This window comes from Oncorhynchus keta, chromosome 28, assembly GCF_023373465.1.
Source record: "Oncorhynchus keta strain PuntledgeMale-10-30-2019 chromosome 28, Oket_V2, whole genome shotgun sequence".
Lineage (NCBI taxonomy): Eukaryota > Metazoa > Chordata > Actinopteri > Salmoniformes > Salmonidae > Oncorhynchus > Oncorhynchus keta.
Genome location: NC_068448.1, coordinates 52,634,649 through 52,923,006, shown reverse-complemented (window position 1 = coordinate 52,923,006; position 288,358 = coordinate 52,634,649). Strand labels below are relative to the sequence as shown.

The 288,358-nt window shown below is 41.4% G+C and overlaps 1 protein-coding gene across 1 annotated transcript; it reads right to left on the bottom strand.

Moving 5' to 3' along the window:
* Positions 1 to 92,999: 92,999 nt before the first annotated feature.
* On the bottom strand, positions 93,000 to 286,345 carry LOC118361556 (cadherin-12-like). Its single transcript, XM_035741578.2, has 12 exons — positions 286,034 to 286,345; positions 204,304 to 204,731; positions 177,869 to 178,163; positions 165,076 to 165,195; positions 160,051 to 160,218; positions 151,862 to 152,049; positions 129,521 to 129,774; positions 121,213 to 121,349; positions 111,828 to 111,949; positions 104,882 to 104,999; positions 102,924 to 103,175; positions 93,000 to 94,390 (listed from the first exon to the last, which is right to left on the bottom strand). The coding sequence occupies exons 2-12, from the start codon at positions 204,547 to 204,549 to the stop codon at positions 93,846 to 93,848; spliced, it is 2,445 nt and encodes an 814-aa protein (XP_035597471.1). The 5' UTR covers positions 204,550 to 204,731; positions 286,034 to 286,345; the 3' UTR covers positions 93,000 to 93,845.
* Between the last annotated feature and the right edge of the window lie 2,013 nt (positions 286,346 to 288,358).

Here is a 288,358-nt window from a genome sequence, read left to right as displayed (position 1 = left end):
CACCAGGCTTCATGTGCGTGTCCTCGTCCCAGTAACACCTGTGCCAGCACCACGCATACCGGAGTCTCCCGCCTGTTCAGCGCTTCTAGAGCCTTCCTCCTCTACAGCGCTGCCGGAGCCTCCTGCCTGTTCGGAGCAGCCTGAGCTGCCAGTCTGCATGAAGCAGCCAGAGCTGTCAGTCTGCAAGGAGCTGTCAGTCTGCAAGGAGCTGCCACTTCAAGGAGCTGCCAGTCTTCAAGGTTACACAGACGTCTTTTGTCCTTGTCTTGTCGTGTCCCGTATATATATATACACATTTGCAACTTTCTTCGGATACCTTTTTATATATATATTTTTTATTTTCAATAAACTCATCTTCAAAGCACTCTCCTGCAACGCACCTCACCAATTTATACATAAAAAATAATCAAATCTGTAATCCTCCATAGAAGCTAACCAGAAGCTAACCAGAAGCTAATCAGCAGCTAGCCAGAAGCTAGTTAGCTTCTTTACTGGATAATCGTTAGTATTCAGCTAACCACGGTTAGTGGTAATCAGCTATCCTTTAGCTCGAAAATCTATCGACAGTTTTGTACGGCGTGGCTCGGACCGGAACATACCGGACCTATTTTTCTCTCCATGTTCCCGGAATTCAACTGCAAGCTCTGGACATTTATACCTGGATCTCACAGCTAGCTAGCTGCTATCCATGTGACTATCGGCTTACGTCGATTCCGGAGCAAACATTACTCCGGAGCGAGCCAGCTGAAGAGTTCCATCAGTCTCTCCTGGGCTACAATCACCTATCCAGACCCGTTTTACTGCCAACGCGGAGCCCCACCGGGCCTTCACAACTGGACTACCGACGTTATCTGCCCGAGGGAGTTATCCAGCTGGCTCCTCCGTCACGACGTTACCTGAACGCCCATCTGCGGTCCGCTAATCGCTAGGTCTATTCAGAAAGCAGCCGATAAGACAACTATCGGACAATTTTTTTTCTTTTTTCTTGGGCCTCTATATCTATATCTATTTATTTTTTTGCAAATTGGATTGATCCCCTCTACCACACGGAACCCCACTAATCCTACCGACGGAAACGCACGAGGTGGCTAAAAACAGACCTCCATCCTATGCTTGCTTGCTACCGATGGCCCGGCTAGCTGTCTGAATCGCCGTGACTCCAACCAACCTCACTACTCACTGGACCCTTTTGATCACTCAACTAAGCATGCCTCTCCTTAATGTCAATATGCCTTGTCCGTTGCTGTTCTGGTTAGTGTTTATTGGCTTATTGCACTGTAGAGCCTCTAGTCCTGCTCACTATACCTTTTCCAACCGATTAGTTCCACCACCCACACATGCAATGACATCTCCTGGTTTCAATTGATGTTTCTAGAGACAATATCTCTCTCATCATCACTCAATATCTAGGTTTACCTCCACTGTATTCACATCCTACCATACCTTTGTCTGTACATTATACCTTGAAGTTATTTTATTGCCCCCAGAAACCTCCTTTTACTCTCTGTTCCAGACGTTCTAGAAGACCAATTCTCATTGCTTTCAGCCATACCCTTATCCTACTCCTCCTCTTTTCCTCTGGTGATGTAGAGGTGAATCCAGGCCCTGCAGTGCCTAGCTCCACTCTTATTCCCTAGGCGCTCTCTTTTGATGACTTCTGTAACCGCAATAGCCTTGGTTTCATGCATGTTAACATTAGAAGCCCCCTCCCTAAGTTTGTTTTATTCACTGCTTTAGCACACTCTGCCAACCCGGATGTTCTAGCTGTGTCTGAATCCTGGCTTAGGAAGACCACCAAAAATTCTGAAATGTTCATCCCAAAATACAACATTTTCAGATAAGATAGAACTACCAAAGGGGGCGGTGTTGCAATCTACTGCAAAGATAGCCTGCAGAGTTCTGTCCTACTATCCAGGTCTGTACCCAAACAATTTTAACTTCTACGTTTAAAAATCCACCACTCTAAAAACAAGTCTCTCACCGTTGCCGCCTGCTATAGACCACCCTCTGCCCCCAGCTGTGCTCTGGACACCATATGTGAACTGATTGCCCCCCATCTATCTTCAGAGCTCGTGCTGCTAGGCGACCTAAACTGGAACATGCTTAACACCCCAGCCATCCTACAATCTAAGCTTGATGCCCTCAATCTCACACAAATTATCAATGAACCTAACAGGTACCTCCCCATAGATGTAAACACGGGGACCCTCATTGATACCATCCTAACCAACTTGCCCTCTAAATACACCTCTGCTGTCTTCAACCAAGATCTCAGCAATCACTGCCTCATTGCCTGCATCCGTAATGGGTCAGCGGTCAAACGACCTCCACTCATCGCTGTCAAACGCTCCCTGAAACACTTCAGCAAGCAGGCCTTTCTAATCGACCTGGCCGGGGTATCCTGGGAGGATATTGATCTCATCCCATCAGTAGAGGATACCTGGTTATTTTTTTTAAATGCCTTCCTAACCATCTTAAATAAGTATGCCCCTTTCAAGAAATTAAGAACCAGGAACAGATACAGCCCTTAGTTCTCCCCAGACCTGACTGCCCTTAACCAACACAAAAACATCCTATGGCGTTCTGCAGTAGCATCGAACAGCCCCCGTGATATGCAGCTGTTCAGGGAAGCTAGAAACCATTACACACAGGCAGTTAGAAAGCCAAGGCTAGCTTTTTCAAGCAGAAATGTGCTTCCTGCAACAGTAACTCAAAAAAATTCTGGGACACTGTAAAGTCCATGGAGAATAAGAACACATCCTCCCAGCTGCCCACTGCACTGAAGATAGGAAACACTGTCACCACTGATAAATCCACTATAATTGAGAATTTCAATAAGCATTTTTCTATGGCTGGCCATGCTTTCCAACTGGCTACCCCTACCCCGGTCAAAAGCACTGCACCCCCTACAGCAACTCGCTAAAGCCTTCCCCAATTCTCCTTCTCCCAAATCCAGTCAGCTGATGTTCTGAATGAGCTGCAACATCTGGACCCCTACAAATCAGCCGGGCTAGAAAATCTGGATCCTTTCTTTCCAAAATTATCTGCCAAAATTGTTGCCACCCCTATTACTAGCCTGTTCAACCTCTCTTTTGTGTCGTTTGAGATTCCAAAAGATTGGAAAGGGGGAGACACTCTTAAACCAAACTGCTACAGACCTATATCTATCCTACCCTGCCTTTCTAAGGTCTTCGAAAGCCAAGTCAACAACAGATTACCGACCATTTCGAATCTCACCATACCCTCTCTGCTATGCAATCTGGTTTTAGAGCTGGTCATGGGTGCACCTCAGCCACGCTCAAGGTCCTAAACAATATCTTAACCGCCATCAATAAGAAACATTACTGTGCAGCCGTATTCATTGATCTGGCCAAGGCTTTCGACTCTGTCAATCACCACACCCTCATCGGCAGACTCGACAGCCTTGGTTTCTCAAATGATTGACTCGGCTGGTTCACCAACTACTTTTCTGATAGAGTTCAGTGTGTCAAATCGGAGGGTCTGCTGTCTGGCCCTCTGGCAGTCTCTATGGGGGTGTCACAGGGTTACATTCTTCTTCTCTAAATACATCAATGATGTCGCTCTTGCTGCCGGTGAGTCTCTGATCCACCTCTACGCAGACGACACCATTCTGTATACTTCTGTCCCTTCTTTGGACACTGTGTTAACAACCCTCCAGGCAAGTTTCAATGGCATACAACTCTCCTTCCGTGGCCTCCAATTGCTCTTTAATACAAGTAAAACTAAATGCATGCTCTTCAACCGATCGCTGCCTGCACCTGCCCGCCTGTCCAACATCACTACTCTGGACGGCTCTGACTTAGAATACGTGGACAACTATAAATACCTAGATGTCTGGTTAGACTGTAAACTCTCCTTCCAGACCCACATCAAACATCTCCAATCCAAAGTTAAATCTAGAATTGGCTTCCTATTTCGCAACAAATCATCCTTCACTCATGCTGCCAAACATACCCTTGTAAAACTGACCATCCTACAAATCCTCGACTTCGGCCTGTCATGGGATGCCACCTTTTCAAAAACCAGTTCATCAAAATTCTGTCCTGCTAGAACTGCCCTAGTCAACTGTAAGTGTTGTTAATGTGAAGTGGAAAGGAGCAACAATGGCTCAGCCGCGAAGTGGTAGGCCACACAAGCAAACAGAACAGGACCGCCGAGTGGTGCGTCAGATTAGGGTTGGAGTGAAAACCTATAGGACAGTAGCTCCTCAGGAGCAGATTTGGGGAGTCCTGGTTAGAGGGAGGTAGGGGTAGAGAGAGTAAGGGAGGGTTGGGGGTAGAGAATGTGTCTATTGGCCTTGGCTGGTGCTCGGGGCATAGTGGGTGGCATTGGGCGTGGAGGAGGAGCGATGCAGCAGCGAGGCTGGACGCTGAAGACCTAAGGACAGGTCTGGGGTTGGTTTGGGTGGCACGGAGGGAGGTTTAGATGGTGATGTATTTCCATCTTGCCACCCCCCATACCATCCTCTCCTGGTTCGGGTCTTTATGGAGGTCTGATGGCATGGTCACCGAGAAGAATGGTGATCCTCCTCCTCAGGGTCATTCAGTCCACAGTTTGTTATTGTTAGACCCTGGTGTTCCTTGTCTCCCTAAGGACCTACTTGACGACGATGATCTTCCACTGCTGTCGGCGTTGGGTGGTGCATCAGCCAGGAGGACCATTCAGGATGTTCTCCACTGTCAAGCGAGGTAGGGTCATCAACCTGTTGGGGAAGACAGAGGGAACAAACAGGGTCCAGACCTGCCTGGCCATGGAGCACTCAACAAAAAGGTGGTAGATGTTTTCTGTATCAGTGCATCCGTGAGATATACATGAATTTCCTAGTGTTCTGTTATAATCTCCACCTGGCACAGCCAGAAGAGGACTGGCCACCCCCCAGAGCCTAGTTCCTCTCTAGGTTTCTTCCTAGGTTCCTGACTTTGTATGGAGTTTTTCCTAGCTCCCGTGCTTCTGTATTGCTCGCTGTTTGAGGTTTTAGGCCGGGTTTCTGTAAAGCACTTTGTGGCATCGGTTGATGTAAAAGGGGCTTTATGAATACATTTGATTTAAATTGATAGTGGGGGAGGCAACGATGAACACCCATCCATGAGATGTCTTTCTGAGATGTATTAAACAGCGGTACCGGAGAGCTAAGTGTAGAACCAAAAGGTTCCTTAGCAGCTTCTACCCCCAAGCCATAAGACTCATTAACAACTAATCAAATGGGCACTGGACTTTTACAGGGTGGTGATGCTAGTCAGGCGTGCGGGTGCAGGCAACGGACGGTTGAAAAGCATGCATTTGGTTTTACTAGCGTTTAAGAGCAGTTGGAGGCCACGGAAGGAGTGTTGTATGGCATTGAAGCTCGTTTGGAGGTTAGATAGCACAGTGTCCAAGGACGGGCTGGAAGTATACAGAATGGTGTCGTCTGCGTAGAGGTGGATCAGGGAATCGCCCGCAGCAAGAGCAACATCATTGATATATACAGAGAAAAGAGTCAGCCCGAGAATTGAACCCTGTGGCACCCCCATAGAGACTGCCAGAGGACCGGACGATTTCACAGTAAGGAAATTGTATTCGGCGCATGTGAGAAATTGTTAGGGATTTCCTCCTCTTATTCTTCCAAAGAGGAGAGGCGAAAATGATCAGAGGACCAAAATGCAGCGTGTAAGTGTGCATGGTTCTTTTAATACGAAATAGTACACATGAACAACTGAATACAAAAAAAAAACAATAAATGTGGAAAACCTAAACAGCCTTATCTGGTGCAAACAGAGTTAGGACAATCACCCACGAAACACTCAAAGAATATGGCTGCCTAAATATGGTTCCCAATCAGAGACAACGATAAACACCTGCCTCTGATTGAGAACCACTCCAGGCAGCCATAGACTATTCTAGACAACCCCACTAACCACAATCCCATGACCTACAAAAACACCAAGACAAAACACACCACATAAATAACCCATGTCACACCCTGGCCTGACCAAAATAATAAAGAAAACACAAAATACTAAGACCAGGGCGTGACAGAAATAGTTTGATTTGATTTTGTTTGTTTGTGATGCAGTGGTGATTGGGCACAGTGTGTTCAATGGTACTGAGTCTAAAGGGTTCTGAGGATGGGTGATGCTGCGCCAATGGCTTGCAAAGGTATTCACCCCTTTGGCATTTTTCCTATTTTGTCGCCTTACAACCTGGAATTAAAATAGATGTTTTGATGGTTTGTGTCATTTGATTTACACAACATGCCTACCACTTTGAAGATGCAAAACATTTTTTTCTTGTGGACAGATACTCCAATCTCCTCTGTTGGTCTCTTTGGTCTCGTTGTTGTCTTCGCTGATTAATCCCTCCTTTCCTCTTCTGTGACCTTTGGTGGGTGGCCCTCTCTTCGCAGGTTTGTTGTGGTGGTATATTCTTTCCATTTTTTAATAATGGATTTCATGGTGCTCTGTGGGAATTTCAAAGTTTTGGATATTTTTTATAACCCAACCAAGATCTGTACTTCTCCACAACTTTGTCCCTGACCTGTTTGGAGAGCTCCTTGGTCTGCATGGTGCTGCTTGCTTGGTGGTGCCCCTTAGTGTTTCTGCAGAATCTGGGACCTTTCAGAACAGGTATATATGTACTGAGATCATGTGACAGATCATCTGACACATAGATTGCACAAAGGTGGACTTGGACTATTGGCTTCATAGCAAATACGTATGCACGCACTACTTTTCAGCCTTTTCTTTTTTTCATTTAATTTCACCAATTTGGACTAGCTCACTGAGCTCAGTGTCAGTGACGGCAGCCTACTATGGGGTCAGAGGTTTATCATACCACACACACTTTAGCAATAGTAAGCGAAATCGGTCCATCAGGGCCACCATCGCATTGAGGCCACAAAGAACAGGGACAGAGCAACCATATTCGTCCTTCATGTACGCCGACATCGACAGAGGTGTCCAAATGTGTGCCCTGCAACATACTCAAACCACATCAGATGAAAGAGCCCCTCCACCTACACGAGGTTCCAGACCTGCCATAGTCTCTCACTTCAGCAGACATTTTTGAGTGGCGGGGAAAAGAGCATCTGGCACTGGTGGATACATACTCTGTCTGGTTTGAAATCGACTACCTCCCCAACCTAACCAGTGCTACAGTGATCACAAAGTTGAAACTCCACTTTGCAGCGCACTGGATTTTATGACAACTAATGACTGAACTAAAGAACATTCACTAGTAGCGAGTTCAAAGAGTTAGCATGCACATGGAACTTTGAGCAGTTCCCCAAGTAGTCCCCTTTATCCTCAGCCAAATGGTCTTGCACCACTTGCGCTCAGCCAAGCACCACTTAAAGAAATGTGCATGCGATTGCTTAACCGAGAGATGGATTGCCATCACCAGCACAGCGCCTGATGTCAAGGAGGACAATGACAACACTAATTAATGCTTTCTCGGGTCATGGCAGTCATTTAACGCACCTGTGAATGTGATGCCTCCAGCTGAGGCAGCTCCCCAAAATTCATGACCAATCTACTTGGCTGCTAGCTGTTTGTAATGTTTTGTCTACTGAGAGAGATGTCCTTACATAAACGTTTGGTATGCTTCCACCGAAAAGTGTGTATGTATGTATGTATGTATGTATGTATGTATGTATGTATGTATGTATGTATGTATGTATGTATGTATGTATGTATGTATGTATGTATATCACTACCATTCAAAAGTTTAGGGTCACTTAGAAATGTCCTTGTTTTTGTCCAATTAAATAACATCAAATTGATCAGAAATACAAATGTAGACATTGTTAATGTAAATGACTCTTGAATCTGGAAACGGCTTTTACATATGTTTTTTAACCTCTTACAGTTACCCCCCTACTTTGTGCAATTTCCGCCTGAAGACATATCCAAATCTAACAGCCTGTAGCTCAGGCACAGAACTAAGGATATGCATATTCTTGGTACCAATTGAAAGAAAACACTCTGAAGTTTGTGTAAATGTGAATTGAATGTAGGAGAATATAACACAATAGATCTGGTTATGATAAAACTATGGAAAAAAACGTTTTTTTATTTTATTTTTGTATCATCATCTTTAAAATGAACAAGATAAAACAAACATTCAGATAGGATGATGGGGACAATTTCAGTGAAAAATATAAGAGGGCAACAGTACTTGTGCAACGTTTCAGAATGATAACTTCCAAAATGAGTGTGCTACATGACATTTATCATGTCTCCATTTCACTTTGGCCAATGTTGTGGGCCTGCCCTCCCCTCAACAGCATCAAATAGGCTATTTCATGTGGGTTGGGGTGGGGCGGCAGACACACGCATCTCACATTTCATGAAATTACATGTTTATATATTGCTTCTAAAATAAAATAAAAATCACATAACATTTTATATTATTAATTTCAAACAAGGGCATTCACATGATAAGAACTTACCAGTCCAAAACGATGTCCTCTCCCGTTCAAAAAATATTCCTCCACAATCGCTAAATGAATCGTCTGATAACAATCTCTGTCTCACTTTCCCAATCAATTTATTCTAAAATTGTGTGTACATCTGTATATCTAGACTTAGATTTAGCTTTCCCTGACTTAGTCGCCATACTGATTGATATATAAACAGCTGAATCTGCGCGTTTACCAAACAATGCAAATAATATGTGTTTCTCCTTCTGGTATGAAACTTCAATAGCGAATTACTCTCTTTACGCTGGAGCTTACTACATGGGTTGGTCTTGGAACACATAAACATGACCTATTGCAGTTTACCTCAGCTCATTGGCTATCTACCCAGCTAGATTTCAAGATGGTCAGTGGTCATTGGGTTAAAAGACAGTCAATCAACGAAACAGCGGGCAAATCATTGGTGCACAATGATGTCATGACTTGTCTTCAAATCGGTTTCCGCAAAATGGCCCATCACGTTTGATTGTGTTACAAACAAACCAGTTGATTGCAGTGAAACCAAACATGACTGGAAAAGTCACGTTCTGTGTGGGTTATTTACCTGGAATGTGTCATTGAAAATGGAATGAGACGGAATTCACTACACAAGCGGTTCACAAAATGTTTTGTGTTAGGCTATAAAAACAGATTTGATCAAACAAAAGACCATTCATTGTGTAACAATGAGCATTGGAATTAAAAGCAGACGAAGATTGTCAAAGGTAAACAATTATTTTAATGCAGTTTGATTATGTTACACCTGTGCTAGTTAAAAAACATTTTTTTATGGAGCTCTATGCTCAGATTATTGCATCGTATTATTTCGCAGTAAACCCTTTTTTAAATCTGACAACGCAGTTGGATTTGCAAGATTCTAGGCTTTCAATACATGTGAGACACATTTTCATGAATGTTTAATATGACTATTTATGTAGCGATCACCGTATGTTGTGGAATTTCATTCCGGTAGCGGGTTCCATGCGCAGAGAGGTTAATGGAATATCTATATAGGCGTACAGAGGCACATTATCAACGACCATCACTCCTGTGCTCCAATGGCACATTGTGTTAGCTAATCTAAGTTCATATTTTTAAAAGGCTAATTGATCTTTAGAAAACCCTTTTGCAATTATGTTAGCACAGCTGATAACTGCTGTTCTGATTAAAGAAGCAATAAAACTGGCCTTCTTTAGATTGGTTCAGTATCTGGAGCATCAGGATTTGTGGGTTCGATTACAGGCTCAAAATTGCCAGAAACAAATTAAGGTTAGTCCATGCGAGGAATTGCCAAGAAACTGAAGATCTCTTACAACGCTGTGTACTAAACCCTTCACAGAACAGTGCAAACTGTCTCTAACCAGAATAGAATGGAGTGGGAGGCCCCGGTGCACAACTGAGCAAGAGGACAAGTACATTAGAGAGTCTAGTTTGAGAAACAGACGCCTCACAAGTCCTCAACTGGAATCTTCATTAAATAGTACCCGCAAAACATCAGTCTCAAGGTCAACAGTGAAGAGACAACTCATGGATGATGGCCTGCTAAGCAGAGTTGCAAAGAAAAAGCCATATCTCAGACTGGCCCCAACAAATAAAAGATTAAGATGGGCAAAAACAGACACTGGACAGAGTATCTCTGCCTAGAAGGCCAGCATCCCTGTAATGGCTGTCGTGGGTTGAAGAAGGTGAGGACCAAGGTGCAGCGTGGTACATGTTCATCTTTTATTATGAATTGACCACCACAATGGAAAAACAACAAAAGAGAATGAACGAAACCAAAACAGTTCTGTTTTTGTATTCTGTACCAGACAGAAAACAACTACCCACAAACACAGGTGGGAACAGGCTACCTAAGTATGGTTCTCAATCAGAGACAACGATTGACAGCTGCCTCTGATTGGGAACCATACCAGGCCAAACACATAGAAATACAACACACAGAACAAAACATAGAATGAAAAACAGAATGCCCACCCCAACTCACGCCCTGACCAAACCAAAATAGAGACATAAAAAAGGAACTAAGGTCAGGACGTGACAATCCCGGAGTTGCCTCTTCATTGTTGACATTGAGACTGGTGAACATTTGATGTTGAGATGTGTCTGTTACTTGAACTCTGACACATTTATTTGGGCTGCAATCTGAGGTGCAGTTAACTCTAATGAACTTATCCTCTACAGCAAAGGTAACTCTGGGTCTTCCTTTCCTGTGGTGGTCCTCATGAGAGCCATTTTCATAATAGCACTTGATGGGTTTTGCGACTGCACTTGAAGAAACTTTGAACTTTCAAAGTTCTTGACATTTTCTGTATTGACTGACCTTTATGTCTTAAAGTAATGATGGACTGTCGTTTCTCTTTGCTTATTTGAGCTGTTCTTGCCATAATACAGACTTGGTTTTTTACCAAATAGGGCTATCTTCTGTAAACCACCCCTTTCTTGTCAAAACATAACTGATTGGCTCAAAAGCATTGAGAAGGAAAGAAATAAACTTTAACATGGCACACCTGTTAATTGAAATGCATTCCAGGTGACTACCTCATGCAGCTGGTTGAGAGTGTCCAAATCTGTCATCAAGGCAAAGGGTGGCTGCTATGAAGAATCTAAAATACAATATATTTTGATTTGTTTAACACTTACTTGGTTACTCCATTTGAGGTCCATGCAGAAATGGTTTGTATTGATCGGTGTGGAAGAACATGAATGGCCTTAAAGCCCTGACCTCAACCCCATCGAACACCTTTAGGATCAATTGGAACGCTGACTGTGAACCAGGGATAATCACCCAACATCAGTGCCCGACCTCACTAATGCTCTTGTGGCTGAATGGAAGCAAGTCCCCACAGCAATGTTCCAAAATCTAGTGGAAAGCCTTCCCAGAAGAGTCTGTTACAGCAGCAAAGGGGGGACCAACTCTACATTAATGCCCATGATTTTGGAATGAGAATGATCGACGAGCAGGTCTCCACATGCTTTTGGTCATGTAGCATAGTACCTGAATTGAAATACTCACCTTCTTTGTTTACCAATGTTTCCTCTTAATAGAAAAAAACTAGCATTGCACTCCCGCTTTCACCAGAGGTTTGAAGGTCATCTATTGAAATGATTCATTAAAAATTCCTGTGTCTGATCTTTTTCCTTTGTGCAGTTTGGCTCTGCATTGGCATCAAAGGATGCTTTGAGAAATACTGTAATATCTTATTTTTTTCTAATCCTATCCTTATCCAGATTTCAGGTACATCAAAACACAATGTTCAGATGCATTTACAATGGTGGACATTCTTTAGACTGTAATACTGATACAAACCGCTGGGGTTTCTGTCTTTTGTGGTCTCTCACTTGACCTGGACTATTGGTAAATATCGCTTAAATCGCTCACTGTCATCCATTAAATGGTAACTAGGCTGTAATCTATGTGTGTAAAATCATAGGCCTACGTTAATGTTCTTAAGAACTCTGATATCTGATTCCTGACCAATAGATCTGTAGCAGTACCCATAATACCACAGATTCATTACTGGTCTATTACATGTAACAATGCATTAGGTCAGATTGATGCTTTTCAAACGAAGCCAGACATGGTGGTAAGTCATTAACCCCCTAACATGTCATTTTTGAAACACTGTTTTAAAGACGTTCAGATACTGATACTCTCACTGACTCTGCTGCTGCCGAACATTTGAAGTTCAGAGGCTTTGCAGTTTCACAGAGTAAGTTGCAATCAGGGACTGGTGTTGTCAGGGGCTGCATGGGGCTATGAGTTAAGGATCTATTAAAATAGGAATAATTTCCCACCGCCTTTCATGGGACTGTGTGGGCAGCAGTTCATTAAGGAGACAGCTTGGGGAGCAGGGCAGATAAAAGACAGTGGGGCTCAGCTATGCTCATCCCAAATGGCACCCTATTTCCTATTTAGGAGGCTGGTCAAAAGTAGTGCACAATACAGGGAATAGGGGGCAATTTGGAACACATCAGACTCAGGCGTTGGGGGTTATTGATGAGAGACTGCAGTAGACCTCGGAGCTGTGCTGCTCGCTGCTGCATCAGGCACTGCTTGATGATGAGAGCCGTGTTTTAGCTCATTTTAACAGATTGCTCAATTATTTAAAAGTTTGCTTTCTATATCAATCCCTCTTTTTACATATTCTTTAATAAGAACTGCAGAAAACTTAAATATGCAGAGGTCTTGGAATAGCAGATAAATTGTCAATATAGCTCCAGCAGACACATCCAAATGACAAAAGTGCCATTGTGTTTTGTAATGTTCTTCAACAGTATTGCAAACTGAACATCAATAAGCTTAAATTATGAACCTATTATGGCTTTTCAATTTCAAAATACTCTTAAGGTACAATTTAGTATTGTTGGTGGAACTTTAATTGAGTAGTAATGTCGTTGCATGTCATTGAGTTGAATCTCTGTTTCAGGATCAAACAAAGGATTTAGCACTGAAAAACACAACAATACTTGGCTGTAGATGTGAAAGTGCAACTTATGTAAACAAATAGCCTGTGAAATATGTTGTAGCTTTACCCATTGAAAGATGGATTGACATAGTTCAATAGTCATCTCCCCACGCACAACTCCTGTGACAATTATCCAATTCACTGAACAAAAGGTTCACTCCTGCTAGGTTTAAGACATGAGAGTTATATAGTGTCTTGCAAAAGTATTCATCCCCCTTGGCGTTTTTCCTATTTTGTTGCATTGCAACCTGAAATTTAAATAGATTTTTATTGGGATTTTATGAAATGGACATACAGAAAATGAAAAAAAAAGTTACATGAAAAAAATGACTTGTTTCACCCCGAGAGCATCATCATCACAGTGAAGCATGGTGGTGGCAGCATCATGCTGTGGGGATGTTTTTCATCGGCAGAGACTGGGAAACTGGTCAGAATCGTGGGAAAGATGAACAGCAAAGTACCTAGATCCTTGATGAAAACCTACTTGAGGGAAACCTGTTTCAGTCTACCATAGAATTGAGACTGGGACGGAGGTTCACCTTCCAGAAGGACAATGACCCTAAGTATACTGCTAAAGCAACACTCGAGTGGTTAAGGGGAAACATCTAAATGTTTTGGAATGGCCTCATCAAAGCTCAGACCTCAATCCAATTGAGTATATGTGGTATGACTTAACCTCTTGAAACTCTGGGGGCAGTATTTCATTTTTGGATGAAAAACGTTCCCGTTTTAAGCAAAATATTTTGTCACGAAAAGATCCTCGACTATGCATATAATTGACGGCTTTGGAAAGAAACCACTCTGACGTTTCCAAAACTGCAAAGATATTGTCTGTGAGTGCCAGAGAACTTATGCTACAGGCGAAACCAAGATGAAACTTCAAACAGGAAGTGAGCCAGATTTTTGAGGCGTTGTGTTCCAATGTCTCCTTATATGGCTGTGAATGCGCCAGGAACGAGCCTACACTTTCTGTCGTTTCCCCAAGTAGTCTGCAGCATTGTGACGTATTTGTAGGCATATCATTGGAAGATTGACCATAAGAGACTACATTTACCATTTGCCTGGTGTCCTCCGTCGAAATTGGTGCGTAATCTCCAGCTGCATGTATTTTTTCATGTGATTCAGGGGAGAAACCAAACTTCCACGAATGATATATCATCGAATAGATATGTGAAAAACACCTAGAGGATTGATTCTAAACAACGTTTGCCATGTTTCTGTCGATATTATGGAGTTAATTTTGGAAAAAGTTTGCCAAACGTGATGAACAAAACTGAGCGATTTCTCCTACACAAATAATATTTTTGGAAAAACTGAACATTTGCTATCTAACTGAGAGTCTCCTCATTGAAAACATCCGAAGTTCTTCAAAGGTAAATTATTTTATTTGAATGCTTTTCTTGTTTTTGTGAAAATGTTGCCTGCTGAATGCAAGGCTTAATGCTATGCTAGCTATCAATACTCTTACACAAATGCTTGTGTAGCTATGGTTGAAAAGCATTTTTTGAAAATCTGAGATGACAGTGTTGTTAACAAAAGGCTAAGCTTGTGAGCCAATATATTTATTTCATTTCATTTGCGATTTTCATGAATAGTTAACGTTACGTTATGGTAATGAGCTTGAGGCTATAATTACGCTCCCGGATACGGGATTGCTCGTCGCAAGAAGTTAAAGATTGCTGTACACCAGCGGAACCAATCCAAACTGAAGCAACTGGAGCAGTTTTACCTTGAAGAATGGGTAAAGATCCCAGTGGCGAGATGTGCCAAGCTTATAGAGAGAGACGTGTCCCAAGATACTTGCAGCTGTAATTTCTGCAGAAGGTGGCTCTACAAAGTATTGACTTTGGGGGGCTGAATAGTTATGCAGGCTCAAGATTTACGTTTTTTTGGTTTGTTTCACAATAAAAAATATTTTGCGTCTTCAAAGTGGTAGGAATATTGTGTAAATCAAATTATACAAAAAAATTCAAATATCAAGGGGTGAATAATTTTGCAAGCCACTTCATGCTTTGGATTCTAAGCAGTGGTGGAAAAAGTACCCAATTGTCATACTTGAATAAAAGTAAAGATATCTTAAAAGAAAATGACTCAAGTAAAAGTGAAAGTCACCCAGTAAAATATTACTTGAGTAAAAGTCAAAAGTGTTTTGTTTGAAACATACTTAAGTATCAAAAGTAAAAGTATACATTTTACTTATTCAACATATATTAACCAGAAGGAATGATTCTTGTTTTTTTATTTACGGATAGCCAGGGGCACACTCCAACACTCAGACATAATTTACAAATTAATCATTTGTTTTTAGTGAGTCCGATAGATAAGATGCAGTAGGGATGATCAGGGATTTTCTCTAAGTGCGTGATTTGGACAATTTTCCTGTCCAGCTTAGCATTGAAAATGTAACGAGTACTTTTGGGAGTCAGGGAAAATGTATGGAGTAGAAAGTACCTTATTTTATTTAGGAATCTAGTGAAGTAAAAGTTGTCAAAAATATAAATAGTAAAGTACACATACCCCAAAAAATGACAAGTAGTACTTTTAAAGTATTTTTTTACTTCAGTGCAATACACCACTGGTTCTAAGAGCAAGCATAGCTGCTGGAAGTAGGTGATGCTGAGTGCTGCAGCACCCACTGAACAATCAAAAAAAAAAAAGATACAGTACCAGTCAAAAGTTTGAACACACCTACTCATTCAAGGGTTTTTCATATTTTCACTATTTTCTACATTATAGAATAATAGCGAAGACAAACTATTAAAAAAAACAAATATGGAATCATGTACAGTAGTTACCAAAAAATTCTTAAACAAGTAAAAAAATACTTTATATTTGAATTTCTTTTTAAAGTAGCCACGCTTTGCCTTGACAGCTTTGCACACTCTTAGCAATCTATCAACCAGCTTCACCTGGAAGCTTCATCAAGTATGACAACAGTCTTGCAGGAGTTACCACATATGCTGAGCACTAGTTCACTGCTTTTCCTTCACTCTGCGGTCCAGCTCATCCCAAACCATCTCAACTGGGTAGAGGTCGGGTGACTCTGGAGCCAGGTCATGTGATGCACCACTCCATCACTCTCCTTCTTGGTCAAATAGACCTTACACAGCCTGGAGGTGTGTTTGTCATTGTCCTGTTGTAAAAAATGTATAGTCCCCACACCATCACATCTCCTCCTCAATGCTTCACGGTGGGAATCACACATGCAGAGATCAACTGTTCACCTACTCTGCATATCACAAAGATACAGTGGCTGGAACAGAAAATCTGAAATTTGGACTCATCAGACCAAAGGACAGAGTTCCACCGGTCTATTGTCCATTGCTCCTTTTTCTTGGCCAAATAAAGTATCTTCTTCTTATTGGTGTCCTTTCGTAGTGGTTTCTTTGCAGTAATTTGACCATGAAGGCCTGATTCCCACAGTCTCCTCTGAACAGTTGATGTTGAGATGTGTCTGTTACTTGAACTATGTGAATCAATTATTTAGGCTGCAATTTCTGAGACGTGTAAGTCTTCATTAAACCCAGTTTCATCATAGGCCTTGGTGGGTTTTGCGACTGCACCTGAAGAAACGTCCAAAGTTCTTGAAATGTTCCATATTGACTGACCTTCATGGCTTAAAGTAATGATGGACTGTTTTTTCTCTTTGCTTATTTGAGCTGTTCTCACCGTAATATGCACTTGGTATTTTACCAAATAGGTAAAACCATCTGTATTCCACCCCTACCTTGTCACTACACAACTGATTGGCTCAAACGCATTAAGAAGGAAATACATTCCACAAATGAACTTTCAACAAGGCACACATGTTAATTGAAATACATTCCAAGTGACTACGTCTGGATGAAACCAGGCACTGCTCATCACCTGGCCAATACCATCCCTACAGGGAAGCATGGTTTTGGCACCATCATGCTGTGGGGATGTTTTAATTCCAGTTCCAGCACCAGACATGGCCCCAGCACAAGCACCAGTCCCAACACCAGGGGCCTTATTCATAAATGCACTAAATATCTGCCTGAGCCATTTCTGTCAAATCTGTGCACATACAAACATATTGAGATTTATAATCTTGGCGCACACCATACATACCCATGTTTCCCGTTATAAATCTGACCGTTCATAAAACTGTGTGGGTGTGAAATGCATTATAACGCTGCCTGGATAATGCCTCCATTCACCTTTTTATCGTGACAATTACACCCTTTATTAGGCCATGGCATGTAAAATAAGAATTGTTTTTAATATTTATCAATAGTTTTCAATAGATTATTGGGTTTGTGTGTTCTGCCTTGGTAAGCTATTGTCTCTGAGATAAAATAGGCAATGATGTCGCGCTCCCATCATACAGCAGTGAAATATTTGACATAAGCCACCGGCCTATTTACTGTGTTGGCAGAATGTTTTAATCTTCAGCAGTAATTTATGCTGTATCTGGGAAAGGACTGTCGGGTTCTGGAAGAGAAAACAATGGTACATTGTCGTGGACTTGTCAGTGGGTTGGAGGACACGTTGATGCAAAACATTGTTTAATATGATGGAATGCCTGTGAATTCTGAAACATTGTAGGACAGGCAAATAAAGGCAATTACATTACTTTCAGTAGTTACAGTTCTATTTTCTTCTACTTGACTTTTGTATCTATTTTTTGAATAGTGCTACTGATATTCATTACTGCATTGTTGGGAAAGAGCAAGAAAGGCATTTCACTGTACCTGTGCACCTGACAATAACTTGATGGATTCAATGTAAAAGATCCGCTGTTAAATTTGACTGTAGACAGGTGTTATACACCGCACTGCCAATGATATTACAAAACATTAAAACATATAGCCTATCTATTTACTAGGCTACTAGGTCCAATTAAATGAGAGCTGTGCATGGTAATTTGTTGTATGGGTCCTTCGGGAATATGAACCCTTCATGGTTAGAAAAGGTGAGGAATATATTCTGCAGATTATTTTGCTCGTCATTAACAGCAAATGGTTGCATTCTTGTTAATCTATTTTCCTGTTATTTTTTTTTAATGAATAAGCTTTTCATCATAGCCGCCATTTGCACAAAATACTTACTTGCCAGCTTGCATTGCAACTTTTCAACCACTAGCAGATGTGCATACGCATAGTTTAAATTTTGCGTGGAGGAATGCACATTCTCACATCAAGTTCAGTTTTTATGAATGCCAACTTTTGCGTGAACTGGCACACATATGCAGTACATTTTGGGGTCTATTCAATGCCTATGGCCGGAGTCAGCAGGTCATAGGGGAGTGCAATCACTGACCTCTGGGTACTGGGCTTCCAAGTGTGTCTGCTCGCCATAATGTGACTAAAACAAGTCTATGTTTCACCATGTTAAATGTCTGTGCAATATTTTGCTGCTCTAACATGGCAGGAAAGACAAAAGTATTTTTTTACAGATCACCCACAATTATGAAAATAGGTGATAAGGTGCCTTGCAAAAATATTCATCCCCTTTGGCATTTTTCTTATTTTGTTGCATTACAACCTGTAATTTAAATGGATTTTTATTTGGATTTCATGTAATGGACATACACAAAATAGTTTAAATTGGTGAAGTGAAATGGAAAAAAATTAAAAACAGAATAGTGATGCGTGCATAAGTATTCACTCCTTTTACTATGAAGCCCCTAAACAAGATCTGGTGCAACCAATTACCTTCAGAAGTCACATAATTAGTTAAATTGCACACAGGTGGACATTATTTTAGTGTCACATGATGTGTCACATGATGTCAGTAAACATACACCTGTTCTGAAAGGCTCCAGATTCTGCAGAAACACTAAGCAGGGGGCACCACCAAGCAAGCGGCAGCATGAAGACCAAGGAGCTCTCTAAACAGGTCAGGAAGAAAGTCGTGGAGATTTACAGATCAGGGTTGGGTTATAAAAAATATCAGAAACTTTGAACATCCCATGGAGCACCAGTGAATCCATTAATAAAAAATTGAAATAATATGGCACCACAACAAACCTGCCAAGAGAGGGCCACCCACCAAAACTCACGGACCAGGCAAGGAGGAAATTAATCAGATAGGCAACAACGAGACCAAAGATAACCCTGAAGGAGATAAACTCCACAGCGGGGTATCTGTCCATAGGACCACTTTAAACCATATACTCCATAGAGCTGGGCCTTACGGAAGAGTGGTCAGAAAAACGTCTTTGTTTTAAGAAAAAAATAAGCAAACAAATTTGGTGTTTGCCAAAAGGCATGTCAGAGACTCCCCAAACATATGGAAGAAGGTACTCTGGTCAGATGGGACTAAAATTGAGCTTTTTGACATCAAGGAAAATGCCATTTCTGCCTCAAACCCAACACCTCTCATCATCCCGAGAACCCATCCCATGTTTTTATCGGCAGGGGCAGGGAAACTGATCAGAATTGAAGGAATGATAGATGGCACTAATTACAGGGGAACTCTTGAGGGGGAACCTGTTACAGTCTTCCAGACATTTACATTTACATTTAGGTCATTTAGCAGACGCTCTTATCCAGAGCGACTTACAAATTGGAGCATTCACCTTATGACATCCAGTGGAACAGCCACTTTACAATAGTGCATCTAAATCTTTTAGGGGGGTGAGAAGGATTACTTATCCTATCTAGGTATTCCTTAAAGAGGTTTTCAGGTGTCTTCGGAAGGTGGTGATTGACTCCGCTGTCCTGGCGTCGTGGGGGAGTTTGTTCCACCATTGGGGGCCAGAGCAGCGAACAGTTTTGACTGGGCTGAGCGGGAACTGTACTTCCTCAGTGGTAGGGAGGCGAGCAGGCCAGAGGTGGATGAACGCAGTGCCCTTGTTTGGGTGTAGGGCCTGATCAGAGCCTGGAGGTACTGAGGTGCCATTCCCCTCACAGCTCCGTAGGCAAGCACCATGGTCTTGTAGCGGATGCGAGCTTCAACTGGAAGCCAGTGGAGAGAGCGGAGGAGCGGGGTGACGTGAGAGAACTTGGGAAGGTTGAACACCAGACGGACTGCGGCGTTCTGGATGAGTTGTAGGGGTTTAATGGCACAGGCATGGAGCCCAGCCAACAGCGAGTTGCAGTAATCCAGACGGGAGATGACAAGTGCCTGGATTAGGACCTGCGCCGCTTCCTGTGTGAGGCAGGGTCGTACTCTGCGGATGTTGTAGAGCATGAACCTACAGGAACGGGCCACCGCCTTGATGTTAGTTGAGAACGACAGGGTGTTGTCCAGGATCACGCCAAGGTTCTTAGCGCTCTGGGAGGAGGACACAATGGAGTTGTCAACCGTGATGGCGAGATCATGGAACGGGCAGTCCTTCCCCGGGAGGAAGAGCAGCTCTGTCTTGCTGAGGTTCAGCTTGAGGTGGTGATCCGTCATCCACACTGATATGTCTGCCAGACATGCAGAGATGCGATTCGCCACCTGGTCATCAGAAGGGGGAAAGGAGAAGATTAATTGTGTGTTGTCTGCATAGCAATGATAGGAGAGACCATGTGAGGTTATGACAGAGCCAAGTGACTTGGTGTATAGCGAGAATAGGAGAGGGCCTAGAACAGAGCCCTGGGGACACCAGTGGTGAGAGTGCGTGGTGAGGAGACAGATTCTCGCCACGCCACCTGGTAGGAGCGACCTGTCAGGTAGGACGCAATCCAAGCGTGGGCCGCGCCGGAGATGCCCAACTCGGAGAGGGTGGAGAGGAGGATCTGATGGTTCACAGTATTGAAGGCAGCCGATAGGTCTAGAAGGATGAGAGCAGAGGAGAGAGAGTTAGCTTTAGCAGTGCGGAGCGCCTCCGTGATACAGAGAAGAGCAGTCTCAGTTGAATGACTAGTCTTGAAACCTGACTGATTTGGATCAAGAAGGTCATTCTGAGAGAGATAGCGGGAGAGCTGGCCAAGGACGGCACGTTCAAGAGAGAAAAGAAAGAAGGGATACTGGTCTGTAGTTGTTGACATCGGAGGTTTTTTCAGAAGGGGTGCAACTCTCGCTCTCTTGAAGACGGAAGGGACGTAGCCAGCGGTCAGGGATGAGTTGATGAGCGAGGTGAGGTAAGGGAGTAGCAAAGAACGTTAGTCTCTGATGTCCCTCTGGAATGCTACCCTTGCTCGGATTTCATCAACCTTGTTGTCAAGAGACTGGACATTGGCGAGAAGTATGCTAGGGAGTGGTGCGCGATGTGCCCGTCTCCGGAGCCTGACCAGAAGACCGCTTCGTTTCCCTCTTTTACGAAGTCTTTCTTTTAGGTCGCAGGCTGGGATCCATTCCGTTGTCCTGGGTGAAAGGCAGAACAGAGGATCATATTCCTGGTCGTACTGATGGTGAGTTGATGTTGCTCTTATATTCAGTAGTTCTTCCCGACTGTATGTAATGAAACCTAAGATTACCTGGGGTAACAATGTAAGAAATAAATAAAAAACGATATAGTTTCCTAGGAACGCGAAGCGAGGCGGCCATCTCAGTCGGCGCCGGAAGTGATATGCACGCTGAAGTGTTCCGTTCTTTTGTCTAATTTGTTTCACAATAAAACATATTTTGCATCTTCAAAGTTGTAGGCATGTTGTGTAAATCAAAAAATACAAACAACCCCCAAAATCCATTTAAATTCCAGGTTGTAAGGCAGTGGAATAAGCCACTGTAAGACTGAAGAACTGTCAGATAAGCGTAGAAGCCTTTTTGCCATCAAGACCTGAGCCTAGACAGATGTCAGTACAGAGTCTGTGTCGATCATTTTATTACTCGTAAGTCTGATCGATTTTGAGTTTAGTTTAGCTGTTAGCGGTTATGCTAACCTGGTGTTGACAACAAGACTAATTTAGCCAACATTAGCTTTCTAAATAGCTTGTAGTCTAGCTATTAGCATGTGTCTCTCTCATAGGTGGCTTGTGAGTTTCAAGTGTTGGGGAAGCCATTTTTTCACTGTAAAATTGCACCTTATAATAAAGCATTGCATCCATCTATCATTACATTTGCAGACTACTGTTCCTAATGTGATGAGTAGATTGTATGGTCATAATTTATTAGACTAATAATGTAACTCAATCTAATTAGTACATAGCTGAGTGCGTAGTGGCATAAATTTATAAGCTATATGTGAGGGAAAAACGTGGCCTTTGATTAACACATTTTGTGCAAATCTAATACACTTTACATGACTGTGGACATTAACAGAATCGTATTAATATGACACATCACAGGGGTGCCTAGGCCTACTCTGTTGATACTGACAAACAGATAAATAAAAACAACGTTGTCTTGAATCCAACCATCTAATCTAGGATGACGAAAAGGGGAGACACAAATTGTACAATATAGCCTTGCGGAGGATATTATTGTCCATAAAATTCCAGTGGCACTGACCCAATGACAATTTTTTGAGAACTTATTCATAAGGAGGATAAAGGCCTAAATGGGATAGGACAACCTGCTTTGTTGGTTGTTCCAGCCCAGCAATATATTTAATCTTCATATGACAGTAAAACACCTGAATGAATTAAACAAAAACAAACAATCAAGAGTCTGATGGTATACTGTAGGTGACCTAAAGAAGTGATATTTTAACATCAGGTGTGCTTTTCATTTGTTTATGTACTGTAGGTTCACCAGCTGACCTCTATCAAGACACCTACAATTGAAGTCGGAAGTTTACATACACTTAGGTTGGAGTCATTAAAACTCGTTATTCAACCACTCCAAATGTCTTGTTATCAAACTATAGTTTTGGAAAAGTGGTTAGGACATCTACTTCATGCATGACACAGATCATTTTTCCAACAATTGTTTAAAGACAGATTATTTCGCACAAGATTCACTGTATCATAATTCCAGTGGGTCAGAAATGTACATACACTAAGTTGACTGTGCCTTTAACTTCTTATGGCTGCAGGGGCAGTATTGAGTAGCTTGGATGAAAGGTGCCCAGAGTCAACGGCCTGCTCCTCAGTCCCAGTTGCTAATATATGCATAGTATTATTAGTATTCGATAGAAAACACCCTGAAGTTTCTAAAACTGTTTGAATGATGTCTGTGAGTATAACAGAACTCATATAGCAGGCAAAAACTTGAGAAGAAATCCGAACAGGAAGTGGAAAATCTGAGGTTGGTCGATTTTCAACCCAGCCCCTATTGAATACACAGTGGGATATGGATAAAGTTGCACTTCATAGGGCTTCCACCAGATGTCACCCGTCTTTAGAAACTTGAATGAGGCTTCTACTGTGTCCTGGAGTTGGATGGGAGCTCTTCGAGTCAGTGGTCTGGCAGAGAGCCAGGTCCTGGTCATGCGCATTTCACATGATAGCGACCTGCTTTCCATGGCTTCTCTACAGACATAGGAATTCTCCGGTTGGAAATTTATTGAAAATTTATGATAACAACATCCTAACGATTGATTCTATGACAATTTTCTTCGACCTGTAATATAACTTTTTGAAGTTTTTGTCTGACGTTCGGATGGACTTGAATGAGCGTTTGGATTTGTGTACTAAACGCGCTAACAAAAGTAGCTACTTGGACATAAATAATGGACAATATCGAACAAATCAAGCATGTATTGTGGAACTAGGATTCTTGGAAGTGCATTCTGATGAAGATCGTCAAAGGTAAGGGAATATTTATAATGTGATTTCTGATTTCTGTTGACTCCAACATGGCGGATAATTTTATTTATTTTCTGAGCGCCGTCTCAGATTATTGCATGGTATGCTTTTTCTGTAAAGATTTTTTTTTAAATCTGACACAGCGGTTGCATTAAGGACAGGTATATCTATATTTCCATGTCTAACAATTGTATTTTAACACTGGATGTTTTTGGAACTAGTGAACGTAACGCGCCAATATATACTGAGATTTTCTCTATTTGTGCTTTTTGTGACTCCTCTCTTTGGCTGGAAAAATGGTGGAATTTTTCTGTGATTTGGTGGTGACCTAACATAATCGTTGGTGGTGCTTTCGCTGTAAAGCCTATTTGAAATTGGACACTGTGGTGGGAATAACAACAAGATTACCTTTAAAACGGTATAAAATACATGTATGTTTGAGTAATTTTAATTGTGAGATTTATGTTGTTTTAAATTTGGCACCCTACACTTTCACTGTCATATCATCCCATTAACGGGATTGCAGCCCTAAGAAGTTTTAAAGAGCTTGGAAAATTCCAGAAAATGATGTCATGGCTTTAGAAGCTTCTGATAGGCTAATTGAAATAATTTGAGTCAATAGGAGGCGTACCAGTGGATGTATTTCAAGGCCTACCTTCAAACTAAGTGCCTCTTTGCTTGACATCATGGGAAAATCAAAAGATGTCAGCCAAGACCTCTGAAATAAAATGGTAATCCTCCACAAGTCTGGTTCATCCTTGGGAGCAATTTCCAAACGCCTGAAGGTATGTTCATCTGTACAAACAATAGTACGCAAGTATAAACACCATGGGACCACGCAGCCATCATACTGCTCAGGAAGGAGATGCTTTCTGTCGACTAGAGATTAACGTACTTTGGTGCAAAAAGTGCAAATCAATACCAGAACAAGAGCAAAGGACCTTGTGAAGATGCTGGAGGAAACAGGTACAAAATTATCTATATCCACAGTGAAACAAGTCCTATATCGACTTAACCTGAAAGGCTGCTCAGCAAGGGAGAAGCTACTGCTCCAAAACCGCCATTAAAAAAGCCAGACTACAGTTTGCAACTGCACATGGGGTCAAAGATTGTACATTTTGGAGAAATGTCCTCTGGTCTGATGAAACAAAAATAGAACTGTTTGGCCATAATGGCCATCATTATGTTTGGAGGACAAAGGGGGAGGCTTGCATGCCAAAGAACACCATCCCAACCGTGAAGCACGGGGGTGGCAGCATCATGGTGTGGGGGTGCTTTGCTTCAGGAGGGACTGGTGCACTTCACATAATAGGTGGCATCATGAGGGTGGACAATTATGTCAGGAGATATGGGCCAAAATTCACCCAACTTTTTGTCTGGAAGATTGTGGAAGCCTACCCGAAATGTTTGACCCAAATTAAACAATTTAGAGGCAATGCTACCAAATACTAATTGAGTGTATGTAAACTTCTGACACAATGGGAATGTGATGAAAGAAATAAAAGCTGAAAGAAATAATTATATATTATATATATATATTATTCTGACATTTCACATTCTTAAAATAATGTGGTGATCTTAACTGACCTTGGACAGGGAATTTTTACTAGGATTAAATGTCAGTATTTGTGAAACTGAGTATAAATGTATTTGGCTAAGGTGTATGTAAACGTCCGACTTCAACTGTATATATTTAATAGGCAATATTGTTGTATGTGTGAAATTAATGTTTTTTTGTGTCATTTCTGCTTTTCCTTGCCCCATTGAATAAAAAAAAAAAAAAAGGGTACGATTCTTTGCATAGGCAATGCCATTTTTGTGGTATTCTTAGGCCAAAAACTAAAAGCATTCACTAAACCCTAAACCTCAACTAAGTCTAGTAATGAATAATGTTAAAATTGAGCAATTTGAGGTGACTAAACTGCTTGGAGTAACCCAGGATTGTATACTGTCATGGTCAAAACATATTGATATAGTAGCAGCTAAGATGGGGAGAAGTCTGTCCATAATAAAGTGCTAATCTGCCTGCTTAACAGCACTATCAACAAAGCAGGTCCTCCAGGCCCTATTTTTGTCACTCTTGTTCAGTCATGTGTTTAGGTGCCACAAAAAGGGACTTAGCAAAATTGCAATTGGCTCAGAACAGGGCAGCATGGCTGGCCCTAGGATGTACACAGAGCGCAAACATGAATAATATGCATGTCAATCTCTCCTGGTTCAAAGTGGAGGACAGATTGACTTAATCTCTACTTGTATTTGTGAGAATAATTGACAAGTAGAATGCACCGAGCTGTCTGTTTTAACTACTCGGACACACATGCGTACCCCAAACGACATGACACCGGAGGTCTCTTCATAGTCTCCAAGTCCAGAACAAACTATGTGAGGTGCACAGTACTACATAGAGTCATGACTTCATGGAACTCTATTCCACATTAAGTAGCGCATGCAAGCAGTAAAATTTGATTGAAAAAAACAGATAAAAATACAGTGTGAAGAGACTCAAACACAGGCACAGGCACATGCATGCACATGCATGCACATGCATGCACACACAATAACATATGCACAATACACAAACGTAGACATAGATTTTGTGTTGTAGATGAAACAGTATAACTTTAACCCGTCCCCTCGCCCATACCCGGGCGCGAACCAGGGACCCTCTGCACACATCAACAACAGTCACCCACGAAGCATCGTTACCCATCGCTCCACAAAAGCCACTGCCTCTGCAGAGCAAGGGGAACCACTACTTAAAGGTCTCAGAGCAAGTGAAGTCACTGATTGAAACGCAATTTAGCGCGCACCACCGCTAACTAGCTAGCCGGTTCACATCAGTTACATAGATACAATGCTTAGGGAAGTATTCTGACCCCTTGACGTTATCAACATTTTGTTACATTACAGCCTTATTCTAAAATGTATTAAATAAAACAAATTCCTCAGGACTCAACACAAAATGACAACGCAAAAACAGGTTTAGACATTTTAGCGAATTTATTGAATATAAAATAAGTATTGAGACCCTTCGCTATGAGACTAGAAATTGAGCTCAGATGAATCCTGTTTCCTTTAAGCATCTGTTAGATGTTTCTACAACTTGATTGGAGTCCACCTGTTGTAATTTCAATTAATTGGACATGATTTGGAATGGCGTACACATGTGTATATAAGGTCCCACAGTTGACAGTGCATGTCAAATCAAACTTTATTTGTCACATGCGCCAAATACAACAAGTGTAGACCTTACCATGAAATGCTTACTTACAAGCACTTAACTCTTCTTGAACTGCACTATTGGTTAAGAAATTATTTACCAAATGAACTACAGTAAAAAATTATAAAAAGTAACACAATAGCATAACAATAACGAGGCCACGTCTATACAGGGGGTACCGGTACCGAGTCAGTGTGCGGTGGTACAGGTTAGTTGAGGTAATTTGTACAGCGAGTAGCAATGGTGTAAGGAGGGGGGGTGAGTCAATGTAAATAGTCCGGTGGCCATTTGGTTAATTGTTCAGCAGTCTTATGGCTTGGAGGTAGAAGCTGTTAAGGAGCCTTTTGGTCCTAGATTTGACACTCTGGTACCGCTTGCCGTGCGACAGCAGAGAAAACAGTCTATGACTTGGGTGTCAGTGGAAAAACCAAGCCACGAGGTCGAAGGAATTGTCCGTAGCGCTCCGAGACAAGATTGTGTCGAAGCACAGATCTGGGGAAGGGTACCAAAAAATGTCTGCAGCATGAAGGTCCCCAATAACATAATAGCCTCCATCCTTATTAAATAGAAGAAGTTTGGAACCAACAAGACTCTTCCTAGAGCTGGCCGCCTGGCCAAACAGAGCAATCGGGGGAAAGGGCCTTTATGTGGGAGAAACTCCCCACATAAAGGTGTGCCAAGCTTGTAGCGTCATACCCAAAAAGACTCCAGGTTGTAATCGCTGCCAAAGGTGCTTCAACAAAGTACCGAGTTAAGGGTCGGAATACGGTCGGAATACGTATTTCAGTTTTGAATGAATTTTAGAATGACCCTTGGCAGCAGATAATGGGGATCCATAATAAATACAAGAGACAAGTGCCACTCAGAACTTCTGGGAGAAAAGTATCTGGCATTGAACTTGGTTGTAGCAGTTGTGTGTATGTTTTAACCTAGGGATCCCATCATCTCCTGCTTCCAGATATTTCACTACCGACTATAGATTGGATTTGCACTAAACAATTTCATGTCAGCACAAGGCATGTACAAAATATTATTAGAATAGTTCTGCTGTCTACTGGTATCATTTCTATAATTGAGAACAAATCCTTTTTTTGTAAACAATTGTCTGAGTTAAAGCTATTCTCTGCTTCAGATACACAATGTCAAGGGGTGCATTGCAAATGCCCATAAGACTAATGACATCATAGTACAGTATCAAGGCCTATGGTTGCCTTAGCGTTGCATGCCATTATCAGCTGCAAATGGTTTCACATGGCTGATATCTTGAGAAAGAGTGACAATCAAATAAAACTAATTGGAGAACTTACAACTGATCAAAAATGTAATGTTTATTTGAGAATACAACACAGAAACACAGCAAATTAGAGATTCCCTTCCCCTCTTTGATGCACGACTGTGATCAAATCAACATTGACAGTAGTTAATCTTGAATAATAGTTAATGTAACAATTAAGACAAGCAAACACTTCACTTCAAATACTTTACACACTTTATTTAATCTAATCTCAAAGTGTACAAGTAGGCTAACTCATATGTAAAGGTTGGACATCTTAGTAACAAGTATGCTATTATTAATAAAGCAACATTTCAGGTGAACAAAAAAGTGTCAATACCAGAGGTGTCCAACCTCCCTCCACTGATCCCTGCCCACTTGGGGAGCAGACTTATTTTCCAGATTTGCAATAGCACACTTGATTATCAAGTAATTAGGTTTGATGTGAGGATCGATGCTGGAGACGAGAAGAAGGTACAGGGAGTGAACATTTCATGAAACACAGACATGAAATGGAACAGGAACAGTGTCTGGACGGCTGAAAAATAATGATCAATGCTGACACAGGGAACAATGTGAGGAGCAGACAGATTGGGAGTTGGTAATTAACAAAGTAATGGAGTTAAGGTGGGGTGGGCACCTGCCGAGCCCACCAAGGCAAGAAGACCTCTCGAGCCAGTTAAGGCGTGGAAGCCCCAACGAGCTAGCTGAGGCACCCCCGGTTCAGTCAGCACCCAGACCCGATGTAACCAACCAAAACAAAAACCTCCCTGATGCTTCCTTTAGGGGTGTTAGCATTCTGTGAAGATCGACGCTGGAGACGAGAAGCAGGTACAGGGAGTGAACATTGGGAAAATAACGACATCAATGCTGACACAGGGACAAATTGAGGAGCAGACAGATATAGAGGGGGTAATCAACAAAGTAATGGAGTCCAGGTGAGTCCAATATTACGCACCTGCGCCCAATGATGGTGACAAGTGTGCGTAATGAAGGGCAGATTGGCACCTTCGAGCGCCAGAGAGGGAGAGCGGGGGCAGGCGTAACATTTGATACATTTAATCAGGTGTGTTAGTGCTGGGCTGGAACTGAAGCCTGCACACTCAGCAGGGTCGGCCTGCTCCAGTTGTAATAGGTTTATACATTGTGTGACATTAAACTGTATTTTTATTTTCCCCATTTGCTAATATAGGTACATATACACTGAGTATACTAAACATTTGTACCACCTGCTCTTTCCATGACATAGACTGACAACGTGAATGACGGTGAAATCTATGATCTCTTATTGATGTCACTTGTTAAATTCACTTCAATCAGTGTAGATGAAGGGGAGGAGACAGGTTAAATAAGGAATTTTAAGCATTGAGACATGGATTGTGTATGTGTACCATATAGCAGGTGAATTGGCAAGACAAAATATTACAGTGACTGAACAGGGTACGGTAGTAGGTGTCAGGCGCACCAGTTTGAGTGTGTCAAGAACTGCTACGCTGCTGGGTTTTTCCACGCTCAACAGTTTCCAGTGTCTTTCAAGAATGGTCCACCACCCAATGGACATCCAACTAACTTGACACAACTGTGAGAAGCAATCAAAAATTGTAGAACTAAGAACAGATATAGCCCTTGGTTCACCCCAGACTTGACTGCCCTTGACCAGCACAAAAACATCCTGTGGCATTCTGCATTAGCATTGAATAGCCCGCGTGATATGCAACTTTTCAGGGAAGTCAGGAACCAATATACTCAGTCAATTAGGAAAGCTAAGGCTAGTTTTTTCAAACAGAAATGTGCACCCTGTAGCACTAATTCCAAAAAGTTTTGGGACGCTGTAAAGTCCACGGAGAAAAAGAACACTGAGGTGCTCAGTGTGCCCACTGCACTGAGGATAGGAAACATTGTCACCACCGATAAATCTACGATAATTGATCATTTCAATAAGCAATTTTCTACGGCTGGCCAGGCTTTCCACCTGGCTACCCCTACCCAAGCCAACATCTCAGCACCCCTAGTAGCAACTTGTCCACCCCCTGCTTCTCCTTCAGCAAAGCCAGACAGCTGATGTTCTGAAAGAGATTTTTTAAAATCTGTATTCCTCTAAATCAGCTGGGCAAGACAATCTGGACCCTCTCATTCTAAAACTATCCGCCGAAATTGTTGCAACCCCTATTACTAGCCTGTTCAATCTCTCCTTCATATCACCTGAGATTGCCAAAGATTGGAAAGCTGCCACGGACATCCCACTCTTCAAAGGGGGAGACACTCTAGACCCAAACTGTTATAGACCTATATCCATCCTGACCTGCCTTTCCAAAATCTTTGAAAGTCAGTTTAACCTCTTGAATCTAGGGGGCAGTATTTTCATTTAGCATAACGCAACACACATAAATATTACTAGAAAATATTCCTATTCATGAAATCACAAGTGAAATATATTGAAACACAGCTTAGCCTTTCGTTAATCATCCTGTCATCTCAGATTTTCAAAATATGCTTTACAGCCAAAGCAAGACAAGCATTTGTGTAAGTTTATCGATAGCCTAGCATAGCATTATGTCCAGCTAGCAGCAGGTAACTTGGTCACGAAAATCAGAAAAGCAATCAAATTAAATCGTTTACCTTTGATGAGCTTCGGATGTTTTCACTCACGAGACTCCCAGTTAGATAGCAAATGTTCCTTTTCTCCAAAAATATTATTTTTATAGGCGAAATAGCTTTGTTTGTTCTTCACGTTTGGCTGAGAAATCGACCGGAAATTGCGGTCACGAAAACGCCCAAAAATATTCCAAATTAGCTTCATAATATCGACAGAAACATGGCAAACGTTGTTTATAATCAATCCTTAAGGTGTTTTTCAAATATCTATTCGATAATATATCCACCGTTTTTCAGTAGGAGCGAAAGGAATAATGTCTACCTCTGTATTTTACGCGAGAATCACTCTGAGAGTCATCAGGTGACCACTTACACAATGTAGCCACTTACGGGTATACTTAAACATAAAGGCGTAAAACTACGTCACAATGCTGTAGACACCTTGGGGAATACGTAGAAACAGTAATCTGGTTGATAGCCCATTCACTGCTCAATAGAGACGCAGAGCCACTTCCAGATTGGATTTTTCTCAGGCTTTCGTCTGCAATATCAATTATGTTATACTCACAGACAATATTTGTACAGTTTTGGAAACTGTTTTCTATCCTAAGCTGTCAATTAAATGCATATTCTAGCATCTTGTCCTGGCAAACTATCCTGTTTACTTTGGGAACGTTATTTTTCCAAAAATGAAAATACTGCCCCCTTGTTACAAGAGGTTAATGGTATGTTCATAAAGAATACATAACACATCTATAAGCACATTATACACATGATGCTATAGATTTATAGAGCATTATTAAAAGACTCCATTTTACACTCCGTTTGACTCTCCTGCGCCTAACTTCCCTGCCACCTATACACACACGACTCTGACAGGATCAGGTTATCAGTCAACCTACCCGGGGAGTTACACACAGCACAGGAATTAGATCAACAACATGTGTTGATCACATTTTTACTAACACTGCATATATTTTATTTACAGCAGTATCCAAATCCATAGGATGTAGTGATCACAATATAATAGCCATATCTAGGAAAACCAAAGTTCCAAAGGCTGGGCCTAATATAGTGTATAATAGGTTAGACAAATTTTGTAGTGATTCATATGTTGATGATGTAAAGAATATTTGCTGGTCTGTGGTGAGTAATGAGGAGCAACCGAACACTGCACATTTATGAAACTACTTATTGCAGTTACTAATAAGCACGCACCCATTGTTAGTTAGATTACTTGTTGGTTATTACTGCATTGTCGGAACTAGAAGCACAAGCATTTCGCTACACTCGCATTAACATCTGCTAACCATGTGTATGTGACAAATACAATTTGATTTGATTTGATTAAGAAATTGACTGTAAAAACTGTTAAATCCCCTTGGATTGATGAGGTATTGAAGATTTGTATGGTTGAGAGGGAAGAGGCAAAAGGCATGGCAAATAAGTCTGTCAGCCCAACAGATTGCTTAATTTGCCATACGTTTGCCAATCATGTGATACATTAACTACACTATGAAACAAAGATACATTTTTAAAGAATGATTGTAAAAAGCTTCAGGGCAACTTAAATGTAATTTAGGGGAAAAAAGCAAACTCAGCTCCTTCATTCATTGAATCCGATGGCTCATTCATCACAAAGCCCACTGATATTGAAACTACTTTAATGACTTTTTCATTGGCAAGATAAGCAAACTTAGGAATGACATGCCAGCAACGAACGCTACACATCCAAGTATATCGGACCAAATTAGAAAAGACAAGAATTGTACTTTTGAATTCTGTAAAGTCAGTGTGGAAGAAGTGAGAAAATTATTGTTGTCTATCAACAATGACAAGACACCAGGGTCTGACGATCTAGATGGAAATTTACTGAGGATTATAGCAGACGATATTGCCAAATCTTTAAATTAAGTCTACAAGAGAGCACGTGCCTTCAGGCCTGGAAGGAAGCTAAAGTCACTCTGCTACCCAAGAATAGTAAAGCCCCCTTTACTGGCTCAAATAGCCGACCAATCAGCCTGTTACCAACCTTTAATAAACTTCTGTAAAAAATTGTGTTCGAACCAAAACAATGCTATTTTACAGTGAACAAATTGACAACATAATTTCTAAATCTTGTAATAAATAATCTGGAAATTGAGAAAGTTGATATGACTAAACTGCTTGGAGTAACACTAGATTGTAAACTGTCATGGTCAAAACATATTAACGCAGTAGTAGCTAAGATGGGAAGAAGTCTGTCTATAATAAAGCGATGCTCTGCCTTCTTAATAACACTATCAACAAGGCAGTTCCTACAGGCCCTAGTTTTGTCACACCTTGACTACTGTTCAGTCATGTGGTCAGGTGCCACAAAAAAATGACTTAGGAAAATTGCAATTGGCTCAGAACAGGGCAGTACAGCTGGCCCTTGGATGTACTCAGAGAGCTAATAATTAAAACATGCATGTCAATCTATCCTGGCTGAAAGTGGAGGAGAGATTGACTTCATCTCTACTTTTTTAATGAGAGGTATTGATATGTTGAATGCACTGAGCTGTCTGTCTAAACTACTGGCACACAGCTCGGACACCCATGCGTACCCCACAAGACATGACACAAAGGTCTCTTCACAGTCCAGAACAGAATATGGGAGGCACACAGTACTACATAGAGCCATGACTACATGGAACTCTATTCCACATCAAGTAACTGATGCAAGCAGTAAAATTTGATTTAAAAAACAAATAAAAAAAAAACACCTTATGGAACAGCAGGGACTGTGAAGCAACACAAACATTGGCACACACACACACACGATAACATACGCACTATACATACATATGGATTTGGTACTGTAGATATGTGGTAGTGGTGGAGTAGGGTCCTGAGGGCACACAGTGTGTTGTCAAATCTGTGAAGGTATTGTAATGTTTTAAAATTGTATAAACTGCATTCATTTTGCTGGACCCCTGGAAGAGTAGCTGCTGCTTTGGCAGCTTTGGGGATCCATAATAAATCCAAATCCAAATACAGTGGTTCCTCCTTTAAAAGTTGCGAGCTTACACCGCAGGACTTAGAGGTACCTAGCGTCACGGCTTCATTGCTCCAGACCACCACAAGGGGGAGTTAGAGCACTCATTATACATTTGGGTCCCAAGTTTTTTATATCATGGTTCCAATGACGAATTTGAGGCGAGCCACCTGTCCCTGGTGACTTTCTTCAGCAAAAAAACATTACGGTGGAAGCAAATGAAAGTAATTATAATATCATAATCAGGTATGCAAAAAAATGTAGTTCATGTAGAGATAAACAATTGTGTATATTTGTCATAAAGTTAATTTACAAAAATCGCTATTTAGCAAGTTAGCTGAGTAGCTAACAAGTGTTATGACATGAGTATGACATTGTAATTCGTGTTGTTTAATGTTTTAGGGACTCCTGAGAAAACCAGCAAATCCAGGCTGTCATCTTGTGAAACAGTGGATGTAAAGAATCTGGCTAGCTAAAGCATTTTCTGCAAATTGAATATACAATTGTGTAAGCTTGCCTTGCTTATATTTGCTATGCAATGCAGCTGAAATAACATAGCTAGCTAACTATTTATTTTCTTATTGTGTAGTGGAGGATAAAAAAGAACTATATGCCTATGGATGTGTAGCTAGCTATAGTATGTAACCGATCTGTGTACGGACTCTAAATCCTTCGGTATGAATATTAATTCAGAACCTATATATGAACCTTAGCTATCATAGGTGTATCAACTTCAAGTCTGAATGGCATTAATGAAGCCTATGGATTGAGTAGAATATAATAATTGTGCTAAGGATGTACTGTAGTTATTACCACGCATGAGATCCCCACATTGTAGCCTGTACATTGAATATATTCACTGATCATGTACTCTTCCTTGGCAAATAAAGGTGCGGTTCAGGTATGAATCTCGGTGAGACATTATTTATCAGTCATATCCAATACCAGGTGTATCAAACTCCATTCTTTAAATGATGCTGTGCCTGTATGTATGTATTACAATTATACACTTCAACAGTGTTTACCACTCCTGCTCCAAGGACATCAATGACTACACACTGTAACTATGCTATAGATGAGAAACGTGATTTAAGTAAAGGCTGATTTGTAATTAATATATACAGAAAAAAAAGAGTACACTACACTTCCTATGCATATCTAACTCCCTTCATCTGCATTAGTCTGAGGACACAGGATAGGTGTAGTATTCCAATGAGATAATTATTTTCAACCACTGGAGAATGTGAAACGCTTTATTGAAAGTTTATTATCCAGGTGTTATAAATGCATATTACATGCATTATAGATATTATAATTGTAATTTTATAAATACAAGTTCAATCTGTACTTCAATGCAAATATGGTGTGCATTATAAAAAAAGAGGAAGAAAGAGGTGGGGAGAGAGGTGTAGAAGACATAAAAGGAAAGAGGTAAAACAGAGGAGCAGGGAAGGCAGCATATGATTAATGAATTAAAGTGCTACCCTAATGTTCTTTCAGTTCATCACAATGACATAATGTCTCTAGCGGTGTCTCCTAACTAGCCTTGGGCTCCCAGTTGGCCCGAAGGTGATCTTAAGAGTGGTTGAGGTGGCGATGTCGGGACTGGCTTCCTCTCCCACATCAAAACATAACTGCAGATGAGAGACAGATGGCTTGAGAGAGAGCATGATTAACCTCTTGAAACTAGGGGGCACTATTTTTATTTTTGGAAAAATAACATTCCCAAAGTAAACCGCATATTTCTCAGGGCCAGATGCTAGAATATGCATATAATTGACATTTTAGGATAGAAAACACTCTAAAGTTTCCAAAACTGTAACAATATTGTCTGTGAGTATAACATAACTGATATTGCAGGTGAAACCCGGAGGAAAATCAAAACAGGAAGTGGCTTCTATTTTGAAGTTTACATACACGTTAGGAAAATTCATTTAAACTCAGTTTGACAATTCCTGACATTTAATCCAAGTAATAATTCCCTGTTTTAGGTCAATTATGATTAACACTTTATTTGAAGAATGTAAAATGTCAGAATAATAGTAGAGAGAATGATTTATTTCAGCTTTTATTTTCAGTTCTGCCCACACATTCTCTATACGATTAAAGCCAGGGCTTTTTGTGATGGCTACTCCAATAACTTGATTTTGTTGTCCTTAAGCCATTTTGCCACAACTTTGAAAGTATGCTTGGGGTTATTGTCCATTTGGAAGACCCACTTGAAACCAAGCTTTAACTTCCTGACTGATATCTTGAGATGTTGCTTCAATATAACCGCATCAATATAACCTCACCTCAAACTCACTAAAAGTGGCAGTAATAAAGCCTCTTGAAAAAGCCAAACCTTGACCCAGAAAATATTTAAAAAACTATCGGCCTATATCGAATCTTCCATTCCTCTCAAAAATTTAGAAAAGACTGTTGCGCAGCAAATCACTGCCTTCCTGAAGAGAAAACAATGTATAGGAAATGCTTCAGTCTGGTTTTAGACCCCATCATAGCACTGAGACTGCACTTGTGAAGGTGGTAAATTACCTTTTAATGGCATCAGACAGAGGCTCTGCATCTGTCCTCGTGCTCCTAGACCTTAGTGCTGCTTTGATACCATCGATCACCACATTCTTTTGGAGAGATTGGAAACCCAAAGTGGTCTACACGGACAAGTTCTGGCCTGGTTTAGATCTTATCTGTCTTATCTGTCAGATATCAGTTTGTCTCTGTGAATGGTTTGTCCTCTGACAAATCAACTGTAAATTTCGGTGTTCGGGCTTTCTCCTATAGAGCTCAATTTTTATGGAACGGTCTGCCTACCCATGTCAGAGACGCAAACTCGGTCTCAATCTTTAAGTCTTTACTGAAGACTCATCTCTTCAGTGGGTCATATGATTGAGTGTAGTCTGGTCCAGGAGTGGGAAGGTGAACGGAAAGGCTCTGGAGCAATGAACCGCCCTTGCAGTGGCCGGTTCCCCTCTTTCCACTGGGATTCTCTGCCTCTAACCCTATTACAGGGGCTGAGTCACTGGCTTACTGGGGCTCTCTCATACCGTCCCTGGGAGGGGTGCGTCACCTGAGTGGGTTGAGTCACTGATGTGGTCATCCTGTCTGGGTTGGCGCCCCCCCTCCCCCCACCTGGCCATGCTGCTGCTCCAGTTTCAACTGTTCTGCCTTATTATTATTGGACCATGCTGGTAATTTATGAACATTTGAACATCTCGGCCATGTTCAGAAGAGCCAGAAGAGCCAGAAGAGGACTGGCCACACCACATAGCCTGGTTCCTCTCTAGGTTTCTTCCTAGGTTTTGGCCTTTCTAGGGAGTTTTTCCTAGCCACCGTGCTTCTACACCTGCATTGCTTGCTGTTTGGGTTTTTAGGCTGGGTTTCTGTACAGCACTTTGAGATATTAGCTGATGTATGAAGGGCTATATAAATACATTGGATTTGATAGAGGACTGAGGGTCTTCCAAATAATGAAAGTGTGTAAATAGTTACCCAAATAGTTACCCATGTTATTTTGGCATTTTGTATATAGTTATTGGTTTCAAAATGTATACCTTCACCAATTTGGCCACTTGGGTACATTTGGGCTACTTGTGTGGGACACCTGGGTGACTTCATGATAAATGTCATGTAGCACACTCATTTTGGAAGTTATCATTCTGAAACTTTGCACAAGTACTGTTGCCCTCTTATATGTTTCACTGAAATTGTCTGCATCATCCTATCTGAATGTTTGTTTTATGTTGTTCATTTTAAAGATTATGATACAAAAATAAAAAGTATGTTCTTTTTCATTGTATTATCTAAACCAGATCTATTGTGTGTGTTTGCCTGTGTTTCTGTCCTGGAGTGTGTTTCCGGTGTCCTGGAACGCACCCTGTCTGGTTGCCAGGCGAATTAGCTTGTTGGGAGATCATGTTCACCCGCACCTGTATCCCATCAGTAATCTGCACACCTGTCCTGATCATCAACTCTCCCCTTCAAAATCTCTGACCTGACATCTATTCCCTGCCGGACCGTTAGGCATGAACAGTATGTTGTGCCATAGTATCAGCCTCAAGTTGGATAGAATTTGTTTTGTTGTTTTTTTATGTATTGCTTGCCTTAAACTTTGTTTGTTCTGTCTTCAGTTACTCACCGGATCATTTACCCCATTCCCGCCTGGTCGTCGGAGGATTCCGCTACCCCATTGGATCCACCTATTTACTCCCATCAACTCACCACCGCTGCCCGCTACGCCACCTGGATATATCTACCCATTCACATTCACTTGTAAATAAATACTCACCTTCTTCCTACTCTCCTTGTCCTAGTCTGCTTCTGGGTTCGATTTTGAAAGAACGTGACAATATCCTCCTACATTCAATTCACATTTACACAAACTTCAGAGTTTTCTTTCAAATGGTACCAATAATATGCATATCCTTGCTTCTGGGCCAGAGCTACAGGCAGTTAGATTTGGGTATGTCTTAAATCCTCTAAGAGGATTTAAGCCCTAGACAACCAGGTGTGGGGAGTGCCCTTACTAATTAGTGACCTCAATCAAGTACATGGGAGGAGCAAAAACCTGCAGACACTCAGCCCTCTGCGGAATGAGTTTCACACCTGTGCTCAAGCTGGTCGTTTCTGTTGTTGGATTGTTCTTGGTTGTTCTCAGGTCTTGGTGACCCCCAGTACTGACTTGGCGATAGAATGGGGGGTGCTGGGAGGGGTGACAGTTTGAACAGTTTTTGACAAAATACAGTACAGCTTCACAATGAATGCATCATTTTTAAGGTGACAAGGTGACATCACCTTAACTCTCATTGAACTACACCAATGACAACATATTCTCTTACCTAATTAATTAATTACTGCCTTGTCACTAACACCGAAAAAGTCGTGTTTGCACAGGGGTTTGGATTATATACCTAGATAGCTACTCTAATGGTGCCAAAATATGACTGTAGGGTGTCAGCAAACATAATTAAAAGTTTACCCTATTCATCTATGGCAAAGATATTTGTATATTTCCCATTTCATCAGTGTCTGGTGTTAGCTAGTTACTGGCTAGCTAGGTATTCAGCCAACATTGAATAAAAGACTCAGACAAAACTCGGACACAGTTGTCAAGTCAACACATCCATCAGTGCCGAGTGCTGCTGTGAAGTGCACCGCAAGAGACATGTCAAACGGGAGATGTACAGTATAAAAACAATTTATATAATGATACAATTTCACCAAATTTGCTTGAGATGATTCTACTGCAACACTGCTCACTGCATCCAAGTTGCTTGACATTGGCATTCGAAAGAGCTGTCAGTCAAGGCGAGCTCATTAATGTAATCTCCCCGACCACTCAGCCTGTCTTTTCAAACTTCTGGTAGTTAACAATGCAAGAGAAAGTACTTTTCAGAATGTTTGTTCAGGACCTTTAAAATTAAAAATCTGGTTGAAGGATAGCCATGAATATTCCATTTCTGGAAAACCTGTGAAATTTACATTTTGCAACTGCAAGTCACATTATGCTGGCTTGCAAAGTGACGATAGGAATGCAGACAGCATTAGGTTATCAAACAGTTGAAACGTTTATTCACCCACAACCTGAATTCATAATGACTGCCAGGGTTAGGAATAGCCATTTAAACTGGGACAGCCATTTCAGTAACAGGTGTAAAAATCTAACAAAATAATTGGATTATTTTAGAAACATTTTTTTAAATCTATGTGTAGCATAAGATTAATCAATCCATCACTCAATATAGTACATGCAAACTGTCCCTTGCTGCAAATGCTTTAATCTGCTATCATTAGTGCAAAAATATAAAACTTAAAACGTTCACTTATAAAATTCAGTAATTTCATTGTGGGATTCAAAGCCCAGTTTATATAGCCTGTCCTACCTAGGTCAACAACAATAATAAAAGTGAGGTTCAGACATGGTGATTCTATGAGCCAAATAACAGTATAAATCTCATGCAAACTCGTGAAATGTGAGGAAAACTACAAGCGACAGATGCCAGACAAGCTTACTGATAGAGGAAGGGATGGTGTGTATTCAGAGCAGGGTGTAGATGGTTCCAAAAACAGGTTTCTCTCAGTTGTCCTGAGAGAAAAGTAGTTGCCTTTGCCATTCACCAATTTCATAAAGAAGCCAACTTTTGTTTTAGAAAATTACACAAAAAATCAATACGGAAATGTGGATATATGAAAATAGATTATCAATAACACTGCCAGAAATGTGAGTGCATGCTAGTCATCAAAATCAGAAACCAAACAACTAAAAGTACCAAAGAAAGAGATCCAGAATGAATAAAACATGCAGCAGAGAGAGGAAATGAGAGGGTGAGAGAGATAGACAGAGAAAGAGACAGAGAGAAAGAGGTTGGTGTGAATTAATAATTTGCATACTAGGCAGCTAGCCGTTTGAAAAGAAAACAATATTGGTTTCTATGTTTCAAGTTGCACCAAACATATTTATGCATGAACTGGTGAGACTGGCACTTTGCACACTGCTAATTTGTATTTGTATTTGTATTTATTATGGATCCCCATTAGCTGCTGCCGAGGCAGCTACAACTTATGGGGTCCAGCACATTAAGGCAGTTTATACAATTTTAAAAACATTACAATACATTCACAGATTCACTGATTTCACAACACTGTGTGCCCTCAGGCCCCTACTCTAATATATTATTAATATTAGCTCTCTGTGTACATCCAAGGGCCAGCTGCCCTGTTCTGAGCCAATTGCAAAGTCATGTTATGTTGTACCTGACCACACGACTGAACAGTAGTCGAGGTGCAACAAAACTAGGGCCTGTAGGACCTGCCTTGTTGATAGTGTTGTTAACCTTTTTGGGATTGGGGGCAGCATTTTCACTTTTGGATGAATAGCGTGCCCAGGCGGAACTGCCTCCATCTCTGTCCCATATGCTAATATATGCATATCATTATTAGTATTGGATAGAAAACACTCTGAAGTTTCTAAAACTGTTTGAATGATGTCTATGAGTATAACAGAACTCATATGGCAGGCGAAAACCTGAGAAGAAATCCAAACAGGAAGTGAGAAATCGATTTTCAAAACAGTGCCTATTGAAATCCCAATGAGATATGAATGAGGATGTACTTCCTAGGGCTTCCACTAGATGTCACCATCTTTAGAAACTGGTTTGAGGATTCTACTTTAAAGGAGGGGCTCATAAGAATGTTTTGGTGATAGGTCTGGCAGAGAGACTCGTTCTCATGACGCGTGCTCCCGGCAGAGTTTGCTCTCGTTCCAATGCTATTCTTCAGACAATGAAATTCTCCGGTTGGAACCTTATGGATGATTTATGTTAAAAACATCCTAAAGATTGATTGCATACATCATTTGACTTGTTTCTACAGACTGTAACAGAACTTTTCGAGTTTTTGTCTGGAGGAAGTGCTCGCGCATCAAGACGATGGATTACTGGGGTGAACACGCTAACAACAATCCTCATTCAAGTTTCTAAAGATGGTTGACATCTAGTGGAAGCTGTAGGAAGTGCAACTAACAATAATTTTTCAATTCTTTCCAAAGATTTTTACTATCATTCTTCATGTAATTGATCTTTGTTTCATAGTATAGTTTATTTACAGTGCCTTGCGAAAGTATTCGGCCCCCTTGAACTTTGCGACCTTTTGCCACATTTCAGGCTTCAAACATAAAGATATAAAACTGTATTTTTTTGTGAAGAATCAACAACAAGTGGGACACAATCATGAAGTGGAACGACATTTATTGGATATTTCAAACTTTTTTAGCAAGTCAAAAACTTAAAAATTGGGCGTGCAAAATTATTCAGCCCCCTTAAGTTAATACTTTGTAGCGCCACCTTTTGCTGCGATTACAGCTGTAAGTCGTTTGGGGTATGTCTCTATCAGTTTTGCACATCGAGAGACTGACATTTTTTCCCATTCCTCCTTGCAAAACAGCTCGAGCTCAGTGAGGTTGGATGGAGAGCATTTGTGAACAGCAGTTTTCAGTTCTTTCCACAGATTCTCGATTGGATTCAGGTCTGGACTTTGACTTGGCCATTCTAACACCTGGATATGTTTATTTTTTAACCATTCCATTGTAGATTTTGCTTTATGTTTTGGATCATTGTCTTGTTGGAAGACAAATCTCCGTCCCATTCTCAGGTCTTTTGCAGACTCCATCAGGTTTTCTTCCAGAATGGTCCTGTAATGGTCCATCCATCTTCCCATCAATTTTAACCATCTTCCCTGTCCCTGCTGAAGAAAAGCAGGCCCAAACCATGATGCTGCCACCACCATGTTTGACAGTGGGGATGGTGATGAGCTGTGTTGCTTTTACGCCAAACATAACGTTTTGCATTGTTGCCAAAAAGTTCAATTTTGGTTTCATCTGACCAGAGCACCTTCTTCCACATGTTTGGTGTGTCTCCCAGGTGGCTTGTGGCAAACTTTAAACAACACTTTTTATGGATATCTTTAAGAAATGTCTTTCTTCTTGCCACTCTTCCATAAAGGCCAGATTTGTGCTATATATGACTGATTGTTGTCCTATGGACAGAGTCTCCCACCTCAGCTGTAGATCTCTGCAGTTCATCCAGAGTGATCATGGGCCTGTTGGCTGCATCTCTGATCAGTCTTCTCCTTGTATGAGCTGAAAGTTTAGAGGGACGGCCAGGTCTTGGTAGATTTGCAGTGGTCTGATACTCCTTCCATTTCAATATTATCGCTTGCACAGTGCTCCTTGGGATGTTTAAAGCTTGGGAAATCTTTTTGTATCCAAATCCGGCTTTGAACTTCTTCACAACAGTATCTCGGACCTGCCTGGTGTGTTCCTTGTTCTTCATGATGCTCTCTGCGCTTTTAACGGACCTCTGAGACTATCACAGTGCAGGTGCATTTATACGGAGACTTGATTACACACAGGTGGATTGTATTTATCATCATTAGTCATTTAGGTCAACATTGGATCATTCAGAGATCCTCACTGAACTTCTGGAGAGAGTTTGCTGCACTGAAAGTAAAGGGGCTGAATAATTTTGCACACCCAATTTTTCAGTTTTTGATTTGTTAAAGAAGTTTGAAATAGCCAATAAATGTCATTCCACTTCATGATTGTGTCCCACTTGTTGATTCTTCACAAAAAAATACAGTTTTATATCTTTATGTTTGAAGCCTGAAATGTGGCAAAAGGTCGCAAAGTTCAAGGGGGCCGAATACTTTCGCAAGGCACTGTACATTTTTATTTAGTTAATGCTTATAAAAACCAAGGAACAAAAAAGGTATAACTGAACTAAAATGTCCATCAGTTTGTCACCATCTCCAAATAGTTGTTGGTTACGTAATACACCTGGGTGATCTTGTTGAGACAAACTGTAAAAAAAACAGAGCAGGAAGTTAGAGTGACAATTAAGACACTTTCTTCAAAGAGGATCTCTGAATAACTACATCAAGTTAATGAAGTTTCATGAAAAATGTAATTCTCACACGCTGCAAGTCTTTGAAACACACATTTTAAAAAATGGTTGCGAATGTTTTGAAATATGTAGTAAAAAGCTTTGTGGTGTTTGGTCTTTGGAATCAATAATTCATAAGTCTAATTGAGAGGGTCGATCCCGATTGAGTGTTGTCTCAGTTGGGATCTCAGAAAAGTCTTATTTGCATATGAAATTGTAGTTTTACTGCACAGGAAACTTTTTCACTATTATTGTGCCTAAGATAGGCACCCCAGCATCAAATAACATTCCTATTGCACTTTATTTGACTAGGCAAGTCAGTTAAAAACAAATTCTTATTTTCAATGACAGCCTAGGAACTGCCTGTTCATGGGCAGAATGACAGATTTGTACCTTGTCAGCTCAGGGATTTGAACTTGCAACTTTCCAGTCACTAGTCCAACGCTCTAACCACTAGGCTACCCTGCCGCTACATGGCAGACAAATCCAAATTCATCTCTCGACATGTCCAGCACACTCATTATCTCATCCAATCATGTCTATCGGGAAGGTTGCTAGCTTTTTCTGAAGCTAAACCAATTAGGCTTGTTATTTAACAATTGTATTCATAATTATAGATGGCATACAAGTTTTTTTTTAAGGCACATGAAAGTTCACATGTTCTAGAAGGCATTTCTGTCCAAAAATGCATTTTGATTAAAAAAAAACAGCTCTCGTGTGAAGTAGTGACCCACGACATATGCCTATTTTCCTGAAACGGGTCACATATGTTGTGATTATTTGCATAAAATATGTTGCACAAATACACACACTTATATATCCAACTTCCTCAAGCCTACCTCACGCTACAGAAACAGGAGATAGGCTCCTGCCCTGTGAGCCATTCCGGTACGCACAAGCCAAAGCTTGTGCAAGGCTACTTACTAACACACACCTGCACAAACATGCGTACACACAGTTGTAGGGTGGTCATATTTTTTATTTTATTTATTTCACCTTTATTTAACCAGGTAGGCTAGTTGAGAACATGTTCTCATTTGCAACTGCGACCTGGCCAAGGTAAAGCATAGCAGCGTGAACAGACAACAACACAGAGGTACACATGGAGTAAACAATAAACAATAAACAAGTCAATAACATGGTAGAAATATGCATACTGTTGTTGTCATATAAATGATCTATGAGAGGGTGTACCTCAGTACAATTTAAGGAGGCCTCAAATCCATAGGATGAAGTGATCTCAATACAATATAGCCTTATAATATAGTCTAGGAAAACTAAAGTTCCAAAGGCTGGGCCTAATATAGTGTACAAGAGGTCAAACAAGAAGTTTTGTAGTTTTGTTGGTGTGTAATGAGGAGCAACCAGAAGCTGCACTTGACACATTTATGAAATTGCTTATTCCAGTTACTAATACTGTAAGCACGGACCCATTAAGAAAATGACTGTAAAAACTGTTAAATCCACTTGGATTGATGAGGAATTAAAAAATGGTGTGGTTGAGAGGGATGAGGCAAAAGGTAAGGCAAATAAGTCTGGCAGCCAAACTGATTGGCAAACGTACTGCAAATTAAGAAATCATGTGGCTTGTTGAGGATAGGGGGCAGAATTTTCACTTTGGATGAATGCGTTCCCATAGTGAACTGCATCCTTCTCTGTCCTAGATTGCTAATATATGCATATTATTATTACTATTGGATAGAAAACACTCTGAAGTTTCTAAAACGGTTTGAAATATGTCTGTGAGTATAACAGAACTCATAGGGTAATCTTCCAAACAAGAAGTGAAATTCTGAATGTGGGTCAACTTTGACGTCATGCCCCCTCCTTTCCCAACAAGATATGGATCTGGTAGCACTTCTACGCCTTCCACTAAGAATGTCCCTCATTCGGTAGAAAGTGGAATGGAGCTTTTGCTGTGAACTTTGACCGAATGGGAGGAAATAGTCACTGTCCCGACAGAATGCCATTTTCCTGTGGCACATTTCTCTGTGGGTGCCACCGTCGTTCCATTTGGCTGCAGCTGAAAACGTATGATCCGGTTGGAACGTTATTGGATATATATGAAAATAACATCCTGAAGATTGATTCTCTACTTAGTTTGACCAGTTTATTCGATCTGGAATATATATTTTTGAAGTTTTCGTGCGAGTTGTCCTGGACCAGCAGTCCGTTTATGGGGACATGACCTGAAAGTGGTAGCAAATGCAGCTAATTGGACACTAGTATTGGACATTATGGAACAAAACAACAATTTATTGTGGAACTAGGACTCCTTGCACTGCATTCTGATGAAAGAACATCAAAGGTAAGGAAATATTTATGATGTAATTTCGTATTTCTGTTGATTCCAACATGGTGGAGAAATAATTTTACGTCTGAGCGCTGTCTCAGATTATTAAATGGTAGGCTTTTTCCGTAACGTTTTTAAAAAATCTGACACAGCGGTTGCATTAGGAACCAGTGTATCTTTAATTATATGTACAACATGTATCTTTAGTCAAAGTTTATGATGAGTATTTCTGTTATCTGGCGAAGCTTTCTATAATTCCTCCAGATATTTTGGAGGCATTTCTGAACATGGCGTCAATGTAAACCGAGATTTGTGGATATAAATATGCATATTATCGTACAAAACATAAATGTATTGTGTAACATGTCATATGAGTGTCATCTGATGAAGATTTTCAAAAGCTTAGTGATTCATTTTATCTCTAATCCTGATTTTGTGACACTATCTTTGGCTGGAAAAAATGGCTGCGTTTTTCCTTTGATTTGGTAAATATATGTTGTGTTTTCCCTGTAAAACATTTTTAAAAATCGGACATGATGGGTAGATGAACAATATGTTTACCTTTAATTTCAGGTATTGGACTTGTTAATGTGTGAAAGTTAAATATTTCTAAAGAATATTTTTGAATTCCCTGTGCCACCTTTTCAGCTGAATGGGGGGGTGGAGTTCCCCTCGCCATAACAGATTTTAATAAATGTCGACGTAACATGCTCCATAACACTAACAAGAACAGACATAAACAAACATGGGTACGAGGACCCGTCGCGCACCTATACAACAAACACAACCCTGACATAAAAACAATCTCTGACAAAGACATGAGCAATTTTGTGAAGAAGCGTGCCCTGTGCATTGACTCAATAACCGTATTTATCAGAGGTAGCGGGTAACTATATTTCACCGTAATTTTATTTAGACCTCGATAATCAATGCACGGGCGTAAACCGCCATCCTTCTTCACAAAAAAAGAAACTTGAAGAGATGGGTGAAATGGATGGCTGATTGTACCCCTGATGCAGGGATTCAGAGACATATGTCTCCATGGCCACCGTCTCTGCTTGCTTGCGACAGGGGATACAGGTGACTCCTGGGATATGCAGCGTCAACCAGGAGATCTATCGCGACAATCCCCCCGTCGATGGGGTGGTAATTGAGTCGCCTTCTTTTTACAGAAGGCAGAGCCAAATCGGTATATTCGGACGGAATGTGCGTGGTGGAGACCTGACTGAGCACTCTTGTGACCAAGAAACCGTGGAGTTATGACAAGCTAACCAGGGTAGGCCTAGCACCACAGAATACGTAAGAGAATCAATAAGGAAAAGTCTAATCTTCTCCTTGTGACCCTCCTGCGTTATCATACACAAAGGTGCGGTGACCTCCCTGATAAACCCTGACCCTAATGGTCGACTATCTAAGGCATGAATAGGGAAAGGCATATCCACAGAAACAATAGGGATCCCTAAACTATGAGCTAAACTTTTATTAATGAAATTCCCAGCCGTGCCTGAATCTTCTAGCGCCTTATACTGGGAATGCAGGGAAAAATCTGGAAAAGTGACAAATTAGTGCAACAGAGGGCTCTGGATGAGAATGGTGCCTACTCACCTGGGGTGATGCCAGAGTGCCCTGTCTGCCTTCTCTATTCCCAGAGGAACCAACCCAGCACCGACCAGCAGTGTACTCTCTGTGACCATAGATGGTGTGCTCCAGCAGGAACCCCCTCCGGTCTCCTGCGCACCATCCCTCCCAATTCCAAAGGTTCGGGAGAGAGGTGCGGGAGGATGGAAAACCAGACCCTGATCTAGACGTCCACGAGTAGCCAGCATGTTGTCCAGCCTGATGGACATGTCCACCAGCTGGTCAAAGGTGAGGGTGGTGTCTCTACAGGCCAGCTCCCGACGGACGTCCTCGCGTAGACTACAACGGTAATGGTCGATCAGGGCCCTGTCGCTCCATCCAGCGCCGGCAGCCAAGGTCCTAAACTCCAGAGCAAACTCCTGTGCACTCCTCGTCTCCTGCCTCAGATGATAGAGTGTTCACCCGCCCGCTTTGCCTTCGGGTGGGTGGTCGAATACTATCCGGAAATGGCGGGTGAACTGCTCAAAATGGCCCAACGCCGCATCCTCCTCTCTCTACACACAGCGCTGGCCCACTCTAGGGCTTTCCTGTTCGGTTCAGGAGGGGAAAAGCATTCAAGGGAGATCCCGGTTGTGGTGGTGGAGGCGCTGGAGAAACTCCCTGTCTCTCCCAGCGGTCCATATTCTGGACAACGCCATCCATGACTGCGCTCAAACAGTCAATCTCCTCACTTGTTCCCGGACGGGTTCCTCCCACCTCCATGAGCGTAGTGTCCTCTCCTGCTGACTTCATATTTTTTGGTCAAAAATTCTGTCAGAGTCGTGTGTATAGGTGGCAGGGAAGTCAGGCACAGGAGTTAAACGGAGTGTATAATGGAGTCTTTTAATAAATGTCCACGTAACATAATACTAACAAGAACAGACACAAACAAACATGGGTACGAGGACCCATCGCGCACCTATACAACAAACACAACCCTGAGATAAAAACAATCTCTGTGTCATGCATAGGTGTAATAGGTGGCAGGGAAGTCAGGCGCAGGAGAGTCAAATGGAGTGTAAAAATTGAGTATTTTAATAAAGTTCCAAGAGTATGTTCCATAACAATAAATGTACAAACAAACAAATCTTGGGTACGAGGACCCGACGCGCACCTATACAAACAATCACACTACACTGACAATAAATCAATCTCTGACAAAGACATGAGGAGAAACAGAGGGTTAAATACACAACAGGTAATGAATGGGATAGAAAACAGGTGTGTGGGAAGACAAGACAAAACCAATGGAAAATGAAAAAGGATCAATGATGGCTAGAGACCGGTGACATCGAACGCCGATCACCGCCCGAACAAGAGAGGTATGACTTCGGCAGAAGTCGTGACACTCTGACAAAGACATGAGGGGGAAACAGAGGTTAAATACACAAAAGGTAATGAATGGGATTGAAACCAGGTGTGTGGGAAGACAAGACAAAACCAATGAAAAAATGTATCAATGATGGCTAGAAATACGGTGGCGTCGACCGCCGAGCACCGCCCAAACAAGGAGAGGCAACGACTTCGGTGAAATCGTGACAGATCCAGGTTGCAGGCACTGTTTACAGTTTGAAGTTTTTCCTGAGTGGGCAGCTTGATGATAGCCAGTCAATATTTAAATCACCCAGAAAATAAACTTCTCTGTTGATATCACATACATTACCAAGCATTTCACACATATTATCCAGATACTGACCTTTAGCACTTGTTGGTCTACAGCAGCTTCCCAGAAGAATGGGCTTTAGATGAGGCAGATTAACCTGTAGCCATATTACTTCAACATTATTTAACATTAGATCGTTTTTAAGATTTAAAGGAATGTGGTTCTGAATATAGACCGCATCACCGCCTCCTTTGGCATTTCTGTATTTTCGGTAGATGTTATAACCATATATTGCTACCACTGTATCATCAAAGTTATTATCTACTGTAAGTGAGTTTCAGAGATAGTCAGAATATGAATATCATCTGTTTCAAGCAAGTTATTGACTTCATGGACCTTGTTTCTTAGGCTACATATGTTCAACTTGGCTATTTTTTATCACTTTTCTGGGTTGCTTGATGGTTTTTCATGCTTTACTGGGAAGCTTATCAGAGGTAGACTTACTCATGTTATTTACATTGGAGCTGATAGTGCAGGCAGGGTGAGCTGCATAAAGTGGTCTTCCTACTATTGCACACCGCCTCAGTGCTAACAGTGTAACTCTGGTTTTATAGGCTCATGATTACTGATTACAATAGCTGTAGGATAAATAAATGTATTCGGTGCAATTAGGGGTACATAAATGAAATTACTTACATTGTGTTTGCCAATGCCCCCAAGATCATGTACATTTGATGCAACATTATGACGACTCAGTGTCATACTGTACGTTAGTGTGATGTTAATGTCATTGTTTAATGAAACATGCTCATCTCTCCAAGGCAGAACCTCTAACTCAATATAAAGTAATCCCAGTTGGTGGGTGGCTAAACAAGTCTGGATCATTTCATTTAAAGTACAAACTTTTTGCCTCACTTCACTCAGTTTCCAGTTTAGTGGAAGCACGTTTCTGTGGTTAAAGGCCCAGTACAGTCAACAATTGGATTTGTCTTTGTTGTACAGTATATTTCCACAATATGAGGTTGGAATAATACTGTGAAATTGTAAAAACTTATGAATTCCCCTTTTAGCGTAAGACCTGTTTGAAAAGATTGCCTGACATTTCATCCTGCTTTGATTGGATGGAGTTTTGGCCTGCCAGTGACATCACCAGGTGGTAAATTAGTTAATAGACCAATAAGAAAGACAGTTCCAAACATCTCTGCCAATATTAGTTAATGTTCAGTTCCCCACTCAGACCACTCCCAGAGAGTCAAAGCTAAATTCTTGCTCTTAGCTAAGAAGCTATTTTTATTATTTTAATTGGGGAAGAAAATCACATTAAGGTATTGAGTTGTTACTCAAAAATTACTTGATATTGAGATAAAACATCTGCATTGAACCTTTAAAAATTACAACTTTCTGGTTATGGTATTTAAGTGACAATACAATATCACTAATACCTCTGTTCCGTCTGGTGGGATTAGTTGATGCTTCTGCCAACACACCTCATTTCAGCATACAAGGAATCATAATTGTAAACAGACAAATGGTAATTTATGCAAATGAGTGGATTTATTATGGCCCCTGAATGTAAAACCACTTCCCCTGTAAGACAGAAATGCACATCCACCTTTGTCTGCAATAATTTGTTGCCACCTGTGCTATGCTGCCACCTGAACAAGCATAAGAACACAAGTCTTTACAAACATAGAAGCTGTCTCAGTTTGGCGACTGTTTTTCTACACCTGGAATGGAGGATTATGCATGAAGACCCTTTACAGCTTCACTGGGCTCTGAAGATATGGGGTTCAGAGCACTCAGCCATGACCAACAGCCCACGTTACACCACGCCACTGATCCCCATCCCTATCCAACTGTAGATATTACACCATCTATCCCAATAGCCTACACACAACCCATCCCCATCCATTTATAACGGTTTCCTAAAACAAAAATGTTTTGCCTCCTCAACATCTGGTATTGTATTGTAGTTGAGGTTTTAACCATCTCTCACAATCCCAATGGCCCTGCAGGAGCATTACCGACACCATTATATTTGTACGAGCAGGCAGATCAGCGTAATAGGCAAGGAATATACCCTACTGACCTCCATTATGAGTTTGGATCCACAAATGATAAACATATTATGCTCCCTTAAAATGGAGCTTTGTTTTGTCTTGTGGGGAAATTATAATTAAAAGCATCACTTAGGGCAAAACAAGAAATGAATTAAAAATAAATGATCGAACCTGCAGCAGATGGAAAGATTTGCAGAATAACATACTGAAATCCACAGGTTAAGTATGAAGGTAATGTATCTTTGGATGCACGCTGCCACTTTGCCACTGGACAAACACTCCTATCAAACGTGTCCCTGGCTGACCCGGACGTCAAAATATTCAGCAGCATTTGAATAAGATGGTCGACCCCAGGCAGAGGAGATACAGCAGGTATCAAAATTATTCACCCTGCATCATTTTTCACGTTTTGTTTTGTGACAAGGTGGGATTGGATTGAAAAATATCACGTTTTTATCTACACGACGTACTCCATAATGTCAAATTGAAAAGAAAATGTAAAAAAATTGTAAAAATGTCATGTAACAAGGTGCCTCAGTCAAGTATTGTACGTATTGACCAGATTCAACTACGAAGAACAGGGAGTTTTTGAATGCCTCATTAAGGGCAGTGATTAGTAGATGGATAACAATAACAAACCAGACATTGAACATCTCTTTAAGTACAATCAATTTAATGATTATGCTGTGGTTTATGTATTAAACCAACCAGACACAACAAAGACACAGTCGTCCTTCTGAAATGAGCTGCAGGACAGGAAGGAAACTGCTCAGGGATGTCACCATGAGGCCATTGGTGATTTTTAAAACAAGCTACAGAGTCCACTGGCTGTGAAGGGAGAAAACTGAGGATGGATCAACACCATTGTAGTTAATTCACAATAATGACCTAAATGACAGACTGAAAAGCAGAATAAAAATACATGCATGCTGTATGCAACAAGCCACTAAAGTAATACTGAAAAAAACAACATCACAAAGGAATACATTTTTTGCCTAAATGCAAAGGCTTATGTTTGGGTCTAATCCAACAGAACACATCACTGAGTAACTGCCCCTATATTTTCAAGCATAGTGGTGGCTTCATCATGTTATGGGTATCCTTGTGATCGTTAATAAGGAATGGGGAGTTTTTCAGGGAAAAAAATAAACGGGATGGAGCTAAGCACAGGCAAAATCCTAGAGGAAAACCTTCTTCAGTCTGCTTTACACCAGACATTTCATCAGGAAAATAAACCTACAACACAAGGCCTAATCTACACTGAAGTTGCTTACCAAGAAGACAGTATATGTTCTGGTGGCCAAGTTACATCTGCTTAACAATCTATGGCAAGTCTTGAAAATTGCTGTCTATCCCTAACTGAAAAACCACATGACATTCACATGATCACATGATTTTCTCTGAAGTTAATGTGATAATGTGAAAAAGTGATTCATGTGAAATAAATGTGACAACATGGGGATGTAGAATTTCAACATGTGATACGAGGAATCTACACAGGTGACATGTGAAAACCCAGGTGTCAAATGTAATTGAGAATATTCTACTTTATAATATATAATTGACATGAACTCAATTAAAACAGTCATGGTCCCCTGCAGGTTTTGTCTAGTTCCCAGGACATCGCCAATTACTTTTTTGTTTAGAACATTGTGTCATGGTCCCCTGGATTACAAGGAACCTTTTGGTTGTTAGGTACCTAAAGTTCCTGCTACCCCACCAGGTTTGTAAACATAACAGAGATTGACTACACATATTTTGCCAAGAATACATTTTTTAACACTGCCTGAAGTACATAAAATAACTTGAATCTTGTACTGTTGGGACTCAGCCTTAACGGCAATTTGAACTTAAACCGCTTGAAATGTCCTGTTATATTGAGGCAAAAAAGTATTTAGTCAGCCACCAATTGTGCGAGTTTCCCACTTAAAAAGATGAGAGAGGCCTGTAATTTTCATCATAGGTACACTTCAACTATGACAGACAAAATGAGGAAAAACAATCGAGAAAATCACATTGTAGGATTTTTTATGAATTTATTTGCAAATTATTTCAGCATGTATTTCTTTCATCACATTCCCAGTGGGTCAGAAATGTACATGCACTCAATTACTATTTGGTAGCATTGGCTTTAAATTGTTTAACATGGGTCAAACATTTCGGATAGCCTTCCACAAGCTTCCCACAATACATTGGGTGAATTTTGGCCCATTCCTCCTGACAAAGCTGGTGTAACTGAGTCAGGTTTGTCGTCCTCCTTGCTCGCACATGCTTTTTCAGTTCTGCCCACAACTTTTCTATAGGATTGAGGTCAGGGCTTTGTGATGGCCACTCAATACCTCGACTTTGTTGTCCTTAATTAAGCCATTTTTCCACTACTTTGGAAGTATGCTTGGGGTCATTGTTCATTTGGAAGACCCATTTGTGACAAAGCTTTAACTTTCTGACTGATGTCTTAACGTCATCCATATTGGAATTCTATGAGCCATACATTTTTCAACTGTGCTGTGATGTTTCACAAACGTTCTGAACATTTATATTCTCATTGTTCCTACAGTTTGTAAATTGAAAATATATATTTTGGATCGATTGGCTTTGACTTTCCAGATCACCCAGTAGTGCTATCTGCAGGGTTAGCTCTAGCTAAATAATGTCATTTTCAGCCATTCATGGACCTGTGACCAAAAACAAGCTATATATGGACAATACTAATGCAGGGCCGACAGACAAGTTCCTTAATTTTCCCCCCTTCCACTTTCCTCTTTCATTTTTGCGGTAATGCTGCAATTAGTTTGTTGTAATTTTGGGTAGAGCAAACATTTCCATATGTTTTGGTTAGCTGCATGTATGACATAACTCCACCAATCAAATGTATGATATTATTTACAAAGATTATTCCTTTTTTAAACAATTTATTTTTTATTTTTATCAATTAGTATATTTAAGTTTAGCCACAATATTTGTTGTGTTATTGTTTTGTCTTTTCTGGGGGATTAAATTGAAATTGCAACCAACTTTCCATGGCTTGTTTATAATATAAATATAGCAATCTTTGGGAGATGATTTCCTTTTCAAATAACTGAAATTGTGAGGTTGTAATCTCAATAAAGGGGAAAAAGGTCTTTCTTGAACTTAGGGTGAGACCTTCTTACCATTTTACTAGAGAACCAGTTCGGATTTAAGTATAACTTTTGTATGACTGAAGCCTTCAGTGAGAGGTCTAATAATGCTTAACTATTTAATAATTTCTGCCCTCCGTATTCATATTCATTATAGAAATAGGCCCATTTAATTTTGTCTTTGCTTGCCGTTCCAAATAAAATATAATTTTTCTTTTCTCATATAATTTTAAAAACTGTTCACTGGGTGTAGGTAAGACCATAACCAAATAGGTAAACTGGGATATGACTAAAGAGCTAATCAGGGTGATTTTTCCACAAATAGAAAGGTATTTATCTTTCCATGGTAGCAAGATCTTATCTATGTTTGCTTATTTTCTATACAAATGTATTGGAGAGAGATCTTTTATTTATTTTCGGGATATGTATACCGAGTATATACATATCACCATCAGACCATTTTATTGGTAAACGACATTGTAATAGTAAAATAAGTATTTATTATTGATCCAATACATAATATAGTACACTTATCATAATTTGGTTGTAATCCAGAGAGGTAAGAAAAATTATCTAGATCCTCTAAGGCTGTGGAGGGATCCAAGTTGTGGATTTAAAAGAAAACATGAATCATCAGCACACAATGAAACCTTTGTTTTTTGACTGACATGCCCAAAGTAAACTGCCTGTTACTCAGGCCTACAAGATAGGAGATGGAAAACACTCTGAAGTTTCTAAAACTGTTAAAATAATGTCTGTGAGTATAACAGAACTGATATGGCAGGCAAAAACCTGAGGAAAAAATCCATCCAGAATTTTCAAATGTGAAGCTAATGAAAACTATGACTTCCGCCTCCCAGATTGCAGTTCATATGGCTTCCACTAGATGTCAACAGTCTTTATACATGGTTTCAGGCTTGTTTTTGAAAAACCAATGAGGAATAGTAGTTTATCCATGTGGAGCACTAAGGCAAAAGTAGTCTCTGCGCGAGTGAATGAGGGCACGCTCTTCGTTATTTTCCTTCCCTATTGAACATACTATCCTCTGTATTAAATATTGTTGTTTATTTAGATATAAGACTACCCAAGGATTAATTAGAAACATAATTTGACTTGTTTGGACGAACTTTACCTGTAACTTTTGGGACTTCTTTGTCTGCATGTTAAACGGGTGGATTACTGAACTCAATGACGCCTACTAAACTGACTTTTTGGGATATAAAGAAGGACTTTATCAAACAAAACGACCATTCATTGTGTAGCTGGGACCCTTGGGATTGCAAACGGAGGAAGATCTTCAAAAGGTAAGTGATTTATTTTATCGCTATTTGTGATTTTGTGACACCTGTGCTGGTTTGAAAACACATGTTGTTGTGGGGCGCTGTCCTCAGATAATCGACTGCTATGCCTTCGCCGATTATCAAGATTCTAAGCTAAAGAATAATGTATGACACTTGCATTTTAATGAATGTTTAATATTACGATTTTGTATTTTATATTTGGCACACTTCGATTTCACTGGACGTTGTCGAATTTGATCCTGCTAGCGGGATCCGCGGGCAAGCCCTGTATTTCTATTCCCTTGACATTAATGTTGGATCTGATTTTAATAGCTAACAGTTTAAAACATTCTGAGAAGTAGTCATTATTTACTATTTTACAACTAGGATTACTATACATTTTATGATAGATTCTCTAAATTTGAAATGTTCCAGACATTTATATATAATCTCGAGTCGTACTTCATCAAAAGCCTTTTCAACGTCTGCTATGAATAGCAGGCCTGGTTTCCCAGATTTTTCATAGTGTTCTATTGTTTCCAGTACTTGCCTTACTCCTGGATTTTTGTATTTACCACTTATACCCTGTTTCAGTCATAATGACATCAGACCTTCTTGTTGAGTGTTTGATAATCTACCATTTACATAGGAGTGGTTAGAACATGACAATAACAGTCCTTTGAGTATATCAAAATAGGTTTGGTATACCTCAACTGGTATGCCATCCAGCCCTGGAGTTTTCCTGGACTTAAAGGCTTTAACTGCATCAAGAAGTTCCTCCTCTATATTTTCACCTTCACGTGAGTCTTTCTGTATGGCTGTTAATTTTACATTATTAATAGAAAAAAAATCCATACAATTAACTTTGGTAAGAGTGGTGGAGATGATGTTTCCTACTCAAAGAACTTCATGATGACAGAAGTGAGTGCTACAGGGCGATAGTCATTTAGTTCAGTTACCTTTGCTTTCTTGTGTACAGGAACAATGGTGGACATCTTGAAGCAAGTGGAGACAGCAGAGCAGACTCGGATAAGGAGAGATTGAATATGGCTGTAAACACTCCAGCCAGCTAGTCTGCACATATTTTCAGGACGCGGCTAGGGATGCCGTCCGGGCCGGCAGCCTTGCGAGGGTTAACACGTTTGAATGTCTTACGCATGGAGAACGAGCCCACAGTCCTTGGGCGGACGATGAAAGTGTTGAGCTTGTCGGGCGCATGGGGACGGTGTCCACGACGTGGCTGGTTTTCACTTTGTAATCTGTGATTGTCTGTAGACCCTGCCACATACTGTATGTCTCATGTCTGAGCTGATGAATTGAGACTCCACTTTGTCTCTCTACTGACTGTCTGATTTTCTAACGGAGGGAATAACTACACTGTTTGTATTCAACCATTTTCCCAGTCACCTTACCTTGGTTAAATACAGTAGTTTGCGCTTCCAGTTTTGCGTGAATGATTCCATCTATCCAAAGTTTTTGGTTTGGGTAGGTTTGAATAGTTACAGTGGGAACAACATCCCCTATACACTTCAAGATTAACTCATTCTCCGTGTCCGTGTATACGTCAATGTTTTTCTCAGAGGCAACCCTGAACATATCCAGGTCTGCATGATCAAAACAATCTTGAAGCAAGGATTCTGATATGTCAGACCAGCGTTGAATAGACCTTAGGATAGGAAGGAAAGAGCAGAATGGAGTCATCATCTGATTTGCCAAAGGGAGGTGGCAGGTAGCCTAGTAGTTAGAGCGTTGGGCCAGTAACCAAAAGGTTGCTGGATTGAATCCCCAAGCTGACAAGATGAAAATCTGTCATTCTGCCCCTGAACAAGGCAGTTAACCCACTGTTCCCCAGTAGGCTGTCATTGTAAATAAGAATTTGTTCTTAACTGACTTGTGTGGTTAAATAAAAAAAGTTACCCTCAGAGGACACCTCTATGTCAACAGGATGATTGATTGATTGCTTTCACTGAATTTCTCAGTCATTTTAACCAATTATGAGTGTAAGCTAAATATGTATACTCATGAATATGAAGGTGACAATATTATGCTGTCCATTAGTCATTTACCTCTTTGTGGTAATCTTATATCAACTGCTTTGGCAAAAATGCTTGTGCCAAGCCACGAGATGTAATAGAGCTGAGATAGCAACCTTTGCCTGGAGTTATTTATTCATTTCATTACATCCCCAGCACCAAAATATGGAGAGGAAAAAATGCATCCTATTTTTAGCTTATTAACATGCTTGGCTTCTCACCTGAGGAGACAAAACGATACATAGTTATATCATGACAACACCAGCATGACTGCAAAACCTAAAATGTATATCTCTGACGTACCTACATTATGTATTGCCACTACTGTTGTACAGAAGATTTGATTCATTGAGTACATGTAACGTAAATCAGTATGTCCTATAGTCTTGCTTACCCTACTGAGGTACTAGGTTTTCAAATTTCTGCCATCATTGTAATGAAAAACACTTCACCCACAGATGGGTGTCAATTTATGGGGACACGCCAATTATTCTGCTAAATCAATCTGGTCATAATGGTTGTGGGAGCGTCCCAAATGGCACCCAATTCCCTTTGGCCTCATAGTGTGCACGCTAAGAAATCAGTAATTATCTGCTGCTGGACACTGAGTGAGCCGAGAAGATCACAGAGTCTTTGAAACTCCATCTAACCACTCTAAAAGCCACATTGCAGTGAGTGAATGATTTTCTTGCCAGGAAAAATAAATAACATTCAAATTTGACAATGCTTCCAATCTAGTTGATTCATACATTGTTCAACATGTTACAAAGGCTTGTAATAGAATTTGTAATAAATCTGTTTTCGCATTTGTAAAGTCAGCTTAGGATACAAAATCATGAATTTATGGACAGAAATCTGAAGCCTATAGGTTTGAACATTATGTAGACCCACATCCTTCACCAAATTTATTTTGCATAAAATGGTCCACCCAAGTGATGATGACACTTAAAATACCCGATCATATTCATTCTAGTACAATCCATCAAAGCGCCCTTCCCATTCAAACCACCCTATGTCATGTTATAGTGTTTAATGTTTAACGGATTAACATTGAATGGAAAAAGCATTCTAGTCCGGGAATGAATCCCAATTTATTATACCTGCACAGACTGCCAGGGAAGAAAGTATTGCCTTAAACAACATGTAGACTTTGCAGAGTCAATGGGTGCATCCCATGGCACCCTTTATCCTACATAGTGTACTACTTTTGATCCTGGTTAAAAAGTAGTGCAGTATATGAATTAGGCCAACATAATTATACCTACGGAGAAGCGGCTACTATGGAGGAACTTTGAATTTCTTTGAACTTCCGAGTTGTTTGATGTTGGACAAGCACAAACGTTAACTAGCTAGCTTGTGTGTGCAGAGCAGCACTAAATTAAAAACACATCTTACATTTCTGTAGTTAATAAATCAAATGTGAAACGTGATAGCTATAGTATCCTTAACTAGCATTGAAAAAGTCACATGCTCTTACAAAGATGGCGAAAACTGAAAGTGTTAAAAGCGCTGCTCAACTTTTGACAACATAAACATTAACCACTTAAAATGGCACAAGACTTCCACTTGATTGGCACAAATGCGCAAAATTCAGTAACTTTTTGTTGTTTACCATACTTTCAGTGCAGCCAGTAACCTGTAATGTTTAACAGTGTCATTCCTGATATGCAATTTTTTTGCCTGCAACTATATCATTTGTTTGCGGACCGCCATAATACCAAAGAATAAGTCGTTTTACCTAGTGCCACTAACAATGTAGCTAACTAGCTAGCGCTGCTAACTTCACAGCCTAAAATATTTCGCTGGATGAAATATTTCACAGATTGAAATATTTCTCAGCCCTTTTAAATATTTAGCAGCTTTTTAGCAAACATCACAACCTGGAATGTTCCAAAAGCCAACATATTTTTCGGACTAAAATACTCCTCACTCAAACCAATCCCAAATAGTCATAGCAAAATATTTGTTTGAGAAATTAGTCTTTGATATGAGGCAAGCAATTTTTTGATTGAAAACAATCACAGTAATGTACTTCATTTTGACCTAGAAATTATTACATATTGAGATCAAAATGGCTCCATTGGACTTTCAAGCATAACATCAGATATATAATGTCTAAAACTCGAAACGGGAGGAAATTACCAGGAAATCCGTAATCCTTCAACCAGGATTTCTGGTAAATCTATGAATTTTGGGAAAGTTACTGTAATTTTGTAACTCTTCTTGCAGGCCTGATGTGGTCTGTAAACAAAGAATAGCAGGCCAGTGTATAAGGGTTACATGTGAGACATGTCATTTATTTTCATGAGTTTAGTTTATGTCAATATATTTGGTTTTTCCAAAATTCATTACAGTTTAAAAGTTCAAACAGTTTAAAAGAAATTCACAACATTCAATATATCATTAAGGTAAAATTCATAATAAGACCATTCCAATTTAGGCTAATGAAATGGTTACTACACTGAACAAAAATATAAACGCAACATGTAAATTGTTGGCCCCATGTTTCCTGAGCTGTTATAAAAAATCCCAGAAATGTTCCATATACACATAAAGCGTACTTCTCCCAAATTGTGTGCAAAGATTTGATTACATCCCTGTTAGTAATGTATTCTAAGCCAAGATAATCCATCCACTTGACAGGTGTGGCATATCAAGAATTAAACAGCATCATCATTACACAGGTGCACCTTGTGCTTGGGACAATAAAAGACCACTTTACAATGTGCAGTTTTGTCACTCAACAAAATGCCACAGATGTATGAAGTTTTGAGGGTGTGTGCAATTGGCATGCTGACTGCAGGAACATCCACCAGAGCCGTTGCCAGATAATTGAATGTTAATTTGTCTACCATAATCTGCCTTCAACTTCATTTTAGAAAATTTGGCAGTACATCCAACCGGACTCCGTCTTCTTCACGTGCATCTGAGGGGGTTGGGGGTGGTGCTGAGAATTTCTCTCTGTAATATAGCCCTCTTTTGGGAAAAACTCATTCTGATTGGCTGGGCCTGACTGCCAAGTGGGTTGGTCTATGCGCTCCAAGACCCACCCATGGCAGCACCCCCGCTCAGTCATCTAAAATTCATAGGTTAGTGTTCAATTAATTATTGTCATTTGACTGATTTCTTTAACTCTGTAAAATCTTTGAAATTGTTGCATGTCTTGTTTATACTTATGATCAGTATAAATATATATTTTTTTAATGTGCAGGTTTGGTGCTGGACTTCCAATACTTGGACCAGGAAAACCTGGGTTGGTCCAGATGTTGGGTAAGGGACTGGAAGTCGTGCTGGGACTGGAAAAAACAGAACCGGTAATCAGGAAATTGAGCTGGTGCAGGTGCTGGGTTGAGATCTGGGTCTGTAGAGGGGAGGAGTTAGCAGACACACAAGAGTGCCCTAGACCCAAAGGTCAATGGTTGTATTTCCTGTGACCTGCTCACTCCGGGTGAAGGTCGTTGGTCCCTCCTTTCCACATCTCATCCGGTGTTCTGGTGGTGCTGTGATTGGGTCTGGTGTTGGAACTGGGTCCGGTCCTGGAACGGTCCTGCCGGAGCCTCCTGCTTGTTCAGAGCAGCCTGAGCTGCCAGTCTGCAGGGAGCTGTCAGTCTGCAAGGTGCTGTCAGTCTGCATGAAGCAGCCAGAGCTGTCAGTCTGCAGGGTGCTGTCAGCCTGCATGGAGCAGTCAGAGCTGTCAGTCTGCAAAGAGCTGCCAGTCTGCAAGGAGCTGTCAGTCTGCAAGGAGCTGTCAGTCTGCAAGGAGCTGCCAGTCTGCAGGGTGCTGTCAGCCTGCATGGAGCAGTCAGAGCTGTCAGTCTGCATGAAGCAGCCAGAGCTGTCAGTCTGCAAAGAGCTGTCAGTCTGCAAAGAGCTGCCAGTCTGCAAGGAGCTGTCAGTCTGCAAGGAGCTGTCAGTCTGCAAGGAGCTGTCAGCCTGCATGGAGCAGCCAGAGCTGTCAGTTTGCAAGGAGCTGTCAGTCTGCATAGAGCAGCTAGATCTGCCAGTCAGCCATGATCTTCTAGATCTGCCAGTCAACCAGATTCTTCCAGATCTGCTAGTCAACCAGAATCTTCCAGATCCGCCAGCCAGCCAGGATCTACCAGAGCCTACTACCTGCCTGAGCTTCATCTCAGTACTGGGCTTTCTCTCAGTACTGGGCTTCCTCTCAGTACTGGGCTTCCCCTCAGTTCCGGGCTGCCCCTCAGTTCCGGGCTGCCCCTCAGTCCCGAGCTGCCCCTCAGTCCCGAGCTGCCCCTCAGTCACGAGCTGCTCCTCAGTTCAGTGGGGTTCTGGGCGAGGACTATTAGGCCATGGTCTGCGGCGAGGGTAGATTACCCCAGGACACGAAGGGGAGGAACTAGGACATTAATGGAGTGGGGTCCACGTCCCGAGCCGGAACCGCCACCATGGAGAGACGCCCACCCGGACCCTCCCTATGGTTTTGAGGTGCGACCGGGAGTCCGCACCTTAGGGGGGGAGGGGGGGTTCTGTCATGCCTTGGTCATTGTATTTTGTGTTTTCGTTATATGTTTGGTCAGGCCAGGGTGTGTCATGGGTTTATATGTTGTGGTTCGTATTGGGGTTTTTGTATTATTGGGATTACGGCTGAGTAGGGGTGTTGCATAGGCTTGGCTGCCTGAGGCGGTTCTCAATCAGAGTCAGGTGATTCTCGTTGTCTCTGATTGGGAACCGTATTTAGGTAGCCTGGGTTTCGCTGTGTATTTCGTGGGTGATTGTTCCTGTCTCTGTGTAGTTTCACCAGATAGGCTGTAATTAGGTTTCACGTTCCGTTTGTTGTTTTTGTATTTGTATAGTTATTTAATGTGTCACTTTGTTCATTAAAGTCAGGAGTAACCACCACGCTGCATTTCGGTCCGACTCTCTTTCGACAAACGAAGAACGACGTTACAACGCCATGGAGAACGTTCTACTGCCTGCAACATCCTCCAAAGCGGTTTGGCAGTGGGTCAGTCATGGTGTGGGGTGGCATTTCTTTGGGGGGCCGCACAGCCCTCCATGTGCTCACCAGAGGTAGCCTGACTGCGATTAGGTACCGAGATGAGATCCTCAGACCCCTTGTGAGACCATATGCTGGTGCGGTTGGCTCTGGGTTCCTCTAATGCAAGACATTGCTAGACCTCATGTGGCTGGAGTGTGTCAGCAGTTCCTGCAAGAGGAAGGCATTGATGCTATGAACTGGCCCGCCCGTTCCCAGACCTGAATCCAATTGAGCACATCTGGGACATCATGTCTCGCTCCATCCACCAACGTCACGTTGCACCACAGACTGTCCAGGAGTTGGCGGATGCTTTAGTCCATCAGGAGCATGCCCAGGCGTTGTAGGGAGTTCATACAGGCACGTGGAGGCCACACACACTACTGAGCGTCATTTTGACTTGTTTTAAGGACATTACATCAAAGTTGGATCAGCCTGTAGTGTGGTTTTCCACTTTAATTTTGAGTGTGACTCCTAATCCAGACCTCCATGGGTTGATACATTTCATTTCCATTGATCATTTTTGTGTGATTTTGTTGTCAGCACATTCAACTAGGTAAAGAAAAAGTATTTAATAAGAATATTTAATTCATTCAGATCTAGGATGTGTTATTTTCGTGTTCCCTTTATGTTTTTGAGCAGTGTATTAAGACTCAAACCATCTGTCTCCCGTGTCTACATCTGGGTCTCACCTTTTGCCCTTATAGTATATTATTTTGTATGCATATTGCATATTTCCCATCACCTAATGAACAACCACAATACCAGTCTGGTGTTAAGCGTAGGCTACCTCTTGTATAGATGTTCTATCTGGACAACGCGGCCAATAACAAGGCAGCAACTGCTTTTGGATACTTTATGCATGGAGTCGGCAGAAATGGATGTCCTTCAATGTAAATATTGATATAGTAGAATGAAATTCCGTGTATTATGCATATTGTAACATCTTGTGAGGAGTTACTTTCTGTATAAAAACCCTTGACATCTTCCTCAACAAACCTCCTAAGATGGCATTCTGTGCTATATTGACGTATCCTGAAAATGACATCTGCTGCTTTAGATTGGACGGTCCTATCTCTGTTATTGCTTTCATATCTCCCCAAAAATATGCTATTTTCTTGCGAGCTGATCAAGGGGTTGAAAATGTAAATATTGCCAGATGTATGTTCACTGTCCGAAGGACAGGCTGTGGAAGCTTTATTGCTGGCAAAAGTGTCCATAACCAGAGGTAATTAAACTGTTCTGTGTTCTTTTTCTCTCTTCCTCTCTGCTTGTTTTGTTGTACAGTTGAAGTTAGAAGATTACATACACTTAGTTTGGATTCATTAAACCTTGTTTTTCAACCACTCCACAAATTTCTTATTAACTAACTAAAGTTTTGGCAAGTCGGTTAGGAGATCTACTTTGTGCATGATACAAGTAATGTTTCCAACAATTTATTACAGACCTATTATTTCACTTAATATTCACTGTATCACAAATCCAGTGGGTCAGAAGTTTACATACACTAAGTTGACTGTGCGTTTAAACAGCTTTAAAAAAATCCAGAAAATTACATCATGGCTTTAGAAGCTTCTGATAGGCTAATTGACATAATTTGATAAAATTGGAGGTGTACCTGTGGATGTATTTTAAATCACAGCCGTGATTTAACCAGTTTTATAAACGTCTGAGTGTTTTCTATCCACACATACTAATCATATGCATGTACTATATTCCTGGCCTGAGTAGCAGGGCGCTGAAATGTTGCGCGATTTTTAACAGAATGTTCGAAAAAGTAGAGGGTCGACTTAACAGGTTAAGCAGCGAGTCGGTCTGAGGCGGAGCCTTCTCTGGTCTCTACTCCTCCCGTTACGGGGTCTGAGATGCCAAAGCTTCCCACCATTAGCTCTGAAAATAGAAATCCCTAGTCATTAGCGACTCCATTACCCGCAGTATTAGACTTAAAACGAATCATCCAGCGATCATACACTGTTTACCAGGGGGCAGGGCTACCGACGTTAAGGCTAATCTAAAGATGGTGCTGGCTAAAGCTAAAACTGGCGAGTGTAGAGAGTATAGAGATATTGTTATCAGCGTCTGCACCAACAATGTTAGGATGAAACAGTCAGAGGTCTGCAAGCGCAACATAGCTTCTGTGTGTAAGTCAGCTAGAAAAATGTTTTGGCATCGAGTAATTGTCTCTGGCCCCCTCCCAGTTAGGGGGAGTGATGAGCTCTACAGCAGAGTCTCACAACTCAATCGCTGGTTGAAAACTGTTTTCTGCCCCTCCCAAAATATACAATTTGTAGATAATTGGCCCTCTTTCTGGGAATCACCCACAAACAGGACCAAGCCTGGCCTGCTGAGGAGTGACGGACTCCATCCTAGCTGGAGGGGTGCTCTCATCTTATCTACCAACATAGACAGGGCTCTAACTCCTCTAGCTCCACAATGAAATAGGGTGCAAGCCTGCCAGCTTAGTGGAGTCTGCCACTAGCACAGTCAGTGTAGTCAGCTCAGCTATCCCCATTGAGACCATGTCTGTGCCTCGACGTAAGTTGGGCAAAACTAAACATGGCGGTGTTCGCTTCAGCAATCTCACTAGAATAAAGACCTCCTCTATCTCGCATCTCAAATTAGGGCTATTTAATGTTAGATCCCTCACTTTCAAGGCAGTTATAGTCAATGAACTAATCACTGATCATAATCTTGATGTGATTGGGCTGACTGAAACATGGCTTAAGCCTGATAAATTTACTGTGTTAAATGAGGCCTCACCTCCTGGTTACACTAGTGACCATATCACCAGTGCATCCCGCAAAGGCGGAGGTGATGCTAACATTTACGATAGCAAATTTAAATAGCAAAATAAAAGATTACGTTTTCGTCTTTTGTGCTTCTAGTCATTAAATCTATGCAGCCTACTCAATCACTTTTTATAGCTACTGTTTACAGGCCTGCTGGTCCATTTTCAGCGTTCCTCAATGAGGTCCCTGAATTACTATCGGACCTTGTAGTCATCGCAGATAATATTCACATTTTTGGTGATTTTAACATTCACATGGAAAAGTCCACAGACCCACTCCAAAAGGCTTTCGGAGACATCATCGACTCAATGGGTTTTGTCCAACATGTTTCTGGACCTACTCACTGTCACAGTCATCCTCTGGACCTAGTTTTGTCCAATGGAATAAATGTTGTGGATCTTAATGTTTTTCCTCATTATCCTGGACTATCGGACCACCATTTTATTACGTTTGCAATCGCAACAAATAATCTGCTCAGACCCCAACCATGGAGCAACCCAAAGATTCCTTGATGCCCTTCCAGACTCCCTCTGCCTACCCAAGGACGTCAGATGACAAAAATCAGTTAACCACATCACTGAGGAACTAAATGTAACCTTGCGCAATACCCTAGATGCAGTTGCACCCCTAAAAAACATTTGTCATAAGAAACTAGCTCCCTGGTATACAGAAAATACCCGAGCTCTGAAGCAAGCTTCCAGAAAATTGGAATGGAAATAGCGCCACACCAAACTGGAAGTCGTCAGATTAGCTTGGGAAGACAGTATCGAAGAGCCCTCACTGCTGCTCGATCATCCTATGTTTCCAAATTAATTGAGGAAAATAAGAACAATCCGAAATGTATGTTTGATACTGTCGCAAAGCTAACTAAAAATTAGCATTCCCCAAGAGAGGATGGCTTTCACTTCAGCAGTAATAAATTCATGAACTTCTTTGAGGAAAAGATCATGATCATTAGAAAGCAAATTACGGACTCCAAAGCTCAGCTGTCCTGAGTCTGCACAACTCCACCAGGACCTAGGATCAAGAGAGACACTCAAGTGTTTTAGTACTATATCTCTTGACACAATGATGAAAATAATCATGGCCTCTAAACCTTCAAGCTGCATACTGGACCTTATTCCAACTGTACTACTGAAAGAGCTGCTTCCTGTGCTTGGCCCTCCTATGTTGAACGTAATAAACTGCTCGGATGTGTACCAAACTCACTAAAAGTGGCAGTAATAAAGTTCTCTTGAAAAAGCCAAACTTTGAACCAGAAAATATAAAAAACTATCGGCCTATATCGAATATTCCATTCCTCTCAAAAAAAAATGAAAAGCTGTTGCGCAGCAACTCACTGCCTCCCTGAAGACAAACAATGTATACGAAATGCTTCAGTCTGGTTTTAGACCCCATCATGGCACTGAGACTGCACTTGTGAAGGTGGTAAATGACCTTTTAAATGCGTCAGACTGAGGCTCTGCATCTGTCCCGTGCTCCTAGACCTTAGTGCTGCTTTTGATACCAGCAATCACCACATTCTTTTGGAGAGATTGGAAACCCAAATTGGTCTACACGGACAAGTTCTGGCCTGGTTTAGATGTTATCTGTCGGAAAGATATCAGTTTGTCTCTATGAATGGTTTGTCCTCTGACAAATCAAATGTGCATTTCAGTGTTCCTCAGGGTTCCGTTTTAGGAGCACTAATTGTTCTCACTATATATTTTACCTCTTGGGGATGTCATTCGAAAAAATAATGTTAACTTTCACTGCTATGCAGATGACACACAGCTGTACATTTCAATGAAACATGGTGAAGAACCAAAAATGCCCTCGCTAGTAGCCTGTGTTTCAGACATAAGGAAGTGGATGGCTGCAAACTTTCTACTTTTAAACTCGGACAAAACAGAGATGCTTGTTCTAGGTCCCAAGAAACAAAGAGATCGTGATGGTTGTACAGTCGTCTCAAATAAAACTGTGAAGGACCTCAGCGTTACTCTGGACCCTGATCTCTCTTTTGACGAGCATATCAAGACTGTTTCAAGGACATCTTTTTTTCCATCTACGTACCATTGCAAAAATCAGAAACTTGAAATGATGCAGAAAAATTTGTCCATGCTTTTGTTGCCTCTAGGTTAGACTACTGCAATGCTCTACTTTCCGGCTACCCCGATAAAGCACGAAATAAACTTCAGTTAGTGCTAAATACGGCTGCTAGAATCCTGACTAGAACCCCCAAAAAATATCATATTACACCAGTGCTAGCCTCTCTACACTGGCTTCCTGTTAATGCAAGGGCTGATTTCAAGGTTTTACTGCTAACCTACAAAGAATTACATGGGCTTGCTCCTACCTATCTTTCCGATTTGGTCCTGCCGTACATACCAACACGTACGCTATGGTCACAAGACGCAGGCCTCCTAATTGTCCCTAGAATGTCTAAGCAAACAGCTGGAGGCTTTCTCCTATAGTGCTCCATTTTCATGGAATGTTCTGCCTACCCATGTGAGAGATGCAGACTTTGTCTCAACCTTTAAGTCTTTACTGAAGACTCATCTCTTCAGTAGGTCATATGATTGAGTGTAGTCTGGTCCAGGAGTGTGAAGGTGAACGGAAAGGCACTGGAGCAATGAACCGCCCTTGCTGTCTCTGCCTGGCCGGTTCCCCTCTCTCCACTGGGATTCTCTGGCTCAAACCCTATTACAGGGGCTGAGTCACTGGCTTACTGGTGCTCTTCCATGCCGTCCCTAGGAGGGGTGCGTCACTTGAGTGGGTTGAGTCACTGACGTGATCTTCCTGTGTGGGTTGGCGCCCCCCTTTGGGTTGTATCTTTGTGGGCTATTCTCAGCCTTGTCTCAGGATGGTAAGTTGGTGGTTGAAGATATCCCTCTAGTGCTGTGGTGGCTGTGCTTTGGCAAATTGGGTGGGGTTATATCCTGCTTGTTTGGCCCTGGTGTCATCAGATGGGGCCACAGTGTCTCCTGACCCCTCCTGTCTCAGCCTCCAGTATTTATGCTGCTGTAGTTTATGTTTCGGGGGGCTAGGGTCAGTTTGTTATATCTGGAGTACTTCTCCTGTCTTATCCGGTGTCCTGTGTGAATTTAAGTATGCTCTCTCTAATTCTCTCTTATTCTCTTTTTTTCTCTCTCTCGGAGGACCTGAGGCCTAGGACCATGCCTCAGGACTACCTGGTATGATGACTCCTTGCTGTCCCCAGTCCACCTGCCTGTGTTGCTGATCCAGTTTCAACTGTTCTGCCTGCGGCTATGGAATCCTGACCTGTTCACCGGACGTGCTACCTGTCCCAGACCTATTATTTGACCATGCTGGTCATTTATGGACATTTGAACATCTTGGTCATGTTCTGTTATAATCTCCACCCAGCACAGCCAGAAGAGGACTGGCCACCCCTCATAGCCTGGTTCCTCTCTAGGTTTCTTCCTAGGTTTTGGCCTTTCTAGGGAGTTTTTCCTAGCCAACGTGCTTCAACACCTGCATTGCTTTCTGTTTGGGGTTTTAGGCTGGGTTTATGTACAGCAGTTTGAGATATCAGCTGATGTACGAAGGGCTATATAAATACACTTGATTTGATTTTGAAAATGCTGCCCCCTATCCCAAAAGAGTTAACAAACCTCCAAGCGAGCTTCAATGCCCGAAAACACTCCTTCCATGACCTCCAACTGCATCAAAATGCTAGTAAAACTAAATGCAGGTTCTTCAACCGATTGTTGCCCGCACCCGCCAGCCCGACTAGCATCACAACTCTGGACGGTTCTGAATTAGAATATGTGGACAACTGCAAATACCTAGGTGTCTGGTTAGACTCTAAATTCTCCTTCCAGACTCACTTTAAGCATCTCCAATCCAAAATGAAACCTAGAATCGGCTTCCTATTTCACAAAAAAAACCCATATTGTTTTTTATCGTTTTGCTATTTTGCATCCCAGTATCTCTACATCTATCTCTCCAGTGACAATGCTAAATTCTAATTATTTTGCCTCTATGGCCTATTTATTGCCTTACCTCCCTAATCTTCTCCATTTGCACATACTGTACATAGATTTTTTCTATTGTGTTATTGTCACGCCCTGACCTTAGAGATCATTTTTATGTCTCTATTTTGGTTTGGTCAGGGTGTGAGTTGGGGTGGGCATTCTATGTTTTTGTGTTCTATGTTTTCTATTTCCGTGTGTTTGGCCGGGTGTGGTTCTCAATCAGAGGCAGCTGTCTATTGTGGTCTCTGATTAAGAACCATACTTAGGTAGCCTTTTCCCACCTGTGTTTGTGGGTAGTTATTTTCTGTTTTGTGTGTCTGCACTAGACAGAACTGTTTTGTTAGTTCAGCTTTATTGTTAAAAATACCACGCTGCACTTTGGTCCTCTTTTTCAAACAGCCGTTACAGGTATTGGCTGTACTTTTGTTCATGTCTAACTCGGTGTTGTTGTTTTTGTTGCTTTGCTTTATGTTGGCCAGGTCACAGTTGTAAATGAGAACTCTCAACTTGCCTACCTAATTAAATAACGTGAAATAAATAAAATAATGGTGAAATAAAATAAAATAAAGGTGAAATATATATTTTTTAAACTATCTAAATAAAGTGTTTCTGTTTGGTTTTGTGGGATCACATTTCCAATCATATAAGCCAAAGGTGGGAAAAATATTCATGAAAAGGTGCTGACAAGGATGTGACAACATTCAAGTTAGACTGAATGTGAGGAAGAAACTTTATTTTGAAACAATCAAAACATTGCGGCACACTGTCTACATCCCAGATGTCACCATATGTGCTTCCAAGTCCACACATTTTGAGCATGGACCATAAGGCTCTGGTCAAAAGTACTGCACTGTATAGGGAATATGGTGCCATTTGTTAAGAAACCTTTGAGTTTCACTCTCAAGTTTTTCTTCTTCAGGTTTACGTATGTGGACTCATTTGATGAAATTCAGCACGGCTCCTATCCACATTATCATGCAGTCAGAGCCACAAATCCACACTGACAGTTCCTATAGAATCAAACCATTCCTTCCTTCAGTGAAGAGGCATTTTAATGCACATTCTCACACACACTCCTGTCACTGCAAGTATTGGTCTGTCATATCTCACAAAAGAGAGGAAGAAAAGAGAAGGAGGAAAAAGAGGAGAGGAGGGAACTAGGTCATGAGAAACATGTATCACTTAATGGATGGGAGATAAGACCTTAAAACACACACATTGGAGCAGGATCGAGAGTATTTAATGAGTCGGTATGGCTAAGATGCTGATTTTTATCTACCCTCAAAATTACATAATTCAAGAGTGGCAATAGAACATTCTGTAAATGGAAGAAAAATCACCTAGCCACACTTTAGATTGAGAAAGTGGTGCTCCTACTGTGAACGAAGTACTTCAATTTCATAAGCATTTTTTTCACAGCAGCTCTTGGCATGTGTCAGGATGACATTCATATTTCATATTTCCGAGAGGATACATAAGCTTAATAAACCAAAGTGATACTGGCAAGAGCAGTTTGCAAGTTGTTCTTTAAAAACAATATATATATATTCCCACACACAAGCAAATTCAGATGCTTTTGAAGAACTTCCCATAAAATGTACACCTTTAGTACAACTACTGTATGCCTAACTGGTTATCAAATATTATATGAAAGGTCAAATAAGCAATTAGTAGGCTATTATATCCACACACCATGTCTAATCACATTAATCCCAAACCACTTAACCATATATTTATCATATATTTAACAAACAATAAGCAGTGCAACATTGTGGACATGGGTCCTTATATGACTCACCAGCAGCAAAGGCTTTGGGGCTGGTTGAGTGCTGCGGTACTGTATAAAGACTGCTTAAGTGGAGCACAACGTCAAATGATAGGCCAAAACAAGATATCCCACATGATTCTGAAATAAAGAAGGCTTGAGGAGGCACGATGGCGGGATGTCCATGAGAAATAATAGAAACTGGAGTGGGTACATAAAAGGTGAACATAATTTCAAATAAACAGGCTGTGGCAGCCTCTTGGCTGTCTCATCCCTCCTACTGATACAAACTTCCCACGGGACTCTATATGTGAGCTAAAGATGATTGTCTTTGGCCGTCGACAGAGCATTACAGAGAAAGCAGAGAGTCTCAATTTCCTGTAAAAGTAGCAGTCAACTGTGCCCGAGGCAGGTGGGTAACGCCACCTGCAGCACTTACACATCCCGGCCCGAAAGCTATTCTACATCTCCTCTGGAAACCATGTGTTTGATGTATTTGATACCATTTCACTTCTTCTGCTTGAGCCATTACTACAGTCTGTCCTCCCCAAGTAAGGTGCCACTAACCTCCTGTGCTGGGAATACTGTCTGTCAACTGTGAGACCAGACAGGACCAAGGGGAATGCTTCTACATTTCAGACTTAAAAACTATTTTATATTATGAACTAACTACACTGCTCAAAAAAATAAAGGGAACACAAACAACACAATGTAACTCCAAGTCAATCACACTTCTGTGAAATCAAACTGTCCACGAAGGAAGCAACAATGATTGACAATAAATGTCACATGCTGTTGTGCAATTATAGGCAATTAGCAAGACACCCCCAATAAAGGAGTGGTTCTGCAGGTGGGGACCACAGACCACTTCTCAGTTCCTATGCTTCCTGGCTGATGTTTTAGTCATTTTTGAATGCTGGCGGTGCTTTCACTCTAGTGGTAGCATGAGACGGAGTCTACAACCCACACAAGAGGCTCAGGTAGTGCAGCTCATCCAGGATGGCACATCAATGCAGCTGTGGCAAGAAGGTTTGCTGTGTCTGTCAGCGTAGTGTCCAGAGCATGGAGGCGCTACCAGGAGACAGGCCAGTACATCAGGAGACGTGGAGGAGGGCGTAGGAGGGCAACAACCCAGCAGCAGGACCGGTACCTCCGCCTTTGTGCATGGAGGAGCAGGAGGAGCACTGCCAGAGCCCTGCAACATGACCTCCAGCAGGCCACAAATATGCATGTGTCTGCTCAAACGGTCAGAAACAGACTCCATGGGGGTGGTATGAGGGCCCTACGTCCACAGGTGGGGGTTGTGCTTACAGCCGTGCAGGACGTTTGGCATTTGCCAGAGAACACCAAGATTGGCTAATTCACCAGTGACGCCCTGTGCTCTTCACAGATGAAAGCAGGTTCACACTGAGCACATGTGACAGAGTTTGGAGACGCCGTGGAGAACGTTCTGCTGCCTGCAACATCCTCCAGCATGACCAGTTTGGCGGTGGGTCAGTCATCGTGTGGGGTGGCATTTCTTTGGGGGGGGGGGCGCACAGCCCTCCATGTGCTCGCCAGAGGTAGCCTGACTGCCATTTGGTACCGAGATGAGATCCTCAGACCCCTTGTGAGACCATATGCTGGTGCGGTTGGCCCTGGGTTCCTCCTAATGCAAGACAATGCTAGACCTCATGTGGCTGGAGTGTGTCAGCAGTTCCTGCAAGAGGAAGGCATTGATGCTATGGACTGGCCTGCCCGTTCCCCAGACCTGAATCCAATTGAGCACATCTGGGTCATCATGTCTCGCTCCATCCATCAACGTCCTGCACCACAGACTGTCCAGGAGTTGGTGGATGCTTTAGTCCAGGTCTGGGAGGAGATCCCTCAGGAGACCATCCGTCACCTCATCAGGAGCATGCCCAGGCGTTGTGGGGAGGTACTACAGGTACATGTAGGCCACACACACTACTGAGACTCATTTTGACTTGTTTTAAGGACATTACATCAAAGTTAGATCAGCCTGTAGTGTGGTTTTCCACTTTAATTTGAACTCCAAATCCAGACCTCCATGGGTTGATAAATTTGATTTCCGTTGATAATTTTTGTGTGATTTTGTTGTCAGCACCTTCGACTATGTAAAGAAAAAAGTATTTAATAAGAATATTTCATTCATTCAGATCTAGGATGTGTTATTTTAGTGTTCCCTTTATTTTTTTGAGCAGTGTATAAAGAATTCTCATAACATACGATAAAGGTTTCAGTTCTTCTGGCCCTCAATGACTTAACTGAAATGTTCACATTATTTTGTATATATGTACAGTGGGGCAAAAAAGTATTTAGTCAGCCACCAATTGTGCAAGTTCTCCCAATTTAAAAGATGACAGAGGCCTGTAATTTTCATCATAGGTACACTTCAACTATGACAGACAAAATTAGAAAAAATAATCCAGAAAATCACATTGTAGGATTTTTAATGAATGTATTTGCAGATTATGGTGGAAAATAAGTATTTGGTCAATAAAAAAAGATCATTGTCATGCTGAAAGACCCAGCCACGTTTCATCTTCATTGCCCTTGCTGATGGAAGGAGGTTTTCACTTAAAATCTCACGATACATGGCCCCATTCATTCTTTCCTTTACATGGATCAGTCGTCCTGGTCCCTTTGCAGAAAAACAGCCCCAAAGCATGATGTTTCCACCACCATGCTTCACAGTAGGTATGGTGTTCTTTTAATGCAACTCAGCATTCTTTGTCCCCCAAACATTACGATTTCAGTTTTTACCCAAAAGTACAATTTTGGCTTCATCTGACCATATGACATTCTCCCAATCTTCTTCTGTATCATTCAAATTCTCTCTAGCAAACTGCAGATGGGCCTGGACATGTACTGGCTTAACCTGTTACTCCTACCCCCTACTTTTTCGAACATTCTGTTAAAAATTGCGCAACATTTCAGCGCCCTGCTGCTCATGCCAGGAATATAGTATATGCATATGATTAGTATGTGTGGATAGAAAACACTCCCTGGTTAAATCACGGCTGTGACTATAACAGTGTTTCATCGTTATCACTGAAAATGGTATATCCATTTCAACCCATTGATAAAGGTGAACAACATTAAATGTTGTCAACTTTGTTTCTTGATCAAACGAAGAAGAGACAAGCCATTTGGTCCCAGCTCAAAAGTATTTCCTGCAGGTCATTCACTAGCATGTAGGTCCTGTGGTTCTGGGATTTTTTGCTCACCGTTCTTGTGATCATTTTGACCCCACGGGGTGAGATCTTGCGTGGAGCCCCAGATCGAGGATGTCTAGATTATCAGTGGTCTTGTATGTCTTCCATTTCCTAATAATTGCTTCCACAGTTGATTTATTCAAACCAAGATGCTTACCTATTGCAGATTCAGTCTTCCCAGCCTGATGCAGGTCTACAATTTTGTTTCTGGTGTCCTTTGACAGCACTTTGGTCTTGGCCATAGTGGAGTTTGGAGTGTGACTGTTTGAGGTTGTGGACAGGTGTCTTTTATACTGATAACAAGTTCAAACAGGTGCCATTAATACAGGTAACGAGTGGAGGACAGAGGAGCTTCTTAAAGAAGAAGTTACAGGTCTGTGAGACACAGAAATCTTGCTTGTTTGTAGGTGACCAAATACTTATTTTCCACCATAATTTGCAAATAAATTCATAAAAAATCCTACAATGTGATTTTCTGGATTTTTTTTCTAATTTTGTCTGTCATAGTTGAAGTGTACCTATGATGAAAATTACAGGCCACTCTCATCTTTTTAAGTGGGAGAACTTGCACAATTGGTGGCTGACTAGATACTTTTTTGCCCCACTGTAGATTACGTTTTCAGATTATATTTAAGTAGCATTTAAGAGCGTAAAAAAAAAATTCTGAAATCAATCCAGTAGAAAACATTGAAACATTTAGCATTTACCTAAGATTCCAGTCTGTGTTTTCTGGTGAAACACCAATAATGCAGCCAAAGCACCACCCCCCTTTGTCAGTTTCCCTCATGTTCATCTGAGTTGAGGACTTTCCTTGTCTACACCTAGTTTGAATTTGGTTGTCAGCAATGCTCCTAAAGCTCAATAGTGAGTGACACTCCAAACTAGTGATGGGAAACTGAAGCTTTCTGAAGCTTTTGTGGATTTCACCAAATTGTGCTGAAAAGTTGCTCATTAAGCTGAGCTTTTAACACAATGCACATTAGTGACATCTGCAGGTCAGCAATGAAAAGCAGCGTTTGATGTTCATGTAGAAGTTTTTTGAACAACATTCATCAAATCTTTGTGGTGCAGTGGTTGGTTGCGGGTCTTAGTAGCCTACTATCAGGTACCATTACAGGTTCTCACCTTCCATCATGCCTCTGTTTTTTGTTGTTGTGAATCCCATTATTTAGGATGCTTAAGACAGAAGCTTATACGTTACTAAATTAAACAAATTGTTTGAACAATAATGTGCAGAAAGTGTGGTATCACATAGAAAAAAAATCAAAATGACATGCCTTTGCCAAGATTCAATCCCATTGTCTGTGAGTTTTCTGGTCCCTCCGACGCCAATTCTACCTGCTAAGCTACCGTACAAGTGAGGGTACATGAAAATTGGTTTTTCGTTATGAGCTAAAGGGGTTTAAGAGGGTACTAGGTCTGAGCTTTGTCATTTCAGATGGAGTAGTCAATGTTGTATTTTGTAAGTACCATAAATTACTTTTTGGTCACTTTACACAAGAAGCAGCGGGAGACAGACCCTCATAATACATTGTAAACACCTACCATGCTTTCGTGTTTCAATACATGCTGCTAGACCACTGCATTAGCTAACATGGTACACAAATTAACCATAGTAGTACAATGAAAGAAATACCATGATTTTGTACTAGCAGCATGTAGTGAAACATGAAAGCATGGTAGTTTTTTACAATGTATTATGAGGGTCTGTCTCCCACTGCTTTTTGCGTAAAGTGAAAAAAAAATAGTCATTTATGGTACTCACAATTTAACATTAACATCTCGCTCTGCAATGGCAAAGCTCAGGCTTAGTACCCTCTTAAACCCCTTTAGCTCATAGTGAAAAACCACAACACACATAGTCTAGTAGTATAGTGTACCCTCTTAAACCTTGGGACGTTGATAGGGTATGGTGAGTCGAATGAAGGGAGTCTGTTGGCACTCTCTCATTCAACTGACTTGGCCATTCTTGTACAATTAATTCTAAGTAACCAACATATAACAAAAACTATTTGTAAGAGGGTATTAATTTAGGGTGACCAGACGTCCCTGTTTTTAGTGGCCTGTCCCCAGTTGGAGCTGTCCCAGGAAATGTCCCTGTTTTTAACTGTGCTTTAAAAACAGACTGCAAAGTGAAATAATATTTTACATGGCAAGAAAGACTGGGCAGCAGAGTCTACCGGTTGACATCTCAATCGCATTGTGCTTGTTTTGTCCAGCAGAGGGGGCTGCTAGCTATATCAGCTTCATTCACTCTTCTTCTTCTACTAACTACTTGCTCGCGATAGTTTTAGAGAAAACTGCTGTGGAAAACTCGTCCAGAAGCTAGCAAGTGTCAAGTGAATCCATAACATCCCCACAAATGTCTTTTCAAGCCATGTAAGTTGCACTCGTTTGAGATTCTAGCTAATGATGTTATGTCACAACTTATTATATAGATAGATGCTCTGCTTTATAAGGTTTTAAATAGGTTATGCTCGCTAACAATAGCTATGTCGTAGCTAGGTTAGCCGGCTACTGTCATGGTAGCTTGGTTAAAAAACGTTCACATGCAGTGGACGGGCAATTTTGAAAATATGATTATATTAAATTGATGCACAATTATGAGAATATTTATTTGTAGATTACAATTTTAATGGTTTGGCACTATAAGTAGTGTGAAAATATATTTAGAAATTTCCGTGGATAACATTAGCATAATTAGAAGAAGACTGAAAGAGATAGAGGAGGAAAGATATGATTACAGAGCCTGCCAATTTATTATTCCAAACAATGTTCCAAACAATGTTTTTGAGATAAAATACAAAAATGAGGCAAGCAATGGGAATCTGTTAACCAAAGTATTTAATCTAATAGTGTACTATTTATTATTAAAGATTGGAGAAGAAGAAGGAACAATTAAGGGAGTAAAAAGAGTGAAGCGACGAGAGTGTGGAAGAGTGGGGTGGAAAGGCAAAGAGAAGGAAAGGAAGAAAGATCAGGAAGACGATTGGAGGAGAAGAAAAAGTTGAGAGTAAGAAGAGTGAAGAAGAGCAGACAGAGGAGGTACAATGGCTCTTTCCAAGAAACAAAAATACCATTTTAATGACAACATGATGAGAGAATTTCCATTTATACACTCAGGTCAAGACGATAGAATGGTTAACTGCACACTTTGTAATTCCTCTTTTTCAATTGGCAGCGGGGGAAGAATGCAGTGGTAGAACATCAGCAGACTAAAAAGCATAAAGCCTCTCTGATTTCCCGTGTTGGTATGCCCTCTGTCACCACATTCTTCAAGAAGGTAGAGCCTTCCCAAGATCAATATGATTTAGCTGTGCAGGAGGGTGTCTTTGCATTCCACACTATGCGACACAATCATAGTTACAGATCTATGGATTGCACAGCACAACTGACACGAAAGCTTTATGATCCGAAGTTTACATGTGCTAGGACAAAATGTGACTCCACAGTGAGTAACGTGTTAGCACCATGGTGTGTTCAATCATGGACTTGTAAAGCTGCTGCCAATAGTAGTCAGATATTGTAAGATATATGGTGGCAACACATCTGTGGAAATAAAACTGCTTGATTTTGTTGAATTGAAAGGAGAATCAGCAGAGGATATTGCAGCTGAGGTCCTGGTGGTCATCCAAAAATTTAACCTGCAAAACAAAGTCGTGGCATTCTCTGCCAACAACACAAATACCAACTTTGGAGGACTGAATAGGCTGGGGAGGGTCAATGTCCATACCAAAGTAAAAAATGCTACAAATGCTCTGCAGCAGGAGGTGATTGGCTTAGGTTGTCCTGCCCACATCATTCATAACACGGCCAGAACAGCTTTGGATATGATTCCCCTTGATGTTGAGTACCTGCTCACAAAGATATTTTCACCGTCAGAGTAGGACGACTGAAGAGCTTTTGTGAGTTTGTTGGCCAGGAGTACCATAACATTTTAGGACACAGCAATGTTCGCTGGCTGTCCATGCTCCCTGCTCTAGAAAGAGTGCTCAAAAGGTATGTGCCATTGAAATCCTTTTTTTCTTTCTGAAGACAAATGCCCTGTTGTCCTGCGAACAATGTTCGAAGATCCACTGATTGAACTTTGGCTGGACTTTGTTCATGGAAACTTGACCGTATTCAGTGACACGATCAAGATGCTTGAAGGCCAGGACCGCTGTGCTGTGGAGTGAGTCAGCTGCAATTCTGAGAAAGATTGAGGCACAATTGACTGCAAGACGTGATGAGAACTTTATTCCAGTTTTGGTCAGAGGACTTCTGAGAGAGCTAGAGGGAAATGGTGCAATGTCTAAAGAGAGCTTTCTCAAAACATCCCAATCATTCTTCACTACGGCTGTGAACTACTTGCAGGCATTGGGGAAAGCACACAAATAATCTAAAATATTTACATTGTCTCCTTTTTAAAAAGGCAACCTCAGCATGAAGAGATCCATATCAGAGACACCGCTTAGTTAGAGATGGAGCACGGTGGTTACCCACTTCAAAGAGAACGACATCCCACACACTAACCTGGCTGGATTAGCGTCTGTTGTCATGTGCTTACCTGGAAATAATGCACCAGTCGAGAGAGTGTTCTCCCAAATCAATGACATATGGACAGCAGCAAGAAATAGGTTCACTGTTCCTACCATCAAGGCCAGGCTTATTGTGAAGACAAACTTCAACCTCCCCTGCCAGGAGTTCATGGAGAAGCTGACCAAAGACAGAGCAATCCTGAATAAGATACATTCTTCTGAGAAATATAAATATTAGGTTGGTATAAATGGTAACTACATAATATAATCTCATTATCGTCTTATTTCTTTATTATGTTGTTAAGTATTTCACATAGACTATTGTCTGTTTTTTCAATTTTTCCCATGTTCTCTTCTGCTCTTATTCTATCCCGACTACCAGGACCAATGAATGGCTGTTCAGATCGGACAGTTCTGTCTTGTCGGTAGTGTTTCTGTAATATAGTTGTTTTCTCTATCACAGTGTACCAGTTAGACCAAATACATGAAACCGGAATTGTCCCCCTTTTTTATTTCATAGATAATACCATTGGATATTTTAATTATATATTGACCGCCGAACTGGAAATGTCCCCGGTTTTATTTTCAGAAATCTGGTCACCTTATATCAATTATCATCTTATCTCACGTTTCCCTTTGTTTACACTATGTGTGAAAGTTTGTTGGTCTTGTTACCATGACTAGGCCAGACTAGCTTGACTGATGCTAACTTTAGCCGGTGTTAGCTTCTATGCTAACTGAATTTTTAAAATGAATGAACTATTAAAACATCATAAAAAAATAACAATTATATCATTACACTCCACTTAACTTGGTGTTTCTTATCACATGTGTAAGGGTTTTCCTCCTCCTCTTCGTCTGAGGAGGAGAAGCGAGAAGGATTGGAGGACCAATGCGCAGCATGGTAAGTGTCCATGGTTCTTTAATAACTGAAACTCAACATGAACACACGACAAAACAATATACGTGGCAAAACCCGAAAACAGTCCTGTCTGGTGCAGAGAACACAGAGACAGGAAACAATCACCCACAAACCCCAACACAAAACAAGCTACATAAATATGGTTCCCAATCAGAGACAATGACTAACACCTGCCTCTGATTGAGAACCATATCAGGCCATACATAGAAACGGACAAACTAGACACACAACATAGAATGCCCACCCAGCTCACGTCCTGACCAACACTAAAACAAGGGAAACACACAAGAACTATGATCAGACAATATGCTTTATAACAACGCTCACTGTGATGATAAAGTTTGAAATATTTTGGTTATCTGGTGCTTCTCTCTTCAGTTGTTTGTTGACTTGGCTCTCTCATTCAAATGACTCCCTGACTAGGCAGGCTATAATGAGAGCCACTGTAGAGTCAAAATGACAAAGATTAGACTATAATATACTCTATCTCACATTCTATGACATTTCAGGTTGGCAACACAAGGAACAGAAAGTATTACCTCCATTGCATAGCAACTATTTAACTTTTTCTTTGATGTTACAAATTAGGACCAACAATAGTACCTTGCCTCTGAAACTTGCCCATACTGGTATATATATTCATCAATGAAATACCAACCAACCTCTTTTAGTCTTGGGAGTTTTTTTTAATGTAATGCATTATACTGCATATGTACTATGGTAATGCACAGTTAATAGATATGGTACCATATGATCATTTTGGTACCACTTATCACAATTGTGCGTTACCATGGTAGAATGTATAATGCAGGGGAAAACCATGGTATTGCCATGATCCACATCTATACCATGGTAAAAATGTGTCAATACCATTGTAATATTTAGGCACAATGGCAGTACCATCATACTTCAAGGTTAAAAAAATGGTAGATTTCCATGATTCAGACTATACCATGGTATAAGTGAAAGTATCATAGTATTACCATGGTATGAATGAAGACGTTTTTGTAGGGGATTGGAGCTCTGGTATCAATCGTCCCATCACTACTCCAAAGTGAAATCCCACAAAATAAATGTGAGGAGTGAGATCGAACCATTTCCAAAGTTCTTTAGCTTGCTAATGACGTTGGCTGCTGGCAAGCTAGCTATCTGTTTATCTCAATAATTAGAAAAAGGTATAAAGACATTATTGTTTAGTTAAAAGCAAATGTTATTGAATGAATTATTACCTTTGAGAATGCACGTGACAACTGTATCCAATGCCTTGTTGGATACCAAGGCATCCAATTTTTCCATTGGTTGTTGGGATTAATGACACACAACCATCATCATGTGGTCCTTCTGTGGCTCAGTTGGTAGAGCATGGCGCTTGTAACGCCAGGGTAGTGGGTTCGATTCCCGGGACCACCCATACGTAGAATGTATGCACACATGACTGTAAGTCGCTTTGGATAAAAGCGTCAGCTAAATGGCATATATTATTTATTATTATTATTATTATCATTTTATTAAAAAGTGGTAGGATTTGATTAAGATGGACCGGCTGCCGTGAAAAGTGATTGCATTCGTTTCGGAGACGTGCTGCCTCCCAGAGTATGAGCTGGGTGCCCTGCTCTGTCCGATGGCGAATTTGGCTCAAATCAAAAGTGATGCAAGTTAAGCATGTGAAGTAATGAGTATGCTGTATTTTCACCATGAAACGTAATTGCTACCTAATATAATGTTTACATACCCTACATTATTCATCTCATATGTATACATATATACTGTACTCTATATCATCTACTGCATCCTTATGTAATACATGTTTCACTAGCCACTTTAACTATGCCACTTTGTTTACATACTCATCTCATATGTATATACTGCACTCAATACCATCTACTGTATCTTGCCTATGCCGCTCTGTACCATCACTCATTCATATATCTTTATGTACGTATTCTTTATCCCCTTACACTTGTAAGGTAGTAGTTTTGGAATTGTTAGCTAGATTACTTGTTGGTTATTACTGCATTGTCGGAACTAGAAGCACAAGCATTTCGCTACACTCGCACTAACATCTGCTAACCATGTGTATGTGACAAATACAATTTGATTTGATTTGATTTGCTTTGCTTTGGATAACAAACGATTTATCTGCCTTCCCAATGAAAAGTAGTTTGAAAAGTCAAACATATATTTTATGGAAAAGAGATTGTTTCTGAAAGATGAATCATGCTGCATTTTTTACAATATGACTGAGTGGCGCAGATTACTGTTAGATTTGAGCAGGGTGCGCCACCTTCACCGGCTTCGCCCAGTCACGTGACGGCGAGGTCATTGCCAGCTGTATCACATCCGGCCGTGGTTGAGAGTCCTATAGGTCGGCGTACAACTAGCCCAGCGTTGTCCCAGTTTGGCTGGGGTAGGCCGCCATTGAAAATAAGAATTTGTTCTTAACCGACTTGCCTAATTTAAATAAAGGTTAAATAAAAAATAAACATTTCGGGCCAGTTTAATTTAATCCCCTCATTGACCTGTATGTCCTACACCTACAATATATTACCTATCAGTATCACATTAGTGGCATCATCCCACCATACACTCTAGAAAAAAAGGTGCTAGGTAGAACCATGTAGGGTTCTTCGGTTTATACACACAGGGGACCCTTTTTGGAGCTAGGTAACACCATTATGGTGCTTCGTTTGAACACATGCTTTTTCAAACCGTGTGTTGCAAAATGTGGGATCTCTAATGGATACCGTATTTATTTATTTATTTTTTATTTTACCTTTATTTAACTAGGCAAGTCAGTTAAGAACAAATTCTTATTTTCAATGACGGCCTAGGAACAGTGGGTTAACTGCCTGTACTTCTAGTAAGAATTGTGTACTGTACAGTACATGTAATTTAGCAGGTAGATTAGGCAACTCTGGAACTTTCTGGGGCGTGAGGGTGTGAGGTCGAATATCGTTGAAGGAACACTATTTTGAAAATAGTGAGTGTAGTTTCACAATTTTCACTTTTGTTCAAATATTTGTATTTATTTAGTATAGTACACGCTTCTGTCTTAAGCACACATAGCTATTTATTAATGACCAGCAGATGTCACTAATATATAGTATATTGTGAAATGATAATGCAGCTCCACGTCACGAACCTATTTTCAACCCAGTTGGATGGAAAGGCTCAATGCTTCAGGAAGCTTTGTTTCCCTATCACTAGTGTTCGTTTTTAGGCCACATTAGGCCTGCAAGTCATTATACAGGCCTTGAAAATGACATGTTAATCCAATTGGAATCTAGCCAGAGTTAGGCTATCCAACACTTGCAACCTGCATTCAAAATGATGGCCATAGTATCAAAATGTCACTTTCTCTACCATCTTAACCATCTAAACAATAAAAACATTCTTAGTAATGAGTGCAAATTGGATTAGTTTAGGAAACTGTATTTTATGCATATTTGTGCAGAATAAAAGGTAGCAACCAATCAATGTACATACAAAAACACAGATAGTAAAACAAATAATTCAAAACGTACCCTGCAATAGAGCATGCTGGTAAATATAGTTATATGTAGAACCCTTCTTGCCTTCCAAATAATCCTTCTTGCCTACCAAAGAATCATCAAATAACACTTTCTTCCAAAAATGATGTTAAAGGTTCTGGGTAGAACCCTTTGCCTTACAAAGAACCCTTGTCTGAAGGGTTCTTCAGATCAATACGGTTCGTAGTAGAACCCTATCCCTCAGCAAAAAATCTGTTTGGAACCCTTTTTTCTATTAGTGGAACTTGTGATGCAAGAATTAAAATATCCAAAAATAGCAGCCTTGAGCCCGCCTCCAGCTTCTTTATGACCATTGTAGACATTTGAAACAGGTAGGTTTTTTATCTTACACACATAGAGAGAAAGTAACATAGCATTAATTATGTTTCACAGGTAATATGGATGATAATGGTTTGTCTGCAGCTGTTAATAATCTGTAAAGGTACTATTGGTACAACTACATTATATTTAAGTAGAGTGTGAACGTGAAAGCACATCAGAGTGCCATGCTATTGTTTTGTGGTCCCTACTACAGTATACAGTAAACCCATATAAACAGTTTTGTATGACGCATATGCATATAAACTGCATCCACCTGCAAATAATACAATGGAATGTCTCCCATGATTATCTCTACAATGGTTGCGTAATATTGTCTTTCTGAAGTACTTTTGAGAACAAACATGCTATTGGCAAACTGAAAAATGAAAATATGTTCTAATGACCGTATTTCTAAAGGAAATGCATGTAGACAAATGTATTAAGTGTATTGTTCTGTGCCATGTAACACAGCAGGTTTCCCACAGTGTGGATGTTTTGATGTGGCCACAACTGTAGCCACAACTGAAAACTTTGCTTCTGTGGGAAAACCTGGGCAGATTTATAGATAATTTGTCATTTTGTATTATTACCCAACTGTTATGAGAAAAGTATATGTTTGTATGGGTTTATAATATATTAAGGAGTAATTTGCAAGACTATAAGAGCAGTGCATTTGTATTGTTTATTTTCCAAATCACCTTTCCATTTCTGTGTTTAATTGTAGCATTTCAACAGTAATCCATGTGGGAACTGTATGTTGAGAAATGAGATTAATAGGCAAGTTTCCATGAGGACACATTGATCAGTGTATTCAGATGAAGACAATACCATACAGTCATTTGTGATGACATTCGGGAGTAAGGGCTATCAGACAAACCTGGAAATAAAACTAAGCATGGTTAGAGGTTTGCGTGTTGCTGCTACACTCTCAGAAAAAAAAGGTTCAAAAATGGTTATTTGTGGAGGGATAGGGTTATACCGAGAAGCTTAAACATCCTAAGAACCATTTTTTGAAGAAAGATCTGATGATTATTTGGAAGGGAATAAGGCTTCAACATAGAACTACATACAGTTGAAGTTGGAAGTTTACATACACCAAGTTGACTGTGCCTTTAAACAGCTTGGAATATTCCAGAAAACGATGTCATAGATTTAGAAGCTTCTCATAGGCTAATTGACATCATTTGAGTCAATTGGGGATGTGGATGTATTGCAAGGCCTACCTTCAAACTCAGTGCCTCTTTGTTTGACATCATGGGAAAATCTAAAGAAATCAGCCAAAAACAGAAACACAATTGTAGACCTCCACAAGCCTGGTTCATCTTTGGGTGCAAGTTCAAACCCCCGAGCTGACAAGGTACAGATCTGTCGTTCTGCCCCTGAACAGGCAGTTAACCCACTGTTCCTAGGCCGTCATTGAAAATAAGAAATAGTTCTTAACTGACTTGCCTTGCTAAATAATGGTAAAAAAAAACTCAGTGTCTCTTTGCTTGAAAAATCAAAAGAAATCAGCCAAGACCTCTGAAAAAAATGTAGACCTCCACATGTCTGGTTCATCTTTGGGAGCAATTTCCAAACACCTGAAGGTACCACGTTCATCTGTACCAACAATAGTATGCAAGTATGTTCTGTCTCCTAGAAATGAACTTACTTTGGTACCTAAAGCGCAAATCAATCCCAGAACAATAGCAAAGGACTTTGTGAAGATGCTGGAGGAAACAGGTACAAAATGATCTATATCCACAGTAAAAGGAGTCCTATATCGACATAAACCTGAAAGGCCGCTCAGCAAGGAAGGAGCCACTGCTCCAAAACTTCCATGAAAAAGCCAGACTACTGCACATGGGGACAAAGATCACACTTTTTTGAGAAATGTCCTCTGGTCTGATGAAACAAAAATAGAACTGTTTGCCCATAATGACCATCGTTATGTTTGGAGGACAAAGCAGGAAGCTTGCAAGCTGAAGAACACCATTCCAACCGTGAAGCATGGGGGTGGCAGCATGTTGTGGGGTGCTTTGCTGCAGGAGGAACTGGTGCACTTCACAAAATAGATGGCATCATGAGGGATGGAAATTATGTGGATATCTTGAAGCAACATCTCAAGACATCAGTCAGGAAGTTGATCTGCCCAGGGACTGCGGTTGACTGCGGTTGAAATTTAGCCGGCTGGCTAAAACCTTTTACTGAAACGTTGATTAATGTGCACTGTCCCTATAAAGATTAAATAAACTCAAAACTCAAACTCAAATCTTGGTCGCAAATGGGTCTTCCAAATGAACAATGACCCCAAGGAAACTTCAAAAGTTGTGGCAATATGGCTTAAAGACAACAAAGTCAAGGTATTGGAATGGCCATCACAAACCCCTGACCTCAATCGTATAGACAATTTGTGGGTAGAACTGAAAAAGCGTGTGTGAGCAAGGAGGCCTACAAACCTGATTCAGTTACATCAGCTCTGTCAGGAGGAATGGGCCAAAATTGACCCAACTTATTGTGGGAAACTTGTAGAAGGCTAGCTGAAACATATGATCCATGTTAAACAATTTAAAGGCAATGCTACCAAATACTAATTGAGTGTATGTAAATATCTGACCTACTGGGAATGTGATGAAAGAAATAAAAGAGGAAAGAAATAATTCTCTCTACTATTATTGTGACATTTCACATTCTTATAATAAGACAGGGAAGTTTTACTAGGATTTAATGTCAGGAATTGTGAAAAACTGAGTTTAAATGTATTTAGCAATGTTGTATGTAAAATACCGACGTCAACTGTATAATATGTCCCGGCATGCTCTATTGCAAACAATTTTCAGAATTGTTTATTTTATTGTAATATCTGTTTTAGCATGTATATTGATAGGTTAATAAATTGTATGCTACACAAAGATAAATAACAGTTTTCTAAATTAATCCAATCTGTTTAATTTATTGCACTTGTTAATGAGATGGTTGTTTCAGTTTAGATGACCGAGGTAGTCTCTGTATTCAATCTTCCCTACCCAGGCAGTCATTCTGAAAGCAGGTTGCAGGTGATTAACAATTCCACTTGTTGTCATATCATAACTCTAGTTGGATTCCAATATATCACTTTACAAGCCGGCATACTGTGACTTGCAGGCCTAATGTGGCCTGTAAACCATGAGATTCCTGACTCCACTGTTTTAGGGTATAACTAGGCCCTCGAAGAAAGACCTTACGATATACAGTTTAATGCTTGTCATAAATAATAACATTTTAATGGCTAGTGAGGCTGTTGGAATGGTTCATAAAGGGAACCCTCCAAAGATAAAAGGGTTCGTTGAAGAACCCTACATAAAGTAAAATATTTAAAATTATGATTTTTGGCAATATCTACTTCCTCAGAGTCAGATCAACTCATGGATGCCATTTGTTTGTCTCTGCATCCAATATGAAGGAAGTTATCGAGGTAGTTTTACGAGCCAATGCTAACTAGCGAGCTTTAGCGAAATGACTGGAAGTCTATTGTATCCATGCTAGCAGTTACAATAGACTTCTAGTCATAGCACTAATGCTTGTTAGCAACTTCCTTTAGATACATAGACATTGTATCCACGAGTTTAGCTGACTCTGGGGAAGTAGATAAAGGGCTTCATTGCCAAAATCCTGAAGTATCACTTTAATGTGTCAGCAGATGGAAAAGGAAGTGTGGCCCAAAAGAAACCTGTCGCTAAAAACCATAGAGAAGATGAAGAACTGTAATGGAAAACTATCCCGAAAAAGGCTAAGGATTGGCAGCAGTGGATGCTTTGTGGAAGCCTTTGCGAAAAGGATTAAGTAATAAAATGTGTCAGAAATCTTGTTTAAATGGTGTAGATAAGGTGGCTGACATTTACATGCAATAACAACAGGTTAGGTTTAGGTATTGGTCTATGGCTGAAGTTACATAATGTAGCTTCTGCTATATTGTCAAATATTCCACAAGCTGGTTATTAATAGCACTTGATTTGCTATTCTGTCTTTACCATAAGTCGTTGGTCTTTGTTAAAGAGTACTGTACATACAAAAACAGTACTGTACATACTGTTCCCTTCAATTATACAAATTATGATGCAGTGCATTCATTACTAGTCAGTTAGTGGTGTTTCAAAAGAGAGAAGTGACGAGGGCCTGACCCCTCCTCTGCAGGGTTGGTCTGTTGGACAAATACATGAATAATAATGCTGCAGATGACATAGTGGATGAAAGGTACAGCTCTGCCTGATCTAACTATAACTTAGAGACTGCTGTCCTATGTACATAGTCATTGAACATTGGTCACTAATGTTACATACTGTTTTAAACTTTATATACACTGTATAATACAAACAGCAAAATTATTTGAAATATCATTGTTTTTCATATTAATATTATTTCACATGACAAAAAGACGTATGAGAACATTCCAGAAGGTCATCCAACATGATATTACTACAGTAATGATTATTCAGTATGTGGGGCAAAAGAGCAAGTGAGTTTTGTAAAGGTGCATTTGAAGCTGGCTTTGTGATAGTACACTGAAGAAAATAATGGCTCTTAAGCTTTCTGCCAATATCAGATGTCCTGGGAAATGTTCTTGTTACTTACAACCTCATGCTAATCGCATTAGCCTACATTAGCGCAATTATCCCGTGGAAGGGACACCGATCCTTTAAGAGCTGAGGTAAAACAATGTCTATGTGTGCTTGGACCATGTCAGTTTGTTGGTGATGTGGACACCAAGGAACTTGAGGCTCTCAACCTGCTCCACTACAGCCCAGTCGATGAGAATGGGGACGTGCTCGATCCTCCTTTTCCTGTAGTCCGCAATAATTTTGTCTTGATCACATTGAGGGAGAGGTTGTTGTCCTGGCCCCACAAGGCCAGGTCTCTAACCGCCTCCCTATAGGCTTTCTAGTCGTTGTCGCTGTTGTGTCATTGGCAAACTTAATGATGGTGTTGGAGTCATGCCTAGTCATGAGTGAACAGGGAGTACAGGAGGGGACTGAGCACATACCCCTGAGGGGCCCCTGTGTTGAGGATCGTCGAAGTGGATATGTTGTTTTCTACCCTTTCCATCTGGGGGTGGCCCATCAGGAAGTCCAGGATCCAGTTGCAGAGGGAGGTGTTTAGTCCCAGGGTCCTTAGAATATTGATGAGCTTTGAGGGCACTACGGTGTTGAACATTGAGCTGTGGTCAATGAATAGCATTCTCACATAGGTGTCCCTTTTGTCCAGGTGGGAAAGGGCATTGTGGAGTGTAATAGAGATTGCATCATCTGTGGATCTGTTAGGGTGGTATCTGTATCCGTGACCAACAGATGCATATCTGTATTCCAGTCATCTGAAATCCATATATTTGGGCTGAATTAATCTATTTCAATTAAATTAACTGTAACTCAGTAAAATATTTGAAATTGTTGCATATTGTGTTTATATAGATTTTTTTGTTACATTACAGCCTTTTTCTAAAATGGATAAAAAAATAAAAATGGTCTCAACAATCTACACACTGTACCTGTCACGCCCTGACCATAGATTGCTTTGTATCTTTACATTTTTGTTTGGCCAGGGTGTGATTTGGGTGGGCATTCTATGTTTGTATGTGTAGGTTTTTGTATTTCTATGTTTCGGCCGGGTATGGTTCTCAATCAGCGACAACTGTCTTTCGTTGTCTCTGATTGGGAATCATACTTAGGTAGCCTGTTTTGCCACCTTAGGTTGTAGGTAGTTAATTTCTGTTTAGTGTTATTCACCTTGCAGGACTGTTTCGGTTTTCCTTTTTGTTGTTTTGTTTATTCAGTGTTCAGTGAAATTATTAAAGATGAACACGTACCCTGCTGCATTTTGGTCCGATGATTCCTCTTCTTCCGATGAAAGCCGTTACAGAACTACCCAACACAAACGGGCCAAGCAGCGGGGTAACAGGGAGCAGAAAGTGTTGGACTCATGGACATGGGAGGAGACATTGGACGGCAAGGGACCCTGGGCACAGGCTGGGGATTATCGCCGCCTCAAAGAAGAACTGGAGGCATCTAAAGCTGAGCGGCGGCAATATGAGGTAAGTCAGCACAACAGACACCGTTCTTACCGGAGGCAGCGTGGTACCGGTCAGGCACAGAGTTATGCGTTGAAGCGCACTGTGTCTCCAGTGCGCGCTCATAGCCTGGAGTGCTATAGGCCAGCCCCCCGCAAGTGCCTTGCGAGAGTGGGCATCCAGCCAGGGCGGATTGTGCCAGCTCAGTGCGTTTGGTCTCCGGTGCGCTTTTTCGGTTCAGGGTATCCTGCGCCGGCTCTGCGTACTGTGTCTCCGGGGCGTTGGTAGGGTTCAGTTCACCCTATGCCTGCGCTCCGACGTGCAGGGCAAATGTGGGCATTGAGCCTAAGGGAGAGGTGCAATTGGTATAAACCAGATCTCCAGTGTTCCTCCACAGCCCGGTTCGACCTGTGCCAGCACTCTGGAGGGGCCGGGCTAAAGTGGTCATCCAGCCTGGAGGAGTGGTGCCAAGGCTGCGCACCAGAGCTCCAGTTCTCCCCCACAGCCCGGTTCATCCGGTGTCTCCTCCACACACCAGGCCTCCTGTAGGTCTCCCCAGCCTGGTGGGCCCTGTGGCAGCCCCACGCACCAGGCTGTCTCTCTGTCTCCTCCCTTAAGGTTCTCCTTCATGTCCTGCGCTGCCAGAGCCTCCCTCATGTCCGGCGTTGCCAGAGTCTCCCGCCTGTCCAGAGCTACCAGAGTCGCCCGCCTGTCCGGAGCTGCCAGACTCCCGCCTGTCCGGCGCTGCCAGAGTCTCCCGCCTGTCCGGAGCTACCAGAGTTGCCCGCCTGTCTGGAGCTGCCAGACTCCCGCCTGTCCGGAGCTGCCAGAGTCTCTCGCTTGTCCGGAGCTGCCAGAGTCCCCCGCCTGTCCGGAGCTGCCAGAGTCACCCTCCTGTCCGGAGCTGCCAGAGTCGCAGCCCCTCAGTCCAGAGGCGCCAGAGTCGCAGCCCCTCAGTCCAGAGGCGCCAGAGTCGCAGTTCCCCTGTCCAAAGTCGAAGCCCCTCAGTCCAGAGTCGCAGCCCCTCAGTCCAGAGTCGATGCCCCTCAGTCCAGAGGCGCCGCTCAGTCCAGAGGCGTCCCTCAGTCCAGAGGCGGTGAGGGTCCCCGCTCTAGAGCCATCACCTAAGTGGGCCGAGCCAAAGGTGGAGCGGGGTCCACGTCCCTCACCAGAGCCGCCACCACGGAGTAATGCCCAACCAGACCCTCCCCTATAGTTTCAGGTATTGCGGCCGGAGTCCGCACCTTTGGGAGTCCGCACCTTTGGAGGGGTACTGTCACGCCCTGACCGTAGATTACTTTGTAGGTTTCTATCTTTGTTTGGTCAGGGTGTGATTTGGGTGGGCATTCTATGTTATTATGTGTAGGTTTTTGTTTCAGCCGGGTATGGTTCTCAAACAGGGACAGCTGTCTTTCGTTGTCTCTGATTGGGAATCATACTTAAGTTGCCTGTTTTGCCACCTTAGGTTGTGGGTAGTTAATTTCTGTTTAGTGTTATTCACCTTGCAGGACTGTTTCGGTTTTCCTTTCTGTTGTTTTGTTTATTCAGTGTCAGATTCCTCATCTTCTGAAGAAAGACGTTACAGTACCCCATAATAACAAAGCAGAAACAGGTTTTTAGAAATTTTTGCAAATGTATTAAAAATAAAAAACACAAATACCTTATTAAGAGAAGCATTCAGACACTTTGCTATGAGACTTGAGATTTAGCTCAGGTGCATCCTGTTTCCTTTGATCATCCTCAATTAATTGGACATGACTTGGAAAGGCACACACTCTATATATTGTAAGGTCCCAGATATGACAGTGCATGTCAGAGCAAACATCAAGCCATGAGGTTGAAGGAATTCTGAGACAGGATTGTGTCGAGGCACAGATCTGAGGAAGGGTACCTTAACATTTCTGTAACATTGAAGGTCCCCAAGAACACAGTGGCCTCCATCATTCTTAAATGAAAGAAGTTTGGAACCACATAGACTCTTCCTAGAGCTGGCCAAACTGAGCAATCGGGGAGAAGAGCTTCGGTCGGGGAGGTGACCAGGGAGTGTATGCGTCTACCAGGGAGTGTATACTGGTATTATGTGTAAACCCCTATCACTGAACATGGACCTTGGAGGTAGTAGACCACAGAGGCATGGTAGAATTATTCAAAAAAATATCATAATCGCCAGTATTTGCTTCAGTTTCTCTTTGGCTTTGAGTGCTGTGTGTTTAAAATCCCTGAGCTATTCAGTATCTGTCAGCTGACTTTCTCTCTCTCATATTTATGCAGGAGGGGGAACGTCCCTTAGTGCTGATGTCTGTATTTGGTTTGTCTGCGTCTGTCCACTGTCGGTAACAGGGTGACTTTGCTGACATGGCAGTGTTGTGATTTTCAGAAAGGCTACGCTACAGCAGGGGGATGTGCTGGTCCATAACAACAGCCACAAAGATTAAACAATACATTCGTAATTGCAAAAGCCCACTATTCAAACTTGATAAGGAGTGAAGGGGGTGACTATGGTTCATTATACTATAGGTGGTTCAAATCATGAATTCTGATTGGTTAAAACCTCATTTTCAGCCAATATCTATTCCACAAATTACCACTGGCTGAATATATGATGTTAAATGCACTGTTCCATCTGACTTTTCAAACCACTGTCTCATCAGCCCAGCCAGGCAATTTATAAACTTGAGCTACATCTAGAAATGATCTCACATTTCTTTTAGACTAACATTTAATTTTCAGCTGCAGAGATTTGGATAAACCTTGCTGTCTGTCTCTCCAAAATTTGCAACATTGTTTCAATCTTCAAATTCAATCTCCAGCTGTCTCATAGTAATGAACATGCCAGGACGAGAAAGACAGGCAGGCAGTGTTTCTCAGCCAGTCGAAATAATGAATCAGCTGACATCATTTCTATATATATACTGTTTACAAAATAAATGTCAATTGAAAAAAGGTAAAACAAAACAAAGTGCAGCTAGTTTGCAATCTTTACAGCTTCAGTTTCAAGTAATTGTGTTAGCAGTGATGTTGGCTTGCTCCTCTGACGAGAGAGCACATTTACTATGCTTGGCAAAATCGTGCCTGATTAGCTTATTTTTATGGATGTATCCAAATAAACATCACTAGAAAACTGCTTAAACAACTACAAGTGCAGCTACTGTTGTTATTCTAGCTGCACGGTTTGACATGACTGTAAGTTAGCTGTAGTTGGCTAGCTAGCAAACAAGGGATAAGAACTTTGCCAGCCGGACGCGCCCATAGAAAAATAACAAAAAGACTGAAAGACTGGGTCGTGTCTCTGGCAACCGAACTGATAGAACAAACAACCAGCTGGCTAGGACAGCAATCCTAGATTTGTGTCGGGACTATAGCTTGTAGAAGGATGAAAAAGTATGGATAAATTCATCAAAATATATATTTTTTAATGAAAATATGTCAATCATTATTTAAATATGTTGCTAACCCGTTGTATACATGTGATTATGCCCTCGAAGCCGATGTTTGGAGGACTTCATCTTGGGCCTAACCACACCCAAGCCATCCTACAAAACACCAGCTTCTCGGGCATTATCACTTAAATAAACAAAGACCACACAGTTACCACTTCAGTCTCTGGCCTCGGAGTATAAAGCTGTTTAGATGGTGCCTGTTCCCATTTCCATCCATCTCATCCATACCGCTCCCCTTTGACAATATTGTCACCAGAAGTCATAGACATTAAATCAGCTCACATTGGCCATGGACCGCATTTCAGTAGATTGAGGCTATGGGGTATTTATTCTATCAAAACCGGTATCCTGTTTTCTGGATAAAAATAATATTACATTTTTCACACATAGCCAAACCAGATTGAGTGTTCTTTCCCAACATTAAAATAAAATAGAACAAAACATAAAGAAATTAAACATGGTTGTTTTTTAGCAGTGGTGTTTATTTATGAAAACAGTATTTATTACATTGGCTGAACTGCATTATCTTGGTTAGCCCTAAATTAATTTTAACAACAAGTACAAGTCTATACACCTGACTCACCTGACTGAAATGTCAATTTTCTTGTGGGTCATGGAATAATTAGAAAATCCTCAAGTGTCTTCAAAAATCAAAAATATGTATATGGTTAAGACATAAATAGATAAATATGTTAACAAAGGAAACCAACAAAAACAAAAACACCCAGACAATAAATAAATAATAATAATAAATAACATTCAAAATATCTTTGGCCAAACATGGGCCACATAATTGTCTCATAACTTGTCCAACTGAGAGTAGTCTCAAAACGACATGCCTCTGTCTGCCAGTCAGCCTATGCTTGCATGACCAGTTTTATGCCAGAGTCTTTGAGAGAGAGAGAGAGAGAGAGAGAGAGAGAGAGAGAGAGAGAGAGAGAGAGATAAGGATACAGTATGTGCAGTGAATAAAAAAATCTGAAAACAATTATTTTGAGGCACTTTTAAGGATGTCAAAGAAGAAAATGCTTGCATTTCCTGTGTTTTCTGTCTTTATTCCCCCTAGAAGTGAAGACGTAAAGAAGACAAAAAACAATATTCAATATAAATGTAATTGAAAGGCTGTCTTTTTCATCTTGCTATCTATCCTCCTTTTAAACATATTGCGATTGACGATAGAAAGAAAAAAATTCAACAAAAAATTGATTTGCAAAAAATAAAACCCTGAAAGAGAAAAAAAACAAAAACATTTAGTTAAGAATGCCATTTCATGTCCACGTTTGGAGTCTACTAAGTGAATAACATCATCAATGTCTGTTTTCTGTTGTTGTTGTTGTCGTTGTGTCTGCTTGAGTATGCGACTGCTCTCCGAATATTCCCGCCAGAGTCTTAAATCGAGGACCCCATTTGTTGAGGTAATCATAGTCCTCATCGGCATCTACTACCAGAGACTCGATGGAGCTGAGCGACTCTGCTACAGAGCCCTCTCCCTCATAGGCATAGGTAGCTAGAGAGTCATAGGGTGGGGCCGAGTTGTCCACATCGTTTTCCTTCAGTCGCTGATTGATGAAGTCACGGATATCTTCACTGTCTTGGGAAACAGGAGTTCGTTTTTTGCCGGTTTTGGGGTCGGGTTTGACATCCCGTCGGAGAAGGTCCCGGTTCTCTTTCAGAAGGTTCTCCTTAATGACTTTGGGGTTGCGGAGGGTGCCCATGTCGAAAGCGTGGGTGTCCTCTTCGCCCCCTCCCTCATCGTCGTAGTGGATTACATTGTCACGGATGTCCTCCTTGGATGTCATCAGAGTCTCCTTCTTCTTCTGTCGTCTCAGACCTACGTAGATGACCACGATCACTGGAGAGAGATCACAGAGAGAATAACGCATTAGTGGTTTATGAAACTATGAATCACTCTTAATGGTATTGGAAGCCTAAATGGTGCTATATAATGTTGCTAATACAGCATTGGAGAGAGATCAAAGATGATAGATGACACATTAGTGGTTGATGAAAAGTGTGAGATAATATAAAGTGCAACTTGCATTGGGGAAATGTAATGATCCATTGTTTATGTTTTATTTGGTGGCTTGAGAAGGTAAACATTTCCTTGGTATGCATTCATGTGACTTGCCAATGAAGAAGTTACCAAATCTCCCACACATATTGTTCCTTAGCAACAGACGTTATGTACTGAGTACTGACATGACAAAAAACATGACATAGTCTTCTGACATTGCATTGTAGTCAGGGACTGATCACGGCATGGGGGTGGTATTCTTAAGAATGTACCTCCACAGATCCTTCCAATTTCCCTCAAACTGGAGCTGCCAATATCGAACACACATCTCCCACACTCATTTTGTAAAGTAAGGGGGATGAAAGATTATTCCACTGTTTTTTCCTCCTCGCTGTGGTAAATACAGTACATTTCCTATATGGGTCTTCAGTTGGACTATTCACAAAGGAAAGAAATGCACAGTTCAACACATGTATAGAAAGTATTCAATTATAATGAAGAAACAAATGGGTTGAAAATTTACAAAAACAATAGAAAGCATGAGAGCTGAAATCTTGACTGCCCTTCTTTTCCTTCTCCTTTGCCTCCTCTTCTACGATATTAGTCAAACAGTGCGTCAGCTCCCCCCAGTGGTCAAGGTTTGACATGCATGGTCATTATTATTTGGACAGTTCTTTCTTGGGTGGTAGCTGGGTGTGGTCTAATTATAATGGTCTGGGGAGGTAACGCTAATGCCAGACATGCCCTCATGCCAGCCAGTTTGACAGACAGCTTGATTCCCCCATCATTTACACGCAGGAAGGAACAACTGTGTCAGCTTGACATATCCACCACAAAAACTAACTGGCTTTCAAAAAGAGAGTTATCCCTGTAAGTTGTGATTCACTCTGGCACTTTCTCTGGGACAGCGTGACTTGATGGAATAACATTGATGCCAGCCATAGCCTCAGGGCATGTTGACTAGTCAACCCTTTCAACACTAACTCTACATTCACAGAGAGCAAAGTGGGCGAAGAAGGCCATGTTCATACCAACAAAGACTCACTCTCAACATGAAAAATGACTCCTTGAAGTTGGCTAGACTAATTCATGAAAGAACACTCGTTGAACAATCTCTGAACCCCATTATCTTTGTGGACGTGTAATTTCTAAAAAGTTGCGATCGTGGAGACTTGCCGTCATGGTGTGGTCCAAGAAACACATTAATACAGAATTATCCTGGGTACATGCACATCTTAGATGCAAGGGCATAGTATTAAATTATGTGGCTACTAGCACTAGCGGCAAATAGCAAATTATGCTTTCTGAATCTCAAGATTATATTGACATGATTAATTCAAATCAAATAAAGCTTTATTGGTCACATACACATGGATAGCAGATGTCAATGCGAGTGTAGCGAAATGCTTGTGCTTCTAGTTCCGACAGTGCACTAACATCTAACAAGTAATATAACAATTCCACAACAACTACCTAATACACACAAATCTAAAGGGATGGAATAAGAATATGTATATATATAAATATATATAAATATATGGATGGGCGATGACCGAGCGGCATAGGCAATATGCAATAGATGGTATAAGATATAGTATATACATATGAGATGATTAATGTAAGATATGTAATCATTATTAAATTGGCAATATTTAAAGTGACAAGTGATCCATATATTAAAGTGGCCAATGATTTGAGTCTTTATTTAGGCATCAGCCTCTCTGTGTTAGTGATGGCTGTTTAACAGTCGCTCGGTCCCAACTTTGATGCACCTGTACTGACCTCGCCTTGTGGATGGTAGCTGGGTGAACAGGCAGTGGCTCGGGTGGTTATAGTCCATGATGATCTTTTTGGCCTTCCTGTGACATCGGGTGCGGTAGTTATCCCAGAGGGAAGGTAGTTTGCCCCCGGTGATGCGTTTCACAGACTGCACCACCCACTGGAGAGCCTTGCGGTTGTGGGCGGTGCAGTTGCCGTACCAGGCGGTAATAGAGCCTGACAAGATGGTCTCGATTGTGCATCTGTAAAAGTTTATCAGGGTTTTAGGTAACAAGCCACATTTCTTCAGGCTCCTGTGGTTGAAGAGGCGTTGTTGTGCCTTCTTCACCACACTGTCTGTGTAGGTGGACCATTTTAATTCATCAATGATGTGTACGGCGAGGAACTTAAAACTTTACACCTTCTCCACTACTGTCCCGTTGATGTGAATAGGAGGGTGCTCCCTCTGCTGTTTCCTGAAGTCCACGATCATCTCCTTTGTTTTTGTTGATGTCGAGTGAGAGCTTGTTTTCCTGATACCACACTCTGAGTGCCCTCTAACCCTGTAGGCTGTCTCATTGTTGTTGGTAATCAAGCCCACTACTGTTGTGTCGTTTGCAAACGTGATGATTGAGTTGGAGGCGTGCATGGCCGCGTAGTCATGGGTGAACAGAAAGGGGCTGAGCATGCACCCTTGTAGGGCCCCAGTGTTGAGGATCAGCGAAGTGGAGATGTTGTTGCCTACCTTCACCACCTAAGTGCGGCCCATCAGAAGTCCAGGAACCAATTGCACAGGGCGGGGTTGAGACCCAGGACCTCGAGATTAATGATGATCTTGGAGAGTACTACGGAGTTGAATGCTGAGCTGTAGTCAATAGAACAGCATTGTTACATAGGTATTCCTCTCCAGATGGGATAGGGCAGTGTGCAGTGTGATGGCGATTGTGTCGTCTGTGGACATGTTGGGGTGGTATGCAAATTGAAGTGGGTCTAGGGTGGCAGGTAAGGAGGAGATGATATGATCATTGTCTAGTCTCTCAAAGCACTTCATGATGACAGAATTGAATGCTATGGGGCTGTCATTTATTTAAATTATCTTTCCTTCTTGGGTACAGGAAGAGTAGTATCCATCTTGAAGCATGTGGGGACAGCAGACTGGAATAGGGAATGATTGAATATGTCCGTAAACGCACCAGCCAGCTGATCTGCAGATTCTCTGAGGACGCGGCTAGGGATGCCGTCTGGGCCAGCAGCCTTGCGAGGTTTAACACGTTTAAATGTCTTACTCACGTCAGCCACGGAGAAGGAAAGGGAGGCCCTCAGTCCGTGGTAGCGGGCCGCGTCGGTGGCACTGTATTATCCTCAAAGCGGTCAAAGAATGCGTTTAAGTTTGTCTGGAAAAAAGACATTGGTGTCTGTGACGTGGCTGGTTTTCTATTTTTAGTCCATAATTGCCTGTAGACCCTGCCACATACGTCTCGTGTCTGTGCCGTTGAATTGAGACTCTACTTTGTCCCTATACCGACATTTCACTTGTTTGATTGCCTTGTGGGGGGAATAACTACACTATTTATATCTGACCATATTCCCAGTCATCTTTCCATGGTTAAATGCAGTGGTTTGCGCTTTCAATTTTACACGAATGCCGCCATCTATCAACGGTTTCTGGTTATGGTAGTTTTTCAGAGTCACAGGGTATACAACATCTCTAATGCACTTCCTTATACACTCACTTACCGAGTCAACGTATACATCCTTGTCATTCTCTGAGGATGCCTGGAACATTTCCATGTCCGCGTGATCAAAACCATCTTGAATTACGTATGCATGCATCATTACACACTTGGTTGATATGAAGCTGATACATAAACGTACACTTTAACAATGAGAACAGTGATACATCTAGTACTTTATAATGTTGCCTGGAACAGTGATATTCAGCATTTTGAGTCAGTTCAAGGTTGGATTGCCTCTGAGTGTCCTGTGTGATCTGAGGCATAGGTTGATGGAAAAGACATATGTACTTCAGACCTTTTTAAGTTATGTACAAGCAATTAAGTAGATTAGTTTCAATCATATCAAGCGTTTACTGGCGATAGCAGACCCCAGCGTAGCGGATGTTTTGGCTGTGTCGGAGATGGAGCCCTCAAATTGGTGAGCAACTGCTCCTGCAATCATTGACAGGAAGCCACACTCCTGTAGAAGTTCAGAGCGAGAAAGTGTAGGCTATATAGAAATAATTACGCTGAAATTGAAAATCATTAAACAACATAATGAGGATTTATATCATCCTAATGGAAGTGTAGATTACATCTCTCATTCCAATGTTAGAACTTGTAAACAAGGCTGCATGGTATTTCTGTAAATGCAGCTCCATGGAGCCAATGGCAATGTCGGCTTTAGGTATAATGCCGGGAGCCACTTGTGACAGCTCTAACGCAGTTCCACCCCTGACACTGTCAAAACAACTGCTATGTGGAAATTGGCTGAAGAGGATCTGATTGAATCGAGCCCTTAGTAAAGTAAGTAGCCTTGCATGAGTGAGCTGGAACGGCTTATAGGAGGAGGAGCTTATCTATTTTTTTCTGTAGCGTGAGGCAGCTTGATGTACAAGTACACCACCTGGACAGGAAACTAATATATCTCCTTATTGCTGAGTGCCAAGCAGAGAAGCATCAGGTACAGTTTTTGCAGTCTTTGGTATAACTTGGCCAGAGGTCAAACTAGCAACCTTCCAACCTCAGAGTGGATACTCTAACCACAAGGAAACTGAGTTAATGCAGGTTACACATAGCATAATTGTAAGCAACGATATGCAATGATATGACATTTGGATCGTTGTCTTGATATCCAGGTCCCGGGTGGTCCTATGTCTCCTCCTACACCTTAGTCTGTAGATCAAATAATTAATGTACTATTTGTAATTACAGCCTATTTGATTGCAATTCAATATACACCTAATCCTGTAACCCGGGTGCTGTCAGCGTGAGCTAGCTGAGTTTGGGCCAGGAGCATCACTCCCTGAAGTAGCATGCAGAGCCGAGCAACACAAGGCAGAGCAATGCAAGGCAGAGCAGACCAAAGCAAAGCAAAGCAAGCATGGCATAAGGAAAGCAACAAACGCAAAGAAAGATGACAGCACCCTCGCTCAAAACAATAGCATCTTATAGATTACGTCATTGTAAGATCACAAGACCTCAGAGATGTAAACATCACCCATGCCATCAGAGGTACTGAAGTCTGCTGGACAGACCACCGCCTAATCAAATCTGTGATGGCCATCAGACTGGCCCCCAAGCAAAGAAAGCAACCCATAACCCCTACACAGAAACACAACATCTACAAACAACAAGCAGAAGAGCTAAATGACTCTGTCCTGTCCATCTGAACGAAACCTCCCTGAATGCAACCCTGATTGCAATACCACCGATGTTCAGTAAGACTGGGTGGCCTTGAAGGAAGCCATCCACAAGGCATTTGCAGATACTTTCACATGTGAGCCTCCGACATTTAGTGAAATGATACTTAATCACATTCAGTTAATTATAGGTGTGACTAAATGGACGTGACTGGCATGCCAACCCATAACTCTAACTCTAACCATTACCATGACCTTAACCTTAACCCTGCCCTTAATCTTAGCATCTAACCATAAACAATTAGGTAATTCATAATTGGTTTGCAAATTGATCCCTTTAGTTTTTCCTGATCGTATGCTCTGTGGTGGAGTCTGGGTGGAGGGAGAAAAATAATAATTTTATGGCTAAAGATGACATTCTTTTGATTATTCTGTATGGGTCATGGCCATACTTGACCTACTGTACATTGTAAAAAATGAACCAGTTTTAATAGCCGACCATCACACAATATCACAAAGTGATATATACATCCCCTCTCTTGCTTTCTCGCTACTACACCAAATTGGCTAATGTTTTTTAACAAGTGTATATTTTTCAGTGTAACATTTCTAGTGTTGATTCAGGTGTTAGTTTATCTCTGTAAGTCTCAAATTAACACTCATTGGTGTAAAAGCAGCCCAGTGTTGGTGTTAATAACCAGTGTCAAACCAAAACCATGACTATCATGATTATATTTCCCAGCATACTCTAATGGAGGTTGATTGTTTAAACTGTTTGTACATTGATTGATTAATTAATCTTGCTTCCAAAATTTAAATAACACACATTTTTCGAAACCTATCCAATCTGCTACTTGGATTTATTGCACCCTTTACTCAGTACTTTGTTGGAGCACCTTTGACCGCGATTACATTCAAGAGTCTTCTTGGGTATGACAGTACAAGCTTCGCACACCTGTATTTGGGGAGTTAATCTCATTCTTCTCTGTAGATCCTCTCAAGCTCTGTCAGGTTGAATGGGGAGAGTCGCTGCACATCTATTTTCAGGTCTCTCCAGATATGTTCGCTCGGATTCTAGTCTTGGCTCTGGCTTGGCCACATAAGGACATTCAGAGACTTGTCCCGAAGCAACTCCGGCATTGTCTTGGCTGTGTGCTTAGGGTCGTTGTCCTGATTGAAGGTGAACCTTGATCCCAGTCTGAGGTCCTAAGCACTCTGGAGCAAGTTTTCATCAATGATCTCTCTTTGCTCCATTCATATTTTCCTCAATCCTGACTCGTTTCCCAGTCCCTGCCACTGAAAAAACATCCCCATAGCATCGTGCTGCCACCACCCTTCTTCGCCGTTGGGATGGTGCCAGGTTTCCTGCAGACGTGACACTTGGCATTCAGGCCAAAGAATTCAATCTGGGTTTCATCAAAACAGAGAATCATCTTGTTTCTCATGGTCTGAGAGTCCTTAAGGTACCTTTTGGCAAACTCCAAGCTGGCTGTCATGTGCCTTTTACTGAGGACTGGCTTCTGTCTGGCCACTCTACCATAAAGGCCTGATTGGTGGAGTGCTGCAGAGATGGTAGTCCTTCTGGAAGGTTCTCCCATCTCCATGGAGGAACACTGGAGCTCTGTCAGAGTGACCATTGATTTCTTGGTCACCTCCCTGACCAAGGACCTTCTGCCCCGATTGCTCAGTTTGGCCAGGCTCTTGGAAGAGTCTTGGTGGTTCCAAACTTCTTCCATTTAAGAATGATGGAGGCCACTGTGTTCTTGGGGACCTTCAATGTTGCAGAAATGTTTTGGTACCCATCCCCCCATCTGTGCCTCGACACAATCCTGTCTCGGAGCTCTATGGACAATTCCTTCGATCTCATGGCATTTGTTTTTGCACTAACATGCACTGTCAACTGTGGGATTTTATATAGACAGGTGTGTGCCTCTGTGACCACGAGAGATCCCGAAAATCAGTCTTCTCACGAAAACGTCTGTAGCTTCCACATGGTTTAGCTTACAAACTAAGAGAACTCCATTGAAAGCTGCTACTCTTTGCTCTAGGACACCTACAAGCCGCAGAAGACTCCTCTGAAGGTACAGGTACCAGTTAAAAAAATGTATGGAAGTATATTTGGAGATGTGCCTAAAATAAGGGGATAAATACATGAAATAAAAATAGTTTCCTGGTCTTTCTTATATCTCTCAGATATAGGACAGACACTTCAAAACACATTTTTGGGGGACTATCTGTTGTTCCATGTAGTGAATCTCATTTTTTTAGTGATCCCTTCGCACGCCAATCCTGTTAACGGGATTGATTTGACAACACCCAGTGAAATAGCAGTGCGTCAAATTCCAAAACAGAAATACTCATAATATTAATTCATAAAACATACAAGTGTTATACATCGGTTTAAAGATGCACTTCTTGTTAATCCACCCACAGTGTCAGATTTCAAAAAGGCTTTACGGCGAAAGCAAACCATGCTATTACCTGAGGACATCACCTCATCAAACAAACACATGAAAATCAAATTTCAACCCGCCAGGCGTGACACAAAAGTCAGAAATAACGATATAATTCATGCCTTACCTTTGAATATCGTCTTCTGTTGGCACTCCAATGTGTCCATTAAACATCACAAATGGTCCTTTTGTGCGATAAATTCTGTTGTTATGTCTCCAAAATGTCAATTTATTTGATTCAGAAAACACACCGGTTCCAACTCGCGCAACATGACTACAAAGTATCTAATAAGTTACCTGTAAACTTGATCCAAACATTTCAAACAACTTTCCTAATCCAACTTTAGGTATTTTTAAACGTAAATAATCAATACTATTTAACCTCTTGCGACGAGCAAACCCGTATCCGGGACACATGCTGAACTGTTACACAGTCATTACTGATTAGGAAGACGTACCCTAGCTATAAATGACGTACCCTAGCTGTAAATGACTCACCCAGTATAATGACGATGCACAGGAGGATGGCTATCAAAGCCCCAGTACTCAGCCATACAATAACAAATTCCACGGTCATAACTGAGTAGGACCTACCACAAGGGTAAATTACTCAATTCTCACCCAATGGAGTGATAATATACTGACTATGGTGGTGGTTAATCCAGTAGTTATGGCACTGCTTTGTGAGTATGTTAGTGTTTTTGTGAATGTTGGTTGATGCCCAGGGTTGGCCTTAAAGGGATAAACTCCATCACACATTCAATGACTAGGAGGGGTGAATGAGGAATAATAAATTACTCACCCAGAAGAATGACAATGCAGAGGAGTATGGCTATCAGGGCCCCTGTACTCAGCCCCACTGGGAGGAAGATGGCCTCTGCACTGCAGGTGAGGAGCGATCCATCCGACTCGCAGCCACACACACGGATGGTCAGGATGCCCGTACTGCTTTGGACGGGGTAGCCGCTGTCCTGGATCACCACAGGAAGGAAGTAGATCTCCTGGGAACGCCGTCGGAAGTCGCTCCGCAGAGTCACTATCCCCGCTGTGTTATCTGGAACAGAACGAAACAAATGTAACTACAAATGACTATTCGGGATACACTAGCCTATACAATGAGACAATGATAATGCTTTTACTGAACCTGAGTATTCCTGTTAGAAATTACATCAGAAATGTTGTGAGTTGGTTCCTTACTGTCCCTTGTCTTGAACAAGGGTGACCCGATGTTACCTCAGACAGCAAGTCAACTCTGAAAATGTCTAAACTGCCTCCGGGACAACATGGCAGCCTTACACCCTTATCCACTACAACAGAGTGTGCTGGGGAACATTTGTGGTTTCTATGTGTTCATTTATCCAACATAATTATAGGAAACTGGAAGGTTAAACAATGATTAAGAATAAAGGAACCATGTAGCCTGCTTTGGGCAGGTAAGGTAATCATGTACTAAGAAAGTAAGGTGGTGTTGGGGTGGTGCTGGAGCAGGTGTGAAGTTGGTCAGAGGAATAGACCTGGACAGGGTTTCTCACAAACAGGGCAATGTGTCAGGTTGGACCAGCCCCAGACCTGACCAGTGTGGCTAGACTGTCTGACCCCTGTCAAGATTGGTTTGTTCCTCTGACAACGCCGGGGAATTTTTCCTGACAGAAGGGTCAAGGTGTCTCAACACACCTTACATGTTATGCACAGATTATGGGTTCGTTCCAAATGGCACCCTTTCCTTTTATAGTGCACTACTTGAATAGTGCACTATAAAGGGAATAGGGTGCCATTTTTGATGCGGAATGTGTTTTTTCCATTTTCTCTTGCTTTGCGAGACTTCGCCTTTGGTGCTTTGAATGCCTTGTCCCTGCGCATCAGATCTCATCCCTGTATCTGGAGATTGTGTCTGTTGGCACAGTGACGGCAGGGCGAAAGCTGTGATGCTCTGTGTCCAAAAGGTAAATCTGGATCAGGGGTTCAAGCCGGGTCTCTCTTCAAGGTTGAGAAATGCATTCCTTTCCACAGCTTCATACTGCAATGGGTCATACTCAAACCTGTCTTCAAAGGGTGTGTTTTGCAATTTGCCCATTGGAAAGAAACATGATATATTTCTGAGAACATACTATACTGAACAAAAATAGAAACGCAACATGTAAAGTCTAGATTCCATGTTTCATGAGCTGAAATAAAAGGTCCCTGAAATGTTCTGTAATAAAGCCCTTCTGTGTGGAAAAACGTATTCTGATTGGCTGTGCCTGGCTCCTAAGTGGGTGGGCCTATGCCCTCACAGGCCCACCCATGGCTACACCCCTGCCCAATCATGTGAAATCAATAGATTTGGGCCTAATGAACGTATTTCAATTGACTGATTTCCTTCTATGAACTGTAACTCATTAACATCTTTGAAGTTGTTGCATTTATATTTTTGTTAAGTATATATGACAACATATTCTAAATCATATAGAATTGACACAACAGTACTCATTTTATGAATATTTTAGATAGTTGACTCCCATTGGTGATGGCTATGGCTGCTGCACAAAATTAATACAAATATGCAGTACTTTTCTTGGGTTATATGATAACACTATCTATCAGGTGCTCATAACGACATATGTCTAAAGGAGACTGATGTGACCTTGTAGCAGGTGTAATGATTCACTGTATCACCTAGAAATATGTTAGGTGCTGTAATCATGCTTCTTCACTATGATGACTACTTTTTCTTCCTCACTGGCACAGTGTCAGAAACCTGGTCAAGATACTGTAACTCACTTCCAAAGTCTAGGATAGTGAAGTTCTTGTTGTTGACGTCCCTCTCTGATGGTTTGAAAGAGAACTTATGACCACTTTGTGGCAGATCCTGGTCCTTTGCACTGAAGATTTGAATTACCTGGGAGAGAAAAACATTTGAACATTAAATTGAAAGAGAATCATCAAAGGACTACATGGCTGTTGAGCTAGTTATTTTCGTATCGTCTAGACACAATAAACTCAAGATGTCGGGACATTTTGTTAAGTTATACTTTAAATTCCATGACTCATAAGAAATTACATCAAGAAATGCATGAGGGTGAACTGAACAGGGATTCACTTCTTTGGGATAGGGGGCAGTATTTTCACATCCGGATGAAAAGCATGCCCAGAGTAAACTGCCTGCTACTCAGGCCCACAAGCTAGGATATACATATTGGTAGTAGATTTGGATAGAAAACACTCTGAAGTTTCTAACCGTTTGAATGATGTCTGTGAGTATAACAGAACTCATATTGCAGGCGAAAACCTAAGAAATGTCCAATCAGAAAGTGGGAAATCTGAGGTTTGTAGTTTTTAAGTGATTGCCTATCCAATATCCAGTGTAAATGGGGTCAGGTTGCACCCCCTAAGGCATCCACTAGATGTCAACAGTCTTTAGAAAGTTGTTTCAGGCTTCTATTGTGAAAGGGGAGAGAACAAGACCACTCACAGTAAGTGCCTCAGCTGAAAGTTAGGAGTTGTTTATCGCGCGCGGCCTTTAGCACGAGCTCCATTCCATTTCCTTTGTAATGACAACGGAATTGTCCGGTTGGAATATTATTGAAGATTTATGATAAAAACATCCTAATGATGATTATATTCATCGTTTGATATGTTTCTATGAACTTCAATGGAACTTTTTGACTTTTCATCTGGACTTAGTGCCCGCGCTTTGTGCATTTGGATGAGTGAACTAAATGCGTGAATAAAAACGAGGTATTTGGACATAAAGATGGACTTTATCGAACAAAACAAACATTTCTTGTGGAACTGGGATTCCTGGTAGTGCATTCCGATGAAGATCATCAAAGGTAAGTGAATATTTATAGCGCTATCTCTGACTTTTGTTGACTCCACAACATGGAGGGTATCGCATGGTGTGCTTTCGCCGTAAAGCGTTTTTGAAATCTGACACAGTGGTTGCATTAAGGAGAAGTGTATCTTTAATCCTATGTATAACACTTGTATCTTTCATCAACGTTTATGATGAGTATTTCTGTAAATTAATGTGGCTCTCTGCAAAATCACCGGATGTTTTGGAGGCAAAACATTACTGAACATACCGCACCAATGTAAACTGCGATTTTTGGATATAAATATTAACTTTATCGGTCAAAACATACATGTATTGTGTAACTTTAAGTCCTATGAGTGCCATCTGATGAAGATCATCAAAGGTTAGTGATTCATTTTATCTTTATTTCTGCTTTTTGTGACTCCTCTCTTTGGCTGAAAAATGGCTGTATGTTTTTTCGTGACTCGGCACTGAGCTAACATAATCGCATGGTATGCTTTCGCCGTAAAGCCTTAATAACCTCTTTGGGATAGGGGGCAGCATTTTTACTTTTGGATAAATAGCGTGCCCAATTAAAACTTCCTGCTACTCATGCCAAGAATATATATTAGTAGATTTGGATAGAAAACACTCTGAAGTTTCTAAAACTGTTTGAATCATGTCTGTGAGTATAACAGAACTTATGTAGCAGGTAAAACCCCGAGGACTAGCCATTCAGAATACAAAACAATTGAGGTCACTGTCTGTTCAATGAGTTCTCATTGAGAAACGATATTTCTAAGGCACTTGTTTGCAGTTCCAACGCTTCCACTGGATGTCACCAGTCTTTGGAATTTGGTTGAGGTTATTCCTTTGTGCAATGAAGAACTACGGCCATCTTGGAACAGGGTAACGTTATGTTAACTGTTTGAGAGTTGCGCAAGACTTGAAAAGTAGCGTTAGTTTGTGATCCTCCAGTATTGAAAACAGATAGACCCTTCAATTTGATCGATTATTAACGTTTAAAAATACCTAAAGTTGTATAACAAAAGTGGTTTGTAATGTTTTGGCAAAGTTTACAGGTGACTTTTGAGATATTTTGTAGTGACGTTGTGCTAATTGGAAGCTGTTTTTTTCTGGATCAAACTCGCCAAATAAATGGACATTTTGTATATATATCGACGGAATTAATCGAACAAAAGGACCATTTGTGATGTTTATGGAACATATTGGAGTGCCAACAAAAGAAGCTCGTCAAAGGTAATGCATGATTTATATTTTATTTCTACTTTTTGTGTGGTGCCTGCAGGGTTGAAATATGCTATTGTCTCTTTGTTTACTGTTGTGCAATCATCAGATAATAGCTTCTTATGCTGTCGCCGAAAAGCCTTTTTGAAATCTGATATGTTGGCTGGATTCACAACGAGTTTAACTTTAATTTGTTATCGTACATGTGTGATTTAATTAAAGTTTGAATTTTATAGCATTGATTTTTTATTTGGCGCTCTGCATTTTGCCTGGCAATTGGCCAGGTGAGACATTTGTGTCCCGCCTATCCCAGAGAGGTTTTAACAGTGTCCTAAAAATCAATCAGTGCACAGGGTTATGATCTCAATGGGAGGTTGTTTAGCCTCCCTTCCTCACCTCCTCTCTTCACCTCCTCACCTACTCTCCTTCCCACCTCTCCTCACATCGCAACTCTCCTCTCCGTGCATGGGGCTTCAGTTTGGTAGGCTGCCCACTGCCTCACTAAACTCTACCCTCTTTATCTCAAAAAGCATTCAAGTGTGTTTATGATAATGTTTTTTTCTCTGCTTAATCTATTTTCCTGAGAATGTTGAAACAGCGTGTTTGTCCCGTAGCCTTCCTTCCTGCTTTCACCTGGAAATGTATCTCTCTTGTTTTTCTCACTTGAATACATACCTGGTTATAGATGACTGTTCAGGGGAGGTTGCAGCTGCACAGTGTGATCTGCTTCAGAATACCTGTACTGTACTATAAGTGCTTTGTCTGTACTTTGGCAGGCAATGTGAGTGCAAATAACCATCAAGGGGGACTTGTGATGGCTCTTACAAAAGAAGACCTTCAATTCTTTATCGCCGACCAGCTATGAGTAAAAACCTGGCGGAATCTTGCTGTGAAAAGTACTAGTATGGAAATGTGATGATGAAACCAGATTTGGATGAAACCAAATCAAAGCAGGACTACCAAAATGATTGTTGCTTCTACATTGACAAAGTTTCATCATAATGTTACTGGTCCCCTCCCCTATGTCAAACAATTGGATTCAGGAGGTAGAATGGAGGCGGGATTATTAAAGGCATCATAAAAGTCTACATTTAATACACCAATGGAAGTCTTATTCTCTACCTAATTTAAATATGTACAGCTTTGTAACCAACCTCGCAGAAGATGTGATCACAGAGTGACATGGTTTATACAGTTGAAGTCGGAAGTTTACATACACCTTAGCCAAATACATTTAAACTCCGTTTTTCACAATTCCTGACATTTAAAAATTCCCTGTCTTAGGTCAGTTAAAAGATCACCACTTTATTTTAAGAATGTGAAATGTGAGAATAAAAGTTAAGAGAATGATTTATTTCAGCTTTTATTTATTTTATCACATTCCCAGTGGGTTTAGAAGTTTACATACACTCAATTAGTATTTGGTAGCCTTTCCTTGAAATTGTTTAACTTGGGTCAAAAGTTTCTGGTCGCCTTCCACAACCTTCCCACAATAAGTTTGGTGAACTTTGGCCCATTCGTCCTGATGTAACTGAGTCAGGTTTGTAGGACTCCATGCTCGCACATGCTTTTTCAGTTCTGCCCACAAATGTTCTATTGAGGTCAGGGCTTTGTGATGGCCACTCCAATACCTTGACTTTGTGGTCCTTAATTAAGCCATTTTGCCACAACATTGGAAGTATGCTTTGGGTCATTGTCCATTTGGAAGACCCATTTGCGACCAATCTTTAACTTCCTGATTGATGTCTTGAGATGTTGCTTCAATATATCCACAGAATTTTCCACCTCATGATGACATCTATTTTGTGAAGTGCACCGGTCCCTCCTGCAGCAAAGTACCCCCACAACAGGATGTCCCCCTTCTTCCTCCAAACATTACAATGGTCATTATTGACAAACAGTTCTATTTTTGTTTCATCAGACCAGAGGACATTTCTCCAAAAAGTATGATCTTTGTCCCCATGTGCAAACCGTAGTCTGGCTTTTTGATGGCAGTTTTGGAGCAGTGGCTTCTTCCTTAGTGAGCGGCTTTTTACAGTTTTTGCCGATATAGGACCCCTTTTGCTCTGGATATAGATAGTTTTGTGCCTGTTTCCTCCAGCATCTTCACAAAGTCCTTTGCTGTTGTTCTGGGATTGATTTGCGCTTCTCGAACCAAAGTACGTACATCTCTAGGAGACAGGACTCGTCTCCTTCCTGAGCAGTATGATGGCTGCATGGTCCCATGGTGTTTATACTTGCATACTATTGTATGTACAGATGAATGTGGTACCCTCTGGCATTTGGGAATTGCTCCCAAGGATGAACACGATTTGTGGAGGTTTACACATTTTTTTCTGATGTTTTGGCTGATTTCTTTTGATTTTTCCATGATGTCAAGCAAAGAGGCACTGAGTTTGAAGGTCGGCCTTGAAATACATCCACAGGCACACCTCAACTTGACTCAAATGTTGTCAATTAGCCTATCAGAAGCTTCTAAAGCCATGACATAATTTTGGGGAATCTTCCAAGCTGTTTAAAGGCACAGTCAACTTAGTGTATGTAAACTTCTGACCCACTGGAATTGTGATACAGTGAATTATAAGTGAAATAATCTGTCTGTAAACAATTGTTGTAAAAATGACTTGTGTCATGCACAAAGTAGATATCCTAACCGACTTGCCAAATGACTCCAACCTAAGTGTATGTAAACTTCCGACTTCAACTGTATATGTAGCTAGCTAGTCTACTGGTGCCAAAATTTGACTTCAGCGTGTCAGCAAATATAATGTTGGTTTCCCCTATTTATGTAAGGCAAAGATACTTAGTTTTCTGCTTTCCTCTGTGTCTGGTGTAAGCTAGTATCTAGCTAGCAAGGTCTTCAGCCAGCAAGGAACAAAAGTGGGTTGCACAAAACTCTGATGTAGACATAATTATATTAAGGGACATGCCTTACTGAAAATGGATACAAACTTTTTGACATCATTGGACAGTCTGTATATTTATTGAAAAGTGCTGCTACCCCACCCTGTGACATTTCAACGGAAGATGTCCAATCTGAACTAACAACTAGCTTGATATACAGTGCTGACAATTCCATTTGGGCTCGCTAGCAAAATTATACAGCTAACATTTTGTCTATATTGATGCTGTTACAATAACCAAACAGTTGAATAAACACATAATTTGTGAAACCATAATGTGATGTATGACAGGATTGGATGTTGCATGCAATTTCAATGTTGTTTGAGTTGCTCTGTGTATCAGCAAATTTGCTTGAGATAATCTCACTGCAACACTGCTCACTGCGTCCATGTTAATTGACATAAGCTTTATTAAAGAACCGCCAGTCAAGGACCTTTCATGAAATAGATTTGCTCACCTCCGGTGAACTCTCTCCTCCGTCCTCTCTCGTGTCCTTTAGAAAAAGGTCAAAGTAGAGTTGGAGAGTTGGCGAGGAGAGTGAACGTGGATGGAAATGCACTTGCTTGAAATGAGATGGTCCTTCTCCACTCACACATCATCAGGCAAATTACTGTTAGAGGGGTGGATTCCAAAATAAATGTTTAAAGTGAGTTGTGCATGTTTTTAAAACGTGTATGTTTTTCTCCTCTTACAAAACAAACGTTGATTCAAAGGGGGTGTGGCAGATTTCAAAACTTTTCTGCGTTAGGAAACTTGTGAGTATCCTAAATGAAAGATGGCTATCGAGGAAGGGAGGACACTCCTTTGTTTGCCTACTAATGAACACATACAATTCTCGACCACTCAACCACATATTGGTTTCTGGGTCATGGAGGAGAGGACAAAGGATGGAGGACGGTATTTTGCCCAAATGAGAAAACCCCCAAGGTGAGCTCCACACTGACTCAGCCTACTACAGTAGCTCCCCGCCCCTTCAATCTGTCTTTTCAGACTTCCTGGTAGTTTGACATGAGAGAAAAAGTATTTTCTATCTGGAAGAAATATTGTGTAATGTTCTAGTCACTCAAAAGGCTATTTTGCATGATTGTTAGGGACTTTTAAAGATAACGGTTCATCGATCAAGGCATGGGTAAGCAACGCTTCTTCAGTGTGTGATGGGATAGTCTTTCTAGCTATTTGTTAAACCGCCAAAGGAGCTCTGTCGGCACGTGCATGGAGATGTTTGCTAATATGCTAATTTGTAGTCACAAGTGGTTTATGCATACAGGCAGAGACTCCGCTGCATCCAAATATTGAATCTGGAATGTACACTTGGTTGCTGATGTGGAAAGCACACCATGCCCCCTCCATTAGCTAAAATAAAGCAAAATGTTTTAGCAATATGCAAAACTTTGATACAATGATACCTGTGCTATGCATGGTAATATATCTGTGTTTTATATGATTTATGTGGTTTTAAATCATAATTTAAAGGCATATTATACACAGCTGAAAATTATGTTTTAATGGTTCTATTTTTATTGGTTCATATCCCTATGGGCCTTGGTCAAAAGTAGTGCATTTGGTACGTAGCCTCGATGTGTGGGCGCTCATACTATTACTGGGAATCAGTCATCCTTCCCTTCACTATTAGCATTTTATTCATGGTTGTTATTTTCAAAATTCCCTACTGACCTTTTAATCAATATGGCACCTTTAATGAGACAGTGCCTCTGAGCATACATCAACATGACACACGCAGACACGCACGACCACACACTCAGACACACGTTCACTTACCTGGCCTACTTTGGTATTTTCACACACAAAGCTCTCATAAGGGATGGCTAGTTCAGGGGGAAACTCATTGACATCCAGTACATGAACGGTGACAGCCACTCTACTGGTCAGCACTGGGCTATCTGAAGAGTCAAAATCATACAATAAACAACAATGAACAGTTATAAATGTTTCTAATGAGTTTCATTGTGCTTGCCTGTGGGTTAGTACATTAATGAAGAGACAAAACTGTGCAAGAGACAATTCCCCATTGATTTTACAACCCTGACATCATGTGGTTGTAATATGCACTGCAGTCTTAGAATTGGCAAATGGTAAAATGATGACTACACCCGGCCACCCGCATCCATGTTGATTCTGTCCATCCACACCAGACCCGATAATGACATGCAGGTTAAAATATAAAAACCCCAAGGCTTAAAAATAACTGATATTTGGAACAAGAAAGAGGGAATGTTGGAAAAAAACAAACAACTTTACAGTTAACAAAAATGTACGCTTAATCCAGTATAATCGAATGTATATAATGTGTTATACAAGTAATATACAATTCTTTAAACAATTCACAAATGTTACAGCATAATAACAGAGTCATGTCTTAAGTGTACAACTAAGAATGACTCAATAAACCATGCATTCTGGGAATATTATGAAGCCCAAAAATTATGGGAGGAGTTAGAAAATTGGGTGTCAGAAGTATTACAATGTAAATTAACTTTTAACCATCTGTCTGCATATTTCACAACATGTCATATGAGGGTGAAGTGCTAATTTTTTATTTATTTAACTAGGAAAATCAGTTCAGAACAAATTCTTATTTTCAATGGCAGCCTAGGAACAGTGGGTTAACTGCCTTGTTCAGGGGCAGAACTGGGGATTATTGGGGATTTGATTTTGATTTTGATTTGATTTTGCAGCCTTTCGGTTACTAGTCCAACGCTCTAACCGCTAATAGGCAACCTGCTGCCCATTTAACCAATGGGTTGGACGATACGTTTCTCTTTAATTATCTTGAAAAAAACGTATACTTAACTTCAAATCAATCAATCCTCCATCATTAAGGCAATGGAACAATAATATACTTAATTATCTAAATATTGGGCGACGGAGAGGAACAAAATGGTGCAATTTGAGGACATGGGAGGAAGAGTAGTGCAGGCACTGGATATAGGGGTGAGAACAGGTATATCTGAGCAGGTGTTTGTATGTATCTGTATGTTGTCTTTTGTATGTGTATGTTCTATTGGGGGCATGTCTACATGATCAAACATATTTGGTCAGCTGCTCGTCGAACATCTCATTCCAAAATCATGGGCAATCTTGATCCCCCTTTGCTGCTATAACAGCCTTCCCACTCTTCTGGGAAGGCTTTCCAATAGATGTTGGAACATTGCTGCGGGTACATGCATCATTCAGACACAAGAGCGTTAGTGAGGTCGGGCACTGATGTTTGGCAATTAGGCCTGGCTCGTGGTCGGCGTTCCAATTCATCCCAAATGTGTTTGATGGAGTTGAGGTCAGGGCTCTGTGCATGCCAGTCAAGTTCTTCCCCACCGATCTCGACAAACCATTTCGGAATGGACCTCACTTTGTGCATTGGGGCATTGTCATGCTGAAACAGGCGGGGGCCTTCCCCAAACAGCTGCCACAAAGTTGGAAGCACAGAATCATTTAGAATGTCATTGTATGCTGCAGCATTAAGATTTCCCTTCACTGTAACTAAGGGGCCTAGCCTGAAACATGAAAAACAGCCCCATACCATTATTCCTCCTCCACCAAACTTTACAGTTGGCACTATGCATTGGGGCAGGTAGCGTGCCCCTGCCATCTGCCAAATCCAGATTTGTCCATCAGACTGCCAGATGGTGAAGCGTCATTCATCTCTCCAGGCATCACGTTTCCACTGTTCCAGAGTCCAACGGCAGTGAGCTTTACACCACTCAAGCCGGTGCTTGGCATTGCTCATGGTGATCTTAGGCTTGTGTGCGACTCCTCAGCCACAGAAACCCATTTCATGAATCTCCCGACAAAACAGTTATTGTGCTGACGTTGCTTCTAGTAGCAGTTTGGAACACTGTGCGCTTCAGTGCTTGGCGGTCCCGTTCTGTGAGCTTTTGAGGCCGACCCACTTCGCAGCGAAGCCATTGTTGCTCCTAGAAGTTTACACTTCACAATAAAAGCACTTTATTTACCGGGGCAGTTCTAGCAGCATGTATGTGTAGATTTAATGTGCAGCGCTGGCAGGCACAACGTGATCATTGTGGTTTGCGTGTAAGTTCTCAGATGCCTGATGGATTCCTTAAAAGTGTCAATGTATTAGAAAATAATATATGAAGACAGTACCTTTAAAGGGGCAATCAGCAGTTTCTAAATCAATTTTTGGACTTATAAATGAATTACATGTACCTGATTGTTGAAGAATATAGCTTATAAGTGCCTCATGAGCTTAGTTCAACTGCCATACCCCATCAGAACCACTAATATAAGCTTGTTTTACTCCAATGTAAACACACACCATATAGCCTCGAAACATGGTCAAAACTAATATTTTGACATCATGGAAGGTCAGTCCTTTCATCCATATCACTGTCTATGAATTTGAGAGTGGTTACATTTCTCCAGGACCATCCCTCAGATTTTTACTGAACAAGGGTGGGTAAGAATGCTTTGTTATTGTTTCTACTGCTGATTGCCTCTTTACATAAATCTGTTCCTTCAGGGAATCTAAAAACAGAAGAATATATTCCATGAACAATAAACACAGCATGACTGAAAGTTGATAGCTATACTTGAACCCATTATTTGCATAAAGATTGTTCAACCCATTCTCTTATGCCAGTTTAAACCTCTTTTACCAGAATATGTGCTTTTTATACGACATTTCTATACAGCTGGGGCACTGGAGGAAATTAATGTTTTGTAGTGCGAGGCAGAAGTGAAGGTAAACTTGATGGTTATGAAGTGGGGGGATAGGTTAAGCTTTGCAGTGGAGGCTTATAGGGATGGGTGCGTTGAATGGTGGATGGCCTTCCTCCCTCCACAGGGGAATCAGAGATACAGCTAAGGCTCAGCTAGAGACCTGTGTGTGACCTTGATGGAAAAAGCAATCTTCTTCACTGAAGGAAAAATGACACTGAGTACGGGATTTGCTTCTCTCTCTCTGATCGCACCGACCGCCACCACTAAACACTCCTACTCCGCTGGCAGAAATTGTGGACATTTCATCTCTCCGTCCCTGTGATCTTTTTATCTGTCAAGGGTTTTCTCTTGCTCCTCTTTGACCCAGAACATTGAGCAATGGAACCATCAAAATAGAATGAACAAAACATATTTTGAGAATTATGTCTATTAATGACTATTTCTATGAGAGGTGAATTGTATCCTTTCGGTAAGCAAGAGGTGTAGGCCTTTTGTATCGTAAAATATATTTACAATCAAATAGAGGTCGCTAAATAATATAAATAAATGGCATTTATATCATTCATGGAACTGCAAGGGAAACCTCATCCTATCCAATTTGCTGAATGGTTCTTTCATTTTAACACGTGACACAATGGTTTCCCCACTAGATGGTGCAATAGTTTAGTTGTTAAAATCAATGTAGTAATAATAATAACTTCATTTGAAATGCGCTTGTCAATACAAGTAACAAAGTGCTTCACATCATAAAATAATCAAATAAAAAGTACTAACAAAGAAACATAGACAGAAGGAAAGAGAATGAAAAAAAGATAGCTAATTAAAATCATACATTGAAATCACACATTAAAGCAACTTTAAAAGTGTGTCTTCAGTAGGGATTTAAAAAGAGGCACTGAATCTGCAAGCCTGATCTCCTCTGACAGACCATCCAAAGTCTGGGGCCTTAATGGCAAATGCCTAGTCCCCTTTCATTTCAACCTAGACTTTGGAATGGTCAACAGTGCCCTGCATCCTGGCTCGTGGGGAGATACAAGATCTGAGATATAGGATGGGGCTAAACCAAGCCGAGCCTTAAATATTAATCAAATGTCAAATCTATTCTAAAAGGGGACTGGTAGTAGGTGTAGATAAGCAAAAATAGGTGTGATATGGTTACATTTTCTGGTGCCTGTTATAAGCTTTAGCATTTTGAACTAACTGTAGATGATTGAGAGATTTCTGACTGAGACATGTATACAAAGAGTTACAGAAATCTAGGCGTGAGGAAATAAAAGCATGTATAACATCAGGATTTAACTCTTGATCTCTAAATAGTACAATTATCTACCATTCCCTATTGTATCATATCACTGACATGATTCAACTTTTTTTTTTCTCGAGGTCCCAGTTGTCTTGAAAGCACCATAAATCTAGAGAATTCCAGACTTTGATGACAAAGTTTAATGACAAAATTTGCACAACAAGGTGAGTCCAAAAATGACTTGTATGCTGCTGCATAAATTATGCAATATGCCAGGGAGATATTTGTACTGTAGCTAAGAAAGTAATACTATGTGTATGTTGTGTAGTAAGCTGTTAGTAGCCCATGTGCCTCACCCTAATAATTTGGTCTATTTTCACCTTCTCTTAATTTTGCCTACTGTTCTGACTTGGTGGTGCACATGTAAATATTGGAAGAGCTTTCATTGTCTGCTTATATACCCCCTTTATTTATTCAACGGTTCTGACTTGGTGTTCAAGGAGAACAATCTAAGAACGGCCCATGTTCTGAATTCTGTCGCTGTACATTTTAAAAGTGCTGAACAAATAGTTATTTTGACTACGTCCATTCTAGCTCGCTCATTAATGTCTTAATTGAAATTACTGATTGCCTCTTATTCGCTTGTTGTCCCCTTATGCCATAGTTTGTACATCTCAATGTCAGCAATATCAGCTATGTAAAAAAAAGCTGAATTAACTGTTTTTGCTGCCAGACAAGGCTCTGCTGATAGCCATGTGTAGCATTGGTAAGGTGTTAGGATTGCTTTTGGGACTCTGCTGTTGTGACAGCTTTATGTAGGCCCTAACAGTTTGTGGGCATGGTTTGTCACCATTAAAGTGCAATTAAAACCTCTTACATTTCCACCAAACATGACATACCCAAATCGAACTGCCTGTAGCTCAGGACCTGAAGCAAGGATATGCATTTTCTTGATACCATTTCAAAGAAACACTTTGAAGTTTGATGAAATGTGAAATTAATGTAGGATAATATAGCACATGAGATCTGGTAAAAGATAATACGAAGAAAAGAACATGCATTCTGCTCAACCGTCCCGTTCACCGATCCATTAGAGATTAATGTATTGTTTAGTGTTTTGTTGTTTAGTGGCTTTTCTGGCATGCATCCCACATATAATTGTTTTTGTCCCACAAAGATTTGCACAAAAATCGCCACTCGGCGTGAGAGTGAATATCGACCCAGGTTATGTGTTCTGATTTTTAAATATTATGTTATTTTTCTGATTGTTGTGCACAATAGAAATTAACGGGAAATAATATATTGTTCCATTTTGGAGTCACTTTTATTGTAAATTAGAATAGAATTAGTGATGGGGAAATTAAGCTTCCTGAAGAATTGAGCATTTCCAGCCAATTGTGTCAAAAAAAATGGAATTACTCTAGGATTTGATCAACACAGTGTACACTAGTGGCACCTGCTGGTCCCAAAAATGTAGAACAGACAAATTATTATAGATGACATCGCACATGTGTAGCCTTTTTGTCTTCTACCGCAACCAATACCAAACCAATCACGTGGTTGTTAGTCGAAATTAAGCTTCAGGCGTCAGTGTTCAAGTACTTCCGATAAAGCGAAACAAGCATCAGCACACTGCTTTGAAATAATCTGTTTAGCAATTTCAACTCACGCCTATGAGCAATGGTATCAAATCACAAGATATATTACAATTCCTTGCAAAAGTATTCATCCTCTTTGGCATTTTTCCTATTTTGCTGCATTACAACCTGTAATTTAAATGTAATTTAATCTGGATTTCATGTAATTGACATACACAAAATAGTCCAAATTTGTGAAATTGGTGCATATGTATTCAACCCTTTGCTATCAAGCCCCTAAATAGGATCTGGTGCAACCAATTACCTTCAGAAGTCACATAATTAGTTAAATAAATTCCACCTGTGTGCAATATAAGTGTCACATGTTCTCAGTATATATACACACCTGTTCTGAAAGGCCCCAGAGTCTGCAACACCGCTAAGCAAGGCACACCACCAAGCAAGAGGCACTATGAAGACCAATGAGCTCTCCAAACAGGTCGGGGACAAAGTGGTGGAGAAGTACCGATCAGGTCTGGGTTATAAAACATATCAGAAACTTTGAACATCCCACGGAGCACCAATAAATCCGTTACTAAAAAATGGAAAAATATGGCACCACAACAAACCTGCCAAGACAGGGCTGCCCACCAAAACTCACGGACCAGGCAAGGAGGCCATTAAACAGAGAGGCAACAAAGAGACCAGAGATAACCCTGAAGGAGCTGCAAAGCAGATTTGTGTATCTGTCCACTTTAAGCCGTACACTCCACGGAGCAGGGCTTTACAGAAGAGTGGCCAGAAAAAAAGCCATTGCTTAAAGAAAAATATAAGCAAACACATTTGGTGTTCGCCAAACGGCATGTGGGAGACTCCTCAAATATATGGAAGGTACTCTGGTCAGATGAGACTAAAATGTAGCTTTTTAGCCATCAAGGAAAATGCTATGTCTGGTGCAAATCCAACACCTTCCATCACCCTGAGAACATTATCCCCACAGTGAAGCATGGTGGTGGCAGCATCATGCCGTGGGGATGTTTTTCAACGGGAAGGACTGGAAAACTGGTCAGAATTGAAGGAATGATGGATGGCGCTAAATACAGGGAAATTCTTGAGGGAAACCTGTTTCAGTCTTCCAGATATTTGGGACTGGGACGGAGGTTCACGTTCCAGCAGGACAATGACCCTAAGCATACTGCTAAAGCAACACTCGAGTGGTTTAAGGTGAAACATTTAAGTGTCTTGGAATGGCCTCGTCAAATCTCAGACCTCAATCCAATTGAGAATCTGTGGTATGACTTAAAGACTGCTCTACACCAGCGGAACCCATCCAACTTGAAGGAGCTGGTTTTGCGGCAGGGTAGCCTAGTGGTTAGAGCATTGGACTAGTAACCGAAAGGTTGCAAGTTCAAATCCCCGAGCTGACAAGGTACAAAATCTGTCGTTCTGCCCCTGAACAGGCAGTTAACCCATTGTTCCTAGGCTGTCATTGAAAATAAGAATTTGTTCTTAACTGACTTGCCTAGTAAAATAAAGGTTAAAAAATAATAATAATAATAAAAAATAAAAAAGAATGGTCAAAAACCCCAGTGGCTAGATGTGCCAAGCTTATAGAGACATACCCCAAGAGACTTGCAGCTGTAATTGCTGCAGTTGGTGGCTTTGGGGGGTGAATAGTTATGCATGCTCAAGTTCTGTTTTTTTGCCTTATTTATTTTTTGTTTCACAAGAAAAAATATTTTGCATCTTCAAAGTGGTAGGCATGTTGTGTAAATCAAATGATACAAACCCCCAGAAATTCCAGGTTGTAAGGCAACAAAATAGGAAAAATACCAAGGGGGTGAATACTTACGCAGGCCACTGTATGTTTCTGAACAGTTCTACATGAATGTGGAAGCTACCATGATTACAGATAATCATGAACGAATCATGAATAAGGATGAGTGAGAAATTTAGATCGTCATAGATATCTTTATGCTAACCTCCCCTGCTATTGGTAATGGTGAGAGGTTAGCATGTTTTGGGGGCATTATCTTTGTGCATCTCACTTACTTGGGACTTTTTGCACCCATTACTGAAATGGTTGCTCCAGTTTAGATGTTTAAGGTAGTCCCATATCTTCCCAACCCTGGCAGTGATTCTATATGCAGGTTATGGTTAGTAAAAATTCTAAACATCAGATTTCCCCACTCTGGCTGGATTTTAATAGGAAGTACACATCATGTGACTTGCAGGTCTGAAACTTGAGTTTAATGCCCCTGTGTCAGGGTTGAACTAGACCCTCAAAATAAGGCTTTATTAAATGTGTTGTACTGTATAATTACATTTTAATGACAATATATTCACCTAGGATCTGACTTGGGGGTAGACAACAGCAAAACATTGAAATGAATGCAACAACCATATCTTTGTCACTATCAAACCCAGTCATGGGTGGTACTGGTAACTCTAAAATATACTTGAAAGGCACCCTGGGAAAAATATAAATAAGGCTTAAAACCCATCACAGGGCTATTCAATTACGGTCCTGGAGGGCCAAAAGAATTCTGCTTTTGGATTTTTATATGCTTCTTCAGAAACCCTAAAATGGTTCCCCTATGTCGTCGATCTCAAGAACCATATTTGGTTACAACTTGCACCTTTATTGTGTTGAGCCAAATTAAAAGTTTTAGCTTCACTGTCCAAATAAATACGTAGGGTAGTGTAATAATATGTTACGACTATTAGCATGGTTGGCCACCCGACAGAATTATAATCCACAATGTGTGAATATAACAAAAGAGACAGACAGACAAACATCTAAAAAACATTACAATCACTGATTCACATGATGAGTATGACGGCCTGAGCCCCTTATCCAACCAACCCTCCAGCTCTCTATCCCTCCCCCTTCCATTCCTCCACTCACTCCAGAAACAGGAATTAGCATTTCACCACCACCCAACACGACCTTGAGGGGAAGTGAATAATTCTAGTTTCCAAGGCGATAAAAGCAGCTCAACTTTTAATGGCCCTTATTTCACAGTCCGTCCTAATGAGAATACAGCGTGAGTAATTTAGATTGAGCACCAGCCTGCCTCCCAGATAATGACTTTGATGGCTCTTAGCAGATTTGATGACTTGATGACGATGGATTTGCTTATTTCTATGGGTATTTGCTTCACTTTCCTTCATAAAAAACGATTTAGTCTGATAGAATGTCTTAAAATAACAGTGATGTAAATGAACTCTTAATTCAACACGGCAGGGCTCTCCATCATGCATTTATTTGACTTTACAGAACCTCTTTTTTTTGTGACGTGACTGAAAACAGAATTTCTTCATCATCGTCAATATAAGATGATTCAAACAAGAAAACTCAGATCCTAAAATGCTTTAGTCATGAAATTGAAGGCAGTGAAAATGTATAGAGGGTAACGAATGAAGAGTCAGACAGAGAGAGTTTAAGAGACTGTTAAGATGGGCACGCCAGAGGAGACAATGCCCTGATCAAACTCGCTCCAGAGGAGCCATCATGCTTTACGGTCGCCCATAAACGACTCACACAAAATGGGATTGACTTGATTAAATCCACCTTAAATTCGTCACATAGATAACAATAGAGAAAGGCAACAGTGACACCTACATGAATCACGATCATACTTACTAAGTTTGGTGGCCACAATGGTGATATTGTGCTGGGCGATACTCTCTCTGTCCAGGAGTTCGTTAGTGGAAATCGTACCCTCCACTGGATCAATGTCAAAGTAGCTGTCCAGGTCACTTTTCCAGTCAATGGAATACCTAATAAAAAGTTTGGTAAATTAGGTAATTTCCCACATATACAAGAGAGTAGCAAAGAATGTATTTTCCCTATGGGCAAATATATAGAATTTGTTGTAATACAGTGGCTTGCAAAAGTATTCACCCCCTTGGCATTTTTCTATTTTGTTGCATTATAACATGGAATTAAAATAGATTTTGGGGGGGTTGTATAATTTAATTTACACAACATGCCTACCACTTTGAAGATGCAATTTCTTTTTTTGAAACAAATGAGTAATAAGACCAAAAAAAACTGAACTTGAGCATGCATAACTATCCCTCAAAAATGTCCCTGTATTTAGTGCCGTCCATCATTCCTTTAATGCTGACCAGTTTCCCAGTCCCTGCCAATGAAAAACATCACCACAGCATGATGCTACTACCACCATGCTTCACTGTGGGGATGATGTTCTCGGGGTGATGAGAGGTGTTTACGCTAAACATAGCATGTTCCTTGATGGCCAAAACGCTCAATTTTAGTCTCATCTGACCTGAGTACCTTCTTCCATATGTTTGGGGAGTCTCACACATGCCACCAAACATGTTTGCTTATTTTCTGGCCACTCTTTCGTAAAGCCCAGCTCTGTGGAGTGTACGGCTTAAAGTGGTCCTATGAACAGATATTCCAATCTCCAAAGCTTTGCAGCTCCTTTGGGGTTATCTTTGGTCTCTTTGTTGCCTCTGATTAATGCCCTCCTTGCCTGGTCCGTGAGTTTTGCTGGGCGACCCTCTCTTGACAGGTTTATTGTGGTGCTATATTCTTTCTATTTTTAAACAATGGATTTAATGGTGCTTTGTGGGATGTTCAAAGTGTCTGATATTTTTATATAACCTAACCCTGATCTGTACTTCTCCACAACTTTGTCTCTGACCTGTTTGGAGAGCTCCTTGGTCTTCATGGTGCCGCTTTCTTGGTGGTGCGCCTTGCTTAGTGGTGTTGCAGACTCTGGGGCCTTTCAGAAATGGTGTATATATTCTGAGATCATGTGACAGATCATGACACTTAGATTACACACAGGTGGACTTTATTTAACCAATTATTTGACTTCTGAAGATAATTGGTTGCACCAGATCTTATTAAGGAGGCTTCATAGCAAGGGTGTGAATACATATGCATGCACCACTTTTCTATTTTTATTTTGTAGAATTTTTCTAAACAAGTCATTTTTAAAAATTTTGGGACTATTTTGTGTATGTCCATTACATGAAATCCAAATAAAAATCCATTTAAATTACAGGTTGTGATGCAACAAAATAGGGAAAACGCCAAGAAAAACGCCAAGAATACTTTTGCAAGGCACTGTATAGTGACCCAGGTTTTGCATCCCAAATGGCAGCCTATTCCCTATGCAATGCACTACGTGTGACCAGAGCCATATGGGCCCTGGTCAAAAGTATTGCACTTTTTAAGTACTAGTGTGCCATTTGGGATGCAGTTAATAATTATTTATTACTCATACACTAAGTGCATTTCTACAAAATGGGCTGTGGTAAGCAGCATACATCCCAATTGAGTAATAGGGGCACAGGTATGCTGCTAACAAAATGATTTTCTAAAGTAACACAAATGGACTCAAGACAAGCAGCCTTTAAAAGAAACATTGCTCTAGAAACGTTATTTAATGAGGTTTATAAGTGCAACTGAAAGCAGGGACATCGTTAAGACACACACCATTATAAGACGGATGCAAGCTGCATGTTCCTTAAACGTTGGTCCTATATTTTACTTGTCCTATGCTGGTAGCACAGCTCTGCAACAACTTATAATAAGGCATTTCTGCATGAATATTCATGATATCTGCTGTGTAGACCCTGAGATTATGTTTGCTGAGGAAAAGGTCAATGGTTAAAGCCCTGTCTCTCATATCATGAGCGAGACACAAGAACATCTTTTTGAGTCAACCATTAAAGAGACAGTGTAAAGTTCTAACCATATTCTTGGGGTTTTCTATTCAAATTCCCAGTTACCCTAGTGCTCTCTTTAACCCTGTTTAGTTGAAGGCCTTGAAGTAGACCTGATTTAGTAAGGACCACTCAGTGTTACTTTCTTTGATGAATATTATACTACAACTCTGATTACAGGTTCAAATGTGTGAATGCTTATAAATCCATCCTTTGGGCATTACCCATATTTTTATGGTTGAATCTCAACCTGTCTCATCACTTTAGCTTTCTATTTATGAATGACCTCCCCTTTTGAATTGCTAGTTTTAAAATATCCTTTGTAATGGTTAGTATGTAAATGTACCATCCCTTCAAACTGAATTCTTATCATGTACCAACAAGTCAAATCACCAGTCTTGTATTTTCTTTTAATATTTAAGTTTACAAGAAAAGATATCATCATGCCCTTGTCATGACGTGGCTCTTTCTGGGTGTTTACCATGCGTAGTGATTGACTGCTATTGATATAAAAGATCTTCAGATCTTTAAGAGTGGATTCGGGAGAGAGCTGCTCTATATAAACTAATGCTTCCGTGGTTCCCCAGGTTATTAATGGTTTATTTGTAGCATGGTTTAATTCAATCATGTAATCTATCAAATGTTAGGTAATCAACTTGAAAATAGCATGACATCTCATTTAACCATAGTAGATGCACGACACTCTTGTCTCATTTTAAAACACATATGCAAATATTAGTCAATAAAAAACACATCAACAGCTGTGTAACATCAATATACTTCATTGTGAATACCTAACACATTGTACGTTTGTAGTCGGTCATTGGAATAACTGAGTGAACAAGAGAAGCAAAACAAAACTGAATTCCACTGCCATGAACAGATGGGGTAGAATACAGTGCTTCAGTCCACTTTCTAGCACCATGGACAGCTCAACTCATAGTTTTGCACCATGGGCTTATCTAGTCCCCTTCCAGGGCTATGGACAGCACTGCATACTTTTCAGAACCATGGACAGCTCTATCCTGTTCAGTGTCATGCACAACTCCACTAATTTCCAGCCCCTTTGACACCACACTGGCGATGGACAGCGACATACCACTGAATTTTACATATCTATGCAGTGTTCACATCTGCTTAACTTTCTCTGTTCAACCCATTGGCATTGAAGTGTGGCCTGAGCCTCAAACTAGAGTAGTTGGAAAGACAACTCCTCACCACACCTACTCTTCCACTCTTTCACATATAATGTGTAGTCTGTCACAAAGAGAACTCAAAAGAGAATTCAAATTCGACAATCATGACATTGGAACATATTTCCTTTCGATATTTCTCAGAAATATCGGCTGTGCAGAAGAAGCTTGCACATAAACTGAACATAACATTCTGAAATAATGTGAACTGTGCAGTCAAGTATTTGTGTTGAAAACGGCACAAACTTACGTTCTCCTCCACAGCACAAACTAACGTTCGCCTCCATCGAGTCAATATTAGAAGGCCATAAAGTCCTTTTATGGACAGAGTATGATGGAGAAGCCTGAAAGTTTACAGCCAAGGCGAGGGCACTGGATGCTGCACCTCTTCCTTTCAGAATATAAAAAAGTCTAAATAAATCAAATAAAAGATATTTGTGACCTCGTCATGTCAGAAAAGGTTGCACAAATGCAATCCCTCAAAGTCATCTGAACTTTAAGTTTATGTTTGGAGTAACTGTAAAATGCGCTATTCATGCATGTTCTTCCCTCAGCTAGAGAGGCAAAACTCTAAAAGCGTGATTCGCTATGCATGGAAGGTCATTGGTACTATTGTTTTGGAGGCGAGAAAGCAAAGTCTTTTCTCTGATGGCATGAAAATGAGCAATGTCAACTGTGGAGTTGCTGAATAATTAAACACACTCAAGTCAAAGTGAAAAATCTAAACAACAGAGAGCAAAGGCTTTTTGTTCGACAAATCTCTGCCTCATCCATTCTATTGTCTTTTACAAGATTAAATATTCATATTAAAACAAATACTTTCTTGGATGCAGGCTATCTTGTCCATCTGTGTATTGTTCAACCCTTGAGTAGTACATATTGTGAAATCATCATTGTAGAACTAAAAAGCAATCTGTCTAAACAAAAATAACTAATAGACTCCGAGACAAATCACCCCTCATAGTTTTTAAAACAATGCACACGGTTTCCATCTGTGCCGGAACACTCAATTGCCAATACAAATGCACTGAGTATTATTTTAAATGCGCTTTGCAACGAGGCCGAGAGAGAGTTTGGGGTTTTATTTTTGTTGAGTAGTTTAATCAAATTAGTATTGTTCAGCTGTAACAAAAGCCCAGGAGTCCAGGAGTTAAGATCATAGTAGTACAGCACTACCCAAGGTCCTATAGTTACTCATCCTATTTTTTAAACCATAATTAAAAGTGTAACCTTACTTGACAGGACTGGGTAACACAGCAAAAGAGGTAGAGATGGTTGGGCTTTATTGTTGTTGAATCAGTTCAGTGTAGGCCTGGAACAAACATTTTACAGTGCCACCAAGTGTCCTATACCAGGACTCTCCAACCCTCCTTCTGGAGAACTACCGTCCTGTAGGTTTTCACTCCAACCCTAATCTAGCGCACTTGATGTTAATAATTAGCTGGTTGATAAGCTAAATCAGGTTAGCTACTCCAGAAAAATGCTGGGTTGCAGGCTTTGGTTCAATTACTTGGGTTGTTTTCTGCTGGGTTATTGACGCTGGGTGCTGGATTACTGAGATATGACCCAGCAGGTCAGATCAGAAGACTGGAGGCGTAGTTTAGTAGGGGAGTGTTATTCAACAAGTTATTTTTTTCCCTATCCATGAGAGTAAATGTCATTCCTATTCATCTATTCTATTGTATAAGTATTATAGATTAATGTTTTTAAATGTGTTACTGTTGTGTGACTGAAGCTTACAGAAGTGTATAACTTCCCAAAAGCCTTTGTGAATACCATCTTTGTGAAAAATGAAGGTCGTGTGCCATATTATTAGTAATGGGGAATTGAAGCATTGACGTTTCCCAGACAGTTGTGTCAAAAATAGGTTCACTGCTCAAGGCTTTGATCAACACATTGTACACTATTGGCACCTGCTGGCCAAAATCATTTAGAGCAGCCAAATTACTAAAAATGTCACACGCTGTAGCACAGGCGCACACTAGCCTTTTTGTCTTCTACCGAAACAAATGCCAAACAAATCAGGTGGTTGTTCAACAAAATGAAGCTTCAGACACGTGTAACAACACCTGCACAGGATCAGTACATCCGAACATCACACCTGCGGGACAGGTACAGGATGGCAGCAACAACTGTCCGAGTTACACCAGGAATGCACAATCCCTCCATCAGTGCTCAGACTAGGCTGAGAGAGGCTGGACTGAGGGTTTGTAGGCCTGCTGTAAGGCAGGTCCTCACCAGACATTACCGGTAACAAAATCGCCTATGGGCACAAACCCACCGTCGCTGGACCAGAAAGTGCTCTTCACTAACAAGTTGCGGTTTTGTCTCACCAGGGGTGACGGTCGGATTTCGCGTTTATCATCGAAAGAATGAATGTTACACCAAGTACAGGCCTTCAAATCAAATCAAATTTTATTTGTCACATACACATGGTTAGCAGATGTTAATGCGAGTGTAGCACAAGCTTTTCGATACACTCGCATTAACATCTGCTAACCATGTGTATGTGACAAATAAAATTTGATTTGATTTGAAGGCCTGTACTCTGGAGCGGGACCGATTTGGTGGTGGAGGGTCCATCACGATATGGGGCAGTGCGTCACAGCATCATCGGACTGAGCATGTTGTCATTGCAGGCAATCTCAACGCTGTGCGTTACAGGGAAGATATCCTCCTCCCTCATGTGGTACCCTTCCTGCAGCCTCATCCTGACATCACCCTCCAGCATGACAATGCCACCAGTCACTCCTTGCTGTCCCCAGTCCACCTGACTGTGCTGCTGCTCCAGTTTCAACTGTTCTGCCTTGTTATTATTCAACCATGCTGGTCATTTATGAACATTTGAACATCTTGGCCATGTTCTGTTATAATCTCCACCCGGCACAGCCAGAAGAGGACTGGCCACCCCACATAGCCTGGTTCCTCTCTAGGTTTCTTCCTAGGTTTTGGCCTTTCTAGGGAGTTTTTCCTAGCCACCGTGCTTCTACACCTGAATTGCTTGCTGTTTGGGGTTTTAGGCTGGGTTTCTGTACAGCACTTTGAGATATCAGCTGATGTACGAAGGGCTATATAAATAAAATGTGATTGATTGATTGGTCATACTGCTCGTTCTGTGCGTGATTTTATGCAAGACAGGAATGTCAGTGTTCTGCCATGGCCAGTGAAGACCCAGGATCTCAATCCCATTGAGCAAGTCTGTGACCTGTTGGATTGTAGGGTGAGGGCTAGGGCCATTTCCCCCAGAAATGTCCAGGTACTTGCAGGTGCCTTGGTGGAAGAGTGGGGTAACATCTCACAGCAAGAACCGGCAAATCTGGTGCAGTCCGTGAGGAGGAGATGAACTGCAGTTGGTGGCCACACCAGATACGGACTGTTATTTTTTTTTGACCTCCCCTTTGTTCAGGGACACATTATTGCATTTCTGTTAGTCACATGTCTGTGGAACTTGTTCAGGTTATGTCTCAGTTTTGTTGTGTAAATATTTGTTTTAACATATTTTAAGTCTGCTGAAAAGAAACGCAGTTGACAGTGAGAGGATGTTAATTCTTTTGCTGAATTTACATTTACTCTCATGGGTGAAAGCCATGCCCCTAATAAGCCACACCTCCTGAAAACAACCCAAGGATTACATAACAAAAGACCCATCTGCTAGGTCAACCCAGCATGAGAGTTTAAAATATGCAACTGATGGTGAAATTAACCCATGTTTTGGTAATCCCAACAACCCAACATGTTGGGTTCTTCACGCAATCCAACTGGCTGGGGAGTCTAAATAAGCCAACATGTTAAATCCACGATGTGAACAGCACTGGGTTACCAAATAACCCAAATAGTTTTAGCCTATCATTTTTTTAGAGTGTGGTTTTAAAGTAAAAACTGAATCAGGTTAGTTACAACTGGGGATGGATTAAACGCCTATGGGAAGGGTAGCTCTCCAGGAACAGGCTTGAAGAGCCCAAACCTATACTATTTTGCAATCTTTCCTTAACCTTAATAAACATTGAGAAAGGTCATGAAGAGTCAAAAATATGTTTTTCATGACAGTGGATGATATTTGAAGGAAAACAGATTAAAATAAGCTGACCAGTAGGAAAAATAACTGTTGCTTCTACATTGATAAAGTTTGATAATAAAGTTACTGGTCCCCTCACTATGTCAAACACTTGGATTTATTATTAAGGGGACACGGCAAATTTGTAATGCACCAATAGTGTAACTAAGTACAGCCTTCTAACCAACATTGGATAAGGCATGTTTGCAGAGGGGCATGGTTTATATAGTTAGATAGCTACTCTACTGATGCCAACATTTGACTGTATGGTATCAGAAAATATATTTACTACTTTACCCTTAGTGAGCACTTCTACTTTGTCAAGATAATCCATTCACTTGACAGGTGTGGCAAATCAAGAAGCTGATTGAGCAGCATGATCATTATACAGGTGCACATTGTGCTGGAACAATAAAAGGCCACTGTCTCAAGTTGAGGGAGCATGCAAGTGGTGTGCTAACTGCCGGAATGTCCACCAAAGCTAATGACAGAGAATGTAATGTATAAACCACCCTCAATGTAGTTTTCGAAAATTTGGCAGTACGTCCAACCTCACATCCGCAGACCACGTCTAACCACGCCAGCCCAGGACCTCCACTTCCGGCTTATTTTCCACCATAATTTGCAAATATATTCATAAAAAATCCTACAATGTGATTTTCTGGATTTTTTCCCTCATTTTGTCTGTCATAGTTGAAGTGTATCTATGATGAAAATTACAGGCCTCTCATCTTTTTAAGTGGGAGAACTTGCACAATTGGTGGCTGACTAAATACTTTTTTGCCCCACTGTATGTATATATATATAAAGATATCATTTCAATGTTGTTTGAGTAGCTTTGTGTATCAAAAAACACATAGGTGTTTCAAAGAGCTATCATTCAAGGTGAGCTCATTAATATAATCTCCCCGCTCACTCAGCCTGTCTTTTCAAACTTCCTGTTAGTTAGTCATGAGAGAAAAAGTACTTTCAGAATGAGTTTTCAGGACCTTTAACTTTACCTGACAGGGCTGTTGCTAGCATCCAGATCCTGTCCGGTGACAGCTCCGATGATGTCGCCTACAGGTGAGTCCTCGTATACCTCCATCTCGTAAAGAGGCTTAGTGAACACTGGAGGCTCATCTACATCCAGGACGTTAATCTTCACTGTGGCTGTGTCCTTGAAGGCCCCGAAGCTGTGGAACCGCGGGTCCAGGTGGGCGTTTTCTGCATCTACCTTGAAGGTGTAGGCCTTCTTCGTTTCATAGTCCAGTGGCTGAAAGAAGGATATAAACAAAGACAGTGATTAGATGTGTTGATTGTATTGACTTCAACAAGGTGAAATTGCAATAATGCATATTTTGTTTACACCCACTCAATGTGTTCCATATCCTCAATACCAGCATTGCATACACCTACACAGTTTACAGGTTCAAATGTTCTCGCTCCAATGTCTCTGACATCTCTGCCCCGGGTTAGTTAGCTCGAGCTTAGGGTTGCCTCCGTAACCATCGGTAACCACACCAAGTCTGCAGCCGCGAGGTAAACATCCAATAGTGGTGACAACCATGTCCTCACGCTTGCCTGTCTCCTGGCCTCTCATGTGTGGCTGGCTGCCACTCACGTACGTGCACACATACACACATACATGCACACACGCATACATATTATACATACACACACACACTGACCTCTCATGTGTGACCTCAACGGCACTAACAGACAGACAGAGCATGGTAGGCACACCCGACTAGTCCTGTGTCACAGGAAATAAGTCCCCTTATGGTGTTAACAAGTGAAAACATCTGGTAAAAGCTGAGTTAAAATGTATTTTTGAAGAGGCCGCAAGCGAGAGTGAAAAGTTGTGAATTTAACATGAGGAAAAAACATGGTGATAGTCTTTTGTATGCTAACATGTACAGTGTAGTGAAAAGTATTTGCCCCATTTCTGATTCTCTCCTTTTGCATATTTTTGATACTGGATGTTATCAGATTTTCAACCAAAACCTAATATTTGATAAAGGGAACCTGAGTTTACAAATCCCACCCAAAAAGTATACTTATTTTATTTATTTAATTAACAAAGTTAAGCAACACCCAATTCCCCTGTTTGAAAAAGTAATTGCTCCCTTACACTCAATAACTGGTTGAGCTTTTTTTAGCTGCAATGACTGCAACCAAATGCTTCCTGTAGTTGTTGATCAGTCCCACAGCGCTGTGGAGGAATTTTGGCCCACTCTTAAATGCAGAACTGCTTTAACTCAGTGAAATTTGTAGGTTTTCAAGCATGAACTGCTCATTTGAAGTCCTGCCGCATCAATTGGGATCAGGTCTGGACTTTGACTAGGCCATTCCAATCTTAAAATGTGTTGCTTTTAAAATATTTTCATGTAGACTTGATTGTATGTTTTGGATCATTGTCTTGCTGCATGACCCAACTGCGCTCCAGCTTCAGCTCACAGACGGATGGCCTGACATTCTCCTGTAGAATTCTCTGATACAGAGCAGAATTCATGGTCCATTCTATTAAGGTAAAGTCCTGAGGCAGTAAAGCATCCCCAAACCATCACACTACTACCACCATGCTTGAGAGGAGAGGTGCGCAGACCTCTTTAGACATACTTTCACTGGAGACCTGGAGAGATATTACACTGAATATCCACAAACACATGCAGTACCCACTCGTGCGTGCACGCATCTACAAAGGCACACACACAGGCAAGAACAAGCACACACGCATGCATGCACGTGCACACACACAAAGCATCACCACAAAGCACCTCCTCCATATTCAGTGGGGAAAACCATGCTACAAGTCAATATACAAATTCAAGGTAAATGGGTTCCTATACTCAAATATTTTAAAATATTTGGAAAGAGAACATAAATTAATTGCAGTAGCTTTCCCCAAGCCTATAAAATACCAGCTGGCACTGGTTTTATTGCTTGCATTCCTTAGTCCTGTAACATTTTTATCAAGTCCCATCCACAAAGTTATTTTCCAAGGTCAGCACTTCGGCTTGTAAACACTGTCATTCGGTATAGGGTGCCAAGCAGTGGATTAAAACGTCGTAACAGCAGAGACTAAATGAGAATGAGGTCAGAGTTGGAAAACGCACTCCCGGCCAGCCACAGTTTTCAGCAATACATGGTCAGAAATAGGGTTACAAAAATCTGGTAACTTTCCCAAAATGTCCAGATTTTCCAGGAATCCTGGTTGGAGGATTCTGGATCCATGCTTATTCCCTCCTGATTCTGTGAATCTTCCGACTGGGATTCATAGAAACCCAGTACATTTAGGGAAAGTTACTGTAATTTTGCGACCCTATAGGTAGTAAGAAAATGCAGCCATTTTGAACACCCTGTTCACAATATACAAACTCATACACTATGATGATTGCATGTCAAATAAATCCCATAGACTACCCATGGGTTGCGAGGGTTGGGAAGAATGTCAAGAGCTTCATCGCTCTTTTAATGTGTCTGACTTCAGTGATAGCCCTGTTATTAGATTGGCGATGTATGTATCTGCTAATGGCTTCTGCTAAAAAGCAGTGAAAAGGGAACAAAACGGGGTGAAGAGGGGTAATGAGAGGAACTAACTAATGTGTCAATGCTTGAGCTGTAATCAAATCACATCTCCAAGTCTGTGTCCCACATGGCACCCTAATCCCAGCTCTGTTCCAAATGAATGCACTATGTAGGGAATAAGGTGTCATTTTGGACGTACTGGGGGTCTGCTGTCAGGGAAGAGAGAAGTATGCTCTTACCTCCCTATCTAGAACATGCCCCACTTATCCATGTCCATGGTTTGGTGTCTTATGGGTAAATACATTTCCAGCGTTCCACATTCCTGAAATTATGACCGGAATGTGTGTTATTGCATGCTCACTGACAGAGAGAGGTAGGCTGCATTACAAATGCAACTCTTTTCCCGATATATAGCACTACTTTTAGCCAGGCCTTAGTCAAAAGTAATGCACGATATAGGGAATAGGGTACCCTTGGAGACGCAACCACATGGTCTCCCTTCTCAACAGAGGGGAATGTGTAAAGAGGACAGACATGCAGACTTCCTCTCATGTCAGTGTTGCTGCTCTTCAACATCACAACAGAGCATGCTTTAAATTCTAGACGGGCTGGTTTAGCCCTTTGATATGTTAATGTGCACCTTCGTTGCACTGGCGGTGTTACTGAATGAAGGAAACCCAAGGTTTTTCAATTGAACACTATTTATGATCCAAGGGACTTTGTTAATTTTGAATTAATCAAGGCACTGTCGTCATAATCTCTTAGGTAAAGATGTTAAGATTTCAGCAAAACTTGAAAATATGTTGTTAGTCTCTGATTAAAAAAATTATGAATTCAAAACACAATACAATAATACACAATACAGTGACAATATTTGTTATAATAGCCCTTTAAAAAACACCAGTACATACAGTATATTGTAAGCTGTCAAGTGCGTTATGTTTTATCTGTATTTCTGGCTTTGACTTGGGGGCTGCTTTTGGCTTCTCCCTCTGATCTACCTCCCTGAGCGCATGAACATTTTTTATGCAGGCATTTCTCAGTCTAGCTACTCCCTGGTGCTTTATTTTGGAAGCGGAAGCAGGATGATACATTTTTAATAGGTTCTCCATTTGTTTGTGTTGAGTTCAATATTACAATAACAGATCATTCAACAACCTCTGTCCCCCTGTTAGCTCTTTCCCCATTTATCCCTCCCTCCCTCCCTCCTTAACCTCCTCACCTCACCTCACCTCACCCTACCCTACCTACTTCCCTCCCTCCCTAACCTCCTTACTTCCCTTCCTCCCCCTCCCAGCCCTCTAACCAGGGTGTCCAATCTCATGCTAACACCCTGAGATAAATATAAACCTGTTTTTCTACAGAATAATTGTTGCATTATGACACTTCATCACAACAGCTCATTATCAACACAACTGTGTTGATAACACAACTGCCAGACAAACAAACAAGCCTAAAGATGAACGCAGGTGTAAAATTAAGCAATTCTTCCTGTTAAATCTTTCATAAGTGGCTGAGTCATAAATCCCATTTAGTATCATGTATGTAGTACAATGTCATTCATGAAGCATTATCTTCCTTTAGCTTCACATGACTTCAGCCTCGATGAGAGAAAATCACAGCCAAACAGGGCTGTCAACACAACATCACAACACCATTTTTAATTCCTCTCGTGTGTTTTACAGTGATTTTCATAATCAACAACAACAATAATTGCAGGAAAGGCAAAGGAACAGGGTCTCTTGCTGATCCCAGATCAGTTGAGCCATTGCAGTATGTATAATAAATGGGTCAGTGGATGAGGGCCGGTCCTATAGCCGTTTGGAGCTAGGGTGGTGTTTTTCACAGGGTCAACTCAGCCATTGACTGACTGACAGCTTGACAAATTTCACCCCATCCTGGGGGTGTCAGACTAGCATTAGCCCTCTGTCTTCTCCCATGACATCACCGGTCAATTGAGCATGGGTGAGGGGATCATTTACATCCCGGGAGAGTGCCTTGATGTTCCATTGAATTTGGTGGCCTCACACTGCTGAGATAAAGAGGCTGCTTACTTTATTGTCCTACCGTCAGTCACACTGGTCATTGTCCTTGGTTCTCTCACTGCTCTTCCCTCCATACAGCTCTCTCACTGTGATGTGGTGTCGGTATGAGACTGCGTCCCTATTCCCTTAAGTGTACACTACTATTGACCATGACACATAGGGATCTCGCCAAAGTAGTGGGTTGTATTTGGAATAGGGTGCAATTTGGGACGCAGACACAGTGATGTGGTGTTGGTCTGAAAGACCTGCCAGCCAGCTAGCAGCCTAGCAGAAGTCCTGCCTAGCTGTCCACACTGCAGCGAGCTGAGCCTACAGCGGAGTGGAATCAGTGCCTGTGAGAGACTCCTCACATTAGCTAGGACAGGGTTTGGCTGAGAGATGAGCCCTGACACACAACTCTAATCTATTACACCCCCACATGCACACCTCCTCCAGACCACCAAAGAGAAACCACCACTCCATCCTGAGTGCATTGCCCCTTGTCTTCTTAATTTCCCTTTCTCTCGCTCTCTCTTCCTTACCCTCATGCACACACTCATTCGGGCACACGCACGCACACACACACACACACACGCACACTTTTAAGGTTTGATGAAGGTGCTATGTCTATGTTGGGCCACCTGTATCTCCTGCTGATCTGTGGCATCTTCTTTGCCTTCCTCCTCCACATCCTCCTCCATGGGTGCCTTGCACACCAAGGCCCAAAATAACTCCCCTCACCTCCTAGTGTAACATCCAGTTCAAACCACTTCTTTGAGTCCTAAGACTGTTCTCTCTGTTTCAGCATGGTATGTCAGTAAAGGTCCCTATATGCTATATATCCATCAGCTCACTTTTTCTAACAGTGATACACAGTATAGGAAGACTGAGCATTCAAATGAACAGAAACACATGTATGTTTTATTTTCATCACTTTTGGGTTTAGTTGGTTTTGTACTTTCAAGGACTTTGATCTTAAATAAATGTTGAAAAGCTTACTGGAAACCATTGATTCTGAAGTTCCCAATGGGTGGCAATGTGACAAGCAGAAAATCCAGGCTCATACTTTTCACTTCTTCTCCACTGAAGATGGTGCTGCCGTCTTAGCACTTAGCTCTGACCATTACCTTTTTAGATCCCAGTAGTAACTCATCAGGACCCAAGAAGTGCCAATGGTTTAGAGGCTCTCAGATAATTTAATGTTCAAAAATTCCAGTAATTACATTTCTGATGGAGAAATGAGACTGTCTGGCTTTTGCTAAATGAAGTGCTTAATTGATGACGACTGACTGGGATATAAAAGGTCCACTAGACTAGCTTAATACTGACAATGGTTCTGACTTTGAAAAGAAAAATTGGAGGCAAGGAAGGAAGCAAGGAAGCAAGGAATCATTTCAGTTCATTCTTCAAATTATTAAATCAATATTGCTGTTTTGCTGTTCATTGTGCTTCGTGCTTTGTGTTTGAAAATTGTGTAGCTAAATGCATCTCTCACGGTGCCGTAGAGTTACTGTGATATTGTACACATTAAAAACAAAAGGTTCTATATAGTGCCAAATAAGGGTTCTATGGGAAGAATGAATGATAGTTCTTCGGATCCCTTTTTGGTGCTGTATAGAACCCTGCGCATACAGTTGTAAATGGAACCTTTATGGTGCTATAAATAACCCATTCCTAAGATGATATGAATAAGTAATACAATAAGGTTCTATATAGTACCAAAAAGGGTTCCACTATGGTTATAACCCTTTTTTTGTTGCTTTAAGGAACCATTTTTAAAGGTTCTGTATAGAACCTTATTGGAGAATGGTTCTACAATCTCAAAGGTTCTACAAAAAGAACATTTGAAAAAAAAATATGTATATTGATAGCCATATTATATTGTTAAAATTCCTTAAGTTGTATCATGTTCATTGAAGAAAAATTTACAAGAAAATTGAGAAGAACTGATTGTCACAACAGTTCTCAACATAAGGCCATACAGCAGTCTTTCACAAAACACTGTCACTGGCCATAATCATTGTCATTGTCATGCCATATCGCATGATACAAAAAAAATGTGTTAAAACTGGAAAGACATTCTCACTCACTCATCCACAAAAAGAGCTGTGCACAAACCACGCCCCAATATTCTCATGAGCTGTTGCCATACATTTTTATTATTACTAAAAGAGGAAGTAACCCTTTTCTGAACAACAAAGAACCATGTAATGGCTAAAAGGGTTATTTGGGTTCGTATGTTTTTTACATAGAAGCACCCTTCCCAAAGAACCCTTGACGATCACTATTTCTTTGGCGCACTTTTTGAATGTGTGATACTAGTAGTCATGAGGAAAGTAGAACCTCACATTTTTTGCTGCACTAGTTTGGTACTCGCCATATCCTACTGTTCTGGTTGGCTTGCGGCATAAATAGTGTTTCTAAATGAGAGACAGCATGAGTCCTGTATAGTATTTAATTGGATCCCCTGGACAGGAGCCAACATGGTTTATGCCACACATGTTTCCGCTAAACAATACCATTCCTCCAGGCTTAGTACATTTCAATTACACATATCGGCAGTCCAGTCATTTTCCCTCACATACGCTTAAAGGAAGACGAGAGGAAGCGAATGAACATGCGAGCAGACAAATGCACCACAAACACACTAATCTGACTACAAGCCTCTTACCAGCACAACCCAAGGATGTACTGTATCATGCATGGGCCATTTTTTCTTTCTCCCTCTGTCATTAATTATTTGGGCAAGTGTGTAGGTTTGTTTATGTGTGTGTGTGTTTCCCTGCATGTAAGTGTGCCTCTGCTTGTGCATATTCAGGCAAGTGTGAGTGTGTGTCTCCAAGCATGTGGTGTGCATACATCTCTTACTGGGACTGGGGATTCCTCTACTGTGGCGTCTGTCTATTGTCTCTGGTAATCTTTTTTTTTGCAGAAGGGATGTCTAACACTGCATGCGTATGTCCTTATCCCTCCACGCCTCACCCTGCATGTTACTGTATGGGTAGACTGGGAAGCCGATGATTATCCCCTGAACCCGTTACCCTGCCTGATCCTCTTATCATACAACAAACCTCACTGAACCCCTGATTTGGGGTCTGCCAAACTGTGTGCAGAGCTGCTGCTTCTGGGTTTCTCTGCCCTCTACCCACTGCTGTGGGGGCAATGAGAGAGGAAAGAAAGCGAGTGAGGGATAGAGACGAAGAGAGAGGTAGTAGAGAGAGGGGGAGAGATTCAAACAAGGGCCTATTTGCACACACCTCTCTAGGGACTGACAGCGATCCATTCTAAGACGGTGTGTAGGCGGGTCAGCATTCTGAAGTAACACCGTCAAGAACTCATACAGACTCCATCTCCCTCTTACACCCCTTTCACACCCTTCTACTCATACCCCACTGTGTCCCAGAGATGGGTCAAGGAACGTTTAGACAATTACACTGTGGGGGGATCCAGTGTGAGTGGCTCAAAGATGTCTCCCATGGATGTTAGCTTTGTGCAGTCGCCTCCCTGCGAGGGGAATACATCACACTGTTCCACTGTTGTGATGGCACCGTATCAAGCACAGGAGGTAAAACAATAGAGGAGAGATACGATGGAAAGGAATCTCTGGCCCATCAATGTGTGTTTTTTACGACGTAAACAAAGAAATGTCCTCATTTACATCATAATCTGGGCCTGTCTTGTTTATAATTACCTTATTCACAATTGGAGTGTCACAAGTCAGTTCAGTTTCAATGATCTACTGCAGTGGTCACCGACCTTTTCTGAGTCAAGATCACATGCTGAGTCAAAATGCAAGCCAGGATCTACCGCTCAGATTTTTTCTAGACACGACTTAAAAGACGTAAACCTATTCAACATGAACTAATTAGAAACAGTTCTGTAGCAATGAAGTTTGTGCCGTATGCTATAGGCCCAATACAATGTCAGTGATATTGGCTATGCTTGAATTTCCCTGCCAATGTAGTTCTTCTCAGACCATTTTGAAATGATATTTAAAAAATGTAGGTATATGAACACACTGGTAAAATATAATTTTGTTGTATTACTTGTGAGGCACAGCTGAGTGAGCATAATAATTAGCTTCTTTTTTTTTTACTGGACTGATGGCCTGCATCTGACGGTCAGTCAGAGGGGAGGGAGCAGTGGATATATATATATCTATATATCTACGATCCACTCATAGGCAAAACATATGCCTACATACATTAACAATACACATGCGGGCACACACACACAAACACACACACACACTCAGCCATGCGCGCACAGACACAAACTATGCAGAATATGCACTCTGCATACACATTTCCCTGCATATTGTTTAGGATAAAAGGAGTACACCAACCTGTGGTGGAGGCAATAAAAACCCAATTTAATCCAGAGGAAAAACTGAAGGATTTGTGATTCCCCAAAGTATCAAATTCAGTCACATTTGCATACATCACCTGAAAGGCACGGATAAAAAACAGGAAGCAATGAATGACACCAATTTGCCATGTCTGCATGGGTTTAGGTACTCTTATTCTTTTATTATTTTATTCTTTATAAAAAAAATCTGGATTTTCCCAACTCAGGTTTTTGAAGAAAGCTTTTTTTGGGTATACAGTATATTCCTTAAAACTATTTGTCATAAAAGTTGATTTTTCACATTTGTACATGAAGCAACCACTATTGTGCTCCAAGGGAAATACCTCTGAAAAACTACAACAAGAGAGCTGCTGCAAATATAAGAGTTTTGTCTGAACTGCACAATTTAATTCTTAAAAGTACTTGGTTTGGTGGCATTTATGAGTCTTGTTATATTTAAGTCTGGCACAAAGGTATGACATGAGATTTGTGTAATTCTTCTCTCTTTCGCTGATTTATGCATCAGAAACAGTACGGGTAAAACATTTGGACACACCTACTCATTCAAGGGTTTTTCTTTATTTTTACTATTTTCTACATTGCAGAATAATAGTGAAGACATCATAACTATGAAATAACACATGTAATCACGTAGTAACCAAAAAACTGTTATTAAAATAATACAAAATGTTATATTTGAGGTTCTTCACTGTAGCCACCCTTTGCCTTGATGACAGCTTTGCACACTCTTGGCATTCTCTCAACCAGCTTCAAAAGGTAGTCAACATGGAATTAATTTCAATTCACAGGTGTGCCTTGTTAAAAGTTAACTTGTGGAATTTATTTCATTCTTAATGTATTTGAGCCAGTCAGTTGTGTTGTGACAAGGTAGGGTTGGTAAACAGAAGAGAGCCTTATTTGGTAAAAGACCAAGTCCGTATTATGGCAAGAACAGCTCAAAAAAGCATTACTTTTAAACATGAAGGTCAGTAAATCGGGAACATTTCAAGAACTTTGAAAGTTTCTTCAAATTATTCTTCAAGCTCTATGATAAAACTGGCTCTCATGAGGACCGACACAGGAAAGGAGGAGCCAGAGTTACCTCTGCTGCAGAGGATAAGTTCATTAGAGTTACCAGCCTCAGAAATTGCTGCCCAAATAAATGCTTCACAGAGGTCAAGTAACAGACACATCTCAACATCAACTGTTCAGATGAGACTACATGAATCAGGCCTTCATGGTCAAATTGTTGCAAAGAAACAACTACTAAATGACACCAGTAATAAGAAGAGACTTGCTTTGGCCAAGAAACACGAGCAAGGGACATTCTACCGGTGGAAATCTGTCCTTTGGTCTGCTGAGTCCAAATGTGGGATTTTTGGTTCCAACCGCCGTGTCTTTGTGAGACGCAGAGTAGGTGACCGGATGACAACCGCATGAGTGGATCCCACCGTGCAACATGGAAGAGGAGATGTGATGGTGTTTTACTGGTGACACTGTTTGTGATTAATTTGGAATTCAAGGCACACAACCAGCATGGCTACCACAGCATTCTGCAGCAATATGCCATCCCATCTGGTTTGCGCTTAGTGGGACTATCATTCGTATTTCTACAGGACAATGATCCAACAAACCTCTAGGCTGTGTAAGAGGTATTTGACCAAGAAGGAGGTTGATGGAGGGCTGCATCAGATGACCTGGCCTCCACAATTACCCAACTTCAATGGTTTGGGATGAGTTGGACTGCAGAGTGAAGGAAAAGCATCCAACAAGTGCTCAGCATATGTGTGAACTCCTTCAAGACTGTTGGAAAAGCATTCCAGGTGAAGCTGGTTGAGATAATGTCAAGAGTGTGCAAAGTTGTCATCAAGGAAAAGGGTGGCTCTTTTGAAGAATCTAAAGTCTAATATCATTCCATGTGTTATTTCAGAGTTGTGATTTCTTCACTATTCCACAATGTAGAAAATAGCTAAAATAAAGTAGGTGTGTCCAAACATTTGACTGGTACTGTATATATTTTTACCCCCTAATGTCGATATCTGTGCCATCGGGGAAATCTCATTATCATTTTTGTTTTAATCCCCTTAAAAATCTATCAGTTTAAACTAGATATATCTGTGTCTTTTATGCATTGGACGTGTCTCAATATACCACATTCGCCATTGTCGTACTTCCGCATATGCTGTGAAAGGTGACAGCTCAAGAGTAATGTTTGTCAGACAATGAGAAATCCATGAAAAACTCATCCTCTTCTCACAAAATCTTCGGTAGTGTTCCAACGGTTTGGCCTACAAACTAATATGACCCCTTTGTGGAAAGGTCTCTCGCGAACATGAACATGTTGGTTTTTCTCTAGGATGCCCACAGGCCACAAGACTCGTTTGAAGGTTCCAGTTGAAGAAATTAATGAGTAGGGTTAGGGTTAAGTATATACAGTATGTGGCAGGGTCTACAGACAATCACGGACTATAAAAGAAAAACCAGCCACGTCACGAACACTGACGTCTTGCTTCCTGACAAACTAAACACCTTCTTTGCCCACTTTGAAGATAATACAGTGCCACCGACGCGGCCCGCTATCAAGGACTGTGGACTATTGCCCCGTAGCACTCACTTCATTCATCCTGAAGTACTTTGAGAGATGAGTCAAGGATCAAATCACCTCCACCTGACCTGACACCCTAGACCTACTTCAGTTTTCTTCAATTTGCTTTCCACCCCAATAGGTCCACAGAAGATGGAATCGCCATCATACTGCACACTGCCCTATCCCATCTAGACAAGAGGAATACCTATGTAAGAATGCTGTTCATTGACTATATCATTGACTATAGCTCAGCTTTTAACACCCTCGTACTCGCCAAACTCCGCCCTGTGCAACTAGGGTCCTGGACTTCCTGACAGGTCGCCCCCAGGTGGTGAGGGTAGGAAACAACATCTTTGCAGACGACACTACAGTGGTAGGCTTGATTTCCAACAACGACTAGATGGCCTACAGGGACGAGGTGAGGGACCTCGGAGTGTGGTGTCAGGAATATAACCTCTCACTCAATGTCAACAAAACAAAGGAGAGGATTGTGGACTTCAGGAAACAGCAGAGGGAGCATTCCCCATCCACGGGACAGTAGTGGAGAAGGGGGAAAGTGTTAAGTTCCTCAGCGTACACATCACGGACAAACTGAAATGGACCACACACAGACAGCGTGGTGAAGAAGGTGCAACAGCACCTCTTCAACTTCAGGAGGCTGAAGAAATTTGGCTTGTCATCTAAAACACTCACAAACCTACAGATGCACTATTGAGAACATCCTGTCGGGCTGTATCACTGCCTGGTATGGCAACTGCTTCGCCCACAACCGCAAGGCTCTCCAGAGGGTAGTGGGGTCTGCACAACGCATCACCGGGGGCAAACTACCTGGCCTCCAGGACACCTACACCACCCGATGTCACAGGAAGGCCAAAAAGATAATCAAGGACAACAACCACCCGAGTCACTGCCTTTTAACACAGCTATCATCCAGAAGGTGAGGTCAGTACAGGTCCATCAAAGCTGGGACCGAGAGACTGAAAAACAGCTTCTATCTCAAGGCCATCAGACTGTTAAACAGTCATCATTAACATTGCTGGACTGCTGCCTACATACAGACTCAAATCTCTGGCCACTTTAATACATTTAATAAATTGATTTAATAACGGCACTTTAAAAATGTCTACATATCCTACATTACTCATCTCATATGTACTGTATATACTGTATTCTACATCATCTACTGCATCTTGCCTATACCGCCATCGCTTATCCATATATTTATATGTACATATTCATATTCATCCCTTTACATTTGTGTGTATAATGTTGTCATTGTGAATTTGTTCGATTACTTGTTAGATATTAATGCACTGTCGTAACTAAAAGCACAAGCATTTAGCTACACTCACATTAACATCTGCTAACCATGTGTATGTGAGCAATACAATTGGATTTGATTTGATTTGAAACCACTCGATCTGTCTATGGTAAGTGGTTCGATGTAAGTCTCTGGTTGTCCACCAGAAGTCACAATGTCCTTCTTTGTTGTAGGCTTCTTCTGTCTGGGAGTGTTCGTTAGAATATATACTTCAGGCATGCCACGCGGTGGTGAGAGGACCAATTCTTCCCTATCGTCTTTGGTCAAATGTCCGAGACTACTTTACCTGCACAGCTGCAGACCGTGAATGTTTGGTTTAGTATTTTTAACCATTTCAATGTGTGGGCCATGGCCTCACGTTCTCTGGTCTCAATGGTTGATTATTCAGGGTACAGCTAGGACCACTTTACACGCCGGCAGCAACCTGGCATGTTTTGGTCTAATGTCAATTTCGTTAGCAAGTCCTTTTAAGCACTCTGGTCTTTGAGGGCATTCTGTCATGTTGACACAAACTCTGAGCTCACTTGGGCATGGCTACTGACTGGGCACACGTTTGTATGAAACAGAATTATCATTTATTAGGCTAAAATCACATTTCGATCTTTTCAAAAATAGTTTCATATATACCGTGTGAAAGCTCCGTTATAGCATCTTTCTGGTAATTTTAATGATATTAATTTTCCATATTCCATCTCTCATCATTCCCAACATTTGGATGTTGAAATATATTGTCCCAGTGTCTATTGTTTGATGTTGAACTTTTTGGCGGCGAAGTCTCTGTGTAACAAAGAATTTTGAGCCTTCCAATCCTGCAGATCCAAAGGGAGAGTTTCTGCAAGGTATTTAAGTCATAAAATACTGTATACCCAATCCCCTGGAGGACTGATACTAATGAGTTTACAAGCTCATGTGACTGAAGCCGTGGAGGCTGGTAAGAGGAGGACGGCTCATACGCTGTAAACCCAAAGGCATTTTTAACCCATAAGAGTCTAAGCCCTGCCTAAGCTGGGGGAGGGGGGGTTCTACTAAGCTATATGGAATTGTTTTAAGAAGGTCATACCAATGATTATTTAGCTATTTGATTTTGAACTTTAAGACCCTTTGAAGAATCCCCCAAAATATTATTAGAAAAAATAATTTGGACCTTACTATTAGCCCATACAAATGCATTGAATAACATATTCACTACATGGAACAACAGATCAAAATTAAGTTTGTTCTGAGTGTCTGTTCTATATCTGAGAGATATAAGAAAGATCAATAATTTTTGTTATTTTTATGTGTATTTAACCCCTTTGGCACTAACCAGTCTCCATATATACTCCCATACATTTTTTCAACCGGTACCGGGGGATCTTCAGATGAATATTGTGAGGCCTATGGGCATCCTAGAGCAATGCTACAGATGATTTTGTGAGAAGGCCAATTTGCAGATGTCTCTTGGTCTGACAAACACCGCTCTTGCTCTGTCACCTTTCATATATCTCTATTTTAGACTGACAGATTTTTATTGGGATTTAATTTTATACTAATTAGATTTCGTCAGGAGTTACGGACATCGACTTCAGTTAACTCAAATACATCTAGTAAGTTGAACTCAAAGTCAATGTAATGTCAATATTTTTTTTTATGTGTATGTGGTACTGACTCCAAACTAAATGAGAAGTCACATCAATTACATGTTTTAACAGATAACAAATTCACTTTTTTTCCCAGTTAGATTTTAAGGAATTTTTGGAATTGTAAAAAAAAATGTTTTTGCATGCCTATTGAGTAATTGATTGGTTAATCTTATGCTACACAAAGTTAAATAACATATATTGTTTTACAAACCAGCATAAAGTGACTTGCAGTTAGGCATGCAACATTTTGGCAAATTTCCCAGGTTTTCCAGAAGTCCACGTTGGAAGATTCCTCCAAATCATTCTACCAAGTTTTTTAAACACATACTCACAGGCCTGTTTCAGGCCACTGTATTAGAGTTCAAGGTAAATTTTTTAAAATTATTTTTAATTATTGATTTTTCCAAAATTCATTACAGTTTCAAGTCATTCAAATTCTATTAATAATTATTATAAATAATAAACTATTCAAACAGTAAGTAAAGCATGACATCATCAGATATGTATTTTCACAAAGAGTTTAATTATAATGTTAACATCAAACTAGGAACTCACTTTGTGAATAATTGAATATGAACTAATTCATCAATTATGTCTCTGTCACTAACAAATACAGTCATGGATGGGAGAGCTACAGTTCACTCTAGGCACACTGTGACATTTTATTGTAGTTGTGGTTTAGTGGGGGCGTCATTCAACATTTTCAAGCTGATAATACTCATATCTGGACCCCTTACAGGGTCACAGTGACCATATCAGTTTGAGTAATGACTACAAAATCACTTTAAGTAACTGCACTTAGATATATATAGTGCAACATGTTTCCTCATAAGTTTTGAGTAATTTGTATTTGCTATGGATCCCCATTAGCTGGTGCCAAGGCAGCAGCTACTCTTCATGGGGTCCAGCAAAATTAAGGCAGGTAATACAATTTTAAAAACATTACAAAACATTCACAACACACTGTGTGCCCTCAGGCCACTACTCCACCACTACCACATATCAACAGTACTAAATCCATGTGTATGTATGTGTATAGTGCGTATGTTATTGTGTGTATATGTTTGTGTATGTGTATGTGTCTGTGCCTATGTTTGTGTTGCTTCACTGTCTCAGCTGTTCCATAGGGTGTTTTTTTTATCTGTTTTTGAAATCTAATTTTACCGCTTGCATCAGTTACTTGATGTGTTTTTATGGACAGACTTCTCCCAATCTTAGCTACTACTGTATCAATATGTTTTGACCATGACAGTTTACAATCTAGGGTTACTCCAAGCAGTTTAGTCATCTCAACTTACTCAATTTCCACATGATTTATTACAAGATTTAGTTGAGGTTTAGGGTTTAGTGAATGTTTTGTCCCAAATACCACGCTTTTAGCTTTAGAAATATTTAGAGCTAACTTCTTCCTTGTCAGCAACTCTGAAACTAACTGCAGCTCTTTGTAAAGTGTTGCAGTCATTTCAGTCTGTCGTAGCTGACGTGTATAGTGTTGAGTCATCCGCATACATACACACTCTGGCTTTACTCAAAGTCAGTGGCATGTCACTAGTAAATATTTTAAAAAGCAAGGGACCTCAACAGCTACCCTGGAGAATTCCTGATTCTACCTGAATTTTGTTTGAGAGGCTTCTATTAAAGAACACCCTCTGTGTTCTTAGACAAGTAACTCTTGATCCACAGTATAGCAAGGGGTGTAAAGCCATAACACATACGTTTTTCCTGCTGCAACTACGATCGATAAGGACAAAAGCTGTACTGAAGTCTAAAAGCCCCCACAATTATTGTATCATCAATTTCTCCCAGCCAATCATCAGTCATTTGTGTAAGTGCTGTGCTTGTTGAGTATCCTTCCCTATAAGCGTGCTGAAAGTCTGTTGTCAATTTGTTTACTGTGAAATAGCATTGTATCTGGTCAAACACAGAAGTTTCCAGAAGTTTAGTAAGGGTTGGCAACAGGCTAATTGGTCTGCTACTTGAGCCAGTTAAGGGGGCTTTACTACTCTTGTGTGGAGGAATGACTTTAGCTTCTCTCCAGGCATGAGGGCACACACTTTCTAGTCGACTTAAATTAAAGATGTGGCAAATAGGAGTGGCAATATCGTCTGCTATTATCCTCAGTAATTTTCCATCCAGATTGTCAGACCTCGGTGGCTTGTCATTGTTGATAAACAACAATACTTTTTTCACCTCTTCCACACTGACTTTAGTTCTCCATACAGTTCTCCAGATAGGTATGGGCTTTGTACAGTATGATGTGAACTGCCTGGTGAAACACCCAGGGACACAGGAATCATTTGACGTCCATTTCAAGATCCAGTTTTGGTCAAAATTCTGAAAGTGCAAAGAATCAGCATATTTTAACAGATTCCAACCATACCCCCTTTCCGACACACAAATCCAAAGTAGTAACAGTACAGTTTCACAATGAATGGATCCAGGACTATGACAAACAGTTTAAGTCGGACATTTACATACGCTTAGGCTGGAGTCATTAAAACTCATTTTTCAACCACTCCACAAATCTCTTGTTATCAAACTATAGTTTTGGCAAGTCGGTTGGGACATCTACTGTGTGCATGACACAAGTCATTTTTCCAACAATTGTTTACAGTCAGATTATTTTACAGTATCACAAATCCAGTTGGTCAGAATTGTACATACACGAAGTTGACTGTGCCTTTATACAGCTTGGAAAAGTCCAGAAAATTACGGCATGGCTTTAGAAGCTTCTGATAGGCTAATTGACATCATTTGAGTCAATTGGAGGTGTACCAGTGGATGTATTTCAAGGCCTATCTTCAAACTCAGTGCCTCTTTGCTTGATATCATGGAAAAATCTAAATAAATAAGTCAAGACCTCAGAAAAACAATTGTAGACCTCCACAAGTCTGGATCATCCTTCGGAGCAATTTCCAAAAACCTGAAGGTACCACGTTCATCTGTACAAACAATAGTGCGCAAGTATAACACCATGGGACCATGCAGCCATCACACCGCTCAGGAGGAGAAGTGTTCTGTCTCCTAGAGATGATCGTGCTTTGGTATGAAAAGTGCAAATCAATCCCAGAACAATAGCAAAGGAACTTGTGAAGATGTTGAAGGAACACAAGTAAGTACCTATATCCACAGTAAGACAAGTCCCATATCGACATAACCTGAAAGGCCGCTCAGCAAGGAAGAGGCCCCTGCTCCAAAACCACCATAAAAAAGCCAGACTATTGTTTGCAACTGCACATGGGGACAAAGATTGTACCTTTTGGAGAAATGTCCTCTGGTCTGATGAAACAAAAATAGAACTGTTTGGCCATAATGACCATCACTATATTTGGTGGAAAAAGGGGAGGCTTGCAAGCCGAAGAACACCATCCCAAGCACGGGGGTGGCAGCATCATGTTGTGGGGGTACTTTGCTGCAGGAGGGACTGGTCCACTTTACAAAATATATGGCATTATGAGGATGGGAAATTATGTGGATATATTGAAGCAACATCTCAAGACATCAGTCAGGAAGTTAAAGCTTGGTCGCAAATGGGTCTTGCAAATGGACAATGACCCCAAGCATATTTCTAAAGTTGTGGCAAAATGGCTTAAGGACAACAAATTCAAGGTATTGGAGTGGCATTCACAAAGCCCTGACCTCAATCCCATAGAACATTTCTGGGCAGAACTGAAAAAGAGTGTGCGAGCAAGGAAGCCTACAATCCTGACTCAGTTACACTAGCTCTGTCAGTAGGAATGGGACAACATTGTGGGAAGTTTATGGAAGTTGACCGGGGCAGCTCTAGCAGGGCAGAAATTGACTAACTGACTTGTCCTATGATGGTGCCCCGTTGAAAGTCACTGAGCTTTTGAATAAGGCCATTCTAGTGCCAATGTTTGTTTTTGGAGATGGCGTGGCTGTGTGCTCTATTCTATACACCTGTCAGCAACGGGTGTAGCTGAAATAGTCGAATCCACTAATTTAAAGGGGTGTATACATACTTTTGCTTATATAGTGTACCTTACGACCTTATTTTGAGGCCTCGTTTTACCCTAATACAGTGTCCTGAAACTCCTGGTTTACAGGGACAAGGCCAGCAAACAGGGTTAAAAGATTTCACTGCCTTTTCCAAAAATCCCAGATAAAAACATGATAATCCTATTGGAGTATTGCCAGGAATTTTCCCACTGGAATTTCTGCTTTCATAATGACAAAATGATTGGATTAGTTTAGACAAATATATATGATTTATCTTTGTGTAGCATAAGATTCATCAATCAATCACTCAATGTAAATGCAAAAACACAGATATTAAAAACAATTTAAAAAAGAAATCAACCTGCCTTAGTGCATGCTGGGTAAAAAAGTTCATTTGTTATAATAACCTAAAACAATCGGGATTTGCCGCAGGTCCCCACCCCGAAAGGCAAATGATCCACCTAGGGGTGTAGTCTCCAATTTTGTGGAAGAGCGCCCCATCCCCTGGATAGCAGATCTGCACTGGAGTTGAGGCAAATGGGAACATGCATCGCCTGAGAGCAAATGTGCACTGCTCAACAGCAACAAGGAGCGAGTCAAGGTGAGGAGGGGGAGGGACTGAGTCCCCCCTGCCTGTCGATGTACTGTATGCCACTGTCGTCATGTTGTCGGAATTGACCTGCACATGCCGCCCGACAAACACGTGGGGCAGAGCATGTAAGAGGAGTTGAGTGGTTGGTCAATAAAAAAGTGGTCAGATGAAGCAGCCCCCACCATTTCTCCTTTACCCAAATCCAGGTAGCTGATGTTCTGAAAGAGCTGCAAAATCTGGACCTCTACAAATCAGCCGGGCTAGACAATCTGGACCCTCTCTTTCTAAAATGATCTGCAGAAATTATTGCAACCCCTATTACTAGCCTGTTCAACCTCTCTTTCGTATCGTCTGAGATTCCCAGAGATTGGAAAGCTGCCGCGGTCATCCCCCTCTTCAAAGGGGGTGACACTCTAGACTCAAACTGCTACAGACCTGCTAAGATCCTACCCTGTCTTTCTAAGGTCCTCGAAAGCCAAGTTAACAAACAGATTACTGACCCTTTCGAATCCCACCATACCTTCTCCACTATGCAATCTGGTTTCAGAGCTGTTCATGGGTGCACCTCAGCCACGCTCAAGGTTCTAAACGACATCATAACCGCCATCGATAAGAGACCTGACCAAGGCTTTCGACTCTGTCAACCACAACATTCTTATTGGCAGACTCGACAGCCTTGGTTTCTCAAATGATTGTCTCGCCTGGTTTACCAACTACTTCTCTGATAGAGTTCAGTGTGTCAAATGAAAATGAATAATTAGGCTATATTATTTAAATTATTTCAAGGTTATAGCCTACAAAGAAATAAATTGCATTTGTGAGTGTGACACAAGAGGCTGGTAGGGACATAAAGAGCTCAGCATGTAAAAAAACAAAACATTTTGTTGTATTAAATGATTATATAGTCTATACATTGCCCATATAGGCTGTGACCTACTCATAATTAAATACAAATTAAATGAAAAAGGACTTATTAGTGCCTTAGAAACACGAGTTTGGCCAGTCTGTGGCTTCAGGCTCATGTGATGGTGCCTAGAGAGCCAACCAGCAGCAGAGAATATCCTCTCCATACTTGCAGGGCCACTGGGGATGCTAAACATCCTTTTGGCCAGTCTTGCCAGGCTTCACAGAGAGCAAAGTACATTTTTTTATTTTTCTATGGGTAGGCCTAAAGGCAGTGGCGTGGCGTGGGCCTGGGGCCTGGGGCCTGGGCCTTCAGTGAGGTCCTACACAGTCCCACCCAAATTAATCCACCTCTTATTACCATCATTATGATGCCATGACTCTAGACACTATACATTTAGACAGAAACGCAGTATAACCAGGCGTTGCGTCACCTTGAAATTTACATTTTTATTCAGAGAATTGCAGGGGAAGAGTACAATACAGTACAGTTCAACTAATAGGCAAGAACATAGCCAAGTGCAACAGAGTTATATTAATATTCTTCTTCTATCCATTTCTGGTCCACAAACTTTGAGCTTTAAGTCCCAAAAAATAAAAATACAGTGTGTTCACTAAACAGCGCATCGTCGCACCCAAAGCATTTTCACCGTGATGATAAAGACATAACTATTCACTGAAAATAAAAGAAAGAAAACAAATAATTTGCAACATAGGCTATTTGCCATTTTATTATGTTAATATATAGGCTATTTAATATAAACTAAATAAAATGCGAGACATACATACACATTTAATAAAAAATAAAATGCATTGTATGCCTACTCAACAAAGAATGATTATTTGAACACAAAATCCATCCAACTTTGAAAGTGGTGAACAAATCCCTTTCCCGCCTGTGACAGGCTTTGTAGCGTCGGCGTCGGGCGACCTCTCCTTATCATCATCCAATGTCTAACTTTTCTTGAAAAGTTAATTTTGAGAATGGCGTTATAATTATATCCTCGACTAAATCAATATCTTCTCCTCCTTCCGCCATTGTGGGTTGAAAAAACAGCTTAGTACACAAATTCATTTGTTTATCAAATTCAGTTTCCTAGTTCTGAGGTTCTGCATAGACCTGCCCATAGGACCTGCCTCTCAATATTGGTAATCCAATCAAAAGACGTGCACGCAGTACGCCTGCTAGCTGGCTGCTGTGTAACACTGGAGCCAGCCAGCAGGTGTACAATAGCCAACTCTAAAGCTGATTGGTTGACACTAAATGTTAATTTATTTCCATTCCTTTTAAGCTACAAGCGCCCGCACTGTTGATTTTGAAGGCCTGAGGGCAGATTTTAGACCCCTGGCAACACATGATGGCTGAATATGATTGGATAAAAGATCTAACATGAAGACCAGCCCTCCAAATCTCAACCTGGGGCTGGAAGCAGTGCAACCAAGAGGAAAGCTATGAAATGAAGAGTATAACTCTTACTCTGGGGAATAATTTAATACATATTTGTGGGAAATATATATATTTTTAAATTATATTCTGATGATGTTTAGGCCAGCAGAGAAGGCCTTGCTGGCCGTGACGGCACACCATTGCCTAAAGGTTTTTAGGCAAAATAACCCAATCAAAAGCTCCTTAAACGTGGGAATATGCCAGACCTATTGGGCAAAATATCAATTATGGCCTATTGGACATATATTATCTAATAGAACTAAAATGAACGAAACATTTAAGAGATCTGATTTTTAGTTTAAAAATACTTTGCTACTTTGACATTTAGTTATCTACCCACCTCATTCCTTTATTTTATCATGTCCACATAGTAAGTACACCATCAGGCTGTCTTTTCAGATTCCACAATGGTTATTTGGTTGTGGACACTACCTTACATCACAATCACTCTCCTGCTCCTCATCTTTGTAAGTCACCTTGATTTAGCACCTGAATGTTTTAACAGTTTCTTTATGAAAATATTTTCCGAACTCCATGACGGTAGCTAAAGCAAGGGGCTATAGCAGCACACAAGTAGAATACAAATGCATGCTGGTGTGGGCATGCCCTGAGCTGGTGAAGTGATGCTTCAGCCTTTGGGAATCTCTCTACAAGCGCCAGTCAAATTGGGCACACTTGTGAGAGCTGCCTGAGAGTTACGTACACTGTCAGAAGTTCCAGGTAATTGATATAGCAAGCACTATTTGACACCGTCCATACTCCCCAAATTGAGTAACCCTTGCACAGCGTGCCCCACCCTTGGGGGGACGCATCTGTTGTGACCACGATCAGCTAATCTTCAAGATATGCCTTGTCAGGTGCGATTGTAGATGCTTGCGAGAGTGCGACTACCCATAGTATGTTGTACCAAAGTGGACTGACTGAAAGGGAACACTGAAAGGGAACATTCCTCTCATTCCATTCCAGCCAATTACTATGATCCTGTCCTTTGATTTAAAGTGCCATCACGTGACTGATGAAGACCCTTACCCTTTTGAGAATGAGGATTCCTTCCTGATTGTGTTCATTGGTGATGATGTCAAACATGTTGCCTCCGTCCCCCGGTACGATGTTGTACTCTACTTCTGCGTTCTTCCCGATGTCCAAATCATGAGCTTTGATCCTTCCCACAGCAGAACCCACTGCAGAGGACTCTGGGACTCTCAGGTGAAAGAAACCTTACAGACAAAAACAAACAAATAGATTGATCTAGAGTCTAGTTCATTTTCAACTTCTGCCATTGTATTGATCTTTTTTTCAGTGTGTCCCTAAATGGTTTGGAAGTGAGCAGCAGAGCAACTGCATCTGCCAATTGGCATTGTTGGCATGGTATGTTTTTGTGCAATACAGCAAGAGAAAGGGAGAGAGAGCAGCAGACATAAAGAAAGGACAGACGACTTCACCCCTGGTCTGAACCTTGGTGCTGTAACATCATTATGGAAATATCATAGTATTAGTAGAGTGGAGTGACTACCTGCCCAAGTAGCCTGTTGTAAAAGGCATATCAAAAATATCAAAAGACCAGGGGCCTCATTTATAAGACTGTGCGGAGGATTCACGTCAAATGAACAAAACAGAAAGTTTCCCTTTATAAATCACAATCAGCTCAAAATTTGGTGCACGTGAGCGAGCGTCTTGTCCCACCCTTTTAACAACCATAGTTGCCTATAAATAGTCAGGGAAACGCCCCTGATTAATATTCATCCATACTGACTGCAAGTCGACAATGACGGCAAATCCCGACAGAAAGGCTAAAAAAATACATTTCACCCAGTGTGAAATGAAAGTTCTAGTAGGAGAGGTTGAAGCAAGAAAAAAATATATTGTTTGGTGGACACAGTGTGGGCATTACAAATGCCAAAAAGGCGTTAGTGGCAGCATGTGGCAGATGCTGTGAATTGTCGTGGCATAATCAGAATTAGTTAGGTAACATTGATAAATGAAATGTTTTATTTACATAATAATGCTTATGTGAGATATTTGTCATTATGATGTTTTCTTTTGGATAATACAATCTTGTGACGGCCGGCCGCCCAACAACCTGCCCGCTCGACCTATCCCCTCCTCTCTTCTCCAGACCATTTCCGGAGACCTTCTCCCTTACCTCACCTCGCTCATCAACTCATCCCTGACCGCTGGCTACGTCCCTTCCGTCTTCAAGAGAGCGAGAGTTGCACCCCTTCTGAAAAAACCTACACTCGATCCCTCCGATGTCAACAACTACAGACCAGTATCCCTTCTTTCTTTTCTCTCCAAAACTCTTGAACGTGCCGTCCTTGGCCAGCTCTCCCGCTATCTCTCTCAGAATGACCTTCTTGATCCAAATCAGTCAGGTTTCAAGACTAGTCATTCAACTGAGACTGCTCTTCTCTGTATCACGGAGCGCTCCGCACTGCTAAAGCTAACTCTCTCTCCTCTGCTCTCATCCTTCTAGACCTATCGGCTGCCTTCGATACTGTGAACCATCAGATCCTCCTCTCCACCCTCTCCGAGTTGGGCATCTCCGGCGCGGCCCACGCTTGGTTGCGTCCTACCTGACAGGTCGCTCCTACCAGGTGGCGTGGCGAGAATCTGTCTCCTCACCACGCTCTCACCACTGGTGTCCCCCAGGGCTCTGTTCTAGGCCCTCTCCTATTCTCGCTATACACCAAGTCACTTGGCTCTGTCATAACCTCACATGGTCTCTCCTATCATTGCTATGCAGACGACACACAATTAATCTTCTCCTTTCCCCCTTCTGATGACCAGGTGGCGAATCGCATCTCTGCATGTCTGGCAGACATATCAGTGTGGATGACGGATCACCACCTCAAGCTGAACCTCGGCAAGACGGAGCTGCTCTTCCTCCCGGGGAAGGACTGCCCGTTCCATGATCTCGCCATCACGGTTGACAACTCCATTGTGTCCTCCTCCCAGAGCGCTAAGAACCTTGGCGTGATCCTGGACAACACCCTGTCGTTCTCAACTAACATCAAGGCGGTGGCCCGTTCCTGTAGGTTCATGCTCTACAACATCCGCAGAGTACGACCCTGCCTCACACAGGAAGCGGCGCAGGTCCTAATCCAGGCACTTGTCATCTCCCGTCTGGATTACTGCAACTCGCTGTTGGCTGGGCTCCCTGCCTGTGCCATTAAACCCCTACAACTCATCCAGAACGCCGCAGCCCGTCTGGTGTTCAACCTTCCCAAGTTCTCTCACGTCACCCCGCTCCTCCGCTCTCTCCACTGGCTTCCAGTTGAAGCTCGCATCCGCTACAAGACCATGGTGCTTGCCTACGGAGCTGTGAGGGGAACGGCACCTCAGTACCTCCAGGCTCTGATCAGGCCCTACACCCAAACAAGGGCACTGCGTTCATCCACCTCTGGCCTGCTCGCCTCCCTACCACTGAGGAAGTACAGTTCCCGCTCAGCCCAGTCAAAACTGTTCGCTGCTCTGGCTCCCCAATGGTGGAACAAACTCCCTCACGACGCCAGGACAGCGGAGTCAATCACCACCTTCCGGAGACACCTGAAACCCCACCTCTTTAAGGAATACCTAGGATAGGATAAAGTAATCCTTCTCACCCCCCTTAAAAGATTTAGATGCACTATTGTAAAGTGGCTGTCATAAGGTGAATGCACCAATTAAATGACTTAAATGTAAATGTAATAATGCTGTTGGCAGTTGCATTTTCCTCTATCTTCTCCAGGGCTTAGTCACTAGGGGCCCAGAAAGGGGAGAGGTCAGGCTTGTCTTCATTTGTCAATGTATCTGTTAAACCATGTGATGTTATGAAGAATATCAGAAGGGGAGGAGGACAGAATGGAGGGTTGTCTTCTTATGGGAATGTGTCTGTAACTATTGTATGTCCCCTCTGAGGTTGCCCTTATCTTGACCTAGTAGGAGGTGTATTTGGGATGGAGGTATCTAGAATTGACAATTGATATATGCCATTGGATAAGGTAATGTTTTGGTCCTAAGTAGTACCAAGAACTAGATTTGAATCTCGTCTAAGAGAGCAAACTGAACAATCATTTATAGCTAATGCTATCTAGCTATGGGATACTCCTCTTTCAAGTAAAAGGTTCTTTGTGTAATGTTCCTAAGATCTGTTATTCGTCATGTGAGTTGAGTGCGGTGTGTCTTGGCTATAAATGATACTCAGAATTGTTTTGTAAGCACTCTCAGAGAATTAACTTATAAACACTGAATTGGTCTGAGAGTCACAGGGCTATGGTGAAGCTCATATATAATTAAAAATGGACTTTATAATATAACTCTGACTTGTGTGTGGTTTGCTCTCCCAATCTTTAGTAATACAGGTAATTACCACGACATTTGGCATCACGAACCGGATGTGAATCTTCACTCGGTGACCGTTCCTGACGATCTAGGTAAATAAATTGTGCACGAGGGATCCCTCAAACTTTGGATCTCAGGGAAACCACACTTCGGGAACGAAGCAGATGGACCAACCTTTGATCTGAGAGGCAGCGAGCCGAGTGGATACCACATCTCGAACTGAGTTTTTTTTTAAAGAAAGAGGTGAGCGAACCACACACACTTGAAGTCGAGTTTTTAAATATGCCTCTGTTACGTATACTCTGAGTGTGAATTCCTTTGTAAGGAGGGCACCTTGGAGGCGTAAGCAAGGCCGAGTCAGAGGAGAGTAATCTGAGAATTTGTGGACTCAAAGATACTCTGCCACTGTCCGGTTGCGGGCGACCACGAGCCGTCCCGGCAGTGAATTGATCACAGTGGGGATTGGTGCGGTCTGTGGGGGTGAGGGGCCAGGATGATTGTGTGTTCTGTGTGAAACATGGTACTTGGTGAAGCCCTGTTGGAAGAAGGACCTCATTCTATGTGTCTGTGTGACTGTCTAAGTGACTCTCAGAGGTGGTGAATTCCAATTATTTTAAATGTGCTAGCCAGGTATGCCCTGCGTTACTCTGTGTGAGTATATTGTTATGGGATCACTAGGTAATATTTGTAGGAGCGTTCTGTGTGAGCGGGGTAGGTTGACTCTGTGTGGGTAACCTTTCAAGAATTTTCTGAGATTCTGGGTGAACATCTGACCAATCCTGTGTGGGTGATCCTTAAAGTTCTGTGTGAGTACCTAAGATTTTCTTACGTTTTATATGGATTCTGTGAATATTTGAAATTGTGATAAATTGTATGTGTGTATAATCAATTACTAGAGATTTGATAAAGTAATGCTGAGAATATAATTACATACAATTTAAACCACCCATTCGTAGATGTACGTAGGTTTTGAGTTGGTATCTTTAATGGATAATTTGATAAAGATGAGGTTTTAAGCACTATTAAACTAGTCTACAAAACCTGGGAAATTGAGCTCTAGAAACTGATTAGAGTGTGTCCACTTTTGATTATCTTACCCTAACAATGGAACTATAAAATGCTTTTTGGATTATCTCCGTCTGGGTACAACATTTGAAATAAAACTGAGGTCTGAAAATGTTACATTTTTTCTTCCCAGTATGAGAGGAGTTGCGGGATATATTGAATAAACTGTTTTCCATAAATTAGAGTGAATTAAGAGGGAATCTCGATGTAATTTATAATGTCGTACAAAGCCTAAGGTTTCCGTCAAATTAATTATCATTGTGTGATTAATGTGATGTAGTAAAGTAATTGAAATACGTTGCATGACTAAACATAATCTACTTTTATTAAAAGGAGCAAGATTTTGAGAATCATAGCCGAAGTAACGCTTGGACCTTTAAATTAGAGCTATTTTTGGGGGAATTGTCTCGATAGTGACGTGTCTTGATTTTACGAGTATGGATAGGTGCCATGGGTGCCTTCCAAGCTGGGGGCTCGGGTTTGGTTCCCAGCCAATGCTCTGACTAAATTCTGAGTTTTTGATTTTAATTCAACTATTTGTATGTTTTGCCTGGAAAGTTATGGTCACTAGTGTTTGTATAAGATATAAACTAAACGTTTTAATAGCTTGTTTGGTTCAAGTCGAAAGAAGGGATACATGTAACTTTTTAATAGATTGTTTAGGTTAAATTGATAGACTAATTCATTCAAAATAATAGCGAAACAAATTTTGATAAAAGACGGTGTCTGTTCACTAAATGATCAGCTGGAATAATGTATTGAGAATTGAGTCGTATTTAAATGACTGTATCATAGAGTAGACAGAAATTTAAGAAATTCGAAATAAAAGCGGAGAAATAATGGCGATAGAGTGGTGCCCACCGAAATGTTTTTCATTCTTATAGATTGACTGACACATGTTATAATTTTGGCGCTGTGTGTGTTATTTTTATAGTCTTGGACATTTCATAAGTGGGAAGAGGAAAGAGAAGAAAAAGTTGTAAAGTTTGGTTGAAGGTGAAACGTTGAAATGAGAGGGATTATATTTTTGCCCACTGGGGGAAAAAGATATAGGAGAGTTAAGCTGAAAGTGATTCAGGTGTGAGTAAGGAAACATTGTGATAATGTATTCTGATAGTTATTGATTCTTGGTTTGATTGTTTAGGTAACACCAGTGAATTTGAGCAAGAAAGTTCATGTAGTCTAACATTGTAATCTGTTTCCATTACACTGAACAATGTCAGATCATTAAAGTTGATTGCAGTTTGAGTAGTTTTTATTTTTACAGGGACAGTGCATCATTAATCACAGTTGTTTGTGTCTAATGGCAGAGTTTTTCAGACATGGGAAGCTCTCACACTGAAGGCAGATTGACTAAAGGTACTTTCCTTTGTGAGGATTTATGTCTATGCTCTATAACCCACTACTATATCACGTAAGTTTGAATTGTTTGAACAGCAGCTGTCTGTCTGTCTGTCTGTCTGTCTGTCTGTCTGTCTGTCTGTCTGTCTGTCTGTCTGTCTGTCTGTCTGTCTGTCTGTCTGTCTGTGTGTGTGTGTGTGTGTGTGTCAAGGACTGAGCAACATGCTGAGACTGCTGCATGTTGCAAAACTGTAGATAACAGCCCAGCAGATGCTCTGTCCTTGTGTTTGTATGTGACAATGTTTAGCAACACGGTGTGACTTGCTGTATCTCACAAAGTTGTGGTTAATCAGGTACAGGGAGGGGAGGCTCATCACAAGGTTTGATTGAATTAGAAAATACTGAATAACACAATAACATAAAACGGGAACTGAGTAGTTGCAGTAACTAGGGTGTGATACCAGAACAGTGAGAATCTGTACATCGACAGAGGGCGGACTCCAAGAAGCGCCAAGAGGCGGGGACCAGCCTGAGCGCCTGCGATAGGCTGAGCAAGTCTTAACCACGCTCAGCCTCTACTGTGATAGGCCAACAGACGGGTTGGAACTATGTCTATCACAGTATATGAACAGCTGTTTTCTTACATCCTGTCAGTACGGTGCAAGATGCACCGTATGATCCAGGTATGTAATTAGTATTCCTTCGTTTGAAAAGAGTAAATCAAATGCATTAGAGTTTAAACATTTATTTACATAAACAATTGTGACATTTTCGATTGTTTTTAGTCGCTGCGTGTTCCACTGAGGTTGGTGGTGCTGCAGCTGAGTAGGAGCTGAGTGCGTCCAGCCCCAGCATCTCCACAGCACCTTATGCGTCACAACCCTCCAGCAGCCGTGTCCTCACAGATGCAGTCCTGCAAACGCAGAGCAACACCATCAATGCTATTAACGAGGTTGCCAAGGAGTTGAAGTGTGACAGGCACGGCTTGGTTTCTGCAGGTGCTTCTCTGTAAAGCTTTGCACACTACAGCACAGCGATCCAAGAGAACCACTCTTGGTAATCGGAACCGGCTCATAAGCCACTAATCATCATTGGCAAGTAAATCTTGCTTGTCTCTGAGAATTCGCTCTCTCCGAATTCTTCCATTCGCCAAATCTTCCAACAGTGCCAAAGCAGCCATTGTGCATCATTACGCATTGTAATTGCATGCCTTTTTATACGCACCCATTTGATTGTCAAAGCTACCCAATTACGCAACACCTTCAGGTGTGGTAATTACCCTGATTGTAACTGACAATGACTGGGTCATGATCACATTGACAGTTCTGCGCAACAAACGTGATAACGACATGTGCACTCGTATCTGCCCGCCTGGGGTATCGAAAACGACATCAGTTTAAATGTAATTTGTCCTACTATTCACCTTATTATTTATGAGAATACATTTCATAACATGCAAGTATTGTTTAATAATTACAGAGCCAATTAAATATGATTCTCAATTAAACTGGACAACATATTTTAGTTTATTTTGTTGCAAACCATATTTCGATTTGTATTTATTACCCTAAATCATGTTTTTTTTGTGTGCACTCCAGGGAACTCTTCATATATAATACGTGAGAGGTAATATTTTTATTTATTTCACACAATGGTTTCAATTTCAGTGTTTCATCCTTCCGCCATCGGAGTCGCAGTTTTTCATTACTCCAGTTTATGTGCATAAGTATGCATCAAAGTGTCCGTGGAGGACCGCATATTCTCCTGTCAAGTTAGTTTTTTTTATAAATCCCAAAGTTTGCTTAGAAAGTGGCATAGTTTTCTTGTGCCTACGCAACGTTTATAAATGAGGCCCCAGAGCAGAATACTCAGTCACAATTGCATGTTTGTAGTATTCCATTAACCTTTCATATTCAGTTACAGGGTTTTGGATAGTGATCTTAAATATATGTATAAAGGCAATATTCATAAATATGCATAATCACAGTTGTTGCATTGATGTTTTTCAAATATGCTGACTTTCATAGATCAATAAATGAATGAAAAGCAAAATTTTACACAATTACACAATCTGTATGTTTGGCCTGCCTCCTGTATCTTACGTTTTGCACTGATTAACTATTCCATTGAATGTATTTGTTTGCTGGCTTAAAGTAAATAATTTAAAAAAAAAATATTACAGGCATCAGCTCCCACTGAGTTGAACAACACTGCAAGTGAAAACTAATGGATTAATGGAAGGTAAATACCTAAGTCTGTTCACGTGGAAAGGTACTAAGCTACAAGTAAATCATATATAATATGTAAGACATGGAAAGAACATAGATATCTGCCCAGTGGGAATCAGCATTATAAGCAATTATACAATAAAAAAAATGAAACAGGAATATTAAAATCAATATTATCAACATGCTTTTTTTAACAGATGTCTACATGGACCTTTAAAGTAAACTGCATACACAGAACAGCACCCCCCTCCCTCCTTCACTTACTTTTGGAAAACCTTGGTGGGTTGTCATTGACGTCACTGAGGGTGATGTTGATGGTAGTGGTCCCAGCCAGACCTCCCAGCTGACCTCCCATATCCTTGGCCTGGATAAGTACCTGGTACTGCTCCTTCACCTCGCGGTCCATGTTCGGCAAGGCCGTCCTTATTATACCTAATGGCAACATGATATCTTTAGAACACGTCAAAATGACATCTGACATTGAGGCGCTATTATGATCATAAGTTGTGCAGTCCAAATAGAAGATAGCTGGAAGCAAGATAATAGAGAAGGTACAAGGTGAGGGTTAACATGTGTTCTGAAGAATGGCTGATGGTTGCTGTATGATAGTTGAGTCAAACTAAATAAGTTTGTTACCCTGCCTCCTTAAAATGTTAAGTCAAGTCCAATCTAAAGTTATTTCAACCTAGTAAAGTGAGTGAAACTGACACATTTGGATGTAATTACTTGTTGAGTGAACATGATACCTTTAGTCAAAAGTAACATTCTTGTAAAGTTCTTACTATGAGCACACTTGAGACTCAACCTTATCTGGGATTTGACCTCAGAAACATTTGGTTGAAAATTAACTTATAGACCACCAGGTCTTTGTCCAATTATCTGACCACAACAACATATACCAGTGCTCTGGGACACTTGACGTGAAGTTTGCATAAGCTCTTCGGATTTGAACTTTCAATCTCATGGTCAGGAGTGCATTGATGTTTCTGCAGTGCCACCAGGTACATATTTGTTACTGCAAACATGTTTCCATTCACTCGCAAAATCAGAGAAGGATTAGGGTACAGTGTTGTTCATCTGAGGCCAATCTCTGTCATACCTACAGATTTGGTACCGAGCAGAACCATGCAAGGTCATATGTGTACCTCTAAAGGTACCTTATGTGTAAATTTGACCTTTTTGTACACCAGGGAACAACACTGTATCCTAACTGTACACTTTTTTAGAGAGTGTGTGGATATACAGTATGTTCTTGGTAATAAATATGTACCTGGATGCACTGCAGAAACATTGATGCACTCGCGACCAAGAGGTTTCAAGTTAAAATCTCCAGGGAGATTATGCAAACTTTACATCAATTGTCCCTGAGAACTGCTATTTTTAAGGCAGTGTTGTCAGATAATTGGACAAGTATTCACTTTATTCTGAGCATATTTTAGCAAAGTGCAGAAATATATTATTGACAATAAATCTGTCAGGCCAATCTCTGTCAGCTCCACAGACCTGGTGGCATTCTAGTTGCTAGCAACCAGAAGAATAGAGGTTAAAATCCCAGGAGGTTGTAAATTCAATTCCCATGATGTTGAGTGTAAAATGTACTCACAGTATAGAATTTTACAATATTTTACTGTAATATGTATCCTGTACAATTACAATAACTGCCTGTTGAGTCCTACCATCCCTGCTGTCATTTTACAGCAATAACAACTTAATTTGACAGTAAAAATACAGTATGTTTTTGTAAACTTATTTTTGAAAATACAGTTTAACTGTAAAAATACAATAGTAGTTGCATATTTGCTGTATTTTCACTGAAACTATGTAGCCGGTGAAGTACTTTAAAATTATAAATTATTTTTAACAGTGTGTGCCGTAAGCACATCTGAAATACCCTATAATAATAACTGTAATTGCAAGTGAAGCATATTAAGATAATTTACAGGACGGTCCAAAAAGTAACCAAGTACATTGCGATTGACAGCAAATACACAGCAAAACAGTAATACAGTACCATACAACTATCCGTATCATAAAACCTATAGCAATTGCTAACAGTGTAGCTTTGTCAGCACAACAAAAAACAAACAGCTGAAGCACATTGATTTGTCTAAAAGTGTGAAGTTTACGCAACAAGTCATTGAAGGTTGTAGGATAACACACATTTTTGTTGAAAAATATTTTTTACACAATTAACAATTTCAGTATTTTTCAGTTGAGTTGACTTTGGAAAATGAGCTGAAACAACTAAAAGGCAACATTACGTTTTACAGTGTAGCAGCCCCATTAGAAAAGAGCCTATACTTAGAGGTGCCTGAAGTCAAGGCTGTGATATATAGAAATAGAGGTCATTTCACCAAGTGGAGACACTTGACATTCAATACTGAACTAAGTGAGGCTTTATAATGATTCACCAGAGGGTCTGGGGGACCTTGACATCAGAGGAAATATAGCCAAGTAATGGCCAGGTCAGCTAGGAGGATGTCAGCTTGATAGAAGGGATATAAATGTGGCAAGATGTACATTTCCTATTCACTTATTCCCCCATTCGTAATATGAATAGGATGGATTTCACATTTGATCCTCAAATCCTGTCTTCTGCGAGTGCAACAAAGGATGTTGTTTTTTGACATTCTTCTCATCTTTTTTGAATGCCGGCTCTAACAGGGAGGGATGATGCTGTGAAGTGCATGGTGATTAAGGCATGTGATTCCCTCCCCCACTTTCCCCTTTCTTTTCTCTCTCTCCCCTGCTTGTTTGTTCAGCTGCGTTGATGTATGTAGTGGCAGGCTCAGCGTGGGAAACATTTGTTTTAACAGTTGGATTTTTTCACCATCAGGTTTGAAATACAGTCACAGTGTGTGTTCTGTATATTCTCCAGGGAGGAAAGGCATAATCTGCGATAGATTCTCCCCATTCCCTTTCTCCCTCTGATATCACGTTGGAAATGGTTATCATGTTTTCCTTTTATTTTTTTTCCTCCCTTTTCTGTGACATACATTCATTTTCTTTCACTTGCTTTCAAAAGACATAATACAAATCTAAATTATAACACAGACAATTAGACCTTTGAACACACTGATAAGGAGTAGAAACTGTATCGACCATTAGGCTACATCAAATACATACTGTAAGAGGGTTGTAAGGGTTCTCGACAGTTAGCTGTCTATTATAAGATTGATGTTCTCTGGCACAAGCTGGCTCCCGGACACACATGACAACTGGAGCGTGCAGGGTCGGAGAGGTGCTGATCCTTTGGCACGGTCATAGATGCCAAGCCACTACCATTACTTCTGCAGTCGAGTACCACTAGCACTACCACTCCTACTATTTCACACAAAAATACTTTAAGACAAGCAAGCACACACATGTTCTGTAAGAAATGTCCTTTTCTAGTTGAATATACATTTTTACAGAGGACAAAGTAATGTGCATTGCACGCATATTGAATTTAAGTTCCTTCAGAAAGTATTCACACACTTTACATTTTTTTTCTCTCCACCATGTTGTTGTGTTACCAAGTGGGCTTAAAATTGATTTAATTGTAATTGTTTTGTCAACGATCTATATAAAAAAAGTTTGCTTAAATTTTAAACTCGACCAATAGTTTTGTCACTACTGTATATCTGTTAAATAGCAAATGTGCCTACTCTGGTCTTGGCACGTGTGCTCCAGCCAACAGCTCGCAGATACAGTGTGGGTAGGCTGTGCACTGCAGCCTGGTCTCAGAGCATTTCACATTATTCCATATGTAAATCTGGGACACTCCCTTTAGTATGATATGTTACATTTCACATGGTATATATTAATCTATGGATGTCCATCACCTATTTTGTATGATTATATGTTATGAATTTGCAAATCGTACAATATATGATGAATTTGCAAATACGTATGTTATGTTCCGAATTCTAGCTAGGTGGCTAATATTAGCTAGCTGGCTAACATGAACTAGGCTAGGGGTTATGGTTAGGGGTTAAGGTTATGGTCAAGTTTAGGAGTTAGGTTAAAGGGTTAAGGTTAGGGTTCGCTAAAATGATTCATGTTAGGATTAAGGGAAGGGTTAGCTAACATGCTAAGTTGTTCAAAGTAGCTAGAAAGTAGTAAGTAGTTGAAAAGTTGCTAATTAGCTAACATGCTAAAGTAGTCCATGATAAGATTGGAACTTGCAACCTTTGGGTTGTTAGATATTCGGCTTATACATCCACCGACCCGGCATTAAGTAACCATACTACATGTAACATATCGTACTAAATTGAGTGTCCAGGATTTATATTTACTATGTTACCTCTACTTTACGAGACCAGGTTGGCTGCAGATAGGCTAGTGTGCATGATGAGATTATTATGGATAAGAGCGGGAATATTTTGGGGGGCCAAATGGCAGTCAAGCATCAATCATCATGTCACCAGAATAAGACCCTCAGTATTTATTGGAAAGGAGCATCAAGATCACTATGCACTTTCACCACCATGTGAAGTTCATCGTAATTTATTTAATCTGTAACCTAATAAACGGCATTGTTTCATAGTGGGAGGACCATACACCATATCATCGCGTGACTACAAGTTTACTTCGATATGATGGTTATCATATCAATAATGGAGCATAAAGGCGGTTCAACCTCCATTTCACACATTCATTTTACAGATACAAAAAGATCCCACCATGTCAAACGAACAGATTAACTGTTGACATTTATAAAGTTGCAACAAAACATCCTGTGTTTTCTTTTCGATAGTGTGACTTTAAAAACTGTGGATGGAAATGTGGTCCACCATAAAGGAACTTAAGGAACTTTAGCTTGCCACTGTTTCTAATCCATTGCCCTGGCCAGCTACAATGTAATCAAATCAAGATATCTCACTCATTTGTTTAATCGGATCAATAATGTATAATTAAATTCAAGAAAACACTTTGTCAATACTAATCTTCAGAGTTAGAATATACGCCCACCTATTCGATTATTACAGCATTTGGAAACTCGTTCTTTTTTATGTAAACTCATTCTTCTTTTTTTTTGACAGATAATTACCATGCCTTTTTGTCATTACAAACAAAGCTGGATGAAGGTTAACACCATCCCAAACAAAACAGCATTCAACATCGACCAACATATGGGTCCTACGTGGCTCAGTTGGAGCACGGTGCTTCCCAGGACCACATGTACATAAAAACGGTAAGTTTCTTTGGATAGAAGTGTACTTTAAATGCCATATACAATTATGTAAAGAGTAACCACAAGTACCAAAATTAGACCCATTTCTGACTGACGTTGCCCATCTTATTTACCTGTCTTGGGATCAACAGAGAAGTATGGCTGGCCATGGAGGATGCTGTAGACCACCCTGGCACTGTTTCCGTAGGTAGGGTCATCTGCATCTGTGGCTGTCACCTGCATCACATAGGTCCCTGTAAAACATACACACACATTTATATCATTCAGATGGGGCAATTTTATATGGCATAGTTTTCACCCAGTTTAGTAGCTTGTGCCACCACGTATGCCTCCCAAACGGCACTCTTATTCCCTATAAAGTGCACTATTTTTGAGCAGGGCTCAGGTCAAAAGTAGTTCACTATGTAGCGAATAGGGACCATTTAGGACAGAGTCACTTAGACTAAAGTGTGAAGAGGATATGATAGAAGATGAGTGTGGAACATTGGAACGTTGAATTATTCACTATGTGAAATATACATTTGCAGCTAAGTGGATGCTTAGCCGAAACATACATCAGGGGTAAAATGGCTGCTCAGACACACATTCATTAGACATTGCCTCCATTATGGAAACAAAGAGCCATGCACAGCAGGAATAGGAAACAGGATGGCAGCCATCCAAACTTCCTGCTGTACCAGGAACAGAGTAATTACTTGTTATAGAAGTATGGGCTCATCCTCTGTAATTACTGAAGCTTCAATCTAAAACACCAATTGCAATTATCCACTGTCTCCACAGAAGCATGTAAACCTACCAACAAATCCAATTATTGTATCTATAAGCTCAATAAAACCACGCCTGTGGCCAAATGAGATTTCTCTGTTTTATTCCATATGTACAGGCTGGGACTGTCTGCTGGTGGACATCCAAGAGAAGCTACATGCACAAATGGCCATTGACACATGCTAATCTTTTAGTTGGCTGTAACAAGCCTTTATTAAACAGGCTTTGCGCTGTGAGCAGATGGTAACAATTGTATTAAAACATTAGGTGAGAGAGATTAAACCCTGCACCACACATCTGGGTAGAATGTAGCTGAGATGCTCTACACGCTCTATTACTAATATGCCAATGCTATTGGTTAAACACTCATTTACAACTAGGCAGTTTGTGCTGGTTTATCAGCATATGCTGTATTGATGTTTTTTTTTGTGCGTTTTAGTGATGCAATCCTTTAAGAAACAGCTCTATTTCCATAAAGCCTTCAAATACGAGTGCTTGGTTTAAAATTTATTAATAATAGCTAAACAAAGCTATGCACCACTTTTTAACTTGGCTCATTCCAGTTCCTTATTAATATTCTTTGAAAATAAAACTACAGTTTTAATTGGTGTTTTGAATCCACACCCATTTCCCTAAGGAAGGCCTATCAGTTCCATTAATTTCATTCATGTAATTAGCAGTGATTCCTATTTTTCTCAGGCACACACTCCATAAACACCCTATTATCACACACACTGCAGACAGTGTTGCCAGGGAGATCCGCAATTGGCTACATGATTTGTCACTGGAAGTCGCTAGATCAATGGGCGGCAGGGTAGCCTAGTGGTTAGAGCGTTGGACTAGGAACCGGTAGGTTACAAGTTCAAACCCCCGAGCTGACAAGGTACTTGTTGTTGTTCTTCCCCTGAACAGTTATCCACTGTTCCTAGGCTGTCATTGAAAATAAGAATGACTTGCCTGGTTTAATAAATAAAAATAAATCACATGAAGCTGCTGTCTCTGACATATAGTGTTTTTTCCCCCTCTCCATCCGCATGTAATGTAAAAATCTTCCAAGAGTGAAATAGCTCCCAATCGTTCTGATTGTGAAGTCATGTTGTAAAAACTTTCACAGCGTGAAAATGTTCCCACTCAATAATTGCATGTGCTTTTGTGTGGATGTCTGAGCTCGTGCAGATTTTTCTTTCACACCCCCTCGCCCTTGATTTAGCTAGCTAATGAGCATAATTAGCTGTAAACTGGTTGAGATGGCTTGTTCTCAGAGGCGTGCAGTTTTAACTTGTTTGTACAGCTAGCTAACTAACAAACAAACAAACAAATATATGTATGCACTGTCAATCAAAAATGTAGCGCCCAAGTCTTTGCAATCGCAAATAATCTCCTCACATCAACCCTCAGCACTTTGACTTGCAAGTCCTGGTATTTATAAGCTGATCTCACGTCTCAACAAGCTTCTGATACAAACTTCAATACTCCTGGCCACCATTGATTGGCAGATGTATGAAGCAAATGCGCGTGTCCACTAGCACAGTTTTTGAGCTCGAGGGAGGATGTGAGAGAAACAGCAGCATGAGCTCAGCCATCCATATAAAGAGATGTGCGTGCAATTATTGAACTGGGAACATTTTCACGCTGGGAGAGATTTTGCAGCATGACATCACAATCAGAACACAATCAAAACGATTTTGAACTATTTCACACGGGGAAGATTTTTACGACACCTTTACACCCCCTTCCCTTGTTCTTCTCTGCCTGTGTGTGCGCTGTTGCTGTGATTTCTGTTGCTCAGACAGCTTCTCCCACTCTTGTTTGCATCAGAACTGAGTGGGAAAAGTTGCTAAATGCTATCAAACCATAGAAACCCTCTTTGTCAAAACTCCCCAAAGGCAGCCTGAAAAGTAGTTGAACTCGCTAAATATAGGACAAAGTCGCTAAATTGTCAACAGTGACTACAGAATAATCTGAAAATAAGTAGTATTTCTAAAGCATGCTCAATCCCTCATTTAAAGGTGCAATAACATTTGAATAGTTCACCTAATTTCAGTTTGTGACAAAGCAAGCAATGTATAGTGTACAGAATCCTTGTACCATCTAAACCACTGTGAAATGTATTTTCAATAAGTCAAAATATTTTCAGCAGTTTAAAGCTGGTGTACTAAACTGAAACTACTTTCAATGAGAATGACAGAACTATGACACACATTTTGTATGTGAATTTGGATGGGTTGCCCAAAAAGTTACATATTGCATCTTTAAAGGAAATAGTTATTTCGCAGGCAGGTCCTAAATTCTCAAAAAAAACACACAACTCACAGACTAAGGTCTGCTTCAGTGCCTTCCATCTTTGTTTCCCTGCAGTGAGTTGTAGAATTATTTTTTATTTTTTTGTTATTAGCTTGAAAGGGACCATGCGGATTTAGAGCACAGTTTGTGTGTGGAGTGTACAGGTAACTGCCAAAATGAAGGAAACTCTTGAGTAAATGAGGGATGCAAAGCAGTGGTGGAAAAAGTACCCAATTGTCATACCTGAGTAAAAATAAAAAGACCTTAATAGAAAATGAGTGAAAGTTACCCAGTAAAATATTACTTTTATTTTTTTTTTTTTTTATTTCACCTTTATTTAACCAGGTAGGCAAGTTGAGAACAAGTTCTCATTTACAATTGCGACCTGGCCAAGATAAAGCAAAGCAGTTTGACACATACAACGACACAGAGTTACACATGGAGTAAAACAAACATACAGTCAATAATACAGTATAAACAAGTCTATATACGGTGTGAGCAAATGAGGTGAGATAAGGGAGGTAAAGGCAAAAAAGGCCAAGGTGGCAAAGTAAATACAATATAGCAAGTAAAACACTGGAATGGTAGATTTGCAGTGGAAGAATGTACAATGTAGAAATACAAATAATGTGGTGCAAAGGGGCAAAATAAATAAATAAAATAAATACAGTAGGGAAAGAGGTAGTTGTTTGGGCTAAATTATAGATGGGCTATGTACAGGTGCAGTAATCTGTGAGCTGCTCTGACAGTTGGTGCTTAAAGCTAGTGAGGGAGATAAGTGTTTCCAGTTTCAGAGATTTTTGTAGTTCGTTCCAGTCATTGGCAGCAAAGAACTGGAAGGAGAGGCGACAAAAGAAGGAATTGGTTTTGGGGGTGACCAGAGAGATATACCTGCTGGAGCGCGTGCTACAGGTGGGTGATGCTATGGTGACCAGCGAGCTGAGATAAGGGGGGACTTTACCAAGCAGGGTCTTGTAGATGACATGGAGCCAGTGGGTTTGGCGACGAGTATGAAGCGAGGGCCAGCCAAAGAGAGCGTACAGGTCGCAATTGTGGGTAGTATATGGGGCTTTGGTGACAAAACGGATTGCACTGTGATAGACTGCATCCAGTTTGTTGAGTAGGGTATTGGAGGCTATTTTGTAAATGACTTCGCCGAAGTCGAGGATTGGTAGGATGGTCAGTTTTACAAGGGTATGTTTGGCAGCATGGGTGAAGGATGCTTTGTTGCGAAATAGGAAGCCAATTATAGATTTAACTTTGGATTGGAGATGTTTGATGTGGGTCTGGAAGGAGAGTTTACGGTCTAACCAGACACCTAGGTATTTGTAGTTGTCCACGTATTCTAAGTCAGAGCCGTCCAGAGTAGTGATGTTGGACAGGCGGGCAGGTGCAGGCAGCGATCGGTTGAAGAGCATGCATTTAGTTTTACTTGTATTTAAGAGCAATTGGAGGCCACGGAAGGAGAGTTGTATGGCATTGAAGCTTGCCTGGATGGTTGTTAACACAGTGTCCAAAGAAGGGCCAGAAGTATACAAAATGGTGTCGTCTGCGTAGACGTGGATCAGAGACTCACCAGCAGCAAGAGCGACATCATTGATGTATTCAGAGAAGAGAGTCCTTCCAAGAATTGAACCTTGTGCCACCCCCATAGAGACTGCCAGAGGTCCGGACAGCAGACCCTCCGATTTGACACACTGAACTCTATCAGACAAGTAGTTGGTGAACCAGGCAAGGCAATCATTTGAGAAACCAAGGCTGTCGAGGTTGCCGATGAGGATGTGGTGATTGACAGAGTCGTAAGCCTTGGCCAGATCACAGTAATGTTTCTTTTCGATGCCGGTTAAGATATCGTTTACGACCTTGAGCGTGGCTGAGGTGCACCCATGACCAGCTCTGAAACTTGATTGTATAGCAGAGAAGGTATGGTGAGATTCAAAATGGTCGGTAATCTGTTTGTTTACTTGGCTTTCAAAGACCTTAGAAAGGCAGGGTAGGATAGATATAGGTCTGTAGCAGTTTGGGTCAAGTTTGTCCCCCCCCTCTTTGAAGAGGGGGATAACCGAAAGCTGCTTTCCAATCTTTGGGAATCTCAGACTAGTAATAGGGGTGGCAACAATTTCGGCACATAATTTTAGAAAGAAAGGGTCCAGATTGTCTAACCCGGCTGAATTTGTAGGGGTCCAGATTTTGCAACTCTTTCAGAACATCAGCTGACTGGATTTGGGAGAAGAAGAAATGGGGAAGGCTTGGGCGAGTTGCTGTGGGGGGTGCAGTGCTGTTGACCGGGGTAGGAGTTGCCAGGTGGAAAGCATGGCCAGCCGTAGAAAAATGCTTATTGAAATTCTCAATTATAGTGGATTTATCAGTGGTGACAGTGTTTCCTATATTCAGTGCAGTGGGCAGCTGGGAGGAGGTGTTCCTATTCTCTATGGACTTTACAGTGTCCCAGAACTTTTTTGAGTTAGTGTTGCAGGAAGCAAATTTCTGCTTGAAAAAGCTAGCCTTGGCTTTTCTAACTGCCTGTGTGTAATGGATTCTAGCTTCCCTGAACAGCTGCATATCACGGGGCTGTTCGATGCTAATGCAGAACGCCATAGGATGTTTTTGTGTTGGTTAAGGGCAGTCAGGTCTGGGGAGAACCAAGGGCTATATCTGTTCCTGGTTCTAAATTTCTTGAATGGGGCATGCTTATTTAAGATGGTTAGGAAGGCATTTAAAAAAAATAACCAGGCATCCTCTACTGACGGGATGAGATCAGTATCCTTCCAGGATACCCCGGCCAGGTCGATTAGAAAGGCCTGCTCGCTGAAGTGTTTCAGGGAGCGTTTGACAGTGATGACTGGAGGTCGTTTGACCGCTGACCCATTACGGATGCAGGCAATGAGGCAGTGATCGCTGAGATCTTGGTTGAAGACAGCAGAGGTGTATTTAGAGGGCAAGTTGGTAAGGATGATATCTTTGAGGGTGCCCGTGTTTAAGGCTTTGGGGAGGTACCTGGTAGGTTTATTGATAATTTGTGTGAGATTGAGGGCATCAAGCTTAAAATGTAGGATGGCTAGCGTGTTAAGCATGTTCCAGTTTAGGTCGCCTAGCAGCACGAGCTCTGAAGATAGATGGGGGGCAATCAGTTCACATATGGTGTCCAGAGCACAGCTGGATGCAGAGGGTGGTCTATAGCAGGCGGCAACGGTGAGAGACGTGTTTTTAGAGAGGTGGATTTTTAAAAGTAGAAGTTCAAATTATTTGGGTACAGACCTGGATAGTAGGACAGAACTCTGCAGGCTATCTTTGCAATAGATTGCAAAACCGCCCCCTTTGGCAGTTCTATCTTGTCTGAAAATGTTGTAGTTTGGGTTATGAATTTTTGGTGGTCTTCCTAAGCCATGATTCAGACACGGCTAGGACATTAGGGTTGGCAGAGTGTGCTAAAGCAGTGAATAAAACAAACTTAGGGGGGAGGCTTCTAATGTTAACATGCATGAAACCAAGGCTATTACGGTTACATAAGTAATCAAAAGAGAGCGTCTGGGGAATAGGAGTGGAGCTAGGCACTGCAGGGCCTACTTGAGTAAAAGTCTAAAAGTATTTGGTTGTAAATATACTTAAGTATAAAAAGTAAATGTAATTGCTAAAATATTCTTAAGTATCAAACGTAATATCAAGCCAACCAGATGTTCATGTTTTTTAAATTTACACTCCAACACTCAGAAATTATTTACAAAGTTCGCCAGATCAGAGGCAGTAAGGATGACGAGGGTTGTTCTCTTGACAAGTATGTGAACTGGACCATTTTCTGTCCTGCTATGCATCCAAAGTGAAACAAGTGCTTTTGGGTGTCAGGGAAAATGTACAGCGGCTTGCAAAAGTATTCACCCCCCTTGGAATTTTTCCTATTTTGTTGCCTTACAACATGGAATTAAAATAGATGTTTGGGGGGGTTGTATCATTTTATTTACACAACATGCCTACCACTTTGAAAATACTAAATATTATATACCCTGAACAAGGCAGTTAACCCCCCCAAAAACAATACTTTGTAGAGCCAGCATTTGCAGCAATTACAGCTGCAAGTCTCTTGGGGTATGTCTCTATAAGCTTGGCACATCCGGCCACTGGGACTTTTGCCCATTCTTCAAGGCAAATCTGCTACAGCTCCTTCAAGTTGGACGGGTTCCGCAGGTGTACACCAATCTTTAAGTCATACCACAGATTTTCAATTGGATTGAGGTCTGGGCTTTGACTAGGCCATTCCAAGACATTTAAATGTTTCCCCTTAAACCACTCAAGTGTTGCTTGTGCAGTATGCTTAGGGTCATTGTCCGGCTGGAAGGTGAATCTTCGTCCCAGTCTGAAATCTCTGGAAGACTGAAACAGGTTTCCCTCAGAAATGTCCCTGGTTTTAGCGCCATCCATCATTCCTTCAATTCTGACCAGTTTCCAAGTCCCTGCCGATGAAAAACATCCCCACAACATGATGCTACCACCACGCTTCACTGTGGGGATGGTGTTCTCGGTGTGATGAGAGGTGTTGGGTTTGCACCAGACATGGCATTTTCCTTGATTGCCAAAAAGATACATTTTAGTCTCATCTGACCAGAGTCTATTCTTCCATATGTTTGGGGACTATCCCACATGCCTTTTGGCAAACACCAAACTGTCACGCGGAGCACACTCAGACAAGGAGACTGGGATGAGAGAACCAAAGTATGTTTTGAACACGGGGGAAAGCTCAGGCAGCTTGCTGGAAACCAGGTGAGGAGGCTGAGGCTGGAGCGAGAGGTGTGGGGACAGGGTAAGCAGGTCCGGAGGGAGCGTAGAGTGAGGAATCCAGGACAGAGTAGCATGACTGACGAGAAGTCGGACTGGAGACAGGGACCAGAGTCAGAGCAGGCAGAACTGTGGTGGAGAGGAAAAAAGAGTCAGGCAAGGGAAACCAGGCACAACTGGAACAAACGGCTAGAATCATGGACTGACTGGGCAGAGATTACAATCTGGCAGTGTGGAAGTGGCAGCACTGAGTACTTGTAGAGGTCTTGATTATGGAACAGGTTGCTGCTGGTGGGGATCTGCTCTGACTCCAGCACACCCTTCTCCGCCCACACACACACACACACACACACACACACACACACACACACACACACACACACACACACACACACACACACACACACACACACACACACACACACACACACACACACACACACACACACACACACACAGAGAGGGAGAGGTAGATAGCACTGGGGGAGTTGCGGCAGGTCAAGGAGACACCGGATGAGCACTAGAGGGAGAGGCAGGATCAGATGTGACACAAACGTGTTTGCTTATTTTTTTCGTTAAGCAATGGCTTTCTTCTGGCCACTCTTCCGTAAAGCCCAGCTCTGTGGAGTGTACGACTTAGTGGTCCTATGGACAGATACTTCAATATCTGCTGCAGAGCTTTGCAGCTCCTTCAGGGTTGTCTTGGGTCTCTTTGTTGCCTCTCTGATTATTGCCCTCCTTGCCTGTGAGCTTTGGTGGGTGGCCCTCTCTTGGCAGGTTTCTTGTGGTGCCATTTTCTTTCCATGTTTTTATAATGGATTTAATGGTGCTCCGTGAGATGTTCAAAGTTTTGGATATGTTTTTATAACCTAACCCTGATCTGTACTTCTCCACAACTTTGTCCCTGACCTGTTTGGAGAGCTCCTTGGTCTTCATAGTGCCACTTGCTTGGTGTTGGCCCTTGCTTAGTGGTGTTGCAGACTCAGGGGCCTTTCAGAACAGGTGTATATATACTGAGATCATGTGACACTTAGATTGCACACAGGTGGACTTTATTTAACTAATTATTTGACTTATGAAGATAATTGGTTGAACCAGATCTTATTTGGGGTCTTCATAGCAAAAGGGGTGAATATACAGTGGGGCAAAAAAGTATTTAGTCAGCCACCAATTGTGCAAATTCTCCCACTTAAAAAGATGAGAGGCCTGTAATTTTCATCATAGGTACACTTCAACTATGACAGATAAAATGAGAAAAAAATCCAGAAAATCACATTGTAGGATTTTTTATGAATTCATTTGCAAATTATGGTGGAAAATAAGTATTTGGTCACCTACAAACAAGCAAGATTTCTGGCTCTCACAGACCTGTAACTTCTTCTTTAAGAGGCTCCTCTGTCCTCCACTCGTTACCTGTATTAATGGCACCTGTTTGAACTTGTTATCAGGATAAAAGACACCTGTCCACAACCTCAAACAGTCACACTCCAAACTCCACTATGGCCAAGACCAAAGAGCTGTCAAAGGACACCAGAAACAAAATTGTAGACATGCACCAGGCTGGGAAGACTGAATCTGCAATAGGTAAACAGCTTGGTTTGAAGAAATCAACTGTGGGAGCAATTATTAGGAAATGGAAGACATACAAGACCACTGATAATCTCCTTCGATCTGGGGCTCCACGCAAGATCTCACCCCGTGGGGTCAAAATTATCACAAGAACGGTGAGCAAAAATCCCAGAACCACACCGGGGGACCTAGTGAATGACCTGCAGAGAGCTGGGACCAAAGTAACAAAGCCTACCATCAGTAACACACTACGCCGCCAGGGACTCAAATCCTGCAGTGCCAGACGTGTCCCCCTGCTTAAGCCAGTACATGTCCAGGCCCGTCTGAAGTTTGCTAGAGAGCATTTGGATGATCCAGAAGAAGATTGGGAGAATGTCATATGGTCAGATGAAACCAAAATAGAACTTTTAGGTAAGAACTCAACTCGTCGTGTTTGGAGGACAAAAGAATGCTGAGTTGCATCCAAAGAACACCATACCTACTGTGAAGCATGGGGGTGGAAACATCATGCTTTGGGGCTGTTTTTCTGCAAAGGAACCAGGACGACTGATCCGTGTAAAGGAAAGAATGAATGGGGCCATGTATCGTGAGATTTTGAGTGAAAACCTCCTTCCATCAGCAAGGGCATTGAAGATGAAACGTGGCTGGGTCTTTCAGCATGACAATGATCCCAAACACACAGGAGTGGCTTCGTAAAAACATTTCAAGGTCCTGGAGTGCCGTAGCCAGTCTCCAGATATCAACCCCATAGAAAATCTTTGGAGGGAGTTAAAAGTCCGTGTTGCCCAGCAACAGCCCCAAATCATCACTGCTCTAGAGGAGATCTGCATGGAGGAATGGCCAAAATACCAGCAACAGTGTGTGAAAACCTTGTGAAGACTTACAGAAAACGTTTGACCTCTGTCATTGCCAACAAAGGGTATATAACAAAGTATTGAGATAAACTTTTGTTATTGACAAAATATTTATTTCCCACCATAATTTGCAAATCAATTCATTAATATTCATACAATGTGATTTTCTGGATTTTTTTTCCTAATTTTGTCCACCATAGTTGAAGTGTACCCATGATGAAAATTACAGGCCTCTTTCATCTTTTTAAGTGGGAGGACTTGGACAATTGGTGGCTGACTAAATACTTTTTTGCACCAGGTTTTTATTTTGTAGAATATTTTGTCGTTTTTTTCATGTCACTTCACCATTTTGAACTATTTTGTGTATGTCCATTACATGAAATCCAAATAAAAATACATTTAAATTACAGGTTGTAATGAAACAAAATAGGAAAAATGCGAAGGTGGGTGAATACTTTTGCGGGGCACTGTATGGAATAAAAAGTGCACTATTTTCTATTTTCTATTTTCTAGGAATGTAGTGAAGTAGAAGTAAAAGTTGTCAAAAATATAAATAGTAAAGTAAATTACATATACCCCCAAAACTACTTAAGTAGTACTTACACCACACATGCAAAGTATATTGAAAGTAATTGCATCCACATAGGTATGGTTCCTAAGTTACTTAATCAATTGTCATCCCATCATGCTTAGGTTCATGTATAAAAATTCCCAGTTGATATATTTTTTTACCTACCATGGCTAGAAGAAGAGATCTCAGTGACTTTGAAAAGGGGAATCTCAAAGGAGCATAGGGGGTTTAAAATGTGTGTGCGTGTGTGTGTGTGTGTGTGTCAGTCAGTCAATCAGTCACCAGATCACAACCCAATTGAACACTTATGGGAGATTCTGGAGTGGCACCTGAGACAGTGTTTTACACCACCATCAACAAAATACCAATTGATGTAATTTCTCGTGGAAGAATGGTATCACACCCCTCCAATAGATTTCCAGACACCTGTATAATCTATGCCAAAATGTTAGCTGTTATGGTGGCTCGTGGTGCCCCAATGCCTGATTAAGACACTTTATGTCAGTGTTTCCTTTATTTTGGCAATTACCTGTACATTGACTGTACCCGGCTCCATTAAACTATTTCTATCAGAGCACTGTAGAGATCTGATTTGTTGTTCTCTTCGACAGGGCTTCATAGCAATTCAGATCAAGAGGAGCCAATCTCAAATTGAATTACCTTGATCTCCCTTCCCTGGGGGGAAATACAAGCCTCGATCTGCAATGTACTCAGGCACATTGTGCATAACTGGCTTGCTCACAGAAACATCAACATTTCTTCTCTATCTTCCTCCTGTTTACCTGTGATTATAAAACTCCCTTTCTTATGGTATTTTTTACTATGTCTCGATATAAACCTCAGTACAATACAGTGCTGTTCTAAGAAATGCATCTATTTTGCTATGACAGGTTATCTTCTCTAGGGTAGGGGGCACTATTTTCACCTCCGGATGAAAAGCATGCCCAAAGTGAACTGCCTGCTACTCAGGCCCAGAAGCTAGGATATGCATATAATTGGATAGAGAACACTCTAAGGTTTCCAAAACTGTTAAAATACTGTCTGTGAGTATAACAGAACTGATTTTGCAGGCGAAAACCTGAGAAAAATCCAGCCAGGAAGTAAGATTGTTTTATTTTTGTAGTTTTCTATTTAATGTCATTACAGTATCTATTGACTTAGGACTCAAATTGCAGTTCCTATGCCTTCCACTAGATATCAACAGTCTTTAGAAATTGAAAAATGAGGGAGTAAGACCAGTCTGAACGACTGGACCCTACAGTGTCACAGAGCTTTTTCATGCGCAATCCCGAGAGCGAGCCTTTCCTGTTGACCTTTTATATTGACAACGTTATTGTCCGTTTGAAATATTATCAATTATTTAGGATAAAAACAACCTGCGGATTGAATATAAACATCGTTTGGCATGTTTCTATGAACTTTACGGATACAATTTAGATTTTTTTTATCTGCCTGTTGTGACTGTGTTTGAGCCTGTGGATTACTGAAGAAAACGTGCGAACAAAGGTTTTTGGATATAAAGAGATTTTATTAAACAAAACTAACATTTTTTGAGTAAAATAATGTCTTCTGGGTGCAACCATATGAAGATCATCAAAGGTTAGTGATTCATCAAAGGTTAGTGATTCATTTTATCTCTACTTCTGACTTGTGTAACTGTTCTACTTGGCTGGTTACTGTTTGTAATGATTTGTCTGCTGGGTGATGTTCTCAAATAATCGCATGGTATGCTTTCGCCGTAAAGCCTTTTTGAAATCTGACACCGTGTTTGGATTCACAAGAAGTTAATCTTTAAACCGATGTAAAATATGTTTTGTTTTCTGAATTTTTATAATCAGTATTTCTGTTTTTGAATTTGGTGCTCTGCAATTTCACTGGATGTTGGTCAGGTGAGATGCTTCCATCCCACATACCCTGCAGAGTTATAGCAGATACAGTAAATTACGTATTTTATGATATTTTGTTTGTGTTCCAAATGGCACACTATTCTCTTCATAGTTTACTAATTTTAACCAGAGCCCATAGCTCTGGTTAAAAGAAGTGCACTATAAAGGGAATAGGCCACACAAAGTATTATCTGATATTTCTTCTTACCTACAGGTGACATCTCAGAGACACTAGCTGTGTACGGGCCTTCCAGAAACTTCGGCTCATTGTCGTTGATGTCCTGGACTTTGATCACAAACTGTGATTCGGGCTCCAGGGGCCTGTTTGTGTCAATATCGACAGCCTGGGCGCGAAGGGTATAGTAAGGCTTCACCTCCCTGTCAAGGCTTCTTAAGGCATGGATGTCCCCGGTCGTTGCATCGATGGTGAAAATGGAGCCGGCCCCTTCTCCCATGAGAGTGTACTTCACTGCGCTCTCGCCCTTATCCAGGTCAGTGTGCAGCTACAAGACAAGATAAAAAGTACAGGTTCAGTCCTAACATACTGCTAATGATTCATTGAGACCACAGAGGGAGAACAATTTAATGTTTTAAAGCAGTTTATGAAGTGAGTCGATGGGAATCACTGCACTTACTGACTGCACTTATAAAATACAAAGAAACCCCCCCCACATTCAATATACACAAAACATTAAGAAATACGATTGAGTTCCGCCCCAGCCTCACTTCGTAGGGGCATGGACTCTACAAGGTGTCGAAAGCATTCCACAGGGATGCTGGCTCATGTTGACTCCAATGCTTCCCACAGTTGTGTCAAGTTGGCTGGATGTCCTTTGGGTGGCGACCCATTCTTGATACACACGGGAAACTGTTGAGCATGAAAAACCCAGCAGCATTGCAGTTCTTGACACAAACCAGTGTGCCTGGCTCTACCATACCCCTTTCAAAGGTACTTACATATTGTCTTGCCCATTCACCCTCTGAATGGCACACATTCACAATCCATGTCTCAATTGTCTCAAGGCTTAAAAATACATATTTAATCTGTCTCATCCCCTTCATCTACTCTGATTGAAGTGGATTTAACAAGTGACATCAATAAGGGATCATAACTTTCACCTGGATTCATCTGGTCAGTCTATGTCATGGAAAGAGCAGGTGTTCTTCATGTTTTGTACACTCATTCTATACAAAGTAATGTACCTGTTTGGCCCAGATCGGGTAGAAAAAGTATTACCTATATGATGACACACCCAACAATACAGATGTTAATTTGATCACCCTATTGATGCAGGAAACGTAATCAAAAGTTACTTCAACCGAGTTAGTAAGTGAAGCTGGCAAATTTATATTTGACAACTTGTTGAGTGAACTTGAAACTTTTGGTCAAAAGTAACATTATTTTAAGATTTTTCATTGTGAGCACACAACACTTCATCTGGGATTTGAACTCATAATCCCTTGGTTGCCAGTGACTTGAATTTCCTGCTATGCCAAAAGGTCTGTGGGCATGGAAGAGATTGGCCAAATATTAATTGAGAAGAGTTTATTATGTACTTTGCTAAAACACCTTAAAAATTACAGAGGAATAACTTTTTGAGGCTATTAAATGCTTTCAGTCTGAAAAAACCCCAGGGCTTGATGGCATACAGGTGGAGATATATATGGCCTTTTTAAATATACTCAAAGCTGCATTATTAGCTTATTTGAACTACTCCTATAGAAATGGTAGTCTGTCAGGTACTCAGTGGGAAGGTCTGATTTCACTATTATTAAAACAAGACCCAGATGGCTAATATAAAGATCCAGTCGATCTTAAAAACTGGAGGCCTCTTACACTTCAATGTTGTGATGCAAAAATACAAGTGAAATGCATAGCACTCAGAATTAAAAAGGTTTTACCAAGTATTGTTCATATTGGTTTTTTTTGCATGGACGATGAATTTGAGATAATATATGACAACTACTAGAAGTAAAAGAACATCATAAAACAACTAAAAAGCCAGGCCTGATTTGGAAAAGGTCTTTGATAAAGTAAGACTCAATTGTATTTATAAATGCCTGGATTTTTTTCAATTTCGGTGATTCTTTTATAAAATGGTTAATGGTAATGTATAGCAACCTCAGGTGTAAAATAGTAAATAGCGACTACTTCTCAGAGAGTTTTGAATTTCAAGAGGAGTTAAACAAGGGTGTCTGCTGTCGTCATATCTATTCGTCATGACCATTGAAATGCTAGCTATTAATATCAGATCAAATAACAACATTAGAGGAATATAAATCCAAGGATTAAAAACAAAGGTGTCCATGTACAGTTGAAGTCAGACGTTTACATACACCTTAGCCAACTACATTTAAACTCAGTTTTTCACAATTCCTGACATTTAATCCTAGTAAAGAATTCCCTGTCTTATGTCAGTTCGGATCACCACTTTATTTTATTTTATTCTGACTTTGTCAGAATAATGGTAGAGATAATGATTTATTTCAGCTTTTATATATTTCATCACATTCCCAGAGTGCCAGAAGTTTACATACACTGAATTAGTATTTCGTAGCATTGCCTTTTAATTATTTAACTTGTGTCGAAAGTTTCAGGTAGCCTTCCACAAGCAGTTTCAGGTAGCCTTCCACAAGCATTTTGTCCCATTCCTCCTGACAGAGCGGGTGTAACTGAGTCCGGTTTGTAGGCCTCCATGCTCGCACACACTTTTTCAGGTCTGCCCACAAATGTTCTATAGGATTGAAGTCAGGGCTTTGTGATGGCCACTCTAATACCTTGACTTTGATGTCCTTAAGCCATTTTGCCATAACTGTGGAAGTATTCTTGGGGTCATTGTCCATTTGGAAGACCCATTTGTGACCAAGCTTTAACTTCCTGATTGTCTTGAGATGTTGCTACAATATATCCACATACTTTTCCATCCTCATGATGCCATCTATTTTGTGAAGTGCACCAGTCCCTACTGCAGCAAAGCAACCCCACAACATGATGCTGCCACCCCAGTGCTTCACAGTTGGATTGGTTTCCTTCAGCTTTGCAAGCCTCACTCTTTTTCCTCCAGACATAACGATGGACATTATGGCCAAGCAGTTCTATTTGTGCTTCATCAGACAAGAGGATATTTCTCAATTTCTCAATTTCTTTGTCCCCATGTGCAGTTACAAACCGTAGTCTGGCTTTTTATGGTGGTTTTGGAGCAGTTGCTTCTTCCTTGCTGAGCAGCCTTTGAGCAGTCTGCTCATTTCAAGATTACAACCAATTAATAACCACATTAACCCAAAAATGGAGGAGGCAGGTGGTAGCAGAAGGAGGCCCAATATAAAGGATCAAAACTGGAGGAGGAATAAAAATAGCACAAATAGGAAAGTATACGAGTTGCATTTGAGGACCAGGAAGTTGACAGCTGTGCCATATAGATTTTTTTATGTACCGATTCCGTTGTACAGGGTGTATGAGTTCATATATAAAACTAAGCAAGATTCAAGCCTTCGTGCTTTTCAGCTGAAATTATTATATAGAATTCTTTCCATCAACAAAATGTTGAACATTTGGGGCATACAATCATCTTAGCTCTGCAGATTTTGTTGTGAGGATACAGAATCAATAGGCCATTTATTTTGGTATTGTCCTCAGGTAGCCTGTTTCTGGTCTCAGTTTGAGGAATGGGTGAAAATGCATAACATTGATCTAACATTTAAAGTTTTCTGCTTCAGTGTCTTTAGATATTTTTGTCAGATGTTACTATGGAACACTGAAATATAATTACAAGCATTTCATAAGTGTTAAAGGCTTTTATTGACAATTACATGAAGTGCAGTGTTGCAGTGTTGACCCTTCTTTTTCAAGACCTCTGCAATCCACCCTAAAATGCTGTCAATTAACTTCTGGGCCACATCCTGACTGATGGTATCCCATTCTTGCATAATCAATGCTTGAAGTTTGTCAGAATTTGTGGGTTTTTGTTTGTCCACCAACCTCTTGAGGATTGACCACAAGTTCTCAATTGGATTAAGGTCTGGGGAGTTTCCTGCCCATGGACCCAAAATATTGATGTTTTGTTCCCTGAGCCACTTAGTTATCACTTTTGCCTTATGGCAAAAGCTGGAAAAGGCCATCAAGCTGGAAAAGGCATTGTTTGTCACCAAACTGTTCCTGGATGGTTGGGAGAAGTTGCTCTCAGAGGATGTGTTGGTACCATTCTTTATTCATGGCTTCATTCATTCATTGTGAATGAGCCCACTCCCTTGGCTGAGAAGCAACCCCACATATGAATGGTCTCAGGATGTTTTATTGTTGACATGGCACATAGCTGATGGTAGCTTTCACCTTGTTTTCTCCGGACAAGCTTTTTTCCCAGATGCCCCAACCAATCGGAAAGGGGATTCATCTGAGAAAATTACTTTACCCCAGTCCTCAGCAGTCCAATCCCTGTACCTTTTTCAGAATATCAGTCTGTGCCTGACGTTTTTCCTGGAGAGAAGTGGCTTCTTTGCTGCCCTTCTTGACACCAGGCCATCCTCCAAAAGTTTTCGCCACACTTGTGCGTGCAGATGCACTCACACCTGCCTGCTGCCATCCCTGAGCAAGCTATGTTCTGGTGGTGCCCCGATCCCGCAACTGAATCAACTTTAGGAGACGGTCCTGGCGCTTGCTGGACTTTCTTGGGCGATAAATGATCCGATAAATGTTTTTTTTTAGGTGCAATCTTACTGGCAGCAATATCCTTGCCTGTGAAGCCCTTGTTGTGCAAAGCATTGATGACGGTACGTGTTTCCTTGCAGGTAACCATGTTTGACAGAGGAAGAACAATGATTCCAAGCACCACCCTCCTTTTGAAGCTTTCACTGTTATTCGAACTCAATCTGCATGACAGAGTGATCTTCAGCCTTGTCCTCGTCAATGCTCACACCTGTGTTAACGAGAGAAGCACTGACATGATGTCAGCTGGTCCTTTTGTGGCAGGGCTGAAATGCAGTGGAAATGTTTTTGGGGGATTCAGTTCAGTTACATGGCAAAGAGGTACTTTGCAATTAATTGCAATTCATCTGATCAGTCTTCATAACATTCTGCATTATATGCAAATTTCCGTCATACAAACTGAGGCAGCAGACTATGTGAAAGTTAATATTTGTGTCATTCTCAAAACTTTTGGCCACGACTGTACTGTTCGGAGATCTGGAGAGATAGTCAATTACTAATAAACTAATACTCTTAGTAAAATGATTTATCTTCAACTCGCGATCTGTGGATTCTATTCGATTAGATCGATTAAAAATATGTGTTAAATGTCACAGCATAGTTGAAAGATATATGGTGCATAGAAATCCGAAGAGGGTGGCCAGCAGAGACTGGAGGGAAGCTGAGGATTGGGATGTGGAATCGAATGGTTGAGGGGCAGCTCCTGGGGTTCTGTGGGGGGGATCTTGGAGGGTTGGTGGCCTGGTGGTTGGGAGCTTGGGCCGGTGGCTGATGAATTGCTGAAGAAGGCACGACAATGCCTTTTCCCCCTTGGGAGACTGAAAAGATTTGACATGGTTCCTCAGATCCTCAAAAAGTGCTACAGCTGCCCCATTGACAATATGGTTGCATCACCACCTGGTTTGGCAACTGCTCGGCATCCAGGACCTATATAATAGGTGGTGTCAAAGGAAGACCCCAAACATTGTCAAAGACTCCAGTCACCGAAGTCATATACTGTTCTCTCTGCTACCGCACGGCAAGTGGTACCGTAGCGCCAAGTCTAGGTCCAAAAGGATCCTTAACAACTTCTAACCCCAAGCCATACCGCTGCTGAACAATTAATCAGATGGCCACCCCCTTTTTTTACACTGCTGCTACTCGCTGTTTATTATCTATGCATATTCACTTTAACCCTACCTACATGTACAAATCACCTCGACTAACCTTTACCCGCACACATTGACTCGGTACCAGTACCCCCTGTATACTGTATAGCCTCATTGTTATTTTATTGTGACATAAAAGTAGTTAGTTTATTTAGTAAATATTTTTCTTAACTCTATTTTCTTTAAAACCGCATTGTTCGTTGAGGGCTTTTAAGTAAACATTTCACCGTAAGATCTACACCTGTTGCATTGCATGTGACGAACACAATTGGATTTGATTTGACTTGCTAAGGACACTTCCATCCATGAACAAGTGCTGGTCACATGCAAGTAAATCAATGCTTTTCATTGGCTGATAATCATTTTGTGCGTGAGAACCCATTCAACATTAAATGCTTGCTTATGTTCGCAAGTGTGGCCCCATTAAGTCTCACTAAAATTATTATTTTTTACCTCACAGATAAAGAGGTACAGAGTCCAACTCCATGGAACTGGGACAACATTCAACAGGCCACAATGCCACGGATGTTTGAAGTTTTGAGGGAGCGTACAAATGGCATGGGCTATTACCATAAGCGGCCTTCAACGTCGTTTTAGAGAATTTGTGAGTACGTCCAACTGGCCTCACAACCGCAGATCACTTTTATGGCTTTGTGTGGGCGAGTGGTTTCCTGTTGTCAATGTTATGAACAGAGTGTCCCATGGTGCGGTGGGGTTATGTTATGGGCAGGCGTAAGCTATGGACAACGAACACAATTACATTTTATTGATGGCAATTTGAATGCACAGAGATACCGGGATGATCATCCGCCCCCATCACCACATGTTTTAGCATGATAATGCATATTCCATGTTGCAAGGATCTGTACACAATTCCTGAATGCTGGAAATGTCCCAGTTCTTCCATGGCCTGCATACTTACCAGACATGTCACCCATTGAGCATGTTTGGGATGCTCTGGATTGGCGTGTATGACAGCATGTTACAGTTCATGCCAATATCCAGCAACTTCGCACAGCCATTGAAGAGGAGTGGGACAACATTCAACAGGCCACAATCAACATGCTGATCAACTCTATCAGAAGGAGAAGTGACGCGCTGCATGAGGCAAATGGTGGTCAAACCAGATATTGACAGTTTTTCTGATCCACGCCAATCCTACCGTTTTTTAAAGGTATCTGTGACCAACAGATGCATATCTGTATTCTGAAATCTGAAATCCATAGATTAGGGCCCAATTGATTCATTTCAATTGACTGATTTCCTTATATGAACTGTAACTCAGTAAAATGTTTGAAATTGTTGCATGTTGTGTTTATATTTTTGTTCAGTATACCCTAAGTAAATCAATGTATGGACAGAAGGGGAGGCTGCCTGTATTGTGATGGATTCATTTAGAATGAGTAAATGTATCTTATTCTGGTTTATGCAATGCACCACCCATCTTATTCAATACAGAAACCCCAGGAGTGACACATTTTAATCAGACCCTGCAAATCGATTCATAACTGCACAATTAAAGATGAAAATTAAATACAACTCCTAAAAAGGAATAGACCCATTCCCCACATTAATTAGAAGTGAAAAGTTGAGTGATACTAATTAAAAATTCCATTAGGCTAACAATGGTAATCAATTATACAAAGAGATTAATTAATGTGAAGGCAGGCAAGTACACTTTTTTAACATGCCACATAATCACCAGGGCCTCACGGGCTAGAGGTTTGGGGGATAAAAGCATCTATAAACACTGCAGAGAGGTAGTTTTAGTCAGTTTGTTATACAGTAAGAAAATAAGTTATCCAATTATCCAGCTCAAACCCTCTGCTTTACTGCATTTTTTAAACACATGAATCAACAAAACAAAGACCTATGCATGCTCCATTCAAATGATAACTTTAGTAATGGTCTTCTGTACATTTTTTTATTTATTTAAAAATGAAATGTTTTATTTTTATTTCACCTTTATTTAACCAGAGAACAAGTTCTCATTTACAACTGCGACCTGGCCAAGATAAAGCAAAGCAGTGTGACACAAACAACAACACAGAGTTACACGTGGAATAAACAAACATACAGTCAATAATACAATAGAGAAAGTCTATATACAGCGTGCAAATGAGGTAGGATAAGGGGGTTGAGGCAATAAATAGGCCATAGTGGCAAAATTATTACAGTATGGCAAATTAATCACTGGGGTGATAGATATGCAGAATATGAGTATGCAAGTAGCGGTACTGGGGTGCAAAAGAGCAAAATAGATATAATAAATAACGATATGAGGTAGTTGGATGGGCTATTTACAGATTGGCTATGTACAGGTGCAGTAAACTGTGAGCTGCTCTGACAGCTGGTGCTTAAAGCTAATGAGGGAGATATGAGTCTCCAGCTTCAGTGATTTTTGCAGTTCGTTCCAGTAATTGGCTGCAGAGAACTGGAAGGAAAGGCGGCCGAAGGAGGAATTGGCTTTGGGGGTGAAGAGTGAAATATACCTGCTGGAGCGCGTGCTGTGGGTGGGTACTGCTATGGTGACCAGTGAGCTAAGGCGGGGCTTTACCTAGCAAAGACATATAGATGACCTGGAGCCAGTGGGTTTGGCGACAGATATGAAGCAAGGGCCAGCCAACGAGAGCATACAGGTCGCGGTGGAGTGTAGTATATGGGGCTTTGGTGACAAAACGATTGGCACTGTGATGGACTGCATCAAAATTGGTGATAAGAGTGTTGGAGGCTATTTTGTAAATGACATTGCCGAAGTTAAGGACCGGTAGGATTGTCAGTTTTACAACGGCATGTTTAGCAGCATGAGTAAAGGATGCTTTGTTACGAAATAGGAAGCCAATTCTAGATTTAGTTTTGGATTGGAGATGCTTAATGTAAGTCTGGAAGGAGAGTTTACAGTCTAACCAGACACCTAGGTATTTGTAGTTGTCCACATATTCTAAGTCAGAACCATCCAGAGTAGTGATGCTGGATGGGTGGGTAGGTGTGGGCAGTGATCGGTTGAAGAGCATGCATTTAGTTTTGCTTGCATTTAAGAGCATTTGGATGCCATGGAAGGAGAATTGTATGGTATTTGAAGCTCATATGAAGGTTTGTTAACACCGTGTCCAAAGAAGGGCCAGAAGTATACAGAATGGTGTCGTCTGCGTAGAGGTGAATCAGAGAATCACCAGCGGCAGGAGCGACATCATTGATGTATACAAATAAAATAGTCGGCCCGAGGATTGAACCCTGTGGCACCCCCATAGAGACTGCCAGAGGTCCGGACAACAGGCCCTCCGATTTGACACACTGAACTCTATCTGAGAAGAAGTTGGTGAACCAGGCGACGCAGTCATTTGAGAAACCAAAGCTGTTGACTCTGCCGATAAGAATGTGGTGATTGACAGAGTTGAAAGCATTGGCCAGGTCGATGAATACAGCTGCACAGTATTATCTCTTATCGATGGCGGTTATAATGTCGTTTTGGATCTTGAGCATAGCTGAGGTGCATCCATGACCAGCTCGGGAACCAGATTTCATAGCGGAGAAGGTACAGTGGGATTCAAAATGGTCGGTGATCTGTTTAACTTGGCTTTCGAAATACCTTTGAAAGGCAGGGTAGGATAGATATAGATCTGCAGCAGTTTGGGTCAAGAGTGTCTCTGACTTTGAAGAGGGGGATGACCGCGGCAGCTTTCCAATCTTTGGGGATCTCAGACGATACGAAAGAGTTTGATCAAGTTAGTAGTAGGAGTTGCAACAATTTCGGTGGATAATTCTAGGAAGAGAAGATCCAGATAGTCTAGCCCTGCTCATTTGTAGGGGTCCAGATTTTGCAGCTCTTTCAGAACATCAGCTATCTGGGTTTGGGTGAATCCACAAAGGAAAATGGGTGAAACTTGGGCATGTTGCAGTGAGGGGTGTAGGGCTGTTGACCGGGTTAGGGGGTAGTCAGGTGGAAAGCATGGCCCGCCATAGAAAAATACTTATTGAAATGATCAATTATCGCAGATTTATCATTGGTGACAGTGTTTCCTAGCCTTAGTACAGTGAGCAGCTGGGAGGAGGTGCTCTTATTCTCCATGGACTTTACAGTGTCCCAGAACTTTTTGGAGTTTGTGCTACAGGGTGCAAATTTCTGTTTTAAAAAGCTATCCTTCGCTATCAATTTGCGTATGGTGTCCAGGGCACAGCTGGGGGCAAAAGGTGGTCCATAGCAAGCGGCAATGTTAAGTGACTTGTTTCTGTAGAGGTGGATTTTTAAAAGTAGAAGCTCCAATTGTTTGGGCACAGACCTGGATAGTAAGACAGAACTCTGCAGGCTATCCCTGCAGTATTTTGCAACTCTGCCCCCTTTGATGCTCTATCTCGTCGGAAAATGTTATAGTTAGGGATGGAAATTTCAGGGGTTTTGTGGTGGTCTTCCTAAACCAGGATTCAGACCCTCCTAGGACATCCGGGTTGGCAGAGTCTGCTAGGGCAGTGAATATAACAAACTTAGTGAGGAGGCTTCTAATGTTAACATGCATGAAACCAAAGCTTTACGGTTCCAGAAGTCAACAAATGAGAGCGCCTGAGGAATGGGAGTGGAGCTAGCCACTGCAGGGTCTGGATTAACCTCCACATCACCAGAGGAACAGAGGAGGAGTAGGATAAGGGTACGACTTTGACTAGGCCATTCCAAGACATTTAAATGTTTCCCCATAAACAACGTGAGTGTTGCTTTAGCAGTATGCTTAGGGTCATTGTACTGCTGGAAGGTGAACCGCTGTCCTAGTCTCAAAATTCTGGAACACTGAAGCAGGTTTCCCTCAAGACTTTCCCTGTATTTAGCGGCATCCATCATTCCTTCAATTCTGTCCAGTCTCACGGTCCCTGCCGATGAAAAACATCCACACAGCATGATGCTGGGTGGGGATGGGGTTCTCGGGGTAATGAAAGGTGTTGGATTTGTGCCAGACATAGCGTTTTCCTTGATGGCCAAAAAGCTCGATATTCGTCTCATCTGACCAGAGTTACCCTCTTCCACTATTTGGAGAGTCTCCCACATGCCTTTTGGCAAACACCAAACGTGTTTGCTTATTTTTTTCCTTAAGCAATGGCTTTTTTCTGGCCACTCTTCCGTAAAGCACAGCTCTGTGGAGTGTACGGCTTTAAGTGGTCCTATGGACAGATACTCCAATCTCCGCTGTGGAGCTTAACAGCTCCTTCATTGTTATCTTTGGTCTCTTTGTTGCCTCTCTGAATAATGCCCTCCTTGCCTGGTTCGTGAGTTTTGGTGGGCGGCTCTCTCTTGGGAGGTTTGTTGTAGTGCCATATTCTTTCATTTTTTAAATAATGGATTTAATGGCGCTCCGTGGGATGTTCAAAGTTTTTCTTTTTTTTTTATAACTCAATCCTGATCTGTACCTCTCCACAACTTTGTTCCTGGCCTGTTTGGAGAGCTCCTTGGTCTCCATAGTGCCTCTTGCTTGGTGGTGCCCCTTGCTTAATGGTGTTGCAGACTCTGGGGCCTTTCAGAACAGGTGTAATTATACTGAGATCATGTGACAATTGTGACTGCATACAGATTGCATACAGGTGGACTTCTGAACTAATTATGTGACTTCTGAAGGTAATTGGTTAAACCTAGTGCGGCCCTGGTCCAAATTAGTGCACCATTAAAGCAATATGGTGCCATTTGCGATGCAGCCTGAGGAACTATGCCACAATTTAATGCCATACATAAAACATACTCCAGATACCTGAGAAACATGTTTTGAATTCACAGCTTTATCTACGATAATAATGCTGTTGTTTAATTTGAACAGATTATTTCCCTAGAGATGATCCATCTATTGAGTTGGTGCATTGCAGGTGTTTGGTGTTAGACAGGTGTTAGTCCCTTAAATGCTAGACACTTCCTTCTTCATAATAGGTGCAATTAGCAAGATCCCCCACTCTTGTTGACACTATTCATCTATAATAAGAAACAAGTTGTCAGAAGAATAATTATATGCATGTCTCATTATCGTCTAATGTGTGTCTGTTAGGGGAATAATACAACTTTAGCTTGTTAAAAATCAAACTTTAACAGCCTTTTTGATTGCTCACCATGGACAGTCAGGTACTGAGGGCAATGAAGAAGTATATACTAGAATATGCCTGCAGTATAACATGACAAAATGTACAGTGAATATCTAATTAACATTTACCCTTCTGTCCTGTTTTAGACATGAAAATACGGTATTACCTGATACAGTTAAGAAACCACACAGGAGATTTTGAAGGGCCTTTTTAATAATGTCTTGTGTGAATAGTGTGCTACAGTACTGTTCTGTTCATGGGGAGTCTGGGTGGTGAGCAGCCTGCCTGGGACTCTCCTGGAGGATTTTCAGCGACGGCTGCTTTGCTCCCACATTGGTCATGCAGTAGAGACGCATATTGATTAATTCCAGTGATTAAATTGGTAAATGTAACCAACCTCTGAAGAAAACGCTATAATTGGATTCCCGGACCCGGGATTATAAGAGTTTCATGTTGGTAATGCAACATCTTAAGTAGCATGGTTCCAGCTGAGAGCAATGAGAACGAGGCTTAAATACAGCAATAGAAGAGCTCAGAGGGTATCTACCTACACTGTTGGCCTAGAGACTTTATATGTGCGCATGGTGGGGCTCCAGATGGTAGCTAGCTAGTACACCGTAGGCCTATCACCTATGAAGAAAAAGTTATTATCTATTCAAAATGGGATATTCCTGGATGGCAATTGAGGTCTATACAGACTCTTTTGCAATCTTACCATCTGACATCCTTTGGGGTTTTGACAGAAATGATGTTATTGGGGTTAAATTAATCTCCTGTGTTTGGATTTCGGATGATATGACATGGCATTTGTATAATGTTTTAATTTGTCGCAAATTATTGATTATTGGTCGTAGAGGCCAAAACATGACACCTTTTCTCATATCACAGTTGATTAAACACTAATAAAGACAAGAAAAAATATATATCTTACAATATAATATATGCCATTTAGCTGACGCTTTTATCCAAAGCGACTTACAGTCATGTGTGCATACATTCTACGTATGGGTGGTCCCGGGAATCGAACCCACTACCCTGGCATTACAAGTGCCATGCTCTACCAAATGAGCCACAGAAGGACCACACAATATAAACTCAGCAAAAGAAGAAACGTCCACGTAAACTGTGTTTATTTTCATCAAATTAACATATGTAAATATTTGTAGAAACTTAACAAAATTCAACAACTTCCACAGAAATGTGACAAACATAAATGTAATAATGTGTCCCTGAACAAAGGGGGGGGGGTCAAAATCAAAAGAAACAGTCAGTATCTGGTGTGGCCACCAGCTGAATGAAGTACTACAGTGCATCTCCTCCTCATGGACTGTACCAGATTTGCCAGTTCTTGCTGGCACTCTTCCACCAAGGCACCTGCAAGTTCCCGGACATTTCTGGGGGGAGTGGCCCTGGCCCTCACCCCCGATCCAACAGGTCCCAGACGTGCTCAATGGGATTGAGATCCGGGCTCTTCACTGGCCATGGCTGACACTGACATTCCTGTCTTGCAGGAAGTCACGCACAGAATGAGCACTAAGGCTGGTGGCATTGTCATGCTGGAGGGTCATGTCAGGATGAGCCTGCAGGAATGGTACCACATGAGGGAGGATTATTTCTTCCCTATAACGCACAGCGTTGAGATTGCCTGCAATGACAACAAGCTCAGTCCGATGAGGCTGTGACACACCGCCCCAGACCATGACGGACCCTCCACCTCCAAATCGATCCCGCTCCAGAGTACAGACCTCAGTGTAACGCTCATTCCTTCAACGATAAACGCGAATCCGACCATCACCCCTGGTGAGACAAAACCGCGACTCATCAGTGAAGACCACTTTTTGCCAGTCCTGTCTAGTCCAGCGACGGTGGGTTTGTGCCCATAGGCGACGTTGTTGCCATTGATGTCTGGTGAGGACCTGCTTTTACAACAGGCCTAAAAGCCCTCAGTCCAGCCTCTCTCAGCCTATTGCGGACAGTCTGAACACTGATGGAGGGATTGTGCATTCCTGGTGTAACTCAGACAGTTGTTGTTGCCATCCTGTACCTGTCTTGCAGGTGTGATGTTCAGATGTACCAATCCTGTGCAGGTGTTGCTACACGTGGTCTGCCACTGCGAGGATGATCAGCTATCCGTCCTGTCTCCCTGTAGCGCTCTCTTAGGCGTCTCACAGTACATACATTAAAATATATTTCCCTGGCCACATCTGCAGTCCTCATGCCTCCTTGCAGCATGCCTAAGGCACTTTCACAGAGATGAACAGGGACCCTGGGCATCTTTCTTTTGGTGTTTTTCATAACTGTGACCTTAATTGCTTAACTTCTGCAAGCTGTTATTGTCTTAATGACCGTTCCACAGGTGCATATTCATTAATAATTGTTCATTGATCAAGCATGGGAAACAGTGTTTAAACCCTTTGCAATGAAGATCTATGAAGTTATTTGGATTTTTATGAATTATCTTTGAAAGACATGGTCCTGAAATAGGGACGTTTCTTTTTTTGCTGAGTGTATTTTCTCATCTAGGCTTAGTCATTGGTTGCATCCAAAATGGCACAATATTCCATATATAGTACACAACAGGAAATAGGTTGGAATTTAGCAAAAAGACATTGTGATATTATTCATCTTTGTTCAGGTAGCAAGTTCTTGAGCAGGCCCGGTAACTGATACTGATTGTAACATTAACCATTTTGAAATATGTTCCAAAGCCGATTCAAGCAGAACCCATTATTAAAGTGGACAAAAATATGAACATTTAATATATAGTTGCAGAGCTAGATGAATGTCATCATTATCTTTCATTTTAGCTCCTCTCCTTTCAGAGACTTGCTATATTCATCATCAACATACATTACAATTGTAAATGCCATCAGCTAACACATTGTAATGAGCAATGAAATTACTGGCAGACCTGACGCATTATTATAGGTACAGTGATCCGTTCCAATTACTTCACATCTGCATCCATTAATTATTTTGGCATTGAGCCTTTGAGGAAAACACTGGAATGAGATTAAAGTGGATTTGTTTAAAGAGTATAAGAACATCATTACAGTTAGGAGTCTAATCTATATTCATTATGATATTTCATCCCTGCATTCAAACATATTTCCCTAATTCAGAATATACTGTTTCACAAATCATGAAATGTAAATATCTAATTGCTGCATGTACACCACAAACAATCTGACATGCAGAGCGAACAGCCAAAACTCTGTCCTCAATTCATCCTCCTCTGTGGTTCCATAAAGTACTGTATTATATCAGACATCCATTTTAATGCTTTAGGCATGCTTCATGGATAGATCAACTTGATAATTGTCAACTCCTTTGCTATGTCTCTATGCATGGCAACCTTGATTAGCTTGAAGGTCATTGAACAGACTTCTCCATGATTTTGCATGGTGCAAGACATGCAAGCTAATGACCCCGTGATTCTAGGCTAGTAATTAAGCATTGTCTCTCAACCATTAACTGTTACAATTGAGCTATTTTACTATATTGTCCACTGGCCACCATATTAGTGGTTAGGGGGAAAGGCTGTTCACCCATGCATTGTTTTACAGTTATGCAAAGCAGGTAAAGCCATGCTGCTGTTATAGGCTTATCATTATCATTGATTGCAATGTGGAACGCAGTGTGTGGGATAATAACAATGAAGTGTCTAAACCTCAAATAGTCTGGCATTGAAAATCTCACTTTGTTGTTGGGGGACGTGGTGATCAATCACACATAAGTCTTCTTGAAAAAAGTTTACAGCCTAATGATAGGTTTTCACTAAAATATTAAATTGCAGACCCAACGCCAGTCATAAATCGTGGCAAAATGTTGGAAGAAACTGGCAAGGGGAGAGCCATCAATAATATTAAGAATTGCAAGTTCTTGTCAGCCCAGCACCACGTAGGTAAACAAGTTTTTGGGAAAACACGGCTGCCCTTTCCAACAAACACTTTTATTGACTCATATTCAAATGAGAGACCTTTACGATATAAGTGGTGAAAAAGAAAACGCGGTATCGGAACATACTGTCAATGCATTTGCACACTATCACATGTCCAGTATTTAGTCAGCCACCAATTGTGCAAGTTCTCCCACTTAAAAAGATAAGAGAGGCCTGTAATTTTCATCATAGGTACACTTCAACTATGATGGACAAAATGAGAAAAGAAAATCCAGAAAATCACATTATAGGATTTTTAATGAATTTATTTGCAAAATATGGTGGTAAAAAAGTATTCGGTTACCTACAAACAAGCAAGATTATCTGGCTCTCACAGACCTGTAACGTCTTCTTTAAGAGGCTCCTCTATCCTCCACTCGTTACCTGTATTAATTGCACCTGTTTGAACTTGTTATCAGTATAAAAGACACCTGTCCACAACATCAAACAGTCACACTCCAAACTCCACTATGGCCAAGACCAAAGAGCTGTCAATTCACCTTTCACAAGGACAAATCTACACTGGAATTGTTGACCAAGAAGACAATAAATGTTCCTGAGTGGGCAAGTTGCAGGGTTGACTTGAATTTTCTTGAACATTATTGCAAAACTTGAAAATGGCTGCCTCGCCATGATCCCCAGTACCTCGACAGAGCTTGAAGATGTTTTGAAAAGAATAGTGGGCAAATATTGAACAATTCAGATGTGCAAATCTTTTCGAGACTTAACTTAAGACTCACATATATAATATCTGCCAAAGGTGTTTCTAACATGTATTGACTCAGGGATGTGATTACCTATCTAATCAAGATACACTGAGTGTACAGAATACTTAGAACATCTTCCTAATATTGAGTTGGCATTGGGCATGGAATCTACAAGGTGGACTCTACAAGCTGTCAAAAGCACGGGATGTTGACTCCAATGCTGGCTGTCCTTTGGGTGGTGGACCATTCTTGATACGCATGGGAAACTGTTGAGCGTGAAAAAGACCCAGTAGCTTAGCAGTTCTTGACACAAAGCGGGGTGCCTGGCACTTACTACCATACCTCAAAGGCATTTAAATATTTTGTCTTGCCCATTCACCCTCTGAATGGCACTCATACACAGTACGCAATACTCAATTATTTCAAGGCTCAAATCATTCTTTACCTGTCTCCTCCCCTTCATCTGCACTGATTTGAAGTGGATTTAACAAGTGACATCAATAAGGTATCATAGCTTTCATCTGGATTCTCCTGGTCAGTCTATGTCATGGAAAGAGCAGTTATTCATAATGTTTTGTATACTCAGTGTATACTTGTTTCATTTTCATTAATAATCTTTAAAAAATATATACATATTTCTTCCACTTTGACATTACAGAGTATTTTGTGTAGATCGCTAACAATTAAATCCATTTCAATCCAACATTTTAACACAATAAAATGTGAAGAAATCTAAGGCGGTTGAATACTTATTGTCACGCCCTGACCTTAGAGAGCTTTTTATGTCTCTATTTTCGTTTGGTCATGGTGTAATTTGGGGTTCTTTTTTCTGTTTTGTATTTCTTTGTTTTGGCTGGGTATGGTTCTCAATCAGGGACAGCTGACTATCGTGGTCTCTGATTGGGAACCATACTTAGGAAGCGTTTTCTTTCACGCCCTGGTCGAAGTATTTTGTGTTTATCTTCATTTATTTGGTCAGGCCAGGGTGTGGCATGGGTTTTTGTATGTGGTGTGTTGGTATTGGGATTGTAGCTTAGTGGGGTGTTCTCGTTAAGTCTATGGCTGTCTGAAGTGGTTCTCAATCAGAGGCAGGTATTTATCGTTGTCTCTGATTGGGAACCATATTTAGGCAGCCATATTCTTTGAGTGTTTTGTGGGTGATTGTCCTAGTGTCCTGATGTCCTTGTGCTGTGTTTATTTGCACCAGTATTAGGCTGTTTCGGCTTTCGTTACGTTTATTGGTATGTAGTGTTTGAATTTAGATTCGTGTTGCTTCAGTTTAATAAACATGGATTGCAATCTACACGCCGCATTTTGGTCCGACTCAGGGAGAGTGTGGCAGAATCAGGAGTCAGACCTCAGCCAACTCCCCCTGTTTATCGTGAGGAGCCAAGGAGGAGACCAGAACCAGAGCCGGTGTTGGAGGTGAGCGAAGCAGAGACTGTGAAGGAGTTAATGGGGAAATTGGAGGAGAGAGAAATGAAGGAGTTGCTGTGTTGGTGCTTTAAGCATGGAATTCGCCCGACGGAGCGTGTCGGGGATTTGATGGCACCTGGGTCAGCGCTTCATACTCGTCCTGAGGCCAGGCCTCCTGTGCACCTCCCTAACCTTGCACGTCCTGTGCCAGCCCTGCTCTCAAGATCTCCAGTACGCCTTCACGGTCTAGCCCATCCTGTGCCACCTCCACACACCAGCCCTCCGGTGGCAGCTCCCCGCACCAGGCTTCCTGTGCGTGTCCTCGGCCCAGTACCACCAGTGCCAGCACCACGCATCAGGCCTGCAGTGCGCCTCGCCTGTTTAGCGCCGCCAGACCCTTCCTCCTCTACAGCGCTGCCGGAGTCTTCCGCCTGTTCAGCGCTGCCAGAGCCCTCCTTCTCTACTGCGCTGCTAGAGTCTCCCGCCTGTTTAGCGCTGCCAGAGCGTTCCTCCTCTACAGCGCTGCCAGAGCCTTCCTCCTCTCCTGCGCTGCCGGAGTCTCCCGCCTGTTTACCGCTGTCAGAGCCTTCCTCCTCTACAGCGCTGCCGGAGTCTCCTGCCTGTTCAGCGCAGCCAGAGCTGCCAGCCTGCATGGAGCAGCCAGAGCTGTCAGTCTGCAAGGAGCTGCCAGTCTGCAAGGAGCTGCCAGTCTGCAAGGAGCGGCCAGAGCTGCCAGTCTGCAAGAAGCCGCCAGAGCTGCCAGTCTGCAAGAAGCCGCCAGAGCTGCCAGTCTGCAAGAAGCCGCCAGAGCTGCCAGTCTGCAAGAAGCCGCCAGAGCTGCCAGTCTGCAAGAAGCCGCCAGAGCTGCCAGTCTGCAAGAAGCCGCCAGAGCTGCCAGTCTGCAAGAAGCCGCCAGAGCTGCCAGTCTGCAAAAAGCCGCCAGAGCTGCCAGTCAGCAAGAAGCCGACAGAGCTGCCAGTCCGCAAGAAGCCGCCAGAGCTGCCAGTCTGCATGGAGCAGCCAGAGCCGCCAGTCAGCATGGAGCAGCCAGAGCTGCCAGTCAGCATGGAGCAGCCAGATCCGTCAGTCTGCCAGGATCCGCCAGTCAGCCAGACTCTTCCAGATCTGCCAGTCAGCCAGACTCTTCCAGATCTCCCAGTCAGCCAGACTCCTCTCGATCCGCCAGTCAGCCAGACTCTTCCAGATCCGCCAGTCAGCCAGACTCTTCTAGATCCGCCAGTCAGCCAGACTCTTCCAGATCTCCCAGTCAGCCAGACTCCTCTCGATCCGCCAGTCAGCCAGACTCTTCCAGATCCGCCAGTCAGCCAGACTCTTCTAGATCCGCCAGTCAGCCAGGATCTGCCAGAACCGCCAGCCAGCCAGGATCTGCCAGATCCAACTACCTGCCTGAGCTTCCTCTCAGTGCCGAGCTTCCTCTCAGTGCCAAGCTACCCCTCAGTGCCGAGCTACCCCTCAGTGCCGAGCTACCCCTCAGTGCCGAGCTGCCCCTCAGTGCCGAGCTGCCCCTCAGTCCCGAGCTGCCCCTCAGTCCAGTGGGGTTCTGGGTGAGGTCTACTAGGCCATGGTCGGTGGCGAGGGTGGACTATCCAAGGACGCGAGGAGGAGGGACTAAGACTTTGATAGAGTGGGGTCCCGCGCTGGAGCCGCCACCATGGACAGACGCCCACCCGGACCCTCCCCTATGGTTTTTGGTGTGCGTCCGGGAGTCCGCACCTTGGGGGAGGGGTTCTGTCACGCCCTGGTCAAAGTATTTTGTGTTTATCTTCATTTATTTGGTCAGGCCAGGGTGTGGCATGGGTTTTTGTATGTGGTGTGTTGGTATTGGGATTGTAGCTTAGTGGGGTGTTCTAGTTAAGTCTATGGCTGTCAGAGGCAGGTGTTTATCGTTGTCTCTGATTGGGAACCATATTTAGGCAGCCATATTCTTTGAGTGTTTCGTGGGTGATTGTCCTTAGCGTCCTGATGTCCTTGTGCTGTGTTTATTTGCACCAGTATTAGGTTGTTTCGGTTTTCGTTATGTTTATTGTTTTGTAGTGTTTGTATTTAGATTCGTGTTGCTTCAGTTTAATAAACATGGATCGCAATCTACACGCCACATTTTGGTCCGACTCTCCTTCACACCAAGAAAGCCGTAACATTTTCCCTCCTATGTTTTGTGGGTAGTTGTTTTCTGTTTAGTGTTCTGCACCTGACAGGACTGTTTCGGTTTTGTTTATTCACTTTGTTATTTTGTTCTAGTGTTCAGTTTAAATAAAAGTCATGAACACTTACCACGCTGCGCTTTGGTCCGATTCTTCCTCATTGGATGACGACGACCGTTACACTTATAATTCATACCATTTCTTGACTGTGTTCAGCTCGCTGATAATCACTGAAATTAAAGCTAGACAGTAAGGGAGCATAAAAAGTCCCCCCAAAACAGCGATAGAAGACATATTTCCTTTGCGTAAAAAAAATAACACATTTTCAGTGTGGCCCTTTGAACCTTGATGAAGACAGAATGTGGCCCCCAGGGCAACATTAGTTTGACACCCCTGCTTTATATTGTACATTATGGCCACCTTAAAGTAATTTCTAAACCTTACACTTTCCATGGTTACGTTTTTAATGATTTGATCTAGTATACTACTCTATGATTCTTTAAAAAAGCCATAGCAACTGCCCCACTATCATGCCATTCATATTCCTATGAAAAGGATATGGGTCTGCAGTGTGGTTCTTTCAGGGAAACCAACACAGGGGTGTCCCACTGAGCCACAGCCTTTGTAAATACACCATGAGCCCAGAGACCACGAAAGCTTTCTGTGTGCCCAGTGAAACCCATATCAAACTGATTGGCGTGTATGTGATCTTGAACAAAGACTCTATGTGATCTTGTGACAGAAGTCACAACACACACACAGGCACATACACCAAGAACGAGAAAGAGAGAAGGGGTGAAAGATTGAGAGAAAGAGATGTAATTTTGCTTCCATTGAAAATAGAATAAATCCAATCCATACAGTATATTCTGCTAGTATGCTGTTACAGCAACATTGGCTGCCTTTTTCAAAGATTGTAGGTCTCATCAATTGCTCAACATCATAATCAAAAGATATCTGCTTTCATTCTATCACGTATGACTAAAGTGCTGGGAAAACAACGTACTGTACTGTTTTTTGTTGTTATTTACTTCGCCCCAACGTCAAGCTGTAGTGTCCACTTCCCTATCAACTGTTGTCAAGGGAATACTGTGACATTACACATGTTCTAAGTTCTCACTGAACGGGAAGTACCATCCATATTGAAGAATTAAAATGTATTTTTACATAAATTAAATACTTTACATGTGAAAAATAATAAATTGGCCTAAAGATGATTTATTTAAATTGATTTAATACAGTTTGAATACATCAAAATATATATTGAAATTTAAAAGCCTGTTATATGAAATGAAGTGCCGTTTAATATAGACCACATGTAGAATTAAATAAATCAGATTTTTTTTTACATGAATAAAGATATGAATAAAGATAAGGTGACTTCTAAGAAGATTCTAACCCACTTACCACCAAGTTTTCACCATAATTGTAAAGCCATAATTATTTTGTTGCTTTGACAAATTTGTTTCTGAAGATTATTATTTATTTAATGTGATTAGTGATTCATTTTAAGGTCAACCCTGTTACATTAACTGTACTCTCATTTCAATATGGTGAAACTATTCCTTTTTACATGAATTTTAAACGAAACATTGAACATCCAATATTCAAATCATGGTGGAAAAAGTAGGTGAGCTGGTTCTACTCTTTTTTGCCATTTTCTGGTGTTTTGTGGTGAAAAACTGAGCAGGTCGAGGATGACACGTCAACCCTGTTACCCATAGACAGGCTAGAAACGTTTTAACAATGTGAATCTTGCATTAAATTGCCCCTCCCTGTTGCATACAACAAAATGTCATTCCCCCTGTCAGAAGGGGATTCACGGCTGATATAACTAGTAATTACCAGTTGGCGGGCCGTTCAAGTGGATTTTTCCCAGATGTGTTATATTCCCACTTGGTTATAAACACAGCATAACACCGCTAATCATCTACTGTAGAGCTGGATAATACCAATAATTGGAAGCACAAGACTTGGACCTACAATGTGACATATTGTTGAATGTTGTATGATGTATAGATTTGTATAAATCGAAACAAAATAAAATTAAAATAATAATAAAAACAGCCTGGTACCTGGTCTCACTAGATTGTTTTTCATTATTTAATCAAGAGAGGCACTTACTATAGTACTTTTTAAAATGTCTCTTAAGATGGGGAAACTTGTTTTTTAGGAAGTTGAACATGTGCTCTTTATGACACGATGTAAAAATGTGTAATTTAAATGATATCCCTGCCAAAGTTTTGGTTTGGTGGCCCCAAAAAATATCACCATTGATCAATACCTAACGAGTTATTTAAGAAACCACTTTGGCCACCATGCAGACGAGATGACATTGTCAGGCATTACATACATTTTCATTTATGCTAAACATGCATCTACTTCTACTTCAAATACATTTTACGTGACGTTAAATATATTTATTTCCATATGGACACTGTATACACAGTACAGTGGCTTTATGATAGCTAGCTTGCATGTAATTTCTGACAAACACATTGCCGAAAGTGGGCCGAAACAGCCTGGTATGTCAGCTACTCTCCAAAACTACAACTTTTGTGGGACACAGTCATTCATAACCATTATAGTGATGTCTGACAAGATGGCAAAAAGAAATGTTATAGAGAGAGAGTGCATGCTGCTGAGTACAGCGGGGAGAGTTTAATAGTGATTGAGAAGAAGGAGTGGGACTTGATTTATGGCCTATCAACTGATAGCAGTTTTTCTTGCAGATAGCCATTGCTCAACATTGGGACTGTAGGACATGATCTAATTGTTGAGTGTGTCAGTCTTGTTACATTATCCCCCAAGGCTCTCCAGGCCTTTATTTCCTTCTAATAAAATGTTAAATTGTTGATCTGCTGTTTTTGTTACTAAGGCATTGGTGTTTTTCTGCAGCTTGTACAGACAGTAATGTGATCCCATAGAGAGCAAACTAAGTTATTTTGTAATCAATGAAGAAAGATTTATGTTTGTATTTAATGTATCAAGTGAATGCATAACGGATTGCCCTCATAAAGTGCTGTGTGAAGGGCATTATAGACCAGCAGAGAATACCATTTTTGTTTTACTGTTTTAAATCTCTGTATATGGAACATTGCAGAAATTCTGCTTTAGGGGATTGGTAGTACTCAAAGTAAAAACAATGCAATGCCCCAAATGCTATTTATTTTTGCATAAGTAAAGTCGAATGCATGCGAGTCATTGTTGTTTTATTGCGTTTATTCCTTTGACACATTGACAAGTGAGAATGCAAACGAAGATTTTTCCTCCTCTGGCGTGTCACAGAAGAAAACAAACGTTGCTTTGCTTGCATTCATTATTCCGAAATAGACGAGAAGGCAGTTCTTGTGAAGAAGTCTTAAAAAATTCCTTTCAGAATTCCCTTTCTTCCCTCTTCCCTGCCATTCCCTACTCCAGTAATATAACCATTTTATTCACCACAGAACTGTAACCTTCATCTATTTGGATTGCAATAGAAGTAGATGCAAACATGAGGGATGCAGTGTTATGGAGGTTTAAACAGGGGGCATCTCATTAGACTTTTTATTTTCAGTAATAGGGATGTTGTTGTTGTGTTATTCTGTTTTGGTTGTCGCCCTTTTGTGTTTTGGCCACTGCAAGAGGGTGTTGTCATTACTTTCTTGGCAAGCACACTTCTGTTGGACCAATTTCGATGTCTCGTCTAAGTCAGAAAGCAGAACCCATTCTGTAAATTAATTCAGATCTTTGGAATAAATCACAGCAGCTTTGAATTTTCCTCATAAGGCCTCCCCAAGTTGTGAATTCATGACATCCCAAAAACGTTTTCCCATGAAGCCTTAATGACGTCATCTGAGATTATCAGCAGGGCAAGATGACACAACCTATTCATCATACTTAATTTGGAGAGAACATGTCCAAGAGTCCTTCCTCAACCTAACCCATGGAGAACATTCACAATATGGAATCATCTATGTGTAAGCAGGGGTATAATCAAAGTCACATTTAAGATATGATTTAGAAATAAACAAGAAACTCCTAGTCACTGACCAAGAAACCGTAAAACCCCCCACAAAAACCAGCGAGTAGCAGCAGACGTTTATTATCTATGCATAGTCACTTTACAAATTACCTCGACTAACCTGTACCCCTGCACATTGACTGGGTACCAGTACACCCTGTATATAGCATCATTATTGTTATGTAAATGTATTGTATACATTTTTGATTATTTAGGTATTTTTACTTTATTTTATTTAGTAAATACTGCATTAACTATATTTCTTCAACTGCATTGTTGGTTCAGCGTATTTGAAAAATTTGATTTGAGCAGCAGAGAGGAGACCTGGTCTGCTTACCAAATTGTACCCTATTCCATATCTGGTGCACACTGTGGGCCCTGGTTAAAACTAGAGCACTATATAGGGAATAGGATGCCATTTGGGATGCATCCCAGGTCTTTTCTCTGCAGCTCATCCTGTGTCTGTTAGTACAAGTAGCTAGGCGAAGTGCATAAACAAGCTGGTTGTTGGATGTTGGTAAACTCTATTCTAGAATGAATGCATAGTAATTATGTTTGTGTTCTGATGTGAATGTATTGCTGCAAAGTCTAGTCTTGATGTATTACAGACATTAATTCCAGCCGCATTACAGCCCACTCTGGTCAATTACACTCTGGAAAATAAAACAGTAAAACAATAACCCATAATTATGGATATATTATGGATACAGTATCTGTACGAAGACTGTGCTTGATCTAAATCCCTGCAAGAAAAGCCACTGTCTGACACCCAGTTAATCAAGTGTCCATTGTCTAGGTAGCATACGCTCCGTTGGGTCTCTCATCCCGTGACACTATTTATTTGGTTGCAGCAGATTATCCCTCTTTAAGATTGTCCTACGGAAGGTCGAGGGACTTGATCTCCAAATGCCTTTGATATGGCAGAGAATCAGTCAATTATTTTGAAGCGGTGCAGCGGCCAGGGATTAAGTGATTTTGGAGTGCAGCAGACAGACAGTACCAGGGCTGCTTTAGCCTGTGAGACTTTCACAAACAGTGCAGCACGTCAGGGCTGATTGCAGTGGCACCGGGGTAGATAAGTCAGTCTTACTATTATCCAGCCTAAGCTAGGGGTGCCAAATTACAACTTCAGCCTTAAAACCCCTCTGAGTTTAGTTAAAATATGTCTTAAGCCAGATCAAGGAGAAAAAAACATATTGTGAATTGCAGACTTCATGCAATTCAGTTCAATAAGGCCAGGTGTACACTACACGATTTTGGCCCCAATTTAGCTGTCCCAAACTAGTTTTTGAGATCAGAGACAAAATCCCCATGTCATTGCCTACTCAGGGCATGTGGCCATCACCAACACTTGTTTAATGTGAGCGGGTCAGAGATGCAATCTGAGAGCTCCCGATCTCATCTTTGAGCAGTCCCAGACATCCTGAAATTTTCAAACGTTGATTTTATCGGCACAAATGCTCTTATAGTGTGAGATGTGCAACGGCAAGTTTTTAGAACGGTGATCAGCAATAGCCAATGATAGCTTGCCAGGGAATAACCCAGTGAGATGATGACGTTGTTTCACATCACCCAGAATGTGTGGACTCTCGAGCAGGAGCAATTACTACTAGTATGCGTTTGTACTTGCCTTTAACTAAAGCGTCAAATCGGTACAGATCTGACGTTCACAAGCAATGTTATTAAATTCTAAATGTTGGCTAGATATTTCAACTCTGTATGGCAAGTGTGAATGTCTGACTGAATGTTTATGATGCTGCTTTGAGCTACAACTTGTTGCTACATTTGTTCTTATAACATTTTTTTTTTGCGAGACAGCATGGTATCGAGAATCCTCACGACCAAGTTTTAGTGTGTGACCACCGTCTGTGCCACATCGTTGGCAACACAAAAAACTACAGGAAAGAGGGTTGTTTAACACGAGAGGCTCATTGATGTTAGGATTTTGAAAGTGGTGTAGTCTCCACCCGGCTTTAGTCTAGGAGGTGCGTGTCCTCTGTCTTTTACTGCTGTCAGAATCCTCCCTCCCTAGTAACTAGGATGTTCTGACAGATTTACAAGAGCCATAATTTAAATGTATTCCTGCCGGGTCATTGATCCATTCACCACACGAATGCTGTGTGTAGCTGCAATAAAAAGTGTCTGCCCGACATTGAAACATTGGCATAAATCTCAAAAAGAAAGACATTTTTCCTTGATTTTTCTTTCATTCATATCCAAATACACTCATGAAAAGAGATGTTTTCCAAAAACAACCCATCATGAGATTAAAATGGTCAGATGTAGCTCCAGGAGCGAAGCTAAGTAAAAAATTGACAATTGGTAATAGCGGGCTATGTCAAGGGACATAGAACTCTATAATTCAAACATGCTCTACTCCTGGTACCACTACCAACGTAGCTCTTCCTTTTCAACTCCATCCCTCTCTCACCCTCATCAATTTCTCCCGAGCTCTTAGCTCTATGATTTATGACACACTCCCTTGCAATTAATAACAACATAAAGCATCCTTACCTTGCCCACGTACTGTGGGTCTGACCCCATGTACTCCTCCAGCACGAAGAACTGGTTCCATACCCAGCCCCTCTTGACTCTCTGAAACCCAGATGCCCCATTTCTCATCGGGCCCACCAGGCTCCTGGGATGCTCCTTTCCCAGACTGCTCCTGCTCAGCGGTGCGCCTGGCGGGCGTACAGGAGACAGGGAGCCTTTGTCGAAGACAAACCAAAGGAACAGTAGCAGGCAGTTCCTTGTAAGCATTGGCGGTCTGTGAGTTTGAGGTCTCCAAGTTAAAGTCCCAACAAATGGAAAGCCAGATCACAACTGAAAGAGGAAGGGATGCTGAAACCGTGGTGAAGGAGTGGACTGGACACAGCCAAGATTATGAGCCGCTGGCCGGGGTGGGTTGCCTGTCACGTTCAACGATTAATGGAGCTCATCACCTGGAGGAGAGAAATCAGAAAGAAATGTTAAGCTCCTTCGCCTGTATCCTTTATCTCTGTCACCTGTTGAATAATGTTAATAGGCCCCAATTACACAACACACAGAAAATAATGCTTGTGTCAAAAGAGAGCAACTAATTTTGAAGAAAGACTTTCTGCATTTTTGGTAAAAATGTCACCTTGAGTATAACAGAGTATGGAAAGAAATGACTATGGATGATCTTATAATTATGCCATAACAATCACAATTCTGTAATTTGACAGCTATACACACCTTTTATTTATTTACATGTTTTAATTAACTAGGCAAGTCAGTTAAGAACAAATTCTTATAAGACAATGACTGCCTACCCAGGCCAAACCCTGACAACCCTTGGATAATTGTGCGCTGCCCTATGGGACTCCCAATCAGGGCCGAATGTGATACAGCCTGAATTCAAACCAGGGACTGTAGTGAGGCCTCTTGCACTGAGATGCAGTGCTTTAGACCGCTGTGCCACTCAGGAGCCCGAGTGAATGAACACTTTGGAGATTAACAACAAATATTTCAACTCCCAGTTCCCGTCCTATTGAATATTTTATTTGTCCCGATATGATATTTTCTACCTAATTTAATGTTTCCACTGTTTATTCATTCAAATGCCATTTGAGCTATTGGAGATGGTTTAGAATTCCAAATGAGGGTGTTTGCCTATCTGGAAGTAGAAGATTAAATGTGCCATACATGCTTGAATGTATATATATTTTTCTATCATTCCTGCTTTACCCATCCAGGATATTTGTTAAAAAATTTAACAAACTGCATAGTAGTAGTGTCCTTTTCAGCAAGCATCACTTGATGCCTGTTGCCTCCTGATAGTTTCAAAAGCTCTTGATAATAGCCTTTTGAAGTGAACACATGCCACAGGTACAATCTTATCATGTTTCCAGGTTTGCACGGACCGCACCATAGGTTAGCAGGTGGCTACTACCTATGATGGAATAGAGAAACTATGCATTTTCTTTATCACAGACCTTCATGGTGAAATAATCCATCAAAGGTCTAAATTCACACCAACCGTAAGGAATAAAGATTGTGACATAATTTATAAAACAAACAGTAGATTTCCCTTCTTTTGTTATAAAAGGGAGCGATCACAATTTAATTGAGGATGCCTATTTTTGGCAAAGCAGTGTGCCACATAAAAACAACTTGATGAATAGAGGCCATCACTTGTCCCACTGCCTCCCAAATCATTCCAATTACAGATTGGAATGAAAAGTTGTTGTGCATCCCAAATAGCACCCTATTCCCTTTATAGTGAACTATTTTTTTGGCCAGAGCCCTATGGACACTAAATAGGAAATAGCGTACCATTTGGGATACATCTGGAGTCTTCTCCCCAAAAAAACACTAAATAAACCCATCAGATAAGCTATCTGCTGTTCTGAGCACTTAAATAACAGTCTGTGTGCAATTGGATGTGGGCTTAGTAGACCTCGGCGATGCCCGATTAAAAACAAAAAACACAACATATCAGACCAGTGTCAACAATAACAGAAAGAAAACATATCAAACCAGTGTCAACAGAGAAAGCCAATACTGTGTTTGTTTTTCAGTGTCTCTCATTCCTCTAATTATCACAGTCCGGTATTCACATTAACTAATACATGAGAAATACTATTTAATCCTGCTTTCATATCACCCACGCTAAGAAATGCTTTACAACGCTTATCCATTCAACATGGCCATGGGCTAGTAGTGTAGTTTAATTGCATTGTGTTAACTTAAAATTGGTATACGAAGTACAATAATGAATTGAAATACCCTCGATCCTAAGCGGATATGCTAACACACAAAATATATATATATAATATGCTGTATATTTAACACAAACTATACTTTGTTCATAAAGCCTTATTTTGAGGGCCTAGTTGATCCCTAATACATGGGCCTGAAACTCCTACACATCACTTTGAACCAAAACTAAACCCATCATTATCATTTTTCCTGGTTGGTAGTTTCCTCAAAAAAGCAGGGAATCTGAAATCCTTTAGACAGGAGTTTTGAGGTATAATTATGTACTCATTTCTGAAGCTACAAAGAATGACCATAAAGAGTACCATTACACTGAGAACTGTAATACAATGGCCTGAAACTCATAGTTTACAGGCTACGTCAAGCCTGCTCGTCACATGCTGGTTTGCAAGCTGATGTATAATTTATTTTGGAATCCAGCCAGTGTGGGGATTTTCAACTTTTATTATTTTCAATCACATGTTTTCAAGCGGTTTGCTTTTCTAGAAAATGGATACAACAACCATGTCTCTGTCACTAACAAATACAGTCATGGGTGGTAAATATAATTTACTCGAAAAGCAAGACACACTTGGAAATATTTGAAAAGGGCTTTACACTATGCAGTGTGTTAATTTAACATTGTTCCGGTGTCTATATGGGTTCACAGACTCCACTTTCAGTGTTGGTTTAACACTCTCAATGTAAAATTATTGTTGTTTTTTTTACACTGGAGAATTTGTTGTGTAGATATTTATGTATTAGCTCAGAACCCTTTACCCACAAACAGTACATTTACGTTGAACTTGACAATCTTCAGTATATGTACTGTACATTATCCAATTGAATCCAGACGGACAGCACCTGAATAAAAGAACATTTGAGCTTATTAGGCCCAATCATGAATCCAGTTAAGCAATTAAAAGATTGGATTTCACAAAACCTAGAAAATACAAACAAAATACTGTTGTTCTGGGCAAGTGGGACAAATCATTTCAACCAAACTTTGGCAATATATAAATTAGTGAACAATTGATTTGATCACAGAGCCGTATAAATGAGAATTAACCGAATGTGTTCATTGCCAATCATAAATTGAGCAACCATTAACATCATTTATACCATGGGCAAACCATTTAAAACACTCAAGCGTTCAACTGTAAGTTGCTGAAATACTTTATGCTTCAACTGAGCTAAGGTCTTGTTACAATGTGATGAAATGCAATGGTGCCGATATACAGTAAATGTTAATACTTTCTTGTAGTAGCATTTAAGCCATTGGATGCCAAAATAATAAACTAGAAGTCAATAATACACCCGCATTAAGAGTGGGAGAAGGAGTAAAAGCCATGGGAAATATACTCTAAATTGTCCATCAACAAAGAGACAACTTTGTTTAGGATGATTCAACACCTGTCACACACACTCTATTTTGTTCCTTCCTAATGTAGTTATGAGTGATATAATAACGTGAGCACCAAGACTTTAATTGCATAACCACAACCCTCATTGACATCATTGTCTTTGATTAATTTCATAGACTTGTAACATTGGCGTCAGAGGGAGCATATTATACCAAGGTTACACCCCCATACACCCGGGCATTTATGTTGATACTGTCAATGCAGTATCTTAAAAGTCTAAAGTAATCTGCAAAGTTCCCTTGCAGAATCAGGAGGAACTATCTCGTTGAGGTCAGCCCATTGATCAGACAGGTCACTCCTTATTTAACAGAGACATAATGGGAAATGACTGTTACGATAATTCCTGAGAATTTTGTCTACGCTCTGCTGTGCGTTCCTGGAGGGCGCTTGATGCATATTTAATGAGATAAGTTCATTAGCATGTGTCGGCCCTCGGTGCCAAGCCTTGACCCACCGTGTCTGCCTCAGATAACACCACGCAGCCGGCTGACAGCATTCTCACACATCACCTCCCATAATCAAAGAACATATGGCTCACCGAGCTGGTGGCGCAGATTGGGAACCGTAAGAGACTCCCTCGGAAAGTTACTAGTTGTCAAGGCCGTCGTAAACATGACAAACAGATAAACGGTATTGACTCTGGCAGAATGAAAAAAAGAGAAAACTGTTATCGGGTTGAAGTTCTCATTCTGCATATATTTAATTTTTTATGATGTGGAGGGTGATATTTTAATTGTGTCACCACCACAGGTGCATTGCTGGGTGACATGAGTGTCGTCCTGAGGTGCAGAGAAGTCAAAGTTGTTTTAATAAGGTTAAGGACACGTCTGGACCAGATTCAAGAGTTTGAAAACAAGACATGACTCACAGATGTCTTGTAATTTTGTTTATATTACAAAGTTTGGCCATGGTTCTAAGGGGACAGGTGTCAAAGACTTTTCATAATATGATATTTAGATGTACCATTATATATGGTGGTAGCTCAATACACTGTCATTTCTGTATAGCAATTTTTAACAGATTTGGGAAACAAGGCATTTGTTGCAAGCCATAACTTCACAGGAGAGCCTTTTGAATATTTTTTGTATCAAAGTGTGTTTTATGGCAGAAATGCCTTCTCAAACATGTCAACTTTAATGTGCCTTAATAACAAATGTGTATGCCATCTGTAAATATGAATACAATTGTTAAATTACGAGCCTTGTTGGTTAAACCACAGAAAAAGTAAGCAACCTTCCCACTAGCCATGATTGGGCTGGACATGCCGAGACAGGAGTTCGGATTGGTCTGCCATACAGATGGCTTCTGTCTATTTGAACTTGTCAGTCTGTGTTGGTAATTCTGACGAACGCTGCTTGTTTAAAAATGTTTTGTGTAGTAGAGCTGCATAAGTGTTGCTATCCTCTTTCTGGAGGATCAAGTTTTGAAAACAGTGGAATTAGAGTATGATAGTTAAAGAGATGGAGAAAACACCAGTATCCGGATTACATCAACAAACTAAGGGCAACCATGGTAGGGCATTCCTGACAGGGAGACGGGTGCATCATGCATGATAATGTACACAAGTAAGATAGTCTAGCTTTAGCTAGCTACATTTCAGATATTACACGTTTATAATTTTGACAGAAAGTGGTTTCATTTCAAGCTAAAGTGTACTGTTAGCTAGCTTGATAAAGTTAGCTGGCTGGCTCCCTAGCTGAAGTTATTATTTGTTTGCTTTTCTAGTTAAAGCTTAATGTTAGCTAGCTAACATTGAACCTGGTTGGTGAGCTCCATGGACTGTGGCATTGTTGGCACTTTGTTCATTGTTGTTTAAATAGCTAACGTTAACGTTAGCTGGCTAGCTGATTAGCTAATATTACGTGACATGTGTGATCTTAAACGCTGTTTCCCTAGCTAGGCTCCTTGTTTACCTAGCTAGCGAGCTAACTATATATCTTTAGCTAAAGTGTACTGTTAGCTAGCTTGCTAACGTTAGTTGGCTGGCTCCCTAGCTGACGTTATTATTCATTTCCCAGAGCTGTTTGCTTTTCTAGTTAAAGCCTAATGTTAGCTAGCTAACATTGGACATGGTTGGTTAGCTCCCAGCACTGTGGCATTTTTGGCACTTTGTTCATTGATGTTTAACTAGCTAACGTTAGCTGGATGGCTCGTTAGCTGATGTTACGTGACATGTGTACAACACCTGTTGAATATGGCCGGTTTTCAGTAAATGTCTGCAAAAAATGCATAATTAAATTATTGCCAGCACAGATGGTTAGGCTGTTTTCATTTATGTTATCCAGAGGTAAACAAATGATCGGCCAGAGCGTCAAGTGTGAGCTCCAAGAGCGCTCCGAGATGGGTGAGGCTAAAGCTTGAGGGTGTGAACGATGGTGAATGGGTGTAGACAAGGAAGAGTTCTTCACTAGATACCAAAACAGTTAAAGGAGATTTTCTCAAAAGTGAGTTTACAAGTTGATTAACTTTCAAAGCAGAATTACTTTCCCATTGTTCCTCAAATTCAATGGATAATATACCATGTTGTAGCTCTGAGTCTCTACTTTTATCCAATGTAGTTAAGTCTCTCTCTCTACGATGCTCTGCATGAAAGTGTATGTCAATCTGAGCTTGTTCATGTCAGTGCCGCATACTCATCTTGGTGCAGAACACAATGCTGCATAACAGCTGATTAAGGTGCTTTTTCTGCACTGAAAACTCATCTGGTAATGACAGCAGATGTTTCAGGGTTCGAGAAACTCAGCATAATGCTTAAGGCACAGAGTGAGAAACTGTAGGGAAGCTGTGGCTGGTGGGCTGGCACAACCCATACTGAATAAATATAACAGGCATTCAGAGACACGACCCAAATAAGGAGAAAAACACCTCTAACATCAGTGGAGGGTGTAGCCAGTGCAGTCGTGTTTACATCGGCCAGACGAAAGCAGGTCTTAATATGCCTGGGAGCCTCAGGGACTAGAGGAGGAGAACATAGCATTGGTGGAAAGGTAAAGAAGACGGGAAAGGAAAGGTAGTCAAAGAGAGAACATGTCAGAGGAGGACAAACTACCTGGAGGGTGAGAGGATGGGGAAGGTAATAAAAATGGACGAACAACTGTTCAGCCAGGCTACATAAATAATCAGGGAGTAAAGGGCCCAAAGGGCTGTGGTCAAAAGTAGTGCTCTATTTAAGTGATAATGCCCGAGGAGCTGGTGTTGGGAGGATATATTGGCATGGATGTTGTTAACTGTGCCAATTTACATTATCCTCTAAACACCAGCTTCGAGGGCATTATGACTTTATACACTTTTAATATCACTTTTAACGGGTTAACACGATATTTAAATAATGATTGACATAGTCATTAAAAACGCTATTTTGATTCATTTATTCATCCTATTTCATCCTTCCACAAGATATAGTCCTGACAAAAATCTAGGCTTGCTACACAAGCCCGGCTGGTCGCTGGTTTTATTGGTTCCATTGCCAGAGACGTGAGCCAGTTGTTTGTTCTAAATGTTCCATTGCCATACTGGCTTGCAATGTTCTTATCCCTTGCTTGCTAGCTAGCAAACTGCGGCTAACTTACAGTCAAGTCAGACAGTGCAGCCAGAATAACAACGAAGTAGCTTCATTTGCATTTGTTTAAGCTGTTTTCCAGTGAAATTTACATCCATAACAATGAGGTAATGATGCTCGATTTCACCTGGCATAGAAAATCTGCTCTCTAATTAGGACAATGTTGTTCAGAGGAGCCAGCCAACAACGCAGCTAACACAATCACTTCAAACTGCAGCTGGAAAGACTTCAAACTAGCTGTACTTTGTTTAGTTTTACCTGTTTCTATTGATGGTTCTTGATGGAAACCTGGAACCATCCCTACGGTTAAGCACTGTGGAGGCAGCACCATGCTGTGGGGATGTTTTTCAGCGGCAGGGACATGGAGACTAGTCAGGATCGAGGGAAAGATGAACGCACATCATTGATGAAAACCTGCTCCAGAGTGCTGAGAACCTCAGACTGGGGCGAGGGTTTACCTTCCAATAGGACAACAACCGTAAGCACACAACCAAGACAACGCAGGATTGGGTTCGGGACAAGTCTCTGAATGTCTTGTGGCCCAGCCAGAGCCCGGGGCCTGAACCTGATCGAACATCTCTGGAGAGACCTGATAATAGCTGTGCAGCTATGTTCCCCATCCAATCTGACAGAGCTTGAGAGGAACTGCAGAGAAGAATGGGAGAAACTCCCCAAATACAGGTGTGCCAAGCTTGTAGCATCATACCCAAGAAGACTCAAGGATGTAACCCCCCCAATTTAATCAATTTTAGAATAAGGCTGTAACGGAACAAAATGTTGAAAAAGTTAAGGGTCTGAATACTTTCCAAAAGTACAGTACAGTATGTGTCTCTAGTCCAGATGTTGGTGTTTGCGACCTACATATTGCTAATGCTTATTGAATATTTACATAGACTTTAGAGTATGTCTTGAGGGTACACGGTGGGTAGTTAAACAAATGACTCTGAAATGTAGGCTTGATATGAGTCCATATGTCATCACGGCCTTATATTGGCATGTTGACTTGCGGTAGTTTTACGTGTTGTATAACAGTATTAATTTTACCAATTTAATTGCAGCAGTTTGAGTAAATTACCATGCAAACATCCATATATTCTCAGACACTTGACATTTTAATCAAAAATCACATGATTTCACACGTGAAAGATCACATAATTTTGCACTTGAAATGTTACGTGAAATCATGTGAAAACCCAAGAAGGCTCGAGGCTGTAATTGCTGCCAAAGGGGCTTCAACAAAGTACTGAGTAAAGTGTCTGAATACTTATGTAAATGTGATATTTCAGTTTTAATTTGTAATACCTTTGCAAAAATTTCTAAAACCCAGTTTTTGCTTTGTCATTATGGGGTATTGTGTGTAGATTGATGAGGCATTTAAAAAAATGTATTTTTTTTTTTACGTAAAGCCTATAATGTAACAAATGTGGAATGTCAAATGTCAAGTGGTCTGAATACTTTCCAAATGCACTGTATTACTATGCTTTCAATCATCTAAAAGCACAAACATGTTCCAATGGCAAGACCATGTATGATTTTATGTGTAGTTATCATCTAAATGTCTTAACTGTTCTTTAAACCATTTAAAACCACCACAAAGTTCAAATGAGAATACAATATCAGATATTTAGTACTTGTACAACAATTTAGGCCTAGATTTAATCAGATCAAGATTCAATCGGCTATTGCCGAAACCTGCATAGCTAATGTTTTTGTCGGTGTCTGAAGTATAACTGCATCAAATCGGTGAGCAGCTGTCTAATCAGTGAGCAGCTGCTCTTGAACATTGTCACAAAGCCACACCCATCCCACTCGCATTAGATGTTCAGAATGAGAAAGTGTAGGCTATATAGAAAGAATGACGCTCACATTGAAAATCATTGAATTAAATAATGAGGGTTTTTATCATCCAAATCGAGGTGTAGATTACATCTCACATTCCAATGTTCGAATTTGTTAACAAGGCTGCATGGGATTTCTTGTAATGCGACTCCTTGCAGCCATTGGCAATGCCCACTTTAGGTATAATGCCAGGAGCTGCTTGTGGAGCTCCTAACGCAGTTCCACCTCTGCAGTTCTACGTCTAACACTGCCAAAACAGCCGCTATGTGGATGCCAGCTAAGGTGGATCTGTTTGAATAGAGCCCTTTATGTGTTGTCATTGTGTTTAATCTAAAAGCACAATCAAATGACCTGGGTTGCAGTTGAGATTACATTAAAAGAACATTGTGCAAGTGATCAATGAGGTTTGAGATTCTGTGTAGATTATTATAGCATTTGTGAAGATCTCCACAGACCTGCAACCTTTGCATGCTATCTTGAACATGCGCACTTTCTATGATTACATAAGAGAAGACATTTATTGTTAAAGTGACCTCAAAATGTGGCCATGGACGTGTTACTCTTTTTAAGGTTGAAAAAATACTGTTACAATAGTTTGTAAGGTAGTCATAGCTGTAGGCTATTTACCGTATTACAAAGTAAAATTGCATTGTACAATTTGAAGGAGATGTATCTTTTGTACCACTGACAGTCTGGCTTTAACTCCAGTTTGTCTAGAAATTAATAATTGATATGTTGGATTCACGTCTCCATCTCAACCAAAATCTAAGTTGAAGTATAGGACTAAATCAAATCAATTCAAACTTTCATTTTTGGTTGAGATGTAAATGTAAATCAACTTGAAGATTACATTTCAGTTATCCAAACTTTGAAACTCTAGTCTTATATGTATTGTCTATTTTTAGTTGAATCCCGGATTGACTTGAAACAATAGCTTCAATGACTTTGCAAATGCTATATATGCTATATACACTTCCGTTCAAAAGTTTGGGATCACTTAGAAATATCCTTGTTTTTTTAAAGAAAAGCACATTTTTGGTCCATTAAAACAACATTAAATTGATTAGAAATACAGTGTAGACCTTGTTAATGTTGTAAATGACTATTGTAGCTAGAAACGGCTGATTTTTCATGGAATATCTACATAGGCGTACAGAGGCCCATTATCAGCAATCATCACTCCTGTGTTTCAATGGCATGTTGTCTTAGCTAATCCAAGTTTATAATTTTAAAAGGCTAATTGATCATTTGAAAACCCTTTTGCAATTATGTTAGCACAGCTGAAAACTGTTGTCTGATTAAAGAAGAAATAAAACCGTCCTTCTTTATACTAGTTGAGTATCTGGAGCATCTGTCACGCCCTGATCTGTTTCACCTGTCCCTGTGATTGTCTCCACCCCCTCCAGGTGTCGCTTATTTTCCCCAGTGTATTTATCCTTAAGTTTCCTGTCTCTATGTGCCAGTTCTTCTTGTATGTTTTCCAAGTCAACCAGTGTTTTCCCGTTCGTCTGTTTTTTTTTGTTGCAATTCTCTTTTTTTCTATTCCTAATGGTTTTGACCCTTGCCTGTTTCTGGACTCTGTACCTGCCTTCCTGACATTCTGCCTGCCTTGACCACGAGCCTGTCTGCTACTCTGTACCTTCTGGTTTTGAACTTTTGCCTGTCCACAACTATTCTCTTGCCTACTCCTTTTGGATTAATAAACATTGTAAGACTTCAACCATCTGGCTCCTGTGTTTGCATCTGGGTCTCGCCTTGTGTCATGATAGTACGAACTGGCCATGACAGACCGAGCAGATTTGGACCTGCTCCGTCACGAGGTCTCCCTGCAGGGAGCCACCATTCGGAGAAATGAGGAGTTGTTACAGGGCCTTTTGGAAGGGCTCAGTTCCTTGACGGAACGTCACGACCATGGGTTAAAGGCTATTATGGAGCAAATCAGGGAGTAAGCCCAGAGGCTACCTGTCACCTCTGAAAAACCCTAATCGCCCCGTAATTTCTTTCTTTATCTGTAGTGAGTTTGTACAGCCTATCCCGGTTCCCAGAGAACCCCAAGTACCACCTCCGGAGTGATATTCGGGGAATCCTGGTACCTGCCAAGGTTTTCTTTCTCAGTGCTCACTTATTTCTGAGCAACAGCCATCTTCGTTTCCTTCAGACCAGTCAAAGATAATGTATATTATTACGCTAATGTCAGGATGGTTGAGTTGGATACTCCTGAGCCTATTTAGTTGGGAAGAGCTAGGTTATCAGTTGGGGAACGCTCACGGAGGATGAACAGTAACTGTTGTCTGTACTGTGGAGGGGCAAGACATTTTATAGCTACCTGCCCTATTAGGAAACCCTTGTCTCTAGTGGCTACCAGCACTATGGTGAGTCAGACTGGGACTTCCCTAATTCCCATCACCCGCACACCCATTTTTGTGCTTGTGCTGCGGGGAGACCAATCTAAGTCTCTCCGAGTGCTCATTGACTCTGGGACTGATGAATGTCTTATGGATTCCGCGATAGCTTCGGAGCTTGGTATTCCCACTCAGCCTCTCTCTGTTCCCATGGATGCTAGGGCATTGGGTGGCCACTCTATAGGGGAAGTCACCCATAGTACTGTGTCCGTTCAATTACGCGTTTCTGGTAACCACAGTGAGACCATACAGTTCCTCCCCATTCCATCTCCCCATGTTTCGGTTGTTTTGGGATTTTCCTGGCTACAAAAGCACAATCCTGTGATTAACTGGACCACAAACTCCATCCTGGGTTGGAGCCCAATTTTGCCTTCAAGCAGCACAGTCTTCCCCAAGTCATCTTCCTCAGGATGTTAGCAAGACTGTGGAAGTCTCTGCTATGCCCACTGAATACCATGACCTCCTGCAAGTGTTCAGTAAGGCATGTGCTACTTTCCTTCCCCTGCACCGTCCTTATGACTGTGCCATTGATCTTCTCCCAGGCACTACACCACCTACGAGTTGGTAGTATTCTCTGTCCTGACCAGAGACCAAAGTCATGGAGGAGTAGATAGAGGCGTCTCTGGCCACTGGGGCCGTCTGTCTGCATCTCCTGCCGGCGCAGGGTTTTGCATCCATGCAAGAACCTGCATCCATGCATTGAAAATCGTTACCCCCCCCCTACCTCTCCTCTGCATTTGAACCTCTCCAGGGGGTCACCATGTTTTCCAAGTTGGATCTTTGGAATGCCTACCACCTGGTTCGGGTACGCGAGGAGGATGAGTGGAAGACAGCCTTCAACACAGCCAGTGGACATGCTAAACTGTTTTGTGTTCATTTACCTTGACAACATCCTGTTTTTTTCCCTGATCTGCCCAAGAACATGTTCTTCATGTCAGAAAGGTCCTTCAGCGCCTCCTGGAGAACAAATTGTTCATGAAAGCTGAGAAGTGAGTTCCACCGGTCTACTATCACTTTTCTGGGATATGTCATTGCTCAGATGGATCCTGGGAAGATGAAAGCAGTGGTGATTTGGCCTCAACCAACTTGAAGGGTGCAGTTGCAACGGTTTCTTGGTTTTGCTAACTTCTACCGCAGATTCATTTTGGATTACAGCACCCTGGCGGGCCCCACCCTCGCCATTCACCACTCCCAAGGTACCTTTCAAATGGTCTCCAGCTGTCGACAAAGCCTTTGTGGACCTGAAGCATCGGATCACAACAGCATCCATCCGGACCCCTCACGTCAATTTGTGGTGTAAGTTGTTGCTTCGGATGTTGGACTGGGGGCCATCCTGTCCCAGCGATCTGCCCATCGCCAACTACCTCATCACTGTGCCTTCCTGTCGCATCATCTCTATCCTGCAGAGGAACTACGATGTAGGCAACCGAAAAATCCTGGCTGTTAAGATGGCGTTGGAAGAGTGGAGGCACTGGCTGGAAGGAGCAGAACCGCCATTCTTGGTCTGGACCGACCATACAAGCTTGGAATATATCTGTACAGCCAAGCGCCTCAACTCTATGCAGGCCCAGATTCAACTTCACCATTTCCTACCGCCCAGGGTCAAAAGAAATGTGAAGCATGGCGCTCTCTCCCGCCGATACAGTTCCTCTGTCACATCCCCGACCTCTGAAACCATTCTCCCTACCTCATGCTTTCCTGCCACTGTGAATTGGAGTTTTGAGAACCTGGTTCGCGAGGCGCAACGCTCCCAGCCTGGACCTGAAGGGGGTCCGGCTAACAGTCTGTTTGTCCCTTACCCAGTCCGGTCCCAGGTCCTGGAGTTGGTTCATTCCTCCAGGCTGACCTGACATCCAGGGTCCCGTCATACACTAGCCTTCCTCCGGCAATGGTTCCTGAAGTCTCTGCCTTCTGCGCCGCATGCACAGTGTGTGCTCAGAACAAGACTCCACGGCAAGCTCCTTCTGGCCTCCTGCAGCCACTACTGGTCTCTCATCGTCCCTGGTCTCATATCTCCCTCGATTTTGTCACTGGGCTTCCCCCGTCTGATGGCAACACGCCATTCTGACAGTGGTGGATCGATTCACAAAGGCCGCCCATTTCATCCCTCTCCTCAAACTACCTTCTGCCAAGTAGACGGCCCAGCTTATGGTGCAGCATGTCTTTCGGATCCATGGACTCCCGGTAGACATGGTCTCCGATCTGGGTTCTTGCTCCACTACCTGGAGCATCAACTGGTCTGGTTGGAGCATGCCCGGAACACCTTTCCCTGTTCTGCCAAGGGACTCACCCAATGGAGCACTCGAAAGGGGAATCGGCCTCCACTCTTCCAGGAACAAGAGCAGGACGTCAGCGTACTCTCGGCCCAGATGTTTGTCCGCCACTGTCGACGTACCTGGATAAAAGCCAGGGCGACTATTCTCAAGACCAACTCCAGGTATCGTCGACAAGTGGACTGTCCCCGGACCCCAGCTCCCCACTACTGCATTGGGCAGAGGTTATGGCTGTCCAATCGGGACCTGCCCCTGCGGGTAGAGTCCCACATACTGTCTCCCCGGTTCATTGATCCTTTTTCCCATCTCCAGAGTCCTGAGTTCCACTGCTGTCCATCTTGTGTTACCCCGTACCCTCCGTGTCCACCCTACTTTCCATGTGTCCAGAATTAAGCCTGTGTCTCACTGTCCTTTGTCTTCTGTTTCCAGGCCCATAACTCCCCCCGGGTAATCCATGGCCAGCCAGCATATACAGCGAGATGCCTCCTGAGGGTTCCACCAAGGGGCAGGGGTTTCCAGTACCTGGTTGACTGGGAGGGTTATGGCCCGGAGGAGATCACTGATTTCCACCGCTGACACCCCGGTCAGCCAGGTATGTGCCCAGTTAGGACACCAGGTGGCGGGGGGGGGATACTATCACACCCTGATCTGTTTCACCTGTGATTGTCTCCACTTCCTTCAGGTGTTGTTTATTTTCCCCAGTGTATTTATCCGTGTGTTTCCTGTCTTTGTGCTAGGTCGTCTTATATGTCACCCTGCTGTTTTCCCGTTCTCCAAGTTTTTGCTATTCTACTTTTTCTAGTCCTCCCGGTTTTGGCCCTTGCCTGTTTCTGGACTCTGTACCCACCTGCCTGACATTTCTGCCTGCCTTGACCACATCCTGTCTGCCACTCTGTACCCCCTGGACTCTCATCTGGTTTTGACCTTTTCCTTGTCCACGGCCATTCTCTTGCCTACTCCTTTTGGATTAAAAAACATTGTAAGACTCCAACCATCTGCCTCCTGTGTCTGCATCTGGGTCTCGCAATGTGTCATGATATAGCATCAGCATTTGTGGGTTCAATTACAGGCTCAAAATGTCCAGAAACAAATAACTTTCTCCTGAAACTCGTCAGTCTATTTTGTTCTGAAAAAAATGAAGGCTATTCAATGCAAGAAGTTGCCAAGAAACTGAAGATCTCGTACAACGCTGTGTACTACTCCCTTCACTGAACGGTGCAAACTGGCTCTAACCAGAATAGAAAGAGTAGTGGGAGGCCTCGGTGCACAACTGTGCATTTAGTGTCTAGTTTTGAGAAACAGATGCCTCACAAGTCTAAGATAATTGCAAAGGGGTTTTCTAATGATCAATTATCCTTTTAAAATTATAAACTTGGATTTAGCTAACAAAGGCCGTTGGAACACAGGAGTGATGGATGCTGATAATGGGCCTCTGTACGCCTATGTAGATATTCCATTTAAAAAAATCTGCCGTTTCCAGCTACAATAGTCATTTACAACATTAACAATGTCTACCCTGTATTTCTGATAAATTTGATGTTATTTTAGTGGACAAAAAAGGGCTTTTTTAAAAGCAAGGAGATTTCTTTGACCCCAAATTCTTGAATGGTAGTGTATACTGTATCATTGATATGTGACTTATAAAGTATGGTTACATTTAATTTGCTCTCTTAAACCTACCCATTTGCAGTGGTGTAAAGTAAAAATACTTTAAAGTACACTTACTTCACTATTTATAATTGGAAAGTTTTGCTTTTAATTCACTACAGTCCTAAAGAAAATATTGTACTTTTTACTCCATACATTTTCCCTGACACCCAAAGCACTCATTACCTTTTGAATGCTTAGCAGGACAGGAAAATGGTCAAATTCACATACTTATCAAGTGAACACGTGGTCATCCCTACTGCCTCTGGCCTGGCGGACTCACTAAAGACAAATGCATTTTTGTAAATAATGTCTGAGTGTTGGCGTGTGCCCCTGGCTATCTGGACATTTTTGTAACAAGAACATTTGATTTATACATTTACGTTTGATGCTTAAGTATATTTAAAACCATATACTTTTAGACTTTTACTGAAGTAGTATTTTACTGGCTGACTCACTTTTACTTGAGTACCTTTCTATTATGTTATCTATACTTTTACTTAAGTATGACAATTGGGAACTTTTTCCACTGCCCATTGGAATGGCTTTGATAGCAACAGTGAATCTACAGTATATAGTTAAGAGATCTCTCAATAGTCATTCTCATTGTAGCACATTGGTAGTAGCCAGTGACACTAAGCACGGCTGAGCTTGGTTAAAACATTGGATGGGAGACCGAAAGGATAGCAGTAGATAGATCAACTTCCCAGTAAGAGGTGCTGCCCAGACAATTTCTCTCTTCTTCAGATAGTGGCTATAATGTTGAACATCTGACATTGTTTCAAAGGTACAAATGAAACATATGTTATCCTTTCTAGCGCAGGCGGAACCCCTCGACAACATTCCGCTGAAAAGGCAGTGCGCGAAATTCAAAAATACTTTTTAGAAATATGTAACTTTCACACATTAACACAGCCAGAAGAAGACTGGCCACCCCTCATAGCCTGGTTCCTCTCTAGGTTTCTTCCTAGGTTTTTCCTAGCCACCGTGCTTCTACACATGCATTGCTTGCTGTTTGGGGTTTTAGGCTGGGTTTCTGTCCTCTCTTTGAGATATCAGCTGATGTACGAAGGGCTATATAAATATATTTGATTTGATTTAATCATGTTACACAACACATGTTTTGTTCGATAATGTGCATATTTATAATTAAAATCTCAGTTTACATTGGCGCCTTACGTGCAGTAATGTATTGATTCCAAAACATCCGGTGATTTTGCAGAAATACTCATAAAACATTGATAATAGATACAAGTGTTATTCACAGAATTAAAGATAGACTTCTCCTTAATGCAACCGCTGTGTCAGATTTTGGAAAAAGCATAATCTGAGAACGGCGCTCAGAACCCGAAACAGCCAGAGGAATATCCGCCATTTTGGAATCAACAAAGTTAGAAACAACACCATAAATATTCACTTACCTTTGATGATCTTCATCAGAAGGCACTCCCAGGAATCTCAGTTTGACAATAAATTACTGATTTGTTCCATATGGTTCCATCATTTATGTCCAAATTGCCACTTGTTGTCAGCTTGTTCAGCCCGGTAATCCATCTTCATGAGGCGCAGGCACTTCATCCAGACAAAAACTCTAAAAGTTCCGTTACAGTCCTTTAGAAACATGTCAAACGATGTATGGAATGGAAAATCTTTAGGATGTTTTTAACATAAAACATCAATAATGTCCCAACCCGGAGAATTCCTTTGTCTTCAGAAAAGCACTGGAATGAGGTAACTGTCGGGAGACCAAGGCTCTCTGCCAGACCACTGACTCAAAGAGCTCTTATGAGCCCCTCCTTTATAGTAGAATCCTTAAACCAGTTTCTTAAGATTGTTGACATATCTCAATGTGTATTCGGTAGGCCAAGCTTTGAAAAATTACAAACCTCAGATGTCCCACTTCCTGGTTGGATTTTTCTCAGGTTTTCGCCTGCCATATGAGTTCTGTTATACTCATAGACATCATTCAAACAGTTTTAGAAACGTCAGTGTTTTCTATCCAATACTAATAATAATATGCATATATTCGCATGTTCGGACAGAGTAGGAGGCAGTTCACTCTGGGCACGCTATTCATCCAAAAGTGAAAATGCTGCCCCCTATCCCAAAAATGATTGTCTATGCTGAAAAGTGGTTACCATTATGACATTATCCTGTGGTGGAAATATCACCCTCAAAACAACATACATTGGATTTGAAAAAAGTAATCAAAGTATTTTCCACGTAGATTCCACATCACAATACATTGACACATTATGTTGAAACACTGTTGATTCAACCAGTTTGTGGCCAGTGGGAAGTTATTAATAGTGCATAAGGCCAATTATTCTCAATGCAGTAATTATTACAGTAATAATTGCTCTTTGATGTTCAGAGAAATGCACCATCTGCAGTACAGGGAGTAAGCAACTGGGGGAAAAAGCCTGAGTCTGTTGGGTATTGATTCATACAGTATGCTACCAGAGCAAATAGTAATCAACCTATTGAGTTGACTCAGTACCAAAACAACAATCAGATGAAATGGGGAAACACAGAATAGCTTTGACCTCAGGTATCATTTTTCTGCCATGCTATCTTGTTCACCAATGTTTTATTCTGACATCTGTCTAGTGACAGATACTGATATTATTCTATGATCGTGTTAGACACAAGTGATTTCATTGTGCAGCAGTCAGAAACTGACAGCAGACAGATACATACAGATATACTGTATTTCTGAGTCAGTCTGAAGCCCCCACAGCTGAAAGTCGTCAGCGAGTGAGAAACTGAGCATGCAATTGGTGTCCTAGCTAGCAGATGGGCAGATTCAGGACCACATGGAGCTGCGACACTATTTTGACCCCTATCCCAAACCCTGTGCCATATGGGACCACTGCCTGAAACACTCCGCTAGCGGACACTTTTCTAGATGTGAGAGTACCAGTCCACTACCCAAAGCGTTCAGGGCTCTGGCACTCCCAGGCCTGTGGAAAGCACTAATAGGGCTGGGGGAAGAGGGGGAGTACAGGCTGGTGGCTTGGGCCTGAGCCCATGGATGGGTCTTAAGCTGCTAGGGACATTGGGGTTGACTGGATTAAATGCCAATCATGTCAGTTATTGCTTGGGCCTGCTTAATCTCTGTGCTTTCCCGAGGACTCAATCCCAATCAAGTGACAAGTGATGTGTTTTTCAGCCCCTCAAGCACTACAGGAAAATAATGTAGCAACATTTGTAGAATTAGCTCAGACCCCCCTATGAATTTGATTATGCAAGCTCCCAGTGCTGGCATATTACCTAAAACGTTACCTGAAACGTAATCATCAGAAAATAAATCAATTAGATGCATGTCCTACTGAACGAATGCCTCTCTGTGAGACTGAACTCTTCCTCCTGAAGATGTGGAAAGCTTTATACTGTGCAGACAGAAATGGCCAGAGGCTAAAAGAAGCAACACACTGATGTAGCGTTCTCCCGTGTGTGAACGTGTCTCGATACACTCACTGCCAACAAGGTCTAGCTATGATGCAACAGATTTAGTTCCAATGAAAGATCTTCTACAATTAAAAGTGAAAATTATGACAGCCCAAAACGCTCACAGGGTCTGAATTATGTATCTTCTCCCATCCTCTCTGATGTAAAAGCTACTGTGACACACAGTACATAGAAAATGAAACAGAGTACTTGATCACATAATGGAGCTTCCTGAATCCTTCAAAAGTGACATGTGGTGCATGTTTGTGTCAGAGACGTTGGGTCAGAGGCGCTGCTAGATACTCCAATCTTCACAAAGTAGATCTGGACACAAAAGGCCCTGGTTGGAGAAACTGTCGGAGAATGATTTACTGTAAAGCACAGGCCAAATGGACAGGAAAGGAAACTTGACTATCCACCCCTTTAAAGTTTGAGTTCTCACACTAGAGGCACTGACAGACAGTTCATTTTTTTTTAGTTTAGTTCTTTTAAGTTAGCTAACAAAGAGGAAGTTAGCCCCTAAATCTTCTTTGTCTCTTGTTTTCTGTTGCTGTATTATACAGCATTAATGCATCATACAACTGAGCTGGTGGCACAGAGAGCTAAGCACAGAGAGTAGAAGACAAGGTAGATGAGATTTGTTATAATATAACAGCTAACATTGAGCGTAGATATTTGTGACCCTGTGCTGGACGGAACAAGATAATAGCAAAATGCTGAGTTGAAAAACCAGGGATATCCAAAAAAGAATTCATAATATGCCAGATCATTGCATCACCTGAAGCAGTTCCCTGATTTCTTGCCAACTAAATGCAAGTACCCTGTTGTGAACATTTCCTAAATCACCTTTATGAGCATATATTTCAAAATATTCTAAAATGCGCAAGCTGCAAACAGGTATATCAGTCATAAGTGCAATGTAGCAATGTCTATCCACACTGTAACTACACCCCAAAAAATATTTAGAATTCAACATACACCGAACAAAAATATAAATGCAACATGTAAAGTGTTGGTCCTATGTTTCGTGAGCTGAAATAAAAGATCCAAGATTTTGCGCATATGCACAAAAAGCATATTTCTCTCAAATTGTGTACACACATTTGTTAACATTCCTGTTAGTGAGCATTTTTCCTTTGCTAAAACAATCCATCCACCTGACAAGTGTGGCATAACAAGAAGTTAATTAAACAGATCATTACACAGGTTCACATTGTGCTGGGGACAATAAAAGGCTAAAATATGCAGTTTTGTCACGCAATTGGCATGCTGACTCCAGGAATGTCCACCAGAACCGTTGCTAGATAATTGAATGTTCATTTCTCTACCAATGTTGTTTTAGATCATTTGGAAGTACATCCAACCGGCCTCATAACTGCAGACCACGTGTATGTCGTTGTGTGGACGAGTAGTTTGCTGATGTTAACGTTGTGAACAGAGTGCCCCATGGTGGTGGTGAGGTTAAAGTATGGGCAGGCATAAGCTAGGGACAACGAACACAATTGCATTTTATCGATGGCAATTTAAAAGCACAGGGATACCGTGAAGAGATCCTGAAGCCCATTGTCGTGACATTGATCCGCCACCATCACCTCATGTTTCAGCATTGTTAATGCGCAGTCCCATGTGGCAAGGATCTGTACACAATTCCTGAAAGCTGAAAATGTGTTCTGTTCCTTTCTTCCATGGCCTGCATACACCCATGGCCTGCATGTCACCCATTAAGCATGTTGTGATGCTATGGTTTGACAGATACGACAGTGTGTTTCAGTTACAGCCAATATCCAGCAAATTCGCACAGACATTGAAAAGGAGTGGGACAACATTTCACAGGCCACAATCAACAGCCGGATCAACTCTATGTTAAGGAGATGTGTAGCGCGGTATGAGACAAATGGTGGTCACACCAGATGATGACTGGTTTTATGATCCATGCCCCTAACTTATTGTAAATGTATCTGTGACCAACAGATTCAAATCTGTATTTTCAAATCATGTGAAATCCATAGATTAGGGCCGAATCAATTAATTTCAATTGACTTATTTCCTTATATGAACTGTAACTCAGTAAAATCATATAACATGTAGTATGTTGCATTTATATTTTTGTTCAGTATAGTTTAGGTGCAGTTTGGAAGGGCAAGCTGGACTGGCAACTGCTGTCCTACAATCAAAAAATACACTGTCATCTTATTTTAGTGTTTACAGTCAATGTATGCAATTCTCGATCAATCAATACATTTTCTGACTGATTACAATTAGCATTTCGTGTAATGAGGTTTCTTATGAGCTATTTTAACATAATAAATGCATTAATTTAGCAATTTATTGGGCTCCCGAGTGGTGCAGGGTTCTAGGGCACTGCATCTCAGTGCGAGAGGTGTCACTACAGACCCTGCTTTGATCCTGGGCTGTATCACAACCGGCTGTGATCGGGACTCCCAAAGGTGGCACACAATTGTCCGGGTTAGGGGAAGGTTTGGCCTGGATAGGCAGTCATTGTAAAATAAGAATTTGTTCTTCATGCATACATTTAAAAAAATGTATATTATTTATTATGGAATAATTATACAATTGAAAAATCAACAGTCAGAATGACCGTCATGGCCATTCTCGTAGTTGTGGAATTTCTGTAATCTGAGTGTTAAGAACCTACCTAAACACAGTCAGTTCTCCAATCTTTGTAAGAGCATTTGACAATAAAGAGCTGCACATTTAAGAGGTTACTGTGCATTTCACAGTAATTTAATGGTTAGTTTCCTGGATGTTGCTGTGAATGTTCTGTTATTAATAGCTATCTGTAAGTTACTGTACTTTCAATTAACTTTATTACGAGATAGCTTCACATTATTTGGCAAAAATGGCGTCCGAAGGAGATGGCTGACGTTTTATGATCCCGTCACCAATTGTGCTATTGTTAATATTTGTTTGCGTTTTTTGTAACTTAATTTGTACATAATGTTTCTGCCACTGTGTCTTATGACCAAGAAGAGCTTCTAGATATCAGGACAGCGATAACTCACCCCGCACCGAAGGAATAATTTTTCTTCAAACGAGTCAGACGCCCGACAAGGTCCTCATCCCCATCATTTGCCTGTGAAAGAGACAAAGGTATTGGGGACGAAGGTCTGAGTGCCTTGTAAGGAACCGACGCTGAGAGGGTTATCGACCTTCACCATTGGTCCTCTTAGCCAACGTACAATAAATCGCTAATAAAATAGACAAACTACAATCACGTATATCCTACCACTAGGACATTAAAAAACATAATATCTTGTGTTTCACCGAGTTGTGGCTGAACGAGGACATGAATAACATACAGTTGGCAGGTAATAAGCTTTTCCGGCAGGATAGAACAGTGGCCTTTGGTAAGACAAGGGGTGGCGGGTTATGTATATTGTAAACAAAAGCTGGTTCATGAAATCTGAGGAAGTCTCAAGGTTTTGATCGCCTGAGGTAGAGTATCTCATGATAAGCGGTAGACCACACTATTTACTAAGAGTTTTCATCTGTATTATTCGTAGCTGTCTATATACCACCACAAACTAATGCTGGCACTAAGACTGCACTCAATGCGATTGTATAAGGTCATTAGCAAACAGGAAAATGCTCATCCAGAGGCGGTGCTCCTAGTGACTGGGGATATTAGTGTAGGGAACTCAAATCCGTTTTACCTGTAATGTGGTGTGTGCTGGTGGCAGGGAAGTCAGGCGCAGGAGAATGAACTTGGTAACAACGGAGCTGTTTAATAAACATCAAAACCTCAGAACACCAAAATATACAAAATAACTACCAGAAGGTGCCCATCGCACACCAGAATTAACTGGTGTACAACAAACAATCTCTGACAAGAACATGAGGGGAAACAGAGGGTTAAGTACACAACATGTAATTGATTGGATTGGAACCAGGAGTGTCGGAAGACAAGACAAAACCAATGGAAAATGAAAAATGGATCAATGATGGCTAGAAGGTCGGTGACGTGGAACGCCGAACACCGCCCGAACAAGGAGAGGGACTGACTTCTGCGGAAGTCGTGACATTACCTCATTTCTACCAACATGTTAAATGTGAAACCAGAGGGAAAAAAACTCTAGACTACTTTTACTCCAAAAACACAGAGATGCGTAAAAGCTCTCCCTTGCTCTCCATTTGACAAATCTGACCATAATTATTTCAGGAGTCTTATGACTTGGGGGTAGAAGCTGTTTTGAAACCTCTTGGACCTAGGCTTGGCGCTCCGGTACCGCTTTCTGTGCGATAGGAGAAAAAACAGACTCTGACTAGGCTGGCTCGAGTCTTTGACAATGAATAGGGCCTTCCTCTGACATCGCATGGTATAGATGGACATCGCACTGAAAAGCAGGAAGCTTGGCACCGGTAATGTACTGGGCCATGCGCACTACAGGATGCGTTCGATGTGCAGCTGTAGAAACTGTTGAGGATCTGGGGACCCATGCCAAATCTTTTCAGCATCCTGAGAGGGAAAGGTTTTGGCGTGCCCTCTTCACGACTGTCTTTGTGTATTTGGACCATTTTAGTTTGTTGGTGATGTGGACACCAAGAAATTTGAAGCTCTCAACCTGCTCCACTGCAGCCCCGTCGATGAGAATGGGGGCGTGCTTGGTCCTTCTTTTCCTGTAGTCTGTAGCAACATACAGTATGACAGAATCCTGCAGCCAGAGGGTTCTGAATGAGAGGGTTGTACGTAGAACCCAATTGGGTTTGCCTACAGGGACAAATAAAGTGAGTTCCTTGTGAGAGGGATCTAAAAAAATGTAAGGGTCCAATGTGGCTATTGGTTCTAATATTTTAACAATCTCTATCATGCCCACAAAAAAGGTAGCTTAGCAGGACTATCAGGTCCCTGGCAACCGTGTGCTCAAACTGTGTGCTCAAATCCCAAGTGTGGATGACTTATAAGTAATCAGAATACAGCAGCATACTATGCCTTACAGCAATATTACCTTAATCCAACTCTAAAAATACAGCAACTTTGTGTATATTTACCATATTATCACAGCAACCAGTAGCCAGGAATTGATCTACAGTGTAATGAAGAACCCACTGGTGTAATGAAGAATCCTCAGTGTAATGAAGAAAATATATTGGTTCTCCAACAGTTTCAAAATGAAGAACTCTTTTTTTGGTACTACCTTGAACCTTTTTCTGAGAGTGTACAACTCTTAATATTAAACATACAACAGTCGGTGTGTATGTGTGCATGCATGCTAGCCTGGAGAAACCGAGTCTGTTAGTGCTATTATTACACTTCTTGTCATGGCAATGAAATGGAGTACAAACAGTGGAATGTTAGCACAAAACAGGTTCTGGATTTCAGGCTAGATGTATGCATGTGCTTCAGGGAGAATTCAGTTGGGAACCCTGGCATGTGAATGTCAGTGAATGGAACTGTTTATCAGTGTGAATGAAATGATCTCTACTATTTTAATATGCCAGTGGCATATTCTTTCCAATGGCAACATTTGCTCCCTGTGATTTAAAATGCTTCATTAAACTGTGTAATGGCTCCCATGTGCTTTCCTAGAAGAGCTTCCACATAGTTAATGATAATTGTTTTAATTTGTAACAGTTTGTTTAATAAGGGCACAGTCCAGGACACATCTGATATTTCTTAACTCTGTGAGCACAAATTCTTCACTGAAAATGCACTTATCCCCAAAGGTAGTTATTAACACTGACTGAAAATGTATGCTTTTCATTACATATCTTAGGTTAGGAAATAATAAGGATTTTTTTTATCAACACACTTTACATACACAGCTGATATGGTGTATTTTGCTGCGTATGTACTTTTTATAGAGGTAAGGGCACGTGCTCAAAAGATGACACAAGCATCTTATTCATACATTGTGGTGAGTCATCTAGTCTGGAAATATTATGTCCATTCCTGGAGCTATTTCTTAACTGAACAGTTAAGTAGGCTGGATACTTCATCATATTAGTATGCCTAGAAATCAACAAATGCATATTGTTTAAAGCACACTTTAAAGGTCTCAGTCACAAATGACACCTCCTATAAGCCAGAGATCTCTAAATAAGGCAGAGATCTCTATATAATGATAAGATCTCATGTCTCCGCCCTACCAATGGGAGTCGTTGTCCCAAAGGCAGGAAGGTAGGCGACAAGCTTAGGTCCAAAATAAACCCACAGAAAAGCATTGGGCTTATTTTTGACAGATTTTGGCGCGAGTGGAACCTCTCACTTCGCCTCTACCTCTCTACTTATGGTGAACAAGAGGCTTCTAGACTCTTGGGTTTTCAGTTTATCATTTTCCAGGAGGGGGTCCTGCGTGCTCTGGGCATTACAAATGTTATACAAATGTTATTTTGACTGAAAGAGTCAAAAAGATCAGAGTCAGTAAAAAGAGTTGAACTTCCCATCACTATTGAGTCTATGCAAATCCAAAAATGTGGAAAATGTAATCACCAATGTTAATATTATTGATATTATATTAGAATTTATAATACGCAGAAATATTCAAGGCTCATTTAAATTTGCTGTGTACAAACTTAACATGATTAACAGAAATTACGCTGACACGTGACCAAAAATAACTATCTGATAGCCACGCCACCAATAAGTCACACCTCCAATCTGATAGGCTGCCACCTCTACAATATACTGTATTATTAAAAAGGTTCAACATTTAGCCCCTCCCTTCACACAAAGGTTTCAATTTGAACCTTTACACAGGGGTTCCTCAAACCCTTTTCAGAGGGGTTCCTCGAGGTACCTATTTCAACTGGAAAGGTTCCACCGGTGTGGCAACCCAAAAGGTTCTTCCAGGCACCTTTACTTCCAAGAGTGTAGATTACAGTATGACTGCTTAACCAAGTCTAAACAAGCTTTCATATTCACCAAAATATTTTGATGTGTTGCCTTGGTGACCTCACTCATTAAATTGCATGACTATCCATAGAGATTTGCCTTGAGATCAGATGGATCCTCTTCAATCATGGCGGAGCAGCTCTGTCCAATACAGCTGTTGTCTTGCGCTAATTACCCTGATCTAATAAGTTAATTTACATTGTATGACAGACACATATCCCAAACTATTATGACTGCCATTATCAGGCTGCAACCATTTTCTAGCCAAAACATCCTGGTTTTCACTAAATTAGACATTGTCAAATGTTAACACATAAAGCTTGGGTGAGCAAGTCAGTCTGAGTTCATATTTACACCTCGCCAAGGCAGATGGCAATGAATTTTAGAACAGAGGGAGAGAGAGAGGGAGATAAAACAAAACGAGTGGAGTCACTGGTCCAAACACAATTCCTCCTGTATTGAGGGCCCCTGACATGTTTGCTTTTGGTTGTGTTTTTAAAGATGCCACTCCCTATTCAAATCAACAACGTAGAATCAGGATGAGGGAAATAATAATATGTAGTGAAGTCCACTCCCTTTTTATTGATTCACTAGCTAAATGTATATCAAGCACTCATGCACAGGTCTAACAATAATTATACACCTATTTAGACCTCGATCTCATTGTTGGCAAAGAGATTTCTCTGTGAGTGGGAAGTGGAGTCACAATCGCAAGCTCAAATCATTCAACATAAACTGCTCCATTGCACTTATCTTGTTTATGCTGTAATCAGAAAATTAACAAATCTCTCCCCACAGTGAGATCTTACTCTGTCTGCATTTAGAGATTCTAAAATATGAATAGTGAGCTCGTGTCTCGGTTGTCTCAGTGTTGTTATCCTCTGAAGCTTAAGTAGGGGCAACGTCTTCATCTCTACAGTCGACTGAATGCTGATGGTGTCTGACAGTTCAATGATAGCCATTTACAGGCTTTCTGTTGAGCAACAGGTCTGCCTCCACATTCTGCCGAGAAATTAATCAGTCCTTCGCCCAGATTCACTCCACCGCGCCCTCATGCACAGACAGAGACTACGCCCCAAATGGTGGCCTATTCCCTAAAGAGCACATATTTTGACAAGAGCCCTATGGGCCCTGATCATAAGTAGTGCACTATAAATGCAATAGGGTGCCATTTGGGACACATTCAGAGCCTTCGCTCCTTTGCTTAGGGCCTAGTGGATTACTCAAGGCCATGCCAGCAGGTGGGGAATCTATTCTGACTTTATTTACAGCATGAAAAAAAGTAAACACTGAAGGGGGTGGATGGATCCCAACTTTATGCCCATTAATGTCCCCTTTATTTGTTGTTCATTGTTTATGCTCATCAATGTCCCTTTAATTTTTTTTCCTGTACTACGCAAAATCACAAAGCTAGGGAGAAACACAGGAATTCCCAATCAGTATTTCATTTTGTGACATCTCTAAATTGTGTGTGTGTTTGTAGAAGATGGTGGAATCGTTATTTAAGTTTGTCAGATACTGAGGAGCTTGCTATCATTTGTGTGATTAGGGAAGAGGGAAGGCTGGAATATGTAAAGACCCTCTCAGTACACGCAGGAATATTGACAGACAATATAGCATTCATAAATACGAAAATCACCACTTGTTCAGAGCAATGTTGCCCCTTGAGGTACTGTAGGTTTTCTTCTCCAAATCAAAGGTTATTTGTCATGTGCGCCGAATACAACAGTGAAATGCTTACTTACAGGCTCTAACCAATAGTGTGAAAAAAAGGTGTGTGTGTGTGTGTATGTGTGTGTTTGTGTGTGTGTGTGTGTGTGTAGGTAGGTAAAGAAATAAAACAACAGTAAAAATAAATTTGAAAATAACAGTAGCAAGGCTATACACAGAAACCGGTTAGTCAGGCTTACTGAGGTAGTATGTACATGTAGGTATAGTTAAAGTGACTATGCATATATATATGATGAACAGAGAGTAGCAGTAGCGTAAAAAGAGGGGTTGGCGGGTGTTGGGTTACTATGCAGATAGCCAGGTTAGCCAATGTGTGGGAGCACTGGTTGGTTGGGCCAATTGAGGTTGTATGTAAATTAATATATAGTTAAAGTGATTATGCATATAAGATAAACAGAGAGTAGCAGCAGCGTAAAAGAGGGGTTGGGGAGTGGGGGGGGTCACACAATGCAAATAGTCCGGGTAACCATTTGGTTACCTGTTCAGGAGTCTTATGGCTTGGGGGTAAAAACTGTTGAGAAGCCTTTTAGTCCTAGACTTGGCACTCCGGTACCACTTGCCATGCGGCAGTAGAGAGAACAGTCTATGACTGGGATGGCTGGGGTCTTAGACAATTTTTAGGGCCTTCATCTGATACTGCCTGGTGTAGAGGTCCTGGAAGGCAGGCAGCTTTGCCCCAGTGATGTACTGGGCCGTACTCACAGTCAATAAGACAATATAAAAACCTGTATACAGTGTGTGCAAATGAAATAAGGAGGTAAGGCAATAAATAGGCCAATAGTGGCGAAGTAATTACAATTTAGAAATTTGCACTGGAGTGACACAGTTGAAGTTGGAAGTCATTAAAACTCATTTTTCAACCACTCCACACATTTCTTGTTAACAAACTTTAGTTTTGGCAAGTCGGTTAGGACATGTACTTTGTGCATGACACAATAAACTTTTCCAACAATTGTTTACAGAAAGATTATTTAACTTATAATTCACTGTATCACAATTCCAATGGGTCAGAAGATAACATACACTAAGTTGACAGTGCCCGTAAACAGCTTGGAAGATTCCAGAAAACAATTTAATGGATTTAGAAGCTTCTGATAGGCTAATTGACATAATTTGAGTCAATTGGAGGTGTACCTGTGGATGTATTTCAAGGCCTACCTTCAAACTCAGTGCCTCTTTGCATGGGAACATCAAAAGAAATCAGCCAAGACCTCAGAAAAACAATTGAAGACCTCCACAAGCCTTGTTAATCCTTGGGAGCAATTTCCAAATGCCTGAAGGTACCACGTTCATCTGTACAAAAAATAGTGCGCAAGTATAAACTCCATAGGACCACGCAGCCGTCAAATCGCTCAGGAAGGAGACACCTTCTGTGTCCTATAGATGAACGTACATTGGTGCGAAAAGTGCTAATCAATCCCAGAACAACAGCAAAGGACCTTGTGAAGATGCTGGAAGAAACAGATACTAAAGTATCTACAGTTGAAGTCAGAAGTTTACATACACATTAGCCAACTAAATTTAAACTCAGTTTTTCACAATTCCTGACATTTAGTCAGAGTAAAAACTCCCTGTCTTAGGTCAGTTAGGATCACCACATTATTTTAAGAAAGAGAAATAGTAGAGAGAATTATTTATTTCAGCTTTCATTTATTTGATCACATTCCCAATGGGACAGAAGTTTACATACAGTCAATTAGCGTTTGGTAGCATTGCCTTTAAATTGTTTAACTTGGGTCAAATGTTTTGGGTAGCCTTCCACAAGCTCCAAACAATAAGTTGAATTTAAAAGAGTCCTATATCGACATAACCTGAAAGGCCTCTCTGCAAGGAAGATAACACTGCAACAAAACCGTCATAAAAAAGCCAGACGGTTTGCAACTGCACATGGGGACAAGGATCATACATACTTTTTGGAGAAATGTCCTCTGGTCTGATGAAACAAAAATAGAACTGTTTGGCCAGAATGACCGTTATTATTTTTGGAGGTCAAAGGGGGAGGCTTGCAAGCTGAAGAACACCATCCCCACTGTGAAGCACGGGGGTGGCAGCATCATGTTGTGGGGGTGCTTTGCTGCAGGAGGGACTGGTACACTTAACAAAATAGATGGCATCATGAGGAAGGAAAATGATGTGGACATATTGAAGCAACATCTCAAGACATCAGTCAGGAAGTTAATGCTTGGTCGCATATGGGTCTTCCAAATCGACAATGACCCTAAGCATACTTCCAAAGTTGTGGCAAAATGGCTTAAGGACAACAAAGTCAAGGTATTGGAGTGGCCATCACATATCCCTGACCTCAATCCTATAGAACAGTTGTGGGCAGAACTGAAAAAGTGTGTGCAAGTAAGGAGGCCTACAAACCTGACTCAGTTACACCAGCTCTGTCAGAAGGAATGGGCCAAAATTCACCCAATTTATTTTGTGGAAGCTTGTGGAACACTACCCGAAACGTTTGACCCAAGTTAAACAATTGAAAGGCAATGCTACCAAATACTAATTGATTGTATTTAAACTTCTGACCCACTGGGAATGTGACATAAGAAATAAAGCCTGAAAAACTTTGCTCTCTCTACTATTATTCTGACATTTCACATTCTTAAAATGAAGTGGTGATCCTAACTGACCTAAATCACGGAATTTGTACTAGGATTAAATGTCAGGAATTGTGAAAAACTGAGTTTAAATTTATTTGGCTAAGGTGTATGTAAACATCCAACTTCAACTGTATGTGTGCAGATGAGGATGTGCAGGTAGAAATACTGTTGTGCAAAAGAGCAGAAAAACAAAATCAAATAAAGGAATGAGGTTGGTAGTTGGTTGGATGGGCTATTTACAGATGGGCTGACACTTCAAGTTAGTGAGGGAGATATAAGTCTCCAACTTCAGTGATTTTTGCAATTCGTTCCAGTCATTGGCAGCAGAGAACTGGTAGGAAAGGCGGCCAAAAGAGGTGTTGGCTTTGGGGATGACCAGTGAAATATACCTGCTGGAGCGCGTGCTACGGGTGGGTGTTGCTATGGTGACCAATGAGCTGAGATAAGGTGGAGCTTTACCTAGCAAAGTCTTATAGATGACCTGGAGCCAGTGGGTTTGGCGACGAATATGTAGCGAGGACCAGCCAACGAGCGCATACAGGTCACAGTGATGGGTAGTATATGGGAATTTGGTGACAAAAAGGATGGCACTGTGGTAGGTAGACTGAATTTTGAATTTGCTGAGTAGAGTGTTGGAGGTTATTTTGTAAATTACATCGCCGAAGTCAAGGATCAGTAGGATAGTCATATGAGAGTTTATGAGAGTATGTTTGGCACCATGAGTGAAGGAGACTTTGTTGCGATATAGGAAGACGATTCTAGATTGAACTGGATTGGAGATGCTTGATGCAAATCTAGAAGGAAAGTTTACAGTCTAGCCAGACACCTAGGTATTTATTGTTGACCACATATAAGTCAGAACCGTCCAGACTAGTGATGCTAGTCGGGCGGGCGTGTGCGGCCAGCAATCGGTTGAAGAGAATGCAGTTTTACTAGCATTTAAGAGCAGTTGGAGACCACGGAAGGAGTGTTGTATGGCCTTGAAGCTCATTTGGAGGTTTGTTAACAGTGTCCAAAGAAGGTCCAGATGTCTACAGAATGGTGTCGTCTACATAGAGGTGGATCAAAGAATCACCCGCAGCAGGAGCTACATCATTGATATATACAGAGAAGAGTCGGACTGAGAATTGAACCATGTGGCACCCCCATAGAGACTGCCAGACAACAGGCCCTCCGATTTGACACACTGAACTCTATCTGAGAAGTAGTTAGTGAACCAAGCGAGTCAGTCATTAGAGAAACCAAGGCTGTTGAGTCTGCCGATAAGAATGTGGTGATTGACAGAGTCAAAAGCCTTGGCCAGGTTGATGAAGACAGCTGCACAGTACTGTCTTTTATCAATAGCGGTTATGATATCGTTTAGGACCTTGAGCTTGGCTGAGGTGCACCTGGGACCAGCTCGGAAACCAGATTGCATAGCTGAAAAGGTACGGTGGGATTCAAAATGGTCGGTGATCTGTTTGTTCACTTGGCTTTCGAAGACTTTAGAAAGGCAGGGCAGGATGGATATAGGTCTGTAACTGTTTGGGTCTCGAGTGTCTCCCCCTTTGAAGAGTGGGATGATTGCGTCCGCCTTCCAATCTTTGGGAATATGAGATGATACGAAATAGAGGTTGAACAGACTGGGAATAGTGGTTGCAACAATGGCGGCTATAAAACCTTAATAAGGTCTCTTATAAACTGTATCTATTATGAACTGAGTATGATGATTCCGTTTTCACAGCAATTCACACCAATGTTTTGTTTAAGTTCTGTGCTTTAATACGGAATTCAAGCACATCGGTCTCTTTTTCACAACGAGATTCATCGCCACAGTTTCTATTACCACAGTAATCTAAATGCAAATTCAAAAGTGTCCTTTTTTTCCACCGGGATCATGCATCTGGCACAGGATATGCTGCACTAGAATTAAGATGTGTTTTCCTCCCTCCCTGTTCTTTCTGTGTTTGGTGCGGAATTAAATAAGAATGAGGACGACAAGGCTGATTGAGTTAGCTAACATGATGTTCAAAGATGCTCTGAAACATCAGTGTTTCTAGTCAGGTCTCATACACCTCCCTGCATGTCCCCCAGCCTTAGAAACACTTAGGCTGGAGTTACCAAACTAAATTAAGCCACTTTCAAAGATGTGGTGTTTTAAGGCAGAGCATCAATCATATGTTCCACTGGGATACTGGTAGTTGGTGGTTTGTGTTTGGATTAGGTTTTATAGACAAAGCAGTTACTACTAATGCAAAGGAAAATCAATTGTGGAGTCATGGCTCACGTAGCTCACTGCGCAGTGTGTGGTAGGCCTCTATGGTTTATTACATTTTTGTTACGTAATAAAAATCCAGCCTAGATCTATTTCTCTGTGATATAACATTTGTGTAAATTAGCTGCTGTGGATATACTGCAGTTGTCACCTGGATAGACATACAAAGAGGTTTTGGCCCTTCCTTTCCATTCCCCTTCCCATTTGAGTGGTCCGGTCGGCTTAGCTTTGCTCTGCGGAGGAGAAAACCACTGTGTTCCCATACCGTTATGTCTCCAGCCTTCCTGGATGCACTGATATGGATTGGTGGAAGTGAAAGGCTTCATCATTCCTGCCTTCCCTTCTGCCTCTGCCATCAATCTTGCCTTGCATGGGTGTCGTCCTGAGTGACACAGAGCTGAGTTTCTCTCCCCTATCTCCCCGTCCTGTACCTCCGCAAAAACATCCATAATGCACCAGGTGAACCTGCCTGTCCTTTAGGTGTAACTTTAACACATGCTGGTGGTCTGATACCAACAATCTCACCCCTGCACGTTGTCCCTTCTGCTTTGTCACTCTATTTCACTCTGTATCGGAGCAGTGAATTATTACAGGAGTATAAAACCATGCAGGGGCATCCGCCATGGTCGCCATTTCACCTCCCATTGGTTTGAGACTGGGAAGAAATACCCGCATCCCTTATTCAATTGTTCTACACTTTCTTCCCTGTGTAAGGTAAATATGTAGAGCAAAATAATCAAATCAAATTGTACTTGTCACATGCGCTGAATATGACAGGTGTAGTAGACCTTACAGTGAAATGCTTACTAATAACCCCTTAGCCAACAATGCAGTTTTTTTTTAAATACCTAAAAAAAAAGTAAGAAAAGTAATAATTAAAGAGCAGCAGTAAATAACAATAAGGGGGCTATATACAGGGGGTACTGGTACAGAGTCAATGTGCGGGGGTACCGGTGTTGAGGTAATTGAGGTAATAAGTACATGTATGTAGAGTTATTATTATAGATAATAACAGAGAGTAGCGGCAGCGTAGAAGGGGGATGGTGCAAATAGACTTGGTAGCCTGAACAAGAACTGTTCAGGAGTCTTTTGGCTTGGGGGTAGAAGCTGTCTCAACTGAAGTAATTCAACTGAGGTGCGCTGAGGTTTATGTGGTACCTACACTGCCAGTGTCTCTTGTCTTATCTTCTTTGTTTTCTGGTGACCGTAGCCTAATTGCACATTCGATAAGTAGTGACTGGATGTAGAAATTCTACTTGCTCCCTTGCTTACCCTGATCAAGTAATTAAATCATACCCCAACTGCTCTGCTGATTACTTAACGCTTGTCTTTCTATGCCTGACTCATATGTGAGGGACGACTTGTTAAATGACAATAAGAACATCACTTTTAATGGGCTAAATTCAACAAGAGGATAGTAGATTGAACAACTTGACACATTAAGTAATATCATTATCTTTCACATAGTAACACTTTGTATCATACTGTGTGAGTATGAAAAACCTTACATGTAAACTGCATCCAAACATACCATCTTACTAGTACAGGTAAACTGATAGGAAACAACACCTTGCATTCAGTACTATGAAAAAACAACATGATTGGAGTATTATCAAACTTGCTGTAAACTTTGCAAGGCAAGGCCAGACATTGCACTCAGACAGTTTGGACACTATATCAGGAATAGGGTGCCATTTGGGACAAAGACGTTGTCAATCTGCCGTATTCACACTTCACTCTGATGCAGTTAATGAGACACACAAGCTTTGTGTTGGAATGTTGCTCACTTTTTGACTTTCAGGGTCATGTGACACACTCTGTGAAAAGCTTAGATAAGATGGCAGGGCTGAGGAGGGCGCGCGTCTTGCTTTGGCGTTAACTTTTACTTTCATTGTACCGAATGTTTGTTCAATCATTTCTTACGGCCGAAACACACTTCTGCGTCATGAATCAGAAGCTACACACTTATCTCTCAGTCTCCCAGATCTCAAATACTACATTTGCTCCCCACAGAGCAGGCTTACCTGTTTCTGGTGACAAAGATGACCAAATGCAAAGCTGTCAATGAAGAAGAGGAAGGGAAGGGGACTCCAAGCACAGTCTGTTCTTTCTAGTGTCTTCCTGATGGCTATTGTCCAATTGCTGGAAAATAAACTTTGTGAACTCAGAGCAAGGCTTCAATTTGCAGAGACATGGCTTACAAACAATATACCTGACTCTGTTGTTCAACCAGACAGCTTATTCATTTTCCATATGGATTTAACGGCGGCTTCTGGTAAGAGTAGGGAGGAGAGGTATGTTCCTCGACTGCAATTCCTGGTGTACCGAAATTGAAAACTTCTCAAGCCCATGATTACACGACCTGGAGTTTCTGATGCTAAAATGCCAACACCACTATATGCAGTATGTACAACTGTGTACATACCGACACAAGCAAACACCAAGACGGCACTCCACGAACTGTACGAGATCATTTGCCAGCAAGAATTCTCTCACCCGGTCTCACAACAGTTTTAAATGTTGCGGGTGATTTTAACACAGCACGTTTAAAAATGTTTTTCCAAAATATCACCAACATGCATCCTGCCCCAGAAGAAAATGATTATGTGTGTTGGACCATGTACAGTATATACAAACATCCATGACGCATACAAAGCCCTCCCCCACCCCCACTTCTTCCAATCAGATCACATATCTCTGTTCCTACTACCAGACTACACGCAGCAACAAAGAGGGAGCCACCAACACAGCGAAGGACTTTTGAGAATACTGATTAGTGTATGTTCAACGATGAATGAGTACAAGGCAAGCAGGTACGAGCTCTGCAAATCCATTAGGGATGCAAAAAGACAATACAGACTGAAACTTGAATTTAGGTTTGACAACTGAGCCACACGTGGCAAGGACTACATTCTATCACTGACTACAAAGGCAAATCCATCTGTGTAGTGCCCAGCCTCCCCATCTGCTTCAAGGAGACCACCATCGTCCCAGTGCCGAAGAAAAACAAGTTGACATTGCCAAATGACTATCGCCCCGTCACACTCACCCTGGTCATCATGAAGTGCTTCAAGAGGCTGATCATGGTCCACATCAAGGACAGCATGCCAGACACACCGGACCCACTCCAATTTGCCTACCACTGCAACAGATCCACGGAAGAGGCCATTTCTATCGCAATTAACACATCTGGACAAGAGGAAAACCTACAGTATGTTAGAATGCTGTTCATTGACTATAGTTCAGCATTCAACACTATATGTTTCCCTCCAAGCTCGACACCCAGCTCAGAGCCTGGGTCTTGACGCCATCCTCCGCAACTGGATCCTGGACTTCCTGACGGGCGGACCACAAGCTGTGAGTATTGGCAATAACACTACACAGTACCAGTCAAAAGTTTGGACACATGAACTCATTCAAGGTTTTTCTTTATTTGTATTATTTTCTACTTTGTATAATAATAGTGAAGACATCAAAACTATACAATAACACATATGGATGGAATCATGTGTTAACCAAAAAAAGTGTTGGATAAGTACAAATATATTTTAGATTCTTCAAAGTAGCCACCTTATGCCTTAATGACAAGTAGTTTACACACTCTTGACAATCTCCCAACCAGTTTCACCTGGAATGCTTTTCCAACAATCTTGAAGGAGTTCCCAAATATGCTGAGCACTTGTTGGCTGTTTTTCCTTCACTCTCTGTGGTCCAACTCATACCAGACCATCTAAATTGAGTGGTAATTGTGGAGGTGCCTGGAGGTGTGTTGGTCATTGTCCTGTTGAAAAACCAAGGATAGTCCCACTAAGCGCAAACCAGATGGGTTGGTGTATCGCTGCAGAATGCTGAGGTTGCCATGCTGGTTAAGTTTGCCTTGAATTCTAATTAAATCACTGACAGTGTCATCAGCAAAGCACTCCCATACCATCACACCTCCTCCTCCATGCTTCACGGTGGGAACCACGCATCTCACATAGACACGGCGGTTGGATCCAAAAATCTCACATTTTGACTCATCAGACCAAAGGACAAATTTCCACTGGTCTAATATCCATTGCTCGTGTTTCTTGGTCCAAGCAAGTCTCTTCTTCTTATTGGTGTCCTTTAGTAGTGGTTTCTTTGCAGCAATTCGACCATGAAGGCCTGATTCACACAGTCTCTTCTGAACAGTTGATGTTGAGATGTGTCTGTTACTTGAACTCTGTGAATTATTTATTTGGGCTGCAATTTCTGAGGCTGGTAACTCTAATGAACTTATCCTCCGCAGCAGATGTAACTATTGCTTTCCTTTCCTGTGGCGGTCCTCATGAGAGCCAGTTTCATCATAGTGCTTGATGGTTGTTGCGACTGCACTAGAAGAAACTTCCAAAGTAATTGCATTTTCCTGATTGACTGACCTTCATGCCTTAAAGTAATGATGGACTGCCGTTTCTCTTTGCTTATTTGAGCTTGTCTTGCCAAAGTATAGACTTGTTTTTTTTTTACCAAATAGGGCTATCTTCTGTATACCACCCCATACCTTGTCACAACACAACTGATTGGCTTAAATGCATTAAGAATTAAATAAATTCCACATTTCCTTTGAACAACGCATACCTGTTAATTGAAATGCATTCCATGTTGACTACCTCATGAAGCTGGTTGAGAGAATCCCAAGAGTGTGCAAAGGTGTCATGAAGGCTACTTCGTGTGAATCATGTGTTTAACACTTTTTCCTACATGATTCCATATGTGTTATTTCATAGTTTTGATGTCTTCATTGTTATTCTACAATATAGAAAGTAGTAAAAAAAAAAAAAAACTTTGAATGAGTAGTTGTGTTCAAACTTTTGACTCTGTACTTTGTACATTATCCTGTATTATAATTATGGTAAAGTATTTATTCTATTCTACTGAGCCATTTGTTTTATGCTCTTGTTATTATACTTCTTATTGTTGTTTCATTGTCAATAATTTGTTTGTTTATTCTTGGGTTTTCTGTAATGTGTGCTATAAATGTGTTTAATTTTCTAGGAAAAATGTCATTAACATTTTAATAAAATCCAATAGTAATTTGGAGAGCATATCTGATAAGGGCCAATAAGCATTCATAATTCCCCCCAATTGTTTTTACTTTGATTATTAATTATTTAAAGCCACAAATGGATTCATAATTTGACTTAATTTGACCTTAATCATATTACAATCATGACTTTCAGGAGATGACAAATACACTGAATTTAAACGACCAAACACCAAACGCCTATTTAGACCCAATCACCATCTCTTCAAAGTAAGTTATTAAATATAGCCCAGTTTGAAATATTATCTATGAAATGGGCTTTTAAATTATGTGCAATTTCATGTTGTGAGCTTTGCAATTATTGATCTATGTCCATTTTAAAGTGGTTAAAATTCATTCAAATGTTGATGATAAATAAAGAAAATATACATTTGAATCAAGTTTTGAAATTTGAATGTTTACTTTTTGAAAAAACGTATATTAAATGACCAAAATCTGAAAATGGATAGGTCGATGCAAAAATGTAAATGTCATCCTGTGGTGCTTGGCCTTAACGATTACAGTTTTTATTTTGTATTTCTTCCACTTTAACATTACAGAGTATTTTGTGTAGATTGTTGACCAAAAATGACAAATCTGAATTATTTTGCAACACTTCTTCCATGACAGTTTTCCCCCTTATCGATTATTTATCTCTTGTAATACTCACGTTCCTACACACACTTGCTTAAAGGAAGCAATTATTTACAAAAGGTGAGCATGCATTACATTTCAGTATACACAATGTAATGAGTTTTGTGATTACAAATGTAAATTGAAATGCAGCATGAGCAAAAAAGAACAATATGTGTTAGTTTTTCCATGTTTGACTGAATTAACCTATGTTTTGTTGAGATCTGTATACATATACTGTCTACCTCAGAAGGCCTAAGGTTTAATAAAACATGTTTGAAGAGTTTTTAACATAGAAGATACATGCATAATGAGAACAATTGCACTGATTCTTCATCCATACACAAGCTACTGCATTGAATGTGCAAGAGTCAAGACTCTTGTTTTGACAAGATAAATCATGGTCTCCAAGGATGAACATTGACAGACTAGCACGACAAGCTGGCCTGACATGTCACTCTATGATAAGGATACACTCTTGACATATCATTTGCCTGTTCACCATGGCACGTCACTTGTGATTTGTGGCCAAGGCTAATGTAACAGCATGAGGGGACAGTACTGGGTAGCTGTACAAGACAATGATTCCCAACTGTGGGAGTCGCGGGAGAATTTTAAGGGGTTGCGGGACTTGCGCAAGAATATGTCAAATATATATATATAATAATAATATTATTTTGAAAGGATACCGCCACACCGCTTATTGTTGCTGACTTTGCACGTGCAGCACATCCGCAGTGAGGAAATGGCTACGTTCGGACTCACTGACCAATACAATAATGTCTTCGCCCCACACACACACACACACACACACACACACACACACACACACACACACACACACACTGATCAAATAAAAAATGTATTCTGCAACATTGTTTTGTTTTAAATGTGACACGTCCAATCAGATAATACACATCTTCTGACAGCGAGCTTGATTGACAGCTAACTATACAGATGTGTTCTGCAGGCATTGCTCATGTGGATGGTTAGCTGTCATGTAATTTAAATCATGTACGCTAACTGTCAGAGTAAAATCATGGACAACTTTTTAAAACGTGCAGCTCCCTCTTCAACTACTGCTGCTTCCAATGTCAACAACAAGGCAGACAAACCCGGTCCCTGTCAACAAGAGAAAATACAACCCGACTTGGTTTCACTGTTATAGAAGACGGGTAGGATGAGTGTAGACAGCTGTGCGTCCTATGCTACGAGCTGTTAGCTAATGAGAGCAGGAAACCCTGCAAAATGAGAAGGCATCTGGACACCAAGCATCCAAGCTACAAAGATAAGACAGCTGACATTTTTTTAAAGAAAATGTAAATATCTGGATGCCTCACAAGATTCATTGAAGAATGTCTGCAAGGTACAAGAAAAGTCACTTTGCGCCTCATACCTTGTGGCCCAGTGCTTTGCCAAGTGCAAAAAAGCCCACACCAGCACAGAGGATCTCATGCTCCCTGGTGCAAATTATATGTGCACTGAAATGTTAGGAGAGTCAGCCAGCTGCCAACAAACTTAAACCCATACCCCTATATAAATGACACCATGAGAAAAAGAATCCAGGACATGTCTGAGAGCATAATGCGCCAGACATCAGAGCCCATCAGTTCAAATGTCAATTACGCACTGCAGTTTGATGAATCCACAGATGTGACTAACCATGCAATTCTAATGGTCTATGTCAGACATGTCTGGGATAATAACTTTGAAGAACAGTTCCTTTTTAGTGCCGATTTGCCTACCACCACCACTGTAGTGGCTGTCTTTAACACACCGGATATGTGACTGTGCTGAGTGGGACTGGCCTGGGTGTGTCGGTGTGACCACAGATGGGCAGCTGCGAGGATGGGAAAGCACTCTAGAGTAGTAAAGCAGATCCTGGAGAGTGCACCAAGTGCGAAGTGGAACCACTGCTTCCTACACAGGGAGACATTGGCAGCGAAGGACATGGTTCCTGAGCTCCAAGACTTTCTCCAGGATGTGATCAAGTGTGTAAACTCTATCACGAAAAGCAGTTGTTTCCAGGCCTTCTGGAGGGATATGAGGCACGAACACCCGCATGTGCTATATCATGCAGATGTCCGCTGGCTTTCAAGGGGTAAAGTGTTGGGTTGCCTTTTTCAAGAGGAGATTACTGCATTTCTTTCGGAAAACAAGGCAGAGGGATAAAGTGGATGCCTTGAAGATGAAGCTTACCGTTTGGCAAATCATGTTCCTAACGGGAGGATTGGGATGGTTCCCAATGCTGATTTTGAGATTCAGAATCTGATCAACAAAGTGCACGGCGACACTGAAAAAACAGTAAAACAGTATCTTGGTAAGCTGCAGGGAAAGTTTTGCAACAACTTCCCAGAGGAAAACAGGAGACAAGACTGGATACAGGATCCCTTTCGAGTGGAGATGACAAGTGTCACATTGCCAAGCAATGAAGAGGATCAGCTGGTTGAGCTGTCATTTGATCGCTGACTGAACATGCGCTTCCCGGAAATGACACTGCTACAGTTCTGGCACAGTGTAGTCAGAGAGTATCCTACTCTCGCCTGTCATGCAATCAGAATCATGCTACTGTTCAGCACTACCTCTCTGTGTGAAAGTGGCTTCGTTGCTATGGCCGTTGCTGAAAACTAAAAGCAAAAACAAACTGGACAGCCAGCATGACCTCTGAGTTGCTCTGTCAACCAGCACCCCAGACATCAATAAACTTGTCAAAATGAAGAAACACCCCCACTTTTCCCACTGATAGGCCAAACACTCACTCACTCACTCACTCACTCACTCACTCACTCACTCACTCACTCACTCACTCACTCACTCACTCACTCACTCACACAATAAATAAACAGGTACATGAGTTATTGTTCAGTATTATAATTAGTATTGTTAATTCATTCTTTCATATTACATTTATTGAACTGGTTAAAAACTTACACCTTTAAAAAAACTTTTCAAAGTTGTGAAACTTTTCACATGGTAATTGCTGATTACGATATCCTAATGTTTGTTGTTTTTTCTATTTTAAACACTGGTACTGTATGTGTTACTGTTCATTAACCTTGTTGGACTGGTTTTGATGTGATGTTCTCAATCTGATAATTTATTACACCCCACTCCTGAACTGGTTGCCTAATTAAATGGCTTACTCCCCTGAATTGATAATAAATGTTTTCTCAGTGAATATGGCTGTGTAATGACTTTCTTTAATACCGTAATAGTAGCCCATTGAGACTGAGACTGCAAGTGAAGCCTGCCCAAGAAGGCAGCTGCAATACAACATTACAAAATGCAATCCTCAAAAGTCCATAATATTGGGTTGCGACCCAATTGTCTTTGTCAATGTTGGGTCCCAGTTGATAACCACTGGTATAGGACATCATATGATTGATTTGTAATTAAGGATCTTTAACTCTCGTTATCACACCAATACAGTGGATTTGGAAAGCATTCAGACCCATTCCCTTTTTTCAACAATGTATTACGTTACAGCCTTGTTCTAAGATGATACAATAATGTTTTCCCCTCATCAATCTACACACAATACGCCATCATGACAAAGTGAAAACAGGTTTTTAGAATGTTTTGCAAATGTTTTACAATTAAAAAACAGTAATGCCTTAATTACATAAGAAATTCAGACAAGTTGCTTTTGAGCTCGGGTGCATCGAGTTTCCACTGATCATTCTTGAGATGTTTCTACAACTTGATTGAAGTCCACCTGTGGTATGTTCAATTGATTGGACATGATTTAGAAAGGCACCCACCTGTCTATATAAGGTGCCACAGTTGACAGTGCATGTCAGAGCAAAAACCAAGCCATGTGGTCGAAGGAATTGTCCGTAGAGCTCTGAGACAGGATTGGGTCGAGGAACAGATTTGGGGAAGGGTACCAAAAAATATCTGCAGCATTGAAGGTCCCCAAGAATACAGTGGCCTCCATCATGTTTAAATGGAAGAAGTTTGGAATCACCAAGACTCTTCCTCGAGCTGGCCACCCAGCCAAACTGAGCAATTGGGGGAGAAGGGCCTTGGTCAGAGGTGACCAAGAACGAAATGGTCACTCTGACAGAGATCCTGAGTTCTTCTGTTGAGATGGGAGAACCTTCCAGAAGGACAACCATCTCTGCAGCACTCCACCAATCATGCCTTTATGGTAGAGTGGCCAGACGGAAGCCACTCCCCAGTAAGAGGTACATAACAGCGTGCTTGCAGTTTGCCAAAAGGCCCCTAAAGGACTCTTAGACCATGAGAAACAAGATTATCTGGTCTAATGAAACCAAGATGGAACTCTTTGGTTTGAATGCCAAATGTCACATCTAGAGGACACCTGGCACCATGAAACATGGTGGTGGCAGCATCATGCTGTTGGCATGTTTTTCAGCAGCAGGGACTGGTAGACTAGTCAGGATCGAAGGAAAGATGAAAGCAGCAAAGTATAGAGATGTCTTTGATGAAAACTTGCTCCAGAGTGCTCAGGACCTCAGATTGGGGCAAGGTTAACCTTCCAACAGGACAACAACCCTAAATACACAGCCAAGACAACTCAAGAGTGGCTTCGGGACAAGTCTGTGAATGTCCTTGAGTGGCCCAGCCAGAGCCCGGACCTGAACCCGATCGAACATCTCAAGAGAGACCTGGAAATAGCTGTGCAGCTACGCTCCCCATCCAACCTGACAGAGCTTGAGAGGATCTGCAGAGAAGAATGGGTGAAATTCCCCAAACACAGGTGTGCCAAGCTTGTAGAGTCATGCCCAAGAAGACTCAAGGCTGTAATCGCTTACAAAAGGTGCTGCCAAAGGTTCCAAAGTACTGAGTAAAGGGTCTGAATACTTAAGTAAAAGTGATATTTAATATTTTTACATTTTATATAAATTTGCAAATATTTCTTTCAACCCGTTTTGCTTTGTCATTATGGGATATTGTGTGTAGACAGATGAGAAGGGGGAAAAAATTAATCCATTTTAGAATAAGGCTGTGACGGAACAAAATGTGGAAAAAGTCAAGGGGTCTGAATACTTTCCTAAAGCACTGTACAGTATGTGTCCCAAGTCAAGATGTTGGTGTTCATGACCTACATATTGCTAATGCTTATTGAATATTTACAAAGACTTTAGAGTATGCCTTGAGGGCACACGGCGTGTAGTTACTGTACACAAATGACTCTAAAAAGTAGGCTTGATTGAGCAGTAGCTCTGGAGTCCAAATGTCATCACAGACTTATATTGGCATGCTGAGTTGCGGTATCTCTAGACGTTGTAGAGATAGTAAAGGGTGTTTTATGTGTTATATTACAGTTTTTATTTGACCAATTCTATTTTTAATTGCAGCAGTTTTCTGAGTAAATTACCATGCAAACTTCCATACCATATATATTCCATTCAGACACTTCCTTAAGCAAAAATTACATGATTTCACATGTGGAAATTCACGTAGTTTCCCACTTGAAATGTGACGTGAAATAATGTGAAAACATATTTTTTTTGGAACACTTCACACGTGATATTTCACATTAACCATTTCATGAGATCATGTTTTCACAAGTGCTTTTGTCAAATGTCTAGGTTCATGATATCAAATATATACAAATGTTGCATCCCAATGTTGTTATTTAACTTGAGGTCCTGTTTTCACGTGTGCTTTTATCACATGTAGTTTCATGTTATCAGATGTTGCTTTACATGTTATCACACGTTATCACAAAATGCACATAATCGGGGCGGCAGGGTAGCCTAGTGGTTAGAGCGTTGGACTAGTACCCGCAAGGTTGCAAGTTCAAACCCCTGAGCTGACAAGGTACAAAATCTTTCGTTCTGCCCCTGAACAGGCAGTTAACCCACTGTTCCTAGGCCATCATTGAAAATAAGAATTTGTTCTTAACTGACTTGCCTGTTTAAAGAAAGGTAAAAATATTAAAATTAAAATGATCACGTGATATGTGTTTTTTCCATAAGGACTGTGTTTTTACTCTAATTTCAGAATAGCTTTATCCAGAAGTTTATTATCGGTAAGAAATGCAAGAATAACAATTTGTATATATCAAACTAATGAACTGTGATTGCAATAATTATTTTCATTATACTTGCATGATGCAGCAAAACTTGTGGAAGAGTGGTTGGTCGACAGGCTTTGTGTGTGAAAAAGTCTGTGCTGACTGAGTAAAACAGGAGGAAGATGAATGTTACCTGTTACTTGGTTTGTTTTCTTTCGCTCTGCAATTAATCTTGTCTTTCTTAAACATCTATTCTACAATTCTAATGAGATCAAAGGATCTGCTTAAGTACTGAACTCTACCAAATCCCTTATTCATCTGTTAGGAGTGATATCCGTAATCTAGCAGACACAGGTCATTTTGCCAATTATTTATTTATTGACCTGTTTGCTGACGTGAGCGTGCCTAATGTGAATGCACTCAAAAAATATTAGTTGTAATACATTCACATATTTCAGTTGCACCAAATAATGACATGTTCTCTAAAGTATTTTAATAATGCTGTATGTTTTGTAAATGGTACAATGCTATCTGTGTAATGGGATTTCACCTTCACTCTATAGACCTGTCCTTGAATGTAATTCACCAGAGGTAGCACCTCTGGACCTAATTTCATTAAAGAGTAGATTTTGCAAACTCAGCGAACCAAAAAAAGATGCATTTGACCTTGGTCTCAGCAGGGGGCTAGGAAGGGGTAAATGGTGAATCAGACCTTTTGAGCCGAATGCACAGGGCCTCGCTTTGAAACCAGCCGTGGCGAGCAAACTGAGCTAGTTAAGAGACTGCTTGCCCCACTGGCTCACTTCAACTCCTTCATTCATCCCCAGCCCTCACCACACTTTTCTCCTTGTTCGTCTCATTTTCTGCTCAACTGCAGTTCAATGTGAAAAACGTAATATTTGTTCCAACACACTGTGGATTATTATTCAAACAGAGCCTTATTATGAGATGATAGAGTTCAAAACAAATGCAGAAACCAAGCCTACCGCTATCATCATACTGCTTATGCTAATGATTCTTAGCGTGTGTGTGTGTGTGTGCGCACAGTCATGATTCATTCAGAGGGGGTCCATGGTTCTAACATCGCAGGGTGTTGATGGAAGCAGATTGTCAGACAGAGGCGAGGGAGTCAACACTTTCTCATAGCCTTATAATAGTTCATTGACTCCACTCCGTTAGGGATGGATTCAGTGGTCTCATCTCCTCATCTTGAACTAATGTGGCTTTTAAAATAGATGTTGGAAATTATTACAATAATTATAGCATTGAATTAAATGCATGCAGACATATGGTATACAAGCGGAAGATAATGTGTTTGGAATTTCTGCCTTAGGGCTGCTTTCTGACCATGACTATGTTTTCTAACATCATGTATGATTTAATCTGACCATCCTCTGCTCAATGAACAATGTACTGTTCTATTGTTCCAATACAATTATGTAGCCTACAGATGTAGGATCTTGATTTGGCATGGGCCCTCAGATCCTCAAAAAGTTCTACAGCAGCACCATCAAGATCATCTTGACTGGCTGCATCACAAAAGCATCGGCTTTTGGACCAACAGGCTACGTGACAGCATCTATCCTTAAACTGCTAAATAGTTACCCAGACAATCTGCACTGACCCTACCTTGCACGGACTATATAAACACTCACAAGACTATATACAGTGCATTTGGATAGTATTCAGACCCTTTCACTTTTCCCACATTTTGTTACGTTACAGCCTTATTCTAAAATTGAATCTACACACAATACCCCATAATGACAAAGAAAAAATAGGTGTTTGCAAAGAAATGTTTGCAAATGCATAATTATTTTTAAAAAAAGACCCGAAGCACACAGCCAAAACAATGAAGAAGTGGCTTCGGGACAAGTCTCTGAATGTCCTTGAGTGGCCCAGCCAGAGCCCAGAATTGAACCCGATTTAACAACTCTGGAGAGATCTGAAAATAGCTGTGCAGCGACGCTCCCCAGAGGATCTACAGAGAAGAATGGGAGAAACTCCCCAAACACAGGTTTGCCAATCTTGTAGCTTCATACTTAAGAAGACTCAAGGCTGTAATTGATGCCAAAGGCGCTTCACCAAAGTACTGAGCAAAGGGTATGAAAACTTATGTAAATGTGATATTTTCAGTTTGAAACCTGTTTTTGCTTTGTCATTATGGGGTATTGTGAAGAATAAACTATTTCATCCATTTCAGAATAAGTCTGTACTAATGACATCTAACCCATTGTATTCGACGGACGTGACAAATACGATTTGATTTGAAAATAATCCTGCAGCAAAAGGATTTGAGTGTTGCTTGATCTGTCGATAGGCTATTAGCTGGTCACAATTAGGCTGCATGAGAAGTGGAATACTTGTTAGCAGTGAATTTATGTAAATCACGAAGCTTATCTGCATTTCCTGTGATGCACGAAAATTGTTAGCAACAACAGTGTAATCAAATTAAGATCCTAAATCTGTATGTTCAAATGTACTGTGGTTTATGTTCAAATCTTATCATGGGTCTGCATTTGATAACAACATGTAAACAAGTAGCATCCTTATTGACCTCCAAATGCGAAATTAAGCTGTTTATTTTATAAAGTGTGTGTGTGGGGAGGGGGGGGGTGAAATGGTATGAACTTCTATTGTAAATCTTTAGAGCCTTAATTCGATGCGGTGGTGGTGAATGTGGCGGTACTGCTGTGTTTTTGTCATCAGGTCCTGAATACTGAAAACAATCCCTGGCAACAGAGGTGACAGGGACCATTAGGGCTGCAGAGGGTGATGTGTTTTCAATTAATGGGGAAGTCCCTCTTTATGTTCCCCTGCATTAAAGTCTTCCTCGCTCTAGAAAACCCTGGTGTTCTGTTTGAATTGAATAAGGATTCCATAAGTATGAGGGGCCTGGCTACCGGGCTACCCCAGCCTCTTTCATTTATTTATCTGATAACCAGTCTCTAAAGAGCCTCTCTGTTTCCTTATGTAGTGCACTTGGGATACATCCCATGGCTCTTCTTCCCTTTTCTGAATATCCGTGTTACTCTTCTGAGGCCTCAGTCTCAAATCCCAAGATAATCTAATGAACACTCTGCTATTCCCCACCATTACTCTGGAGTGGTCTGGGCCCTCAAAGGCATTTATAAAGCTACTTAAATACTTGCGCTCTTAACACTGAACTGGAGTGACACGGGCAGTACTTTCAGAGCATTTAATGAAAGTAGTCTTGACTTGAAAGGGTAAGAATCCTCCTCTTGACAGTGTGGCTGGTGCAGTTATGCTGTTGTCCACATTAAGGAGGCTGGCTGTACGGAGAGTCAATAGATGTATTATTACTGTAAGGTTAGATTAATGGCAGAAGGTGAATGCTAAATTGCTAATAGGCAGCTGCCACTATGCCTGGGTATTAATGTATGATGTACTGCTGCTGTCGACAGAGTTTATTAGCATTCAACAAACATCCATTATACAAAGTCAGGCCAGGGTCCAATATTTAGAGGGAGTTTGGGCATTAGAAGTATTTCAAGCTGTTTCGGTTAATTAATTGGCTGGCGTTAATTAAATAAATAACTTTTTGCCACTCACTGAAGGTCTCTTGGCATAGTAATCAAGCACTTCATTCGTCATATTAGCACCTCTAACGTGGTAACTTTAATCACTGTGCTAGTTATTAAAGGTGGCCTATTTCAGATACACAGTACTCAAGTGAAATAGCTGCCAAACAGTTATCATGTGGAGGTCACAGGGAGGCTGAGTCATATAAGTGCAATAGCCTGGATGGACAATCAACAGTCAGTCTCTCTCTCTCCCGTGATGGTGTTGACACACTGAGGCAATACTTTACTATAGTACAATGTACTGTTAAATAGATTATGAATTATATGTACATTTCTCTTCCCAGGTGTCAGTGAAGTTGATGAGTGCCTAACACCTCAGCCTCATTTCCTTCCTTGGTATTGACAAGCTAAAGACGAGAAGTAAGAACTTCTCTCATACACACTGACAAAAAATAAGGTTCTGAAATGGTTCTTCCTCAGCTTTTAAGGTTCCTTGGAGAACTCTTGCCAATAAAGAACATTTGAGTTACGTGTGGGATTCTTGGCATTCTTCAGAATTCTGAAAGGTTCTTGAAATGTTTGGAAGCCTGCAGATGTGTTACTTGCATAGCACACAGCAAATTGGCCAGTGCTAACTAGTGTCAATTTTTCAGTGTAAAAGTTCTGATATTGATTCAAGAGTAGTTAAATCAACACTGTAAAGAATTACATTTAACACTCAGTGGTTTAAAAGAATCCCAGTGTTGACGTTAATAACAAGAGATGACCTGGAACCATGCTCATATTTCACAGCATGCTCTTTTGCAGGAAGATTTTTTGAATTGTTTATTTCTTTAGGGATGTTTTTGCATGCAAATTGATAGATTCATTTACCTTATGCTACTCAAATGTAAATAACACAATTTTTTCTAAACTATTCCAATTTGTTACTTGGATTTATTACACCCGTTACTGAAATGGTTGTTCCAGTTAAGATTTTTAAGCTAATCTCTTTTGTACACTTTTGGTATTTTTGGTATTTATCTAGGATCCCCATTAGCCTCTACAAGAACGTCAGTTAATCTTCTTGGGGTCCACATGAAACATAGTACAGAACATCATTCCTCAAGGACTAAAATACATCATTTTAAAGCATCACACATAGCCTACATATCAGTACATACACATACTGTCTAGGTCTAATGCATAGTACCGTGCAAATTATAATACAATACATAAACTCAGCAAAAAAAATAAACATCCCTTTTTCAGGACCCTGTCTTTCAAAGATCATTTATAAAAATCCACTTCACAAATCTTTGTTGTAAAGGGTTTAAACACTGTTTCCCATGCTTGTTCAATAAAACATAAACAGTGAATGAACATGCAGATGTGGCCAGGGCAATAAATTGCAATGTCTGTACCGTGAGAAGCCTAAGGCAGCGCTACAGGGAGACAGGACGGATCGCCCTCACAGTGGCAGACCACGTGTAACAACACCTGCACAGGATCGGTACATCCGAACATCACACCTGCGGGACAAGTACAGGATGGCAATAACAACTGCCTGAGTTACACCAGGAATGCACAATCCCTCCATCAGTGCTCAGACTGTCTGCAATAGGCTGAGAGAGGCTGGACTGAGGGCTTGTAGGCCTGTTGTAAGGCAGGACCTTACCAGACATCACCGGCAACAACATCGCCTATGGGCTCAAACCCACCGTCGCTGGACCAGACATGACTGGCAAAAAGGGCTCTTCACTGACAAGTCACAGTTTTGTCTCACCAGGGGTGATGGTCGGTTTCACGTTTATTGTCGAAGGAATGAATGTTAGACAGAGGTCTGTACTCTGAAGCGGGACCGATTTGGAGGTGGAGGGTCCGTCATGGTCTGAGGCGGTGAGTCACAGCATCATCCAACTGAGCTTGTTAGCAGGCAATCTCAACGCTGTGCATTACAGGGAAGACATCCTCCTCCCTTCATGCAGGCTCATCCTGACATGACCCTCCAACATGACAATGCCACCAGCCATACTGCTCATTCTGTGAATGATTTCCTGCAAGACAGGAATGTCAGTGGACTGCCATGGCCTGCAAAGATCCCGGATCTCAAGCCTATTGAGCATGTCTGGGACCTTTTGGATCGGAGGGTTAGGGCTAAAGCCATTTCCCCCTAGAAATATCCTGAAACTTGCAGGTGCCTAGGTGGAAGAGTGGGGTAACATCTAACAGCAAGAACTGGCAAATCAGGGCCCCCCGGATGGTGCAGTGGTCTAAGGCACTGCATTGCAGTGCTAGCTGGGCCACCAGAGACCCTGGGTTTGAGCCCAGGCTCTGTCACAGCTGACCGGGAGGCCCATGGGGCAGCGCACAATTGGCCTAGCATAGTCCGGGTTAGGGTGGGTTTGGCCAGCAGGCATATCCTTGTCTCATCGCGCACTAGTGACTCCTGTGGCAGGCCGGGTGCAGTTCACTCTGACCAGGACGCTAGGTGTATGGTGTTTCCTCTGACACATTGGTTTTGCTGGCTTCCGGGTTGGATGCACGCTGTGTTAAGAAGCAGTGCGGCTCGGTTGGATTGTGTTTCGGAGGGTAAAATAAACTGCCAATTCTGGTGCAGTCCATGAGGAGGAGATTCACTGCCGTACGTAATGCAGCTGGTGGCCACACCAGATACTGACTGTTACTTTTGATTTTGATCCCCCCTTTGTTAGGGACACATTCAATTTCTGTTAGTCACATGTCTGTGGAAATTGATCAGTTCATGTCTCAGTTGTTGAATCTTATGTTCATAAAAATATTTACACATCTTAAGTTTGCTGAAAATAAATGCAGTTGACAGTGAGAGGGCTTTTATTTTTTTGCTGTGTTTATATAAAAAGTCATTGTCTTCACAGTCCGCATTGTGCTCTTTTATCTTCTTTTTTTTCACTTGTTGATCGAGTCATTTGTCTCAAAAATGATGCTTTTTAGTTTTTTTTTTATATTAAGCACCAGCCTATTGCTAGTTATCCATTCAAAAACGGACTGGAACTCTATATTAGGTGTCTTAGTTATTTATTTATAGCCGACGTGTATATTGTTGAGTCATCAGCATACATAGATAGACACACAGGCTTTATTCAAGGTCAGCGGAAGGTAATTTGTAACAACAGAAAACAGTAATGTCCCTTGCCAGCTGCCCTACTGTACACCACTCTCAACTGAATTTGCATGAGTGAGGCTTCCATCAACGAAAACCCTCTATGTTAAATTAGATAGGTAACACTCAATCCATAATAAGGCAGAGGGTGCAAATCCATAGCACCTACATTTCTTTCAGCAAAAGGTTATGATCAATGGACATAAAAACAGCTTCCACAATCTTATTACTATCCATTTCTATCAGCCAATTATCAGTCATTTGTGTCAATGTCGAGGATGCTGAGTGCCATTCCCTATAAGCATGCTGAAAGTCTAGTTAAATTTGTTTTCTGTAAAATAACTTTGTATTTGATCAAACATAATTTTTTTCCCACAGATTGCTAATTTCTTGCTAAGTATTCTTAGGTAGCGGAATGACCTTTGCCTCCCTCCAAGTCTGCGGGCACACACACCATCTTCTAGGCATAAAGATGTGGCAAACAGGAGTCACAATGTATTCAACTACAACCTCAACAATTTACCATTCAGGTTGTCGGTACCAACTAGTTTGTCCTCATATATAGATAGCAACACTTTTTTTCACATCTTCCACACCCACTTGGTGGAACTCAAAACTACAGTGCTTGTCTTTCATTGTTTGGTCCATTATGAATTAATATGAAGGCTCAGCATTTGTTTTTTGCATGTCATACCTAAGTTTTCTAATCTTTCAACGAAAACATATTTCAATGTGGTTGGCCATATCAAAGGGTTTTGTTAAGAACAAGTCATTCGCTTCAATAAAGGATGTTCCATAGTATAGTTTCTCATTCTTTTTGTTTAGTTTAGTTATGTTATTTCTAAATTTACTGTATGTTTGACAGTCTGCTGTGTTGTCAGACCTATTCCCTTTGCCTCATCCTTCTCAGCCATACAGTTCTTCAATTACTTTGGGTGGTCCTTCTGTAGCTCAGTTGGTAGAGCATGGCGCTTGTAACGCCAGGGTAGTGGGTTCGATCCCCGGGACCACCCATACGTAGAATGTATGCACACATGACTGTAAGTCGCTTTGGATAAAAGCGTCTGCTAAATGGCATATATTATTATTATTATATTAATTACTGGGCACATGCCTATCAGTAACCGGAAGAGGCAGTTTCATAAATGCTTCAAGTGCAGCGTCCAGATGTTCCTCATTACACACATCAGACAAACAAATATTTGTCACAAATTCGACATAGGAATCATTGCAAAACCTCTTGTATGATCATTTATACTAGAGGTCGACCGATTATGATTTTTCAACGCCGATACCGATACCGATTATTGGAGGACCAAAAAAGCCAATACCGATATATCGGCCGATTTTAAAAAAGATGGAATAATGACAATTACAACAATACTGAATGAACACATCAATAAAATCAATTTAGCCTCAAGTAAATAATGAAACGTGTTCAATTTGGTTTAAATAATGCAAAAACAAAGTGTTGGAGAAGAAAGTAAAATATGTGCTATGTAAGAAAGCTAACTTTTCAGTTCCTTGCTCAGAACATGAGAACATATGAAAGCTGGTGGTTCCTTTTAACATGAGTCTTCAATATTCCCAGGTAAGAAGTTTTAGGTTGTAGTTATTATAGGAATTATAGGACTATTCCCCTCTATACCATTTATTTCATTAACCTTTGACTATTGGATGTTCTTATATGCACTTTAGTATTACCAGTGTAACAGTATAGCTTCCGTCCATCTCCTCGCTCCTCCCTGGGCTCAAACCAGCAACACAACGACAACAGCCACCATCGAAGCAGCGTTACCCATGCAGAGCAAGGGAAACAACTACTTGAAGGCTCAGAGCGAGTGACGTTTGAAACGCTATTAGCGTGTGCTAACTAGCTTGCCATTTCACTTCGGTTACACCAGCCTCATCTCGGGAGTTGATAGGCTTGAAGTTAAACAGTGCAATGCTTGACGCACAACGAAGAGCTGCTGGCAAAACGCACGAAAGTGCTGTTTGAATGAATGTTTACACGCCTGCTTCTGCCTACCACCGCTCAGTCAGATACTTAGATACTCGTATGCTTGTATGCTCAGTCAGAGTATATGCAATGCAGGACACGCTAGATAATAACTAGTAATATCATCAACCATGTGTAGTTAGCTAGTGATAACGATTGATTGTTTTTTATAAGGCTTACTGCATTCACGTAACAGGCAGTCTCCTTGTGGAGTGCAACGAGAGAGAGGCAGGTCGTTATTGCATTGGACTAGTTAACTGTAAAGTTGCAAGACTGAATCCCCCGAGCTGACAAGGTGAAAATCTGTCGTTCTGCCCCTGAACAAGGCAGTTAACCCACCGTTCCTAGGCCGTCATTGAAAATAAGAATGTGTTCTTACTGACTTACCTAGTTAAATAAAGGTCTAAAAAAATTATAATCGGCAAATCGGCGCCCAAAAATACCAATTTACGATTGTTATGAAAACCCCAATTAATCAGCCGTTCCGATTAAACGGTCAACCTCTAATTTATACACAATAATTATTTTCTTCTAGATATGGCTATTACAGTATATTACGATCACTACATCCGATGGGTGTGGATACTGGTTTTAGAGCAGATTTTTACAACATTAGTAAAGCTTATTTTTGAGTGGGCAGCTTGATGCCAACCAGTCAATAGTTAGGTCACCCAGAAATTATACCTCTCTGTTGATATCACATATTATCCAATATTTTACATATATTGTCTAAATACTGACTTTTAGCACTTGATGGTCAATATCAACTTCCTGCAAGCGTAACGGGGTGAGTGACTGGTTGCCAGGAAGTCAGGCGCAGGAGAGCAGAGATGGTTGATAACAGGAGAACTTTAATATACACCCTGGCCCAAAGGCACAGGCGAGGGAGCACAAAGCACAACCACAGTACAGAGTGTAATATACATTTAGTCTGATGAGGGAATGTGAACCAGGTGTGCGGGAAAACAAGACAAGGAGCGGGACCGACTTTGGCGGAAGTCGTGACAGCGAGAATAGTCTTTAGGTGATGCAGATGAATCTGTAGCCATATTACGTCCGTATCATCTGACATAAGATCCTCTTTCAGCCTAACAGGAATATGACTCTGGACATACATGGTAACACCTCCGCCATTTGCATTTCTATCTTTCCTATATATTCAATAACCGTGTATAACTGTTTCAGAGAGGGCCAGAGTATGATTGTTTTCAATTGTTAATAAGTTATCAATTTCATGTTCCTTGTTGAACAGGCTACATATGTTAATATGGCCTATGTTAGTCCTTTTCTGGTTTTCTTGTTTGTTTTTAGTGCCATTCTGAGAGGCTGATCTGAGGTAGACATTTCAATCAATGGTACTGAGTGGGCTGCTCACTGTGGGCTTCTTCCTTAGGCAGACAGTTTCAGTGCAAACAGCGGAATTCAATTATATGTACATATGATTATTGCAGACAATAGCCTCAGAGCTAACAGTTAAGGAACATAGATTAGGTTATTTACATTTACTGCACTTCTATTTCTCTGGGATATAATATGATTTCAGTGTCTTCTGTTGCTTAATATGACAGGGAGGACTGGAACACTACCAAACCCAGACTGTCGGTCTCTTAAGCAGTCCGCTATGTTGATGGAGATAATCCTGGAACCCAAACTGTTAGGGCGAATCCCATTCCTGTCTTTGCAGAGTTTCTTCCGAACCCCTTCTATAGCACGGGAGAGAGCCAGAGATGAATGTCCTCTTCCCTGTACAAACAAGGATGTTCAAGAGAATGTTGTTGTCCTTCTTCAGTTCCTTAGATTGCTGAAAGTGAATGTCGTTAAATGTTAGAGTAGTTGGCTAGAAATGGCAGGAAATAGCTGATGTCCTTGGACACAGGCCTCAGGTAGGCCAAAATCTCTCACCATCGAGCTGCCCATGACAATGGTGGTCATCATGGAATCCGATGGGGAAGGAAGAGAAGAGAGGAAGAGAGGGCAGGGGGAGGAGGTGTACTTCGACTCATGCCAGCTTGACTCACCGCACATGTACAAGTAGCAGCGGATGGCGTCGGAATCCTCGGGAAGATGGAGGAGGGCCTGAGACCTTGTTGCCTTTAGTCAGCAACCGACAGAGCTGTGGAGGGTGCCCCTGGATGGCTTCTGGCTGTTGGTGTACTCCTAGGATCAGAGCTGACTCCTGGGGCCGGTATGTCCGCCTCCAGCGAGGCAAAGCTGATTAATAGAATTTGATCTTCTAGAATATATGGAGCCCGACCAGACTGCCTCACACCAAACTACCTTCACCTTGCCAGTGTCGGGTCTCCCACCGGTAATGGAGTTGAGCTTAACATCTGTCCAGTGGATTGGAGCAGGTCAGTACCGCACGACTCATCAACCCTTGGCTGTAGAAGGCATTCAGAACTGAAATTCTGTGTCTGGGCTGCATCAAAGTATCTCAGAAAGCACATCTTCTCTTTCCAGCATCTGAGCTAGCAGCCAGAGAATCTCTTCCCTAAGCTGCTTGATGATGATACCATTTGGAACAGACAAAGAATTTATGTTAATTTATCAGTACCACCCTATTTTCCTCCCCTTGCTTTGATATCATCTCGCACCTAGCCCATTTGAGACATAGACACAAATAACACTGGTGTTTGACTTTAGCACTGCTAGCGTTATCTTGCTCTGCTAACATGATTATTAATCGCTAACTACTGTTTTTTTCATAGCAGAAATCTGGGACACAAAATTGTGGTCCCAACCAAAAAATCTAACTGTGTTGTGGAATCCTTAGCTATTAGAACTTCCAATGGTTCACGATGTTGATGTTGTTGCCATTATTAAAAAAGATTCAATGAAATCTATTTCCTAAAAGCAGCAGACAGAGTGTAGACAGTACACTGATCTGTTGCACTCTCTGATCACGTCTGTTGTATGGTTCCCTTATTGCATCGCTCTCGATAACCTATTTTGGTTCCAACTTGCACTTATGTTTTTAAGAGTGTACAGAGCACTGACACAACTCACAATACATCATTGTAAAACTAAGCCAACACTACCCCCTGATTTGTATCAGATGTGTGATCTTAGCAGTTGGCTAGAGGCTGTTCCTAGGGTGCTTAGGCTGTAGTTATGTCACAAATCACACACTATTCCCTATGGTGTGCAATACTCTTGAACAGAGCCCTAGTTCACTACATATAGAATAGGGAGAATAGTGTCTGACATCACTGATGATTTGTGTTTTGGTGATCAAATATTTCTATATTATCATGGAAAGGATAACATTTGCACACAAATGGGAAAGGCTCACTTTTCCCAATATTACTTTTTAACTTGCAATGACTGTTTTGTCACCTTGCAATGACTGTTTTGGCACCTATATTTGCCTTACGAGGCCAAAGGGAGGAACATTTTTCATTTTCTCTCCTTTTCCTCTGAACACTCTTTGCAAGCTCTACTGAAATATTGAAAAGCCAGAGTCTAATGCTGACAATAGCTATAAAAGGCTTATGAATAACCTTATATACAACGTTTTCTCTTCTACTGCCGATTTTGGTTTAGCTCTGACTCATGTTGGAAATATTTCTAAGAAATGTTGAAAGGTATTTTCACAGGTACAGGTCAATTTGAATTGTTAAAAAGTAAAAATGGTTCCTAAATTGGCAACATTTTCTGGATAATTGTATGCAGTATAAAGCATGATAACCTTTTCCTGCATTCAAATGTCCATACTGCCCCCTAGTTGCCTCATGGGTGGAATGTTATTAATATTTTTCCTTATTTCCTAATTAATAAACCATTTTTCCAAAAACCCGCCAAAAATATGGTGTTTCTAAGTCAAACGGTTTTGTTATATTTCAGTCTTCTGTTATGTATATAAAGTGTAATATTTGCATCCCAACATTGAATACATTTCAACTCTATATCTGACATGGTACAGGTGTCTTCTTTTTTAAGACCATAACCATGTGTGTGAGGTGTATTCCTTTGTTTCAAAGTAGATTTGTTTAAGACTACCAAGAAACAGTCTGTGTGACCCTGATTTAGCCCACTGCAGTAAAAGGTTTTAATGATCATAACTCTTTTATAAAATGCTATAAAATCTTTATTGAATGCTGAAAGAACCACTATGTTATAAACAGTTCACTGAAAACTGCATTAGGTCATCACAAAATAATTATTAATAAGTTACTGATTATAAAAATGGAATGCAATTGAAAAAAAATGAAAAAAAGATGAGACAGTGAGACAATCAATCAAGAAAACAGAATCAAATAAATGACATGCCAGACTTATTAGTTTAGTAGCTACTACTATACCATGTGGTGAAATTAATCTAAAGGTTTCAGATTAAAATGAGAAAGTATTGATTCAGCGGTGATGAGAATTGTCGGAGTGAGACATTGCTTCACTAATCTGAAGATACTAGCTAAGAAACTCTTCACTTCCCTTCCCCCAACCCTCCAGCTTCTAGGCTTAATCATGATTTCCCCAGTGCAATTATTCATTATGTAATTCGCCCTCCTAAAAAGATAATACTTCATCCATGTATTTCCTAAATTGTTGAAAAATGTCACATTTTCTTCTGCTGTTGATGACATTCTCATGCATGCTCACTCTCTGATTAGAATTAGAATTTTCCAAAGTCCCCTACACAATAATGACCTATAATACATATCTACTGCTATTTCAGTTATCAGTTAGCACGACTATTCTGTCATCATTTATTTATTTTCCTGTATCATTGAATAACATTGGTGGGGCATATTGTTCAGTTTTAATGTTACTCCTGAATCACTATGATGCATATCTCAGGAGGCTCATAATATTGGCCGGAACGGCACAAAATGTAATAGCATCAAAGTCACCGGGAAACCATGTGTTTGATGTGTTTGATACCATTCCACTGATTCCGCTCTAGTCATTACCACGAGCCCGTTCTCCCCAATTAAGGTGACACCAACCTCCTGTGATACATATATACAGTATATCATAATAGTTTTTCTGAAGTGTATTATATAAAGCTGAGCTTGACTTTGAAGTTTAAAGTGTAGGAATACAGGTGAAATCATTCTTTGACACATGTTGGCATAGCAGGAAGATTGTGATGCTGTCAACCAAGAGGTTGTGAGTTCAAATCCCAGGTGAGGGCATGTTGAAAATTCAAATCACGTTATATGTTATTGGTCACATACACATATTTAGGAGATGTTATTGCTGGTGTAGCGAAATGCTTGTGCTTAGGAGCTAGAAGTAGAGCTGCCATGTCTATCGGCGCAATCTTCATGTTAATGACTATACAGTACATACACAGTAGGTCAAAGTGAGAAAAATGTTTATGTTAAAAACAATGAGGCAAATTTGTGACATATTCATGACGTTTTTTTGTTTGCAGAGCATCATGTGAAAATGTGAATCCCTATATGAAAGGTTATGTGATAACAAGTGAAATATCATCATGTGAAGTTATATTACAAAACACATGAAAATCATGTGACTTTCCACATGTTAAATAATGTGATTTTTACGTAAGGGACACCATAACGCCTTTAAGAGGGAGAAAATGTAAGGTATAATTGTGCAATTGTGCAAGCATAATTGTGCAAGATTAAATCACAGGCACCAATAACTTCAGAAGCATTTATTCCACACGAAAGCAACTTAGATTTTCAAACACATGAGCACCACTGTGGTGGAAGTGAGAGAGAAAAGGAAGTGAGAGAAGAATGGAGGAATCTCTAGTTAATGAGTATTTTAGGACACATATGCACATTCTCAATGTTCAGCTGGTTTGTTCAGGTTTTGCTGCCAATCTGTAACACAGCAACTGAGAAATACTGTACAGTACATCAGACATTGTATGGGCCCAATTGAAAAAGTGTATTATTTATATTTTAATTGTGGTTTCTTCTGCAAGCTTTCTTCCCCTATCTGGTGACCCTCATGGATACAGAATATATGATGGAGGCAACATCTATTTGCCAAAATGCAAATCCTCCCAAGATGTTGTTTTGTTCTCCAAGGCAAGATTAACCTTCTTAAGACCAACTTTCCTTGATTTAACATGTTCTTTGAATTTGCTGTCAATTTTGCTGTCAAAACAAATATTTAAAACATTTGAGTAGCCTATCTTTTCCTATTTCATGCACAGACATAATTGAGCCATTCAGTATTGTGCTGTAGCACAAATGTATACTGTCTTTCCAAAATGATGTATTGTACCCTATGAAAAAGACGAGAGATTTGTGAGCCCCCAGTTACTGACTCTGTGTGGGCAGTTACGACTGGCGGGGTGAATATAGGGTTTGTGTATTGTCCACGATGATGTCAGTGGAACATGCTTGTCAAGTACATTTTCCTTTCCAGAACAGTAATTGTCAGAAAGAAACCTTCTGGTCCTTTTTATTTTAGTCTACAATTATGACGCCTCCACCCTCAAGGTCTGGTCTGATAAAGAGAGAGACGAGACAACATTAATATGTGCGACTGGTCGAGTCACAATGTCAACTTCTGCCTCCATCCTGACCACTGAATAATACATCCATGCAGCGGTGCCCATATAAACAACCAGGGATACTAATGTGAGTAGCCTACATGACTGACTTGATTGAAGGGAGAGCTTCAACCCTACTACACACACACGTTGACAAAATACACACAACCGTATATGTAGCAACAATACAGTCAATCTACTAAGAAATGTTTTCTTTGTGTTTAGTCTTCCAGGAACTAACTTTTACACGTGAGCAGACGCTCTCATCCAGAGCGATTTATAGGAGCAGTTAGGGCTATGTGGCTTTCTCAAGGGCACATTGACAGTTTTTTCACCTAGTCAGCTAAGGGATTCAAACAAGCAACCTTTTGGTTACTGGTCCAACACTCTTAAATGATAGGCTACCTGTCACCCATAACTGTATGTTAAACCAGATATGTTACAGATTCAGAGCTACAAAATGATATATCATACACCGTGATTTGAGTAAACATGGTAAGGTTATGCTGCTTTAAAAGTTGATAAACGTGCTCTCTCTAAGGAGAAAAACGCCCTTGAAAGATTTTGTTTAGTGCTAGAGGGATCTTCTTTGTTTTTGCCCATTCAGAATCATTCACATGCTCTTAAACTATAGACCCACACATCTCTTTAAGAATTCACATGGAAACGCATGGCCAACCATCGGCACGCTCAACCCTTCCATCATCTCAGCCAATTGGGGTCAGGGGGAGTCAAGTGCGTGCGTGCGTGTGTGTACGCATGTGTGTGTAGAAGGGGGGAAGCATCATGGGATTGAAGCATCAGCAGGGCAGATTCACGGGGGATTAATTAAGAGGTATTCTGCTCTCGCTGCTTCTTTAATCTCTCTCACAGCTGAGATGCACAACTCTCCGTTGCCTCCATTGAAAGCCTGCCTAGCCCCCGTGAATCTGCCCCTCTGATGCTTCACCCCCATGATGCTTCCCCACTTCTACACATGCACACACACGCACGCACAGAAGAAAACACACACACTCACTTGCCCCCCACTCCCAATCCCAATTCATTATGGAAAGTCCAGTCTGTGCTGACTGAGGAAAGGATGACCAAGCCGACCTTGAGGAAGTCTTTCTCGCAAGACAACTCACCCAGGCCAGGACTCAGGGTCTGTCAAGATGATTTCTTATTCCATTTAATAGAAAAAGTGCAATGGTTTATATAAAGGGGTCATGGTTTATATAAAGCAGAAGGGCCAACCCTACTTGAAATGGTAAGCTGTTTAGTCAAAGCACTGTACACAAAAATATGACCTTCCCAGTCACAATGATTTAGGGGCAGGAGAGGTGGATGGTGGGTAATTTTATGTTAAATCAGCGGTCTTCTGAATAGTAAAATAAGAAGCAGATGACAATTCTCCCCTATCTCCTCAATTACATGTTTTATGTGTCATTTGCAAGAGATAAGGGTGAAGGGATATTGCTGAAACATTGCCCTCTTCTACGTGGCCTCAATTTCATCCACAGGACACCAGCATGCTTTTCTCTAGCTCTAACAACACATAAAAAAAAGAAAAAAGAAACATCCCTTTTCCAGGACCCTGTACTTCAAAGATAATTCGTAAAAATCCAAATAACTTCACAAATCTTCATGATGATGATCTTCAAAATGTTTAAACACTGTTTCCCATGCGTGTTCAATGAACCATAAACAATGAATGAACATGCACCTGTGGAACAGTCGTTCAGACACTAAAAGCTTGCAGACGGTAGGCAATTCAGGTCACAGTTATGAAAACGTAGGACACTAAAGAGGCCTTTCTGCTGACTGAAAAATACCAAAAGAAAGATTCCCAGGGTCCCTGCTCATCTGAGTGAACGTGCCTTAGGCATGCTGCAAGGAGGCATGGAAACTGCAGATGTGGCCAGGGAAATAATTTGCATTGTCCGTACTTTGAGACACCTAAGACAGCGCTATAGGGAGACAGGACGGACAGCTGATCGTCCTCGCAGTGGCAAACGACATGTAACAAAACCTGCACAGGATCGGTACATCCGAACATCACACGTGGGACAGGTACAGGATGACAACAACAACTGCCCGAGTTACACCAGGAACGCACAATCCCTCCATCAGTGCTCAGACTGTCTACAATAGGCTGAGAGAGACTGGGCTGAGGGCTTGTAGGCCTGTTGTAAGGCAGGACATCAACGGCAACAACATCGCCATTGGGCACAAACCCACCGTCGCTGGACCAGCCAGGACTGGCAAAAAGTGCTTGTCACTGATGAGTCACTGTTTTGTCTCACCAGGGGTGATGGTCAGATTCGCACTGAATGAATGAGCGTTACATTGAGTATTTGGTAGTATTTGGAGAGGACCCCGGGTGACATGCAGCATTTCTGCAGCTGCATTGGAAGTAGAAGCACTGTTGCGACCTCTTGACAAGAGTTGTGGTGTTGTTGGTCCATGTCAAGTCCTCGTGATGTGGATGCAGAAGAAATTAAACTTCTCTCTCTCTACTGGTTTCAATCAGACCGCCATAGTTCCTGTGACCACAAAAACTAAGGTAACCTGTCTAAATTAATATCACCCCGCAGCACTGTAGCCATGAAATGCTTTGAAAGTCTGGTCATGGCTCACATCAACACCATCATCCCAGACACTCTGTACCCACCTTCATTTGCATATACCGCCCCAAAAGATGACCCAATCTCTATTGCACTCCACACTGCCCTCTCCCACCTGGACAAGAAGAACAGTTATGTGAGAACGCTGTTCATCGATTACAGCTCAGCGTTCAACACCGTAGTGCTCTCTAAAGGAATCCCTAAGCTCAGGACACTGGGTCTGAACACCTCCCTCTGCAACTTGATCCTAGACTTCCTGACAAGCTGCTCCCCAGGTGATGAGGATAGGCAAAAACCCATCCGCCAGGCTGACACTTGAGGCGTGGGTCTTCAGGGGTGAGTGCTTATTCTCCTCCAGTACTCCCTGATCACCCACAACTGCATGGCCATACCTCAGTTACCTTGTACACTGCACATCAAATTGGTACTGGTGCCCCGTGTGCATAGCCAAGTTTTCATTACTCATTGTGTAATTATTTCCCCTGTTATTATTTTTTCTATAATTTTTCTATTTTTCTCTCTGCATTTTTTGGGAAAGCCTGTATGTAAGTATTCCATTGTTAGTCTGCACCTGTTGTTTATGAAGCACATGCCAAATACAATTTGATTTGCTGCAGTCCCATTGATGTTGATCAGAGCATGTTCCCGTCTCTGCTTCCTGAAGTTGCGGGAGATGTTATTTTCCTGGCACCACAATGCCAGTCGTGGGTGAACAGGGAGTTCCTGGGGGGCTCCTGTGTTAACAGTCAGTGTGGAGGGGGTGTTGTTTCCAATCCTCACAGCCTGTGGCCAGTTGCAGAGGGTATTGTCCAGACCCAGGGCTCTGAGCTTCGTGACAAGCTTGGAGGGAACAATAGATTTGAATGCTGAACTGTAGTCAATGAACAGCATTCTCCAAAGGTCTTCCTCTAGATTTTCATTTTACAAATGTTTCATCACGGGGAGAAAAAAATCCCTTTTCTCCTAGTAACCTTGTATTTCCCGCCAAAACCGGAAGTGTCCTTCAAAAGCATTATAAAGCATATAAATATGTCTGGATTTGATTAGAACTTTGATTGAAGATTCAACCCTGATGCTTTGATCAGAAGGTCAAGCCTGATGCTACCTGAGCCTGATTACATGCATTTTATGAGCCCTACATTAAAGACTTTTATTGAGCGCAAGCCCCCAAAAATCCCAAATGACTGTGCCATTATCCAATGCATAGGCTATATGATATACACGATACTGCACATTACGCACAAAATAAAAACATAGAAGTACATAGATGTAGCTATGCTCTCCTGGGTAAATAAATTAAACAAGCTCCAGTAGGCAAATATGTATTGCTGAACTGTATTACTGTATTATACAGTGTAATATGGACTGGAATTGTGCACCTCGTTCAAACCATGGTATATCAGGAGAGAACATGTGATTCTGGTGCAGCAAATGCAGCGTATACAATTACAAGTAGGCTTATAGGCTAGCAAATGTAATTTACATTAGTAATAATATTTCCTCTGTTATTAGCTTACCTTTTTCTCTCTCTAGTGTTTCTTCATTCCTTCCTCACTTTCAACAGTTAAATTAAATGAGTTTTGTTGTCTTTATCTTCCTCATTCTAATGTCATGCTTGAATAATATAGGGCTCAAATGACATACAGAAGGCTTTAACTTCTCTTCACAAGGATTGAATGGCTATGGGTCTGAATATATAACTGCTATAGCCTACCGCCATCTTCTTTGAAATGACCTGTGAGTTCTATTGGCTGCTGTATTTAACATTCAGCAAACAAGAGCTGGCGTGTCTCTTCGAATAGTCTATTGGTATAAGAAATGCTACAAAATAATGTCCAGCAAGCTATTCTATTCTACTTTTTTTCTGCATGGCTAAGGAGCCTTTTTTTTACAGCGAGAGGCCATTTGAGCACATGTGCCTGCATATTGTGGAGCAGACAGAGGCTATAAGTTAGAAGCTTATTATGCATAACACCTCATTCATTAGCTAAACATAAGGCTAATACTGCATTGCATGTATTACCTGAAAGAGGTAGGCTAGGACTTCTGTATATAGGCCTATAGATCAATCTTGAACAGGACTATCAATTTTGGATGCAATTTGACTGGAATTGATGGAGAGAGAGAGGGAAAGACTGTGAGAGAGTGCTCGCTCATGCACTTATTTAAATAAATAATATAGGAGTGTTTTAAAACTCTGCAGCTGCTATTTAAAAAAGTTACCATGATGACATGATAGCTCGACATACTGATATGAGCTGTCAGTCCCCACCCTGAGCGTTGATGATTCATCATGCAGTGACCAGAGAGATGGCCATAGAGATTCCAGATTTAGACATTGCATATAATTCAACATTTGCGTTTCATGTTATACTCATCATGTAAATAAGGTATTATAATTAATGGTTTCTCACAGTTATTTATACCGGGAATAGGGAGTGGTTTTGGGGCTGTAAATCTTGGTAAACCTCATTAACCGGGTTCCCGCCATTCAACCCTAGTCCAGATGTTTTAGGGCCGTGTGAATAGCAATGGAAATGGCATCTTCTGTGGATCTTTTGGATCGGTAGGCTAATTGGAGTAGGGCTTGATGTGGGCCATGACCAGCCTTTCGAAGCACTTCATGATGACAGGGGGTGAGTGCGACGGGGCGATAGTCATTTGGGCATGTCACCTTTGTTCTCTTGGGCACTGGGACACTGGTAGTCTCCTTTAAGAAAGTGGGTGACAGAGAAGATGACCACCACACTCTGATGACGCGACCAAGGATGCCATCTGGGACGGCAGATTTCGGAGTATTCACTCTTTTGAGAGTTTTTCTCACGTCAACCTCGGAGAGCGAAGTCACCTGGTCGTCCGAAAGAACGAGTGCCTTTCTGGATGGCTCGGCATTATCTGCCTCGAAGTGAGCACAGAATACGTTAAGCTCGTTTGAAAGAGAGGCTTCATTGGGTTCCACACATCTGGATATGCTTTTGTAGTCTATGATAGCTTGTAGTCCTTGCAACATGCAACGCGAGTCTGAGATGTGGAACATCAATTCATGTTTGTATTTGTAAATATATCTCTGTAAGAGGATGGATGAACATCAATAATATAGTCAAATTGTTATAAACTGTCGGTTAACAGTATTATAGCATCAGATTTGTGGGACGTTGATAAGGCCATGTTTCAGCAGGCAAAACTGATAGTGTAGGAGGTGCTTATCTTACATTCTTAGAAGAGGAGAGTGATTTAAGAGTAAATCATACATATTTGCCTTGGGATTTTTCTGGTTTTGGAAACTGATGCACAGTCTGGAACTACAGCAGAGTATGGTATGGCTTTGGGTGCAGTTAGAGCCTTGACCAGTAACTGAAAGGTTGCTAGTTTGAATCCTCAAGTTGGAAGGTTGAAAAATATGTTGATGTGCCCTTGAGCAAGGCACTTCACCCTAACTTCTCCACATTCTTTGAGGATGGTTCAGGGAGAGGGGATATGCAAAAAAATGAATTTACACTCGTACCGTTTACATGTTGAAAATGACAGATATGAGAACTGATAAGTGCCTAAATTGGAACACAGTGGATGTACAATAAGATGCTATAAATGATGTCAAAACTCTATCCGCTTCACATTGTTGTATGAGTTTTGACCTTATATTAATTCTGAACTTGAGCACTGTACACAACAAGAAGTTGCCCCCATCCCTCCTGCTAGTTGGGCAACTTCAGATTTCTATATCATGAAACTCATGTCACATAAAGTGTATTTTTTTTTGTATCACTATGCTTGATGTACACTTGCAAGATGACATGGTGTCATACTCTGGATTGTTCTGTTGTATATTGTGAAGAGAATTTGCTGCGGAACACGAACCTGAATGCACTCATTTCAATCTGCACCAGAATTATGATCTGTTTCTCTGAATTGCCTTGTGAAAGCCTAACCCTGTTGGATTGTGTTTTCAATATTAGCCAGTCATGTTGGCAATAGAACAAGCTTTCAAATTATGTCCACCTGACCTAGATTGTGATTTATAATGGGTCATTTTTGGATTACGTAAACAACAACAGTCATTGTTGATGGTGGGGATGCAGGGTTGTGTTCCAAGCAAAATAACTACAAGTGTGCCCGCTCTAGTTCCTCAACGGCACAGTTAGGAGAGCTCGAAAAAGCACCTTTTAGTTGAAAAATATTCTTTGAGTCATACAAGTAAGCACATTGACATTACTTAGGAACTTTGTATACTTTGGAGGGGTGTGTAGCCACTTGGAGACAACAGTTGGTCCTCTCACTCAAAAACATTGCATTTTTTTGTCTTATGTTGTACCTACCCCACATGTTCCAGGAATATTCTTATCATCCTACTGAATGTATCCAGAGTATTTTTAGATTTCTTTACCAAGAAATGTGCCGAGAAGTACAGTAAAATGGACATAAAATCAACAGTGTAATGTTTGGATTCAGTCTTGTGTCAGGTGAATTGTTGTGTCCTCAACTTTGGTCAAAAATCATTTCCACTATAATCTCCAAACTATTCCCTTTCAATTGCTATCATGCTTATTGTTATGGATCCCCTGGTACTGCCCCTCATTCCGTTCACCAGCTCCAGAGGTCTACGTCACCGGCCTTCTAGGAGTCACTGAATTGGATTCATTACCACCAACCACGGACTGTCTTGTCTCATTACGCACACCTGGTTCTCATTCCCCCTGATAAGTATGTGTATATACAGTATATGCCCTCTGTTCACCATTGTCCTTGTTGATTATTGTCCCATGTCCATTAGTCTTGTGAGGACCTGTGCTCTGTTGTTTTGGCTTTCATGGTACACGTTATTGTGCGCTTGTTAGTATGGGTCTCGTCCCGTGTATTATTTCGAGAATTACACCTCGCTCTTTTGTTTGGGTTACATCCCTCCTTTATATATACACGTTTTTGTTTTGGGATTTTTCCCCATTGTTGTCATTACTTTATTTTGGGTGGAGAAATAAAATCCCCTATTACATATTCCTGTGCCTGTCTTCTATCATTATACAGCATGACAGAATAATCGACCCATCTAAATGGAGACAGCGGGAAAGGCTGAGCAGGTGACCATCAAAGAGACAGTCCAGCATCATGAGGACTGTCTCTCCAGATTCAGCAGCGCCATGGACAGCATGCTGGCAACCATCCTGCATTTGGAGGGGAATGTGCTGTCCATCCAGTCTCCAGCACCGGTTCCGGAACCAACCCCCACACCACCATTACCGGCCTCCGTCCTACCTGAGCCGGTCCGCGGAATACCCCTGTCCCTCCCAGAACGCCAGCAAGATGCAAGGGATTCCTTCTGCAATATGACCTGTACCGTGCTCCCTACGCCAAAGCTGTCTCCGGGAGAGACATGGTTGCATCCGTCATCTCGGTACTAACTGGACGGGCCCTGGACTGGGGTGCCGCAGTCTGGGAAATGGGCGGACCCAAGGTCGAGTCCTACTAGTGCTTCACCCTCCTCTTCTACTCAGTGTTTGATCATCCTGTGGAAGGCCAAGAGGGAGGTGAGCGCCTACACCGACTATGCCAGGGATCTAGGACCGCCTCGGAGTTCACCCTGGAGTTCCCGTCCATCATGGCCTCCACCGGATGGAACGAGTCGGCTCTGGTCACGATGTTCCGCAGTGGACTGCGGGAGGAGGTACAGATGGAGTTAGCCTGCCGTGATGACGACCTGTCACTCCGCCAGCTCATCAGTATGGCGATCCGTTTGGACAACCTCCTGCAGTCCCGACGAAGACCTGAGTGGAATCTGGAGCCCATGGCCCACCTTCTCCATGCCCAGTGCCAATGTAGGTGGGCTCTGCACATTTGCCCGAGGCAGAACGTAGAAGACGAGCATTCTGGGCCTCTGCTCCTATTGTGGAGAAAGGAGTCCTTTCTCCCAGACCTGCCCTCTATCCTCTAATAGGCGAGGGGGTGACAAGTTCGGGAATTCCCCTGCTCCAACCCAGATAGGATGCAAGATCTCCCTTCCTTTTCTGTCAACTCAACCAGTGTGTTTAATAAAGCCACTGTTAAGTTCAGCAATAATTTACTCCTCATCCTAACCATCATCAAACAAATGCACGGGGCACAGTACTTCACGAAACTGGACTTGAGGAACGACTACAATCTGGTGCGCATTCATGCAAGTGACGAATGGAAAACTGCCTTTTCCACGACCACGGGCCATTACGAGTATCTCATGATTCCCTTTGACCTATCTAATGCACCTTGAGTCTTCTAGGCCTTTATTATTGAAGTGTTTCGGAGCATGCTGGGATGGGGCATAGTGGTTGATATAGATTACATTTTGTTCTATTCTGCTGACCGCACCTAGCATGTCTCATTAGTCAGGTCTGTGCTGGGAAGACTGTTGGAGTATGATCTATATGTTAAACTCTTGAAACTAGGGGGCACTATTTTCATTTTTGGAAAAATAACGTTCCCAAAGTAAACAGGCTATTTTCTCAGGACCAGATGCTCAAATATGCATATAATTGATAGCTTAGGATAGAAAACACTCTAAAGTTTCCAGAACTGTAAAAATATTGTCTGTGAGTATAACAGAACTGATATTGCAGGCGAAAGCCTGAGAAAAATCCAATCAGGAAGTGACCCTTATTTTAAAATGCATCCCTATTGTGGCCATTGTTCCTCTCATTCCTACTGAAAAGCCAATTGTCCCGGTTGATGTATTATCGAATAGATATTTGAAAAACACCTTGAGGATTGATTATAAAAAACGTTTGCCATGTTTCTGTAAGTATTATGGATCTAATTTGGCGTCGTCGTGACTGCAATTTCCGGTGGATTTCTCAACAAAACGTGGACAAGACAAAGAGGTATTTCGGCTATAAAAATAATCATTGTGGAACAAAAGGAACATTTGCTGTCTAACTGGGAGTCTCGTGAGTGAAAACATCCGAAGCTCATCAAAGGTAAACAATTTAATTGGATTGCTTTTCTGATTTTCGTGACCAAGCTTCCTGCTGCTAGCTGGACATAATGCTATGCTAGGCTATCTATAAACTTACACAAACGCTTGTCTTGCTTTGGCTGTAAAGCATAATTCCAAATTTTCGATGACAGGGTGATTAACAAAAGGTAAGCTGTGTTTCACTATATTTCACTTGTGATTTCATGAATATGAATTTTTTCTAGTAATATTTTTTGATCGTTGCGCTATGCTAATTAATGTAGTTGATGACAATTCTCCCGGATCCGGGATGGGTAGTTCTAAGAGTTAAACAAGAGAAATGTTTAACCGTCTCCTTTTTGGGCTACCTTATATCCATGGAGGGAGTGGAGATGGAGGAGCAACGCATCAACACAGTCAGATCATGGCCCATCCCCAACTCTGTGAAAGCAGTCCAGCGATTCCTGGGGTTCGCAAACTATTTCCGGAGGTTCATCCGGGGCTTCATCCTCTTACCTCCCTGTTGCGAGGAGATCCCCAGCAGCATCGTTGGACAGTGGAGGTTGGAGAGGGTGTTCGAGACACTGATAGCATGCTTCACCAATGCCCCTGTGCTGCCACATCCCGACCTCTCACTCCCCTTCAGCTTTGAGGTGGATGCCTCTGAAGTAGGAGTCGGGGCAGTGTTGTCCCAGCATACTGGAACCCCTCCAAAGCTGCGGCCTTGCTTCAAGCTACTGAGCCCCGCCCAGAGGAACCTTGACGTAGTGGACCGGGAACTCTTGGCTGTCAAGAAGGCTCTGAAGGGGTGGAAGCAATGGCTGGAAGGGTCCAAACACCCTTTCCTAGTGTGGACGTACCACCGCAACATCAGGGCAGTGAAGAAGCTAAACCCGAGACAGGCCAGATGGGCTCTATTCTTTGCCAGGTTCCAATTCACGGTTTCCTATAGGCCAGGCTCGAATAACGTAAAGGCGGACACCCTGTCTCGCCTCAATGACGTTGGGAGAGGAAACCCCCATTATCCCCCCGCCCCGTATCATTGCACCATTGGTGTGGGAAATGAACGTTGACATATGGCAGTCCCTGCGCAAGGAACCTGCACCTACACAGTGCCCGGAGAACCGTGCCTATGTGCCCACGGGTGTGTGGGACTGCCAGCACCTTGGCATACGAGCCAGACCGGGGACGAGTGGTTTTGGCACAAGTGACGTCGGCACAATCAACTGGCCGACTACCACTGCATTGAGGCGCCTGTTTTTTCTCCAGGCGACCTGGTCTGGCTCTCCACCCTCCGCCTGCTCTGCCGGAAGCTGAGCTTGCGGTCTGTGTGGCCATTTAAAGTCCCGAGGAGGGTTAATTACCCTGACTTTTCATGTGTCTCTCCTTGGGTCAGTGGTGCCTGATACCTTCGCTGAGGCTGAACCCAGTGGCGCCCAGCCTCCTCCTCTGGACATCGAGGGAGGGCCGGTCTGTGAAGTCCTGAATTTGAGGTGTAGGGCGGGGTACAGCCCAGAGGAGCAGTGCTGGGTTCCTGTGATGGACATCCTGGACACTTTGCTGACCAGGGATTATCACCGTTGGCTCACTGACCGACCTGCACCACCTCCCTGTGGTCGTCCCCAAGGCCGGTGTCTTCCTGCTGCAGCGTGATGGGAGGGGGGGTACTGATGTTCAATCCATTCACCAGTTCCAGGAGGTCTACATCACCGGCCTTCTAGGCATCACTGAATTGGATTCATTACCACCAACCCCGGACTGTCTTGTCTCATTACGCACACCTGGTTCCCCCTGATTAGTATGTGTATATAAGTGCCCTCTGTTCCCCATTGTCCTTGTTGATTATTGTCCCATGTCCGTTGGTCTGTACTCTGTTTTGGCTTTCGTGCTACACGTTATTGTGCGCTTGTTATTACGGGTCTCGTCTGTGTGTTTTCAGAGGTATAAATCTCGCTCTTTTGTTTGGGTTACATCCCTGTGTTAAATATATATATATATATATATATATATATATATATATATATATATATATATATACACGTATTTGTCTTGGGCTTTGTCCCCGTTGTTTTCATGACTTACTTTATTTTGGGTGGAGAAATAAAAAACCCTATTACGTATTCCTGTCCCTGTTTCCTATCATTATACAGTGTGACACATATGCATATGATTTTCATATTTCTTCTGTAAGAAATATTTCAATTTAGCCCTATCCGTAAAATCCAATTCCCACGAGTGTAAAGGGTTAATACACACTTGTACATGTGTTAAACAGGACAAATATAAACACCCACCAAATGATTGTACTATTATCATGTTAGTGGTTTTGCTGGCTAAGTAGAGGTGCTTCTTCTTCTAACCTCCTCTTTAAAGTTATGATGTAATTTCCGCCGTGTCAAGATAAGCATTACGTAGGGGGTGGGGGTGGTGGGGGGGTGGTGGTGAGGTAATCAGGAAGAAGAGATGCTCTGAATCCAATGTCAGAACTCAGACATGCTGAGTCGCACGCTAGCCAAACCAGAAGGAATCCACAGTCCAATAATACAGCTCGATGCTGATACAATCAAAATACAAAGTATTTATATCCAAGTCCATGCTCCACTATTTTAAGGGTGTTAGTTGTTGTGAATAGATATATCAGTACAATATTGATATTTGAGGAATAAACAAGCAAAAAAGCACTCCCAAAATTCCTTTGTGTTTTTTTTTATACAAACATATTATATACAAAAATGCTAAATCTACTATATTATGATTACAGAAAAGTTCCACTGTGAAATTTCAAAGGTTGAATGTCGATTATTTATCATGAGGTGTTTCACAGGGATATGGTGTCCATTGCCTTACTGGGAGCATTTAAAGGAACAGGTTTCTCTGTAATGAAGCAAAGATTAGTTTTTGCATGGATGGAACTCCAAATTCTATGTGACATCCGGTACAGGATAACATGTTAAATGCGTAGGAGTAAAGGATTGGATAAAAACAGACAGACAGATAAGATGAGATAAATATTGTGAGAGTTCTCACATATGTTTTATCTATTAGATCTTCTTGGCTAAGAGGCTTTTCCCCCCCATAAACGGAAAGATTAATTCATATTTCTCTGATCAAAGTAATAGTGTATACCTTTATATATTTGCTGCATATACTCTGCAGAAAATCTCAGCAGAACCAGGATAAAAGCACATGCATTTTTCAAATTGTGTTTTTGTTGCAGAGTATTCAAAGGTTTTGATCATTCTCTCTTGAGCTTCATGGTAACACATGGGCTAAATTCACAGTCATGCCAAGTGAAAGGCAGAGATACATTATCCAGTTTAGTAATTACAGACACCCATGTATTATTCCCTTTTGGAATAAATCATGAATTCCACAAAGTGTTTCAATACTGTCTGAAGTGTACAGCTACATCCAAACACCAGAAGATAATTAATATATGTTTTGAATGATACTGATCTCACACTCAAAGACATCATCTTTAAAAGGGTATGCTAATGCCCTTGAGTACAATCAGAGATTGTGTGAATTCACCAGGAATGGGGTATTCCTATTCCTATCTATTTCTTCCTCACATATCCAGCTCTATCCTCCAGCAGAGGTAAGGTATGCCACTAGTAACCTGAAAGGGCCCCAAGCTACAGTAGCTACCTTTCTTCTCTGGAAATCATTACAATCTCCCTCTACCTCTAGGGTCAGTAAACTAATAGTCATTCACCTGTGTGACAGGAAATCTTTGCAGTGTTGCCAATGGGAGCTAAGGAGGTTATGTTTAAGGTTATGGACTCCTACCAGACCCACACATCATCACACAGTGGAATTTTTCCTCCAACAGTCCGTCCTCCCTCCCTCCCGCCCGCCCGCCTTCCTTCCTGTCTGCCTGCCTGCCAGCCAAACCATTTACCTGTGCAGTTGGACTATAATATCAAATACACCACAGACACAGAGACATACGTACCATAAAACTATAACACATTGTTGTAATGCAACACTCTCCATCATGGCTTTGCTTATGGATGGCCTCCAGTGAATTCATGGCTACCACACCTGTCGACCGTTTACAAGGATTCTGTGGTGAATGTTTCACAGGCATGGAACAAAATGTATTCAAAGGCACAAAAGCCTCAGGCAGTCACTGCTGTGACTGCTATTTTTAAGTCTTAATGCTGTGGTATTCAAAAACAGAAATGGAAGGCAACTAGCTAATGCTTTAATATCATTATTTACCAGTCAAAATGAATCACCAGTCAAAATGTTTGAAAAAGACAAATATGAACTTGACTGAATGACAAGGGGTCGGTTTCTGTCTCTATTTCACTGTACACATTCAAGGAGCTGATACTTCTAAACTGCCTCCAAGCTTTCACCCAGAAACAGTTTTAATTGGAACAGAATGAACAGAACAGAATGGAATGGAATAAAATCCCATAGGACAGAATATAAAAGATCAGGTTGAACAGGGGTACAATGTCAATAACATTTTTGTGTGAAAAGGAAAACCATGCCTTTCTATCTCGCTTTGACTCTGTCCCCTGTGCCAGAACCAAGCGGTGGCAGTGCGGGAGGGAGGAGTCTGTGGTGGCTGTACTCTGATATGGCCACACAATAATCTCTGTCCTGCAGAGTCGGCACATCTCCTGGCCAGCCGGGTCCTCAGAGGACTAGGTTTGGCCGTTTCTGCTGGGCCCATTAGCTCGCCATCCAGCTAGCTAACACACTGCATCACACTCTTACAGCTTACAGTTCACTAGGGTAAACAGACAGACACCCATGCAACATGATGTATGTTCTTCTGTCATATTATTTTACTACACTCCCAGGGATCACAAATCTGTAACGTTACAGTCGATTTTTAAACTAACCCAATGTCATCTGATTGAAATGATGAGTGGTTCCCAAAATGATTTGGAAAATATTAGGGGAGGTTTCCTTTTCTCCTCTCTAAAGAGGTGTTCCAGCACACAGCAGAAGATACCACCTCCAGAAACTTGACAAAGTAATGGAGACAAATCTATTTAAATAATTGCAGAGTTGGAGTGCCCATCAGTCAGGAGGAAACGAGAAGCAATACCTCCTGTAGACAGAGGCTCATCCATCACGGCATGACCTTAATTTGAGATGTTTAGGAATCATGCTGTTGATTGTCTGAGCCTTGTCTTAAAGGTCTGCAGGGTCAAAACACGTGCACTATGTAGGGAATAGAGTGCCATTTGGGACACAGATCTGTGTGGTGGATTACCCAAAGATACTTGGATAGCTATGAGGTTTACAGAACAGTTACAGGTAGGTTTACAGAACAGTTACAGTTGAGTTTACTGTAAAGTTTTACAATTAAGACTCCAAACAATCTCAAGTATTGATCCCATTTAAGCAGAAGGCTCTTGACCGACACATTCGGCAGAAGGGGGTGATAGGTGGCATATCCGAATGACTGATAATTTCTGCTCTTCTTATGATAATGAATACAGGACACACATCCATAAACACCCTCCTTTTTCTGCCTGCGTCCCAAATTGCACCCTATTCCCTATATAGTGCACTACATTTAGCCAGAGCCCTAAAATAATGCACTATAAATGGAACAGGGTGCCATTTGTGATGCAGGCCTTTCTCTTTCCCCTGGTCAAACAGTGCTGCAGATTATTTCATATAGTGACAGTGAGGAATTTGCAGACGGACTTGGTCTTTTTGTGGAGCCACTCTGTATCGCCATTAAAATTACATGGAGCGCAGTAAAAGTGGGTAGAGCCATGAGAAGCGGTTAACACAGTGTGCATCCCAAGTGGTACCCTGTTCCCTTTTTGAGTGCACTACTTTAGACCAGGCCCCATGTTGTTCTGGATAGAAACTATTATACTACGTAGGAAATATGCTGCCATTTGGGACTCAAGAACTCCATTAGAGGGTTCTTAGAGGATGTCACGACTCAGCTGAGTGTATTGTGTCTTGTGTCTTGTTGTGGGAGATGCATGTCTGTCATGCAACAGTAAGTGTAGTGGATTACCCAAAGATGCTTGGATAGCTATGAGGTTTACAGAACATTTACAGTTGAGTTTACTGTAAAGTTTTACAATTAACAAATCTAATAGATTGTCACCTGACTCTACTTTTGTTAATCTAACCAGACCTGTACAAAATGGGATTGGCAATAAATTAACACAATTAGTAGGGCACTCCATCCGGCCCATCAAGGCTATCTAAATGCTATTGACACAAGTCAGTTCCAGAAGTGCTAAGCAATGTAACAGACAGGACATGTGCTGTAGTCATGTAGCATCACCATCGCCAGTGTACATTAATGCATTATATGTCTCCCTCGTTTATCACATAATTCATGTAGTTACGATATCCCAGTGTGGGTGCATGTTTTGAATGCTAATCTCTCTCCTGTATACCCTCCATAGATACTGCTCAAGAGGGCCATCTCATGTTCTATGTAATAGTGGACTCATTGGAGAATGATTTGATTATTCTAAAGCAAGTGTTTCCAGCTGAATGGTGATAAGACAAGGGTTGTGTCCCAAATGGCAACATATTCCCTATATATTGCACTTGTTGTGACCAGGGCCCAAAGATCTTATCCTATGAGCACTTGTCAAAAGTACTGTATTATGTATGAAATAGGGTGCCATTTGCAACACAGCCCAAATACAGCTATGTATATGCCTCTGAAGAGTGCGACATTAAATCTGCTCTGAGAAAGTGGTGCAGAGCAGTGTAGGCAAGTGTGGGTTTTGCATGCAATCTGAAGGTATAGGTCGGGGAGTATGCCTGTGCATAAATATGATGTCAGACGAGATTCAGGAAACTCATGAAGTGTCACATGTCATCACTGTCATATATATATTATATTCTCCTTTGGAATTCCATTACAGAAAATGGAGATGAAAGGACTGTGAATGCACACAGCAGTTGCATTGTTTTCAGTACAGCATTCCAATTGGCAATATTTACCTATATCCACATATCAAAGTACCTGTTGGGTTTAGTTAAAGTGTTACCGTTATGTTACCAAATAATTTCTTAAAAAATAAATACTTTCAGCAGAGTAGATATACTAAAACAGCCACTGAATAAAATGCTTGCTCACCGCTTTCAATTCTCCCTAAAATCTATATCCTGTCATATCCAGTATGCTATGCATTATGAATGCATTGGATTTTCGACAAACAAATACTCCACAGCAATGGATCACTGAGATGCATAACTCTCTACATGTGCATTCAATTTGTCTCTCCACATGTAAACCCTACAGGTATGTGCGGTGTAGCAGTGTAGATATTTAATATGCTGTACTCATATCTTCTTCTATGGCTCATCTGAATAACATGGTGCATCCATGATCCCTTATTCAACATGTAGCATATCATGTAGTGTGTGTTGCCTTTTCATATTCTCTCAGTTTGTTGGTACAAATCCCCTTGGATACTAACAGAAATCTTCTAAACCACTAAGGTAATTCAGAAATGTACGTAAACATGGGCTATAATATGCGGTATATAAAGTCGTACCTGCAATGTGAGCATTCCAAAGAAGGCTGTGTTGTTTCTGGATTTTAAAAAAAGTGCATAAGAAAAGCACACCCAAATTTTTACTGTCACTTTTGTTATTAAATATTAAAGTATCTGATCCCTTACAGAAAAAACACATTCATTTCACATGTAATAACGTGTTTAACAAGTGATCTTATGTGAAGTTAAAGTGATAAGATGTGACAACATGTAAAAGCAACAAGTGATAACATGAAGCTCCACATGTGAAAACATGATATAATTTCAAATAAATGTGCTAACATGGGGATGGAACATTTCAACAAAGTTTTTCACGTGTGAAAATGCAACTCCACATGTGAGAGTTTGAATTTCACATGTGAAAGAGCAAATTCCACATCTGAATCTGCAATTAACATGTGAGTTGAACAAAATGTTATTCTCCTCACTGTCACGACTTCCACCGAAGTTGGTCCTTCTTCTTGTTCGGGCGGCGTTCGGCGTCACCGGTCTTCTAGCCATCGCCAATCCACCTTTCATTTTCCATTTGTTTTGTCTTGTTTTCCCGCACACCTGGTTCTCATTCCCTCATCAGACTAAATTTTAAAATTACATTACCCTCTGTTTCCCCCATGTCTGTGTGTGGAAATGTTCTTTGTGTTGGGTGTTACGCTACAGGCTGGCTTGTGCTAGATTTGTTTCAAACCTAGGTCTGTTTGTTTTGTTTATCCAATTCATGTCACCGTGGTTGTGCTTTGTGCTGCCTCGCCTGTGCCTTTGGGCCAGGGTGTATATTAACGTTATCCTGTTATCACCCATCTCTGCTCTCCTGCATCTGACTTCCCGGCAACCAGTCACTGTCCCCGTTACAGAATTCCACACCGATCAATGGAGTCTGCAGGAGCGGGTGCCCCCATTGTGGGGGTAGAGGAGTGCATCTGGGAGCACACGGCGATACTTCACCATCTCGGCGCTGTCATGGACCGCGTCGTCCAGACTATGGACCGCTGGGAGATACAGGGAGTCCCTCCAGCGCCCCCACCAGCACAACAGGGGTCTCCAATACTCGCCACCCCTGCACCCGGTCCCAGTGTGATTCGTCTCGCTCTTCCCAGGGAGTTTGATGGGACGGCGGCACTCTGCCAGGGGTTTCTGTTGCAGCTGGACCTGTATCTGGGGACCGTCCACCGGCTCCTTCGGGACGTGAGAGGGTATCCGCCCTCGTCTCGTGCCTCTGAGGGAAAACCCTGAAGGGGGGCTCTTCACCTGCACCATCTGTGGCCGCAGAGGTCACACTGACAGTCGGTGTCGGGTTGGTTCCTCTGGGGGCCACGGCAGTAGGCAGAGCGCTCTGGCATCATCCCAGGTGAGCTTGCACTATTCTCACCCAGAGCCCTCTGTTGCCCACCTGTTTTTGCAAGCCAATTTTCCTGAGTTTTCCCCACATTCCCAGCATAAGGCGCTTGTCGATTCAGGCGCGGCTGGGAATTTTATCGACAGAGCATTCGCCCATAGTTTAGGCATCCCCATTGTTCCAGTGGTTAGGCCCTTTCCAGTTCATCCGTTGGACAGTCGACCATTAGGGTCTGGCTTTATCAGGGAGGCCACCACTCCTTTGGTCATGGTGACACATGGGGGGTCACAGCAAGAGAATCAGTCTCTTCCTCATTGACTCTCTTGCATTTCCGTGGTGCTAGGCCTTCCCTTGTTAGCCTGTCATGACCCCACTGTTTCATGGCAACGGAGGGCTCTCACGGGGTTGTCACGAGAGTGCTCGTGGAGGTGTTTGGGGGTTTCCATTGGTGCTACTATGGTGGAAAGTCCAGAATATTCCGATTTGGCTCTCGCCTTCTCTAAGAAGAAGATCCCTCTTTGGCGTTCACAGTGGAGGTGGACATGTCCGAGGCTGGGATAGGAGCCGTGCTCCGCCCCTGTGCCTTCTTTTTGAAGAAGCTCAGCCCGGCGGAGCAAATCTATGATGTGGAGGACCGGGAGCTGTTGGCTGTGGTCAAGGCGTTGAAGGCGTGGAGACATTGGCTTGAGGTGACTCAACACCCTTTTCTCATCTGGACTGACCACCGCAACCTGGAGTACATCGAGGCAGCGAGGAGACTGAATCCTCATCAGGCAAGGTGCGCCATGTTTTTTGCCCATTTTGTTTTCACCCTTTCTTTCAGACCAGGTTCCCAGAATGTTAAAGCAGATGCACTGTCACGGCTGTATGACACAGAGAAGCGGCCCATGGATCCTACCCCCATAATCCCGGCCTCCTGCCTTGTGGCACCGGTAGTATGGGAGCTGGGCGCGGACATTGAGCGGGCGTTACCTGCAGAGAAAGCTCCCCTCCAGTGTCCTACTGGGTGTCTGTATGTTCCGTCTGCTGTCCATGACCGGTTGATCTATTGGGCCCACACGTCACCCTCCTCTGGTCATCCAGGGCATCGGTCGGACAGTGCGCTGTCTGAGTGGGAAGCACTGGTGGCTCACCTTAGCAAAAGACGTGAGGGTTTATATTACCTCCTGCTCGGTGTGCGCCCAGTGTAAAGCCCCTAGGCACCTGCCCAGAGGTAAGCTACAACCCTTATCCGTTCCACAATGGCCTTGGTCGCATCTGTCGGTCGATTTCCTCACCAATCGTCCTCCCTCAAAGGGAAACACCACAATCCTGGTCGTTGTGGACCGTTTTTCCAAGTCCTGCCATTTCCTCCCTCTGCCCGGTCTCCCCACAGCCCTACGGGGTGCCTGAGGATATAGTGTGTGATCGTGGTCCCCAATTCACTTCGAGGGTCTGGAGGGCGTTCATGGAACGTCTGGGGGGTCTCGGTCAGCCTTACCTCGGGTTTTCACCCTGAGAGTAATGGGCACGGGGAGAGAGTTAACCAGGATGTGGGTAGGTTTCTGTGGTATTATTGTCAGGACTGGACGGGGGAGTGGGCGGCATTCGTGCCCTGGGCTGAGATGGCTTAAAACTCGCTCCGCCACTCCTCCACTAACCTCTTGCCTTTCCAGTGCTTACTGGGGTACAAGCCGGTTCTGGCGCCTTGGCATCAGAGTCAGACCAAGGCTCCTGCAGTGGATGACTGGTTCAGGTGCGCGGAGGAGACCTGGGACGTCGCCCATGTTCACCTCCAGCACCAGAAGGCCAGCGCAGACCGTCACCGCAGTGAGGCCGCGGTGTTCGCACCTGGGGACCGGGTCTGGCTCTCTACCCGGTCCCCAGGCCGGTACCCTGGCTCTCTGCTCCGCCTGCCCTGCCGGAAGCTGGGGCTGTGGTTTGTGGGGCCATTTAAAGTCCTGAGGAGACTGAACAAGGTTAGTTACCGCTTACAGCTTCCCCCCGATTACCCTATTAACCCCTCTTTACATGTGTCTCTCCTCAGGCCGGTGGTGGGTGGCCCGCTCCAGGAGTTTGAGGTGCGAGAGGTTCCTCTGCCCCCTTTAAACATCGAGGGGGTCCCGGCGACATTTTGGACCCTTCTATGCTGCGGGAGTTCCACCGTCTTCTTCCGGATTGCCCTGCACCTCGCCCTCCGGGTCGTCCCTGAGGCCAGTGTTGGCGCTACTGGAGCCGCGCGTCAAGGGGGGGCTACTGTCACAACTTCCGCTGAAGTTGATCCCTCTCCTTGTTCGAGCAGCGTTCGCTGGTCGACGTCATCGGTCTTCTAGCCATCGCCGCTCCACCTTTCATTTTCCATTTGTTTTGTCTTCTTTTCCCACACACCTGGTTCACATTCCCTCATCAGACTAAATGTATATTACCCTCTGTTTCCCCCATGTCTGTGGGTGGAAATGTTCTTTGGGTAGGGTGTTACGTTACAGGCTGGCTTGCGCTAGGTTTGTTTCAAACCTAGGTTCATTTGTTTTGTTTATCAAGTTCATGTTACCGTGGTTGTGCTTTGTGCTGCCTCGCCTGTGCCTTTGGGCCAGGGTGTATATTAAAGTTATCCTGTTATCACCCATCTCTGCTCTCCTGCGATAGACTTTCCGGCAACCAGTCACTCACATGTGAAATGGAGGTGTTAACATGTGTTAAATGTGTCTCTTTTCCTTTTAAAGTAAGTGGTACGTTGTTCAGCTAAAATAGTGTGCAAATATTTCATCAATGACATTATGATTCTATTTGACATGATCACGTAATTCTGTCTTTCAATATGACTCCACATGAGATTTGAAATCACAATTATTCTGCTCTGCAAATTCTGTAGCATTTTGCTACACATTCATTACCTATAATACATCTCTGCACAAAAGAGTACCATCTGCACTGCTATTTTAGTTATCGGTTAAATATGACTTTTCTCTCCTCATTGATTTTATTTATTTATTTCAGCAATTTGAGGGGTTTTCTGTATAGTCTTCTAATATTGGTAGGCCATATTATTCTGTTTTAATGCAATGCCTCAATCACTATAAATATTGTATTATATATTATTATAAATATAATATTTTTACTTTAATAAGTCCAAAGTGTAGGAATACAGGTTAAATCACTTACTGAGACAGACATGGTGGCATAGCAGGAAGATTGGCATGCTGTAAACCAAGAGGCTGTGAGTTCAAACCCCAGGTGAGGACATGTTGAAAAATAATTGCAATCTCAAGAAACATACACAATGTAATCATTAGTGTCAAATATATGATTTGAAAACACTATGTAAAAAGTGTTGTTTGTGTCTGAATCTGAAGGAAACAATTTTGTTTGCAGAGCATCACCTGTTAAGTATCATGTGAAAAATATTCACATGTGAAAATCTGAATCCACATGTGAAACATCATCACGTGAAGTGTTCCAAAAACATGAATTCACATGCAAAGTTATGTTCCTTAAATGGAATCTCTTACTAAAACTATTTTAGCAAATCCAATGATAAAATGTTTTGTTTTCATCCGATTTACAAGAGTGTTAAACATTGCTGTGAAGCTGAAAAAATGTTGACTTTTGCTTTTTGGTTTCCCTCAAGGCAGTGTTGAAATCAGCTCCTTGATGTTGCCCAAACTACTCGACAGGCTCTGGTTTGATATCCAATGTTTGAATACTTTCCAATGCCAAGTTGAACATCAATATTTCCTTTTAAATGCAACAAAAATCACTCACTTTGACTTATAAACAGGGTCATCACACAGTCCAAGTGAGGGATGCTTTGACGCATGTGCCAATCTGCATTCGCTGACACCTACTGTGTCATCTATGAACAAATGGATAGGCTCGCTTTGACCTAAAGACCACAAAGACAGTACAGTCATGCATGGGAGACATTCTTCAGTAGGACTGACTGTACTCTGAACACAAACCTCCTGTCTCTCTCAAACTCTTTCTGCAAGAACTGTTTCAAGGACACCCGCTGGTTCTGTTCCCTCTGTATGCAATTCCTACTCACGTGTGGTGTGAATAACATCTAACAACTTACTCATGTGCCGGGGGTTGGGGGTTAATGAAAGAGACTTTATTGACAAGTCAAAATATATATCATTAAAAAAAGCATTGACATCAAGGAGGCTTTGAAAGCCATTTGGGGCAGCTGCAGTGACAGAAATGTCCGTGAGTTGCTGGCACTGTAACTCAGTTAGTTCATCATTGACTTGGAGGAGAAATATATTCATTATCAGCATAGCCTACCTTCTAAAAAAACAACAATGAAACACAGCCCAACTAAGATATAATTAAACAGCAGACTTACCTTGAATGATCACAATTATAGCAAACAGTTTCAAAGTCAGCTTAATCCAAGGTTCTTTCCCCTGTGAAGAATACAATGCAAGCTTCTCCTCTCTTCTCCTTTTTTCCTCCGCTCTTCAATTATCTATTTTCTCATTTACCCCTACCTCTCTCGTTGGTGCGTTTCTTTCATTATCCTTCTCTGTGCATAGCCTAGTGCCCACGCCAGAGCTGATCCCGGAGCGTGTGCCACTAGAAGTATAAAACAATAGGGTGAGAGAGAGGTAATGTAGGAGCCACAATGAGTCTCCCTGTGGTTTTACAATGACGAGTGAGAGCGAGCGAGAGAGGGGAGAGAGAGAGAGCAAGCAAGCTTGTATGAGTGTGTGAGAGAGCGAGTGGAAGAGAGCGACAGAATGAGAGAGGGTTTGTAAGCACTGACTAGCTCGCTGACTGGCTCAGTGGTGAAGGGCTTGCGTGTACGCTGGGAGCTGGGGCAGCCGTGATTGGTGTGAGGCAGCCCCCGGTCAGGTCCCCGGGGCACTGCGATCTTCATCAAGCAGATTATAGGGAGCTGGAGAGCCCTCCCTCCTACAGTGAGAGAGCCAGTGATGTACGCTGTGGTCACTGGGGGGATATTCTAATCAGAAAGACAGTAGTGCCACTTGGGGATGGCATCTCGTCCAAGCTAATGTGTTCACAGATGATTCCACGGAAATGGGGGAGTACTGTAGTAGTGTGGTGAGGGGATAGACAGAGATAGCGATAGGGGAGGGGGTTGGTTTACCATTAGGGCTTAACTCTTATTAGAGTCAGGTACATCAGCAGGCTTCCACTAATACGCCCTCATAACCCATCACACAGAACACAAACAATACAACAAGCCCTTTACATTTTCTATATCCTGCAGTAAAGCAAAAACTGTAAAAAACATCAAAACAAACTTCCTGGTCCCTCTGAAGTCTGTCAGTTTTCGTTAACATGTGACCTACATTCTCATATTTCCATGTCTTGCATGATTAAATGCATTGCTAGTTTCCTCCACTTGGAGATGGACTCATCGATTGCATCCCACATGGCACCCTATTCCCAAAACAATACACAACTTTTGACCAGAGCCCTATGGGTCCTGGTTAAAAGTAGTGCAGTATATAGGGAATAGGATGCCATTTGGGATGTAGACGAGGACTCCTCCACTCCACTTGGCCATGATGGGTAACATCAGACATTGTCTCTCCTTCACCTCTGGGAAATTGAAGAGGAAACATGAGATTTAACCTTTCAAATGAGATCTTAATGTGATGAGAAAAACGGAGATGACACACATCAGTCCTGGGAAAAGGTTACGAGGCATTGGCATTTAGTACATAATAATAATAATATTATGTACTGCATTTTATTTGCGCCTTTCAAGTTACCCAAGGAAACATACAGAGTGAGGAATAAAATGTAATAGCAAATTTTAAGATGAAAATACTAAAAGCAAAGTGCATTACAGCAAAGGTGCATGGCACCCAAAAAATAGCAAGCTCAATAATACAAGGGGAAAACAACAACAACAAGGTCATCAGCAACCTTTCCATCCCCTGCATTAGTGGTTCCCAAACTGAGGGGTCAGCAGGAATTTAGTCCAGCTTTCAATTTAAGATTTTGCACTACCAATTGTTTTTCCCTTGTACAGTCTGCTATTACAACTTTCAAGAGTATTTTGAAAGACATTTTTTTTTTTAATTGAGTTATATGGTGCACTTGATAAAAAAATGTATTGGCAAAAACAGTGCCTTGGAGTTAAAGTACTAAAACACCCACAGTAGAGTAGAACAATTGAAACGTCACTAGGGAAGTAATTGAGATGATTTGTGTGCCAAAAAAACTAAACAAAAATCTGTCATAAATGGAATGCTCCGCTACACCTTGCAATACTGTTGTTTGTAGAATGTGTAAAAATTACAGGCACTCAAAGTACTCTTTTTGAGATAAATAATATTCCAGATTGACAACACTACCAACCAAAATTATAAACAGCACAGACCAAACATTAATTAGTCACTCAGTTGAGATGCTTTCATTACTATCCCCCTCCATCACCCCTCCCTCCCGGATCAACTCCTGTCCAGATGGCATGTCGCCGCCCTAGAGGACGCCATCTTTAATCCTCTTGGCACATGCTTCACTGAGCGAGAGAAAGGTGGAACGGATGCTCAGAGTCAGGAGGCGTCAGCCGGCGGGGAGTTTTAGTCAGAATGGTCCAGTAAAGTCACTGGGGTTGCGTCACAAATGGCACACTTTTCCCTACACTGTAAAAAGTGGTTACTAAATGTGAAGGTCTTCTGTAAAAAATACATTT

What these genes read in the sequence shown, in the direction of transcription:
- LOC118361556 (XM_035741578.2), bottom strand. Translation starts at nt 204,549, where the DNA reads ATGCTTACAAGGAACTGCCTGCTACTGTTCCTTTGGTTTGTCTTCGAC. An exon ending in ACCCACAGTACGTGGGCAAG is followed by an intron (nt 178,164 to 204,303) that starts GTAAGGATGCTT and finishes CTTGTCTTGTAG; the next exon opens with CTGCACACTGACCTGGATAA. An exon ending in CTCTGTTGATCCCAAGACAG is followed by an intron (nt 160,219 to 165,075) that starts GTAAATAAGATG and finishes TGTTGCCATTAG; the next exon opens with GTATAATAAGGACGGCCTTG.